Below are 206,585 nucleotides of genomic sequence, written 5' to 3'. Positions count from 1 at the left end.
CAAGCAAAAAATGCTGCTTTTATTTTCCATGCATGCCCCACTCAGATCTACAGCGACTGCACTTCATGTGCACTTGTAGTAAATAAACCCCTAAGTGACACTGATATTACTAGTGACACTAATACAGTGAGCAGTGATAAAACAGTACAGGGCTGCTGTTAGAAATCACAGGGCCTCATACAGGTCTACCTGACAGGGTCCCCCCCCCCCCCCGCAAGTATTAACTTTTCACTATGCTTCAGCGATGAACTGACACAGGAGCAATTGGTACCAATCACTTACTGTGTTCATTCAGCAAAGGAAAAGGCCGGTCAATCTGATACATTTACTGGTCCCCTGAAACATTGCCCTGTTTGCCCACAGCAGCTGCTGGTGGGAAAGGAGGGAAGCCGGTAGAGCTGCGGGGAAGGGGACACACAGATGCTAGGACTGATCCTCCTGCAGCACAGTCAGAGGGATCAAGAGGAGGAGAAGCCAGCAGTGCTGCAGGAGTAACAAGTGGATTTGTGTCTGCAATAGGGCAATACAGCCAGCCCTTCTGCTCAGTAGGCGCCGGGCCCACCCTTTTGAACTGATTGGGCCTGGTACAGGAGGGCTAGCTGTATTGCCTTATCGGTGGCCCTAAAACTGTACACCGACACTGTACTAATGACACTGTCTAGGAAGGGCTTAGCTGTGTGCCTAACACGTGTAGTGTGTGCTGCTTTTTCTCCCTGCAAAGCAGGGAACAAAAACAGCCAGATCACTTTTCCTATGCACACAACAATCTGTGTTTCTCTTACGTCCTCCGACAGTCGCCGCCCCTCATAAGTCATCACTATTGGGTATTGACTTCCGCTCCGCAGGAGTAGCTAGGCATAAGACTTTGTTAAGAAACAAAAGCATTTAGCATAGACACACCCATGGGGCCTGTCCCACTGGTCAATACCCCCCTGCAGTAATACATCCCAACTCAGTTTGTCTCTGCCTAGCGTCAGGAGTAGTCAGGCTTCCCTGTGCTGGGGCTTCAGTCTCCGCTTTTCTAATCTTTTCTTTGATTTTTATTTGCAAAATGTCAGTTTTTTTCTTTGCTTTACTAGCTGTTTATTTTGTCAGCTTTAGTTTAGTCGGATCTTCAGGATGAAGATGGATCTCCAGGGCAGAGGGTCAGATGGATACCCTGCCCGCCATCGAGCGTTCTGCTATGGTTCGCCCTGGCGCTATGAACGACCCATCCCTGCTCGCAGCAGGGATGCAGCCTGTGAGAAGGCTACCTCACTGGACACATCTGCGGTGCTGCAGTGTCCTGTGTTTGGCTAATGGCATTCCCTGTCATCTGAGGACAGCAGCTTTCCGTTCATAGAGGCACCCCACGCCATCCGGTACAGGTAAGTTATTTCTGTGTGGGGCCTCTGTCTGGGGTGGCAGTCCTGTGTTGCTGTGTGTTCCCCCATGTCTGTGACTTTGTGGGGCTCCCTGATGCGATCCCTGTGGGGGTCTCCTTTAATAAACTGCGGACGCTGTGTGGGTTTGGGGGCCCCTTTCCCTGTGTCACTTTGTCATCAGGACAGGTTTCGGGGGTTTTACTCGAATCTGTTCACTGTGCCCAGAAAGGAGGGCAAGGTGCGTCCTATCCTGGACTTGAAAGCTCTGAACCGCTTTGTGCGTGTTCGAAAGTTCCGTATGGAATCTCTCCGCTCGGCGGTGGCCTCCCTGAGTCCAGGGGAATTCCTGGCCTCTATCGACCTAAAGGATGCGTACCTGCACATCCCCATTTTCGCTTCGGCTCCAAGGGTCTTTACCAAAATGCTGGCGCCTGTTCTGGGCCTGCTGAGAGCACAGGGCATTACGGTCTTGGGATATCTGGACGACCTCCTGTTAAGATTGAGTGCCAGTCAGAGCATGCTGTGCGATCTGTCCACTACGGCGCAGACGCTCCAGGAGTTCGGATGGACAATCAACGTACAGAAGTCGACCTTGTCTCCTTGGGTTCGTCTTTCCTATCTGGGAATGGTTCTGGACTCTGCTCAAGCGAAAGTGTTTCTGCCGGAGGACAAGCTCTGGACCCTTCAGGACGAGATCAGGTCCCTCGGGACAATCAGTCCTCGTCTCTCAGGACCTGCATGCGGTCCCTGGGGTTGATGGTATCTGCCTTCGAGGCGATACCCTTCGCTCAGTTTCACACACGGTCTCTTCAAGCGGAGATCCTGGCCAGGTGGGACAGACTACCTCAGTCCTTGGATCTGAGTGTCTCGTTGAGTCGCCGGACCAGAATGGATCTTCTGTGGTGGCTTCAGTCCCCGGCGGTGTCGGAAGGAAAATCCTTCCGTCCGTTACTGTGGACAGTAATTACCACGGATGCCAGCCTGTCAGGCTGGGGTGGAGTACTGGGCAACCTGTCTGCCCAGGGCACTTGGTCGGAGGAGGAATCCTCCCTTCCGATCAACATCTTGGAATTGAGAGCGATCAAACTGTCTCTTCCAATGGTCGGATCGACTTTGGGGCCGTCCTGTACGGGTACAGACGAACAATGCTACCGCAGTGGCTTACATCAACCACCAAGGGGGCACCGGGAGGTGACCGACATTCTGTCTTGGGCCGAGACTCATGTCCCGGCGATTTCGACAGTTCACATTCCGGGTGTGGAGAATTGGCAGGCAGATTATCTGAGCCGCCAGACCCTGGATCAGGGGAATGGTCCCTACACCCGGAGGTCTTCCAAATGCTGTGTGCGAGGTGGGGATCCTCAGACATGGATCTGTTCGCGTCTCGGCTAAACCACAAGGTGGAAAGGTTTGTGGCAAGAACACGCGATCCTCTGGCGGACGCCTCGGATGCGCTGGTGGCCCCTTGGCATCAGTATCGTCTGATGTATGCCTTTCCTCCCGCCGCCCACTTGCAGTATACTTACTGTGAGAGGTCAGCAGGCAGTTAAAAAAAATGAAACGTTCCACTGTAACCACTTGCTAACCGCCAGCAGTACATATACTGCGGCAGGTCGGCTCTGTCCCGTGAAACGACATAATTGTACATCGCTTCACGGGACCGCGAATGGGGGTGCGTTCGCGCTCATTGGCCACAGGGGGAGCCAATCAGTGGCTCTGGTGGCCGCGATTGCCGCCGGGCACTCGTGATCGCTCCCCGTGGAGACAGAATGGCAGTCTTCCATTGTAAACACGGCAGACCGCTGTTCTCAGTGATGAATACAGGGATCCTGTGTTCCTCCTATTTAGGAACACAAGTCTCTGTCTTCATGCAGTAAATACAACCCCCCCCCCCCCTCCCACACACACATAGTTAGAAAGCACCCCCTAGGGAGACATTTAACCCTTTGATTGCCCCCTGGTGTTAACACCTTCCCTACCAGTGTCATTTACAGTAATAGTGCATATTTTTAGCACTGATTACTGTAGAAATGTCACTAGTCCCCCCAAAAGTGTCAGTTCAGTGTCCGATCTGTCTGCCGCAATGTCGCAGTCCTGCTAAGAATCGCTGCGATTACTAGTAAAAAAAGAAACAATGACATAAATCTTCCCCCTAGTTTGTAGATGCAACCAATCAATATACACTTATTGGGATTTTTTTTTACCAAAAATATGTAATAGAATACAAACTGGCCTAAAATGATGAAAACTTTTTTTTTTTTTTTTTATTGGGAAAGTTATATAGCACAAGGTAAAATATACTGTTTTTTTTTTTTTTCCAGAATTGTTGCGCATTTTGTGTTTATAGCGCAAAAAATAAAAATTGCAGAGGTGATCAAATACCACCAAAAGAAAGCTCTATTTGTGGGAAAAAAGCACATCAATTGTTTTAGGGTACAGTGTCGCACGACTGCGCAATTGTCGGTTATGTTAACGCAGTGCCGAATTGCAAAAAAATGGTCTGGTCATTAAGGAGGTAAAACCTTCCAGTCCAGAAGTGGTTAAGGGGGTAAAATCTTCCGGTCCAGAACAGAAGTGGTTAAAACCTTCCGGTCCAGAAGTGGTAAGGGGGAGTAAAACCTTCCGGTCCAGAAGTGGTAAGGGGGGTAAAACCTTCTGGTCCAGAAGTGGTAAGGGGGGTAAAACCTTCCAGGCCAGAAGTGGTTAGAGGCTAAAACCTTCCAGTCCAGAAGTGGTAAGGGGGGTAAAACCTTCCAGGCCAGAATTGGTTAGGGGGGTAAAATCTTTCTAGTCCAGAAGTGGTTAGGGGGGGGTAAAACCTTTCCGGTCCAGAAGTGGTTAGGGGGGTAAAATCTTTCCGGTCCAGAAGTGGTAGGGGGGTAAAACCTTCCAGTTCAGAAGTGGTAAGGGGGGTAAAACCTTCCGGTCCAGAAGTGGTAAGGAGGGTAAAACCTTCCGGTCCAGAAGTGGTAAGGGGGGTAAAACCTTCCAGGCCAGAAGTGGTAGGGGGGTAAAACTTTCCAGACCAGAAGTGGTAAGGGGGGTAAAACCTTCCGGTCCAGAAGTGGTAAGGAGGGTAAAACCTTCCGGTTCAGAAGTGGTAAGGGGGGTAAAACCTTCCGGTCCAGAAGTGGTTAGGAAAACTATTGCCATGACAATAAGATAGTAAAGCTTGTAGGAGATTCTGGTGCTTGGGTTTACATGAAGAATTTCAGGGTCCTTGCCATAGGAAGGGAAGGGGTACTGGAGATCCCCTCACCCCCGGTCCAATACACCGCACCTCACATCTATCACAGAAGCATAAGGAGCGGACGTGTGCGGGGGGCCTACACAGGGAGCGCGCACCGGCGACTACACGGGATCGCGCAGAAGCTGTCACACGGAGACGCGCACCGGGACAGCAGCCGCAGCCTCTCTCGTTCTCGGCAGGTGATGGGGCTTTCGCTGGCGTAGACGGTGGCCTCCTTCGCATGTGTGTGGACAGCAGATACCACAACGGGCAGCCGGTCACAAAGTAGGGGGGGTCGCATCCCGAACATGAGGAGCGAGCGGGAAGCGCCGCCGTCCGTACTAAGGGGCAACCGGGAGAACCGGAGCAGTGACCGGAAGAGCAGGGAGGTGGAAGTAGGCGGGACGGCGGGCACCATGAAACAAAGGGAGGAGAGGAAGGCGGCCCTCAGCAAGGTGAGGTGACGGGGGGGAGGGCGCCGTGTTCATGTGGCCATCATCGCTTTCATTGTGTACTATACCGTGCGTGTACACTGAGCCTCACTGGGTACCAGGCTGTGATTGGACGGGGCGGTCACATGACTTGTCCCCATCTTCCCTGTCCTGCTGTTGTAGGTGATACATAGAAGTGCTCTGGGCGCAGCTAAGGATGCGGGGGCATTCCCATTGTAGTGATATGATATAAACATATTACAGTATTGATGTACAGGCAGGTTGGTGATAAGGAGGAGTAAGTGTCCATTTGCTCCTATGTTTTCCTGAAGTCCTCAGATAGACATGAGGCAGCACCATGGACAGCAGCAGCTCATTTAGTAAGGGAGATAAAATGCTGCTATTAGGGCCCATTCACATGTGAGCATTCTAGAATCGCGAGGTTCTGCCAGCGATGCCGGAACTTTCCAAAGTCACGGCAAAAGGCGCATTTGAGTGCCATTTATTGTTAATGATAGTGATCGGCCGATATCTGCCGATATTTTCGGACATTAATATATATATATTTTTTTAATGTCTACAGGTACTGTGGTGGAGGGATCTGGGGGTGTAAAAGACCCCAAACCCATCCTCTGCACTTAAAAGCATTCAAAACGCCAAGTTTGGCTGTTTTGAATGCTGTAAGTTTTTGAATTCGGCTCCGCCAGTACCCGGAAGTGATGTCATGCCATGATATCACTTCCGGGTACTCGGCGGCGGCAAATTCAAAGAAATGGAGACCCGGTCAGACTGCGGCAGTGAAGGTAGGATTCCCCGGTCTCCCTGGTGGGACAGGAGACCCGGGCAAGCCGCGGAAGGCAGCGGGAGGGGGGTGGCCCCTCCCGCTCCTTGGAATGACAGCCAAGCGGCTTCTCAGCCGCATCGGTTGTCATTACAAGACAGCCAACCGTCGGCTATGGACACCGGTACCGGGGTGATGCCTCTAGCTGCAGGCATCACTCCGGTATATGAACTTTCCCGAAATTATCAGCAATATCGGTAAATCAAAAGGCCGATTCCGATATATCGGCAAAGTACATATCGGCCCTTGATATATCGGCTTTGCCGATAATCGGTCGATCCCTAGTTAATGATACCCAAAATGCGCAAATAAATAAGCATTTTTTTTTTCACTACAAAGCACTTAAACTGCACTTTCCAAAAGGGCACCAAAAAAATACAGGAGCTCAGGGATATGGATTTTTTTTAAGCGGAGTTCCACCCACACTTTTGCACCATTTTTATTCAAGCTTGATTTACCTTCTTTCCTTGGGGTAATGCTTTTTCTTCCTGTTTAATCTGGGGCGGTAAGGTAAGTAATTTCCGAGATCGGATTGTGCCCCCCCCCCCCCCCCCCCCGCTGCCTTCTGGGACCTGTGTGTGTCCCAGAAGAAGACAGGACCATTCAAAAAGCGTTGCACGACTCCCACATGCACAGTAAAAAAACGTCTGTGAAGCCTAAAGGCTTCATTGCCAGGTTCCCTTACTAAGCAATGCCAGGTGCCTGTACCAGAAGCCGATGGATGGATCTGCTTGGGGTGCCGACATCGCTGGATCCCTGGACAGGTAAGTGTCCTTATATTAAAAGTCAGCAGCTAGAGTATTTGGAGCTGCAGACTTTTATTTTTTTCCCCCAGGCAGGAACTCCGCTTTAAAAACGACTTGTCCAAGGGACTAAATCGGGGTTCTAATCTACTTGTCCCTCATGACAATCTACTTGTTTTGATTAAAGACATTTTTTTTAACCAAAACTTTATTTAGATCTGAGGTGAAGGGTTAAAGTGTTACTAAACCCACAACAGTAAAATTAGTATGCATATGCAGTAAAGCATGCTTGTTATACTCACTGAAACCTTAGGGGTTAATTCTCTGCATTTTGTAAAAAGGCTGTTTGATCCTGTCTTCCTTGATCCTCCCCTTCTTCCATTGTCCCCAATCCATCTCTTGATAGAACAGAGCCTTGGGGACAAGCTGCACATGGTCAGCGTGGTATGTATAGCTAGAGAGTTGTTTTTTTTTTTTTTTCTTGGGAGTGTGCATGTGATCAGCACAGGGCCAATTAGCAGAGGGTCAGGGGTCCTGCAGCTTCTTAGGACAGATAGAGTAGAATGAAAACTCCTCCTACAAGCTTTAACCAGACACTGATAGAAGTCACAAGACTGCTATATACTGCTGATGAGAAAAGGTATTTAGCAGTTTATATTTACTAATATAATTGCATTTCCATGTTCTATGTACTGTGGGAGACCAGATATAGTGAATGCAGGGTCCTGGGTTTAAGTAACACTTTAATGTTTTTGAATAGGCAGAGGTGCTTTTAGGAATGTCTGCGGCTTTTAAAAATGAAAGGGGCTTTAGGGCGACTTAACTCCTTGCCACCTAATCATGTACCTGGTACGTCATTTGAATTCAAGTGGTTGTACCGGGGTGATGCCTGCAGCTGTACTGTTTTTTTTTAGAGCTTATGGTCAGCTCTCCTGTAATAGCAACCGGAGCAGCTAACTAACCACTCTGTTGTATTACAAGCAGCAGAAGGGGACATGCCTCCCACTTCCTTCCACCGCTCTCTAGGGCTCTCCCATCCCACTGGGAGACCCAAGCGACCGGCTGGCCGGAACATCTGCTGGCTAGTTGGAGACCCAGAGAAAGCCGTAATCGGCTTTGATCAGGTCTCTGCTATGGTAACCTGGAAGAGATGACAGGATATCACTTCCGGTTTACCGGCATGTTAACGGCGCAATTTCATGAAAATTGAAAGTATTCAAAAGCGCCGATCTTGGCATTTTGAATGCTTTCAAGTGCAAAGAAGGGATTTGGGGTCTTATTGACTCCAGATCCCCCCCATAAAGAGTACCTGTCATGTGCCTATTGCTGTCACACGAATGTTTACATTCCTTGTGACAGCAATAGAAGTGACAAAAAAATAAAAAAGTAAAGCAACAATTTAAAAAAATAAATAAAATAATTACAAAAATTAAGTTAAAGTGCCCATATCCCCCCTGTGCTAGCACGCAAAGGTGAATGCGTGCGTTGGTCCTGCACACACGGAAACAGCAATTGTTCCACACATGTAAGGTTCGTCATGAACGTCAGATCATGGGCAGTAATTCTAACACTAGATTTCCTCTGTACATCTAAAGTGGTAACCTGTAAAGGCTTTTAAAGCATCCCCTATGGATAGTAAAATGTACGTCAGTTGTTGCTATTGTGTGGGTGTGCATAATTTTAAAGCGTTACATGTTTGGTATTTATTTATTCGGCGTGACATCATCTTTTATATCTTACAAAAAAATTGTGTTTTTTTGCATAAAATTTAAAAAATTGTGTTTGAAAAACCGCTGCGCAAATACCTTGTGACATAAAATATTCCAAAACCCACCAATTTATTCTCTAGGGCCTCTGCTAAAAATATATAATGTTTGGGGTTTCGAAGTAGTTTTCTAGCAAAAAAAAAAAAGATTTTCACATCTAGTCAAAAAGTGCCAGAAAATGGCTGGTCTTCAATGTTTTTAACATTGCGCTGTTTATCTCCTACTCACCTCTCTGTCTGTCTCCAGCACCAAAGGACCAGAGACCTTGCAGTGTGACGAGCACCGATTGGATGATTGTCAGGAAAGGGGAGTGTCCGGCTTTCTTAGCAGAAACGCATCTGCTGAGCGAGTGAATAAAGTGCAAGCCCCAATGAGAAAAAAAAAACAACTTTATTCCTTCAGGTTTCCCTCACACACGGAAGCACTTGGGTGCTCAGTACAAGCGCATGCTGAGCAGCCAAATCAAGCTCCAGTGTGTGCAACATTAAGGGGCAAAAAAAAAATAAACCCTGCTGCTTGCCCACAGCAGGGCTAAATGTAAAAAAAAAAATAAACACATGTCCGACGCCTGGAACTGCAAGTCCCAGGGGTCGGGCGTTATGATTTGCGCATTCCTGGAACTACTTTGGCGCACTTTTGGAGCAGAAAGAAGCCCAATTAAATGAATAGTGAAGTATGAGATTAATATAATTTTGCAGGCTTACCTATGAACGATTTACATTTACTCCTTTTTTTAGTTTTACATAAAGTGTATGTCCAACTGAAACTTTATTTATTCGTTTTGGATAGAGTGGGAAAGGATTAGAATCCCTGTATGTTTTTTTTTCTTTGAGTTGGGGCTCTGTTCAAAAGATTTCCTCTCATATACTGTCCCAGTTTGTCAGAGGGGAAGTCTCCAACAAGCACACACAGAAGCTTGGCTAGCTAGCCCCTCGTATTACACAGGTTTTGTAAACCTAAAGGAGATTGTGCAAGAATTGCAGACGTCTTACCTCTAAACTTCCTGGCGTAGAATCATTCTCAGACAGAGTAAGTTAAACTTAACATTTACTAAAATTTGGAACTGAATATTCTTACATAAAAAATGCGGCTGATTATTTTTAAATAAAAAATAAATTTCTTATTCTTTCAGTATCTTTTGTTGAACTTAACATCTCTTTAAGTTATTGTCAACCCTGTATTTTATGGTATTTTGTTATTTCATGTAGGTGGTAATTCGTCGCCTTCCTCCCAGCATCAGTAAAGAACAGCTAGAAGAGCAACTGCATCCTTTGCCTGCACATGATTACTTTGAATTTTGTACTGCTGATCCAAGGTATACAATATATCAGTAAGAGTACATTTAGGGGTCAATTTATAAAACATTTAAAACTGTCACGGTATGTATTCTAATCAATTATTTCCTCATCATCAGCTTCATCTAATGGCCAAATGCAGTATAATTCTTTGAAATACCTCAGCGAGAAATTATACCGCATTTTGACCACTAAATGTAGATAATGATTCAGGAATAAATTCTATTTGAAAAAAAATGTAATTTATCTTGCACGACTGACATTCGATCAATAAATGTTTTTTTTTTTAAATAGACCCCTTAAACTTTATTTTAATTATTTAATTTTAATAATATATTCATGTATGGTAGAGCTGCACGATTCTGGATAAAATGAGAATCACAATTTTTTTTGCTTAGAATAAAGTTCAAGATTTTCTCACGATTCTTGGCGTAACATCCTCTTTTACATTATACAAAAAAATTGGGCTAACTTTTTATTTTAAATTCAATAAAGTGTATTTTTTGCCAAAAAACTGCGTTTGAAAGACTTCTGTGCAAATACAGTGTGAAGTAAAAGATTGCAACGATCACCATTTTATTCTCTAGGGTCTCTGCTAAAATAATATATATATACAGGCAGTCCCCGGGTTACAAACATCTGACTTACAAACGACTCCTACTTACAAACAGAGGTAGACAACAGGAAGTGACGAGAAATCTAGCTCTAGGAAGGGAAATTCACTCCTGTAAGGGGTTTTTCACACGTCCGCTCCGTGTGAAAGCTCCGCTGCGGGACATTTGTGTCATCCGCTCCGTATGTCCGCATATCATCCCATCCGTTTGCGGATGATATGCGGACATAATGTAAGTCTATGGGGATTGCGGATGTCAGCGGATGACACCGCTGACATCCGATTTTCCTTCCTTTCCGTTTTTTGAACGGAGGAAAAATAGGGTTCTGTTCCGTTCCAAAAAACGGAACAGAACTGAAAAGAGGAAAATCGGATGTCAGCGGATGGTATTCCGCTGACATCCGCAATGCCATAGACTTACATTATGTCCGCAAATCATCCGCAAAAAAATAGGATGATTTGCGGACACGCGGAGCGGCCGTGTGAAAGAGCCCTAAGAGTTTTCATGGGAAAAAGGTGTCTCCACTGAAGCTTTACCACTAATCCTTGTTTCCACAACAACCCAAAACTTTCAAAATTCCAGTTGTCATAGATAGGGACAGAAAGTGAGGTGAAAACTTCTGAACAGGGGCACAGACAGCAAAACAAATCATACAGGGGTCGTAACCCTTCCCTATGCTATCCAAAAAACGTAAAAATTATTCTTTTGGCTGGGGCTACACCTAAAAATTGTACCTGTTCTGACTTACAAACAAATTCGACTTAAGAACAAAACTATAATCCCTAACTTGTTCGTAACTCGGGGACCGCCTCTCTATATATATATATATATATATATATATATAAAACACAAAAATAACCCGGAAAAAGCCTGGCTGCCCTATCTGATATATAGCTACGCAACCAGGAAGCTTTTCCAGAATCGTAGGAAAAAAATCATATGCTAAGTACGCATTGTTGAATTCGATATTAGTATCAGGCAACAAAATGCGAACGATAAGTCGTACGATTATCTGAACGCGCGTACGAGGCATTAGTCTTTAAGAAGTTAAACTGCCCTCACTTACAGACAAAGTTCATTCGTTTGATCTGTGTTGATAAACATTGGAGGCTCTTTTTTTTTTTTGACAGCTGTGAGTGAGCAGAGAACAGCTCTGTAAGATTCGAGGACATGCCATTTTAAGATCGTGGGGGAAGGGGGGGGGTGAATCGAGATTGCGATTTTTTAACAATTGTGCAGCTCTAATGTATGCTGTACGTTTAATAAAAGGTGTTATTTCTTGCATTATCACCGTTCTCTTAACAATATCTAACACCGCCGATTTTTACTCCTGCTTTGAGGCTGTTTAAAAAACGGTGTAGTGTTAACTCAAGGTCTGTGATAAGCAGTGTTAGCTAGTAGCGTGTTAGCACTGTGTTAGAGAGTGAAAGGAATGTTGGGAAGGTTTAACTAGTTGCACAACAGCCATCCTTTGGGGGAAAACCTATGATCCGCAGTAAAAGGATCGTGATTATTTCTCAGAAATGTTTAAGAATAAAAAATAAACACATGCAAAAGTACATACACACCCTGACTAATCCATCAGAGTACCCGAGTACCCATCTGCAACCCAGAGTACCCGAGTACCTATCTGCAGACCATCAGAGTACCCGAGTACCTGTCTCCAGCTCAGAGTGCCCGAGTACCTATCTGCAGCCCAACAGAGTACCCGAGTACCTATATGCAGACCATAAGATTACCCGAGTACCTGTCTCCAGCCAATCAGAGTACCCAAGTACCTCTCTGCAGCCCATCAGAGTACCCGAGTACCTTTCTTAAGCCGATCAGTGTACCTGAGTGCCTGTCTGCAGCCCATCAGAGTATCCGAGTAACTATCTGCAGCCTATGTCTCATAGATTATGTATTGGGGTATTTGCTTTCCAAAATGGTGTCATTTTGTTGGCGTTTCCATTGTCCTGGTGCTCCAGGGCCTTCAGAAGTGTGATAGGTCATTAGGAAATTAGATATGTAATTTATGCTCCTAGAACACCTGAAGGTGCTACTTGGATGTTGGGCCTCTGTGTGTGGCCAGGCTGTGTAAAAGTCTCACACATGTGGTATTGCCATACTCAGGAGGAGTAGCAGAATGTATTATGGGGTGTCATCTTTGCTATGTACATGCTATGTGTTGGAAATATCATTATAAATTGACAACTTTGTGTAAACAAAAATATGTTTTCATTTTCTTTACACATTTTCCAAAAACTTGTGGAAAAAATGACATGTTCAAAAGACTCATTATGCCTCATAGAATATATGTTGGGGTGTTTGCTTTCCAAAATAGGGTAATTTTTTAGGTAATTCCATTATCCTGGTGCTCCAGGGCCTTCAAAAGTGTGATAGGTGGTTAGGAAATTATATGTGTAATTTTGCTCCTAGAACACCTGACAGTGCTCCTTACATGTTGGGCCTCTGTATGTGACCAGGCTGTGTAAAAGTCTCACACATGTGGTATTGCCATACTCAGGAGGAGTAGCAGAATGTATTTTGGGGTGTAATTGCAAGTATGCATATACTGTGTTTAAGAAATAACTTGTTATTATAGCAATATTGTGTAAAAAAAATCTCTTCATTTTCCTAAGAATTGTGGGAACAAATTACAACTTCAAAAAACTCACAATGCCTCTTACTAAATACCCTGGAATGTCTACTTTCCAAAAAGGGGTCATTTGGGGAGTATTTGTACTGTCCTGACATTTCAGGGCCTCAGGAAATGAGATAGGCCACCAGGACATCAGGTGTGATCAATTTTCAATGATTGCCACCATAGCTTGTAGACTCTATAACTTTCACACAGACTAAATAATATCCACTAATTTGGGTTATTTTTACTAAAGATATGTAGTAGCATAAATTTTGGCCCAAATTTATGTAAGAAAAAATTTTATAATAGAAACTAAAACAAAATGTTTTTTTTTTTTCAAAAGTTTCACTCTTTTTTCACTTATATCCCAAAAAAATTAAAAACCCAGTACTGGGGTGATTAAATACCACCAAAAGAAAGCCCTATTTGTGTGAAAAAAAATGATAAAAAATCTGATTGGGTACAGCGTTGCATGACTGAGTAATTATCATTCAAAGTGTGACAGCTCTAACAGCTGAAAATTGGTCTGGGCAGGAAGGGGGTAAAAGTGCCCTGTATTGAAGTGGTTAAATTACCCTGCCATCCTACCCACCTTAGCTAACTGCATTCATTTCCAGAAACATTTCTTTTTCTCTTTTAGGGCCAGTTCACACCATATCCACACAAGAATCGCACAGAAATGTGTGGCAAAACGCACTCCATTTGCAAACTGCAGCTGGTGTCAATAGAAAGGTAATGACAACCCGAATGCAGGTTGCAAACGCATTGCGCTTTCCCACACCTGCCCGCACCAGATTGCATGGTACAAAAGATCTAGTTACAGTGCAGTTTAAAATGTAGTGCATGCATTATTTTTGGTGCAGTGTGGTATGATTTTAGCCCATTCAAAATGAATGGGCGGAATCACATAACACAGAACCAATATGAATAGCACAGGAATTTACAGCTCATTCCTGTGCGATTCATGTGAAAGCATAATATGAACCTGCCCTGAATGGGCTAAAATTGCACTATGCTGCACCAAAAGTAGTGCATGTACTACTTTTTAAATGGCACTGTAACCAAATGGCATGGTACACAAGTACCATGCGATCCGGTATGGGCAAACGCACTGCATTTGTAACCTGCATTTGGGGCATCGTTACCTTTTTATTGACGTCCACTGCAGATCGCAAATGGAGTGCGTTTTGCATGTGTTCTGAATTGCACAGGAACTCAAAGTGCATTTCTGTGTGATTCATGTGCTGGCATGGTATGAACCAGCCTTTAGAAAGAGTACATATCAATCCTACGTGTCAGCTACCAAGCCATACAGCTAGTTGAATGAAATAAATGACTTGATTCACCCATTCACACACTCAATATATGTGGAATCATTTCTAACAAGCTATTTTGTTCTGATGGCAGGGTACTTCCCTTTGTCAGAATACTTATCAGTACTGAAGTCTATAGCTGGCAGCACTAATTGATCGGGTAAAACCTGACAGGCTGCTTGTACAGAACTCCATTTACCACTACTGTACAACCAGCCTGTCCATACATTGGTCGAATTTCAGTCGTTCCCTGCTTAACCAGCCAAATTTTGATCCATGTAAGACTGGCTTAAGATAGCAGTCTCATGCAGTAGGAAATATGCACCGAGGAAATATGCGTCATCGAGGTCTACTACTCTCTGTTTCTCAGCATAGATGTTAACTCTGCTCTGCCATATATGCATACAGTATGTGAGTGTTTCGGTCATCGGGTTCCAGATGAACACATACCCTGCAGTCTCTAATAGTGTTGTCCTGAAGCACTTATTGACCACAATTAGCAGTAGAATTCCTTTTCTATGCTGAAAAAAGGCTTTAACACCTGGTCTGACTTAAGCCTCGTACACACGCACCGATTGTTGGCCGTGAATTTCTGGCCAACGTCCGATCGGCCGATTATCGGCTTGTTAGTATGATGCTTCTGACAACCAACTTCGACTTTTCGGCCGAACAAAATCTGGTGTGCATGCTATAAAATTTTTGTTGGCCGTCAACAGAACGGCCGATTGTTCCTCAGTCAGTACAGATTTCGGCAGACAAAAATCAGATGAGCAAGACTGGGCATGCTCAGAGAAGAAAAAACACACGGAAAGTAAACCAGAACATGACATCACTTCTGCAGTTGGTTGTTGTTGGCCGACAAAATTTGTGTGCAGTCTAGAGCACATTTCAACCAACACAACAACACTGGACAAAAGACGGCCGATCGGTCGGCCAACAATCGGTGCGTGTGTACGAGGCTTTAGTGTTAAATCCAGGGGAATTAACACCAAGTTTACATCAGTGTTAAGACTTTTCTGAGCTTACGCAGGTTATTAAACAGGTACATTGCTATATTAACACTCTAGTTAACACAGAGACAACACAGTAAAGTGAAGAGAGGAGATATTTGGTTCCTATCTTAGTTAACACAATTTATTAAACACCTCTTAGGAAATTACCACCCTGATTCTCTGCGATAAGGCTTAACACCACTTAACACCTGCATAACACCATTTAATAAACGTACACCTTAAAGTCTTGCTCAGTTGTCTAAAACATGTGTAGTCTCATAAGAGACAAAATCATTCATTTTAAACTCACTGGTAAAAACAAAACCCTTCCAGACAAGAGTTGATGGACTCACGAATGGTTACATTTTATTGTGATTTCATGGACATGGTTTGCTTGTTGTATATACACAAGTAATATTTGGAAACATTTATTTTGGTTACTATAGTGACCCAGAACAAGTATCCAGATTAGCACTTTGAATCAAAGTAATTGTAAAGTCTCCTTTTTTTTAAGAATAACAAACATGTTACACTTACCTCCTCTGTGCAGTGGTTGTGCACAGAGTAGCACAGATCCTCCTATGCTCGGGTCCCTCTTTAGTGCTCCTGGCCCCTCCCTCCTGTTGAGTGCCCTCACAGCAAGCAGCTGAGCCGAGTTGCAGCTCCCTGTGTCCATTCAGTCACAGAACCACGACCCGGCCCCGCCCCTCTCTCCTGATTGGCTGACTGACTTTGACAGCAGTGGGGGCCAATCATGCCACGCTGCTGTCTCAGCCAATGAGGAGAGGAGTCCTCGGCAGCTGAGAAACTCCTAACACAGCGCTGGATAAAGATGGGCTCAGGTAAGTATTAGGGGGGCTGAGGAGGGTTGCTGCACACAGAAGGTTGTTTTATCTTAATGCATTAAATGCATTAAGATAAAACAAAAAAAACGTCTGCCTTTACAATCCCTTCAATGAAGTGGGTTCTAATGATTTGAGTTTATTGTATGCTCACTTGCAAATATTAAGCGCTGTATTATCATCAGTATGCTTCACTGTTTTCTTCTATTGTTAAAGCGTCAATAAACCTCAGCTGGAATATGCTGTTCAATTTTTGGCACAACTTCACAAAAAGGATATCGGGGAACTGGAGAAAGTGCAGAGAAGGGCAACCAAACTGATAAGAGGCATGGAGGAGTTTAGCTATGAGGAAAGATTAGCTGAACTGAATATATTATCTCTTGAGATGAGGAGATTAGGGGAAATATGATCACCATGTATAAATACATAAGGGGTCCATATAGTGAACATGTTGTAGAATTCTTCACTTTCAGGTCATTACAATGGACAAGGGGACACTCTGGAGGAAAAGAGATTTAATGTCTACATAAGAAAAGGCTTCCTCACAGTAAGAGCCGTGAAAATGTGGAATAGGCCCCTTCAAGTTCTATCTAGCTCAGTCGATTATTTTAAAAATGGACTTGATGCATTCCAAAATAGACAAAATATAACTGAATATTAAAGTGGTTGTAATGGAAGAAGATTTCTATGCACTAAGATATAAAAAAATCCTTCTGTATGCAGCAGCCCCCCTCAGCAAGAGAGACTTGGCTGCCCGGGACTCTCCTCCTCATTGGCTGAGACAGCAGTGAGCCAATGAGGAGACAGGGGGTGGGCCCTAGTCGTGGCTCAGTGTCTGAATGTGGCTCAGCTTGGTTGGTCCCATAGCAAGCTGCTTGCTGTGGGGGCAATCATTAGGGGGGAGGGACCAGGAGAGCCAATGAGGGACCTGAGAAGAGGAGTATCTGGACTGCTCTGTGCAAAACCACTGCACAGAGCAGGTAAGTACAACATGTTTGTTATTTTTAGGGGAAAAAAAAACAAGACTTTAGTGTCACATTAACATGTATAGGTAATAAAACCAGAGATTGTTGATCCTTAGAATATCTGAATGGCTTCTGGGGGATCAGGAAGGAATATACTTTTCCTCCACTAGAACTAAGCATTTTCTGATTGGATAAAGTGGAGTGTGCGATGTCACTGCAATCATAAATATACTAAATACAACTAGATATTAACATTTATGGGTAATAACACCAGGGACTGTTGATCCTGGGGATATCTGATTGCCTTTTGAGGGATCAGGGAGGAATGTTTTTTCCCTCGCTCCAGCTAAACATGCTCTAATTGGATGAAGTGAAGAGTGTGATGTCACTGCTCTGCCTCTCCACCTCCTTCCAATCAGAGAAAGTTTTGCATTCATTGAAAAGATGGAAAGCAATCACTTGGCAGGGTGGTTGACCTACTGATTTCAAAAAGAGCAGGAGCCAGAGGCACAAAGTTCACATGACATTGATAGTAAGTAATGCCCCTTGTGCTGATTTTGTTTTTTTTTTTATACTAAAGTTATACTTTAAGTAGCAAAACAATCAACGTCACATACTAACAAAAAACATGCACATTTTATTTGACAGTTAAAAATAGAACAATTGATATAAAAATCAGTATGTATAAGAAAGGCCATACATATGTCAATTGATCTAATTTTTTAAGATCAATTGATTTATTTTTAACTATCACATAACATTTATATGTTTTTTTACTAATATATGAGATTGATTGTTTGGCACCTTAAAAGTACCCTGGGTGTAGACCAAACAAATAAAGTACTTTTCCTAGGTAGGTCTGGGATGTGGAGTCACAGCCCATCTGTCAGTCCCATATATCAATATTCATACATTTGAGATAAATATTGCATCAAGTTATTCGCATGAGTTTATCTCTTAGAGCCGGTTCACATTAGCGCGACTTGTCAGCCTGAAAAGTCGCGCTCCTTCGCGGTCCATTGACCGCTACAGGACCCGTTCTAATAGGAGCGACACAAGTCGCTCCGACTTAGAAAAAGGGTCCTGTACTATTTCGGGGCAACCTCGGAGCGACTTGCATAGACTTCCATAATGTGAAGTCCCTGCAAGTCGCTCCGAAGTCGTGGTGCAATGTAATGCACAAGTCGCCCCCGAAGTAGTAAGGAGTCGTGTCGCCTCGGTGTGAACCGGCTCTAGTGAATTGACTCCTATTGGCACTTTTCCACTGCAAGTACCGGCTCGGCTCTAATCGGCCCTGCTTGGCCCGGTTTGCTTTTCCACTGCTGGTACCGCATGGTACGGTGTTGGAACGGTTCGGTACGGTATGGTTTGCTTTTCCACTAAAGTAGTACTAAAGTTAAGTGGGTGGGATAACAACGGGGTGGGTGGGATTCTCTGACCAATCAGTGGCTAGTAGTGACTGCATGCAAAGGATTGTGTGATATGGTACCGGGTATGGTACCTGTTGGAACCAAAATCAAGTAGGTACTGTTTTTGAGAGCCGTACCATTCGGTTCCATGCAGTGGAAAAGCGCCACCGTACCGTACCGAACCGTTCCTACACTATACCATGCGGTACCAGCAGTGGAAAAGCACAAAAGCGAGCCAAACCGTTCGGTTCCATGCAGTGGAAAAGCGCCATTTGTTTCCTACTTTCTGACTTTTTTGTCTAATGTTTATGTTTTTCTTTTCCAGTTTATACCCGCATCTCTTTTCTAGAGCCTATATTAATTTTAGAAATCCAGATGACATCTTCCTGTTTAGAGACAGGTTTGATGGATTTATCTTTATTGACAACAAAGGTGAGAATATTTTTTTACATTCTTGCTTAGCTTTTAATTACTTTCCTTTTAGTTCTAATTATAACATGATTATTATGTCATATTTATGCTGAAATGCTTGTCACTTTTTTTGTTTAAATGGGTTGGTAATTATATTTAAATGTGTATATGGAAGTTTAAAAACAACATTGCATTTTGAAGGGGTTGTCCTTTATTCCATCTTTCCAGAAGTTCCCTAGCAAATGAAGGTAATAGAAACAGGGAATTTCTACTACATTTACAGGTATTCAGGCCACGTGTGTTTATAAAATCAGCGAAAACGTTTTACCTTCCTTTGTACTCAGGTTCAGAGTATGCTTTCAGAATGTACTTTGAGTTATCCACAATCAAGTCTGCCACAATGTAAAACTATCTAAAGTGAAGGAAATAGTTTTCTGACTCTCAGGCTCCTTGCTAGTTCTGCTGCAGTGTAGGTGAAACTATTGAAAGACACTAATTTAAAATTCAACTCCAGCAAAAAAAAAAATGTTTTATGTATTGGATAGGATGGGGAAGGGCCAGAGCCATTCTTTTTTTGCTGTCTGCATCCCTACTCAGGAGATTTACCAACATTTTAAGAGTGACATTCATAGGAAATCTCTTCTATAAACAAAAGTGCATTTGCATTCAAGCATTGCAGGGTTGGAACTTCTGACAATGTTTTTTCTTGCTATTTGTGCCTTCCTGTCTAGATGACAGCTACCCCTTTTTTTCTTGTCCTGGTGGCAAAGGGGAAGGATTATATACCCTATCAGGTCACAGGCAGCAACCTAACAGAAATTTCCACTCTTTACAAAAACTGGTACAGCTTGTGGGAAATAGGATTATTAGGGCTTTAGCATGGTCAGTATAATAAATATCTCTCAGCATCTGGGCTTCAACCACAATGCTGGTACAGCCAGTGACCAAGAAGTAAGGTGCAGGATCAGACCTTGAGACAACAGATCTGTATGGTTTGAAAGCTGTTATCTGCAAGACAAGAAGATCAGCAAGAGGAGAGAAAGAGCCAGCCAGTCACGTGATTGCCGGGAGCCGCTCTGAAATACAGTAAAGGCGGCATTTTTTTTTTTAAAAACACAGAGTCAGGAGCACTTATCACCAGGGTACACAGATGTTTATATAGGACAATAAAAGTTTTAAAAGCAGCAGGAGGGAAGGGGGCGGGCTCGGACATAGGAGCAGACAGGCAGAGAGGGAGGGGGGAGAGGTGCAGAGAGGAGGACAGAAAGCTGCAGATGACCGAGGCACGTAAACTGACCACAGTGTCAGGGCTCGGCAGCAAGGATAAACTGTGGTCAGTTCACAGGGGGGAGGGTAGGAACTGGTAGCATTGGCCAGGTTTTTTAGGTGATACAGTGGGCCAAATTATACAGCACAAGCACTGTGCAGTATAACATGCTTTAAGGATACAGGATCTTTTTTTTTTTTTTTGGGGGGAATAACAAACGCTTTAACCTCAGAGCTTCTGGGAAGACCCCTATTCACAGGTTTGAACTATGACATACTCCCCCCTCCCCCATAACCAAGGCAAAACCTCCACTGTGAGGCTATTGAGGGCAGATATGCCAGAATGGGGCAAGCAAGGTTTAGTTGCTGAAGTTGAACTCTCAGAAAAAAATTTTAAGTGTCACAAAGGCAACATTCCCCATGGAAGTAAAATTTGCACTTCAAAGAGAGTAACCCAAAAATTAGGCAGAGACACCCTTAAACTTGGAGCTAGGCATGCTGGCAACTGACAAAGAACTGGTGAGAACAGAACAAGAACAGGGGCTGCGGGCATTGTACAGGAGATGCAGGGGCCGCGGGCATGGTGCAGGAAATGCAGGGGCTGCAGGCATGGTGTAGGAGATGCAAGGCTGTGGGCATGATGCAGGGCTGTGGGCATGATGCAGGGCTGTGGGCATTGTACATGCAGGGCTGTGGGCATGGTACAGGAGAGGCAGTGCTGCGGGCATACTACAGAAGATGCAGTGCTGCGGGCATGATACAGGAGATTCTCCTGAGGAGATGCAGGGGCTGCGGAAGGGTCTCGCTTACCGTTTGGTGAGACGCCTTGCATTTTGCATTTAAAAATGGTGCCGCCCGGTGCCAACACGTCACTGCGCATGTGCCGTCTGCCCGAGAATAGATGAGCGTGTACGGGCTTTCCCAAGCGGAGGCGGCACATGCGCAGTGTACCTGTCAGGCTGGCCACGGCCGTTTTTTTTTTTTTCAGGCGTTGATCTTCAGCCAGCCCCATCTTCAGACAGTCCTGCTGTGACCCGTCCTGGCTGTGAGTAACTGACTGCTGCGAGCTGTGATGGCTGCGGCGCCCCTGTTGCCCATGGCGCCCTGTGCGGCCGCACAACTCGCACAACCCAAAGGCCGGCCCTGGTCTCATTAAAGAGAGCCGACCCTCTAACTTTACAAAGAGACTCTTGTTAAAGAAGGACTCCAGTGATCATATGGTTTTGCTAAAATGGAGATCCTTTGGGCCATCAGGCCAGGATCATTCACTACCTTAGAGTTAAAGGAACACTCTGCAAAGAAATGTGGGCCATAGAGGAGGATCTTTTTACAGAGATACTTTTTCTATAAAGACACTTTGTGAAGATTCTGTGAGGCCAGTGGGCCAGTCAAAGGAACTTTGTGCAAGTTGCTACCTCGGGAGAGTAGGTAGTTGCTTGAAGTCTCTTTGGAGAAGGGGGTGCCAGAATATGAGGGGCCTCCTAAAGAGACTGATAACCCTCACAAGCCCAACAAGTTAGCTTAGGCTCCAGCAAACAACTTGTTCCAAAGAAGACATGTTGCCTCTGTGCTACAGGTAGGAAGGTCACTATGAGCATCAGTCAGATGGACTCCACATGTCTTCATGAACTTGTGGGCTTGACTGAAATAGGAGGAGAGTCAGTGCCCGGGTGCTAAAAAGGGACTGTGCCTATTTCAGTCACAAAATGTGACACATAAAGTTAGGTAGATAGTTAGCTTGATAGGGTTTGGTTGTCACCTGTCCCAGGAGTAACAGCCGAACGCCGAGTCAAGTGTGCCGGAAGTGACATCTTCCAGAATGTGTAGCTGGGGACTTTGCAGTGAGAAGGTCGCCTCTGAGGAGAGGGCAGTCTCACCGGTTTAAGTAGATATGTTTTGTAATGTGTTTAACTACAGTTTCTTTCCTTTGCAGGCTTGCACTGGATATCTGGGTCTGGTTAGGCCCTCCATCGTTTGCAATGTAAATATTGTGTTCAGCTAGTCAGTCAGGGTGACATGTTTCACCTGCTCAAACAAATTTTTGTTTGGCGGGGGGTGCATTAAGTTTAATGCGCCTATTGTGTATAAATGCCCTTTGTGAATACTTGTACGGTAGATACATATATATTTTTCTACGTAATATATTATGACTATTGACTGTGTATATTTGTTATTTCCCTTTTCCCCTTTTCCAGTTTTTTTGGGTTACTCCTTTAGAAATTTTCAAGGAAGAATTTTTGTAGGGGTTGACTGCCTCAGAGCCAGTGAGGACATGGCTGGTTTGGCGGGGGGTGAGTGTAGCACCCTCCTAGGTAGGTGCTAGAGAGTAAGTGTAGTTTTTGGCTCTGTCTGCCTATCAGAGGAGCAGCGGGTAAATTCTATATTGCTCTCTGCTTAACAGGGAGCAGGATCTGTGAGTTAGATCTGCTCAGTGTTCTGAGTGTGTGATTCATGTGTTCTGGGGGAGTGTCCCCACTGGTCCAATGGGGAAGCACATTGGACAGTGGAGGAAACCTGACCAATGGGTACACAGGCTTTGATACAGCCCCAGTGATTGGCACAGACTGGTTGTCTCGGTGCATTGTGGAGTGTAGTATAAAAGCCAAGAGCACATGTGCTCAGGGTCTTTGGCTGGTGAGCAGAGTCCCGGAAGGAGGGTGGCGGCTGCCTTCTCTTCTGCAGCGGTTGGTGTATGGTCACAGGCAGTCGGCCTGGTGAGCCAGGAGGGAGGAGCTGAACCCAGAGGTCCAGAAGAGCTGACTAGGAGGAGTTGAGACACTGGAGAACCTGAAAAGCAGTATTTTAAGTACAGGGGATCGTGTCTAAGGACCTGACCAGGAAGGGGGCCACTCCGTAGTAGAGTAGTCAGAGGACGGGTGTCAGCTGGTGGATATAAAGGGGGTGCTATGCGAGTACCCTAAAGATAAGTGCTCAGGAACGTTACCTCAGATTCATCTAGTGGCAAAAAGAAGGTGTGGCCTGGCCGCATTCTCAGACAGAATTCCTTTGGATTGAAGATAATACGGTATAGACTTGTTGTTAGTGTTGACGTTGAAGTTGGAACAGATGTTTGAATATTTTAATGGTAATGACCTAAATCTGTTTTTTTACTACAAAAATGAAGACACTCAAATAGATTTTCTGGATGTACCTTTAGTAAGAGATAATTCTACAACCATAGTTTGAAGAAAAAATATGCAGGCAATACCTTACTGGGAACTTTTTCATTGGAGAGGGCAGGATAAATTTGAGCAACTTTGGATTGTTCAAGTCAGCTATGATTGAGGCTATATGTGGCCGAAAAGCAGTAGGAAAATTATCTTCTATTTGTGTTTTTACTGTTAGCCTAGCGAAGAGTAAACTTGAAAATTTGGAATTTAGGACTGTGTACAGGATTATTCATCTGAAACTATGATACAAGGCTCACAGGGCCTCTCTGGGCACTGCTGTTTCCCTAGTCAGGAGGATATAAGAGGTTAAGTAGGTTAAAATGTATATTAATTTACCAATAAAGTAGTCTGGAAAAGTAGTCTGGAAAAAAAAAAACAAATACCGAAAAAAGATTGGAAACAATACCAAAAAAAGGCAAGCATAATTTGAAGGGTTAGTTCCCAGTATTGTCTATAGGCTCCCTGCAACTATTAATTTCCCCATCGACTTACAATGCCTAATTTTGCACTGTGTCTCTGTGTAGAGGAAGCCAACTTGGTAGAGGCAGGGCTTTACTTTCTCATATCAGAACTGGTGGGGTAATATTAAAAAAACAGCAGAGATGAGGGAAACACTGAGCCGCAAAATGGAGGAAGTACATGCAGGGAGATCTATAAAGTGCAGGTCCTCGGATACAACTTCACCTCCAGCAAGGAGACAGTAAGCAGCACAGTAGTTGCATCATGCTATATGTTTTGCAGGAGTGTCTAGCGAAATCTAAAAACAAGGCCGTACTACACAAAAGTCCTACTGGTAAGTTTATTGTGTATAGCTGGCTGTTGACACAATCCCCTCCCTTAGGCCACTCCCCTGTAGAGGTAGAGACCCAGTAGACTATGACTATACACAATAAATTTATCAGTAGGATATCCATGGAGCGCTGCTTTGTTTTTTGATTTTGTTATTTGTATTGAGCTGGACGAGCTCTTGTGACCTGCACCTGGAGCGGTGGACTTTGTGAGAGGCTGTTCTAGGAGCTTGGAGTGGTGCATTTTTTTGGCATTTTGCAGGAGTGTCTAGGCACAGTCATTTACCAGGAAGTGACCTCCTACTCCTACACAGCAAGGCTGCTGTGAGAGCAAACTGTTTGGGCTGAATGGGTTTTATCAGCACACTTCAAAAGGGTCGCTAGTATGGCTTGCCCATGAGTTTAACCTAATTTACAGCAGCCTTCTCAGACTTCTTAAGACTCCCTGCAGAGGGACGTCGTCTGAGGGCTGTGTATGGGCCAGTGAGTAAGGGCTCTGATTTTCGGTGTGGTGTGGTTAAATGCCCTAGCCTCCCTACATGCCTCTGTTCCGACTACGGTGGAATAAACAATATTCTTTCCCAATGCCCTGGTGTTTCTTGAAATCCATTCCTTGTTGGAGACAAACAGTACCACTGATTTTTTACAAAAGGCTTTGAAACAAGTGCGATTTGATCTCATGTATTGGCGATTCAGCGTCTGAAATATTTATAGGCGGCTTCCATTCTTCTATATATGGGACCATCTCTGATTTTATAACAATATTGTGAATCCTCTACACCTACCCTTCCCTGAAGAAGCCGAGTAGGCGAAATGCATTGGACACCCTTACCTTGCGCCACTATAGGGCATTTTTTTATGTACCTGTGTGGGTAGGATATATTGTGAGGTCCACATATGTCTTTTGTCTTTATTTGTATGTTGATGTTTGTTTACTGTACTTGCTGTATAGTATTTTACTAGGTGTATGCTAAATAAAATATTTTTTTATATACCTTTTTTGTTTGATTTCTGTCTCTCATAGCGGTTGATCCAGCACCGATATAGCCCTCTGTTCTTTAAAAAAAAAAAAAATTATTTGTAAAACAATTATCAATATGTATTTTATCATTTGGGTCTTGCATGAATCGAGGATGCATTGCTCTCATAGCTAATCTATACTGTGCACATGAAGTACAAATTCATATGTGTCTTATATAACTGTAGTTATGACAGTAAACTAGCACAATATAAACAACTGCCTTTACAAGGCTGCAATTTGTTCCCTCAGGTCAGGAGTATCCTGCTGTTGTTGAATATGCACCTTTTCAGAAAATTTCCAAAAGGAAACTGAAGAAAAAAGACACAAAGGCTGGAAGTATTTTTGAAGGCAAGTACTATTTTAAAAGTGGTTCAGATTTTTTTTTACATTTTAACAGCTACTTTTTTTTTTAGATTTCCAATAGAAAGCACCATACTTTTTTAATGCTTTGCAAACTGGCTCTTCTGCTTGTTTTGTTTTATTGTGTGTTTTGTAAGTATGCTTTACATTTTTGCTGAAAAATGAATTCAGAGCTAACATAGATATGTAGATCATAAAACCGACCGAGACTTTAATAGTCAAAATTGACCACTTCTGGACCGGAAGGATTTGCCCTCTTAATAACCAGGCCATTTTTTTACAATATGCCACTGTGAATTTAACTGACATCTGTGCCGTCATGCAATGCTGTACCCAAACAAAAGTTATGTCCTTTTTTTCCCACAAATAGAGCATTCTTTTGGTGGTATTTGATCACCTCTGTGGTTTTTATTTTTTGCAATATAAATGAAAAAATATAAAAATTCAAATTTTCTACTTTTTCTTATTAAAAAAAACTCCAATAAAATTAATTTTTGTCATACATTTAGGCCAAAATGTATTTGGCTACATGTTTTTGATTTAAAAAAATCTTAAAAAGCATATTTTTATTGGTTAGCACAAAAGTTATAGCGTCTACAAACTATGGTGTATATACTGTAATTTACGCAGCTTTTATTTTCTGACTGCCTATCTAATTTCTTGAAGTGCTAAAATGGCAAGGCAGTACAAACCATCCCCCCCCCAAAAAAATGACCCCTTTTTGGAAAGTAGACACCCCAAGTTATTTCCTGAGAGGCCTGTTGAGCCCATTTAATATTTCATTTTTTTTGTCACAGGTGTTTGAAAAATGACAAAAAAATAACATTTTTTTTTTTTTACACAAAGTTGTCATTGAAATGATATATTGCTCACGCTGCTTCTCCTGAGTATGAAGATACCCTATGTGTGAGACTTTTTGGCAGTCTAGCCATGTACTGGACCCCGAAAACCAATCACTGCCTTCAGGCTTTCAAAGGGCGTAAATTGTTGATTTCACTCCTCACTACCTATCACAATTTTAGAGGCCATGAAATGCCAAGACAGCACAAAATCCCCCCAAATGACCCCTTTTCGGAAAGTAGACACCCTAAGCTATTTGCTGAGTGGCATGTTGAGTGTTTTGCAGATCTCACTTTTTGTCACAAAGTTTTAAAAATTTAAAAAAAAAAAAATGCATTTTCCTTCTTTTTCTTCATTTTTCAAAATAAATGAGAGCTGCAAAATACTCACCATGCATCTTAGAAAATACCTTGGGGTGTCTACTTTCCGAAAAGTCCCAAACAACCTTGTCGCTGCTCCCTTTGTAGCCTGGGCAGTTGGGGGCTCCACATTGCTATCTTTGCCCTCGTAAATCCGGCTTGGACCTGATGACTGATCCGTTCTGAACTGAATCAGACCACTGCGGAGACGGAGGGCTCGCTCTTGCGCGCCCCGAGCCCTGCTGGCGACTGACGTAGGTTCGTGCAGCTGAGCCAGCCTGCCGCAGTAAATCTGCTGCACGCAGTCGGAAAAAGGTTAAACACTTTTATTAAGGTATTACAAAATCCTAAAAGGGTTTGTTTAAAAGCAGATGCACAAATCAGTCATCCAGGATGATGTTTGTCCTGGCCTTGGGATCCGATTTACTGGGCCAATGGGTTTCGTGGGCCTCAGATCCTGTTACATATTACTGCAACAATATACAAAAGACATATATGAAACACATATATGAAACAACAATCACTGAATAACACATTGTATTACATAGTATGTAGCATATTGTCTCGAAACTTTTTGACAGGTAATGTCATGAAAAATCATATCCATTGTGAACACTCACAGGAGGGATGAAATTAAGTCTTTATCATGTAATATAATTAAAAATGAAAAGGTTTAGAAGGTAGTAATCTTTAAGATATAGAATAATTATACAGTAAGTTGTAGTATTGAAAAAATAATAGTCACCTGTGGAATAGTACATAATGTATAGGTGATGCATCGCCTGACCGGCCCGTGAGAAATCCTTTCAAACCCTCAAAAAATTGCCCACATCGAAAAGTAGCCACTGGCATAAACATCAAAAAGTAGCCACTGGCATAAATCTAGGCATTGAAAAAAGCAAAATGTGGCTATGTGTTAAGAGGTGGCTGGGGAGGGAAAGGGGGGGGGGGTGGGGGAAGGGAAGAGGGGAACGGAAAAAAGGGGAGGAAGGGGGAAAGAAAGGGAAATAGGGGAGGGTGGAACAAAGGAGGGGGAGGAAAAACACGGAGGAAGGGTGAGGGGAGGTGGAAACTAGAGGCGGAAGGGGGAAACAATGGGCGGAGAGGGGGGGGGAGAAGATGGAGAGAAAGGGAGGGGAAAGGGAATTGAGTGCAAGGGAAAAGAGTGGGAGGGAAAACAAAAACATTCCCCCCTCCCCTATTTCCCTTTCTTTACTTTTCATTTCCCCCTTCCTCCCCCTTTTTCCTTCCCCCCTACCTATCTCCCCACCCCCACAGTCCTTTCCCTCCCCAGCCACTTTATAACACGTAGAGACATTTTGCTTTTTTAATTCCCAGATTTATGCCAGTGGCCACATTTCGATGTGGGCAATTCATTTATTATTTTTTCAATACTACAACTTCTTATCATACTATATTTTAAAGATTACTACCTTCTAAAAGTTATCATTTTTAATTATATTACATTTTAAAGATTTAATTTCACCCCTCCTGTGCGTGTTCACAATGGATATGATTTTTCATGACATTATCGGTCAAATGGTTTCAAGACAGAATGCTACATAATATGTAATATAATGTGTTATTCAGTGATTGTTGTTTCATGTGTGTTTCATATATGTTTTTTTGCAGGGCCCTCTTTATTATTGATTGGAACCTGGGCAAACATTTTCTTGGACCCCTCCCCCCTGCAATTTCATTCTCCACCTGCTCTGAGACATGCAATCATTTTCAACTAGACTCAAAATCTATGTAGCAGATGAGGCAGCGATTGCAATTAGTTGCCAAAGATTACAGCATATAATTTCCACTCGCTGGTTGCTAGAGCTTATAGCACATCATTACCGCTCATTGATTGGTTGATAGAGGTTACTGCACATCATTACTACTAACTTATTTATTGCTAGAGGTTACTGCACATTATTATTGCACACTGATTGGTTGTTAATGGTTACTGGGCATTATTACCACTTATTGGTTGTACTACACCATGTACCTCAGAACTGCACCCACCTCCTTCATCCTGCACCTCCCGCCCTTTATACTGCACCAACCTCCTCCACACTGCACCCACCTCCTTTGTAGAGCACCCACCTTCTCCGTACTGCATACACCTCCATACTGCTCCTACCTCCATATTACAACTACCTACTCTATACTGCATTTACAACCTCTATACTGCACCCGCATCCTTCATACTGCACCCAAATCCTCCATACTGCACCTAGTACCTCTATATTGCATCCATCTCCATACTGCACCTAGTACCTCCATACTGCACCCACCTCCTCCATACTGCACCTAGTACCTCTATACTTCACCCACCTCCATACTATATCTAGTACTTCCATACTTCACCCACCTCTTCCATACTGCATCTAGTACCTCTATACTTCACCCACCTCTTCCATACTGCACCTAGTACCTCTATACTTCCCCCACCTCCATACTGCATCTAGTACTTCAATATTTCACCCACCTCCTCCATACTGAACCTAGTACCTCTATACTGCACCTAATAATTCAGCACTCAGCTGCCATGGAAGTAACTTACCTCCCAACTTCTCAGAGTCTGCAGCCTCACATGTACACCAATAGCACCAAGGCCGGTCACATCTCCTCCTCAAATCTGGCCAGTGAGAGTGCCTGAACAGCAAGCTGCTGGGGGAATGGTAGGGATCTGTCCCTGGCAATCAATTTTTCTTTTTCTTGTAGGGAGCTCCTGTCATGCCTACCCCGATGTAACATAGCCAGATCTGTGTACAAGCATCCATGATACTGTCCGTGATCGGATGAAAACTTACCTTTATTCAGACTGTACAGAATTATAAGCGCTAAACATCCGGTGATGAAACCTAAAGTTACGGCTGTAGTATGATTTCAGTAGCTGGTCAGTGAGGATTTAGGATAAGTATTCATGTAGAACAGAAGTTTGGAAGTAGGCTGTAAATTCGGACCAGTTGGTTCTATAGACAGACGGAGCTCTGAGCATATCTCGTTTTGATAAGTAATTTAGAAGATATTCAGACTTTCAACAAACTGAATAAAGGTTGCCTTAATTCCGTACAAACAGGTCCTTTTTACACATACAGTACATGGGGGCACCCTGGCCTGGACTGGGACAAAAATTAGGCCTGGGCATGTAAGACTGAGCAGTCGACACCAGAAGCGGACTGACAACTCATAGGGCCCCCTGCATCCCTTCCACACTCAAGACACACCCACACAAAGCCCCACCTACATATTGCAGCTAAGCTGGCATAAAGGAAGCATTTAAATATCACCTGCAGCATAGACTGATGGAAGTTCCCGACTGCTTTCCATAAAAGCTGTTGGGCACTTCCAGGTTTAAAGATCGCCACTGCACGGCAGTCATCTTTATGATGCAACCAGGGGAGTTTTACCAAAGCAGTGGGCCTGTGTGCAAGATTATAAGTTAGGCCCTAAAGTTCGGCGCACGCAGCACACTGCGGCAAACATTGGGTGTCGATTTGTTTGTGAGCACATGTTAGTTGAACAGTGACTGTCCCAGCCCACATGTATGTAAACAACGAGCACATGTTTGTAAACAGTTACTGGCCCCACCCACATATTTGTAAACAATGAGCACATGTTGGTAAACAGTGAGCACGTTTGTAAACAGTGACCGGCCCCGCCCACATATTTGCAAACAGTGAGCACATAGTTGTAAACAGTGGGCAGCAACACCCACATGTTTATAAGCAGTGAGCACGTTTGTGAACAGTGATTTGCCCCTCCCAGATGTTTGTAAACAGTGAGCACATAGTTGTAAACAGTATGCGGGGCACATCAGCTGTATGGGGGTGCTCTGGTGGGCACACCTGATGTAAGAGGGAGCTCTGGTGGGCACACCTAATGTGAGGGGGAGCTCTGCTGGGCACATTTATTGTAAGGACGAGCTCTGGTGGGCACATATGATGTAAGAGAGAGCTTTGATACGCACATCTGATGTAAGAGGGAGCTCTGATGGGCATAACAGATGTAAGAGGGAGCTCTGGTGGGCACATCTGATTTAAGAGGGAGCTCTGCTGGACACACCTGATGTAAGGGGAAGCTCTGGTGGGCACACCTGATATAACGGGAAGCTCTGGTGGGAACAGTTGATGTAAGAGGGGGCTCTGATGGGCACACCTGATGTAAGAGGGGGGCTATGGTGGGCACATATGATGTAAGAGGGAGCTCTGTACAAAACCAAAAGGAGTTCCCCTTGGGTGGGACTTTATAGGCACCAAGTTAACACACAGAAAAAAGATATGTAAAAAATAGAATCTTTATTAAGTTATACAAATGAGTAAAAACAATTTAGGCAAGCTGTAGAATACTTCACATATAGCAGTGGAACTTAGACAACACGGCCCCTGGGTTAAAACCCGACGCGTTTCGGAGTGTAAAACTGAACTCCTTCCTCAGGGGTGCCCTTGGAGGGTGGTATAGTTCACTGTAGTGATAGGTATGGATAGCCTGCCTGGGAGTTAAAAACAAATGGTCAGCATACCAATGTTGTCCACCGGGGGTGCCGTCTGGTTGTCCTAGAGAATGTTGGGATCTAAGACAGAATCCTGGATGCAAGGTGTCAGAGATTGCATGCTAACTAGTCTCAATTGGAGGCTAGGTGGGAGCAGCGGAAACCTCAAGTCACAGCAAATCTGCTACAACCTCGGCAGTCTGTATTTCCCCAGGGAGCATTGGAGCCTGGAAGGTCCTGTGTGTCGGGCAAGAGAGCTGCTTATATGTGAAGTATTCTACAGCTTGCCTAAATTATTTTTACTCATTTGTATAACTTAATAAATATTCTATTTTTTACATATTTTATTTCTGTGTGTTAACTTGGTGCCTATAAAATCCCACCCAAGGGGAACTCCTTTGGTTTTGTATTGACTTTCTGGGATGTGGCACCTAGGGGATTATGCAACATGAGCAACCTTTTTTGAATTAAGAGGGAGCTCTGGTTGGCACATCTGATGAAAGAGGGAGTTCTGATGGGCAAAACAGATGTAAGAGGGAGCTCTAGTGTGCACACCTGATGTAAATGGGAGCTCCGGTGGGTACAACTGATGTAAGGAGGAGCACTAGTGGGCAGTCCTGATGTAAGAGGAAACTCTGCTGGGCACATCTGATGTAAGGGGGTGTTCTGGTGGGCACATCTGATGTACGAGGGTGCTCTGGTGGGCACACCTGATGTAAGAGGGAGCTCTGGATGGCACATCTGATGTAAGGGGGGCTCTAGTAGGCACAGCTCATGTAAGAGGGAGGTCTGGCAAGCACACCTGATGTAAGGGGGAGCTCTGGTGGGCACACCTGATGTAAGAGGGAACTCGGGTGGGCACAGCTGATGTAGGGGGAGCTCTGCTGGGCACATCTGATGTAAGAGGGAACTCTGGTGGGCACACCTGATGTAAGGGGTAGATCTGCTGGGCACATCTGATGTAAGGGGTTCTCTGGTGGGCACATCTGATGTAAGGGAGAGCTCTGCTGATCACATCTGTTGTAAGGGGTGCTCTAGCAGACACAGTTGATGTAAGAGGAAGCTCTGGCGGACACTCCGGATGTAAGAGGGAGCTCTGGTGGGCACACCTGATGTAAAAGGAAGCTCTGGTGGGCACATCTAATGTAAGAAGGAGCTCTGGTGGGCACACCTGATATGAATGGGAGCTCTGGTTTGTAAAACTGATGGAAGGAGGAGCTCTGGTGGGCACATCTGATGTAAGGGGGAACTCTGCTGGGCACATCTGATGTAAGGATGTGATCTGGTGGGCACACCTGATGTAAGGGGGAGCTCTGGTGGGCACATCTAATGTAAGTATGAGTTCTGGTGGGCACATCTGATGTATGAGGGTGCTCTGGTGGGCACATCTGATGTAAAATGAAGTTCTGCTGGGCACACCTGATGTAAGGGGAGCTCTGATGGGCACACCTGATGTAAGCGGGATCTCTGGTGGGCACATCTGATGTAAAAGAGAGCTCTGGTGGGCACACCTGATGTAAGAGGGAGCCCTGGTGGGCACATCTAAAGTAAGGAGAAGCTTTGGTGGGCACACCTGATGTAAGATGGAGCTCTTGTGGGCACATCTGATGTAAGAAGGAGCTTTGCTGGGCACACCTTATGTAAGGGGAAGCCCTGGTGAGCACACCTGATGTAAGCGGGAGATCTGGTGGGCACAGCTGATGTAAGAGGGAACTCTGGTGGCCACACCTGATGTAAGGGGTAGATCTGCTGGGCACATCTAATGTAAGGGGGTTCTCTGGTGTGCACACCTGATGTAAGGGGGAGCTCTGGTGAGCACATCTGTTGTAAGGGGTACTCTGGTGGACACAGCTGATGTAAGAAGAAGCTCTGGTGGACACACCTGATGTAAGAGGCAGCTCTGGTAGACGCACCTGATGTAAGAGGCAGCTCTGGTGGACAAACCTGATGTAAGAGGCAGCTCTGGTGGACAAACCTGATGTAAGAGGCAGCTCTGGTGGGCACACCTGATGTAAATGGGAGCTCTGGTTTGTACAACTGATTGAAGCAAGAGCTCTGGTAGGCACACCTGATGTTAGAGCGAACTCTGCTGGGCACATCTGATGTAAGGGGGTGTTCTGGTGGGCACATCTGATGTATGAGGGCGCTCTGGTGGGCACATCTGATGTATGAGGGCGCTCTGGTGGGCACACCTGATGTAAGGGGGAGCTCTGGTGGGCACATCTAATGTAAGTGGGAGCTCTGGTGGGCACATCTAATGTAAGAAGGAGCGCTGTTGGGCACATCTAATGTAAGAAGGAGCTCTGGTGGGCACACCTGATGTAAATGGGAGCTCTGGTTTGTACAACTGATGGAAGCAGGAGCTCTGGTGGGCACACCTGATGTAAGAGGGAACTCTGCTGGGCACACCTGATGTAAGGGGGTGTTCTGGTGGGCACATCTGATGTACGAGGGTGCTCTGGTGGGCACACCTTATGTAAGGGGGAGCTCTGGTGGGCACATCTAATGTAAGTGGGAGCTCTAGTGGGCACATCTGATGTAAGGGGAGCACTGGTGGGCACATCTGATGTAAAATGGAGTTCTGCTGGGCACACCTGATATAAGAGGGATCTCTTGTGGGCACATCTGATTAAAAGAGAGCTCTAATGGGCACACCTGATGAAAGAGGGAGCCATGGTGGGCACATCTAAAGTAAGGGGAAGCTCTGGTGGGCACACCTGATGTAAGATGGAGCTCTTGTTGCACACCTAATGTAAGAGGGAACTCGAGTGGGTACAGCCGATGTAGGGGGAGCTCTGCTGGGCACACCCGATGTAAGGGGGAGCTCTGCTGGGCACACCCGATGTAAGGGGGAGCTCTGCTGGGCACACCCGATGTAAGGGGGAGCTCTGGTTAGCACACCTGATGTAAGGGGGAGATCTGGTGGGCACAGCTGATGTAAGAGGGAACTCTGGTGGCCACACCTGATGTAAGGGGTAGATCTGCTGGGCAAATCTAATGTAAGGGGGTTCTCTGGTGGGCACACCTGATGTAAGGTGGAGCTCTGGTGAGCACATCTGTTGTAAGGGGTGCTCTGGTGGACACAGCTGATGTAAGAGGAAGCTCTGGTGGACACACCTGATGTAGAAGGCAGCTCTGGTGGGCACACCTGATGTAAAAGGGAGCTCTGGTGGGCACATCTAATGTAAGAAGGAGCTCTGTTGGGCACACCTGATGTAAATGGGAGCTCTGGTTTGTACAACTAATGGAAGGAGGAGCTCTGGTGGGCACACCTGATGTTAGAGGGAACTCTGCTGGGCACATCTGATGTAAGGGGTGTTCTGGTGGGCACATCTAATGCAAGAATGAGCTCTGGTGGGCACATCTAATGTAAGAAGGAGCTCTGGTGGGCACACCTGATGTAAATGGGAGCTCTGGTTTGTACAACTGATCGAAGGAGGAGCTCTGGTGGGCACACCTGATGTAAGAGGGAACTCTGCTGGGCACATCTGATGTAAGGGGGTGTTCTGGTAAGCACATCTGATGTACAAGGGTGCTCTGGTGGGCACACCTGATGTACGGGGAGCTCTGGTGGGCACATCTAATGTAGGTGGGAGCTCTAGTGGGCACATCTGATGTAAAAGGTGCTCTGGTGGGCACATCTGATGTAAAATGGAGTTCTGCTGGGCACACCTGGTTTAAGGGGGAGCTCTGATGGGCACACCTGATGTAAGAGGGATCTCTGGTGGGCACATCTGATGTAAGGGGAGCTCTGCTGGGCACATCTGATGTAAGGGGGAGCTCTTTTGGGCACATCTGATGTAAAAGAGAGCTCTGGTGGGCACACCTGATGTAAGAGGAACCCCTCTTGGGCACATCTTAAGTAAGGGGAAGCTCTGGTGGGCACATCTGATGTAAGAAGGAGCTCTGCTGGGCACACCTTATGTAAGGGGGAGCTCTGGTGAGCACACCTGATGTAAGCGGAAGAGCTGGTGGGCACATCTAATGTAGGTGGGAGCTCTAGTGGGCACATCTGATGTAAGGGGTGCTCTGGTGGGCACATCTGATGTAAAATGGAGTTCTGCTGGGCACACCTGGTGTAAGGGGGAGCTTTGGTGGGCACACCTGATGTAAGAGGGATCTCTGGTGGGCACATCTGATGTAAAAGAGAGCTCTAGTGGGCACACCTGATGTAAGAAGGAGCCCTGTTGGGCACATCTAAAGTAAGGGGAAGCTCTGGTGGGCACACCTGATGTAAGATGGAGCTCTTGTTGGCACACCTGATGTAAGAGGGAACTCGAGTTGGTACAGCTGATGTAGGGGGAGCTCTGCTGGGCACACCTGATGTAAGGGGGAGCTCTGATGGGCACTCCCGAGGTAAGAAGGTTCTCTGGTGGGCACATCTGATGTAAAAGAGAGCTCTGGTGGGCACACCTGATGTAAGAGGGAGCCCTGGTGAGCACATCTAAAGTAAGGGGAAGCTCTGGTGGGTACACCTGATGTAAGATGGAGCTCTTGTGGGCACATCTGATGTAAGAAGGAGCTCTGCTGGGCACACCTTATGTAAGGGGGAGCTCTGGTGAGCACACCTGATGTAAGCGGGAGATCTGGTGGGCACAGCTGATGTAAGAGGCACTCTGGTGGGCACATCTGATGTAAAATGTAGTTCTGATGGGCACACCTGATGTAAGAGGGAGCCCTGGTGGGCATATCTAAAGTAAAGGGGAGCTCTGGTAGGCACACCTGATGTAAGATGGAGCTCTTGTGGGCACATCTGATTTAAAAGTGAGCTCTAAAGGGCACACCAGATATAAGAGGGAGCTCTTATGGGGACATCTGATGTAAGAGGAAGCTCTGGTGGGCACACTTGATGTAAGGGGGAGCTCTGGTGGTTACATCTGATGTAAAGGGGAGCTCTGGTGGGCAAATCTGATGTAAGGGGGGCTCTGGTGGGTACATCTGATTTAAGAGGGAGTTCTGCTGGGCACATCTAATGTAAGGGGGAGCTCTGGTGGGCACATGTGATGTAAGGGGGAGCTCTGGTGGGCACATCTGATTTAAGGGGGGGCTATGATGGGCACATCTAATGTAGGGGGGAGCTCTGGTGGGAACACCTGATTTAAGGGGGAACTCTGGTGGGCACACCTGATGTAAGGGGGCGCTCTGGTGGTTACACCAGATGTAAGGGGGAGCTCTGGTGGGCACAAGTGTTGTATGAGGAAGCTCTGGTGGACACACTTAACCTAAGAGGAAGCTCTGGTGGGCACATGTGATGTAAGAGGGCGCTCTGGTGGGCACATCTTATGTAAGGAAGAGCTCTGGTGGGCACATCTGATGTAAGGGGAAGCTCTGGTGGGCACATCTGATGTAAGGGGGAGCTCTGATGGGCACATCTTATGTAAGGGGGAGCTCTGGTGGGCACATCTGAAGAAAGGAGGAGCTCTGGTGGGCACATCTGATGTAATAGGGAGCTCTGTTGGGAACACCTGATGTAAGAGGAAGCTCTGATGGGCACACCTGGTGTAATGGGAAAGTCTGGTGGGAACACTTGTGAAAAATAATTGCGCTAAACTTAATAAAATGATACTATTTACAATAGTGCAAATATAATTAAAACATATGTGAAGAAAAAGTCCAAAATTAAGAGTCCATCCATGTGTAATAACGTGCAAAAATGAACTGATAAACTTTTGTGACTTGAATGATGATGTGAATGTTGTTAACTCAATTCAATAATAATGAGTTATAAACATATAAAAATGTCAACTCAATTCCCATGCACCTTCACCCGGGGTGTATGCACACTGCAAGCCGCTTACCAGATGTCAGATGAACATATCATAGGGAATAAAGTTCTCCTCACTCCAGAATATAGCTGTCAGCTGATACAACGATCCCAAGATTGATGGTATCCTGTCTCCTTGTGGCTCCGCAATTAGCACATGTAGAAAGATTCAAATGGACCAACAATAGTGCATTACCCCCAGTTTTTTGTGTATAATCCAAGTTAAAAAGATGCAACAAGCTGAAGAACGTCACGGCCGTCTGCAGAACGGTATCGTGACAAAATGACAGCGCGACCATCTCCGTCTGACGCGTTTCCACACAAGGGGTCGTCTACTGGGACTGGAGCAGGGGACTCTGGTGGGCATGCCTGATCTAAGAGGGGGGCTCTGGTGGGAACATATTATGTTAGACGGAGCTCTGATAGTCACATCTGATGTAAGTGGGAGCTCTAATGGGCACAACAGATATAAGAGGGAGCTCTGGTGGGCACATCTGATGTAAGGGGGAGCTCTGGTGGGCACACCTGATGTAAGAGGGAGCTCTGGTGGGCACACCTGAGATAAATTGGAGCTCTGGTGGGTACAACTAATGCAAGGAGGAGCTCTGGTGGGCACACCTGATGTAAGAGGGAACTCTGCTGGGCACATCAGATGTAAGAGGGAGCTGTGATTGGCACATCTGATGTAAGGGGGGCTCTAGTGATCATATCATATATAAGGGGGAGCTCTGGTGGACACAACTGAAACAAGGGGTAGGTCAGGTGGGCACAACTGTTGTAAGGGGGAGCTCTGGTGGGCACAACTGATGTAAGGGGGAGCTCCGTTGGGGGCACAACTGTTGTAGGGGGAGCTCTGGTGGGCACACATGATGTAAGGGGGAGCTCTGGTGCGTACATCTGATGTAAGAGGGAGCTCTGGTGGGCACGCCAGATGTAAGGGAGAGCTCTGGTGGGAACATCTGATATAAGAGGGAGCTCTGGTGGGCACACCTGATGTAACAGGGATCTCTGGTGGGCACATCTGATGTAAAAGAGAGCTCTAGTGGGCACACCTGATGTAAGATGGAGCTCTGGTTGGCACAACTGATGTAAGAGGGAACTCGAGTGGGTACAGCTGATGTAGGGGGAACTCTGCTGGGCACATCGGATTTAAGGGGAGCTCTGCTGGGCACACCTGATGTAAGGGGGAGCTCTGGTGGGCACACCTGATGTAAGAAGGATCTCTGGTGGGCACATCTGATGTAAAAGAGAGCTCTGCTGGGCACACCTTATGTAAGGGGGAGCTCTGGTGAGCACACCTGATGTAAGCGGGAGATCTGGTGGGCACAGCTGATGTAAGAGGGAACTCTGGTGGCCACACCTGATGTAAATGGGAGCTCTGGTTTGTACAACTGATGGAAGGAGGAGCTCTGGTGGGCACACATGATGTAAGAGGGAATTCTGCTGGGCACATCTGATGTAAGGGGGTGTTCTGGTGGGCACATCTGATGTACGAGGGTACTCTGGTGGGCACACCTGATGTAAGGGGGAGCTTCGGTGGGCACATCTAAAGTAAGTGGGAGCTCTAGTGGGCACATCTGATGTAAGGGGTGCGCTGGTGGGCACATCTGATGTAAGGGGGGCTCTGGTGGGTACATCTGATTTAAGAGGGAGTTCTGCTGGGCACATATAATGTAAGGGGGAGCTCTGGTCGGCATACCTGATGTAAGAGGGAGGTCTGGTGGGCATACCTAATGTTAGACAGACCTCTGGTGGGCATACCTAATGTAAGACAGACCTCTGCTGAGCACATCTAATGTAAGGGGGGCCTCTGGTGAGTACACCTGATGTAACAGGGAGCTCTGGTGGGTGTATCTGATGTAAGGAGGATCTCTGGTGGGCACATTTGATGTAACGGGGAGCTCTGGTGGGCACATGTAATGTAGGGGGGAGCTCTGGTGGGCACATCTGATTTAAGGGGGAGCTCTGGTGGGCAGACCTGATGTAAGAGGGAGCTCTGCTGGGCACACCTGATGTAAGAGGGAGCTCTGGTGGGCACACCTGGTGTAAGGGGGAGCTCTGGTGGGCACATCTGATGTAAGTAGGAGCTCTGGTGGGCACATCTGATGTAGGGGGGGCTATAGTGGGCACATCTGATGTAAGAGGGAGTTCTGCTGGGCACATCTAATGTAGGGGGGAGCTCTGGTGGGAACACCTGATATAAGATGGAGGTCTGGAGAGAACACCTGATGTAAGGGGGAACTCTGGTGGGCACACCTGATGTAAGGGGGAGCTCTGCTGAGCACATGTAATGTAAGGGGGCGCTCTGGTGGTTACACCATATGTAAGGGGGAGCTCTGGTGGGCACATCTGTTGTAAGGGGGAGCTCTGGTGGGCACAGGTGGTGTATGAGGACGCTCTGGTGGGCACACCTAACCTAAGAGGAAGCTCTGGTGGGCACATCTGATGTAAGAGGGAGCTCTGGTGGGCAGATCTGATGTAAGGGGGAGCTCTGGTGGGCACATCTGATGTAAGGGGGAGCTCTAATGGGCACATCTTATGTAAGGTGGGCACATCTGAAGTAAGGGGGAGCTCTGGTGAGCACATCTGATGTAATAGGGAGCTCTGTTGGGCACACCTGATGTAAGAGGAAGATCTGATGGGCACACATGGTGTAACGGGAAAGTCTGGTGGGAACACTTGATGTAAGAGGGAGCTCTTGTGGGCACATCTGATGTAAGAGTGAGCTCTAGTGGGCACACCAGATGTAAGAGGGAGCTCTTACGGGGACAGCTGATGTAAGAGGAAGCTCTAGTGGGCACGCCTGATGTAAGGGGGAGCTCTGGTGGGTACATCTGATGTAAGGGGGGCTCTGGTGGGTACATCTGATTTAAAAGGGAGTTCTGCTGGGCACATCTAATGTAAGGGGGAGCTCTGGTCAGCATACCTGATGTAAGAGGGAGGTCTGGTGGGCATACCTAATGTAAGACAGACCTCTGGTGGGCATACGTAATGTAAGGGGGGCCTCTGGTGAGTACACCTGATGTAACAGGGAGCTCTGGTGGGCGTATCTGATGTAAGGAGGAGCTCTGGTGGGCACATCTGATGTAAGGGGGAGCTCTGGTGGGCACATGTAATGTAAGGGGGAGCTCTGGTGGGCACATCTGATTTAAAGGGGGAGCTCTGGTGGGCACACCTGATGTAAGAAGGAGCTTTGCTGGGCACACCTGATGTAAGAGGGAGCTCTGGTGGGCACACCTGGTGTAAGGGGAAGCTCTGGTGGGCACATCTGATGTAAATAGGAGCTCTGGTGGGCACATCTGATGTAAGGGTGGCTATGGTGGGCACATCTGATGTAAGAGGGAGTTCTGCTGGGTACATCTAATGTAGGGGGGAGCTCTGGTGGGAACACCTGATGTAAGATGGAGGTCTGGAGAGAACACCTGATGTAAGGGAGAACTCTGGTAGGCACACCTCATGTAAGGGGGAGCTCTGCTGAGCACATGTAATGTAAGGGGGCGCTCTGGTGGATACACCAGATGTAAGGGGGAGCTCTGGTGGGCACATCTGTTGTAAGGGGGAGCTCTGGTGGGCACAGGTGGTGTATAAGGAAGCTCTGGTGGACACACCTTACCTAAGAGGAAGCTCTGGTGGGCACATCTGATGTAAGAGGGAGCTCTGGTGGGCACATCTGATGTAAGGGGGAGCTCTGGTGGGCACATCTGATGTAAGGGGGAGCTCTAATGGGCACATCTTATGTAAGGGGGAGCTCTGGTGGGCACATCTGATGTAAGAGGGAGCTCTGGTGGGCACATCTGATGTAAGAGGGAGCTCTGTTGGGCACACCTGATGTAAGAGGAAGCTCTGATGGGCACACCTGGTGTAATGGGAAAGTCTGGTGGGCACACCTGATTTAAGAGGGGGGCTCTGGTGGGAACATGTTATGTAAGACGGAGCTCTGATAGGCACATCTGATGTAAGAGGGAGCTCTAATGGGCACAACAGATATAAGAGGGAGCTCTGGTGGGCACATTGATGTAAGGGGGAGCTCTGGTGGGCACACCTGATATAAGAGGGAGCTCTGGTGGGCACACCTGAGATAAATTGGAGCTCTGGTGGGTACAACTAATGCAAGGAGGAGCTTTGGTGGGCACACCTGATGTATGGGGGAGCTCTGCTGGGCACATCTGATGTAAGAAGCAGCTCTGTTGAGCACAGCTGATGTAAGGGGAGCTCTGGTTGGCACATCTGATGTAAGAGGGAGCTCTGCCGGGTACACCTGATGTAAAAGGGATCTCTGGTGGACACACCTGATGTAAAAGGGAGCTCTGGTGGGCACACCTGATGTAAGAGGGAGCTCTGGTGGGCACATCTCATGTAAGAGGGAGGTCTGGTGCGCACATCTGATGTAAGAGGGAGCTCTGCTGGGCCCACCTAATGTAAGAGGGAGCTCTGGTAGGCAGATCTGATATAAGAGGGAGCTCTGGTGCGCACATCTGATTTAAGAGGGAGCTCTTATGGGCACGCCTGATGTAAGGGGGAGCTCTGGTGGGCACATCTGATGTAAGATAAGCTCTGGCGGGAACGCCTGATGTAAGGTTGTGCTCTGGTGGGCACGCCTGATGTAAGTGGAAACTCAGATGGGCAAACCTGATATAAAAGGGAGCTCTGGTGAGCACAACTGATGTAAGGGGAACTTTGGTGGGCACACCTGATGTATGGGGGAGCTCTGCTGGGCACACCTGATGTAAGTGGGAGCTCTGCTGGGCACAGCTGATGTATGGGGGATCTCTGTTGGGCACATCTGATGTAAGAGGAGCTCTGGTGGACACACCTGATATAAGAGGGAGCTCTGGTGGGCACACCTGATATAAGTAGGAGCTCTGCTGGGTACACTTGATGTAAAAGGTATCTCTGGTGGACACAGCTGATGTGAAAGGGAGCTCTGGTGGGCACACCTGGTGTAAAAAAGGAGGTCTGGCGTGAACATCTGATGTAAGAGGGAGCTTTGGTGGGCACACCTGAAGTAAGAGGGAGCTCTGCTGGACACACCTGATGTAAGACGGATCTCTGGTTGGCACACCTGATGCAATATTGAGCTCTGGTGGGTACATCTGATGTATGAGGGAGCTCTGGTGGGCACATCTGATGTAAGGGTGAGCTCTGCTTTGCCCTGATGTAAAGGAGAGCTCTGGTGGGCACATCTGATGTAAAAGGGATCTCCATACTGCACCTAGTATCTATACTGAACCCACCTCCTCTACACTGCACCCACATCCTCCATACTGCACCCACATCCTCCATACTGCACCCACATTCTCTATACATCACCCACATCCTCCATACTGCACCTAGTACCTCTATACTGCACCAACCTCCTCCATACTGCATCTAGTACCTACATCTCCATACTACACCTAGTACCTCTATACTGCAGCTAATAATTCAGCACTCAACTGCCACAGAAGTAACTTACCTCCCGCACCCAAGCCGGCCACATTTCCTCCCCAAACCTCGTCAATGAGAGTGCCTGAATAGCAACTGCTGGGGGAAGAGGTAGGGGGAGGGATCTGTCTCAGGCAATCAATCTTTCTTCTTCTTATAGGAAGCTCCTGTCATGCCTGCCCCAAAGTGACATAGCCAAATCTGTGTACAGGTGCCCGCAGCACTGTCCGGGATCGGGCTGGAGAAGTTTGTATGGGGACAACATTTTTAAAATCTGTGACAACTGCCCCACAACAATCACTCGGCCCTTGGCAGCTGCACCGTTTGCCCCACGTTAAAGACGGCTATGGTTTTTTGTATATTATTGCAGTAATATATTATAGGATCTGGGGCCCTGATAAAGCGAGTTTTCCTGCGAAACACATTGGCCCAGTAAATCGGATCCCAAGGCTAGGACAACTATCATCCTGGACGACTGATTTGTGGATATGCTTTTAAATAAACCCTTTTAAGATTTTGTGATACCTTAATAAAAGTGTTTCATTTTTATAATTCATTGGTCAGTGTTTATTATACCCTAGGAGGTACATTTAAAGTCCCAGACATTTCTGTACTTTTCTATTGTCTATTAAGGGACACAGGAATTCGTAGACTGTTGGATTATACTGCCACCTATAGGAAAAATGGACACTAGCAACAAAAAATGCTGTTCAAAGGAAGAGGGTGTTGGGCGCTTCCGACCAAGCCAAGGGAGAAACAGGGGAAGTTCACCGCTGTAAGAGGGATGCAGGGGATGTCTCCAAAGTCTTGTGAGGAACCGTCACAAAAGGCTGAATACTAGGCTGCACTGACGGGAGAAACTCCGAGGAATCCGTTGGTAAACATGAAAAAGAAAAACAGGCGCCATGTAGTAAGCCATAAGATTTATTGCACAAAAAATGACATAGTATCTTACACTATGGTAAGCTTCAATCCGTATCTCAGCGGGTCCAGCCGCACGATCCGGCCGTCCACCAGCCCGGAGGTGACGTCACAGGAAGCTGGTCCGGAGGGTTGGTTACATCGGAAGCCACGGTGAAACGCAAGCTCCCGGAAATGACGCAACGCGTTTCGGAGCATGCGCACTCGGCTCCTTTCTCAAGCGTCTCACAGCCAACCTCTGGGAGGAGCTACCTGGTTTTAAACAGTAATGCAACATAGCCCTGTTGCTCCTAATTTAGTGGTTTAGTATGTATATTACAGACAGTTCTTTTTCTATTTGTCCTTATAGAGACCCCTACTTGTGCCCTGCTGAAAACTGCTGCACATTTCTATCTGTTACCTCCTACAGTAATACATTTAGGGAGTTTAGATTTAAAGTCTGTCCTGGTTAGTATACAAATGCTGTCATTGATCCTTGTTTGCAGTTCTTCCCTGCAGCTCCTCCTTCCCCAACTCAGATTTCACAGTACTTACCCCATTGCTCTCAGTGTCCAGTGGCAACTCTCCCAGCTTTCTTTATAGTCACTGTGTATTCCTAGTGGGTACGGTATTAGCCAGAGCCTTGTTACAGACCTTCCCTTTCCCTCTAGTATTATAGTACATCTTCATGCTACCAGTGCTAATTTGCTACGAAACTGAGGCATGATGGTTAAGGGTGGTGTTATCCTTTGCTAGCCAATTACTTTTTTATTTCTAGTGCCCATTTCTCCTTTAAACAGGGCAGTATAAACCAACAGTCTAAGAATTCCTCAATGGACTCCTAGAAGAGGATTTTATGGTAAGTACTAATAATTCTTTTGATATATGGTTTGCATTTCTGTAAGTGCTCGGAAAAGCTATTACCTATGGCTTCCCATAGGTTTCAGAAGGTTGTCAGATGTGCATGCACCATTTACCTATCTTAGGGCATTCCCATCCTGCAAAGCACTCTTAAACCTTCATGTTTGGTAATGGGTTAAGGAGAAAACTGTGCTGGCAGATGCTGCTGGCTGAAATCAGTGATTATCTCTTGACAATGGATAGCTTTAACATGAGCCTTTACTTTGCCCATGGAAGGCAAAGAAGCATACTTACTTCAATGCCAACTCCTTTCACCATATAATCATCTTCCCTTCATTACCCTGTCACTCTGTTTGGCCACCTGAAACAAAGAGAAATACCTTGTACTTCCAGGTATAGGGACCTTTTTTGTCCCTTTTCCCACAATGCAGCTCTGTATATATCTGTGGCCAAATGCCAGACCTATGCTGTCATATGGAGATGAGGAGAGAATTCCTAACCCCACATAAGTCTGGACCATTGTGCTTAAAGCTAAAACAGGGCTTTTTCTCTATACTACACTACAAGGGCAAACAGAGAAGCGGGGAAGTGAGGGTAAGGTGAGTAAAAGCAACTGGGGGTGGCCAGAATTAAGGTGAGCATAAGCAGCTGGATGGGCATAGCACAGGTTCACTTGAATCTTCATTTTTGAAAGACCCACAGTTTACCTATTGTAGCCTTGTATCATTAGGATCACCACTCACTTCACCTTCAAAAATGTAGATTGGCACCTTATTTTTACTATTTTTTCCCAGATATACACTTGCCAATATTGCAAATAGTTTTGAACTTCATAGAAATATGAATTAAAAAATAAGTATAGCAACAATGTATATTTAAGAATAATATTAATATAATGAAATCAATGGTCACAAATGGTGAGATAACATGAGGGACAGGGGACCATCTGGGAATCCCCCTTATTATAAAGGGGCCTTTAGTTTTCCAAAAGTCCTCCCTTTCCCAGCAAACCACCACATACAAAGAGCCCCCTGGAAAGACACCTTCTCAATGTTGAGGGCATGTGGCCTGGTATAGTTCAACAGGGGGAGGGGTCCTATTAATATAAGGGTCTGCTATATATTTGGGGGGGGGGACCCCATGCCAAATCCATACCAGACCCTTATTCTAAATGAAAAGATTCAGTTCCTATTAATTTTAATAGGGTTCAGGCGCCATGTTCAGAGTTTCCAAATATTTTCAAGTGCTCATTAAACATCTGGCAAACTAAACTTTGTTTCACTCATCACTGTTGGTGAGATTTCTGTCCTTCATTTGTTTAGTCTGCACACCTGTTAGATATTTTATTTATTTTATACTATAGAGAATGCAATAAACAATACACAGGTAGGTGGAAGTAGATATCAATGGAAGTGGATTAAAGATATATAAGATCCCAGGACCCCACCTGGCTACATCTATAACTGAAATATTACTTTGAGTGAACTGATAATTTATGTACTGAGTTTATAACAAAAGCATTATTGTCAGTGTTTTTTTTTTTTGGGCTTAATATTTTATATCATTAATATAATTATTTTGGTATTTATATGTTTTACTGCTTTCTGTCTTTTGTAGATCTGGAATACAAGAAGTTTTTGGAAAACTATTGTGCAGATGAGGAAAAAATCTGTGCAAACCCAGAGACCCTTCTGGGAGAAATTGAAGCAAAGACAAAGGAACTCATTGGTCTGTTCTTCATGTGTGCACTATGTTCTAGCATCATAGTTAGCTGTGTTGTGTTTGTTAAAAAGGATTATGAGCAGCTATTTAAAGCTTAAGTGTAGCTAAAATTAAAAACAGAAAAATCAGCACAAGGGGCATAACTTGCAGTCAGTAGGATTCCTCTTCTTTCAGTCCAAATCTTCCCCTGTCCCCGCTGTGCACTATGTTCTAGCATCATAGTTAGCTGTGTTGTGTTTGGTAAAAAGGATTATGAGCAGCTATTTAAAGCTTAAGTGTAGCTAAAATTAAAAATAGAAAAATCAGCACAAGGGGCATAACTTGCAGTCAGTGGGATCCCTTTTCTTTCAGTCCAAATCTTCCCCTGTCCCCGCTTTTAAACCTCCACCCCTGCCACTATAATCTTCTAGTATGACAGAGGAAATACAACTAAGGGGCTGTAACAGGCTCTAATCAAGAGAGCCCAACTCTGCCTGCCCTTTCCATCCACCTGCTCCATTCATTGAAGCGGTATTACAGATTTTATAAATGAAACAGGATCTCTGAATGGAGGATGGTGGATGATTGACAGCTCCATCCCCCCATTCAGTGATCCTGTTTGAGAAGCTGTAAAATGAAAAAAAATCTAAAAGAAAATTGTCAGCTCTAGCTAACTGCAGCAACACACTCTGACAGTATAGTTTCCTGGAGCTCACCTTTTATATAGAGGGGGCTAGGTTGTCCTTTCCTTTAAATTATTGTTTGTTATTTCTGTCAGTGACCTGCAAAGGTTTGTGATTCACACCTACCTGTAACTGGTGACTGACACTAGAATGAGCACATACTTGTCACATAAATTCTGAGCTCTATTGTGATTACCTAATTGTAAAATGTGGTACACCTTGCACACCTTGAAAAGCACTGTCATGACTCAGTAAAAAATAGATATATGCGAATTTAGAATTCTATATATTGTCATAGGTTTTTACCAACACCATTCTGATTTACAGCAAGAAGAACAACTCCACTTCTTGAGTATATTAAAAACCGAAAGTTGGAAAAACAGGTGAGCCAGACCTTAAGCATGTCTGCCAAATCAAGGATTTTTTTTTAAGACTTAACAGTAATTAGTTGATTTAAATTTTGTTTTAGAGGATGAGAGAAGAAAAAAGGGAAGAAAGGAGGAGACGTGAGTTGGAAAAAAAGCGCTTAAGAGAAGAAGAAAAGAGAAAAAGGAGAGAAGAAGAAAGGCGTAAAAGAAAGGAGGCAGACAAGCAGAAGAAGCTGTGTGAAAAAGAAATTAGGATCAAGGTGAACATAACAATACAATTATTATTAGGCCTCATGCTCACTGCAGCTTAAAAACATCTGTTTTACAGGCATTTGACTTTTTTTCTCTGCCTCTAAACGCCCCACCATACTCACATAGACATTTACAGGCAGCAGGTTTTAGAGGCAGAAAAAAACCCATTACTTGAATGTTCAGAAAGGAGCATTTGGGCAGCAAAAAACAGATAAACATCCTTAAACGTACATAAACGTGGTGGTGTGTGCATTATTGCATTCTAATGGCCAGAAAAGATTAATTTTCTGGCCAATAGAATGCATTGACGCCAAACGTGTCCAAACACACAAACACTTGTAAAAATAACGCTGCTTATGCCAAATTGTTTAGGTTGAAAGACGTCCAAAGGAGCACATTGTGCATGAAGACTTAAACTACTATAGTGCCAATCAGTGGCGGCCTGTGCATAGGGGGCGCCAGGGCGCCGCCCCCCCCTAAAAAAAGAAAAAAAAAATTATGACAAAATGAGCAATAAAGTTTTCCAAAAAAAAAAAATTGCGTTCGCCAACTTCGCCGCCGCCGGCCTATGTGGAGGCTGGGGGGGGGGTTACGACCCAGAAGAGGCGCCGATTGGCTGCCTTCTGGGGGCGTAACCTGGGCGCAGGGCACAGCGCTTGGACACCCCCACTTAGTGGATTCCTGGCTGTGATTGGTCCAGTCTCCAGCCTGGACCAATCATCATCCAGAACATCCGACACTGACGTTGCGTGCGTCATTCTCACTGGAGTGGACGGACGATGGAGTTGGGTGGACGGACGGGAGTGACGGCGGCACCGGAGAGGAGATCATCGGATATCCCAGACAACCGGACCAGTCACCTCCCCAGGCCGCAGCGGCAGTGTCTCGAGGAGCGGAGGTCATCTGGAAGAGAAGAACCAGTCAGTCGGGACTCGGTCACCACCGGTAAGTGAGTCCTCCCTGTCCTGTCACTCTCTGCAATCATTGGGGTACAATGCTGTGGCACTCTGCAATCATTGGGGTACAATTCTGTGGCACTCTGCAATCATTGGGGTACAATGCTGTGGGCACTATGCAATCATTGGGGTACAATGCTGTGGGCACTCTGCAATCATTGGGGTACAATTCTGTGGCACTCTGCAATCATTGGGGTACAATGCTGTGGGCACTCTGCAATCATTGGGGTACAATGCTGTGGGCACTCTGCAATCATTGGGGTACAATTCTGTGGCACTCTGCAATCATTGGGGTACAATGCTGTGGCACTCTGCAATCATTGGGGTACAATGCTGTGGGCACTCTGCAATCATTGGGGTACAATGCTGTGGGCACTCTGCAATCATTGGGGTACAATGCTGTGGCACTCTGCAATCATTGGGGTACAATTCTGTGGCACTCTGCAATCATTGGGGTACAATGCTGTGGGCACTTTGCAATCATTGGGGTACAATGCTGTGGCACTCTGCAATCATTGGGGACAATGCTGTGGCGCTCTGAAGTGATTGGGGACAATGCTGTGGCGCTCTGCAGTGATTGGGGACAATGCTGTGGCGCTCTGCATTAAAAGGGGCTCGCATACGCTGAACTCTGCATTGATGGGGGCACGGAACAGTGTTCATTGCATTGAAGGGGGCACAGCACAGTTGCATTGAAGGGGGCACGCACGCTGAACTCTGCATTGTGGGGGCACAGCACAGTGTTCATTGCATTGAAGGGGGCACAGCACAGTGTTTATTGCATTGAAGGGGGCACAGCACAGTGTTTATTGCATTGAAGGGGTCACACCACAGTGTTTATTGCATTGAAGGGGTCACAGCACATTGTTCATTGCATTGAAGGGGTCACAGCACATTGTTCATTGCATTGAAGGGGGCACAGCACAGTGTTTATTGCATTGAAGGGGGCACAGCACAGTGTTTATTGCATTGAAGGGGTCACAGCACAGTGTTCATTGCATTGAAGGGGGCACAGCACAGTGTTCACTGCATTGAAGGGGGCACAGCACAGTGTTCATTGCATTGAAGGGGGCACAGCACAGTGTTCATTGCATTGAAGGGGGCACGCACGCTGATCTCTGCATTTAAGGGGGCATGCACGCTGATCTCTGGATTAAAGGGGGCACGCACGCTGGTCTCTGCATTGAAAGGGGGCATGTACGCTGGTCTCTGCATTGAAAGGGGGCATGTACGCTGGTCTCTGCATTGAAAGGGGGCATATACCATCTCCTGTACCATGACCTGTGACATGCCTATACCATATCTGTGCCATGCCTATACCATATCTGTGCCATGCCTATACCATATCTGTGCCATGCCTATACCATCTCCTGTACCATCACCTATGCCATGCCTATACCATCACCTTTGCCATGCCTGTACCATGACTTCAAAGTCACGCAATTTTTTACTGCGTTTTTTGGCGCGAAGCAATACCTATTACATTTTTCTTTTTGCGCCCCCCCAAAAATTTTGAGCACCAGCCGCCACTGGTGCCAATTCTAAAACTTAGTTAAAGGATTTAAATATAGAAAACCAAGAATTGTGTTCTAGGAATGCCTGCTGATGAAGAAAATAAAATATTCCTACACCCTAACCCAAAAAATATGAATAAACATTCTATATGGTTTCTAGCACAATGGTTCCTTTAACAGATCATTTATGAACTCACCTAAATGATCCCTGTTGATGCTGATTTTTTTTTTTACAATAATATATTTCTGATTATAGCTTCTAAAGAAACCTGAGAAGGGCGATGATGTCATAAGTGACAAACAAAAAGAGAAAATAGAAGGAATTGAGGTGGAAGAAACGAAATGGGAAAAGTCTACTTCTGGGTCCACTAAGAGTCGAGCCTTTGAAAGCTTTGCCAAGGACTTTAAAGAAAAGTAAGGACTGGTTATTTCACCATTTAAATGTTTTACAACAGTTTGTTGCAGAAAAATGTATTCTAATTACAGTACTTGGTTTTGGTTTCTTAGAACTGGTCTTTTTGTTTTGGTCATAGAAGTAATGGCACACAGGATAATGTACATAAGTTTGACACTAAAACTTATACCTAACATAGTCCTTTCTTGTGATATAAATCAGGGGCATTGCTAGGCCTTATGCTGGCCATACAGTGGCGTATCATCCATTGTGCAAGTGTGTGTGGGGCACACAGGCCTCAAGGGAAGTGGGGCCTTCTGTGCCACGTCACACACTGCACACTATGAGTAATCAACCGATCTCCTGCATCATTGCCACCGATTACCCGCCACCCCACCCCTGCAGCATGGATTTCTTGTGGCTCACTTGCAGTTGCCGGCATCTCCTGCTCTCTTCTTCTGACGGCTTTAGGTGCTCCGGGAAGGTTACAGGTGAAATTAGCTCTGAAAATAGACACCCCCACTGACGTCCCCTGTACTGTACTGCTTCTCAGGACGCCCCCTCCCTTCAGCACTGCTTTCCTGTCCTTCCCTATCCCCCACTGACTGCAGCTGCTACTAGGGCGAGAGATCAGTGCCATGTTCAGGTTGGGGGGGGGGTTAAACATGTTTACCAGCCCCTTCCTGAATGATCAAAGTGAGCCATTGCTGCCAATCATTCCTGAGTTTATTCATTACTGAAGCTTACTATGCTCCAGTTTTTAAAGGAAAAGAATCCTTCTGTTCCTTCATCTGCAGTTCAGCCAAGGTTGCACAGAAAGAGAAAAGAGACTCTGTTTCCTGAGTCCCTTTCCCTGTCTCAAAAAAAAACAAAAAAAAAAAATATATATATATATATATATATATATATATATATATATATATATATATATATATATATATATATATATATAAAATTAACCACTTCCATACAGAGCAGTTAGACACCCTTCCTGCCCAGACCAATTTTCAGCTTTCAGCACTCTCACACTTTGAATGACAATTGCTCAGTCATGCTACACTGTAACCAAACAAAATTTTTATCATTTTTTTTCACACAAATAGAGCTTTCTTTTGGTGGTATTTGATCACAACGGGGGTTTTTTTTTTTTGTGATATATGCAAAAAAATAGCAAAAATTTTGAAAAAAAAACACTTTTTTTTAGTTTCAATTATAAAATTTTGCAAAAAATTAATTTTTCTTCATACATTTGGGCCAAAATGTATACTGCTACATGTCTCTGGTAAAATTAACCCAAATTAGTGTATATTATTTAGTCTGTGTGAAAGTTATTGAGTCTAGAAGCTATGGTACCAATTACTGAAAATTGATCACACCAGATGTACTGACTGCCTATCTCCTTTCTTGAGGCCCTGAAATGTCAGGACAGTACAAATACCGCCCAAATGACCCCTTTTTGTAAAGTAGACAGTCCAAGGTATTTAGTAAGAGACATGGTGGGTTTTTTGAAGTTGTAATTTTTTCCCACAATTCTTGGGAATATGAAGAAAAAAAATTTTTTCTCTTTTTTTTCCCACAAAGTTGTCAATTTATAAGCTATTTCTAACACATAGCATGTACACAGCAAAAATTACACCCAAAAATACATTCTGCTACTCCTTCCGAGTATGGTGATACCACATGTGTGAGACTTTTACACAGCCTGGCCACAAAAAGAGACTCCACGTCCAAGAAGCACCTTCAGGCGTTCTAGGAGCATAAATACACATAAAACTTTCTTACTACCTATCACACTTTTCAAGGCTCTAGAGCACCAATACAAGGGAAAAGTCCACAAAATGACCCCATTTTGGAAAGCAAACACTCCAACGTATATTCTATGAGGCATTATGGGTCGTTTGAACGTGTCATTTTTTTCCACAAGTTTTTGGAAAATGTGGGAAACAAATGAAAACCTTTTTTTTTTTTTACACAAAGTTGTCAATTTATAGGATATTTCTAACACATAGCATGTAAATAGCAAAAATTACACCCCAAAATACATTCTGCCTCTCCTCCTGAGTATGGCAATACCACATGTGTGAGACTTTTTCACAGCCTAGCCATATAGAGGGGCCTAACATCCAAGGAGCATCATCATGCATCCTAGCCACTTGCCTAGTTTTTTTGACATTTGGTGTTTACAAGCTAAAATCAGTTTTTTTGCTAGAAAACTGCTTAGAACCCCCAAACATTATATATTTTTTTTTAGCAGAGACCCTAGAGAATAAAATGGAGATTATTTCAATATTTTTTATCACACCGTATTTGCGCAGCGGTCTTCCAAACGCAATTTTTTTGGAAAAAATTCACTTTTTTTAATTAAAAAATAAGAAACCAGTAAAGTTTGCCCAATTTTTTTCCATAATGTGAAAGATAATGTTACGCTGAGTAAATAGATACCCAACATGTCATGTTTCAAAATTGCGCACGCTCACGGAATGGCGACAAACTTTGGTACTTAAAAATCCCCATAGGCGACAATTTAAAAATTTCTACAGGTTGCCATCTTTGAGTTACAGAGGAGGTCTAGGGCTCAAATTATTCCCCTTGCTCTAACGATCGCGGCGATACCTCACATGTGTGGTTTGAACACCGTTTACATATGTGGGCGGGGTTTCTGTATGCGTTCGCTTCTGCGCGCGAGCTCACGGGGACAGGGCGCTTTAATTTTTTTTTTTTTACTATTTATTTTATTTATTATTTTTTATTTTTACACCGTTTAAAAAAAAAAAAATTGATCATTTTTATTTCTATTAAAAGGAATGTAAAAATTCCTCGTAATAGAAATAGGCACGACAGGACCTCTTTTTTGTGAGATCTGGTCATCTGTCATCAGAGTACCCGAGTACCCGTCATCAGAGTACCCGAGTACCTGTCATCAGAGTACCCGAGTACTGTCATCAGAGTACCCGAGTACCCGTCATCAGAGTACCCGAGTACCTGTCATCAGAGTACCCGAGTACCCGTCATCAGAGTACCCGTCATCAGAGTACCCGAGTACCTGTCATCAGAGTACCCGAGTACCCGTCATCAGAGTACCCGAGTACCCGTCATCAGAGTACCTGAGTACCCGTCATCAGAGTACCCGAGTACCTGTCATCAGAGTACCCGAGTACCTGTCATCAGAGTACCCGAGTACCTGTCACCAGCCCATCAGAGTACCCGAGTACCTGTCATCTGAGTACCTGATGGGCTGGTGACAGGTACTCGGGTACTTTGATGGGCTAGTGACAGGTGCTCTTTATTGGGGGGGGGGGCAATCAGTGTGTTTGGGGTGCTCTGTAATTGGTAACTAGCTGTTACCACACTCTCTTCCTCACACAGGATCAGTGTGTGAGGAGGAGAACACGGTGACAGCTAGTTACCGTGTTCTCTGTTGACATTTGTGACCGGCTGTGATTGGACACAGCCGGTCACGTGGTAAAGAGCCAATTTCATTGGCTCTTTACCTAGATCGGGGATCGACTCTGTCCGAGGGACGAGCCTCGTCCCCGATCGCTGCTCTGCGCGCCCCCGGGGGCGCGCATTGCAGAGAGAACGAGCGGCTCGTGCTGGAGCCGCTCATGTGATCGGCTGTGATTGACACAGCCGATCACATGGTAAACAGCCAATTTCTATTGGCTGTTTACCTTGATCAGGGATGGGCTATGTCTGAGGGACGAGCCTCACCCCCGATCGCCGCGCTGCGCGCCCCCGGGGGCGCGCAGTAGAGGGGAGATCCGGGCGACGTCATATGACGGCGGCCCGGATCCTTACAACCACTTTGCCAACGTCATTTTCATGACTCGGTATGGAAGTGGTTAAATAAAATAAAAATATGATGTAAAAATCAAATATAAACATCAAAAATTGTGTGCTGTGTGCCCCACTCTTCTACTTGGTGTGCCTAAAGGTGCATATTTTACCATCTTAGCAACACCCCTGGTGCAATAAAAACCACACCCACTCTTCACTGTGGTACACTTCATTTTTATTTAATCAAACAGGGGCCAGACTTACAATATTGCAAGCAGACCCAGTTATTTCATAAATTGCCTCTGCAGCCATACACTAGTAGATTTAAAATTTTCCACGAACGTTTAGACAAAAGTTCTCAATACTCCATTCGCTGACTTCTATGACTGAAACAGCATCTCTGAATAGAACATAAGGGGTGGGGCAAATAATTATCCACCCATCCTCCATTCAACAATCCTTCTTCATTAATAGAAGCTGTAGTACATTTTCTCTGAATGGAGCAGCTGAGTGGAAAAGGCAGGTATTAAAAAATAGAAATGTATTTCTATTTATTTTATTTTACTCTGTTCCTTTACCTTTTTTTATCAACTGTATTGCTATCACAAGAGATAAAGAGGATCACTTGTGATAGCCAGGGCTGTGACAGGTCCGCTTTTTGGAGAGATCTGGGGTCTAGTAAAACCTATATCTCTCCTCTGGCCCCCAAACCAGCTGTTTAAGCAGAGATCAGTTTAATCGACTGCTTTACAAGCCGGTAACGGCTTGTAAACAAACAAACCAAGACCGGAAGTGACAAAATCCTTGCTACCGCCACTTTCTGACATAACAGAAAGGGGAAGGAACTTCTGTTCCTTCCAGTGTTCACAGTGCATACAATGCCACAGAATGCATCAATCCCCGGCTGAACGTTGGGAAAGGAGATCCCCCTTCCACCACCTTTAAAAGTGCTTGAGTGGCTGTATAGCCGTTTGAATCACTTTTACAAGAAAGAGAATCGCTGGCTCTAAATAATAGTAACGGGTCATGGTTGTCGCTGTAAATATGATCCTGCTATAACCCCAACAATACAAGACCATATTTATGTACCTTGTTATTGAGGTAGTTAACCCCCACCACACTGGAAGATTACAGGGCGGAGGTGAGGATGAAAAAAAATTTCAACTAAAAGAAGAGGAATCAGCAAAGGGGACACATTCTACTGACTGTAAGTTACGTCTCTTGTGCTGATTTTTCTGGTTTTCATTTTAGTTACACTTAGGCTTTAAATGGTGGTGACCAGTGTCCCCCTAGAATATTTGTGCTCAGTGGTCATTGTCTTCTGCAGCATTAGTGGTCATTGCCCACTGTGGCATTGATAATCAGTGCCCTCAGCAGTATTGGTGGTCATTGTCTTCTGCAGCATCAGTGATCAGTGGCCCCTACAGCATTGGTTGTCAGTTTTCCCTTCAGTATTAATGGTCAGCGTCCTCTGAAGCATTGGTGGTTTGTGTCCTCTGCAGCACTCGTGGTCAATTTCCTATGTAGCTTTGGTGGTCAGTGCTCACTGCCCTCCTCTAGCAGAGCCCCTTTGGTGATCAGTGGGAGCTTAGAAATGATGCTCAGTGTTTACTTACCTGAGAGAAGCTGCACCCTGCGTTGCCACTGGCTCCCTGCTCATGTGGCTTTTCTGAGTGCTAAAATTATGCAAGCAGTGTTGGGAGGAACATAACTCCTCCTGGCATGCCTGCACTTATTTTCCTGACTACCTTGTATACATTGGACTAACTTTGCTCCTCAACTCTATTCCACAATCAGTTTTACAGACTGTTAACCACCTCCTTCCCAAGCTTATTCTGACACTTCTCTCCAAATGTTAAAATCCACTTTCTCTTTCGTTCATTGACAGACACAGCTCCTCTAATATACTTAACCATTGGGTTATACAGTACTGCCCCCTAGTAGGACACTAGGCAGAAAAAAAGTCTGGCTATGGGCTGGATAATCTAGATCCCCAGTCTAGCCAGCAAGAGCACCAGTCGGGGACTCGGCCCGAGTCGCAACGTTCCTCCTGGCCGATAGCCCCCATTTAGATGGCGAGGGGTTCTGTCTTGAGCGGTGCCCGCCTGGTTCCTGGTATGGTGAGTAGCTGCCCCCCCCCCTCTCCCCCTGGAGGGTTTTGGGGTGGACCTGGGCCCCTCCTTGGGATGTTTTTTGCAGTGGGAGCCCCTCCTCATCACCTGGTGCTGGCTCCTGTATCGTTTTACTTCCTGATCGCCGCCTGTGGAGTGCAGATTATACTGGTAGCAGCGGGTGCCTGTTTCTGCTGGATGGTGAGTCTGGTGGGGTCTTCTCCCTCTCTGCTGAGGATCGCTTGGTGCTTTGTGCCTGGCAACAGGGTTGTGCTGCCAGCGCACTGGGGGTTGTCCCTTTGCAGATTTTTACACTTTTTGTGGGGTCCCCCTGGTGACTTATGGAGTCTTGGAGCACATCTTCTCAACTGATTCCCTTTCTGAGGCTGCAGGGCCCTCCGGGTCCCAACCATCCATCGATGCACTGACGGCAGTCCTGGAGTCCTTTGTGTCCCGGGTGGAGGTGGTTTTCGGGCGACGGGCTAGCAAAAAGCACCCCCAGCTTTCCCCTGCCTCATCTGTCTCATCAGATCCTGAATCTAAATCGGCCGCCGCGGAAGTGGGTCTCCCTGCTGGGTCTGCAACCACGCACCCGGAATCCTCAGATTGTGAGGATGATTTCTCTACATCTGCAACTGCGCACGAAAAGGTGCTGGCGAAAGCACTGATTGTATCTGTGCTGGAGACCTTGAAAATGGAGGACGCAGCTGCAGCTGTGACGGAGGCGCAGGTTCCCTTTGGCACTCACAAGCCATCCAGAGCGTGATATAGAAAAGTAACAAAAGACCAGGCAAACATGTTTCCTTTTTCCCCGCCTATTTTGACAGAATTGTCGCTAAAGAGTGGGGACGACCAAAGTATCCATTTAGGGTCCCTAAGTGATTTGCTAAGGGATACCCCTATGAGGGGTCCCTTCTTAAGAAGTGGACTGTTCCATTGGTGGTGGTAGACTTTTCAAGATTGAACAAGGCAATCATGATTCTGTTTGAAGAGTCCCCGGCCTTTAAGTTAAGTATCTGGCTGATAGAAAGGCAGGGGCTGTGGCCCACAATATGTACACTCTGGCTGGTTTGGCACTAAAGCCGGTATTCATCATTGCCCTGCTGTTGCAAATTCTGACTGAGTGGGCTAAGCTTTTACCCTATGACCTGGAGGGAAGAACAGCTTCCTCCTGCCTTTGCTGAGTTGGCGGACCAGCTGATCCAGGGGCTGAAGTTTATTTGTGCTGCCTCTTTGGATGCGTCTCCCCTAGTGGCTCGGCTCTCTGTTTCGGCAGTGGTCCTTCGGCGTGTTTTATGGCTCAAATGCTGGTCTGCGGACTAGACTTCAAAAAAAGCCTTGACTGATTTTCCCTTTCAAGGAGATCGCCTGTATGGAGCTACCCTGGATGACATCATTAAAGGTCTTACAGGGGGAAAAGACTACCTTTCTTCCGCAGGCTTCTAAGGGCAACGACCCTCGTCGTAGATGAGGGCTCTCCTTCTCGACTCATAAGAAGTTTTTTTCGTACCTCAGGGTCGACTAACAAGGGCTCAAAGTCCTTCAGGGCCTCCTCTGGAAGATTCAAACGAACCTGTTCTGGCAAGCTGAGAGCGGGCTTCTCCAGACCCGCGGACAAGGCTACTTCAGCATGAAGGTGCGCCGTCAACCGTATCGGAGGTAGGGGGGCGTCTTCACTGGTTTCCAGACCCGTGGACTTCCCTGGTACAAGACAAAAGTGGGTCCACAAAGTCATACGATCCGGCTACAAGATTGAGTTTTGCTCTTGTCCCCCGGCAAGGTTCTTTCCTTCCAACTTGCGCCTGTCCCCAGCTTAAAGGGTCTGTTTGGGGCAGTACAAGATCTGTTATTTCAAGGGGTGATTGTCCCGGTTCCGACTTTGGAAAGTTTGCCGAAACCGAAAATGCAGGATGCCCTTGGCCGAAAACCGAAACCGAAAATTACTTTTTCCCCCCAAATAATTTTAAAATAGATAGAACAGGGGCATACACCAAAAACAGGCAGGCGTACACTTTTAGCTGCCACCCTGTCGCAGTATATGTACTGTGACGGGTTGGCAAGAGGTTAATTTAATTACCAATGGTATTTGTATTATGCAGCATGAGGGGGTTAATGTATTGCCACTGCTGGTCACTGATGAATTAGTGACCGACCAGTGGCAGTTAATTAACCCCTTTGTGCTGCATTAGTGCAACAAGTATCAGTGTTAATTAACACTGGTTGCACTGCTACTGGTTGCACTAATGCAGCACAAAGGGGTTAATTAACTGCCACTGGTTGGTCACTAATTCATCAGTGACCAGCAGTGGCAATACATTAACCCCCTCATGCTGCATAATACTAATGCCATTGGTAACCTCGTCTCAGCGTCCCCCCCCCCCCGCCTCAGCATCCCTCACAATCCCAATGCAATCTCCTTACTCTCAGCTCCAGTCCTCCTGTGTCCTTCCTTTCAAAAGACCCGCCTCTGGCCGGCGGCCCGCCTCCCGGTGATGTCACTACTACTTCGATCTGTGCATGAATGAACTAACACACCGGGCGGGTGGGCGAGCGGCCGCTAATAGCTATAACTATGTGAGCGCTTCACTTCCCTGTCAGCGGAGATACATGCCTGACAGGGAAGTGAAGCGCTCACATAGTTACAGCTATTAGCGGCCGCTCGCCCGCCCGCCCGGTGTGTTAATTCATTCATGCACAGATCGTAGTAGTAGTGACATCACTGGGAGGCGGGCCGCCGGCCAGAGGCGGGTTTTTTGAAACCTGCGCCCGCGGCGGCCATCTTTAGTATCGGCATATTTAAACCATTTTCAGCCGAAATGGAATAAGCCCATTTTCGGCTGAAAATTTTCGGTGGCCGAAATTTCGGTGCATCACTAGTTTTTATCCAAACCTGTTTATAGTTTCCAGGAAGGAAGGCAAGGTGCGTCCATTCTTGGATCTCAAGGCGCTGAACTGCTTTGTGTGGGTGCAAAAGTTCAGAAAGTTTTCTTGCCTCTATCGACATCAAGGATGCTTACCTTCACATTCCAATATGTGCAGGTCACTAGTGCTTCCTCCTCGGGTCGTCACAAAAGTGTTAGCCCCGGTGCTAGTGTTGTTATGCCAAAGGGGATCACGGTACTGGGCTACTCGGACAAACTCCTTCTGCGAGTGGAGTTTCCTACTGCTCTGGTGGAAAACCTGGAAATCACCATACAAACTCTGAGGGAACTTGGCTGGATTCTGAATTTCCAGAAGTCTGCTCTGGATCCGTCCACAAAGCTGGACTATCTGGGTCTGACTCTGGACTCGGCCTTAGCCAGAGTGCTCCTTCCTCTGGACAAGGTACAGAAATTGCAGGCTGCAACTAATCTCCTGCTGTCCAGCAGATAGTCATCCCTCCGGACTTGCATGCGGGTGCTGGGCCTGATGGTGTCTACCTATAAGGGGGTTCCGTTTGCACAGTTCCATATGAGGTCCCTGCAAAGGGAGCTTCTGGCCAAATGGGACAAGACTCTGCAGTCTCTGGACAATCAGATCCGGCTACGCCAGGGACCAAAGGAGTCCCTGATATGGTGGCTTCGTTCTCCGGTGATTCGGCTGGGCAAATTCTTCCTCCCCTTGTAATGGACAGTGGTCACCACGGATGCCAGCCTGTCCAGCTAGGGAAGCGTCCTCTGCAAAAATTCTGCTCAGGGGCTCTGGAAACTGAAGAGTCCAGAGTACCGATCAATGTCTTGGAACTCCAAGCAATTAGACTGTGCCTGGACCATTGGACGGAATGGTTTGTTCCAGCCCTCTCCACCGTACACATTCCCAGGGTGGAAAATTGGCAGGCAGATTATCCTAGTTGGCAGGTGTTGGAGCAAGGGGAGTGGTCCCTTCATCTGGAGGTGTTTCCCCAGTTGTGTCTCCCGTGAGGCACCCCCGAGGTGGATCTGTTGGTGTCTCGGCTCAATAGAAAGGTGCAGAGGTTTGTGGCTCAGTCACGAGATCCTCTGGCAGACGCCATAGACGGGCTGGTGGCCCAGTGGGGTCAGTATCGTCTTATTTACGCCTTCCTTCCTCTCAAGATTCTGCCAAGACTTTTACGCAGGATCGAGGCAGAAGGGATTCTGGTCATCTTAGTGGCTCTGGACTGGCCTCGCCAGGCTTGGTATGCCGATCTGGTGCGGCTGGTCGCGGACGTTCCTTAGAAGCTTCCTCTCAGGGAGGATCTGCTGTCCCAAGGACCAATCTTCCATCCTGCTTTACAGTCGCTGGCTTTGATGGCTTGGCTATTGAATGCCAGGTTCTGATGGATAGAGGTTTGTCTGCGTTGTGATTCCAGCACTGTTAAAAGCTAGGAAATCTACTTCTAAGAAGATCTACCATCGTACGTGGAAGTCGTACATTGCGTGGTGTGAATCGCTTGGGGTTCATCCTTGCTCTTTCTCGGTGGCTCGGATCTTGACCTTCCTTCAATGGGGGGTTGAGCAGAAACTGGCCTTGAGTACTATCAAGGGTCACGTGTCGCCCGTAGCGGCCTTTCAACAGCCCTTGGCCACACACTCCCTGGTCCATACTTTTCTTCAGGGAGTTAGGCACTTGGCCCCTCCAGGGCGGTCTCCGTTGCAACTTTGGGGCCTCAATTTGGTGCTCTTAGTCCTTCAGTCCTCCTTTTGAGAATTTTTGGGAAATTCCCCTGCTTATGCTGTCCCAGAAGGTGGCCTTCTTGGTGGCTATCACTTCTGTGCACAGGGTGTCAGAATTGGTGGTGTTATCCTGTTGTTCACCTTACATGGTGGTTCACAGAGAGGTGGTTCTTCGTCCCTGTCCGTAGTTCCTTCCAAAGGTTGTTTCTGATTTTCATTTAAATGAAGACACTGTGTTGCCTTCCCTGTGCCCCTGGCCAAAACATCCGAAGGAAATTGCTTTGCGTGCCTTTGATGTGGTCCGGGCAATTAGGTTGTACCTGGCAGCTACAAAGTTTTTTAGGAAGTCAGACTCACTATTTGCGCTTACGGATGGGCCCCGGAAAGGGTTGTCAGCTTCCTCTGCGACCATTTCCAGATGGATCAGACAGACGGTGTTTAGGCCTATTCCATCAAGGTTCAGATTCCTCCTTTCCCTGTCACAGCACACTATACTCAGTGCCTCCTGGGCCTTTCGTCATCAGACATCGGTGATGCAGGTTTGCAGGGCGGCCACATGGTCGCCGTGCTTACTTTCACAAAGTTCTATAAAGTGGATGTGTTGGCATCTGCGGATGCTTCCTTTGGCCACAAGGTTTTGCAGGCCGCTGTTTAGAGGACCTGGTCTTGTTTGAGGGTGTATTGTTTTTTCCAGGTGAGCTCCAGTTGTTTTGGTTGAGCTCCTGTTTACCTGGTTGGCTATAGTTAGCCTTGGGAATTTCTTTTTCGCTGTTCCCACGCCTAATGTTTAACACTGCTTTTGGACGTCCCAATGGTTAAGAATATCAGGAGCTGTGTTCGTCAATGAACGAAAGAGAAAATTGGATTTCTCTTTCGTTCATTGACGGACACAGCTCCAAAATCTTCTTGACCATTGGGTTGTGCTGCCCCCTACAGGAGTAGGACACTAGGCAGCAAAAAGCTTTACCATGCCTAGGGGGCAGTCGCAGAGGGTATACTCCCACCTCCTGCTATAGGCATTCAGTTTCCAGAAACTGGGCTGGGAACCCATAAAACATTCTTTAACAAAGGAGGGTAAAAAAGGGCGCAAAAGAAAAAAAGCTACATGGTGCAGTCAGGGCCGGCATTACCACTAGGCAAACTAGGCTGCTGCCTAGGGCGCAGCCATGGCATGTCCTAACAAGACAGCGGCATGTACAGAAACCGATCCCCTGCAGCTGCTGAATGCTGGACTTTCCTCCTCTCTCACCCACAGCCATTCAGCGGCTGCAGGTGAGAAATGGAGGGAATCCTGGCCCCACTTTCCTCTCTCCCAGTCCCGATGTCCTCTCTTCCGGCCCCACTTTGATCTCTCCAGTCCCGCTATTTCCTCTCTCTTTCCCCGCTGTTTCCTCTCTTCCTGCCCCACTTTGATCTCTCCCGGCCCCGCTGTTTCCTCTTTCCAGGCCCGCTTGGCTGCTGCGGGGGATCTGTCAAAATGGAGAGTGGGGAAGGGGCACGTAAATGTGTCCTTTACCAGCCCCTTCCTTGTCTGAAATGCCTTTTTTTTTCATAACTGAGTTATAGTAAACTGTGTTTACAATGCCTCCGTTTATGAATAAATGGGAAGCCTCTGTACAGAGTTATTCCTGTTCATTCATTCTGTGCTGCTTAGGTTCGGGAGATGGAGATTGAGGGCTGTGTCCTCGAGAAACCAGGTCGCTGTCATTATTTGTAATTTTGTTTATTAAAAAAAAAAACTGGGCTGCTCATTCTAAAATGCCCAGGCCTATTTTTTGTCCCAGTCCAGGGCTGCTTCCCACTGCCGCTGATGTTCCCTACACACCACCGATGTTCCCCACACACTGCACCAACGTTCCACATACCTTTTCCGCTTCAGGATTGGACGATGTTAGTTGGAGAAATGAAGTCTCCTGTTTTGCTGCTTTAATATTTTCTACTGTTTTTAAAATTTTGCAGTTTTATTATTTATTTATTTATTTTTTGGGTGAGGTGTGCAAGTAGCTGGCCTTGCCTAGGGTGCAAAGTAGTCTGGCATCGGCCTTGTGTGCAGTGATACCTTTATTAAAATAGTACACATAAAACCAGACAATAAATATTGCACTCACAAGTGTGGATACAGAGGGAACACATACAGTGCCTTGAAAAAGTATTCATACCCCTTGAAAATTTCCACATTTTGTTATTTTACAGCCAAAAACATAAATGTATTTTATTGGGATTTTATGTGATAGATCAACACAAAGTGACACATAATTGTGAATTGGAATGAAAGTGATAAATGGTTTTCAGGTTTTCTTCTAAGTTTGTCCTGTATTTGGCTCCATCCATCTTCCTGTCAACTCTGACCAGCTTCCCTGTCCCTGCTGAAGAAAAGCATCCCCTCAACATGATGCTGCCGCCACCATGTTTCACGGTTGGGATGGTATGTTCAGGGCTATGTGCAGTGCAAGTTTTCCGCCACACATAGTGTTTTGCCTTTAGGCCAAAAAGTTAAATTTTGGTCTCATCTGACCAGAGCATCTTCTTCCACATATTTGCTGTGTCACCAAAATAGCTTGTCACCAAAAGGGACTTCTTACGGCATTCTTTCAACAATAACTTTCTTCTTGCCACTCTTCCATAAAGGCGAGATTGCACGACTAATAGTTGTCCTGTGGACAGATTTTCCCACCTGAGCTGTGGATCTCTGCAGCTCCTCTAGAATTACTTTGGGCCTCTTGGCTGCTTCTCTGATTAATGTTCCCCTTGCCCAGCCTGTCAGTTTACGTGGACGGCCAGGTCTTGGTAGGTTTGCAGTTGTGCCATACTCTTTCCATTTTCGGATGATGGATTGAAAAGTGCTCAGTGAGATGTTCAAAGCTTTTTTAATAGCCTAACCCTGCTTTAAACTTCTCTAAAACGTTTTCCTGACCTGTCTGATGTGTTCCTTGGCCTTCATGATGCTGTTTGTTCACTAAGGTTCTCTAAAAAAACCTCTGAGGGCTTCACAGAACAGCTGTATTTATACTGAGATTAAATTAAACACAGGTGGACTCTATTTACTAATTAGGTGACTTGGCCTGGTCTGGGCAGGACAAGGGTGTGATTTTGTCATAAAGAATGTCAGTAGCAGAATGAAGAACTGAAGGGTTGAGGCGGGGAAGGTTTCTATGGGTGGCTGTGTGCAGGTTGGAAGCATGGGAGGTAGGAGACAAGGAGAGTGTGAAACTGATAACGTGATCGAAGAGAGGAAAAGGGGTGTTGGACAGGTTGCAGGAGTGCTGAGGTGGGAGAATGCAAGTTTAGGGGCGTTGCCAATCAGAGTGAGTGGTGGTTTGTGTCCATTGTGTTAGGTTAAAAGAGGAGATTAGGTTGAACCTAATATGCTATTAAATCTTATATGAAAACGGCTGTTCCACATGGGTAGGGCAGAAATTCAAATCTTATCTGAATAGGGAAATATTATGTTATGATAGTTCCTTATCTGTCAGATTATTTACATCAAAAACTTGACTTCTGCTATTACCTACTTCTTGTGCTTCTCCTGTGTTCTTTTTCTTTCTTCCTTGCTTTCCTTTTCTTTTTCTTTTTTTTCCTTTTTTTTCCATCTCGTCTATTTCGCTTCCTTAGTCTAAAAAAAAATTACTGAGTTGCTACTTAAAGATCCTTTTAATAGATATACATTTTTCTGTTCCATTATTAATGGCATTATTTTTTTACCATGATCAATTTCCTCTTCTTTCCATTTTTGCACAAACTGTTCACATCTTAAATGCTCAGCTGGAATTACTTTTCCACATAAACTATGCTGTATTTAACCTGCATCTCCATCTTAGTTGTTTTATCAGTAAATTCTTACTGTATGTTTCTTAAACATTCCTCCACAGTTGTCCACAAACTTGTGGACAATATAATTTCGTAAAATGTACATATGTTTCTAGAGTGTATCACTAAAAGGATTAACAGCAAGAGGAAGAAGGTCCTGATTTCCCTATATAGATCTTTAGTTAGATCTCAGTTAGAATAGTGTGTCCAGTTCTGGAGATCTCACTTCCAAAAAGGAGACATGATTAAAACCTTTATTTACATGGGTGTGAATAAGGTTCAGGAGGTCAACATTTTCATGAGGAAGCTGAGACCATAAACACGAGGACGTGACCTTAAATTAGCTGGAAGTAAATTCAAAACTAACCTTAGAAACTATTATTCTACCAAAAGAGAAAAATCTTGGAATATACTTCTGGCAGAAGTAGTGTGTCAGTCAACAGTATATGGATTTAAACATGCTTTGGACAAGCATTGATCTATACTGCCCAACCTCTTGCATGTCACTATTGCCCAATCTTGATGAAAAAAAGTAGCAGAAGGTGAGTCAGAGCTTGTGATCACAGCAGATGATTGGTAATTCCATATTAGAGCTCCCTTAGTTTCCATGTCCCAGGATGCTTTGAAGGAATCTGAAATTGATGCACACGCACTTCTAGGTGACTATTTTTTTGGCCCAAATTTGCCATTGGTTTACTTTGAGACAATGAAGCTGTCAGTGGCCCAATGCATAGGTTACGGGTTGCATAATGAGACTTTAACATTTTATAACTTTTTTTTTTTCTGTTTGCTTTTTCGATTTGCAAACAAATTATATGTACATGGCATTTGTTTTGAGAAAGCAATTCTTCGCTGTTCTGAGACAACATTTGAATGTGTAATGTTGTTTGTCTCTACTAGGACGCAGAATGACAGTGACAAAGAACAAAGGGATATTGAACGAAGATACCGGGATAAAGATCAAGAACGGCAAAGGTATCATCGCATGGATGATAGCAGAAAGCCAAGGAGCCATTATGAGTTTGAGAAGTATCTGAGGAGGAATGAAGAAGACCAGAAATGGGGAAAAGGATACAACCAAGATCGTGCCAAGAAAGGAGGCCACAACAACAGTTATACAGCGGAGGCAGTAGACAAACTGGGTAAAGAGGACAAGTGTGATGACATGGCATCCAAAAAGGAGCGCATAAGAAATAAGGTTCTTTTATTCTTTTAGGATCATTTCTCATTTGCCAAAATGCCCCGGTAAAAATTACTGTTCTTTATGCATTCACAAATAAAAAGGCATAAAGAAGCTCATTAGATATACTGTATATAAAACACTATGCATTTACTCAGTATATTTTTTTTCCGAGTAGCATCTTTTCTGGATGTTGGTACTGTTATTGTGTTTGATATTGCTAAACACAATCAGCATAGTAATACTTATGCATCAAAGCTATATCCTGCCATTGGAAGCAAATGATCCTAACCTGTACATTCTATGTAAGGGATCAAAACTTCCACTCAAGAGCATACAAGCAGAATAATGAACTATAGCACTTTTTAATTTAATATAATACGTGCCCACAGTTTACAACTGCATGCTACCAGTATGTCCCATGATACAGTAGGAAGTAATAATTCTGCACTGTGACATGGCCAGAAATTCTTGCAGGGAAATATTCAGCACAGTCTCTAAGATACACTATATTACCAAAAGTATTGGGACGCCTGCCTTTACACGCACATGAATTTTAGTAGCATCCCAGTCTTAGTCCGTAGGGTTCAATATTAATTTGGCCCACCCTTTGCAGCTATAACAGCTTCAACTTTTCTGAGAAGGATGTCCACAAGGTTTAGGAGTGTGTCTATGGGAATGTTTGACCATTCTTCCAGAAGTGCATTTGTGAGATCAGGCACTGATATGGACGAGAAGGCCTGGCTCACAGTCTCCGCTCTTATTCATCCCAAAGGGGTTCTATCGGGTTGAGGTCAGGACTCTGTGCAGGCCATTCAAGTTCCTCCACCCCAAACTTGCTCATCCATATCTTTATTAAACTTGATTTGTGAACTGGTATAAATAATTTGGTAGAGGGGGGATTATGGTGTGGGGTTGTTTTTCAGGGGTTTGGCTTTGCCCCTTAGTGTCAGTGAAAGGAACTCTTAAGGCGTCAGCATACCAAGACATTTTGGACAATTTCATGCCACCAACTTTGTGGGAACAGTTTGGGGATGGCCCCTTCCAGTTCCAACATGACTGCGCACCAGTGCACAAAGCAAGGTCCATAAAGACATGAATGAGCGAGTTTGGGGTGGAGTAACTTGACTGGCCTGCACAGAGTCCTGACCTCAACCTGATAGAACACCTTTGGGATGAATTAGAGTGGATACTGCAAGCCAGGCCTTCTCAACCACATCAGTGCCTGACCTCATAAATGGGCTTCTGGAAGAATGTCCAAACATTCCCAAAGACACACTCCTAAACCTTGTGGACAGCTTTCCCAGAAGGGTTGAAGCTGTTATAGCAGCAAAGCTGCAATTCAGTATTGAACCCTACTGACTAAGACTGGGATGCCATTAAAGTTCATGTGCCAGTAAAGGCAGGCTTTCAAATACTTTTGGTAATATAGTGTATATATGGATAACAGCCAGTATATGTATCACCATAGTGACAGAGAAAGCACATCTAGCAGTCATTATACTAGTATCAATTAAACTAACTTCCACTTCCTCAATCCTTGCCTAGGCAAAGATTGCTTCCCCCCCTCCTCACCCCTGTCACATGTTCCAGGAGACTGCAGTACTAGTCTCACTACACCGTACCATCTTCTATCACATGCACAGTGGGGAACCGGCCGACTGTGATCCATCAAGAAGTCACAGCTGGCTGCCAAATTCACGATAGCAATGCTGGGAACACGCAGTAATGAAAGAAATGGATGCGGAAAGACAGCGCTGGAATCCATAGACTGGTAAGTAACTGCTGACTTTTAATTAAAAAAAGAAAAAAATGGGTTAAGGTCCTCTTTAAAACTGTCTCTTCATTTTGATGTGAACAGTTTTAAACAGAGCCCTGTGGTTATTTTCATTCATCTTAACTCAATCCTTCCAGCCCTTTAAGAACTTCTAAATGCCAGGAGGCAGGCATTGGGTCATGTGACTGCTGTGGTTGGCTGTCACAGCGGTAACATGATCGGAAAGCTCCCAATCGCATGTATGTGTTGGTAGCTTCCTCATCCTCACCGGCAACTGTCCAGGAAGCGCGCATGCTCTCAGCACAGAAAAGTGTATACATACGGTCTTCTGCTGTTAAAGCCCACCTGTCGAGAGACCACATATATGCCTATCATCGGCAGGAAGAGGTAAACCATAAATCTTTGTTATATGGCACTTACTGTATAGTATACTATATATGCAATATAGTATACACTGTTTTGTGTAGGGAGACTTTTATGCTGGTTTACTAAAAAAGCTGAAAATGTTCACTCAAAAAAAAAAAAAATGAAGATTCTCTTCAACTTATCCAGTAATGTGTAATGCAGATAATTGACTTTTCTTTTTATCTGCACATAATTGGATAATTAAATTAAATATTCACTTTTTTGAATGAACGTTTTCAACTCCTTTAGTAAACTAGCCTCGGTGTATGAGCTTGGATCATTGATAGGGCAGCTAATTTCAAGCCTCTGATTCCCAACTACCCTCAAGCTAAAGTTTTCAGACACAAAATATATCAAGCTAAATAGGGGATACAAATAAATTTAAATTTAAAGTAAAGTAATCCCTAACAAGTAACTTCACTCATTTGCTTCCTTTTGGTCTGTTAAAAAAAAAACATTATATATGTTCTGTACGATAAGTGCGGAAAAAAAAGAAAACTGTTAATCCTGCCAGAAATCTTGTGAGCTGATAACTATCTGTGCTATATGTGCTACAATCTTATCAGATAGTATTGTTCCCAACTATCTCTGTGGACTCCAAAACACCCCCCTACTCTTTTATGGAGATAGGGAGATGGGAAGGTGTTCTGTAGTCCTAACACATTACTGCAGGTTAAGAAGAAGGAGTAAAAATAAAAGTCTGAAAAAAGGTTTAGATACACTTTATTATTAAATATTGAGATTCTTGTACACATTTGGTCAATACTGGTTCTATTAAAAGCATAAGCAATATGTATACTCATCATTGTGTACCAGATTTATAGCAGCAAGAGGATAAAACATTAATGGTTATGTCCTGCTGTTAATGTAAATACCCAGGTATTTATAAGTAAAGTAAGTTTCTGTTGCTGATTAGTAATAGTTGGCTGATAGTAGTACTGGTTGTGGAACCTAATTTAATATTTCTGGCATACTAATGTTATGGTTACACAGACAATTTATAATATACAGCTAGCAGAGTTTGATTCTATTTCCTGATACTAAGACTAAAGAGTTAGTGTTAAATGTACGTGTATACACTGTATAGGAAACAGTAGGCCATCCATCTAGTATATAGTTATATAAATCTATATACACAATACACTTTCCTGTGTAATTAGTATGCAGTTTGCTGCATGACACTGACTCAGTGACTTCACCTGGCTAATTTGTGAAATATTATTACATTTAGTAGATATTTATTTGGTCCTGTATGCCAAATGTACAAAAATCGGCCTTGATAATGCCATGGTGTACTTATGCTCAGGTGCACTTGAAAGCATACAAATCATCTAGTGACCTTTGAAATTGCTTAGAAAATGCAGACCAAAATAAATGCACAAGACAATTTAGTGTGAGCATACCTCCACACATTGTATCCAGATTCAGGTCCTAATAGAATATACAAAATAAGGCTTGGGTGGTTTTTGAAAGCAATGGGCTTGTGTGCAAGATCATAAGTTGGGTATTTCTGCCTGAGAAAAAGAGTGTGGCATGTGCAGCATGCCGCAGCAATAACTGGTTGTGGTTGTCATTACAGTGAATATTGGGAGTGTTTTAAAAGAAGTGCAGGGGCCAGTAGTAAGTGATGCAAAGGTTTGGTAGTAAGTGACACAGAGATCAGGGGTCAGTAGTAAGTGATGCATAGTTCTTGGCTCAGGTGTATAGGACGCAGAGTTCAGGGTTGTGATAAAGTAATACAGGGTTCAGGGGTCAGTAGTAAGTGACTCAGAGTAAGTGACTTTGAATTCAAGGGGTCGGGAATAAGTGATGTAGAGCTCAGGAGTAAGTAACGCAGAGTTCAAGGGTAAGTGATGCAGACTTCAGAGGTCAGGAGTAAGTGATGCAGAGTTCAGGGGTCAGGAGTAAGCTGTGATCAAGGCTTTGTGATGAAATATGTAAACTGTTTTTATCCACCTATATGTAGCAATAAAGATTATTCATTTTACTGGATTCTGGAGCTGCCGGCTACCTTTTCTTCTGAACGTCAGGAATAAGTGACGCAGAGTTCAGGGGTTAGGGGTAAGTGATGCAAACTTCAGAGGTCAGGAGTAAGTGATGCAGAGTTCAGGGGTCAAGAGTAAGTGATGCAGAGTTCAGGGGTCAGGAGTAAGTGACGAAGAGTTCAGACCTCAGAAGTAAGTGACCTTCTACCCCACAATACAGCCAAAGAGACTTCCCCTGCACAGCTTGCAACCATTCTCCATGGACTCATAGTGATTCCTTCTGACCTCTGTGTGGGCTCTTATCCTCCTATGGCCAGGTCCTCAGCAGTGGCCTATCACAGACCTCCCCCCAGAATCACAGACCTCCCCCCAGAAACAGAAATCTCTCCCCCCGGCACACTCCCTGCCCCAGCAGGACCTAATCTCCTACCTATATACAAGCCCGGGATAGATCTTTGCTGCAGATGTGAGTAACAATCACAGCCGCAGCAAAAACACAGAATGGAACAGCATTTCCCCACACTTATTGTTGTGCAAAGTGTGATGACACAGTGGGCTCATTATGCTTTTAGTTTTAATAATTCAGCAACATTCATATAACAAAGCTAAACACTGTAACAGTCTTTAGGAACCTCTTGATCTGTTTGAAAAAAAAGTGACATGACAAATCTGTGACCTTTTTAGAGCAGAAAAGAGTGTCATTGGCCATATGTTGTGATCCTCCAGTGCTCCCATCCTGGCATCTGATAATACAGTCTTGCAATAGTGGTTGTTGAGCTAACTATATTCCTAGTGAACACAACAATCCCCACTTGAACATCAGACTGTTTCCCCATATCAGTACAAACAGTGTTTGAGTAATGTTTTCAAAACCATGTAGCTTAAATGTACAATTTGCCCTTAGTTCTCTGCATTATGGAGCAGTGCCAATATTCTGATGTACATTTTATCTCCGTGGAATTCTCCATTAAACTCTGGCTTTTATCGCCTCTGGGATGTCATCTAACCTGTGACAATTCAGGTTGTCTAGCTGTAGAAGTGCTCTGGTATATTGTATTTCAGAAACTGCCATGTTTTATGTCATCTTCATTCTGTTAACAGCTGGTTGTGGCTTACCTTGCGCAGGATCGCCCGGCCATGCAGCTGTATCAACCAGGAGCTCGCAGTCGCATAACTACAGGATTTACAAGTAAATATGTAGAAGAGGCTTATTGCAGAAAGAATGATGCAGACAATATATCAGGACGAAGCTCAGAGAAGAGTGAAGGTGCTGGGTAAAACATACATGCTAAGAAGAAACTGCTGTGTTCTAGTGCTCTGTCCTATATAAGACAGTGGGGGCCTTAAACATTGGACTATTCAACATTAAGCCAAACCACATCTTGCCTGCCTCATTCTTTCCCTAGAAAGGAAAGTGAAATAATGTTCTTTGCAGAGTTTTGTTCACCCTCTTAGTGCCAAAGAGCTCCTAATAAATTTTACCACATACAATTTGTGATGTCTACGTTCTTTTCAGAGGTTTAAAAGTAACTTGGTTCCATTAAACTATTTAAATCAACATCATTACAAGCTATTTTACCCAATAATCATAAATAGGACAATTCCCCCTCGAGACTTCAGACTGTAAACTCCTTTGAGATCTGGGATTGAAGTGGATGGCGCTATGTTGTCTGTCAAAGTGGTGTGAAATGTGTACAGCATTGGTGTGCGCAGCCTATTGCATTAGGGTGTGCACAGAGCACAAACACACATGCATGTATATCAGCAGAGCAGTGGGCACTGTCAGTAGTTTTTATCTTTTTATTTCTATTATTATTTTCTACAATTTTATTTTTTAAATTATTTTTTACAATATTATTTTATATTACTTTATTTTTTACAATTTTGTAGGAGCCCCATTGAGTGGCTTTGGTGAAATATCAAGGGTCCACACAAACCCCTGATGTCTGACTTTTGAGAAAGGGACTAAGAACAGAGATTTCCCAGTCCTTTTCTCTGCAGTCTCAGCTGCACTGGACAGTGAACGAATGGGAAGTGCTCTTTGCTGAACGGCTTCCTTTTCATTCACAAAATGAAGCATAATAAACATAGTTTACTATGCTTCAGTTAAGACTGAACACAGGAGCGATTGGTACACCCACTGTGTTCATTCAGGTAATGAAATATTTACCGGCCCCTTTTCCCGCTCTCCATCCTAAAACATTCCCTGAAGCAGCCAGCAGGAAAGGAGAGGAGGGAAGCTGGCAGCACTGCAGGGGGGAGACAGGGGGCAGGGGGAATCGGCACTGCATGGGGTAATGTGGGTAGGCTCAGGCACACTCTGTGCGCACGCCTATGGTGTACAGTAAGTGCTATATAAATCAGGAAGATAAACACTGATCTTTGTGCTATTAATTGCTCTACTAATTGCACTTACAGGAAGTGAAGACATCTTTTATATGAACGGACTGATGCGGACATGGGGCCTTACAGTGGACTGTGCCGTCGGTACAAATATTTTTTAATGCAAATGCCATACCTGCTGGTCTTATCTGTCACCCATGAAGCCTGTCCCAAATACTCCCAAGTGTTTAAATCCCTTAGTCCTGGTTTATTTACCATCTTACACCTTTCTCTCACAGTATGTCTGGAATTGTACATAGAGCACAAAGCTTGATGTCTGCTGCATTGGGAGCTGAAGTAACAATGATTATTCATCAACAACCTTTAACCATCTGTTTCTGGCAAGTTGACCGTCATCAGTACAGTTTAAAGAAACCATGGCTCTAAAATCTAGATATGCAATGTCAGTAGACATTGCATATCTAGATTTTAGTAAGGCTTTTGACACTGTCCCACATAGAAGACTTATCAATAAACTGCAGTCATTGAGCATGGACTCCCATATTGTTGAGTGGATTAGGCAGTGGCTGAGTGACAGACAACAGAGGGTTGTAGTCAATGGAGAACATTCAGAACAAGGTCATGTTACCAGTGGGGTACCTCAGGGATCTGTACTGGGACCAATTTTGTTTAATATCTTCATAAGTGATATTGCAAAAGGCCTCGATGGTAAGGTTTGTCTTTTTGCTGATGACACAAAGATATGTAACAGGGTTGATGTTCCTGGAGGGAAACGCCAAATGGAAAAGGATTTAGGAAAACTAGAAGAATGGTCAGAACTCTGGCAACTGAAATTTAATGTGGATAAGTGCAAGATAATGCACCTGGGGCGTAAAAACCCAAGGGCAGAATATAGAATATTTGACACAGTCCTGACCTCAGTATCTGAGGAAAGGGATTTAGGAGTAATTATTTCAGAAGACTTAAAGGTGGGAAGACAATGTAATAGAGCAGCACGAAATGCCAGCAGAATGCTTGGATGTATAGGGAGAGGTATAAGCAGTAGAAAGAGAGAAGTGCTTATGCCGCTGTACAGAACACTGGTGAGACCTCACTTGGAGTATTGTGCGCAGTACTGGAGGCCATATCTCCAGAAGGATATAGATACTCTAGAGAGAGTTCAGAGAAGAGCTACTAAACTAGTACATGGATTGCAGGAAAAAACTTACCAGGAAAGGTTAAAGGACCTTAACATGTATAGCTTGGAAGAAAGAAGAGACAGAGGGGATATGATAGAAACTTTTAAATACATAAAGGGAATCAACTCGGTAAAGGAGGAGAGCATATTTAAAAGAAGAAAAACTACCACAAGAGGACACAGTTTTAAATTAGAGGGGCAAAGGTTTAAAAGTAATATGAGGAAGTATTACTTTACTGAGAGAGTAGTGGATGCATGGAATAACCTTCCTGCAGAAGTGGTAGCTGCAAATACAGTGAAGGAGTTTAAGCATGCATGGGATAGGCATAAGGCTATCCTTCATATAAGATAGGGCCAGGGACTATTCATAGGATTCAGATATATTGGGCAGACTAGATGGGCCAAATGGTTCTTATCTGCCGACACATTCTATGTTTCTATGGCTCCTTTGTATGAGGGCTTGTGGACCACCAGATAGGTTATTAAGGGTTGGACTTGGCATGGAGAAGCCAAAGAGCCCTCCACTGAACCAGGGGGAAGAACAGCCATCATAAAGTGCATATTTGGGGAAAAGAAACATATTTAGTACATCTCTGGAAAAAAAATGCACATTTTTCTACTCCAGCACAAACACTTCACTTCATAGTATCCATGTCAACAGTTAGAAAATAAAGGAATTTTCCCTGAGCTTAGTGAATGTGGTGAAATTTCACTTTGTAAAGAATACTCAATCACATGCAAGCAAATATTTTTTTGTTTTGTTTTTATTTTCCTTGCACATAATTGGGTATTCACGGCATTCACTAAGATCAGGGAAAATTCCTTTTTTTTTCTTATTGTTGACATGGATAGTAGGGAGTGAAGTGTTTGTGCTGAAGTGCTGAACTCACAGGTAGCATGGACACAGGAGAGTGGGATGTGTGTGCTAGTAAACAGATCTCATTGTTGGCAATAGATGTTAGGGTGTAAGCTGTGTGTGTTGGAGTGCAGATATCTTCCTGTGTGTACAGTTCCTCTTTTCTGGCTCTTCATGTCTGGTGTGTGCAGGAATTAGTGACTTTAAGAATTTTTAGGCATTATAGATGTAATTATTAGACAACAAATTGAATGTCATACAGTAATCTATATGTCATTTTTCTTCCACTTCTTTTTCCCTATTACAATAAATTAGTCAGTAATGAGTACTGCAACAGACTTAAGCCCCGTACACACGCAGCAATTGTTGGCCGACCGATCGGCTGTCTTTTGTCCAGTGTTGTTGTGTCAGTTGAAATGTGCTCTAGGCTGCACACAAATTTTGTCGGCCAACAACAACCAACTGCAGAAGTGATGTCATGTTCTGGTCTACTTTTCTTGTGTTTTTTCTTCACTGAGCATGCCCAGTCTTGATCATCTGATTTTTGTCGGCCGAAATCTGTACTGACTGAGAAACAATCGGCCGTTCTGCTGACGGCCAACAAAAATTTTATAGCCTGCACACCAGATTTTGTTCGGCCGAAAAGTCGCAGTCGGTTGTCGGAAGCATCATACTAACAAGCCGATAATCGGCCGATCGGGCGGCGGCCGAAAATTCACGGCCAACAATCGGTCAGTGTGTACGGGCCTTTAGTAATGTAACTGTTGGTATAGAATCAAAGGGTAGTTGGAAGTTCAAAAAGGTCTCCTGCACACAGAAAAGCCAAGACATGTTACCTGCAGAATATCATTACAGAAAGTTAGCATTTCCAATCATTTTTCCAGATAAATATCCCAGATGATAATCCCAGATGAACAATATTTTTAGATTGATCTGAATGGCTGATTTGTATATTCCAGTTGAGCTTTACACACAAATAACAGAAAAAGAAACTGAGCTTTCAGTGTCCACAATATAAATGTCAAACTTTAGTGGGTTGAGGTGACTTCACTACCAGTTCATACAGACTCAAAATGCTATTTGCACTGTAGATAAGCAGTCTTCTAATTTTATGTTTTCATAAGCTACATTTGCATACTAATAGAGTATTTTACAATATAAGTATTATTTTAGCTTCGCTTAGTCTTCTAAAACAAAGTGTTTCTTCTTCTGTGCATCCAGACTGGACGTCCAGTTTTCAAATTCACTTTGCTGGTCTTCACTGAAACTGAACCACCTTTTCTTCTAACAGCATTAATATTTATCTCCGGCCTTGGTTTGATTTTTTCCCAGAATTCCTCGCTGTTGCATAGCTGCATTAGAAATGTTAACACAAAACAATAACCATTGTGCAAGAATGCGTACTGTGTATAAAATATTATAAACATTGCATAAAAAAGCTTTACTGTTATTGCAGGTGTATAATGAACCAAGAAGGGACCATTTAGTAAAGTATGATATTAGGATATGTGGAAATAAATAGCATTAAATTGTATTAATTTGGTCAACACTTAGGGGCCTATGGATAAACAGTTTGCAGAACCAAGGTGACACACATCCACTCAGCTACAACAAAACTTGCCGTATTTTATGTTATATCGTTCGATCGTGTGATCGAAGCGCCATCTAGTTGGCAAAATTCCTTTGTATCCATACAGATTCTTAAAAAAAAGAAAGAAAATCTTCTCCCTGCAAGTTATCGCCATAATGTGCTAGTAGGCATCACATACTAGCACACTATGAAAGACTTACCTGAAAACAAAGCCCTCCAGCAGCGCTGTCCCTGCTGATATGGTTTCCATCTTCACCGGGTCTTCCTTCCGGGTTTGCGAGTTGCGGCCATATGATTGGCCGAGCCACAACGTTGTCACTCCCACGCATGCACGTCGGAGTCAGGGCCACAGGACAGCTCTCTCAATGGACGGCACGCCATTCAGTGAGAGTGCAGTGCACATGTGCCAATGACATCACCACCGTTGTTTAGGTAAATGTCTCCTAAACTCTACATGTTTAGGAGGTATTTACCATACCTACAGGTAAGCCTTATAGGTTTACCTATGGGTATAAATACAAAAAACACCTTTACTACCACTTTAAAAACAAAAAGTGCATTTGGGCCACTAAATGGTGCTTTGATCATCTGAGGCAGTTCTATGACATACAATATAGCAAGCTTTGTTTCAGCTGAGCGGATGTGTGTCACATACGTTTGGTAAACTGTTTATACATAAACCCCCTTTTCTTCGCATACCAATATCCTGAAAAAAAAGAGGTTGTTCAATTTAAACTAGAAAAGAAATTAGGCACAACATTCATGCCATTGCCAATATCAAATAATCAATTTTCACCTTTGAGTTTATGGAAAACGAAACAAGAGTTCTGATTGGCTGACACTGCTAGTCTCTTCAATTTTTATTTTCTTTTTCCAGTTTTATTGCATTAACTCACAGTTCTCTTCCCGAGAAGTAATATATGTAAACATTTTAATCAAACAAGTAAAATCACACATACTGCATGTAAACGTTAGGGGATCCTGCGTGGTGACATTGGTTGGAGGATACTGTGGTAAAGAGAACAGACTCCTTTTGCACCTGCTCTGGGGGAGCATGGTACTGAGATCCCTGAATCACTCCCAAAGGAGATATAGCTAATTTGTTTACCCATCGAGTGCTGACTGGAAATGTTAAGGCTCTAGCACTGAAAGAGTATACACTTTGGGGTTTATTTACTAAAGCTAGAGAGTGCAAAATTAGTCACATTTATGCATAGAGGTCTAGTTTTGGGAGACTCCATATGCTCTCGTCTTGCATGTTTTTCCAGTGATGTATTCTCACCGCATATCATGTTCTATGTTTTTTATTCCTGTATGTTATTTCTAACTTGTATGTCTTCAATAAATTTATATATTTTTACATTTGTGCATATACTTTTACTTTTTTGATGGTCAATTGCCTTTAAAGTCCCGCCCCCAGGGGAACTTTTTCTTTTTCCAAGTTCATATTAGGGATGTCGGCAATTTTCCATCAAGACACCATCGCCCAAGCATAATCTATATTCATTTATGCATAGAAACCAATCAGCTTCTAACCTCAGCTTATTCAATTAGGCTTTGGCAATAAATCCTGAAAGCTGATTGATTTCTTTGCAGAATTCTGACTAATTTTGCACTCTCTAGCTTTAGTAAATAAACCCCTTTGTGTCTGAGAAAAAGGATGAGAAGAAGATGTGAAGATCATGGTATTGAAATTGATGTGTATTTTGCTTGTGAAAGATGAGAAAACAGTTGACTGTTATTTCTGCATCCTCCAATTGTGTGGACACGAGTGTTAATTTTGGCATCAAATTTTCGATTTAGTTTTAGTCATAGTCTTTTGACTAAAATGCTGTTTTAGTCCCATTTTAGTCATCTGCAATTGTTTTAATCATATTTAGTCAACTAAAATATTCAGTACATTTTAGTCAACTAAAATAATTTTAGTCATCTAAAATCTAATGGGTTTAAGCGTTTCTCTAGGATTTCCAAAGTCATTATATACTCCTGGAGAAAAAAAAATCTAATATCATGTTATTATTTATGGTATTAAGGTTTGAAATAACTCACTTACAGAGATACAGATTTAGCCTCTCTGGGCGGTCTGAGGAGGCCTGTAATGCTGCACAGTGCTCTGGACGGTGGTCTGAGGAGGCCTGTAATTCACAGTTCTCTGAACGTAGTCTGAGGAGGCCTGCAATGCTGCACAGTGCTCTGGACAATAGTCTGAAGAGGCCTGTAATTCACAGTGCTCTGGACGGTGGTCTGAGGAGGCTTGTAATGTTGCACAGTGCTCTGGATGATGGTCTAAGGAGGCCTGTAATGCCGCACAGTGCTCTGGACTGTGGTCTGAGGAAGCCTTTAATGCACACAGTGCTCTGGATAGTGGTCTAAGGAGGCCTGTAATGCTGCATATTGCTCTGGACGGTGGTCTGAGGAGGCCTGTAATGCTGCATAGTTATCTGGATGGTGGTCTGAGGCGGCCTATAATGCACACAGTGCTCTGGACATGGAGAGTCTGAGGAGAAGGCCTGTAATGCATTGCACATAGTGCTCTGGATGGCCTGAGGAGGCTTGTAGGGCACACAGTGCTCTGAGGAGGCCTGTAATTCTGCACATTGCTCTGGACTATATTCTGAGGAGGCCTGTAATGCTACACAGTGCTCTGGACGGCGGTCTGAGGAGGCTTGTAATGCACAATGCTCTGGATGGTCTGAGGAGGCCTGTAATTCTGCACAGTGCCCTGGATAGTGGTCTGAGAAAGCTTGTAATACTGCACAGTGCTCTGGACGGTGGTCTGAGGTGGCCTGTAATTCACAGTTCTCTGGACGTAGTCTGAGGAGGCCTGTAATGCTGCACAGTGCTCTGGACAATGCATTGCACACAGTGCTCTGGACGGCCTGAGGAGGCTTGTAGAGCACACAGTGCTCTGGACAGTGGTCTGAGGAGGCCTATAATGCACAGTGCTCTGGACAGATCTGAGAGGCCTGTAAAGCACAGTGCTCTGGGACGGTCGTCTGAGAGGTCTGTAATGCTGCACAGTGTTCTGGATGTTGGGCTAAGAGGAGGTCTGTAATGCACAGTGCTGTGCATGCTGGTGGTCAGAGGAAGCCTGTAATGCATACAGTTCTCTGGGTGGTGGTCTGTGGGGAGGTCTGTAACATAAACATTCACAGTAACAGTGCTCTGCTCTGGACGGTCGTGAGTCGGGACTTTGGTCAGGAGGCCTGTAATGCACAGTGCTGCTCTGGACAGTCATCTGGGGAGGATTGTAATGCTGCAGAGCAGTGGCGGCTAGTGCTTAAAATTTTTGGGGGGGGGCGCAAACAGAAAAATGTAATAGGCATTGCTTTGCGGCATTGCTTTGCGGCAAAAAACGCTGTAAAAAATTGCGTGACTTTGAGGTCAGAAAAGTGTGAAAGGGGCCTTCAGTAATTAAGGTATAGTGTGCCCCCTTTCAATGCAGAGTGACCAGCGTGCCCCCTTTCAATGCAGAGTGACCAGCGTGCCCCCTTTCAATGCAGAGTGACCAGCGTGCCCCCTTTCAATGCATAGGCACCAGCGTGCCCCCGTTCAATGCAGAGAGACCAGCGTGCCCCCTTTCAATGCAGAGAGACCAGCGTGCCCCCTTTCAATGCAGAGAGACCAGCGTGCCCCCTTTTAATGCAGAGAGACCAGTGTGCCCCCTTTCAATGCAGAGAGACCAGCCTGCCCCCTTTCAATGCAGAGAGATGATCATTGAACGCACCCCTGTCAGTGTTAAATAGTTTGTCTCAACCCTCTAACTGCCACCTTTGCTAGACAGCTCAGTTATTGAAAAACAACTTTTATTTTGTGATGTAACAAAAATCTTAACTTCCAGCTGTAATACAGTGGTCAGCCATTTTTCCATGCACCACTGTACTGGTCTATGTGTGACAGATGGCTGTTGGCATATTAGACTGTAAACCTTTGACTGCAATGATGTTTATCCATTCTGGCTGCAAAGGATCCTCTCATTAAACCACTTCTGGACCAGAAGGAGTTACCCCCTTAATGACCAAATCATTTTTTGCGATACGGAACTGTGTTACTTTAACTGACAATTGCCCGGTCTTGCGACACTGTACCCAAATAAAATGTATGTCCTTTTATTCCCACAAATAGAGCTTTCTTTTGGTGGTATTTGATCACCTGTGCGATTTTATTTTTTGCGCTATAGGACAAATTCTAAAAAAAAAAAAACAATATTTCTCTTACGTCCTCCGACAGTCGCAGCCCCTCATATAGCCTTCACGAGTGGGTAATGGCGCCCTCTGCAGGAGCAAGCTAGGCAGTTTTAAATGTTAATAAAAAACTTTCTACACTCAGGCACACCTCTATCATTATCCTCTACTCTATACTATCATCATTATCCTGATCCAGTTACCACTGTCCTTCATTTTTCTGCTGCCTAGCGTCAGGAGCAGGCTAGGTCTTCCCTGCTGGGACCTAGGGTCTCAGTTTCTTTATGTTTTTTTTCTTACAAAGTGTTTTTTTCTTTGAAAATAGCTTTTTATTTCTCTCACTATCGCTAGTTATTCAGGGATTTCCTGGAGGACTACAAGCGACAGCAGAGCTGGGCCTTGCACTGGATAATATAGATCCTTATGGAGTCCCAGCCTGCCACAGAGCATCGCAGGTCATTGGTGCGCCCTGGCCTCGCAATGACAGTGCCCTTTGAGATGGGAACGAGCCTGCGGAGTCTTCTTCGCCGGGAAGTCTTAACTCTGGACCGTCCGTAAGTTGCTAGCATCCTCCCTGGCTGATGGCTTCCCCACTCAGGCTGGGAGGTGTTCGGTATCAGAGCGGTGCCCGCGTGAGCTGGAATGGTGAGTGCTACTACCCCTGGGTCCCCATAACGGGGGCTATTATCTGTGGGGTGTTCTGTGAGCCCACTCTTAGGGGATGGCAGTACATGGTGGCTTATGTGGTATCCCCCTCCTGGCCGTGAGGTACGGTCCCCTTCCTCCCTGCCCCTGCTGGGCACCCTCTGTGGTGCATACTGCCATGACTGGGGGGTGTGGGGGCTTACTACAACCCGGGGGTGCTCTCTGGGGTTCCCTGTGGGGGCCATCGCATGTATTTTTTGCTCTATTTGGGACCGTTCGCTTGACCGCCATTTTGGGTGAGGGCAGGCTGTTTTGGCCTCTTTGTTTGGGCAGCAGCCATTTTAGCTCCTCATTTTGGCACTGGTTGTGGCACCATCTTGGGTGTGGGCGAACACCTAGTAAGGGCGGCGGCCATTTTGCCAGTGCTTCCTCCTATATGTTTTCTATCAGGCACCATTTTTTGTGGCTCCGGGCGGGCATAGGCCTCTAGTGCGTGAGGTCACTTCCTCTTTTCTCTTTACTGCAGCAGCCTGTGGCAAGTACACTGGGACACTGTGGGTGATTTTAACTGTTTCTCAGGCATTTTCCTGCAAAAACTGTTCTTCTTGCGGCTATAGCTGTTTCTAAGGGGTCTCCACGGGTGGTGCAGTTTTGCGGTGGGAGTCCGTGGGAACCGCCGTTTTAAAGGGCCAGTGCTCTGCTCCAAAAACATTTTTATTACAAAAATGGAGTCCCAGGATAGCAAATTCCCTTCAGAACTGGTTGGTGCTTCAGGAAATCCTGAATCCTCCTCCATGGCCTCATTATCTGCTGCTCTTGCGACTTTGGCATCCAAAGTGGATCTGCTGATGTCTGAAACGCCTCTCAGAAATGGCCTATGCCCTCCCAGTCCTCTGAATCAGAGCCTGGTTGGCATGGACAACGTCCCCCCAAGAGGGGTCCCAGTCACATTCTGATGGAGAGGAGGAAGAGTCTTCCTCAGCGGCGGCGCGAGAATGTGCAGCGGTGGATGCACTTATTAGCTCCATTAAGGAAACTTTAAATCTTGATGATGAGCCCTGTCAGTTAAGTAAGCGGGCTGCCTTCGGGTTCTGCAAAGCCCAGAAGTTGGGTCAGGTTTTCCCCTGCCCCGAGGAGTTTCACGAAATAGTGAACGACCAATGGCTTCGCATCAAACATATGCTTGTGGTGCCTAAACGGTTCAACTACTGTTATCCCTTTGCGGATCCTGTAGACAAGTGTTGGACGGTGTCACCTAAGGTGGACACACTGTTTCTAGGTTGAATAAATCCACCTCGATGCCTGTGGTGTTCAAGGATCCGGCAGATAGGCATATGGAGACGCTTTCCCGCCACATGTACTTGGTGGCGGGCTCCCTGCTCAAGCCTGTGTTTGCTTCGAGATGGTTTCTCAGGCTGTCACGGAATGGTCCAGGGTGCTTCGGCGCACCCTAGTGGCGGAATTGGCCTCTCTGACTGCCCTTGACATGGTTGATCAGGTGACCCAGGCCGTGATGTACCTGACGCGGCCATGGACGAGGCTCTCTTGGTCACATGGCTGTCTGCAGTCGGGATTGCGGTCCGCCGCATTATTTGGCTGAAAAGCTGGTCGGCTGACCACGCTTCCAAAAAGACTGTCTGATGTCCCTTATGTGGAAAGTCATCTTTTTGAGGACACTCTGGATGAGTTGATCAAGGGGCTTACGGGGGGTAAGAGTACCCCAAGCCTCTAAGGGAAAATCTCCCCGTGCTAGGTGGGGCCCTTCTTCTAAAGCTCATCGTGGGTCCTTTTGTGCCTTCGGGGCACAGGATAAGGGAAAATCCTTCAAGACCTCAGGTGGTCACAAGAAGCCGTGGTTGGGAAAGCCCAAGGCCGGTAAGAGCCGGTTCGACGGCCCAGTCCACCTCTTCCTGAAGGGACACCCTCATCTGTTTCAAGGGTGGGGGGACGTCTGCATTGTTTTCAGGAACCCTTGTTGCCCAGAATTCAGGACAGGTGGGTTCACAAACTGATTAGTTCAGGGAACAAGATTGAGTTTCGATCTCGCTCCGCAGACAGGTTCTTTCCATCAAATCTCCATCTGACTCCCGATCGTTTCAGAGATCTCATGGGGGCGGTACAAGATCGTCTCGCCCAAGGAGTAATTGTGCCAGTACCTTCATGGGAGGTTTTCATTCCAATCTGTTCACGCTCTGATCTGTTCACGGTGCCCAGAAAAGAGAGCAAAGTGCCTCCGATTCTGGACCTAAAGTCTCTGAACCGCTTTGTGAGGGTACAGAAGTTCCAGATGGAATCCATCCGGTCGGTGGTGGCGTCATTGAGTCCAGGGGACTTCCTGGCCTCCATCGACTTGAAGGATTGCGTATCTGTACATCCCTATCTACGAGAGTCATCAGAGGTATCTCCGCTTCACGGTGGCAGAGGAGCATTATCAGTTTGTGGCGTTGCCCTTCGGTCTCGCTTCGGCTCCCAGGGTATTCACCAAGTTTTTGGCTCCGGTGCTGGCTTTACTGCGTTTACAGGGGATTGAGGTCCTTGGTTATCTGGATGACCTCCTGTTAAGGTCGAGCTTGTATGCTACTTTGGCGAGCGATCTGTCGGTCACGGTTCGGGTCAGGAGTTCGGGTGGACCATCAACTTTGAGAAGTCGGCTGTGACTCCTTCATTTCACGTCCCATACCTGGGGATGGTCCTGGACTCCGCTCAGGCGAAATTCTTTCTCCCGGAGGACAAACTCCGGACCCTGCAGGGCGAGATGAGGTCCCTCAGGGACAACGATCTCTCCTCTTCACGGGCCTGTATGCAGTCCCTGGGTCTGATGGTTTCGGCTTTCAAAGCCATCCCTTTTGCTCAATTTCACACGAGAACACTGCAAGCAGAGATTCTTGCCAGGTGGGACAGAACGCCTCAGTCGTTGGACAGGAGGATTTCTCTGAGCCACCTCGCCAGATCGGATCTTTTGTGGTGGCTCCGGTCGCCAACTCTGACACAAGGCAAGTCCTTCCGGTCTCTTCTGTGGACGGTGCTCTCCACGGATGCCAGCCTGTCGGGCTGGGGTGGAGTTCTGGGCACGTTTTGTGCCCAGGGGACATAGTCGGCGGAGGAAGCCTCCTTACCGATCAACGTCTTGGAGCTCCGAGCAATCAAACTCTGCCTGTTTCGTTGGTCAACTCAGCTTCAGGGTTGCCCAGTTCGGGTACAGATAGACAACGCCACAGTGGTGGCTTACATCAATCACCAAGGGGACACCAAGAGTGCCTGGGCGGCCAAGGAAGTGGCCAAGATCCTATCTTGGGCCGAGACGCACGTTCCGGCAATTTCGGACGTTCACATTCCAGGTGTGGAGGACTATCTGAGTTGCCAGACCCTGAACCAGGGAGAATGGTCCCTGCATCCGGAGGTGTTTTGCCTCCTGTGTTTCTGCTGGGGGTCTCCAGACGTGGACCTGTTCGCGTCCCATCTCAACAAAAAGGTGGGTAAGTTAGTGGCCAGAAGCCGCAATCCTCTGGAGGACGCCACGGACATGTTAGTGGTGCCTTGGCACCGGTATCGGCTGATTTTTTTGCCTTCCCTCTGATTCAACTGTTATCCAGGTTCCTCTGCAGGTTGGCGTCAGAATGGATGCAGGTCATTCTGGTAGCCCCAGACTGGCCGCGTCGGTCTTGGTACGCAGATATCGTGCAGATGGTCGTCGAGCCTCCCTGGCGGCTTCCACTGAGAGATGATCTTCTGTCTCAAGGGCCGATCTTTCATCCTGCTTTACAGTCTCTGGCTTTGACGGCGTGGCTGTTGAAAGCCAAGTCTTGAGAGACAAGGGTCTCCTGAATGCTGTCATTCCTACCTTATTGAAGGCTCGGAAAGCTACCTCTAGAAAAATGTATCATCGCACCTGGAAGGCGTACCGTATTTATCGGCGTATAACACGCACCGGCGTGTAACACGCACCTAAATTTTAGGAGAGAAATTTCAGGAAAAAAGCTGAAACTTAAAGAAAACAGCTTTGAACATTTTTTTTAATCAAATGTAGTCTCACCAGTGCCCACGAATGCAGCCTCCTCATCAGCGCAGTGCCCACGAATGCAGCCTCGCCAGCATAGTATCCATCATTGCAGCCTCGCCAGCGCAGTGTCCATCATTGCAGCCTCGCCAGTGTAGTGTCCATCATTGTATCCTCGCCAGCACAGTGTCCATCATTGCAGCCTCGCCAGCGCAGTGCCCATAGTTGCAGCCTCGCCAGCGCAATGCCAGTAATTGCAGCCTCGCCAGCGCAATGCCAGTAATTGCAGCCTCGCCAGTGCAGTGCCAGTAATTGCAGCCTCGCCAGCGCAGTGCCAGTAATTGCAGCCTCGCCAGCGCCATTGATTCTATCTGGATCACTTTTTAAAAAGTCCAGGAAGCAGCGCCGAGAGGTAGAAGGGGGCGGGGCTGAGGAGAAGGAAGGACACATGCGCTGTCATCGGAAGTCCCGGTACCTATGATAGACGTTGGCATAGGAGGCGGGACTTCCGATGACAGCGGTCCTTCCTTCTCCTCGGCCCCGCCCACCCCCTTCTACCTCTCGGCGCTGCTTCCTGGACTTTTTTTTTTTCATATTGGCGTATAACATGCACTGCTGCTTTTTCCTCCATTTTTAGGAGGAAAAAGTGCGTGTTATATGCCGATAAATACGGTATATTGCCTGTTGCGAGTCGCAAGGGTTTCATCCCCATTCCTTTTCGGTGGCGAGGATTTTGGTCTTCCTGCAGGAAGGTGTGGATCAGCGTTTGACGCTGACCACGATCAAAGGTCAGTTGTCGGCCTTAGCCATTCTTTTGCAGCGTCCCTTGGTGACTAATTCCTTAATTTGCACCTTTATTCAGGGGGTGCGGCATTTGGCTCCCCCGGGGAAGGCTCCTTTGCCTCCCTGGGACCTTAATTTGGTGTTATCCGTTTTTCAACAACCTCCCTTTGAGAACATCAGAGACATACCTCTGACTGTGTTGTCCCAGAAAGTTGCCTTTCTGGTAGCTATCACATCTGCGCGCAGGGTGTCTGAGTTGGCGGTTCTGTCCTGCCGTTCACCTTATGTGGTTGTTCATAGGGATAAGGTGGTCCTGCGACCCAATCAGTCTTTTCTCCCAAAGGTGGTGTTGAATTTCCACCTCAATAAAGATTTTTTGTTGCCCAAGCATCCCAAGGAATTTGCCTTGCATTCCTTGGATGTGGTCCGGGCGGTCAGGGTTTACCTGTCTGCCACTGAGTCTTTTAGGAAGTCTGATTCCCTGTTTGTCCTTCCTGAGGGACCTCGGAAGGGTTTGGCTGTGTCCACGGCAACCATTTCTAGATGGATCAGACAGACGATTGTTCAAGCCTATTCAATCAAGGGTCAGGTTCCTCCTTTCCCTGTAAAGGCACATTCTACTAGAGCCGTCTGTAACAATCCTACAGGCTCACCTGAGTCAGAGGACTGCTGGCCGGAGTTAGGAGTGGAGCCCAGTGGCAAAGACCGCAGGCAGGTAGTAGGTGCTGGATACCGGATGGACACCACGTAGTACTCTGATGAGGACACGGGTTCACCTGAGGTGCGGAAACTAAGTGCTAGCTGGTTTTCACTAGAGCCCCTAATGGTGGGGATAGACTGCGCTGCAAGCTAACACCAGGACGCGGTCCTCAGGATCACCCAGCCAGGCAGAGTGCAGGTTCGGTCCAAAGGCAGAGGAGCAGACAAGGGAATACCCAGAGAGAAGTCAGACGAGCCAAAGGTCGGGGCGGGCAGCAGTAAGCGTAGTCAGACAATCCGGATCGGCAACAGAGGTAGCAGTTCAGTAGATGGGGACAAAGCAGAAGAGTAGTCGGTAGTCAATTCCTGGTCAGCGTTGGATTTGTGGTAGTAGATAAGAGCAGCAGGTGAGGAGTAGCTTGATCAAGGCTCAGGAGCTCAATAATCAGCAAACTTGAGTGCACGGGGCTGGACTTATATAGGGAAGTACCAGGTGTCAGGAATCAAGGGTGATGAGCAAGGCTTGGCAAGACTAAGGTTGAAATAATAGGCTCCAGGGAGGAATGTTCAGGGAGGAAAGTCCAGAGAGGACGGTAGCCTAGTAAGCAGGGCTACCGCCTGGGATGTGGCTGGTCACGGGTTTGAATCCGGACAGTACTCCCCCCCTTCCAAGGTGACCTCCGGGCACCGCAGGGGCAGGCTTACCGGGGTGCCATTGGTGGAACTCTCTTACCAGTCTGGGGGCGTGGACGTTTTCTTCTGGTTCCCAGGAGTTATCCTCGGGAGGGTAGCCCTCCCAACCAATTAGATATTGTAGTCTTCTCTGGTGGATCCTGGAGTCAAGGATGTTTGCTACAGTGTATTCTTCTTCACCCTGTACCCTCACGGGTGGTGGAGGGGGCGAGTTGCGGCCTGTGAAGGTGTTCTCCACGTATGGCTTGAGGAGGGAGCAATGGAAGACAGGGTGCACCCTAATGGAGTCTGGAAGATCGAGCCGGAACGTGACCTCATTAATTAGAGCGGAGATCCGGAACGGACCCATGTATTTTTGGGCCAACTTTTTGGAGGGGACCTTCAATCTGAGGTTCCTGGTGGACAGCCACACCTTGTCTCCCACATGGAAACCCGGGGTGGGTTTGCGGCGTCTGTCTGCTCCCTGTTTAAAGCGCCTCTGGGCGAGCTGGAGGTTGTTTATAATGTTCTTTTGTGCCTCCTGTAGGGTTGTTAAGCGTTCTGCCACTGCTGGGAGGGTGGAGGCGACAGGTAGGTGCGGAATGAACACCGGGTGCGAGCCTGTGTTAGCAAAGAAGGGGCTTTGCTTGGTTGAGCTGTGCTCAGCATTGTTGTAGGCAAACTCGGCCGTGGAGAGATGGTCAAGCCAGTCATCCTGCAGGTGGGAGCTGAAACAGCGTAGGTACTGCTCTAGGGTCTGATTAGTTCTCTCCGTCTGCCCGTTTGACTGGGGGTGGAAAGCGGAGGACAGGTTCACCTTAACCCCCGAGCGCCAAGCAGAAGTTCTTCCAGAACTTAGAGGCAAATTGTACGCCTCGGTCGGAGACCACATCGTCCGGGATCCCATGCAGCCTGAAGACCTCTCTGAGAATAAGATCGGCCGTCTGTTTGGCGGTGGGTAGGCCTTTGTAGGGGATGAAATGGGCCATCTTGGTGAGGCGGTCGACTACGACCAGGATGGTGTTCATCCCTTTTGAAGGAGGAAGGTCTACCACAAAGTCCATGGAGATCGAGCCCCAGGGGCGGGAGGGAATGGGGAGAGGTTGTAATAGACCCACGGGAGAGGAACGAGGAGTCTTATTGCGGGCACAGACCGTGCACGAGGAAATGTACCTCTTGATGTCCTCCTTGTATGTTGGCCACCAGAAGGAGCGGGAGAGAAGCTCCTGGGTCTTTCTTGTGCCTAGATGGCCGGCCAGCTTGGAGTCATGGTTGAGTCTGACTACTTCGAGCCGTGCGATTTCTGGTACATATAACTGTACGTCCTGATGAAACCAATGACCGTTCTTAAACGTAAGGCTGACATTCCTTGTGGGATGGGCAAGGAAGGGGTCATTTTCATATCCTTCTTTGATTGTGCCCAGGAGTTCTTTAGAGTAGGTGACCCCTACGACCCTTCTCTCGGGTAGGATGTTGTTTTGGCCCTTGTTACTCTGTGAGGGCTTGGAAAACATTCTGGAGAGGGCGTCAGCCTTACCATTCTTTGATCCGGGGCGATAGGTGATGAGAAAGTTAAAGCAGGAAAAGAATAGGCTCCATCTGGCCTGTCTGGCTGAGAGTCTCTTAGCGCTGCGGATGAACTCGAGGTTCTTGTGGTCAGTTAGTACGATTATGGGGTTGGTGGCTCCCTCCAGCAGGTGTCTCCACTCAGAGAAGGCATCCTTGATCGCCAGTAGTTCCTTGTTCCTGATGTCATAATTCTTCTCGGAGGGGGACATCTGGCGGGAGAAATATGCGCACGGGTGTAGTAGCATCTTCTCCCCTGTCCGTTGTGACAGAATAGCCCCCACCGCGGAGTCAGATGCATCCACTTCGACTGTAAATGGCAGCTCGGGGTTTGGGTGGATTAGGATTGGAGCGGAAGTGAAGAGGAGTTTCAACTTGGTGAAGGCCTCCTGTGCCTCTGGTGTCCAGGAGAAGGGGACTGATTTCTTGGTGAGTTGGGTAATTGGTGCTATGATCTTGGAGAAGTTCCGGATAAACTTCCGATAGAAGTTAGCGAAGCCAATGAATCTTTGTATCTCCTTCTCGTTTCTCGGAATTGGCCAGTTCATCACGGCTTGGACCTTCCCCGGGTCCATACTTAGGCCCTCTGGGGAGATGATGTATCCGAGGAACTGAGTGGTGGTTCGCGCAAACTCACATTTCTCTAGCTTGATATAGAGAGAGTTCTGTCGGAGTCTCTGCAGTACCCTGCGGACGTGTTCGTGGTGCTGCTCGAGGTCTTCGGAGAAGATCAAGATGTCGTCCAGGTAAACGACTACAAACAGATCGAGCATGTCCCTGAGGACATCGTTAATGAAGTGCTGGAAGGTGGCGGGAGCATTGCAGAGTCCGAAAGGCATGACTAGGTACTCGAAGTGACCATAACGTGTCCGAAAGGCGGTCTTCCATTCATCCCCAGGGCGGATTCGGACGAGGTTGTAGGCCCCTCGAAGGTCAAGTTTGGTGAAAATCTTCGCCGCCCGGAGTCTCTCGAGGAGTTCTGAAATCAGTGGGAGTGGGTACCGGTTCTTTACGGTTATGTCGTTAAGCTTCCTGTAGTCAATGCAGGGACGCAGGGAGGAGTCTTTTTTCTCTACGAAGAAAAAGGGGGCTCCCGCAGGGGAGGTAGAGGGCCGGATAAACCCCTTCCTTAGGTCCTCGTCCAGGTACTCTTTCAAGGCCCTGAGTTCAGGCTCCGAGAGGGGGTAGATACTGCCAAAGGGTATTTCGGCCCCGGGCAACAGTTCTATAGGGCAGTCATAGGGTCGGTGTGGTGGCAGCTTGTCTGCGTTTTTCTTGTCGCAGACATCCTGGAACTCGCGGTATTGAGGGGGTAGCAGATCCTTGACGGATAGTTCAGATATGGTGGTGTCTTCGGGTGGAAGCACGGGTTTGTGGGAGCAATTTAGCGAGCAGAACTCGGATGGGAACTGTATGCAGCGGGTTTCCCAGTCCACCGAGGGGTTGTGGGTGGCCAACCATGGGATGCCCAAGATCACCGGAAACTTTGGGGAGGCGATCAGCGAGAAGTGGATCTTCTCGTGGTGATCAGGTTCTATAAGGAGTTGTAGTTCGATGGTCTCATGAGTCGCCGGCCCCGAGGAGAGTGGGGATCCGTCGACGGTTTCCAGGTCAACAGGGGCTGCCTTCATTGTCAGTGGAATGTTCTTTTCACGGGCGAAGGTTAGGTCCATGAAGTTGCCTCCCGCCCCGGAGTCTAACATCGCAGAACAGGGGAGTTGTCGCCCCTCGATGTCGATGAGGATGGGGATGATGAAGTGGAATCCATGAGCCGCCGTATTGTTATCTTCAGGGGCTGCTGGCGGGGTTGGAGTCTGTGATTGCTCCTTTAGCTCCGTGACGGCAATAGTTCTTCGAATCTTATTGGGACATTTGATGGCAAAATGACCTGGCTCTCCACAGTAGAGGCAGAGGTTTTCCGCCAGCCGTCTCTCCTTCTCAGCTGTGGATAGAGACCTCCGTAGTGCGTCGACCTGCATAGGTTCAGGTGCTGACTGGGGGTCGCGCTGGGCGGTAGAGGAGAAGGAGTAAGTGGGTCTGTGGTCCGAGGACCAGAATCTTTCCCTCTTCCTCTCGGAGAGTCTTTGATCTATCCGGATGCATACTTGAATAAAGTCATCCAGATCGTCCGGGGCTTCAACTCTGGCGAGTTCGTCTTTTATTGCTTCAGACAGGCCTCGCCGGAATTGGCTCCTCTGTGCTGCTGGGTTCCAGGTGGTGTCCGTGACCCAACGGCGAAATTCGGCGGTATATTCGGCGACGGAGCGTCTCCCTTGTCGCAGACTATGTAGTCGCCCCTCGGCCGTCGCACAGCGGTTGGGGTCATCGAAGACTAGGCTCATGGCGGTGATGAAGTTGTTTAGGTTGTTCAGGAGCTGATTGTTAGACTCCACGTATGGCGATGCCCATGCTAATGCTTCATCCGTCAAGAGATTGATCATGAATAGCACCTTCTTTTTATCGGTGGTGAAGGGGGCCGGGTTCATCTGAAAATAGATGCGGCATTGGTTCAGAAATCCCAGATACTGGCGTCTGTCACCACCGAATTTTGATGGGAGTGGCATGCGGGTGTCTGCGGCAGCGCCGCGGACGTCTAGGAGTTGCCTCTGTAGTTCAATAATCTCCTTCTGTTGGCTTTTGACTACTTCTTGGAGCTGGGCAAATTTCTCCTGATACCTAGTACCAAATTCTTGAAGTTCAGTGACCTGTCTACACAGAGTGGTCATTGCGGACTCCATAGTTGTTATTCTGTAACAATCCTACAGGCTCACCTGAGTCAGAGGACTGCTGACCGGAGTTAGGAGTGGAGCCCAGTGGCAAAGACCGCAGGCAGGTAGTAGGTGCTGGATACCGGATGGACACCACGTAGTACTCTGATGAGGACACGGGTTCACCTGAGGTGCGGAAACTAAGTGCTAGCTGGTTTTCACTAGAGCCCCTAATGGTGGGGATAGACTGCGCTGCAAGCTAACACCAGGACGCGGTCCTCAGGATCACCCAGCCAGGCAGAGTGCAGGTTCGGTCCAAAGGCAGAGGAGCAGACAAGGAAATACCCAGAGAGAAGTCAGACGAGCCAAAGGTCGGGGCGGGCAGCAGTAAGCGTAGTCAGACAATCCGGATCGGCAACAGAGGTAGCAGTTCAGTAGATGGGGACAAAGCAGAAGAGTAGTCGGTAGTCAATTCCTGGTCAGCGTTGGATTTGTGGTAGTAGATAAGAGCAGCAGGTGAGGAGTAGCTTGATCAAGGCTCAGGAGCTCAATAATCAGCAAACTTGAGTGCACGGGGCTGGACTTATATAGGGAAGTACCAGGTGTCAGGAATCAAGGGTGATGAGCAAGGCTTGGCAAGACTAAGGTTGAAATAATAGGCTTCAGGGAGGAATGTTCAGGGAGGAAAGTCCAGAGAGGACGGTAGCCTAGTAAGCAGGGCTACCGCCTGGGATGTGGCTGGTCACGGGTTTGAATCCCGACACCGTCAGTGCCTCTTGGGCGTTTCGCCATCAGGCTTCTGTGGCTCAGGTGTGCAAAGCGGCGACTTGGTCGTCTGTGCACACTTTCACAAAGTTTTACAAGCTTGATGTGATGGCATCCTCGGATGCTTCCTTTGGCCGCAAGGTTTTGAGTGCGACGGTTGTTTGAAGAGACGTGTTTTTTTCGGTCTCTTCCTGGTGGGGTCTTTTCCTATTCTGGGTTAGCTCCTGTTTGAGCTTTTGTTGCCCTGTTGGCTCAGTTGTTTTTTATGGCCTGGTTGATACGTTGCCTTTTCGGTAGGTTGCGTCTTCCAACCCCTCACACCTGCACTGCTTTGGGACCTCCCACTCGTGAAGGCTATATGAGGGGCTGTGACTGTCGGAGGATGCAAGAGAAAATAGAGTTTTTGTAAGAACTTACCGTAAAACTCTTTTCTCTGAGTCATCCGACAGTGGCAGCCCCCGCCCCTCTGGTTTTTGGATCTTAGGGTTGTTGTCTTCCGGTACTGCTTGCTACTAAACTGAAGGAGAGTGGTAACTGGATCAGGATAATGGCTGAGGGACGGCCCCCTGGAGGTGTGCCTAAGTGTAGAAAGTTTTTTATTAACATTTAAAACTGCCTAGCTTGCTCCTGCAGAGGGCGCCATTACCCACTCGTGAAGGCTATATGAGGGTCTGCGACTGTCGGAGGACTCAGAGAAAAGAGTTTTACGGTAAGTTCTTACAAAAACTCTATTTTCTCTTTCATTAATTGCCGGGCACAGTTTCATATCTTTTTGCACCTTGGGTATATGCTTCCCCCTACAGGAATAGGACACTAGGCGGAAAAAAGTTTGACTATGCCTATAGGGCAGTCCCTGGAAGTATACTCCCACTTCCTGCTATAGTTTTTTCTGCCTAGTCAGGAGTAAGGACCTAGTTTCTTGCTGGTATCTCTGGTCCTAGCATTTTTTTCCTTTTTAAACTGAATTTTTTCTTCTTTTATTATTTTTTGTTCCTGTTAGAACTACAATCAACTGCCAGACTGGGGGACAGACTGGATGTCCTGGATCCTTACGGTCTTCCCAGTCTGGCCAGCGAGTACGACCCGACCTTAGCTCTATGTAGGTTGGCCACGACAGAGCCCCACTGGTGGGGTAGTCTGCCTGGAGTGGTGCCCACCCGGTTCCATGGTGTGGTAAGTAGTGTTCCCCCCTCTCCCTTGGTGGCCCCTCTAAACAGTCACTGTGGGTCTTTTGCGACCTGCTTGGCCATATGGTCAGCCTGGAGCCTCCCTTGAACCAGGTAGCGCCGTGGGGATGCTTAATTTTTAGTGATAATGTAGCAGCCATTATTGTGGGGGCGAGGATACTTTGCCTGCGTGTCCGCGTCATGGCGACAGGCCCCCCTCCCTCAAGGGGGCTATTTCCTTTTATGTTCTCTATGGAGGATGACCCTCTTGCTTTTGTGCAATGGGTCTAATAGGTGGTCCTTTTGTGGACCTTTGGCCGGCGCCTTCTTGCGGGACTGAGGTCGGCAGTCTCCCCTGCTTGTTATGTTTTCAGGATGAGCTTAGTATATAGCGACCCTACTGAGTCTGCGTCCACGCACTTCGAGTGCTCTGATAGTGAGGATGATTCCTCTTTCACTGCATATGCGCATGAGAATGGTGGATGCACTGATTGCATCAGTGCGGAAAATTTTACACATAGGGGAGGTAGCTGCTGCTACGTCTGAGGCGCTGGTCCCCTTGGTGCCCGCAGATCCTCTACAGCGGCAAAGATTTTCCCACCTACTGTGACAAAATTGTCGCGAGTCAGTGGAGTTGTCCTAAATGCTACATAAGTGTTTTCGATAGACGATATCCCTTTAGAGGTCTCTGTTGAATAATTGGGCAGTTCCACGTGTGGTGGACTCCGGGCTGAATAAATCCACCCTAATTCTGGTGGGGGAGTCTCCTGTTTTTTTAACAGATCCTTTTTACAGGAGAGCCAAGACTTTAGTCTGCCACATGTTTTTCAGTCCTTAGGGCAATGTTCACTATAGCTTGGTGTCCCAGACTTTATCGGACTGGGCAAAGCGTTTGCACCAGGATCTAGAGGGGGAACAGCTTCTCCCTGACTTTGCAGAGCGGGTGGACCAGTAGGTCTGTGAGGTCTCTCTGGATGCGGCTTCCTTAGTCTCTAGGCTGTTTGTGACAGCAGTGGTCCTTCGGCGCAGGATATGGCTGAAATGCTGGCCTGACAGGTACATCATTTCGCGGGACAGAGCTGACCTGCCACAGTAAAACTGCGGCAGGTGGTTTTTAAGTGGTTAAAGTAGAAATATAGGCAATTTTTCCCCCATTTTGGATAAAGCAAGGGAGGGTTAAAACCCTTGTCAGATTTTTTTTCCCCATCTGTGTCACATTGTGGAGATTTTCCTTCACTTCCTGGCCCATAGCCAAACAGGAAGTGAGAGTAAATCCCTGCAAATTAAAAGAATTCCCTGGGGACCCCCAGGTCACCAGAACTACTGTCCCCATTGGAAGATTTCCCCTGTATTACTTTTCTAGGGACAACCCAAAATTTGTGATTTTCTTTCACTTTCAATGATAATTGTAAACAGGACAAATAGAGGGCACAGACAGCAATAAAAACTGACAGATTCTTATCCCTCTGCATTCTATCCAAACCTTAAAAAAAAGTGTTTTACATTTGTACTTTGAATAAAACACAATTTAGATAAGCTGCATAGTAATTCCGTCTTCAACACATTTGCAGCTTTCACTGGAGAGTATTAGTAGTTAATTGAGTAACTGCTGGGTTCACACTTGTGCGATGAGCAGACATCGCATGTGATTCGCACCGCATTGCTGTGCATATCACATGTGATGTCTGTGTGATGTGGTTTCAGCCATACAAACTGTATGGCTGAAATCGCATCGTATTCGCACCAAAATGGTGCAGGGCCCCTTTTCTGGTCTGCACTAGAATAGGATCGCATGGGTGTTAACACCTATGCGATCCAATTCTTACACCATTTGACAGTTCGCACTGCGATCTGCGAACCGATCTGGGGGTGTCATTAACTTTACATTGACACCCCCAGCGGTTCGCAGATCTCAGTGTGAACCATTGTATGATTCAGATGCGATACGGGAACCAGCTCTGAATTGCAGGGTTTCCTGCGTCGCACCAGTGTGAACCGGGACTCGCACCAGAGGGAGCTATTTAAAATATTGCAAATATTGTTGATTTTGGGGGAATAAAGGCAAACACAATATAATTCCAATTGATTTACTGTAGCCGTGCACATCATGATTGCATATGAGAAATAGAATGTTTGCAAGTAACTAGAGTTTTACATGACATAATTGATTTTTACCAGAAAGACAGTAGAAAACAAGGTTAAGTAAATCTTACATATGCAGTGGGGGCTGACAAATTGCCCTAAATAAGCCTGGAAACTGCATGTAATTTTCAAAATGCATTTGTATAGCATGCCTAGATTCACAATACAGATTTATAATCCATAAACTTACTCATGGGGAACAAACAGCAAGCACAGCACTATGCTAGTGCAACAAGGGCACATATACATATTAGTGCATTCAGTGTACATGTACTCAGTTTTAAATGATGCTGTGTTTTTGGGTACCTTTCAGAAAGACTTTCGAGTTTTAAACAAAATATGTGGCTGATTACTAGAACATAATCTCTAAAAAAGACTATACCTAATACACAACAGTTGGGTATTGCTTACCTTCTGGTACGTCTTGCATGTCTCTGACAGCTGCTTAATGTCTTGTATATCAAGAAAGGATAAGATACGAATCTTAAGGCTATCAGGTATCCGAACAATGAAATCAAATTGCCCTCTGCACAAATTCAATACATATTCCATTGTGGCTTTGCCAAAGATCTTTTCTAATTGCTCTAGAATGATTGAGAAAGCAAAGTGGTTAATAATTTATTGTGAAACTGAGCAATGTTTTATAGTCTGAGACATAGGAAAATGAATTCCACAAGATTCTGGAGGAAAGTTTCAAGAGATTGAAAATGCATTCAGTAAACTATACCTAGATAATGTACTGTAATTAGGTGAAAAATATGCTAACTTCTGTTTATATCTAAAATGGCCATATGATATTGTACTTTTAGTAAGCTGACAACCCTTCTTGTAAATAGCTTACCTTTAATGCTGCCCCTTGGTTATGCCAAAAGATGTGGAAGTTCATTGCTTCTTCTCCAGATTTCATAGTTAAATGAATATGTGCCCTTTCAAACAAGCTCAATTCCACATTGCAGTAAAAGGTTTCAATGCGTTTACTGTTATTTAAATTGTATTTTTAATCTGTATGTATGTTCATGCTGAAAGAAGTAGTCAGAGGTACTCATCAATGTGTGAACTGTATATTGGCCTAGTATCTTCAACACATGTATTACTTTTAAAGAATTCTACAAAAATCAACTTCATTGAATGTAGACTACATTATTTGCTAGATATTGTATCAAACTAGATAGATTTTTATAAAGGCAGATGGTGGTATTTAGAAAACAGAACTAGTCAACGGCTGAGCCTATACAAGAATGAGAATATTCAGACTAAAATTTGTATAATTGTGCAAGCTTCTCTAATAAAGATTTTAAAGTGGAGTTCCACCCATTTTAGTCACTTTAGATGTATGTAATCCCCTTTAAAACGAATTTTGTTGTTGCTAGTAAATACCTTATTTTCTGCTTTATTTATCCTCTTCTCACTTCCGGGTCCGGTCGGCGATTACGTCATTCGGCGATTCGCAGTGTGTGCTGGGATGTATCTCAGGGCATGACATCTCGCATTATTACACAGGAGATGAGCTGTACTGCGTGTTCTGCCCCGCCTCCGCCCCGCCTCCTCTAAGTGAGCTGTATGTATGTAGTGTATTGAGGCCGTGCTCCGCCCCGCCGCCGCCCGCCTCCTCTCAGTGAGCGAGGACTGAAAGCATTATATCCTCACTGAGCTCACTGAGAGGATGCGGGGAGGACGCGGGGAGGAGGCGGGGCGGAGCACGGCCTCAATACACTACATACATACAGCTCACTGAGAGGAGGCGGGGCAGAGCACGCAGTGCAGCTCACCTCTTGTGTAATAATGCGAGATTTCATGCCCTGATATACATCCCAGCACACACTGCGAATCGCCGAATGACGTAATAGTCGACCGGACCCGGAAGTGAGAAGAGGATAAATAAAGCAGAAAATAAGGTATTTACTAGCAACAACAACAAAAAAACTTTCCATTGGTAAAAGTCGTTTTAAAGGGGATTACATACATCTATGTAATCCAATTTATTAAAAATGGGTGGAACTCCACTTTAAGTACTCCATTATTTAGCTTTACCTTTTCTGCCTGAGCCTGAAGGTTATTGGTAATCGGCTGATGGAACATGATCTGTGTTCTATCAGCTGCAGTAGGGTACAGTGGAGACATCTGGGGTCTAATAGAAAAAGCAAGTAAGTAAAAGTGGAGGAGAGTAGGGGAACGGTAGCGAGAGGAGCTGGGTGGGGACAAGACTGTTGTCATCTTCTGCCACCAAATGCTCCACACAAATGATGTAATGTAATTCCAGTACCCCCATCAGCTGTGAGTGGGGGAATTTGCTTGTGCCAATGATGAGGAATGACAGTTCTGACAACAATAATGAAATGATGCAAGGCATCTTTTTAGGCCAAGCTATTAGAGCTGGGTACCATTGAATGTAAGGTGACAGAAAAAATATGGGGCATTATCTTAAATACCAATCAATATAAAAATATACATAAATACAAATTTTTTTACGTGAAATAAATAAATGTGAATAAAAATCCTTCAATTAACAACGTGCTGAAATAGTGACAGTCTTTGTGCAAAGTATAAGTCCAAAGTGCTGCGTGCTCATAAAACAAGTGCCGGTGCTCTCTCTACATGGGTAGGTGCTCCCCTCCTGGACCCCTACTCACCAGAAGCCAAATAATACACCGCCTTCAAAAAATATCCTTAGGTGGGACGAGCCTTATTGGACCATCAACTCAATGGCTTTACTGTAGATCACATCATCCAGGTATTTGCTCAAAAAAAGGAAAGAGATGCTGGCATCGTGAAGTATGTAACTACTTTATTCGATGCACACAATACAAGATACACTTACAATATGGCAAAGGTTCAAACGCCTAAAAGTCATCCCACGGGTTGCCAATCCAAACGACTGTACTTACTCCCCGTGTCCCCGTAACTCGGAAGGTGGATGTATTCCGGCGTAGTGCGTACTCGGACGGACAGCTTGACGCGTTTCGCTCCTCACACAGAGCGTTTTTTGATAACGCTCTGTGTGAGGAGCGAAACGCGTCAAGCTGTCCGTCCGAGTACGCACTACGCCGGAATACATCCACCTTCCGAGTTACGGGGACACGGGGAGTAAGTACAGTCGTTTGGATTGGCAACCCGTGGGATGACTTTTAGGCGTTTGAACCTTTGCCATATTGTAAGTGTATCTTGTATTGTGTGCATCGAATAAAGTAGTTACATACTTCACGATGCCAGCATCTCTTTCCTTTTTTTGAGCAAATACCTGGATGATGTGATCTACAGTAAAGCCATTGAGTTGATGGTCCAATAAGGCTCGTCCCACCTAAGGATATTTTTTGAAGGCGGTGTATTATTTGGCTTCTGGTGAGTAGGGGTCCAGGAGGGGAGCACCTACCCATGTAGAGAGAGCACCGGCACTTGTTTTATGAGCACGCAGCACTTTGGACTTATACTTTGCACAAAGACTGTCACTATTTCAGCACGTCGTTAATTGAAGGATTTTTATTCACATTTATTTATTTCACGTAAAAAAATTTGTATTTATGTATATTTTTATATTGATTGGTATTTAAGATATAGGATTGTGTATTTCAAGTTGAGCACTAGCACTTTACACAGATTATTTATACACAATAATTATTGAGATTTATTTATTAGTTTGTTTTGTTAGCAGCGCAGGTATACTTTTGCACTATACACTTTATGAAGGTACATCACCTTTTATACCAGCAGCAGCCCACTATACAGTGGTATCAGTATAATTATAAGTATAATTATAATCCTCAGCGCTAGCCTTTAATCCTTATGGGGCATTATCACTCAGTTCACTTTAAGATATGGATAGGATAGAGCTTGGAGATGTGTGTATTGTAGGGAATTCCCACCATATGTTAGAATTGGTGCCTCAATGAGTGAAGCACCTCCAACACTTTTCTGTAGGGTAGGAGGTGAAATGAGTGATCAATGCAGGACAGTGATATCATCAGGTAAGGATTTTAAAAATTTTCTCCTGTGCTTTGTGGGTAAGAGATTACTGCAAGAATAATTTTTTTTTTTTTTTTAAATCTTCCAGGGAGATGATTATGTTGAGCTCCCTTTACCAGTGTTTTTTTTACTTTGGTATTTGTGGATGCTTATTAAGCAGGATCAAATTATACAGATATGAGATAACATGAGGTGGGTGGTCACCTTGGAGAAGGAGTTATTCTAATGGAGTTCAATTTTTTTGGAGGGTCTAGGTGGAGATAAAAGAAGAAATAAATGTGTTGATCTTACAGTATTCAAACTGTGAATGAAAGTCAGTTGGGCGTGCCTTGGACATGTAGGGAAGGCAGGTGGCTGTTTTTCAAAATTGTGGTGAGTCTTGGGTGGTCCATGTTGTTCCATGATAAGAATTGGGGTCTATCTAGGGTTGGAAAATAAATCAGGGTTTTCAAATAGTGGGGTCATATGACTGGGCCGAGAGGAGATGTTACAGTGTGATAGGAGATTGTCCCATGTTAGCACAAGATGTTAGGTAAGGAGAGGGTAAGTGGTAAGAGCGTTTCCCTAGTTTGAATTCACTCACGGGAGTGATTTTAGATCAAAGCAAATCAGGGCTTTCTCAATGGTTACCCAATGCTTCACTTTTTCATTACAGAACCAGTCTACCAATCAGAAGATTATAGAGGTTCTATGGTTTAGGGTGATATCCACACCCCCTTTTTGGTTTTGGTAGCAGGGCCGGACTGACCATAGGGCACAGCGGGCATATGCCCGGTGGGCCGACCTCCGGGCACATGTTATTTTATGTGTCCCAGCCAGGACCCAGCCCCAGACAGTGTCCCTCCCTCCGAGTCCGTCCCGAGCTGGCCGGCCTGCCGGCCGGCCGCATATTCTTCTGGCCGGCCGCCGGCTGCGTATTTCACTGCACTGTCCCCACTCCTAGTCCTAGGCACTAGTGGCACTGGCAGGCTGCGCTCACTGCGGCCGGCTCCGCAGGCGCACCCATCAAGCGTAGCTCAGCTCAGGACTGGAGGGGGAGGACTGGCTGTGAAGGGGTGGAGCTAGAGGCGACCCCTTCTGCTTGATTCAGGAAGCGGGAGCCGCACCGAAGACACCGGCACCCAAGGCCTGCAACTGCAAGGTAGGGAAGAAATGGTACAACTTCACAAGACACTCTGCTCCATCCCACCACCATCCCTCTGCTCTGCTCCATCCCACCGCCATCCCTCTGCTCTGTTCCATCCCACCGCCATCCCTCTGCTCCATCCCACCGCCATCCCTCTGCTCTGCTCCATCCCACCGCCATCCCTCTGCTCCATCCCACCGCCATCCCTCTGCTCTGCTCCATCCCACCGCCATCCCTCTGCTCTGCTCCATCCCACCGCCATCCCTCTGCTCCATCCCACCGCCATCCCTCTGCTCCATCCCACCGCCATCTCTCTGCTCTGCTCCATCCCACCGCCATCCCTCTGCTCCATCCCACCGCCATCCCTCTGCTCTGCTCCATCCCACCGCCATCCCTCTACTCTGCTCCATCCCACCGCCATCCCTCTGCTCCATCCCACCGCCATCCCATCTCTCCCACCGCCATCCTTCTGCCTGATCCCTCTGCTCCATCCCACCGCCATCCCTCTGCTCTGCTCCATCCCACCGCCATCCCTCTGCTCTGCTCCATCCCACCGCCATCCCTCTGCTCCATCCCACTGCCATCCCTCTGCTCCATTCCTCTGCTCTGCTCTTCTCCATCCCACCGCCATCCCTCTGCTCTGCTCCATCCCACCGCCATCCCTCTGCTCCATCCCACCGCCATCCCTCTGCTCTGCTCCATCCCACCGCCATCCCTCTGCTCTGCTCTGCTCCATCCCACCGCCATCCCTCTGCTCTGCTCTGCTCCATCCCACCGCCATCCCTCTGCTCTGCTCTGCTCCATCCCACCACCATCCCTCTGCTCTGCTCCATCCCACCGCCATCCCTCTGCTCCATCCCACCACGATCCCTCTGCTCTGCTCCATCCCACCGCCATCCCTCTGCTCTGCTCCATCCCTCCCACCGCCATCCCTCTGCTCTGCTCCATCCCTCCCACCGCCATCCCTCTGCTCTGCTCCATCCCACCACCATCCCTCTGCTCTGCTCCATCCCTCCCACCACCATCCCTCTGCTCTGCTAAATCCCTCCCACCGCCATCCCTCTGCTCCATCCCATCCCTCCCACCGCCATCCCTCTGCTCTGCTCCATCCCATCCCTCCCACCGCCATCCCTCTGCTCTGCCCCATCCCATCCCTCCCACCGCCATCCCTCTGCTCTGCTCCATCCCTCCCACCGCCATCCCTCTGCTCTGCTCCATCCCTCCCACTGCCATCCCTCTGCTCTGCTCCATCCCATCCCACCGCCATCCCTCTGCTCTGCTCCATCCCTCCCACCGCCATCCCTCTGCCTGATCCCATCTCTCCCACCGCCATCCCTCTGCCTGATCCCATCTCTCCCACCGCCATCCTTCTGCCTGATCCCATCCCTCCCACTGCCATCCTTCTGCCTGATCCCATCCCTCCCACTGCCATCCTTCTGCCTGATCCCATCCCTCCCAAGGCCATTCCTCTGTCTGATCTCTACCCCTCCCATGAGGCAGTGGTGATGGGGTTGATAGGGATAACATCAGTAGCGATGGTGGTGGGGATAGGGATGACATCAGTGGCAATTGTGGTGAGGATAAGGATGACATCAGTGGCAGTGGACATTGTCATTCTTATCCCCACCACCACTGCCACTGTCATCCTTATCCCCACTGCCACTCATGTTATCCCTATCCTTACCACTACTCCCACTGATGTCAACCCTATCCTCATTCCCACTGATGTCATCCCTATCCTCAACACTGCCACTGATGTTATCTCTATCCCAACCACCACTGATGTCAACGCTATCCCCACCACCACTGCCACTGATGTCATCCCTATCCCCACCACTGCCACTGATGTCATTCCAATCCCCACTGCCACTGATGTCATTCCTATTCCCACTGCCACTGATGTCATCCCTATCCCCACCACCACAGCCACTGATGTCATCCCTATCCCCACCACTGCCACTGATGTCACCCCTATTCCCACTGCCACTGATATCACCCCTATTCCCACTGCCACTGATGTCACCCCTATTCTCACTGCCACTGATGTCATCCCAATCCCCACTGCCACTGATGTCATCCCAATCCCCACTGCCACTGATGTCATCCCAATCCCCACTGCCACTGATGTCACCCCAATCCCCACTGCCACTGATGTCATCCCAATCCCCACTGCCACTGATGTCATTCCTATTCCCACTGCCACTGATGTCACCCCTATCCCCACCACCACTGCCACTGATGTCACCCCTATCCCACCACCACTACTACTGATGTCACCCCTATCCCACCACCACTACTACTGATGTCATCCCTATCCCACCACCACCATACGAAACTACATACAAATTTTGGGGGCGCCTGTGAACAAAAACCTTGATTTTACTACACATGTAATATATCACCCTGCACACTGGAATGAGAGCAATAATTATAGAATCATTATTCATGGTTAACTCTGAACTGATGACCTGTATGATCTTTAATAGCTTTGCCTATAGAAAATATAGGGTACTGAAATGTGTTGCTATTTTCGGGCATGCATAGTCTTAAGGTTTGACATGTTGGGTATTTTATTTACTTGACACAAACTCATCTTTTATATTTTACCCAAAAATTGGGTAATATATTTTTAATGTACCCTAAAATTACCTGTTATCTCTTAGCCTGGGTTCACACTAAATGCGGACTGCATCTAAATAGCAACCCATCCATGCAAACAGATTGCGGAGTGTATGTTAGGTTAACGACACCCCGCAATCAGTTTTCAAAACGCAGCGCGATTTGCAGAATTGGATTGCATGGGTGTGCAGGCTAAATATAACTAAAAAACATAGAGAAACCGGTAGTTGTTCATCATTGGTCATTTTGTTTAAAAAAAAAATGGGCTGCTCAGCCTAAAATGCCCGGGCCTATTTTTTGTCCCAGTCCGGGCCTGTTTGGTAGGGTAAGAGTACAGTGGGATAGTTTCCAGAGTTTACTGTATACTAAACCTCCAATTCCAGTATTGGTGGAATTAAGAACCAGGGGCATATTGATGATCGCAAACCATGTCAATCTGATTATCAAAGCCTCATCAACTCAGTGCCTACAACACAGCTTGCAGACTGCACTGCATTTCCAGTGATTGCTAATAAAATACCAGAAATTCTCCCTGGTTTGCATACAATGTCTAAAGTAAATGCTGAAATCATAGCTACTAATCTCTTATTCCACACTATGGCATCTCTGCTGCTGTGTCTTTGGTCATCCACAGTGCTGTTACATTGATGCATCTTTTTGCCTCGTCTTCATTGAAGGATCCTCACCACAAATGCAAATCTCTTTAGTTGGTATGGAATTCTTGGTTCTCTGTCAGTACTGGGGCAGTGAACACAGGGGTGGGCTATCAATTAACATCTTGGAAATTTGCATTATGCAACTGTCACTCTTCCACTGGACCTTGTAACTGAAAGTCTACCCGGTGAGGATAAATTATGTCAATGCCACAGTAGTTATGTACATAAACCATCAAGGATGTACAAGGAGTTATGCTGCAGCATAAGTGATTGAACACATCTTCAATAGGCTGAATGTCAAGTTCCAGCACTCTAAGTGATTCACATGCTGTACAAGGAGTAAAAAACTCACAAGCAGATGATTTTTGAGTCAGTCTGATATCAACCAGGGTGAATGATCTCTTCATCAGGACGTGTTTATTTAGATCTGTCAATGATGGGGCACACTTGAAGTAAATCTCATTTTGTCACATCACAGTGAAAGTTTTCCAGCTTCATAGTCAGAATAAGTGATATTTAACAGATGCAGCCAATGCTCTGGTAACCCCATGGACATAGTACGCTATGATCTAAAGTACCTCACAAAAGTGAGTACACCCCTCACATTTTTATAAATATTTTATTATATTTTTTTATGTGACAACACTGAAGAAATTACAATTTGCTACAATGTAAAGTAGTTAGTGTACAGCTTGTATAACAGTGTAAATTTGCTGTCCCCTCGAAATAACTCCACACACAGCCATTAATGTGTAAACTGCTGGCAACAAAAGTGAGTACACTCCTAAGTGAAGATGTCCAAATTGGGCCTAAAGTGTCAATATTTTGTGTGGCCACTAATATTTTCCAGCACTGCCTTAACGCTCTTGGGCATGGAGTAAACCAGAGCTTCACAGGTTGCCACTGGAGTCCTCTTCCACTCCTCCATGACGACATCACGGAGCTGGTGGATGTTAGAGATCTTGCGCTCCTCCACCTTCTGTTTGAGGATGCCCAACAGATGCTCAATAGGGTTTAGGTCTGGAGACATGCTTGGTCAGTCCATCACCTTTACCCTCAGCTTCTTTAGCAAGGCAGTGGTCGTCCTGGAGGTGTGTTTGGGGTCGTTATCATGTTGGAATACTGCCCTGTGGACCAGTATCCGAAGGGTGGGGATCATGCTCTGCTTCAGTATGTCACAGTTACAAACAAAAACAAAGAGAGGGTGCACTGGCCTAGCGCATTATCTTCAATGGGGCTTTATTGATATCAAGTAAAAATATAAATACTCACAAACATGGGTTGTAAGCCAACATATCAGATACATATGACACAATCCATCAAATGACAGTCCACGGTCAAGATAATTGACGGCTAATGCATTTCGAGGCTTTCCCTCTTCATCAGAGCCAAAAGACCCTACCTGGACCACCGGTTTATGAACCGGTGGTCCAGGTAGGGTCTTTTGGCTCAGATGAAGAGGCGCAGCCTCGAAACGCGGTAGCCGTCAATTATCTTGACTGTGGACTGTCATTTGATGGATTGTGTCATATGTATCTGATATGCTGGCTTACAACCCATGTTTGTGAGTATTTATATTTTTACTTGATATCAATAAAACCCTATTGAGGATAATGCGCTAGGCCAGTGCGCCCTCTCTTTGTTTTTGTTTGTAGCTTGTGGTCGACCACCCAGGCCGTAGTGGGCAGCAAGGCCTTACCATTGAGGATGCCAAGTAGGAGTCCTGTGATAGGAGTGAAGTGGGAGCCTTGTATCTGAGCGCAGGAGGTACATGCTTTGCATCACAATTTTCTTTTGGATCAGTATGTCACAGTAGATGTTGGCATTCATGGTTCCCTCAATGAACTGTAGCTTACCTGTGCCGGAAGCACTCATGCAGCCCCAGACCATAACACTCCCACCACCATGCTTGACTGTAGGCAAGACACACTTGTCTTTGTACTCCACACCTGGTTGCCGCCACACACGCTTGACTCCATCTGAACCAAATAAGTTTACCTTGGTCTCATCAGATCACAGGACATGATTCCAGTAACCCATGTCCCTAGTCTGCTTGTCCTCAGCAAACTGTTTGCAAGCTCTCTTGTGCATCATCTTTAGAAGAGTCTTTCTTCTGGGACGACAGCCATGCAGACCAATTTGATGCAGCGTACGGCCTAAACACTGATGCTGGCAGCACTCATACGTCTAATTCCCAAAGACAACCTCTGGATATGACGCTGAGCACATGCACTCAACTTCTTTAGTCGACCATGGCGAGGCCTGTTCTGAGTGGAACCTGTCCTGGTAAACCGCTGTATGGTCTTGACCACCATGCTGCAGCTCAGTTTTAATCTTCTTATAGCTTAGGCCAACTTTATGTAGAGCAACAATTCTTTTTTCAGATCCTCAGAGAGTGTTTTGCCATGAGGTACCATGTTGAACTTCCAGTGACCAGTATGAGAGAGTGAGAGCCATAACACCAGATTTAACACACCTGTTTCCCGTTTACACCTGAGACCTTGTAACACTAATGAGTCACATGACACCGGGGAGGGAAAATGGCTAATTGGGCCCAATTTGGACATTTTCCCTTAGGAGTGTACTCACTTTTGTTGCCAGCGGTTTAGACATTAATGGCTGTGTGTTGAATTATTTTGAGGGGACAGCAAATTTACACTGTTATACAAGCTGTACACTCACTACTTTACATTGTAGCAAAGTGTCATTTCTTCAGTGTTGTCACATGAAAAGGTATAATAAAATATTTTAAAAAATGTGAGGGGTGTACTCACTTTTATGAGATACTGTAGCTGTCGGATCATGAACATCCATGTAGACCTATCAGTACATACATTACACATTGGCATCTTTAACATTGACTGTCCCCCATATTTACACAAATATTTTTCCAGAATGTGCGATCAAGCTTGAAACTCTTTGTAAGGCAAAAGTTCAAACTTCTTCTCAATACTTCAGCTGGCACTAATTATTACTGTAAAATAAAGTGTTACTTGAGAAATAAGTGCCCAGGCATGCCTTGGCATTGTGAATCGTGCAAGGTGCTAGACCATTTGGATACAATAGACAGTAAACAAGAAGACTCTCATATTTGTATAAACAATATATGTCTGCACTTGTAAGTTATGAGCATATTCATTACAGTGCAGGGGGTTGAAATTCTTTGGAAGTAGCCTGAATCATTGATGTTGTAATGTCCTGCTTTCATCACTGCACTATGGCAACTGATACATTACAGTTCTGTGGCTAATGTAAGATACCAGGCTACATCATTTACCTGTTAAAGAGAGCCTGAGATGTTTGGCAATTAAATCATTATTATATCAAATCAAACTTTGACAGTGTGGTTTGAAAGTAATATGTGTCAACATTTTCCAAATAACAGAATGACGTTTTAAATTCTGGCATAAAGAGCCAGTTCTAAGGACATTTCTAAAAGTGAAGCAATGATGTTTTTTTTTGGTTTGTATATCACTAATGCATTCTAATGTCTTATATAGCTAAACGTTAAATTGAATCCATACTCCATTATAAACTATTAGCTTTTAACTTTGTTAGTCAGAAAAGCTGGCTGGTAGACTTACCGGTAACGGTGTTTCTACGAACCTTCCAGGAAGGCAAACATATGCGAGATGAAAGGCTCCTCCCTACAGGAAACACATTCAGTTCACAGCTTGTTAAAAGGCCCCACCCTTCCCCTTGTCCCTCAGTTGTGAAAAAGTAGTTTCTCCAACCGATTCACAAGGGATGTACAATCACTTAGGTACTTACCAACTACTGTATACATTCTTCCATACCCTTTAGACAGGGCGGGAAGTAGGCCTGCCATCCTGGAAGGTTTGTAGAAACACAGTTACCGGTAAGTCTAGCGGCCAGTTTTCTCCTCTCACCTTCCAGGATGGCAAACATATGAGAAGATAATAAAGTAACCATAGGCCTACCTTAGGGTCCACTGCCTGTAGTACCTTTCGGCCGAAGGCCAGGTCTTGCTGAGACAGCACCTCCACTCGGTAGTACTTCAAAAACGTGTCATGGCTGGACCAGGTGGCTGCATTAAGGAACTGTTCCCAGGAAGCTCCAGCTTTTTCGGCCCAGGATGTTGCCAGGGCTCTTGTTGCGTGTGCTTTCAGCTTTGCTGGCGCAGGAACACCTGAAACCTCATAAGACATGGTAATGGCTTCCCTAATCCACCTAGAGACTGAAGGTTTTGAAGCCTGCAGTCCTTTTCTTGGTCCAGAGTAGAGGATCAAAAGATGATTAGATCTCCTAAACTCCCTGGTCCTCTAAATAAGTGAGGAGGCACCTCCTCACATCTAAACAATGAAATTCCATTTCTTTTTCATTCCTAGGATTATCACAAAAAGGTGGTAAAATTATTTCCTGCTTCCTGTGAAAGGAAGATGCTACCTTGGGCAGATATAAGGGATCTGGCATGAGAATAATCCTATCTGGGAACATTAACATAAATGGTTCTTTAATTAAAAGACCTTGTAAATCCCCTACCCTTCTGGCTGTCGTGACAGCTAATAGGAAGGCTAGTTTTAGGGACAAAAACTTAAAGGGAACCTCTTCTACAGGTTCAAAGGGGCTTCTAGATAACACCTCTAGAACCCTAGTCAGGTCCCAAGGAGGGAACCTGTTTCTGGTGACAGGGGTAGCTCTATCCCTGGCTAACAAAAATCTTTTAACTAAAGGTTCCTTTGCAAGTCTCGCATCTAGAAAAACGGAGAGAGCTGCTATTTGTACCCGAAGGGAGTTAACCGCCACGCCTTTCTCTACCCCATCTTGTAGGAAATCCAAGATTATGGGGACAGAGGTGGAAGAAATTTGCTTCTGCCTACGCCAAGTACAAAAAGTTTTCCAAACTTTAAAGTATATTTTCTTCCTTACTGGTTTCCTGCTCAGTAGGAGTGTGCCTATCACTCTGTCTGAGCAGCTCTTTAATCTAAGGATCTGGCGCTCACTAACCAGGCCGTCAGTTGGAAGAACTCCGGTTTGGGGTGCCAAACTGGTCCCTGTGACAGCAGGTTCGGGAGGTTCCGAAGCTTCCACGGAGGTGCTACCGATCAGGCCCGGACTGGGACAAAAAATAGGCCCAGGTATTTTAGGCTGAGCAGCCCATTTTTTTTGTTTTTAAACAAAATGACCAATGATAAACAACTACCCGTTTCTCTATGTTTTTTAGTTATATTTAGCCTGCACATCCATGCAATCCGATTCTGAAAACCGCACTGTGTTTTAAAAACCGATTGCGGGGTGTCGTTAACCTAACATACACTCCGCAATCTGTTTGCATGGACGGGTTGCTATTTAGATGCAGTCCGCATTTGGTGTGAACCCAGGCTAAGAGATAATAGGTAATTTTAGGATACATTAAAAATATATTACCCAATTTTTGATGAGTTTGTGTCAAGTAAATAAATACCCAACATGTCAAACCTTAAGACTATGCATGCCCGAAAATAGCAACACATTTCAGTACCCTATATTTTCCATAGACAAAGCTATTAAAGATCATAGAGGTCATCAGTTCAGAGTTAACCATGAATAATGATCCTATAATTATTGCTCTCATTCCAGTGTGCAGGGTGATATATTACACGTGTAGTAAAATCAAGGTTTTTGTTCACAGGCGCCCCCAAAATGTGTATGTAGTTTCTTATGGTATTGGTGGGATAGGGGTGACATCAGTAGCCGTGGTGGTAGTGGGGATAGGGATGACATCAGTAGTGGTGGTAGGATAGGGATGACATCAGTAGCAGTGGGAATAGGAATGACAGCATCAGTGGCAGTGGTAGTGTGAATTAAGATGACATCAGTGGCAGTGGTAGTGGGGATTGGGGTGACATCAGTGGTGGTGGGGATTGGGATGACATCAGTGGCAGTGGTGGTGAGGATAGGGGTGACATCAGTGGCAGTGGTGGTGGGGATAGGGGTGACATCAGTGGCAGTGGTGGTGGGGATAGGGGTGACATCAGTGGTGGTGGGGATAGGAGTGACAGCAGTGGCAGTGGAGGTGGGGATAGGGGTTACATCAGTGGCAGTGGGAATAGGAATGACATCAGTGGTTGTGGGAATAGGAAAGACATCAATGGTAGTGGGAATAGGAATGACATCAGTGGTAGTGGGGATTGGGATGACATCAGTGGCAGTGGTGGGGATAGGGATTACATCAGTGGCAGTGGTGGTGGGGATAGAGATTACATCAGTGGCAGTGGTGGTGGGGATAGCGATAACATAGGGATAACATCAGTGGCGGTGTTGAGGATAGGGATGACATCAGTGGGAGTGGTGGTGGGGATAATGATGACATCAGTGGCAGTGGTGGTGGGGATAGGAATGACAATGTCCACTGCCACTGATGTCATCCCTTCCTCATCACCACTGCCACTAATGTCATCCCTATCCCCACCACCACCGCTACTGATGTCATCCCTATCCCCCCCATCACCCCTGCCTCATGGGAGGGGGGAGAGATCAGACAGAGGGATGGCGGTGGGAGGGATGGGATCAGGCAGAAGGATGGCAGTGGGAGGGATGGGATCCGGCAGAGGTATGGCAGTGGGAGAGATGGGATCAGGCAGAGGAATGGAGGTGAGAGAGATGGGATCAGGCAGAGGGATGGCGGTGGGAGAGATGGGATCAGGCAGAGGGATGGAGGTGGGAGAGATGGGATCAGGCAGAGGGATGGAGGTGAGAGAGATGGGATCAGGCAGAGGGATGTTGGTGAAGAGATGGGATCAGGCAGAGGGATGGAGGTGAGAGAGATGGGATCAGGCAGAGGGATGGCGGTGGGGGAGATGGGAATCAGGCAGAGGGATGGCGGTGGGAGAGATGGGAATCAGGGAGAGGGATTGCGGTGGGGAAATGGGAATCAGGCAGAGGGATGGCGGTGGGAGAGATGAGATCAGGCAGAGGGATGGAGGTGAGAGAGATGGGATCAGGCAGAGGGATGGAGGTGAGAGAGATGGGATCAGGCAGAGGGATGGAGGTGGGAGAGATGGGATCAGGCAGAGGGATGGCGGCGGGAGGGATGGGATCAGGCAGAGGGATGGAGGTGGGAGAGATGGGATGAGGCAGAGGGATGGAGGCGGGAGAGATGGGATGAGGCAGAGGGATGGCGGAGGGAGGGATGGGATCAGGCAGAGGAATGGAGGCGGGAGAGATAGGATGAGGCAGAGGGATGGCGGTGGGAGGGATGGGATCAGGCAGAGGAATGGAGGTGGGAGAGATGGGATGAGACAGAGGGATGGCGGTGGGAGGGATGGGATGAGGCAGAGAAGAGGGATGGCGGTGGGAGGGATGGGATGAGGCAGAGCAGAGGGATGGCGCTGGGAGGGATGGGATGAGGCAGAGCAGAGGGATGGGATGAGGCAGAGCAGAGGGATGGCGGTGGGAGGAATGGGATGAGGCAGAGCAGAGGGATGGAGGTGGGATGGATGGGATGAGGCAGAGCAGAGGGATGGAGGTGGGATGGATGGGATGAGGCAGAGCAGAGGGATGGAGGTGGGATGGATGGGATGAGGCAGAGCAGAGGGATGGAGGTGGGATGGATGGGATGAGGCAGAGCAGAGGGATGGAGGTGGGATGGATGGGATGAGGCAGAGCAGAGGGATGGAGGTGGGAGAGATGGGACTCAGAATGATGGCTTGGTTTGGTTGTTGACCACTACTTGTGGCAGGAAAGATGACAAATACCTTGGCGGGTCACCTCTGTGGTTTCTCCAGCTTGCCCGAACAGCAGTGGCCTGGGTCACCAGCTGCCGATTCTGCAGCAAAGCTTGTCTCAGTCCATCTGAGGCAGAGCAGAGGGGATGGCGGTGACACGGTGCTGCACAAGACAGTGCACAGCACTGCAGGCACTTACCTTCTCCTCCCCGCCGCCGCCCTCCACGAGCATCCCGGACTGAAGGAGCTGCCGCAGCTGCTTCACACAGCGATGCGGGCTGGGCTGGCCGCGCCGGGCAGGACACCGGCCTGACACCACGTGAAGAAGAAGCGGGCTGCGGGAACATTTGACTTGTCCGGCTCCGCGGCCAATCAGCCTTCTGCTAAGTGAGTCACACCACCCCTGAGCAGAAGGCTGATTGGCCGCGGAGCCGGCCGCAGTGAGGGAACTTCAGAGCCACGGCCCACCAGGACAATGCCCGGACTGCACTATGGCCAGTCCGGGCCTGCTACCGATAATGCTTTCAGGGTTGCAAACCATGCCCTCCTTGGCCACCAAGGGGCAATCAGGAGGAGTCGAAGGCCCGGGGAACGACTGAGCTTCTGTAAAACCAGAGGAATCAGAGTTAAAGGGGGAAAGGCATAAGCTAACTCAAACTGCCATGCAGTGTTAATTTTGGCAGCAAATTTCAATTTAGTTTTAGTCTTAGTCTTAGGACTAAAATGGCATTTTAGTTTTAGTCCCATTTTAGTCTTCTGCAAGTGTTTTAGTTTTAGTCGTATTTAGTCGACTAAAACTCCAGTATATTTTAGTCGACTAAAACGCCCTACATTTTAGTCGACTAAAACTCATTTTAGTCATCTATAATCAAATGTGTGTAGTTCAATTGTAATTTGTAATGCATTATTTAAGCATTTCTCTACAATTTCCAAACTCATTATATACTACTGCTGGTCCTGGAGTGAAAAATCTAATGTTATTATTTATGCTTTGAGCATGCACCAGTGTTAATTTTTGGCAGCAAATTTCGATTTAGTTTTAGTTATAGTCTTTTGACTAAAATGCCATTTTAGTTTTAGTCGTATTTTAGTCTTAAGACTAAAATGCCATTTTAGTTTTAGTCGTATTTTAGTCATCTGAATTGTGTTAGTCGACGAAAACGTTTTAGTCGGTTTTAGTCGACGAAATTAACACTGCTGCCATGTTTGGGCCAGAGCATCCAGGCCCAACATCCCTTTTTCCTGTGAGAGGGAAAATAATCTCTTTACCTTTCTGTTTTGTAGGCTGGGAGATAGGTCTACTTCTGGGCAGCCGAATTTTAGGACTAGTGTCTGAATACTTTGGGATTTAGTTCCCATTCTCCTTGTCTTATAGGATGACGACTGAGGAAAACTGCTTCCCAGTTGCTTTCCCCTTTTATATGGATGTCCGACAGGGAGATCACTCTCTCTTCAGCCCAGGCTAGGATTTCCTGGGCTAGTATCAACAGGGCTCTTGACCTGGTACCCCCTTGGTGGTTCAGGTAAGAAACTGTTGTAGCATTGTCGGAGCAGACTTAAATCTCCATGCCTGAGATGGAACTCTCAAAGGCTTTCAGGGCTTCGCCCACTGCTCTGAGTTTTCTGAATTTGGAGGAGGCCTGGGCTACTTCCCTGTCCCAGATGCCCTGATCTTGGACTCCTTCTAGATGAGCTCCCCATCCCCATGTGCTTGCATCTGTGGTGACCTTCAGAGGGCTCCACTGACCCCAAGGTCTGCCTTTTTCCAGATTGCTTGGAATTAACCACCACTCCAGGGAGGTTTTTACCTGAGGGGTGAGGATTACCTTTTTGTACAGGGACTCAACCTTTTTGTCCCTGGAGGAAAGATGGAAGAATTGAAGGTCTCTTGAGTGTAACTGCGCCCAAGCTACAGCTGGGATGCTGGCTGACATGAGCCCCAAAACTCTCAGGATCTCTCTCCTGGAGCACAAAGGGGCGTCCATTAACGCTCCTACTGAAGAGACTACCTTCTCCACCTTTTCCCTTGGAAGGAAAAGACTCTGTACCTGTGACTCTATCCGGTACCCTAAGTAGGTCTGAACCTGGGCAGACTCCAGGAAAGACTTTTACATGCTGATCAACCAGCCTAGTTTTTACAAGACTGTCAACACTTTCTGGGTGTCGCATCTCACTTGGTCCACTGATGGACCAAAAATCAATAAATCGTCCAGATGAGGAATCAAGGCTATTCCCTGGAGATGAAGATATGCCACCGCCTCTGCCAGGATTTTGGTAAAAATCCTTGGACTAGCTGCTAGACCAAAGGGGAGTGCCCTGAACTGCCAATGTGCAGTCCCCTCCTCGGTGATCACCGCAAATCTCAGAAAGGCCTGGTATTCCAGATGAATTGGAACATGCAGGTAGGCATCCCTGAGATCCAGAGTAGTCATAAACACATTTTTCAACATGTTTTTGCGGACAAAAAGATATACCGTGATATGTTTGCCATCGCCCCCAAATCGCATACAAATCAAAAAAAAGAGGAAAGAAAAAGCGGGACTATATCGGCATCAAAATGAAGGGATGCATACAAGTATTCACACTTTCATTAAAAGGTACAACTTTATTGATAAATAAAAAGGACAAAAAACATGACACCACATATTACATTGACATATAAATAAAAAGTAGATCTATAACTTCCACATAAGGTAGCTAATACAAGATACCAAATTGTTGCAGGATCTAAATGTAAGTTCCGTCTGACGGTCCCCGGTAAGCTAACGCATTTCGCAATTTGTAGCTTCCTCAGGGCACCAAAAGACCAGAAAGACAATGCACTAAAGAAGTATGAAAAGACAATCATGTATTGTAGTTAAATCATATCAAATGCTTCATATTAACAATACTATATGGCTTCACATAATGCTAACCTGATAAACGCCCTACAGAGGGCTTGGGGCAAGCTGGAGAACTGTACTTCTGGGCAGGCATCGGATCCCTTATGTGTGGATGGATAAAAGGATGGCTCAAAGTATTGTACAACTGCACTGACCATAAGGGCTTGGAAAGCTAGCTTCACTATTTTTGCTGTAGATGGTAATGTCTCCCAGTCACTGTCTCCCAATCACCTGACTCAGGTTGAGGGGTTCTGGAATCTCCTCTGTAGCATAGACAGCCTGAAGGAGTCCCTGCAGGTCTTCCAGACCAAATAGATTTCTGTTCAGTATGGTCTCTTCTACCTCACCATCTGGGTCGACATTGTCCTCATCCCCAGAGCTAAGCTGAGACTTGGCCTGACATTCTGCGTTCTCTAGGCCTTCCTCTTCACTTGCTTGAGCAGGGGAAAGACCCTGTGAAATAGGCAGAAAAGCAGATGGGCCTGCCTTGGAAAGTGAACTCTCCTGAGAAGACAGGCCCTCTTTAGCAGCTAGCTTACCTGGTTCTGATACCTGGGGGGAAGCTACAGAGGTGCAGAAGGACTGGATAGTGGCTAGCATTTCCTCTTCCATAGACTTAAGGAAATCTTTCATTAACCCTGAGGCCTCTTTACCAGCCAGTTTGTTAATACACCTGTAACAAAAGGGCTTGGTGTGAGAACTGGGCAGTCTCTCACCGCAATTACCACATATTCTAGAGGAGCTAGTGCCAGCGGGTACAGGGGGTGCTTTATCAGAGGCCTCCTGGGTTCCACCTGGGGATTCTGCAAAAAGAAGAGGAGATAACAAACAGATCACTCTTCTTGCCCCAAAGTAAATTGGCTACAGGCTCAGTTGAAGGAGAGCATGGGAACTAGCAAGGATTAAGCTAATACTGGTACCAGTCCCAAACAGCAAAGAAAAACCACACTTACCCGGTTCCGATCTGGGTTTGCCTGTAGAAACCTGAACTGACCTTCCCTCCTCCTTTTCCACATGGTGGGTTGCGGGAGGCTTCATTTCTTTGGCAGCTTTCCGACTAATCATGGCCTGAGAGACTGCTTTCCCACCACCATGCGGGTCTGGCGTCTCTTTGCTACCCTCTTCCGGGTAGCGCTGCGCATGCTCCGACTTCCAACACAAACCGGAAGTTCCGGTTTCCAAAACGAGGCTTGGAGCGCGCTTTCCGGCATTTTATTTAAATTTCCGATGCCAAAAAACCAGTGCAATGGCCGGGAGGACCGGAGGAGACCCCTGCTGAACAGCAGGTTACAGGCCTGGAGGGACCACCATAGTGACTGACGGCCTGTACTTTGGGGTGACCTGTGAGAAGCCTAGGAGGCGACAGGTAGAGTGCGGCCTTCACCGGCGTTCCTGTACCTGGCTCACAGGGGGACCATCCAACTCCAAGTCTTCAGGTCAGAGATAAAAAAATAAATGTTTCGCTGTGGGAGTAACACAACCAAAAACTGAGGGACAAGGGGAAGGGTGGGGCCTTTTAACAAGCTTTGAACTGATTGTGTTTCCTGTAGGGAGGAGCCTCTCATCTCTCATATGTTTGCCGTCCTGGCAGGTGAGAGGAGAAAACATCTTCTTTTAAACTTTTTGATGTAGTGTCATTTTGGTATAGAGTTCTGAGTAGAATTTAGCTGGGGTTAAGCAAATTTTGCTATGAGTTCTATGGGGAAAGGGGGAGGCAAATCTTTTCTTATACAATTCTGGTCATTTTTAGGGTTTATAGGCAAGCTATTATCAAGAGGCATAGGTAGCAGAGCACTGCCGTGGAAGATATAACAATGCCAACATTAAATATAAAAAAAAAACTGTATCTCTCCCTACACACAATTCTCCCTACCAGTCTAAACACACACTGCCAATATGGCTGCTGTGAACAGTATCTCACAAAAGTGTCAAGTGTGTGTGTGGCGGCAACCAGGTGAGGAGTATAAAGACAAATGTGTATTGCCTAGAGTCAAGAATGGTGGTGGGAGTGTCATGGTCTGGGGCTGCATGAGTGCTGTCAGCACTGGGGAGCTACAGTTTATTGTCTGAACCATGAATACCAACCATGTACTGTGACATACTGAAGCAGAGCATGATTCCCCCCCCCCCCCTTCGGAAAAAATGGGCCACAGGGCAATATTTCAACATGATAACGACCCCAAACACACCTCCAAGACGACCACTGCCTTGCTAAAGAAGTTGAGGGTAAAGGTGATGGACTGGCCAAGCATGTCTACAGACCTAAACCCTATTGAGCATCTGTGGGGCATCCTCAAACAGAAGGTGGAGGAGCGCAAGGTCTCTAACATCCACCAGCTCTGTGATGTTGTCATGAAGGAGTGGAAGAGGACTCCAGTGGCAACCTGTGAAGTTCTGGTGAACTCCATGCCCAAGAGAGTTACTGGCTATGTGTTGAGTTATCTTGAGGGGACAGCAAATTTACACTGTTATACAAGCTGTACACTCACTCCTTTACATTGTAGCAAAGTGTCATTTCTTCAGTGTTGTCACATGAAAAGATATAATAAAATATTTACAAAAATGTGAGGGGTGTACTCACTTTTGTGAGATACTGTTTATCTTTCACTTGGATGTTATAATTTGCACTAATAAATACAGATGGATAAAACAAAAATGATGTCTGTCTTCATTTCAGCCTGCAAAGCAACAAAATGTGATTGTTTTAAGGAGGGGGGGGGGGTCTATACCCACTGCATAAAGACATGCTGCCAACAGATAATTTTTAATAATAGAAAAGTAACTATAAGATTATATAGGAGACTGTACACTTTGTATTAGAGCACTCGTCTCCCTTCCAGCTAATGATATATTCAGTATTGTAGCCATAGATAGATTCTACATGTTAGCCTGTGATTTTTTTTTTTTTTAAACAGTGAGTTTTATTAAAGTTTTGGTACAATACAAAAATACAGCAAATTCTTCAAGAATGCAAAAAAAAATAAAGAGAAGTCATTCAGGAACTGTACAAGTATATAAAGCTGTGATTTTTTTTAAAAAAGATGTTTATTTTGCTAATTTAAATATAGACTTGATTTCTCTTATTTTCTCACCATGCAAGGACCCATGGCTCCATTATTATTTTGATTGATAACACCCCAACCAAGTATGATTTTTAAGTCTATATGCAGTGAACTAAGCTAGCACCTTAACAGGAGGATGTTTATTGTCTAGTTCTATTAAAATCTCAGATATTGGACCATTGAAAACAGTCTCAATAGATACCATTAATCACAGAACAAATTAAGATCACTTGGCACTTCTGGCCATTGTAAAATTGCTACATTCACTTAGCCCTGTTATTCTATGGCTTACTGTGCATTGTGGTCATTTGCAAGAATTCACTGTGTGTTTTCTTTATTTCCCATGGCAGCATTTTTCTGTGCTCAGTCCGCACTGAAATCTTCCAGGATCTTAGGATAATCTAGGAAAAATCAGAACAGTTGAATAACAATTAAAGGCTAACTCCACTTTCGTGGGAAAAAAAAAACGCAAATAAAGAAAAAACAATATAGCATATACAATTGCGACACAAATCATATTGTAATTGAATGTTATTAAAAATTACCTTTCCTTTTCAATCTGCAGCTGCTGAAACTTTCTGAAAATGCAATGCAATATGGCTACCTGGAGCTGTTCTGTACACAGAATGTATACTGACCACACCCCAGAAACACAGAAACATAATTTCCTGCTTGTGTGATTGGCTCACCAATTTTCTCAAAAGTCTGCCTAAGATACAAGTCAGATTTCTGGCATCCCCTGCAACAAAAATCACATTTTTGGTAAGATACTCCCAATAGGGACACGCCTAAAGGGATGCAGGCCCAGCATCTTTCCTCATTAGTGCCCTGCAGCTGCCACAGCTGATAGATAATTATGAAACCACTCCCATTAGATCCACTCAGCACAAAGGCACAGAGGAACAAACAATGATTTCTTCAGAATACCAAAAAGTAGGAATCTGCGACAAAGTTTGTTAAAATCCTTGCAATGTACAGAGATCACCCAGAGAGGAATGTTTTTTTCTCAACAAAAGTTACGCTTTAAGGACTTACCTTTGTAGAAGTGAGAAGAGGGTACCCAAACACAGTACAATGCGCCTTCTTTCAGAATGTCCAATTACATTTCTTGGCATCAATGGCTAGTATGTTACCGTGAATGCAATTGGTATACTGCAGTGTTAGTTATCATTTCAAATTGGCATGGGATTAAATAGTATGGTTGTGTGGGAAGCTGTAATCAGGCTTGCAATGGAAGTTCAAAAAAACGAAGAGATTTCCAGTCACAACTTACCAACCAGCCAGCGACCAACCAAATTGACCTATCTAACAGTATGCGTTAAAAACAGGGGTTTGGTTGCACACATTTGCAAATACATGCGTAAGCTTCAGGCCCCGACAAGGCACCCTGTGATCTGCAATCTCTAACTCTACAATTTAAACAGTCTCTACAATGAGAGCACATGCATTTAATGGGATAGATGGAGGACAGGTGACTAGAGGGAGACCACCCCTCCTTAAAGGCACAGGGTCACACTGAACACCCAGCACATCGCACAATGGCGGCAAAGGTGTCAGTGAGTTGCCTGGCTCAATATAGATATCAATAATGCACAAAGTGGTCACTGCCTCCACCTATAACTGGTCTTAGTGGTAAGGAACACTGGAAGGGCGGACGCAGATCAAAAAAACGAAGAGATTTCCTTTAACAACTTACCAACCAGCCAGCGACCAACCGAACGCATACTGTTAGACAGGTCAATTCGGGTGGTCGCTGGCTGGTTGGTAAGTTGTGACTGGAAATCTCTTTGTTTTTTTTGATCTGCGTCCGCCCTTCCAGTGCTCCTTACCACTAAGACCAGTTATAGGTGGAGGCGGTGACCACTTTGTGCCGCATTGCAATGGAAGTTGTTGTTCTTCTGTAAGCTGTTTAAGGGGAAATCCTTTGGTGGATTTAAAGTAGAGAGTTTAGGGTGGGTATTACTAGAACAGTGATATTCACTAACCAATCTAAAGAGAAGGTAGGAGGCAGAGCATTACAGAAAGTTGTATCACTCACTATACACAGCCACACAATCATAAGTAAAGAGTTTTGGTAGGTAAAATAGTCGTGTTTCAACTACATATTTATACGTTCACTTTGCCCTTTGAAGGTTGATGTCAGAAAGCTGCAATAATATTCGTAATTACAAAAGGCAAGTTTGTGTTATTTACAAAAGGACATCGTTTAAACAAATATCTAGTCCTGTCTTAATAAGAACTAGTTATGACTGTGCTGTGCAAGAATTTTAATATTCTGTCTGAAATGATCATCATTATTGTGCAGGTTCACATATACAAGAATAACATGTGCCCCCTTTTTGATCTTTATTTACTTTGAAAGTAACTGACTCTTCAGCTGACCTCACAAACTGTCTTCCACTTCCCAAGTGTACCTTAAGGTCAGCTATCAACCTTCTACCTAAATAAAGAGAGAGGGCTAAATAAGAGAAGATAAAATACCAGTTAAATGTTTTACTAATAGATTTAATAATTTAATAATAATGCTTCATTGGTATTGCTGCTACAAAATATCTAACTGTTTGTGTTTGCCAATATAAGCAGCACTTTGCACCATTTTATTGCTCATTGCAGGTTTAAATTATTTTTATTCATTTTAAGGAAAAAGTAACAAAGACAATACATCACAATGGAAAACCAAAACAACATTCATGAAATAAAAAAAAAAAAAAAAAACAAACATATAGATCTCATAAACACCCCAACTAAAATATTAACACAAACATACAAAAAATGTGTATCTCCTAGGACCTTATCATAACAACCATATATAATATTTTTCCCCAAAAAAGAAAAAGGCAAGAGACATTGTGAGAGGTGGAGGCAACCCTCATCTAAGTGCAGATACTCGTTCCGGTCTTTCTCCCATAAAGGTCTAGGGGTTACCAGGCTTCCCTGCCTAATCCCTACTCCTCGCGTCGCCCCCTCTCCCCATCTTTAGGGGGGGGGAAACTAGGGAGAGTTTCTCTCAACTACCTCCCCGATTCTACCCTGCAGGTCTTAATTCAATACTGAAGTTTGCTAATACATACTATAAAATTAAGTAAAGCCCTTACCTCTTTTTTCGTTATGACAAAATGATGGAAATCTTTGCTTGGAGCAGGAGCCTGGCACTGAATTTCGTACAACGTTTCTTGTAGAAGAGATGCCATAAGAATATATGTGTTATCTGCTGCAAATCTTTGTGGTTTATATAGGCTTGTGCTCAATGTGTACTGAGATCTAGTACTTCAGACTGTACTCTTCACGTGGTCTGGCAAATTGAAGTTGACTTGGGAGCGTTGTCTTCTTTGGTTCCGCCTGCTGAATACAAGTGCTAATCTTTTATTCACTAAGCAAAGCTTACTTTGTTTACAGAGAAACCTGCTCAGTTCCTGGCAAGGGGACAATAAATGGATATCCAGACCTTTATGAAAACCTAAAGACATATTAAATTTTACAATGTAACAGCTATTAACCTTATTGTGAATGGAGCATAATCCTTGGTCAGAAAGAATATGAATTTGCATAATGACTTACTAGCACATACTATCAGTCTTGTTTCTTGACAGGTGTATTTGTACATGCTTTTACATGATCTCTATACACAAATTAAATAAGAATTATTCTTTATTTAACACATTTATATAGTGCAAATATGTTTTTTCCCTAGCACTTTACAAAGAACATGCAACCATTTACTTTCGTCTCTGACCACAAAGGAGTTCACAGTTCAGGGTCAATACCAAAGGTATATAAAGGTAGGATTTTGCTAAAGGCAATGTATAATTAAAGATTCCAGACTGCTGCCCAGCCTACCACAGCCATCCTGCCAGGTATCTATTGTAGTTGTTCCTGCACAGTTCCTTTGGTGGAACTTTGCTTTGTACCAACACATACCAACATCTGAGCCACAGGCTGAGTAGGGTGACAATTTGTCCTGCTAATTAGGGAGTTAGGTGTACTGAGTGTGAGAACTTTTTTCTTAGCCTCTCTACTTCCAGCTGTGATGTGTAATTTTGGCAGCTGTTCTTGTTATAGGTATCATACTAAAGCTGGCCAGCTAAATTCAGCCAGTTCAGTAGCTGTTCCCACTAGAAAGAATGTTTGACCATGTTTCGCTCAGCACTGCAGCCAATCAGCTGTAGGACTGATCAGTGTAATCTGACAGCGGAAGGGTCCCAACTGTCAGAATACAATAGCACAACGGGCAGGATTCCTTTATTTACCTCAAATGTGTAGAATTTTTCTATCAGTTGGCTGGCTGAGCAAAAAAATAATAATAATGATTTTCCCTTAAAGCATGAATAACAGCACGGTGCTATGAAAAAAACCTGGCTCATCCTGCCTGGTTCTGCCCTCTCCCTTTAACTGTTTAACCGACCACATTTTATCATGGCTGCTAAATCCTGACACCGTGGTCAACTTATGTGCCTCCATCATCCACAGCTCTCCTGTGTACTCCTACCCAACCCCCCCCCCCCCCACCACTGCCTGTCAGCTGTACCAGGGTTAAAAAAAACTGACTTCTACCTTATTTCAGAGCGTCTGCCGCCCAAAATATCGGTATCTGCAACGAAAAACCGATATTGGTCAATCACTACTTTAAACCACACTCAGACGATCACGTCCACTTTCCAGGAGCCACACCCACGTTTCGCTGCGTCATACTAGGAGCGTTACGTATCTCGCCTTTGCACATTTTCCCATATTGTTAAGTTCAAAAGTTGTGAGGTGTGTAATTGTCATGCCAGCATCTCGGCTGCTGCTCTGAAGCTGCAGCTGACAACCTCAAATCATTTGTAGGATCAGCAAGCGGGAGAAACCAGGAGGCTGGTGCACACTGAAATCTGCTTATATATTTTTTTACCACTTAATCACAACACAAAAACAACAGCAATGCTGGCTGAGTGATAGAAAAATAGCCTAGGCTATATACAGCGCTTGCCGCAAAAAAACAATTATCTTAATGTATGTGAACAATGTTGAAAACTTATCTTTACAGTATAAGTGAAAATACAAATCAATTGACCATATGAAAATGAATAAAAAGTTCCAAGAAATTGATAAATAGATAAATAAGTATTTTCCGGTGGTGATCAATATATGTGAATAAAATAAATGTAAAATTCAATAAATAAAGTCTTATCAAGTGGTGATAAGTTGCAAAGTGCTTCGTGCTCAATAAATAAAAGTTTGTGACTTTCGTGACGTGGATTCCTCTTTTCCTGTGGCTTGTGGTAAAAATAAATGACTTACCAGAATTATTGGGTCCTATATGCTGAATAGCACTAGGACCTACAGCGCTCGGAGGCCGTTCAGGCCAGATTGGGGATCCCCTTTGTGGATGATCCTGGTGGGATACAGGTTAGGTTCCTCCTTACCCGATCTCGATCCTCAGGATATGGGGGTTAAAAGAAAGGCTCCAGATAGTGTATTATCGTTTTAAAAGTTTATTCATCAAATATTCATAAAAATCGGAGCGAAGAAAGACTCAAACTCCAAGTTTGTAGGCAAAGAAACCGCTTACAAACACCTCCTAGCAGAGTGGCGAGCGGAGTGTTTCGGCTTGCGTTCCACGTGGTGCATAGCGTGCTGACGTGCGTTCCACAACCTTGACGCGTTTCGTCACTTCCTGTGACGTTTTCAAAAGGGGTCCTTTTGAAAACGTCACAGGAAGTGATGAAACGCGCCTGACAGGCCTATAATTTCCCGGGACATGCCTCTGCCCTTTTTTGAATATCAGTATCACGTTAGCTTCCCTAGCAAATCACCTGGTACATTTCCTGTCATAATACTGTCAGAAAAGATCAGGAACAGTGGTCTAGATATAGTTTTACTAAGTTCTTTGAGTACTTTCGGATGTACGCCATCCGAGCCTAGTGATTTATTTGTGTTAATTTTATCCAGCCTTTCCCTGATTTCACCCTCTGACAGCCATAGCGGCAAGTCCTGTGAAGTACTGCTAACCAAACCGTCATGGTCAGTGTACCCCCTCCATTTCCTGTGTAAAGAATGAGGAGAAAAAAGCATTAAGCACGGTTGCCTTTTCAGTGTCCTCTGTAACCATCCTCCCATCATCGTTAATTATGTGTGCAACATGCTCAATCCTAGTTTTTTTGCTGTCGATATAAAGAATTTCTTAGGGTTCTTTTTACTATCCTCCGCTATTTGTCTCTCAAAGTTGATTTTAGCTATTTTGATTTCATATTTACATTTCTTTTTTGATTACTTGTATTGCTGGAAAGTCGATAATGTGCCCTGTGATTTAAATTTCTCGAATGCCATTTTTTCCCCCTAATAAGTTTTTTAACGCTATGGTTTAGCCAGCCAGGTTTGGCTTTGTCTCCTCTAAATTTATTTCCCATAGGAATGCACTGCGAGTTGCATTTGTTTAATATGTTCCTAAAGCATTCCCATTTTCCCTCTGTGGTCAGTGATCCCAGGGTTTGGTCCTAGTTTACCTTCTCCATCATTGAGAACACTTTGGGAAAGTTTGCCCTTCTGAAGTTTAGGGTTCTTATGTTCCCCTCTTGCCTTGTTATATTGTTATTTACGCTAAATGGGATCATCCTGTGATCGCTAGAGCCCAGGTTGTCCTGGACTCCTACCTCCGAGATTAGGTCTGGGTACTTAGTGATTAATAGATCCAGCACTGCATTTTCTTTAGTAGGGGAATCCACCAACTGAGACATGTAGTTGTCCTGTAAGGTTTCCATGAAGAGACGGAACTTCTGTGAGTGAGTACTCCCCTCTTCCCAGCCAATGTCGGGATAATTGAAGTCCCCTAATATGATGACTGATCCCAGCTTTGCCACTTTTTCTAACAGTGATATAAATTCCAGCTCTACCCTTTGGCTTGGTGGTCTATAACAAACCCCCACAGTTACTTTCCCCTTTACATCTTCCCTATGGAGTTCTACCCACACGGATTCTAACTCCGCACTCATCCCTTCCATAATATTACTCCTATCTATCACCCTTACATTATTCTTGACATAGAGACATACCCCTCCCCCTCTTTTTCCTACTCTGTCCTTCCGATACACAGAATACCCTTGGATGTTGGCCAGCCAGTCATGTGAGGGGTCGAACCAAGTTTCTGTTGTTCCCACAAGGTCTATGTCCTCCTCATGTACTAACATTTCCAACTCATCCATTTTATTAGCTAGGCTCCTGGCATTTGCATATACCCCTCTTAGTTTTGTGGAAGTTGATAGTAAATGGTGCTTATTTTTATTCCTGTTTGGTCTGAGGTTTGCCCACACAGACCCCCAAATTGACGTTACGGATATACTGTCGCTGCTTACCCCAATAATACCTTCTGTCCTTTGCTCCCTCCCTCCTGACTCTACTTCTGAGCCCCCCCCCCATTCTCCTAGTTTAAAAGCCCCTCCAATTTTGTAGCCATATTTCTCCCAAAAGAGCTGTACCGTCCCCATTAAGATGCAGCCCGTTCTTACTAAAGAGCCGGTAGCCGACTGAGAAGTCAGCCCAGTTCTCCCGGAACCAAAACCCCTCCTTCCTACACCAGTTCCTCAGCCACTTGTTAAGTTCCCTAATCTCTTTCTGCCTCTCTTGTGTGGCTCGAGGTACTGGCAGTATTTCAGAGAAAACCACCTTGGAGGTCTTATTCCTTCCCTGAAATAGTTCTTTAGGATCCTCCACCTTCCTCTTACTTGGTCGTTGGTGCCCACATGCACCATGACCGCCAGGACCTCCCCAGCCCCACCAAATAATCTGTCTACCCGATCCGCGATGTGCCGAACTCAAGCGCTCGGTAAAAAACATACTGTTCGGCTACCACAATCGTTTTGACAGATTGCCCTCTCTGTCCTCTTGATAATCGAGTCCCCCACTACCACAACCTGTCTAACCTTTCCTGAGTCACTGCCCCCTCCTTCCTGGAGCCGCCGCTCCCCTGGCAGCTGGGGGAGGGCGCCTGCTCCAGCTCCAGCTTCTGTAGCTCTGATGAAGGGGGAACACCCCGAAACGCGTAAGCGTTTTTTGGAGGTCTACATCCTTCCACGGCCTGCGGCAGCTGAGGATGCCCAGTGGAGACCCCTGGCGGTCCCTCATTGCTTATTGCCCGTGTTTCATAATCGTTTTGTGAGTATAATGTGTATACATGTCTATTACAATAAATTGTTTTAAAGATAATGCGCTAGGCTGGTGCGCCCTCTGTCCATTTCACAGATCATAGTCAGTCACAGTTCACAGTCAGTCACAGTTCTCAGTCAGTCACAGATCACAGTCAGTCACAGATCACAGATCACAGTCTGTCACAGATCATAGTCAGTCACAGTTCACAGTCAGTCACAGTTCACAGCCCACAGTTCACAGTCAGTCACAGATCATAGTCAGTCACAGTTCACACTCAGTCACAGATCACAGTCAGTCACAGATCATAGTCAGTCACAGATCATAGTCAGTCACAGATCACAGTCAGTCACAGATCACAGTCAGTCACAGATCATAGCCAGTTACAGTTCACAGTCAGTCACAGTTCACAGTCAGTCACAGATCACAGTCAGTTACAGATCACAGTCAGTCACAGATCATAGTCAGTCACAGTTCACAGCCCAATGTTCACAGTCAGCCACAGATCACAGTCAGTCACAGATCACAATCAGTCACAGATCATAGTCAGTCACAGATCATAGTCAGTCACAGTTCACAATCAGTCACAGATCATAGTCAGTCACAGTTCACAGTCAGTCACAGATCACAGTCAGTCACAGATCACAGCTCACAGTTCACAGTCAGCCACAGATCACAGTCATTCACAGATCACAGTGAGTCACAGATCATAGTCAGTCACAGATCACAGTCAGTCACAGTTCACAGTCAGTCACAGATCACAGCCTACAGTTCACAGTCACAGATCCCAGTCAGTCACAGATCACAGTTCACAGATCACAGTCAGTCACAGTTCACAGTCACTTAGTTACCCCCCCTCCCCAATCAGCCGATCAGCTGATCAGCCCCCTACTCACGTCCATCCTCCGCAGCCTCCACTACCGCCGCTCTGTCAGCGGTCCCTGAGTTCCCCTGCACCCGCACCCAGCTTCCTTGTGCGGCTTCCCCGCACGTGTCACCTGCCATTCCTCCTCCTCTTTCTCCACACACACAGCTCCCTCGCTGCTCCGCTCTGCCCACACACACACACACTGCTTCCAGGTACGCTCTCTCCTCTTCCTCCTTCTGGGTATTTGATCTCAATATGAATCCAGGTCTCAATGCGTGAGCTATTTTGGCATCTGTGGTCATGGGATGTGAAACTTCTGTTCTCCCGTCTCTCTTTATCACCTTAAATAAAAATAGTGTAACACAATCAGCACAATCAATAACTCAAATATAAATCAATTATGTGAATACAACTTCTCCAAAATTATTTTATGCCTAATCAACAAGGCAACAAACTGCCGCTTCCACTATTCCACCCCAAGTGATATATATTAATACAGTGCAGTGCAATTCTTTGCAAACATACTCCTTATCATCAATACACAAGTAAAAATGTAGAAAACAATCAAAACTAAAATAAATGAATGTGTCTCTAATAGTCTCTCAAATTCATAAATATATATAAAATTTCTTCAAAGATCACATCGCTGCGTCCAGAACGGGTGACAAAGCAAATTCTTCACAAGTGAGTCCTGTAAACCACCACCTCCATGTGAAATGCCTGCTCACCTCCAGAATCAGACCCCACTACAGAGTCTCATTTGTCTCTACTACACTCCTCTTGTGGGCGTCTCAATACCACTCTTCCTCCTCCTGGTTCCAATTCAGAGTGTGTCCTTAAACTCGCTTCTCATCAATTAGTACATTGCATAAGATAAAGACTTAAAAAATAGGCATTTTAAGATACTCAGCTCACCAATGATAATCAGATTTCTACTGTGTATCTGGGGCTGGGCTCCACCCATACGTGTTACGCCCTCCTATTGGGCTTCTTCAGTAGACGGGGAGCCGACCTCTCTCTTGCCCTTTTATTACTGTTTGTTTCCATGGTAACATATGCTTATTTGAGTGATAGGACTACTGATGAAGCTCTGACTGGAAGCGTAATGCATATAGGAACCGGAGCAGAGCTGGTGAGATTACCCATTCAGGAGCTTTTTAATCAAATAGTACTACACAGAGAGCATATTTATGGTCTCATTTTATTTTACATGCATGCCTACCTGAGGTGGTATAAAGCTGGTGAAGAGACAGAGGAGAACAGGAGTTCAATTTCCCACGACCACAGATGCCTAAATAACCCGTGGTAGGGCAATAAGTGCATTGAGACCTTGATTCATTTTGAAATCAAATAAGGAAGGCGATCGTATTGGATGCACATGGGGTGGATGCATGTATCACCTAAAGTTTGGAGGAACTGAAGAGATTACCATTACAGCACATTTGTGGTGGATTTTTTTCCCTATGTCTTTATAATATTATTCAGATAGCACTTAGAGTGCTTGTTTGATGTGAGTTTATTCATCAAGGAGTTTTTTATATAAAAGTTTGATATAGAGAGCACAATTTTTGTTTTTATTTTATTTTACATGCATACCAACCTGATTTGGAGTAAAGCTGGTGGAGAGTCAGAGGAAAACAGGAGTTTCATCCCCTATGGCTACAGATAACTAAGAGCCCATGGTGGGGCAATAGGTGGATTGAGACCTTGATTCATATTGAGGACACATAAAGAAAATGAGCATATTGGATGCATATGGGGGTGGATGCATGTATCACCTAGGTTTTGGAGGAACTGAAGACATTACTATTAGAGCACATTGGTGGTGGATTTTTATGGATGCTTAAGAGGAGATTGTAGATGGGACTTTATGGTTTTTTTTATTATAATTATTCTATGTTAATTTATGTGATTGTGCTGCATTTAATGTATCACATGAATGTTGGGAGATGTAGTGAAAAGCACTAGGTCTTTTCATTCATTATCCCATAAAAATCCTAAATTCCCTGACTGAGTCAAATCCTTCGTCATCTGTGTCCCACAGGTTCACCCTCTTAGACACTGCAGCCTAGGGTGGGAAGATTTAAGTAACAGGGGTAGTGTTGTCAATCTAAGAATCAGTGGGCAGGAGTAGGTATGGCCAGGGGGTGAGTGACCAGCTACAGGCATCAGTGACAATTCTGATAGCATAACCCCCAACCCCCCCCCCCCCCTGCAATATTTTTTCATTCCACTGTAGCTGACACAGCCTACATGAGAGTGGCAACTTTCTCTCCAACTCTGAATGGTGGGCTTCACTGGCTAGCTCAACGTGCATTTTGGGGACTTTGCAGGGGAAGAAAACTTCAAGTGCAGATTTTTATTTTAATGGGATACCAAAGTTTTACTTATTTTGATGTAAAACCTTCTAACTGAATGACATTTAGGCTCCTTGCACAAGGGCATAATAATTTACTAATATTTACGATTCACAGAAGTAAAAAAAATGCCAGCTGCGTAAAGATCAGTAATACAGCAAGTATAGAGCCATAAAACAAAAACAGAAAATTTTACATTTGAGTGCAATAATTTTTGTGCATATGCATGTCTACATGTCTATTGCAACACTGGCAACGAAGAAGAATTTTCACGCATATGCGTGATGTCACGCATTTACGCATGGTCTTAATAAATAAATTGTTACATCAGTGTGCAACTGCCCTTAAATCGGGGTTCCCAAAGCCCCCGCTTTAGAGTCCACAGAGCACCCCTTACATCTGAGTCCCCCTCACCTAAGTGTATTCACTTGCTTAGAGGCCGGAGAGAGAAGGGAGAGACGGGGGAGATTTCAGTCACAGACAGTGGATGGTGAGCTCACTCATCCAAGGATGGAGGCTCAGGCATCCACACCTGTCATCCGTGATGTATTTTCTGGCTGCTGGACCTCCCTTGCGGTCCTCAGAAAAGGGATGTGTTCGCAGACACAGAGGGGTTTCTTTCCACGGGCGTATGCAGTTTTAAATTGTAACATGCCGAAAAAAAGGGGGGGAAGGTATCTGTAAATGTGGTGAAAACAGGGTGCTTCAGGAACCACTTCACAGACCCAAAAAGATGATCAGATATAGACTCCAAAAATTGCACTATGATAGCTGAGTTGCAGTGAAAAAAATATCTGAATTTTATTAAAGCACTTATGCCTGGTGAGTAGACAATGAACATTCATGGACACAATACATATTAAAATAATAAAAACATGTACATACAGTGGATGGTATCACAAACAGACCATAATGATGAAATAAATGGTTGGTAGTAAAGGTTCTGATGGTGAACTGCAGGGTATTAGGCCACATCCAATTAACTAATTATACAATGCCTGCCGTGTTCCTGAATAGGAACTCCATGAAGTTCAAAATAGCAGGATGATTGTGTAGCACAATGGGTGTGTAATCACCTATAGAGAGTGGATCGAGCAAGTAGAACCAAAGGAAAACCCCCTTCAATGAATATTAATCCAAACGGTGGAAATTTGCGTAATATGCCAGTAACTGCTGGATGGGGGGTTGGAGCTGACTGAACGATGTAGACTCTGTCATGGTCTTACCTTCTTGCTGTTCTCCTTGGTTTGACATGTGCTGGCGGCCATCTTGGTTTCTGGGTTTCTTGTAGCCTCCCACCCTGCGGCTCCTCCTTCCCACTGGGAGGAGCTGGATGCCTAGCTCATATATATAGGAGGTCTGTGGCTTCAGTTCCTTGCTTGGTCCTCCTGTGTTCACATGCTTCTAAGACTGCTGCTGCTTCTGGTTCCTGATCCTGGCTTCGTCTGACTACCCTGCTGCTTCCTGATCCTGGCTTCGTCTGACTACCCTGCTGGTTCCTGATCCTGGCTTCGTCTGACTACCCTGCTGGTTCCTGATCCTGGCTTCGTCTGACTACCCTGCTGGTTCCTGATCCCGGCTTCGTCTGACTACCCTCCTGGTTCCTGTCCTCTGGCTTCGCAAGGACTCTGCCTCGGTTTCGCCATCCGTTTGGACTTTTGCTTTACAGCTTGATTTTCAATAAAGCCTTCTTTTTCACTTATCTGTTGTTGTACGTCTGGTTCATGGTTCCGTGACATTAGGACCAAGCCATGAATTCTGACGGTACAGGGCCATCCTCGCTACCCACGCTGGTTGCCAGACTTGATCAGCAGGATCACCTGTTGGGTCGGTTCACCGTGGCGTTGCAAACCCTGCTTGAACGCACGGCTCATTTCGCTCCCGTTGCCGATGGGTCGGTTGTCGCTCCTGGGCCCGCTCCTACTGCCGCTCCGGTTGTTGTGCCAGAGTCTACCCCGACACCTGTTGTTGCGCCTGCGGTGTTTCGGGGTATGACCGGTTCTGCCCCCCTTCCACAGCGCTTTGGGGGAGAGCCAACTCAGTGCCGAGGTTTCCTTAACCAGGTGGGCATTTATTTCGAGTTGCTGCCACATGCCTTTCCTACTGAGAGATCAAAGGTGGGCTTCTTAATTTCGCTGCTCTCGGACAAGGCCTTGGCCTGGGCCAGCCCTTTATGGGAGAACAACAATCCGGTGGTTGCCGAGTTTTCCGGTTTTGTTGCTTCTCTTCGGAGGGTATTCGATGTGCCGGCTCGTGCTGCCTCTGCTGCGAAGCTCCTTATGTCCATCAGACAGGGTTCACGATCCGTAGCTGAATACGCCATTGAGTTTCGTACCCTGGCAGCAGAGGTGGGCTGGAATAATGAGGCTCTGGTCGCTGCTTTCTCTCATGGTCTCTCGGATGCCTTGAAGGATGAGGTTGCAGCTAAGGACCTACCAGTGGAGCTCGAGTCTCTTATTTCTTTCTTGATTTTGATTGACACCAGACTCAGGGAGAGACCTTCCTTTAAGGAGAGTCTGCGGAGGCCTCCTAACAGATTGGCGCCTACCTTTGCTGTCCCACCCGTGCCTCCCTCTCCTCCCACGCCTCCTGGGGATGACTTGGCTGGGGGTGAACCCATGCAGCTGGGCTTTGCTCGCCTGTCCGAGGGGGAGAGGGTACTCCGAAGACGCGAGGGTCGATGCATGTACTGTGGTCTCGGTGGGCATTTTCGGTTGGCATGTCCGAACCGTCCGGGAAACGCTCGCACCTGAGATCCTGTCGGGGGCAGATCTTGGGTGGAGTCTCCTCGTCCCCGGTTTCCCGTGTTGACAAACCACTGATCACTGTTGTCCTCTCCTGGGTCGGGGGCTCAGTGACGACCCAGGCGTTGGTGGACTCTGGTGCTGGTGGTTTGTTCATTGATAGTGTGTTCGCTGCCGCCAATTCCATTCCTCTGCAGGTCCGAGGTTCTCCACTGGCTCTTGAGGCGATAGACGGCAGACCCCTTCTGCCGCCACACGTGACTCATGAGACCCTTCCAGTGGGGATAGCCATTGGTGCCGTTCACAGAGAGTCGGTCTGCTTCCAGGTTATTTCGTCTCCACACTACTCGGTGGTCTTGGGGTACCCCTGGCTCCAGAAGCATAATCCGACTTTCGATTGGAGATCGGCCGAGATCCTCTTGTGGTCACCGCAGTGTGGGGCTAGTTGCATCCATGGGCCTGTCAAGTTGCTGTGTACTTCCTCGGACTCTCTGTTGCCTCCTGAATACGTGGAGTACCGGGATGTATTCGATAAGGTGCGCGCGGTTGCCCTACCTCCGCACCGTCCATACGATTGTGCTATCGAGTTACAACCTGGTGCCGTTCCTCCTCGTGGCAAGGTCTATCCACTGTCGGTAGCGGAGAATGAGGCCATGGAGGAGTACGTGAAGGAGGCGCTTTCACGCGGACACATTCGCAAATCCTCGTCCCCGGCAGGGGCTGGATTTTTCTTTGTGAAAAAGAGGGGCGGTGAGTTGAGGCCTTGCATCGATTACAGGGGTCTCAATCGCATCACGATCAAGAACGCTTACCTGATACCCTTGATTTCCGAGCTGTTCGATCGCCTTAAAGGGGCCACGGTCTTTACCAAACTCGACCTGAGGGCGGCATATAACCTCGTAAGGATCAAGGCGGGCGATGAGTGGAAGACCGCGTTTAACACCAGGACCGGTCATTATGAATCCTTGGTTATGCCCTTTGGGTTGTGCAATGCGCCCGCAGTCTTTCAGGAATTCATTAACGATGTTTTCCGTGACCTGTTGCAGCAGTGTGTGGTGGTCTATTTGGATGACATCTTGGTATATTCTGAATCCATGGAGACCCACATTCTGGATGTCAGACGAGTGTTGCAACGGTTACGAGAGAACAAGCTGTTCGGTAAGCTTGAGAAATGCGAATTTCACCGATCCCAGGTAACCTTCTTAGGTTACATAATTTCCGCTGAGGGGATCTCCATGGATCCTGAGAAGGTTTCGGCTGTCTTACAGTGGCCCCAGCCCAGTGGTCTTCGCTCCCTGCAGCGCTTTTTGGGCTTCGCCAATTATTATCGGAAGTTCATCAGGGACTTTTCCATGCTAGCCAAGCCTCTCACGGATCTGACCAGGAAGGGCAGTAATTCCCAGGTCTGGCCGCTCGAGGCCATCCGAGCTTTTGAGGCTCTAAAGTCCGCCTTTGTGTCGGCTCCGATTCTGTCGCATCCCAACCCTGGGTTGCCCTTTGTCCTCGAGGTGAACGCGTCTGAGACGGGAGTAGGCGCCCTTCTGTCTCAGCGTAGAACACCAGAGGGTCCTCTGCTTCCTTGTGGGTTTTACTCCCGGAAACTGTCTTCCGCGGAGTGCAACTATCAGATTGGTGACAGGGAGTTATTGGCCATCGTGCAGGCCCTTAAAGAATGGAGGCACTTGCTCGAGGGTTCGGTGGTTCCGGTCCTCATCCTGACGGACCACATGAATCTGACCAACCTTTCTGAGGCCAAGAGATTGACACCACGTCAGGCCAGATGGGCTCTGTTCTTGTCACGTTTTAATTACGTGGTCTCCTACCTACCCGGTTCCAAGAACATCAGGGCGGATGCCTTATCACGGCAGTACTCCGACCTGTCCAGGGAGGAGTCGATTCCGACTTCGGTCATACCTCCGAATCAGATCCTGGCCGCCATTCGCACCAGCCTGACCTCTCCCCTGGGTGAGCAGATTTTGGCGGCTCAATCTGGTGCTCCCTCTGGGAGACCCAACGGCAGATGTTTTGTGCCTGAGGAGTTGCGCACTCGGTTGTTGCGAACCTACCATAACTCCAAGACCGCGGGGCATCCTGGAAAGAATCAGCTGTCCTGGGCTGTTTCACGTCTGTTCTGGTGGCCTTCCCTACGTTCCGACATCGCCGCATATGTAGCGGCATGCTCCGTTTGTGCCCAGAGTAAGTCCCCTCGGCACCTTCCGTTGGGCCTTCTGCAACCCATAGCCACCGGGGAGCGCCCATGGTCACACCTGGGGATGGATTTCATTGTGGACCTCCCTGCATCCCAAGGCCATACGGTCATTCTCATGATTGTGGATCGATTTTCCAAAATGTGCCACTGTGTTCCTCTCAAGAAGTTACCCTCTGCACAGGAGTTGGCCACGATTTTTGCCAGGGAGGTCTTCTGGTTGCACGGTTTGCCCAAGGAGATTGTGTCGGATCGGGGGAGTCAGTTTGTGTCCAGGTTCTGGCGCGCCTTTTGCTCCCAGTTGGGGATTCATCTCTCCTTCTCCTCGGCCTACCACCCTCAGTCCAATGGGGCCGCAGAACGATCCAATCAGGCCTTGGAGCAATTCCTTCGTTGCTATGTCTCCGATCACCAAGACAATTGGGTTGACCTCCTGCCTTGGGCTGAGTTTGCCAGGAACACGGCGGTGAACTCTTCCTCTGGGACGTCTCCCTTCATGGCCAATTATGGGTTCCAACCTGCCGTGTTACCGGAGGTATTCTCTCCCCAGGATATTCCGGCTGTGGAGGATCACCTTTCCGTCCTACGTGCTTCTTGAGTACAGATCCAGAAGTCCCTTGAGGTCTCTGCGCAGCGCCAGAGACTCCAGGCTGATCGCAGACGAGCGCCTGCTCCTTCCTACCAGGCCGGAGACCGTGTATGGTTGTCCACCCGCAACCTCAACCTTCGAGTGCCCACTCCCAAGCTGGCGCCTCGCTTTGTTGGTCCCTTCCGAGTGCTTCGCAGGGTAAACCCGGTAGCCTATGCCCTTGCGCTTCCTCCTGGCATGCGGATCTCCAACGTGTTTCATGTCTCCCTGTTGAAGCCACTGGTGTGTAATCGTTTCACTTCCTCGGTTCCTCGGCCTCGTCCGGTCCAAGTGGGCAATCGTGAGGAGTATGAGGTGAGCAATATCCTGGACTCACGCCTGGTCCGCGGTCGGGTGCAGTTTTTGGTTCATTGGCGTGGTTATGGTCCAGAGGAGCGTTCCTGGGTTCCCTCCGCAGATGTCCATGCTCCTGCCTTGCTCCGAGCCTTCCACGCACGCTTCCCTCAGAAACCATTCTTTACTCCGCGGAGGAGGGGCCCTTGAGGGGGAGGTACTGTCATGGTCTTACCTTCTTACTGTTCTCCTTCGTTTGACATGTGCTGGCGGCCATCTTGGTTTCTGGGTTTCTTGTAGCCTCCCACCCTGCGGCTCCTCCTTCCCACTGGGAGGAGCTGGATGCCTAGCTCATATATATAGGAGGTCTGTGGCTTCAGTTCCTTGCTTGGTCCTCCTGTGTTCACATGCTTCTAAGACTGCTGCTTCTGGTTCCTGATCCTGGCTTCGTCTGACTACCCTGCTGGTTCCTGATCCTGGCTTCGTCTGACTACCCTGCTGGTTCCTGATCCTGGCTTCGTCTGACTACCCTGCTGGTTCCTGATCCCGGCTTCGTCTGACTACCCTCCTGGTTCCTGTCCTCTGGCTTCGCAAGGACTCTGCCTCGGTTTCGCCATCCGTTTGGACTTTTGCTTTACAGCTTGATTTTCAATAAAGCCTTCTTTTTCACTTATCTGTTGTTGTACGTCTGGTTCATGGTTCCGTGACAGACTCCTACTTGATGATATTGTCCATCAATATCTGAACCAATACAGGAACAACGGGTGAAAGATTCCTCTGTGTATGGACACGGGCACCTGTAGGACGATTACCAGTCGGCCATGCAATTGTGGTATTGCATACCCCAAAGGTGATGGGGAAGTAGGCAGGAGAGTACTTCGTGCTGCCAAACAGAGGAATATGAACACCTTAGATCAGTGAAATAAAAAAGTCCATACCTCCGTGTGTAGAATAGCGGTGACCCTGCAGCTTGTAGAGGCTTCCAGCGGCGTAGTCCCATTCAGCGCTTGCTCAAGCCGAGACTGCAGGTAGTGACGGACAGGTCCGTGGCGGACGGTCTTACGTCACATCCGATGACGGCGAGCAGCGTAACCAGGGGAGCCGTAGCCAAGCAGGAGCAATGGGGGTCACCTACACACGTCTTGGAGGTTGGTCGTAGTGATAGGATCCAACTGAAGAAGCTGACGCGTTTCACCGACTCATGTCGGTTTCATCGGAGCTAATTAGAGAGGAGTAATGGATTCCCTTTTATAGTAATTAGTAATTGATTGATCTAATTCAGGTGAATAAAATCAACCGGTGACCAGCAGGATGTATTGACATCTCCTGACCACCAGATGTCAGTGTATAGTTTATATATTAAAAGGGAAGCCAAAATAACTCCATACAACATTCCTTGTACAATATACATCTCAATGGCAACTGCCTCTGGGTTATGCTGAGTAAATACACTGCTCTTTAGAAATACATTATTGTGGATAAGAGCTACTCAACACAGACCAGTGCAGCCGCAACATGTTGATGTAAAATTATAAAAAATTAAAAAGATAGAGGCCCAATCTGGTCATTAGGTGCAGCGACAAGGGCGGCAATGTCGTCCTACTTGACGAAGAATTCTATGAAAGGGAAGTGTTGCGTCAATTAAATGACGTGAATACTTATACCAAACTTAAAAATAACCCTTTCCCCTCCCTTGTCGCTGCACTTAATGATAAAATTGCTCTGGCGAAGGAAGTCAACTTGATATCCAAAAAAGAGGCCGACCATCTCCTTGTCAAGTGCTATAACGTGCCAACCTTCTATACTATCCCAAAATTGCACAAATCGGTGACCCACCCACCAGGGCGGCCGATTGTTTCGGCCGTCGGTGGTCCCTTAGAGAAGGTTGGCAAGTTTGTGGATGCCTTGATTAAGGAGATGGTACTTGAACTCCCCTCTTACGTGCAGGATACAAGGGATGTACTTGGTAAAATAGCGGACATCATTGTTCCCCCGAGGCCATTGTAATGGTGCTGGTGGCTGAGCCTGACGTGCAGAGGTAGCCTCGTGGGATCTGGTACAACAGGAACACGGACGGGTCACACTAGTGGTAGACACGGGCTAGTCTGAGGTGCGGAGTCTAAGTGCTAGCTGGTTTTCACTAGAGCCCCTGGTGGTGGGGATAGACTGCGCTGCAAGCTAACACCAGGTCGCGGTCCCCAGGGTTGCCCCACCAGGAGGTGAACACATCCAGAATCAGAAGCAGATAAGCCGACAAGGATAAGGCAGGAGAGTGGTCACAGGAACGAGCCAAGGTCAGGGCGGGCAGCAAGCAGACGAAGTAGTGGACAAGCCGGGAGGTCGATCAGGAAGTCAACAGGAAACAGCAGGTTCAGGATCAGGAAGTACAGGTAAAGCTGCAGACAAGACAGCAATGGCTCAGTGCTGCTGTGGTGTTTAAATAGGCCAGCCTTTTGCCAATTAGTGCAATTAGTCTGCACTAAGTTAACTCTTAACTGGCAGATTCATGACAGCACTTCAGTGTACACAGGGAGTGTTCCTAACATTGCCCCCCCCTTAAGGGCAACCTCCGGGTGCCCAATAGGTTTTTCTTTTGTGGGTGACTGCGAAAGAAAGCATAGATCAGTTCTTTAGCATGGATATTCCGTTCCGGTTCCCAGGAATTTTCTTCCAGGCCGTAACCTTTCCACTTTATGAGAAACTGTAATTGACCTCTCCTCCTCCTGCAATCCAAAATAGCTTCCACCTCATATTCTTCCTCCCCATCGACAATCACAGGTTCGGGTGGTTCCGAGCTTCTGCCTGGGAAGGAGTTAGGGACTGTAGGTTTTAACAAGGAGACATGAAACACCGGATGAATTCTAAGAGAATCAGGTAAGTGTAATTCATATGAGACCTCGTTGAGTTTCCTCTTGACCGGGAAGGGTCCAATAAACTTGGGTGCCAATTTCTTTGAGGGACAGGCTAGGCGGAGGTTGCATGTAGATAGCCATACCTGGTCACCTGGTTGAAGGATTAGTTCCCCTCTCCTCTTCCTGTCAAAAATCTTTTTAGAGGCTGCTTGTGCCCTTATTATAGCATCCTGCAGCAGTTTACAATTGCGGTTGAGGAAGCTAATGATATCCTGTACTGCTGGAACTGTGGGTTCAGCGGGAACGTCCGGTAAGAAGGACGGATGGAAACCGTAGTTTGCGAAGAATGGAGCTTGCCCTGTAGCAGAATGTTTAGCATTGTTGTATGCAAACTCTGCCAATGGTAGTAGGGCCACCCAGTCATCCTGGACAAATATGGTGAAACAACGGATATACTGTTCCAACGTCTGGTTTGTCCTTTCGGTTTGTCCATTAGTCTGAGGATGGTAGGCGGAAGACAAGGACAGCTCAATCTTCAACGCGTCGCACAAGGCTTTCCAGAAGCGGGAGGTAAACTGGACCCCTCTATCTGAAACAATATTTGCAGGAACCCCATGAAGCCTAACGATCTCTTTAATAAAAACTTCTGCAGTCTCCTTGGCCGTGGGCGTATTCCTGAGTGGCAAGAAATGGGCCATCTTAGATAGACGATCAACGACCACAAAAATGGCGGAACAGCCCTCTGAGGGGGGAAGCTCCACTATGAAGTCCATGGCGACCATCTTCCAAGGCCTGTCAGGGACTGCTAGTGGCCTGAGCAGGCCCCACGCCTTGTTTCTTACAGACTTGCTCCGGGTACAGACGGTACAAGACTTCACGTACTCCCTGCAACTCTGTTCCAGATCTGGCCACCAAAATGTTCGTTGTAATAGATCCAGGGTCTTATGAGTACCAAAATGGCCCGCCAGAGGGTGGTCATGGCATAACCCTAAAACCGTCACTCGGACCTCTTCAGGGACAAAGATCTTGTCTTTAAGCCATAATAACCCATCTCTGGGTACCAGGGACACCTCAGGGAGACAGAGATTCTTTGCAGAAGCTTGCTTTATTTGGGCCATCAGGTTGGTCTGTAATAACAAAAAATTACCTGCGGACAGGATGGTGTCGGGTACTGGCACTTCCTTTGGATCATCAAACATGCGGGAGAGCGCATCTGGCTTGACATTTTTAGATCCCGGCCGGTAGGAAATATGGAAGGAAAATCTTGAGAAAAACAATGCCCAACGTGCCTGACGTGGCCTCAGCCGTTTAGCAGCTCTTAAATACTCAAGATTCTTGTGATCTGTGAAGATGAGGATAGGATGCGTTGCCCCTTCCAACAAGTACCTCCACTCCTCAAGGGCAGCCTTAATGGCCAGAAGTTCTCGATCGCCAACGTCATAGTTCCTTTCTGCTGGGGAAAGTTTACGAGAGAAGAAGGCTATAGGATGTATGAGATCTTTAGTACCCTGCCTTTGCGAAATAACTGCCCCCACGGCCACTTCTGATGCATCTACTTCAAGAAGGTAAGGAAGGGCAGGATTCGGGTGACTCAGGATGGGAGCAGTTGTAAAGAGCCTTTTCAAGGTTAGAAAGGCAGTCTGGGCTTCAGGAGGCCAATTGAACCGGGTATTCTGCTTCGTGAGCTGTGTAATGGGGGAAATGATGTCAGAGAATCCCTTAATAAATCTCCTGTAAAAGTTGGCAAAACCTACGAAGCGCTGGACCCCCTTCTTGTCTGACGGGGGTGGCCAGTCCAAGATGGCTGAGACCTTTTGGGGATCCATCTTAATTCCTTCAGTGGAAATTATGAGACCTAGGAACTGAATACTCTGGCGTTCAAAGTCGCACTTCTCCGGCTTGGCATATAATCCGTGTTGGCGGAGTCTGCCGAGGACATTTTTGACATGTCCCCGATGTTGATCCAGGGATGCAGAGAAAATCAAGATATCGTCCAGGTAGACAATAACAAAGATATCTAACCAGTCTCTGAAAATATCATTTACAAAATGTTGAAAGGTTGCTGGGGCGTTGCACAGGCCGAAGGGCATCACCAGATATTCAAAATGCCCAAACCTGGTGCGAAACGCTGTTTTCCACTCATCCCCCTCACGAATACGGACCAAATTATAGGCCCCACGTAAGTCTAACTTAGTGAAAATGGAGGCTGACCTCAGTCTTTGGAAAAGTTCTGGTACCAGGGGAAGAGGGTAACGGTTCTTGACCGTGATCTTATTTAGTTCCCGATAGTCCACACAGGGGCGGAGAGAGTGGTCCTTTTTTTCCACGAAGAAGATTCCTGCCCCTGCTGGGGATGTCGATGGACGAATGAACCCCTTCTTTAGATTTTCATCCACATATTCTTTCAGAGCCTCCAATTCCCGTTCTGACAAAGGGAAGATACGACCGAATGGAATCCCGGCCCCAGGAAGTAACTCGATCGGGCAGTCGTATGTGCGATGAGGAGGAAGGGTCTCGGCCCCCCGTTTACTAAAAACGTCCAGGTAGCCATGATAAGGCTTAGGCACAGCAGAAAGCAGATCTGTGTCAGAGTCCAAACAGAGCAGGGTACTGGCAGGGCTGAGAGAGACCGGTAAACAGGAGTTTATGCAGTAACTGAAATTTGATCGTTCTTGTCATCCAATCGATTTGCGGGTTGTGGGCCTGCAGCCACGGCAATCCCAGGATAACCGGAAATAAAGGGGAAGCAATAGCATCCAGGCTGAGTAGCTCTTTGTGACCTGAAGAAGTGACCATAGGAAGTGGAGGGGTCTCCTGAGTCACAGGTCCAGACTTAATATGAGACCCATCTGCAAGAAAAATGGAAAGTCCTTGAGTCTTGGTTTGAAGAGGGATGTGTTGTTGGATGGCGAACGTGAGATCAATGAAACAGCTGCACGCTCCAGAATCAATAATTGCGGTGACTGGTATTGTACCTCCCGGGAGTTGAAACGAAACAGGGAGCGCTAAGTGAGTAGCACTGGCAGCGGATGCTGGATAACTTGAAGGAGAGATGGAGAGAAACTTACGTAACTTTGCTGGGCAAGAACGTACGTAATGGCCGGCTTCACCACAGTATAGGCAGAGGTTATTCTTTTGCCGGCGGTGTCGTTCTTCAGCGGTTAGGGTAGACCGCATAACGCCAACATGCATGGGTTCTGGGGCATCTGGTGTGAAGTTAGCAGGAGCCAGGTTGGCCGGAATGGGCCTGGTGGAGGTGACATGAGCCGGAGTTGCGAACCGCGGCATCATCCAGAACGGGCGTGGGTGCTGGGCAGACCTTTCCGCACGGCGCTCACGAAGCCGGCGATCTATCTGGATAGCCAATGAAATCAATGCCTCTAGGGAGTCTGGAATGCCAACTCGGGCTAGCTCGTCCTTCAGACCCTCAGATAGGCCTGAGCGGAACTGGTGACGTAGCGCTGCGTCGTTCCACTCGGTATCAGTACTCCACCGTCTAAAATCCGAGACATACTCCTCTACTGCTCTGCGGCCTTGCTGGAGTGCATGAAGAGCAGCTTCCGCTGTGGAAGTGCGCTGTGGATCATCGTATAATTGAGCCATGGCACCAAAAAAGGAGTCTAGGTGTGGGCTGCACTCTTCAAGAAGTCGGTGTGCCCAGGACTGGGGTTCATCCAAGAGTAGGGAGATGACAAATCCAACCTTGGTGGCTTCCAAGGAGAAAGTCCGGGGCTGCAGTGAGAAATAAAGTTTGCATGCGTTACGGAACGCCCTAAATTTGTCCCGATCTCCTGAAAATCGCTCTGGTGTAGGAACCCTGGGTTCAGGTGGTAGCATCACCACTGTGGGTCCTGAGACCGAACCTGTTGGTGTCGTGGAAGTTGGGGGTACCAAAGAAACAGGAGGGATCCCCGGGTTAGTCACAGAGTGCATGCGTTCCTCCAAGTGCACACAGCTGTCCTGGAGCGACTTGACTGTTTGCGACAATGCTGCCAAGTGTTGGCAGATCTCGTCCAGAGGAGAGGCCCCTCTTGCAGGCTCCAACATGGCTGTCTTGTACTGTAATGGTGCTGGTGGCTGAGCCTGACGTGCAGAGGTAGCCTCGTGGGATCTGGTACAACAGGAACACGGACGGGTCACACTGGTGGTAGACACGGGCTAGTCTGAGGTGCGGAGTCTAAGTGCTAGCTGGTTTTCACTAGAGCCCCTGGTGGTGGGGATAGACTGCGCTGCAAGCTAACACCAGGTCGCGGTCCCCAGGGTTGCCCCACCAGGAGGTGAACACGTCCAGAATCAGAAGCAGATAAGCCGACAAGGATAAGGCAGGAGAGTGGTCACAGGAACGAGCCAAGGTCAGGGCGGGCAGCAAGCAGACGAAGTAGTGGACAAGCCGGCAGGTCGATCAGGAAGTCAACAGGAAACAGCAGGTTCAGGATCAGGAAGTACAGGTAAAGCTGCAGACAAGACAGCAATGGCTCAGTGCTGCTGTGGTGTTTAAATAGGCCAGCCTTTTGCCAATTAGTGCAATTAGTCTGCACTAAGTTAACTCTTAACTGGCAGATTCATGACAGCACTTCAGTGTACACAGGGAGTGTTCCTAACAGCCATACTGGTAGGCATTGATGTCGAAGGTCTGTACACCTCAATACCCCATCAATGGGGTCTACAGGCAGTACACCATTTCCTGCAGCGTAAATTCCCTAATTTGGGAGCTCATAATGAGTTTGTCATCGAATTGTTGCAGTTCATGCTTGAAAACAACTGCTTTCAGTTCCTTTCCTCTTTCTTCCAACAGACCAGGGGCACATCTATGGGAGCACCGTGGGCTCCGGCTTACGCCTGCCTCCATTTGGGCCTCTGGGAGGAGCAGGAAGTATATCCATCCCTGATGTACCTCGGCCATTCCCTCTTATGGCTGAGGTACATCGACGATGTACTGCTCCTCTGGGGAGGGACTTTGACGGAACTGGAGGCATTTGTCGAGGCTTTGAACTGCAACAATAGAAATATCAAATTGACCTATACAGCGACGGCCAACCACTTACCCTTTTTGGACCTCTTGATTTCCCGTATGGGCTCTACCCTAAAAACGACCACGTTTCGCAAGGCAACGTCGGCCAACACGCTACTTCTTGCGCAAAGTCACCATCCACGCTCCCTAATTAATGGTATTCCCGTGGGCCAGTTCCTCCGCCTCAAGCGGAATTGCACGGAGGAGGCCGACTACCAAATCGAAGCTAGGGACCTCCATAGACGGTTCAATGAACGGGGCTATTCCCACAATACCCTCAAACGGGCCCGTAAAAAAGTGGGACCAAGGCAGAGGTCAGAGCTACTCCTCAAGAAGGATGACTCTTTATCTCTGCCAGGGTCAGTTAAACAAACCCACCCCAGGATCATCACGCGATATGGTTCGCAATGGAACCAGGTTCGTGAGGTGATCACCAAACATTGGCAGGTTTTAACTGTATCACCCCTCATTGAAAAAGTAGTGGGCCCTCGTCCCCTGATTACTGCCAAACGTGCTAAAAATCTCAAAGATGCCTTAGTTCATTCAGAGTTCGTACGTACTAAAACTCCGCGAACCTGGTTGACTTCTTTGCCCCCAGTCAAGGGGATGTTCGCATGTGGAAAATGCTCTATTTGCAAACAAGCAATAAACTCCAAAACATTTTTTAGCTGCGATATGAGTCAGGAGTTCACCATTAACAGTTTTATTAACTGTCAAACTGAAAGGGTGATCTACCAAATCATATGTCCCTGCAATAAATCCTACATTGGGAAGACGAAACGACAGCTTAGGATTAGGATTCTGGAGCACTTGGCAGACATCAGGAATAAGATTGATAACAAAACGATACCCCTGCACTTCCTGGAGTACCACAGTGCGAACCCGGATGGATTACTATTCCGGGGGATCTATGCGTTAAAACTCCCCGCTAGACGTGGAGACTTCGACACTGTGCTACTCCAGAAAGAAAAACTTTGGATATTTAAAATGGGGTCTCTGGCCCCTGTAGGGCTGAATGTTGAGTTTAGCCTGAGGCCATTTCTGACCTCTTAGATGATACTTCCGCCATCCCCATCTCCTTTGTCTTCTCACACTTTTTTTTATTTATTTATTTTTTTTTGCTAGTCTATCAATCACTTTTACTTTCTGCCCCTCCTCTTGAACTCTTGGTTAGTACTACATATATACTCCTCTAAGTCCTCTATCTAACTCGACCATCACTAAGGGTACGAACAAGTGGTCGGGTACTACTGTACCTTGATCTATAATACACCTAGCCCTCCCTACAACATGGGGAGCCAGTGACATATAGAACAACACTATATCTCTTATTAATCGCTCATGCATTACTGTATAATATTGACTATGCTATTGCTTGTAGCACTTGGTACCCTGTGGCCCTTCAATCTCTTAGTTTGATCTGCAATGCACATTTTTATATTTTTTCTTATTCTTGTTTTCCCAAGCATTTCCTTACTACTATGGGTATATGCGGCTTTAAGAGACCTCTATCTTTTTAATTTTTTATAATTTTACATCAACATGTTGCGGCTGCACTGGTCTGTGTTGAGTAGCTCTTATCCACAATAATGTATTTCTAAAGAGCAGTGTATTTACTCAGCATAACCCAGAGGCAGTTGCCATTGAGATGTATATTGTACAAGGAATGTTGTATGGAGTTATTTTGGCTTCCCTTTTAATATATAAACTATACACTGACATCTGGTGGCCAGGAGATGTCAATACATCCTGCTGGTCACCGGTTGATTTTATTCACCTGAATTAGATCAATCAATTACTAATTACTATAAAAGGGAATCCATTACTCCTCTCTAATTAGCTCCGATGAAACCGACATGAGTCGGTGAAACGCGTCAGCTTCTTCAGTTGGATCCTATCACTACGACCAACCTCCAAGACGTGTGTAGGTGACCCCCATTGCTCCTGCTTGGCTACGGCTCCCCTGGTTACACTGCTCGCCGTCATCGGATGTGACGTAAGACCGTCCGCCACGGACCTGTCCGTCACTACCTGCAGTCTCGGCTTGAGCAAGCGCTGAATGGGACTACGCCGCTGGAAGCCTCTACAAGCTGCAGGGTCACCGCTATTCTACACACGGAGGTATGGACTTTTTTATTTCACTGATCTAAGGTGTTCATATTCCTCTGTTTGGCAGCACGAAGGACTCTCCTGCCTACTTCCCCATCACCTTTGGGGTATGCAATACCACAACTGCATGGCCGACTGGTAATCGTCCTACAGGTGCCCGTGTCCATACACAGAGGAATCTTTCACCCGTTGTTCCTGTATTGGTTCAGATATTGATGGACAATATCATCAAGTAGGAGTCTACATCGTTCAGTCAGCTCCAACCCCCCATCCAGCAGTTACTGGCATATTACGCAAATTTCCACCGTTTGGATTAATATTCATTGAAGGGGGTATTCCTTTGGTTCTACTTGCTCGATCCACTCTCTATAGGTGATTACACACCCATTGTGCTACACAATCATCCTGCTATTTTGAACTTCATGGAGTTCCTATTCAGGAACACGGCAGGCAATGTATAATTAGTTAATTGGATGTGGCCTAATACCCTGCAGTTCACCATCAGAACCTTTACTACCAACCATTTATTTCATCATTATGGTCTGTTTGTGATACCATCCACTGTATGTACATGTTTTTATTATTTTAATATGTATTGTGTCCATGAATGTTCATTGTCTACTCACCAGGCATAAGTGCTTTAATAAAATTCAGATATTTTTTTCACTGCAACTCAGCTATCATAGTGCAATTTTTGGAGTCTATATCTGATCATCTTTTTGGGTCTGTGAAGTGGTTCCTGAAGCACCCTGTTTTCACCACATTTACAGATACCTTCCCCCCCTTTTTTTCGGCATGTTCACTTTTGATCAATAGGCACCTTATCAGTCACGTTTCAGCTGAGCGGCCATTTCCCTTCTACTTTTATTGATATTCATCAAGAGGCCTTTACAGGAACCAACCCACCCTCGCATTTTTATATTTAAATTGTAACATGTTTGGCATCTTTTACCATAGCGTAATGTCATCTTTTATGTTTTACCAAAAAAACTGGATTTTATATTGGGTTTGTGTACAGCCGTGACCAAAAGTTTTGAGAATGACACAAATATTAATTTTCACAAAGTCTACTGCCTCAGTTTTTATGATGGCAATTGGCATATATTCCAGAATGTTATGAAGACTGATCACATGAGTTGCAATTAATTGCAAAGTCCCTCTTTGCCATGAACATGACTTTAAGCCCATAAAAAACATGTTCACATCATTTGTGAAGAAGGCTTCAGGGTGTCCAAGAAAAGTCCAGGAAGTGGCAGGACCGTCTCCTACAGTTACTTCAGCTGTGGGATCAGGGCGACACCAGTGCAGAGCTTTCTCAGGAATGGCAGCAGGCAGGTGTGAGGGCATCTGCATGCCCAGTGAGGCGAAGGCTTTTGGAGGATAGCCTGGTGTCAAGAAGGTCAGCAAAGAAGCCACTTCTCTCCAGGAAAAACATCAGGGACAGACTGATATTCTGCAAAAGGTACTGGGACTGGACTGCTGAGGACTGGGGTAAAGTCATTTTCTCTGCTGAATCCACTTTCCGATTGATTGGGGCATCCGGATAAAACCTTGTCCGGAGAAGAAAAGTTGAGCCCTACCATCAGTCTTGTATCATGCCAACAGTATAGCATCCTGAGACCATTCATGTGTGGGGTTGCTTCTTAGCCAAGGGAGTGTGCTCACATTTTTGCCCAAGAACACAGCTATGAATAAAGAATGGTACAAAAACTTCCTCCGAGAGCAACTTCTCCCAACCATCCAAGAACAGTTTACAAGAAGAACAGAAAAGCGCCTCTGAGTGTAGACTTTTTAATGTAGCACATGATAAAAAGACAAATGGCAACTTACAGAAGCCAGAAACCATCAGGCTATTAAGGATAGTGCAGTAATACGGCTTCTCCTGGTGAGTTGTCAGTCTGTTCTACCCGATCCAACACCTGGGGGCACTGTGGTCTGTAGGAGAAGATGATGCCAGCAGTCTCCTGTTTGCTTCCAGGTCCCAGTGTGTGACGTCACTGGGGAACTGAGCAACACGACGCGTTTCTGAGCGTGCGTGAAGCTCTAACTGAGAATGAGCGCTCTTTCTTCAGGTGTAAGAACAGTTTGGTGACCAACAATGCCTTTTCCAGGATGATGGAGCACCTTGCCATAAGGCAAAAGTGATGACTAAGTGGCTTACGGAACATAACATTGAAATTGTGGGTCCATGGCCAGGAAACTCCCCAGATCTTAATCCCATTGAGAATTTGTGGTTAATCCTCAAAAGGCAGGTGAACAAAAAAAAAAAAAAAAAACACAAATTCTGACAACCTTCAAGCATTGATTAAGGAAGAATTGGCTGCCATCAGTCAGGATGTGGCCCAGAAGTTGATTGACAGCATGCCAGGACGAATTGCAGCAGTCTTGAAATAAAGGGTCAACACTGCAAATATTGACTCTTAAAGTATAACTACAGGCAAAACATTTTTTTTTAGTTTTGGATAGAGAGGAGAGGGATTATAACCTGTCAATTTTTATTGCTGTCTGTGCCCCCATTAGAGAGAGAGCCCCCCTCTTTATTTGTCCTGTTTACCATTATCATTGAAAGTGAAAGTAAAAGAAAATTACAAACATTGGGTTGTCCCCAGAAAAGTAATAGAGGGGAAATCTTCCAATGGGGACACTAATTCTGGTGACCTGGGGGTCTCCAAGGAATTCCCTTAATTTGCAGAGATTTCCTCTCACTTCCTGTTTTGGCTATGGGACAGGAAGTGAAGAAAAATCTCTGAAATGGAACACAGAGGGCGAAAAAAAATTGACAGGAGTTATAACCCTCCCTTACTCTATCCAAAATGAAAAAAAAAAAGTTTTTGCCTATAGTTCTACCTTAACATAAAGTGTAAAATAATGTGTTGAAAAACTACTGCACATAGGTGACAATAAATTCCAACATTCACTTTGTTATGATTTGTTAGTGACAGCTCCTTACTCAGTTTCCTATTTTGCCCTGCGGGTAATCTGCTATGAGCTTTAATGAGAAACACGTTGGGGTGGAGCCAAGGCAGTGACGTCATCGTGCATGGCTGTTGTCTTGAGCGACATGTGCTTTTGAATGCTTTGTATACTCACTTGTGTGGATCCTGAGATGTAAGTGTGCATTCTGTGTAAAAATGCACTTTTTAAAGATCTATGCACTATGGGAGCTTTTTCTTTCATATGGTATGTGTGATTGAGGCTATTGTATAGATACCTCAGGTGATGAGTGACAACTTGGAGGTCTGAGATTCTGTGGCCCAATCTGCTTCCACCTGAATCCAGTCTGAGTGAAGTGGCACTGCCAGAAGGATAGAAACAAGCGTGTTTAGGCCAAACCTTTTGGTAAGCAACCTGTTTTCTCACTGGTGCAGTCCAGTTATATCAAAGTTGCTGCAAAGAGGCAGTGGGTGATTAGCATTGGTGCAAAACATCTGGATGAACTTTTGGATCTAGACATCTCTTTTTAACGCACAAGTCACTTTGTGGTGATTGGAGAGTTAATTAGCAGTAAATGGGTTGCAGGAGACTAGCTATTTCACATTTATGATTGACATTTGTTATGTTTATTTATTTGCACGTTGAATTTATTTGTTTGCATTTTTTGTGGATGTACTTTTAGCACATTATGTGTGGAGTTGTCGGGGTTGAAGTAGCTGTGAATGGGTTGCAGGTGATCTGCCCTTATTCACATATGTGATTTTTATGTACACTTATTGCAATTTTGCATATGATCTTGTAAATGTAATTTAATTATTGCACCTGTCATCACTATTGGTAAAGGTAACGCATCTACACTAACCGCTTCAGGTCTGGAATATTTTACCCCCTTTTTTATCAGACTGTTTTTTTGCTTTTCAGCACTGCACTACTTTAACTGGTAATTCTAACATATCAGTGTCCATAAATGCAGCATATCCGTGTAAATAAGTGCAACACATCAGTGCAACATATCAGTGTCCATCAGTGCAGCATTTCAGTGTCCATCAGTGCAGCATATCAGTGTCCATCAGTGCAGCATATCAGTGTCCATCAGTGCAACATATCAGTGCCCATCAGTGCAACATATCAGTGCCCATCAGTGCAGCATATCTGTGCACATAAGTACAATGTATCAGTGCCCATCAGTGCAACATATCAGTGTCCATCAGTGCAACATATCAGTGTCCATCAGTGCCGCATATATCAGTGCCCATCGGTGCAACATATCAGTGTACATCAGTGCAGTATATCAATATCCAAAAGTGAGGCATATCAGTAAACATAAGTACAACACATGTCAGTGTCCACCAGTGCAGCATATCAGTGTCCATCAGTGCAGTATATTAGTGTCCTTCAGTTCAGTATATCAGCGTCACTCTGTGCAACATATCAGTGTCCATCAGTGCAACATATCAGTGTCCATCAGTGCCGCATATATCAGTGCCCATCGGTGCAACATATCAGTGTACATCAGTGCAGTATATCAATATCCAAAAGTGAGGCATATCAGTAAACATAAGTACAACACATGTCAGTGTCCACCAGTGCAGCATATCAGTGTCCATCAGTGCAGTATATTAGTGTCCTTCAGTTCAGTATATCAGCGTCACTCTGTGCAACATATCAGTGTCCATCAGTGCAACACATCTGTGGCCATCAGTGCAAAACATCAGTGTCCATCAGTGCAACACATCAGTGTCCATTAGTGCAGCATATCAGTGTAGATAAGTGCAACATATCAGTGCCCATTAGTGCAACACATCAGTCTCCTCCAGTGCAGCATATCAGTGTCCATCAGTGCAACATATCAGTATTCATCAGTGCAGTAACTGTATATCAGTGTCCATCAGTGCAAAATATCAGTATTCATCAGTGCAGTAACTGTATATCAGTGTCCATCAGTGCAACATATCAGTGTTCATCAGTGAAGTAACTGTATATCAGTGTCCATCAGTGCAGCATATAACTGTCCATCAGTGCAGCATATCAGTGTCTATAAGTGCAGTATATCAGTGTCCATCAGTGCAGTATATCAGTCTCCATCAGTGCAGTGTATCAGTGTCTATCAGTGCAACATATCAGTGTCCATCAGTGCAGTATATCAGTGTCAATCAGTGCAACATATCAGTGCCCATCAGTGCAGCATATCAGTGCCCATCAGTGAAACACATCAGTGTCCACCAGTGCAGCATATCAGTGTCCATTAGTGCAGTATATGAGTGTCCATCAGTGCAGCATATTATTGTCCATCAGTGCAACACATCAGTGTCTATAAGTGCAGTAAATCAGTGTCTATCAGTGCAACATATCAGTGTCCATCAGTGCAGCATATCAGTCTCCATCAGTGCAGTATATCAGTGCCCATCAGTGCAACATATCAGTTCCCATCAGTGCAACATATCAGTGACCATCAGTGCAACATATCAGTACCCATCAGTGCAACACATCAGTACCCATCAGTGCAACATATTAGTGTCCATCTGTGCAACAAATCAGTGTCCATTAGTGCAGCATATCTGTGTCCATCAGTGCAGTATATCAGTGCTCATTAGTGCAGCATATCAGTGTCCATCAGTGTAGCATATCAGTGCAACATCATCATTGCCCATCATATCAGTGCAGCTTATCAGTGCCCATCAGTGCTGTTTATCAGTGCAGCCTATCAGTATCTATCAGTGCAACATATCAGTGTCATCAGTGCAGCCTATCAGTGCAACATATCAGTGCCCATCAGTGCAGCCTATCAGTATCTATCAGTGCAACATATCAGTGCCCATCAGTGCAGCCTATCGGTATCTATCAGTGCAACATATCAGTGCCCATAAGTGCAACATATCAGTGCCCATCAGTGTAACATATCAGTGGCCATCAGTGTAGCATATCAGTGTCTATCAGTGCAGCATATAAGTGTCCATCAGTGCAACACATCAGTGTCCATCCGTGGAGAAAATCAGTGATTATCAGTGCAGCATATCAGTACCCATCAGTGCAACACATCAGTTACATCAGTGCAGCATATTAGTGTCCATCAGTGCAGCATATTAGTGTCCATCGGTGCAACAAATCAGTGTCCATTAGTGCAGCATATCCGTGTCCATCAGTGCAGCATATCAGTGCAACATCATCATTGCCCATCATATCAGTGCAGCTTATCAGTGCCCATCAGTGCTGTTTATCAGTGCAGCCTATAAGTGCAACATATCAGTGTCCATCAGTGCTGTTTATCAGTGCAGCCTATCAGTGTCCATCAGTGCAGCCTATCAGTATATATCAGTGCAACCTATCAGTGCAGCCTATCAGTATATATCAGTGCAACCTATCAGTGTCCATCAGTGCAGCATATCACTGTTAATCAGTGCAACACATCAGTGTCCATCAGTGCAACATATCAGTGATAAAAAAAAATGATAAAAAATGTCATTTGGGTACAGCGTTGCATTACTGCGCAATTGTCATTCAAAGTGGGACAGTGCTGAAAATTTACCTGACCAGTAAGAGGTGAGCGTGCCTGGTATTGAAGTGGTTAAATAATTCCTCTAAATGAACACTCGTTGGCCATGTGGATGAAACCATTACTACAGATACAAAATGTTAGTATAATGCACAAAAAAAAACATTGTTTTTATTTAAATGTTTAAAGAAAACGTGAATGAACTCTCCTACCACTGTAGCAAACATACCAACTCTCCTACCACAGCAAGCACACAAACCATACACAACTCAGTCACATGACGAATGCTTGGGCCAGTGTGATGACGTAGCATAGCTGCTTTTGATTTGTCCCGCGTCTCGTCGCCTGCGAAGTGACGTAAGGCTGGGGCGGCGCTTGGCGAATCGTGCAGGTGAGCGCGGTAAGATGTCTCGCAGGGCAGTGTTGGGGGTGCTGCCTGTAGGGAACGTACTGGGAGTTGTGTGTGTATAGGATTTCGGGGTGTACAGTGAGTGTGCGCAGTGTCTGGGTCACATGGCTGCAGTGTAGCGGGATGGTCATTTGTATTGCACGGTCGGGAGCAGTACTGACTGCCAGTGTGCGATATGTGGTGTTCCTGAGCGGCCAGTGGCTATGTGAATAATGCGCTGGGGCTTGCAGCAAGGTCACAGGGTAGGTTGAGGAGTCGGTTCCTCTGGTCAGTGTGGAGGGGATAGGTGTATAGTAGAAAACGAAACAAAAGTACACAGCGCCGCGGGTTTGGGTGGGCGCTGTGCACGTGATAAGTGTGAGGGGTAGAGACACGGCCGCCTCCAGGCTCCCTCTGTAGTCCGAGGTATTCCACACTGCTCCTATACTGCTTATTATTGGGGTATAGTCCGAGGTATTTCACACTACTACTATACTGCTTATTATTGGGGTATAGTCCGAGGTATTCCACACTACTACTATACTGCTTATTATTGGGGTATAGTCCAAAGTATTTCACACTACTACTATACTGCTTATTATTGGGGTATAGTTCGAGGTATTTCACACTACTACTATACTGCTTATTATTGGGGTATAGTCCGAGGTATTTCACACTACTACTATACTGCTTATTATTGGGGTATAGTCCGAGGTATTTCACACTACTACTATACTGCTTATTATTGGGGTATAGTCCGAGGTATTCTACACTGCTACTATACTGCTTATTATTGGGGTATAGTCCGAGGTATTTCACACTACTACTATACTGCTTATTATTGGGGTATAGTCCGAGGTATTTCACACTACTACTACTATACTGCTTATTATTGGGGTATAGTCCGAGGTATTTCACACTACTACTATACTGCTTATTATTGGGGTATAGTCCGAGGTATTTCACACTACTACTATACTGCTTATTATTGGGGTATAGTCCGAGGTATTTCACACTACTACTATACTGCTTATTATTGGGGTATAGTCCGAGGTATTCTACACTGCTACTATACTGCTTATTATTGGGGTATAGTCCGAGGTATTTCACACTACTACTATACTGCTTATTATTGGGGTATAGTCCGAGGTATTCCACACTACTACTATACTGCTTATTATTGGGGTATAGTCCAAAGTATTTCACACTACTACTATACTGCTTATTATTGGGGTATAGTTCGAGGTATTTCACACTACTACTATACTGCTTATTATTGGGGTATAGTCCGAGGTATTTCACACTACTACTATACTGCTTATTATTGGGGTATAGTCCGAGGTATTTCACACTACTACTATACTGCTTATTATTGGGGTATAGTCCGAGGTATTTCACACTACTACTATACTGCTTATTATTGGGGTATAGTCCGAGGTATTTCACACTACTACTATACTGCTTATTATTGGGGTATAGTCCGAGGTATTCTACACTGCTACTATACTGCTTATTATTGGGGTATAGTCCGAGGTATTTCACACTACTACTATACTGCTTATTATTGGGGTATAGTCCGAGGTATTCCACACTACTACTATACTGCTTATTATTGGGGTATAGTCCAAAGTATTTCACACTACTACTATACTGCTTATTATTGGGGTATGGTTCGAGGTATTTCACACTACTACTATACTGCTTATTATTGGGGTATAGTCCGAGGTATTTCACACTACTACTATACTGCTTATTATTGGGGTATAGTCCGAGGTATTTCACACTACTACTATACTGCTTATTATTGGGGTATAGTCCGAGGTATTCTACACTGCTACTATACTGCTTATTATTGGGGTATAGTCCGAGGTATTTCACACTACTACTATACTGCTTATTATTGGGGTATAGTCCGAGGTATTTCACACTACTACTACTATACTGCTTATTATTGGGGTATAGTCCGAGGTATTTCACACTACTACTACTATACTGCTTATTATTGGGGTATAGTCCGAGGTATTTCACACTACTACTATACTGCTTATTATTGGGGTATAGTCCGAGGTATTTCACACTACTACTATACTGCTTATTATTGGGGTATAGTCCGAGGTATTCTACACTGCTACTATACTGCTTATTATTGGGGTATAGTCCGAGGTATTTCACACTACTACTATACTGCTTATTATTGGGGTATAGTCCGAGGTATTCCACACTACTACTATACTGCTTATTATTGGGGTATAGTCCGAGGTATTTCACACTACTACTACTATACTGCTTATTATTGGGGTATAGTTCGAGGTATTTCACACTACTACTATACTGCTTATTATTGGGGTATAGTCCGAGGTATTTCACACTACTACTATACTGCTTATTATTGGGGTATAGTCCGAGGTATTTCACACTACTACTATACTGCTTATTATTGGGGTATAGTCCGAGGTATTCTACACTGCTACTATACTGCTTATTATTGGGGTATAGTCCGAGGTATTTCACACTACTACTATACTGCTTATTATTGGGGTATAGTCCGAGGTATTTCACACTACTACTACTATACTGCTTATTATTGGGGTATAGTCCGAGGTATTTCACACTACTACTACTATACTGCTTATTATTGGGGTATAGTCCGAGGTATTTCACACTACTACTATACTGCTTATTATTGGGGTATAGTCCGAGGTATTTCACACTACTACTATACTGCTTATTATTGGGGTATAGTCCGAGGTATTCTACACTGCTACTATACTGCTTATTATTGGGGTATAGTCCGAGGTATTTCACACTACTACTATACTGCTTATTATTGGGGTATAGTCCGAGGTATTTCACACTACTACTACTATACTGCTTATTATTGGGGTATAGTCCGAGGTATTTCACACTACTACTATACTGCTTATTATTGGGGTATAGTCCGAGGTATTTCACACTACTACTATACTGCTTATTATTGGGGTATAGTCCGAGGTATTCTACACTACTACTATACTGCTTATTATTGGGGTATAGTCCGAGGTATTTCACACTACTACTACTATACTGCTTATTATTGGGGTATAGTCCGAGGTATTTCACACTACTACTATACTGCTTATTATTGGGGTATAGTCCGAGGTATTTCACACTACTACTATACTGCTTATTATTGGGGTATAGTCCGAGGTATTCTACACTACTACTATACTGCTTATTATTGGGGTATAGTCCAAGGTATTCCACACTACTACTATACTGCTTATTATTAGTACAGGGGGTATAGTCTGAGGTTATTCACACTGCTACTATACTGCTTATTAGTACAGGGGGTATAGTCCCGAGGTATTCCACATAAATCCAGATCATGAAAGAAAAGTAAGGACCATAAACGGAAAATAGACTAGTAACAATAACGATAATATGGATGCCAATTCTTTTCATATTTCTTAGGACAGTTTCTGCTGATAAGTCAGCTTTTACATAGGTAACACTGTGTCAATTGCAGACACCCATGAGGCTAAGGGGGGGGGGGGGGGGGGAATGGGAGCGAGAGGCCCACTTATTAAAAAAAAAAAAAAAAATCTTAGCATAATATAATAGATAAGACATTAATAGTTTGATGTACCTAGGTCTCTGTTCTTCATCCTGAATTCCCTAATAAGGTGAGCAAAGGTATTGATAGGGTCAAATACCTCCATCCAGAACTGGGCCGCCCTGGGACAGGTCCAGAACATTTAAAAAAAGTACCAATGGTGGAATGACAACTGGCACAGTCTGGAGACCTGTGTGGATACATTTGATGCAGGCTTTGAAGTGTGTAATACCCCCTGGCATAATATCTCATAGTGTCTTAATTCCATATCGTGCCCAAACCAGAGGATCAGGTATTTATCTAACATGGGACAGAAGGGAAGTTCCCCATAAAGGATTATAAGAGGACCATTGGTTGGGCCACAGAAAGCACTGCCTAGCTGCAACCCAAACTTTTAAGTGTGGTTCTAGTAGGATGAGAGAGAAAAGCATAAGCTCTAGGACCCTGGTAGACCAGATTACTAAGCTCGGTGAGGGATCCCAAGCTTGTAGCTTCCAACCAGACTGCTGCATTTGCCCTAGATCTTGTAAACCTCCACCTAACTGCGGCCCAGTAGTGTACCTGAAGGTTGGGTAAGGCTAAGCTACCACATTTAATCGGTAATTGGAAGGTAGATTTAGCTAAACGGGGCAGCGCCACACCAAAGAAAATTGCCCACATACAGTGCCTTGCAAAAGTATTCGGCCCCCTTGAACTTTGCGACCTTTTGCCACATTTCAGGCTTCAAACATAAAGATATAAAACTGTAATTTTTTGTGAAGAATCAATCAACAAGTGGGACACAATCATGAAGTGGAACGAAATTTATTGGATATTTCAAACTTTTTTAACAAATAAACTGAAAAATTGGGCAAAATTATTCAGCCCCCTTAAGTTAATACTTTGTAGCACCACCTTTTGCTGCGATTACAGCTGTAAGTCGCTTGGGGTATGTCTCTCTCAGTTTTGCACATCGAGAGACTGAAATTTTTGCCCATTCCTTCTTGCAAAACAGCTCGAGCTCAGTGAGGTTGGATGGAGAGCGTTTGTGAACATCAGTTTTCAGTTCTTTCCACAGATTCTCGATTGGATTCAGGTCTAGACTTTGACTTGGACATTCTAACACCTGGATATGTTTATTTGTGAACCATTCCATTGTAGATTTTGCTTTATGTTTTGGATCATTGTCTTGTTGGAGGACAAATCTCGTCCCAGTCTCAGGTCTTTTGCAGACTCCATCAGGTTTTCTTCCAGAGTGGTCCTGTATTTGGCTCCATCCATCTTTCCATCAATTTTAACCATCTTCCCTGTCCCTGCTGAAGAAAAGCAGGCCCAAACCATGATGCTGCCACCACCATGTTTGACAGTGGGGATGGTGTGTTCAGGGTGATGAGCTGTGTTGCTTTTACGCCAAACATAACGTTTTGCATTGTTGCCAGAAAGTTCAATTTTGGTTTCATCTGACCAGAGCACCTTCTTCCACATGTTTGGTGTCTCCCAGGTGGCTTGTGGCAAACTTTAAACGACACTTTTTATGGATATCTTTAAAAAATGGCTTTCTTCTTGCCACTCTTCCATAAAGGCCAGATTTGTGCAGTATACGACTGATTGTTGTCCTATGGACAGAGTCTCCCACCTCAGCTGTAGATCTCTGCAGTTCATCTAGATTGATCATAGGCCTCTTGGCTGCATCTCTGATCAGTCTTTGCCTTGTATGAGCTGAAAGTTTAGAGGGACGGCCAGGTCTTCGTAGATTTGCAGTGGTCTGATACTCCTACCATTTCAATATTATCGCTTGCACAGTGCTCCTTGGGATGTTTAAAGCTTGGGAAATCTTTTTGTATCCAAATCCGGCTTTAAACTTCTCCACAACAGTATCTCGGACCTGCCTGGTGTGTTCCTTGTTCTTCATGATGCTCTCTGCGCTTTAAGAGTTGGTTCGCGCTAGTGTGACTTGTCAGCCGGACAAGTTGCGCTCCCTCGCGCTCCATTGACCGCTACAGGACCCGTTCTAATAGGAACGACACAAGTGGCTCCGACTTAGAAAAAGGGTCCTGTATTACTACGGGGTGACTTCGGAGCGACTTGCATAGACTTCCATTATGTGAAGTCCCTGCAAGTCGCTCCTAAGTCGTGGTGCATGGTAATGCACAAGTTGCCCCCGTAGTAGTAAGGAGTGGTGTCGCCTCAGTGTAAACCGGCTCTAAACGGACCTCTGAGACTATCACAGTGCAGGTGCATTTTATACGGAGACTTGATCACACACAGGTGGATTCTATTTATCATCATTAGTCATTTAGGTCAACATTGGATCATTCAGCGATCCTCACTGAACTTCTGGAGAGAGTTTGCTGCACTGAAAGTAAAGGGGCTGAATAATTTTGCACGCCCAATTTTTCAGTTTTTTATTTGTTAACAAAGTTTGAAATATCCAATAAATTTCGTTCCACTTCATGATTGTGTCCCACTTGTTGTTTCTTCACAAAAAAATAGTTTTATATCTTTGTTTGAAGCCTGAAATGTGGCAAAAGGTCGCAAAGTTCAAGGGGGCCGAATACTTTCGCAAGGCACTGTAACTATCAACATTTTAAAAAACCTTTCTGGCCTATACAGATTGGACAATTTAAAAAAAAAAAAAAAAAAAAATTACATAGAGGGAGAAAAATAATTTTAAGAATATGCGGCCCATAAGATTTAGGGGTAGGGAAGACCATGGGTACTTCTCCTTCAACTGCTGAGGAATTGGGGAGAGGTTAAGATTAAAGAAACTACCTAGGTCACTTCTAATTTTGATTCCTAGGTATATGAATTATTTAATCCATTACATGGATAATTGAACCACTGTCAGACTGCATGGCCTCCAACTTCATCAGCACTCGGATCATGCCCCTCCGCCTCTGCGGATGAACCTGGACCTCGTGCCTGTCACCTCCCGAGTGAGCCCCGACTCCCAAGCCTCACACATCTGCCTGGGCCGGCCTTCACTCTTCTCCGCCTGCAGCAGCAGGTAGCTGCAATGCCCACACTGACTCAATGCTTGCATCTTCATGGTGACTCTCGCGCACTGAGGACATATCGTGCCAAGGTACTCCCGACCTTCTCCTGTGCACAGTGCCAGTCTTCCTTCAGACACCATCTGTATGCCTGTGTCCCATACGAAAGTGGGGCTCTGCTTCCCGGTCTGCTCCTGGATCTGCCCAGCAGGTTCTCCGCCAGTGGGTGAAGCGATCATGGCTGCGCACTTCTATTCTCCAAACAACTCCATGGTGCTTCTTGCACGTGTCTCCCTCTCAGCCACACCCGAAGGGGGGAGTATTATATGGGCTCCCCTAGTCACTCCTGATTGGCTGGGCGCAACCAACGTCTCCAACCATACTCCTTGTTAGGCAGTGGCTCCTCCTGCTGGGCAGTGCTTTCTGGATCACGCTTTCCCGCACGGTGCAGCAACTCCTCCCATGCCATGCTCTCTAGCCTGCAGGGAAGTTGCTGCAAAGCGGACCATGTCCCTCACCAGACACGCATCTACTCTTCTTACTTGCAACAGGGCCCCAGCTGCACTTCCCTCTCCCGGAGCCAGCTGTCCCTCTTTGCCAGGCAAGAGAATTGTCCGGCTGTCACATGCACGGTCAACAGTCCTCTCCCCGACACATGTGCAAGTAAGGCCCAGCATACTGTCTCCGAAGATAGTTCCACTGCCCCTCCTGGCATTGCCGACTGCAATCTTCACAGTATCACTGCAATTGCTGTATAGAACAAATGTCCTGCTGTCGTAAGCACGGTCAACATCAGTCCATATAGCCTGTACACACACTTGGCCCATGGCACTCTTCTCCATGTGCCCCTGGCAACCATTTTTTTTCGTCCCCACCTGGACCTTTCTCTGTTAAACAGCTGCAGCTTTTATTCACTGACATAGATCTCTTCTCTGCTCTCCAATTCTTGATAGCAGAGTACATCTCATAACTGAAGTGGAAGGTTCCTGCCATTTTGCAGTATTGACTGGAACATTTCAGTTGCCACAGGCAACCTTCCATGTGCACATCAATCTTCATCCCACTCTCCCTACCTCCTGTAGAGCTGACCTCACACTTGGCTTGAGTTTTGGAATAATGTTCCGGACATAAAAACTGAGATTTTGAACTTTTCCCTTGGTCATTGCCAGGGGCAACTGACCCAGTAACCCAGGGCTAAATCCCAGACGAGCCCCCAAATGTAGCACAATTCCCAACCGTTTTGCTGGATATGGGTCTGCCTGGGTTACCGCTAGCAACAGCACATTTAACAGGGTTTGCACGGTCATGAAAAACCTGGAAAAGTCATGGAAATTTATAATGGCAATTTCCATACCTGGAAAAGTTTTGGAAAATTTAACCCACAAAGTTTTGGAAAAGTCATGGAAATTTGTTTCACAATCACTGTATATTCGAATATGCAGAAAAGAGAGAAAGGCGCCACTCATTGTAGCAGATGTAAATAACTTTATTGACACATATTAAAAACTTACATGGAGGTAAGCATCTATCTTCATAGCTCGGCGTCCTTCCGGGTCCCCAGTGTTCCGTCCCTGAGGCTGGCCGGGAGATGACACTAGGGGAGAACCAATCGGGGGACTCGGTCAGATCAAGGCAGCGGTGAAGCGCATACATCACTGGAGGGCTGCACAAATGCGTTTAACGTAGGGGGGCGCTTCACCGCTGCCTCGATCTGACTGAGTCTCCTTAGGAGCGGTTCACGTATGCTCCGAAACCGGTTAATGAGCCCCCCTGCCTTGATCTGACTGAGTCCCCTGATTGGTTCTCCCCTAGTGTCATCTCCCGGCTGCTGGCCAGCCTCAGGGATGGAAACACTGCGGACCGGGAAGGATGCCGAGCTATGAAGATAGTATAACTGTAAACAAAAAAGACTCTTGTGCTATAATGGAAAGGAATGTCTGGGATGGAGGAATAACAAGAGGGAGGTTGCAGCTAGCACTGAAGTTTTATCCTTTAAACTACAAGCAGATGGAGGTGTAGGGTAGTGCTGCGCTATATAGATAAAACTTTTTGGCCAATCAGATTTTGCACTACCTTCAAGCACTTTACTATTGCACTGACAGATTTATTATTTACTAACATCATATTCTTATACCTTGTCTATCTATTTATAAGATGGTTTATATTTGATTTGTCTATATATTGCCTATCTGACCTATAGAGATATATATTGTTTGAGGTCGCTTCTGATTCGCTACACCATTTATCACGCAAGAGGTAGCACAGCACTACGCCACACCGCCAATGAGCTATGAGGATAGACGCTTACCTCCGTGTAAGTTTTTAATATGTGTCAATAAAATTATTTACATCTGCTACACTGAGTGGCGCCTTTCTGTCTTTTCTGCCTGTTCGTGGGACTGTTGCTTCGGCCTAACAAAGATCTGCCCTTGATGTTAGCGCCGCATTTGTGCATCTGTGCCATCCATACCAGTCCGGCTTTACCTTATCCATCATGACTACATTACAAAGCTTGTAATTTTATTTTAGTAAAAATATGCTGGGTGTAACATGGATTTTCTTCTTATTTAATATGTATACATAGACACTTCATGAAACATTAGGTCGTGAATTTTATTGGTAAAAATGTGTACGAACCCTGATTTAGGCATGTTATCCAAGTGTGAGCACTGAGACAATGACCAGTCCAGTATCTTTGGGTTTTTGTATTTATTTTGTAACTTGGATGGGAGAAGGGATGAGTGGGATACTCCTTTGGCTCAACTATGCACAAATTGCTAGGGACAATTGAAAAATGCTGATTGGTGCTGGCTGGATGCCTGTTAACGCTGAACTGACTTCTGACTGCTTTCCTGAAAAAAGAAGTCCTCTTTAAGCTCCCTTAAGCACTCCTTGCTGAGGTAGCTACTTGTATACACTGCTGAACACTTCAGGACCCGCACCGGCGCCCCTTTTCTCTCTCATCTTCAGGGCTTAGACACTGGCACCCCCTTTTTTAAGCCTTCTCTACTGGTTAGCTGGCTCCCGGATCCCTTTGACCTTCTGGAGTGGTCCCCTCTCCTAGGCAAACCCCTGGGCAGTTTCAAGTACTCGCAACACTGTGTTTCCTGGAAACTTCAGCCCAGCAGTTCCACTCGGTCCACGGCACTTTAAATCCCTCTCTGCAGCCCAGCTCAACCTTCGTCCTCTAGGCCAACTGCCCAGGACACCTTCTCTAGCTCTTACTGGAGGAGAGACAGCCTCAGCCTCCTACTGGGACTCTGCTTCCCGCCAAAGACCCTCTGTCATGTGCTCCCCTCAGACTTATTCCCCCTCTGCCCACTGAGATGGATATAAGCCCCAGGGCACTATTGGCCAGGTTTCCTCCACTGCCCAATAAGAGCCCTCATTGGACACAGTGGGGAGACTCATCAGCGTAGAGATGATATTGAAAGCCATGGGAGACAATCAGCTGACCCATGGAGGAGGTGTAGATTGAGAAAAGGAGTGGTCCAAGGACAGATCCTTGGGGGACCCCGACAGAGAAAGGAAGAGGAGAGGAGGTAGTAGAGTTGTGGGTGGCACTTAAGGTGCGTTGGGATAGGTAGGATGAGAACCAGTGAAGAGGTACGGTCACGGAGGCCAAAGGAGTGGAGTTTTTTGAGGAGGAGGGGGTGGTCTATTGTGTCAAGAGCAGCGGAGAGGTCCAGGAGGAGTAGTACAGAATAGTGTCCATTAGGGATGCACCGAAATGAAAATTCTGGGCCGAAACCGAAAATGCAGGATGCCCTTGGCCGAAAATGACTTTTTTCCCCCAAATGATTTTAAAATAGATAGAACAGGGGCATATGACAGAAACAGGCAGCGATGTACACCTGTAGCTAGTATGTAGGATATGTACTGTGATGGGTTGGCAAGTGGTTAATTTAATTACCAATGATATTTGTATTATGCAGCACTGCTGGTCACTGATGCATTAGTGACCGACCAGTGGTACCTAATTAACCCCTTTGTGCTGCATTAGTGCAACCAGTATCAGTGTTAATTAACACTGGTTGCACTAATGCAGCACAAAGGGGTTAATTAACTGCCACTGGTCAGTCACTAATGCATCAGTGACCAGCAGTGGCAATACATTAACCCCCTCATGCTGCATAATACTAATATCATTGGTAGTAGGGCTGAACGATAGTCGATATGATATCGACTATCGTTCTGTGAGCGTAGGCGATATTCATATCGCCGAGGTCACGATATTTGCATAGGCAGGGGGAGGGACTCGGAGGAGGACTCGCAGACTTCCATGTTAGGCAGGGACTCGGAGGAGAACTCACACATCCAATCCACTGCAGGCTGCAGCCCGCCCCACACGTTCAGTGAGTCTCACTCTCCGCCCTAGTTTTTTCAATGGCACATTCAGGCAACCAATCACGCCATGAGCAGCTGCACAGCTAACCAATCACGCGTGCCTGCACACCTGATTGGTTCGCTGTGCCGCTACTCACGGCGTGATTGGCTCCCTGAATGTGCCATTGAGAAAACTAGGGCGGAGAGTGAGACTCACTGAACATGTGGGGCGGGCTGCAGCCTGCACGAGTGAGTAATGTATGCGCTGTGCTCCTTTCTAATCCACCGCTCCAGCCTCCTATCACCACTGCCAGTAGCAGTATATATGTGAAATACAATAAATAATCTATATTGACATGGTGTGTATACAAAAAGGGAAAAGTAGATGTATGTATATGTAGAGGAAAATAGATTATTAATAATTCAGAGGTTATTTATATATTAATTTATTTTCCTCTACATATACATACATACATACATCTACTTTTCCCTTTTTGTATACACACCATGTCAATATAGATTATTTATTGTATTTCACATATATACTGGCAGCACCAATCACTTCCTCTTCCTTTTTATAATCTATTATATAACCCTTCCAGGGTTATATTCTGAAGTGGGCTGCAGCCAACCTCCTTTATATTTCTCCATATAAACGACGGGTCCCACAATGTCGCAATATATATCGTTGGAAAAAAAATATTGCAATATATTTTTTTTCCAATATCGTGCAGGCCTAATTGGTAGAGTATCATCAGTATAGTATCGCAGGGCTGCGCCACTCTATTTAAACCAGCTGTGCAAGATCAAGTCAGTAAAAGTGACAGAAGACAGCAGCACATCCAATTTCCAAAATAAAAATTGTCTTACAAACAGTTAACTGCTCAAGATTAGTGGAGTTCAGTAAACGGGTAATGGGTTTGTGAAACTTCTAACCTGAACCAACAGTAAATCCTCTAAAAATAAAATAAAAAACCAATGCAGCACACACCGAGCTCAAACTAGCTGAATGGAAGCTGAAATGGTTAACAGCCATGTGTTCCTGCAGCATCTTCATCTTATCCGTGTATCAGGCAATGTACAGCTCAGGGAGATAAAACATAAGTAGCGAGGGGAGAGGAGGCTGATCAGTAACCTGCACAATGCCTGAATACACAGCTATCTGGAACACACTGCAGTCCACCAGCATTCCAATGTGACATTGCTCTAATTCTAGTCATACCTTCTTCTTGCCGTGCAGCTATCTGCTGGTGCTCTCAGTCAAATGCGGTGGGCTGGAGAGGGGCGGGGGAGGAGTGTTTTACTGCATGCTGACTGGCTGTGGATAGAAGGGAGGAGCTGCACATTTCAGCCTGCCCATCCCCGACATCAGAGCTCTGATCTGACAACTCTGCTCTCTCACTGACTCACTCACTCTCACTGTGCTGGAATGAGTCACACTGCAGAATGTAGTGCTACACTGTCAGCACACCGCCCCTGAATCCGGGGATAGCAGTGATAGTGGACCTGGCCGGCCAATATCAGCGGCCATACATTTTCGGCATCCTTAACCCCTTATCGGCCGAAATTGGATACTCACATTTTCGGCCGAAATTATCGGTGGCCGAAATTTCGGTGCACATCTAATGTCCATTGGTGTTTGCTGTTAGTAGGTCGTTTGTGAATTTAAGAGAGCAGTTTCAGTGGAATGTTGAGGGCGAAAACCGGACTGAAGGGGATTAAGAAGATTGTTCTTAGTCAGATGGTCACTCAGTTGGTTGTAGACCAATCGTTCAAGGAGTTTGGAAGAGAAGGGAAGTAAGGAGATGGGGCGTAGATTGTGAAGGTTGGTGGGGTCCAGTGAGGGCTTTTTGAGGATGGGAGTGACTAGCGCGTGTTTTAGAGAATTAGGGAAGATACCAGAAGAGAGGGAGAGGTTGAAGATGTGAGTTAGAGAGTGTAGAATAGAGTCAGAGGGTGAGCGTAGCATGTGCGAGGGAGCAGGATCCAGGGGGCAGGTGGTTAGATGGGTGTTAGATAAAAGTACAGCAACCTCGTTAATGCTAGTAGGGTGGAACGAGGGAAGAAATTATTGTACTTGTGGATTTGGGTTAAGTGTGGGAGGTTTTTGCACGTTGGAGACCTCCTCGCGAATTGTATCGATTTTTATTTTTGAAGTGATTGGCGATCTCCTGGGCAGTGAGCAAGTTAGAGGGCGGAGTTGGTGTAGGACAGAGTAGAGAGTTAAAGGTAGAGAAGAGATGATGGGGACTAGAAGAGAATGTTTGGATGAGCGTGATAAAATAGGTTTGTTTGGCAGTGAGAGGCAGGAATAGCATTTTAGAAGGGAAGATTTATATTGGTTGAAGTCTTCTAGAGACTTAGTCTTGCGCCACAGGCGCTCAAGAGCGTGACCACGTTTTCTGAGACTTCTGGTGTCGTCTGTTTGCCAGGTTTGTAGGGGTCCGGGCTGAATTCTGCGTGTAGTGAGGGGAGCGAGCTTGTCTAGGGAGGATGACAGTGAGCTGTTATAGATGAAAGTGGCTAGGTTGGGGCATGACAGGGGTGATATTTTGTCATATAGATGGTCAGTGGCAGAGTAGAGCATAGATGGTCAGTGGCAGAGTAGAGCATAGAAGGGTTGAGGTGGCGACAGTTTCTACGGGTAACTGTTAGGCGTTTGGAGGAAGAGGAGGTGGAAGACGGGAGAGTGCGAAACTAATAAGGTGGTGATCAGAGAGTGGGAGAGGTTTGTTGGAGAGGTTACATGGAGTGCATAGATAGAAGACAAGGTCAAGGGTGTTGCCAGTGGAGTGTGTAGGAGCCTGTATCCATTGCTTCAGGTCAAGAGATGAGGATAGGCTGAGAAGTTTAGAAGCAGTAGTAGTATAGGTGCTGTATGGGGCTAGAAGGATTCCCACTCCACCTCCCTTCCGTCCACCTGGTCTAGGGGAGTGAGTCCAGAGGAGGCCGCCATGGGAGAGGGAAGCAGGAGAAGTAGTATCGGAATTATGAAGCCAGGTTTCGGTGATGGCGAGTAGGTTAAAGGAATTTGTGATGAAGAGGTCATGGAGGGAGGTGAGTTTGTTACGGACGGAGCGGGCGTTCCAGAGGGCGCAGGAGAAGAGTAATGGAGACTAAATTTTCCCTTAGCCTTTCACTATAATAAGAATAATATATTCAGTCAGCTCCATAAATATTGGGACATCGACACAATGCTAATCTTTTTGGCTCTATACACCACCACAATGGATTTGAAATGAAAACAACAAGAAGTGCTTTAACTGTAGACTTTCAGCTTTAATTTGAGGGTATTTACATCCAAATCAGGTGAAAGGCGTAGGAATTACAACAGTTTGTATATGTGCCTCCCACTTTTTAAAGGGACCAAAAGTAATGAGACAATTTGCGGTTCAGCTGTTCCATGGCCAGGTGTGTGTTATTCCCTCATTATCCCATTTACAAGGACCAGATAAAAGATCCAGAGTTCATTTCAAGTGTGCTATTTGCATTTGGAATCTGTTGCTGTCAACTCTCAATATGAGATCCAAAGAGCTGTCACTATCAGTGAAGCAAGCCATCATTAGGCTGAAAAAACAAAAACCCATTGGAGAGCACATCTTGTTTGTCTCATTTCAAATCCATTATGTTGGTGTATAGAGCCAAAAAGATTAGAATTGTGTCGATGTCCCAATATTTATGGACCTGACTGTATGTGAAAGAATACTAAATGTATTTACCATAGACAAGAACACCTAATAAGGGCTTCTTGGCATGAAACGCTGTACAGATCTCCGCTGGATTCTGGTGCTGTAAGGGTATTACTCTGATTTTTGCTATAATAAACATTTTTGGAGTGTCCGGACATCCACTTGTCCTAATAAACCAGTGGCTGGCAGCCTTGGAGGTGGCGTCTCAACAATTGCCTGGAATGGAGCCATTTATCAATGATCTGCACATGTGCCATCTGATTTCAAAGCAAACTAGTGCAGTGAGAAGTAGGCAGACTGTAATAATGGTTGTTTTGAGCAAGTTTACCGATCTAGATGCAGAAATAGGTTTTCAGGATGCTACACATCAGGCAGGACATACGCTGTCAAAGCAACAGCAAATACAGATCTGTGGTATGTATTTTCTTTGGAAAATGTAATGAGAATGACAGGAAAGGGGGGGAATACAGAGTGCCATAAAAATAATCTTGGTCTTTCGGTGATACTATAAATGCATGCATGCAACTTTAATTTAAATTTAAGTTTGCACCATGTTTTACTTTTCTTTTTTTCTATTTTATTTAGATGCTGGCAGATTTTTACAAGGCTTGATATTGCTGGTGACAGAAATAATGGAGGTCCTAGAAAATCAGCTAGACTGTACCCGCTGCAGTTTTCATGGAAGTGACTATAAGAGTACACAAATTCACATGGGAACCATTCACCCAGAATTCTGTGAGGAAATTGATACTGGTGGCTTAGGAAAATTAGTGTTTTACCAGAAAAGTGCACGATTGTTCCATTGCCATCGATGCTTTTTCACGAGCAAGATGTTTTCCAATGTGTATTATCATATATTAACTCAGCATGCAGTGCCAGAAAAATGGCGCAATGAAACCAAGCCTATTGTTGAGCCTAAGTCAGAACCAGCTTCAGAAGTAGACTCTGAAAAGAATGATTCAGAAAGTTTGGAAAGTGAAGACGATAAGTATGTGGATGAGCAAGATCAAAGCAAGACAAATGAGGCTGTAAAGAGTGAAGAGAATGATACACTCACCTCTTGGCCAGAGAAAGCACCAAGTCGGGATTACCCAGATAACTCTGACAGTGATTTTAAAAGCAGCAGCATAGAGAAGGTTAGTGAGATGTCTGCAGAGACTAAAGATAAGGAGTCATGTAGTGAGCTTGATTTACCAGAGTCTGAATCTAGTAATACTAGTAGTAGTCTAAGAAAACCAAGCTCTGTGAGGGCTAAAGTTGGTACTGACATTTCAGATAATGATGCAGCATCTTCTCCATCAAAGGACATACCAGAATTTTCAGATGATGATGATGATGGACCTGCTTTACCAGGTGGCATACCACATTTTTCAGATGATGAGGAAACTGTACCTCAGGCAAAGGAGGCAGTGTCCTCTTCAGAAGATGATCCTGTACCTGACCAGTCAAGAGGGATTGAGGACATTTCTGAGGATGAGATGCCACCTGAAGAAAAGCCTACAGATAACATGTCTGAAGATGAAGCTGCTCCGGCTAAGGATCCCCAAAATTCTTCTTCTGAGGAGGAAAATTTGTCTGCCACAGGAAAAGAAATGGACTTTTCTGAGGATGAGGAGGAAGATGCTCCAGCTCCTTTAAAAGAAATAATGGATTTTTCAGAAGAGGAGGAGGAAGAGTCCACTACTATACCGAAGAATGCCATGGACTTCTCAGATGAAGAAGAAACTGCAAATGCAGCAAAAAATATCATGGAGTTTTCAGAAGGAGAGGAAACCACAAATGTATCAAAACATGTAATGGAATTTTCTGAAGAAGGAACATCAGGTTTGTCAAAGGACATTATGGAGTTTTCCGAAGAAGATGATGACCTCCCAGCAATATCAAAGGGTATTATGGAATTTTCTGATGAGGAGGAAGCTTTTTCTCCTACTAAAGATATGCCTAAATACTTGGAGGGCAATACAACCCCCACTCAGTTAAAAGGCTCTGAGTACACAGATGATGCTAATACTTCAGTATTAAAAGGTTCATCCCCATTTTCAGAAAATGAGCTTCCTGATGAGGGCACACCTGGTGAGGGCACCCCTGGTGAGCAGAAGGACTTTGCAAGTACTTCTACAAATAATAATCCCACACGCTTGCCCGGAGTTCTGCATTTTTCAGAGTACAAAGCCACACCGTGGTCTAAGGATAGACTTGAAACTATAAACACCACAGACATTTCTCTAACTGTTCATGAAACGATTGATGCATCAGATGATAAAGATGGCTTTGGTAAAGATGAAGAAATATTGAAACATGTTAAACGTGTAAAGGGCAGATTTCATTGCTTGCTATGTGATTGCCGGCCTTTGAAAAGGGGGCCCATTCTACACCATCTGATCACCAGACATAATATGCCAAGTCCATTTATATGCAAAACCTGTGGGAAAACATTTGTAATGGAGACACACTTGAAGAACCATCTTACATCTCACACCAAAGGCCTGTATAAATGTCACAGATGTAATTTTCAGACTGACCATCCAAGGGGTTTCAAAAAACATCAAACGCACTGTGACAATCGCCACAAAGAAGAGGCCAGTAAAGCGGTTGATAACCCCACATCGGTTGATGACGCCACACCGGTTGATGACCCCACACCGGTTGATGACCCCACACCGGTTGATGACCCCACACCGGTTGATGATCCCACACCGGTTGATGACCCCACACCAGTTGATGACCCCACACCGGTTGATGCCATGAAACCACTAGACTTCAGTGATATTCACGAGGATGAAAGTGAGGAAGATTGACTGTAACCTATAACTATCAGGACTCTTATGAAGTAACAAAATGTCATAGTTCAAATGGAAGCTGCCATTTTATGACTCCTAGGCAACATACTAATTTTGAGGTCCAAAATCGAACCTAAATAGTCTTACCCCTAATGAAAATACTGATAAGGAGCAGCACAGACTGAGTATGGAAGCTTCACATAGATATTTTGCTTTTTTTTTTTTTTTTTTTTTTTTTTACCACAACTCATCTATTCTATACTAGTAACTATAGATCCCTAAAGAGCTATATATAGTGAATTGTAGGTTACTTTTAGTTTTGAATTTCTGAGGCATTTTTTATTTTGTAATTTTTTCAGTGCTGTTGACCCAGCTTGTTAAAGTGCCACTGAAATGAACACGGCTGCTATCTTTGTGTTGGTGACAATTTAAGCATTGTGTGAACATCAACTCAAAGGAGTTGTCAATAGTGCTGCAGCTCTTGGCTGTAGTCTTTACAATGTATTCTGCTTTTTCTAGTGCATTGTTAGCTTTCTGCTACTGTTGCATTTTTTTTTTTTCACAGTACTAATGTGTTTTTAGAAAATAAGTAACTTAAGTACTGCTGTTTGTCTGAAAGAACTGTTGTGATAATATCTTAAAGTTGCGTTATTTAATGTAGTCATTTGTGTTGGGCTTTACTTCTTAAATCCTACATTTAAACTGACCCGGAGCAAGTATGCAAATAAAGGGTTCTGACGCTACTTGCTAGATTCTTGTTCCAGGCAAGTGACTCTAAATGTTAAGCTTTATTTTAGGTCCCTGATCATCAGTTTCCATATATCTCACAGTAGAGGTTTCCTTAACTGCTTGCCGCCCGCCCAGTGTCAAATGACGGTGGAGAGCGGTGCGGCTCTCATTCTGGGAGGGCATGATATGATGGCGCCCCTGAACCAGCCGATCTCGCACGCCCGCAGGGGCCCACAGTGATCGTAGTGGCGATGTGGTCCTATGACACGACGCGACTCTGATCTTAGTAATCACCAATGACGTGTCTATTTACCCATGTGATCGGTGTGTCCAATCACAGCCGGTCACATGTAAATGAGAAAGTGCCGTTAATCGGCGCTCCTCACCTCACACTGTCGGAGTGTGTGGCGAGGAGAGCTGATCAGCAGCGGCTCCTCAAAGGGGAGTCCAGGACAGGTAATCAGGGCACTGATCATCAGTGTCCTGATTACAGTAAAGAAAATACAGTGCACATCAGTGACACCCACCAGTGACCTCAATCAGTGCCATTAGCGATACCAGTTAGTGCCTGCTTATCTGTGCCTCCTATCAGTGCAGCATATAAGTGCCGCCTCATCAGCGCACATCAGTGAAGGAGAAAAATTACTTATTTACAAAATTTACTGACAGAAATTAAGAAAATTATTTTTATAAAAAACCCAGCGGTGATTATATACCACCAAAAGAAAGTTCTATTGTGTGGGAAAAAAAAGTGATACAATTTTATTTTGGTACAGCATTGCATGACCACGCAATTGTCATTTAAAGTGTGACAGTGCTGAAAGCTGAAAATTGGCCTGGGCAGGAATGGGGTGAAAGTGTCCTGTATTGAAGTGGTTAAAATACAGTATTTGCTTTATTCTACAGGACCTTGTGGTTTTTGTCCGTTTATTATACTGTAGATGCTCTTTTATGGCATTTTAAAAGAGGATCATGTAGTGTGAGTGTGATAGCACTGCGCCAGCACTGTGCCAGTTTCTTTGTTTGACTTACATGGTATATATTCCTGTATTATATCAACCTTTTTGTACTGCCATCGTTTGGTTTATATTTGGGGTACAAGAAGTTGAAACCATGTCAGGATCCATTTCCCTCACTTCCAGAGTCAAGACTTTGAGCATACAGAGATTTGGGCAACCTCTGACTAGGGGGTGATATTATGGGCATCACATAGACCAGGACTCGCGTGCTGTCAAACCTCTGTTAGTAACATGCAGTGGGTGGGATTTTCTGCGCATAATGTGTTTAAGTATGTGCAAATGTTTTTTGCTTTAAAATTGTGGACTACCCAGTGACTGCAGGCAATCTGATGCAGTCACTGCTCTGGTATTCTGAGAACTGCAGGTGCCATCTGTCAGAATACTGTAGTCAGCAAGGGAGATGCCCTTATCCATCACTTGGTGGCTTATATTGCTAGTGTGATAGCCTGTGCCAGGCATCCTGGAGTGCTTGCCATAGTTCAACTGCAGCCTTTGGCTGCCCTGCTTCTCTGTGTTTCTGCATGTAATCTTTATGATGGTAAGATCAGGACTGTGCTCACACAGTCCCTTAGTTTTTGCTGCAGTTCGTTCAGCTTAGTATACTTGGGAGAATATAATCTCTGGTCAAGATTCTTCTATCAACAGCTGCTGCTAACCCTAGCGGCTATTTGCTCCTCTTTTATACTAGGTCCCCAGATCTGGGTAATTACTGCAGAACCCATAACTTGGCTCAGTGTCTTTCTTGACAACCAGATTTGAATATTCACTGCAGGGCCACCCTCCTCATGAGCCTTTGGATCCCAATTTTTGCTGCAGTGGCTTTGTTCACCAAGGAATCCACCTCATGGTTTGTAGGCTGTATACAGAGGCGAGGTCGCTTATTGGGGGTAACGCCTGCCCTCTTGTAATGGGCCCCATCAGCTCAGCAGGTAGCAGAGAGGAGAATCTTTACCTCAGGGTGCAGAGTAATCTTGTGAACCCCAGAAGTTAAAGCTTGAGGCAGAGAGGGGACTATTTAATGATTTTTGGGTGCACATGGAGTAATCCTCTCTTCTGCAGTTTCCAACAAATTAAAGTTCTTCTAATAAATCAATCCTCTGGAGCAGGCCAGAACTTTGTCAGGAGCTGCTGCAGGGAGAATTACTCCCCCTGGTGCCCAAAAATCATTAAATGAGAAGTAGTGTCAAAGCTCTTGGCATTTTACTTGTGGGTCACAGGAGTGAACTTTGCTACCCATAATGTATACATTTAAATTCTTTTAAATGTGAATGACTATTGGAGGCATAGGGGAGAGCATAAAAAGTAGGACCCATTTACTTTAGTTTATTTACTTAACTTTAGTATAGTGTGTCATGTGATAATGAGCGTTGGCATTAACCACTTCAAGACCACAATTTGTGTATGTGTATATAATATACGTTGCTGATTTGAAGTGTTTTACTGTGATTATGGCTGAAGATATCAGCCATAACCCATATATTGTTTTTTGCAGCCGGCGGCTGGCTTTTTCATGAAAGCGTTCTGAGTGGCTCATGAGCTCACCGGTTTTTCATGCGCTTACAGTTTCTACCGGTTCGCCGGATAAACGATCCCATGGTGCGGCCGGCAAGTCCCAGAGGCAATCAAAGTAGATCTTTAAACACCTATGTCCTTGGAGGACCAGAACCCATATATTTATATACAGTATCTCACAAAAGTGAGTACATCCCTAACATTTTTCTAAATAATTTGTCTAAACCGCTGGCAACAAAAGTGAGTACACCCCTAAGTCCCCTTTCACACGGGCTTTCCAATCAGGTCCGCCTGTCAGTTTTTCAGGCGGACCTGATTGGATGCTCCATGTAACTCTGTGGAGCAGCGGATGTCAGCAATGACCTCTCCGCTGACACCCTCTGCTATCTGATCTGATCCTGTCTGTGAAACCCTATTGTCTGGAGTATTGGATGAAAACGGACAGGCTGTCTGTTTTCATCCGATCTCCCATAGAGGAGAGCAGGGATCAGTCTCTGCAGAGTAAGTGGACACAGAGCCGTCATCCGCCTGATCAGCGGGGATCGGCGGATTGATTCCCGCTGAGCAAAACTGTGTCCGCCGGGCGCACTGCTCGTGTGAAAGAACCCTAAGTGAAAATGTCTAAATTGGGCCCAATTAGACATTTTCCCTCCCTGTTGTCGTGACTCGTTAGTGTTACAAGGTCTCAGGTGTGAATGGGGGGAGCAGGTGCATTAAATTTGGTGTTATCGCTCTCACTCTCTCATACTAGTCACTGGAAGTTCAACATGGCACCTCATGGCAAAGAACTCTCTAAAGATCTGAAAAAAAGAATTGTTGCTCTACAGAGAGATGGCCAAGGCTATAAAAAGTTTTCCAAGATCCTGAAACTGAGCTGCAGCACAGTGGCCAAACCATACAGCGGTTTAACAGGACAGGTTTCACTCGGAACAGGCCTCGCCATGGTTGACCAAAGAACTTGAGTGCATGTGCTCAGCGTCATATACAGAGGTTGTCATTGGGAATTAGACGTATGAGTGCTGCCAGCATCAGTGTTTAGACAGTTTGCTGCATAAAATTGGTCTGGATGGCTGTAGTCCCACAAGGAAGCCTCTTCTAAAGATGATGCACAAGAAAGCCTGCAAACAGTTTGAAGCGAAGCGGACTAAGGACATGGATTACTGGAACCATATCCCGTGGTCTGATGAAACCAAGATAAACATATTTTGGTTCAGATGGTGTCAAAGCGTGTGTGGCGGCAACCAGGTGAGGAGTACAAAAACAAGTGTGTCTTGCCCACAGTCAAGCATGGTGGTGGGAGTGTCATGGTCTGCGGCTGCATTAATGCTGCTGGCACTGGGGAGCTACAGTTTGAGGGAACCATGAATGCCAACATGTACTTTGACAAACTGAAGCAGAGCATGAGCCCCTCCCTTCGAAGACTGGGCCACAGGGCGGTATTCCAACGTAATGACGCCAAACACACCTCCAAGATGACCACTGCCATACTAAAGAAGCTGAGGGTAAAGTTGATGGAATGGCCAAGCATGTCTCCAGACCTAAACCCTATTTAGCATCTGTGGGGCATCCTCAAATGGAAGCTGGAGGAGCTCGAGGTCTCTAACATCCATCATCTCCATGATTTCATTATGGAGGAGTGGAAGAGGACTCCAGTGGCAACCTGTGAAGCTCTGGTGAACTCAATGCTCAAGAGGGTTAAGGCAGTTGTCAGATCACTTCTTGGTAGAGGCCGAAATGCTGAGAGGGCTTCCCTTGCAGCTCGGTGCGAATCACCCCTGGAAGTGGGACAGGAGGTGACGCGTCCCAAGGAGCACTGGATGCTTGTGGAGTGCAGGTAAAGGTTCACAAGGATATCCTGGAACAACTTGCAGGGCCTCCAGGGAATCAAGCAATGTGCAGGTAAAAGCCAGGCCGAGGGTCATACACAGGTATCAGTCCAAACAGGTCGCCAAGACAAGGGGATTGAGCAGAAGCAAGTCCGTTGAGCAAGCCGGGATCGGTACACTGGAAGTCAGGCAGAGGACAAGAGAGCAAGGATGGTCACACAAGCCGAGGGTCAAACACTGGAGCAGGATCGAAGGGTCAGACGAAGCCGTGGGTCGAAGCCAGGAGAGAGAGCAGACAGGTCAGAAACAAGCCGGGTCAAACTGGAATCCAGGAAGTAGCAATACACAGGAAACAGGAAGAGCTGAAGACAATCCAGCAATCAGATGGGCTGAGCAGAGTCCTTTTATAGGCCAGTGAATTAGTCTATGGCCTGAGTCCATTGCAGCCATGGGAAGTACTGGCAAATTTGCCAGTTGCAGCACAGCCATTTCACTGACAATGAGTCTATGGCCTGAGTCCATTGCGGCCATTGGAAGTACTGGCGGAGTTGCCAGTTGCAGCATGGCCATTTCTCTGACAGTGCCCCCCCCCAAGGGGCAGCCTCCGGATGCCCAACCGGGCCAATCTTTCCGGGAATCTCCTGTGGAATTCCTGTACCAGCCTGGGGGCATGCAGGTTACTAGCGGGTTCCCAGGAATTGTCTTCAGTGGGGTAACCTTTCCATTTAATAAGATACTGTATGACCTCACCCCTTCTTCGACAATCCAGAATGGTTTCCACTTCATATTCAGGTTCACCCTCCACTGAAACTGGAGGTGGAGGCAATTCTTCCCTCCCTGGGAAAGGGCTAGAAATTGTAGGCTTTAGCAGGGAAACATGGAATACAGGATGGATCTTGTATGAATTAGGTAAAGCCAGTTCAAAAGCCACAGGGTTTTTATCATCCTTTTGATTCTAAAAGGCCCAATAAACCTTGGTCCCAACTTTTTAGAAGGGCAAGATAGTCGTAGGTTGTTTGAGGAGAGCCACACCTTATCCCCGACCTTATACATAGGATTTTCCTTTTTCTTGCGGTCATAAAATTTCTTGTACTCCTGTTGGGCTTTGGATATGGAGTCCTGTAGCACCCGGTAGTTATCCCTGATAGCCATTATCCGGTCTTGCACTGCAGGAACTGATGTTTCTGAGAAAGCACTGGGCAAAAAAGAAGGATGGAACCCGTAATTCACCCAGAACGGGGTCTGGTTGGTTGCAGAATGCAGGGCGTTATTATACGCGAATTCCGCGCACGGAAGTAAAGAGACCCAGTTATCTTGGGAGCAAGTGCAAAAGCAACGTAAGTATTGTTCAAGGGTCTGGTTGGTCCTTTCCGTTTGACCATTACTCTGCGGGTGGTAGGCTGATGATAGGCATATCTTAATGGACAAGGATTTGCAAAGCTCTTTCCAGAATTTGGAAGTGAATTGGACGCCTCTGTCCGATACTATACTGTCCGGGAGACCGTGTAGCCTGACCACTTCTTTAATAAACATGTTAGCTGTTTCCACGGCAGAAGGTGTGCCAATCATAGGCAAAAAGTGCGCCATCTTCGAGAGACGGTCCACCACCACCAGGACAGTAGTGAAACCTTCTGAAGGTGGTAATTCCACTATAAAATCCATGGAAAGTTGCTTCCAGGGCTGTTCCGGGATGGGCAATGGCCTTAACAGGCCCCAGGACTTGGTCTTAGCCCCCTTGTTACGCTGACACGTAATACAAGAACCCACATAGGATTTACAGTCCCGAACTAAATTGGGCCACCAAAAGTGGCGCTGAATGAGTTCACATGTCTTCCTGACCCCGAAGTGCCCGGCAAGCTTGTGATCATGCAAAGTCTTTAGGACCTGTAGTCTGATCTGTGAAGGAACAAAAATCCTTTCTTGGAACCACAAGAATCCCCCGCGTTTTTCCAAGGAAGAGGTCCCAGGCTCGAGACATTGAACTGAGGCTTGCTTAATTGCTGATTGCAGATCCGTTTGAATAAGCAAAAAATTTTGAGCCGAGAGGATGGTGTTAGGTTCGGCTGTGTTTGGGGTATCTGGAAACATTCTGGACAAGGCGTCTGCTTTTCCGTTCTTGGACCCTGGCCTGTAAGTAAGATGAAAATTAAACCGGGAAAAGAACAAGGCCCATCGAGCTTGACGGGGTCTCAGGCGTCTTGCTGTCCTGAGGTATTCCAGGTTTTTGTGGTCTGTGAATATTAAAATGGGATGAGTAGCCCCTTCAAGCAAGTATCTCCACTCTTCCAAGGCACATTTGATGGCCAAGAGTTCCCGATCCCCTACGTCATAGTTTCTCTCCGGAGGTGTCATCTTCCGGGAAAAGAAAGCCACAGGGTGCAGAAGAGTCTTCGGGCCTTGTCTTTGAGATAAGATTGCTCCAGTGGCTATTTCTGAAGCATCCACTTCAAGCACATAAGGTAGGGTTGGATCAGGATGCTGGAGAATAGGTGCTGAGGTGAACAACGTCTTCAGTTTGTCAAAGGCCGTTTGAGCTTCCTGTGACCAATGGAAACGGACCTGTTGGCGGGTCAATTGGGTAATGGGGGAGATAATCATAGAGAACCCCTTCACGAACCTCCGATAGAAGTTAGCAAACCCCACAAAGCGTTGAACTCCTTTCTTATCACAGGGGGCTGGCCAATCGAGAATTGACTGCACTTTCTGTGGATCCATGGAAATGCCATTTGTTGAGATAATGAGACCCAGGAATTGAATGGAGTCTTTCTCGAATTCGCATTTCTCTGGTTTCACATAAAGTCCGTGTTTCCTTAAAGTAAATAGTACTTTTTTAACATGGGTCCGGTGGAGTTCCAGAGTGGAGGAAAAAATGAGTATGTCATCTAGGTAGACAATCAGAAAGAGATCCAGGAATTCCCTAAAAATGTCATTAACTAGATGTTGGAAGGTAGCAGGGGCGTTACACAGCCCGAAAGGCATGACCAGGTATTCAAAATGGCCAAACCGCGTTCTGAACGCCGTCTTCCACTCATCTCCTTTCCTAATGCGAACAAGGTTGTAAGCTCCACGGAGATCCAATTTGGTAAAGATCCGAGCTGCCCGGAAACGTTGAAACAGTTCTGGGATAAGAGGTAGAGGATACCGGTTTTTAATAGTAATTTTATTAAGCTCCCGGTAATCTACACAAGGTCTTAGTGTGCCATCCTTTTTTTCGACAAAGAATATCCCGGCCCCTGCTGGTGAGGAGGAGGGGCGGATAAAACCCTTTTCCAAATTTTCGTTAATATAAATCCGGAGGGTTTCCAGCTCCTTCTCAGATAACGGGAATATCCTTCCGAAAGGAATCTCGGCTCCAGGCAGAAGTTCTACAGGGCAATCATAAGGCCTGTGAGGAGGCAGAGCTTCAGCCTTTTTCTTATCAAATACGTCCATGAATTCCTCATAAACTGCTGGGACATTTTCCGGGAGATCATGTACTGGTTGGACGGCCAGGCAAGCAGCAGAAGTATCAGATCCAGGTAGGAAACAATGGTTCAGGCAGTAATTAGACGTGAAGGAGATCCTTCTCTTAACCCAATCAATCTGTGGGTTGTGGGCCTGTAGCCAGGGAAGTCCTAAAATAATGGGAAACATTGGTGAGGAAAGGACGTCAAATCGGAGGAATTCCTGGTGAAGAGAATCTGTCGTGGTGAAGATGGGGCACGTCTCTTCAGTAACAGGCCCGGAACTGGGCAAAGAACCATCAGCCAGAAGAATATGGAGTCGCTGTTCCTTAGCTTGCATGGGGACACACAGTCTTTGAGCTAAAGAACGGTCCAGAAAGCAACTACATGCCCCAGAATCAACTATCGCCAGAAGCCGAATCTTCTTTTCTGCTACCTGTAGCGAGACAGGGAGAATAAGATGAGTAGGGGATGACCCAGCGACTTGACAGTTCAGCAGAGGCCGTGAATAGGACTTACTGGGTCTCACAGGACAATTGCGTAGGAAGTTCCCCACAATAAAGGCAGAGGTTAGCTTGACGGCGACGTTGTCTTTCCTCGGGGGTCAAGGCAGAACGGATTAGACCAGTCTGCATGGGTTCTCCTTCTGATCCCCCGGAGACAGAAGGCCCAGGATGGGGTGAAGCAGCAAGTGGGACTTTCGGGAGAACCCAGGTAGGTCGGGCCCCTTGAAGGCGCTCTGAGCGTCTCTCCCGCAGGCGCCTGTCCAGTTGGATTGCCAGTGAGATTAGACCTTCCAAAGACGTAGGGGTTTCTACCCGAGCTAACTCGTCCTTAAGGGCTTCAGACAATCCGTGACGGTACTGGTACTTGAGTGCTGGCTCATTCCAGTCTGTATCCGCAGCCCATCTGCGGAAGTCAATGGTATAGTCCTCTACAGGACGTTTATTTTGTTGTAAGGCATGTAGGACTGATTAAGCCGTAACAGTCCGTTGGGGGTCCTCATATAACTGGGCCATGGCCTGGAAGAAGGAGTCTACAGAGTTCAATGAGGGGCTCTTTTGCTCAAGGAGGTTATGGGCCCAGGTCTGGGGTTCTTCTGACAACAGAGAAATTATGAATCCTACTTTGACAGTCTCTGAAGAGAAGGTTCTGGGCTGAAGGGCTAAATACAAGAGACATGCATTCTTAAAGGATCTGAACCTTCTCCGTTCCCCACGGAAGCGTTCGGGTGTAGGTACCCTGGGTTCAGGTGGGAAAACCATGGCTGCCTGCGCAGGGCCGGCTGGTCCTTGCTGAGTGGAGGTGCCCCCGGAGCTAGCGGGCGTTTGATTGGGGTCGGAAGGAGAGGGTGCGCCAGCTAGGTTCAACACTCGACCCTCTAGTTGAAAATAACCGTCCTGCAGTCTCTGGACCGCCTGTGTTAGAGAGGAGACTTGCTGACAAAGAGCCTCGAGCTGGGAAGCACCTCTGTCGGCCTCTGACATGGCTGGATTGTACTGTCAGATCACTTCTTGGTAGAGGCCGAAATGCTGAGAGGGCTTCCCTTGCAGCTCGGTGCGAATCACCCCTGGAAGTGGGACAGGAGGTGACGCGTCCCAAGGAGCACTGGATGCTTGTGGAGTGCAGGTAAAGGTTCACAAGGATATCCTGGAACAACTTGCAGGGCCTCCAGGGAATCAAGCAATGTGCAGGTAAAAGCCAGGCCGAGGGTCATACACAGGTATCATTCCAAACAGGTCGCCAAGACAAGGGGATTGAGCAGAAGCAAGTCCGTTGAGCAAGCCGGGATCGGTACACTGGAAGTCAGGCAGAGGACAAGAGAGCAAGGATGGTCACACAAGCCGAGGGTCAAACACTGGAGCAGGATCGAAGGGTCAGACGAAGCCGTGGGTCGAAGCCAGGAGAGAGAGCAGACAGGTCAGAAACAAGCCGGGTCAAACTGGAATCCAGGAAGTAGCAATACACAGGAAACAGGAAGAGCTGAAGACAATCCAGCAATCAGATGGGCTGAGCAGAGTCCTTTTATAGGCCAGTGAATTAGTCTATGGCCTGAGTCCATTGCAGCCATGGGAAGTACTGGCAAATTTGCCAGTTGCAGCACAGCCATTTCACTGACAATGAGTCTATGGCCTGAGTCCATTGCGGCCATTGGAAGTACTGGCGGAGTTGCCAGTTGCAGCATGGCCATTTCTCTGACAGCAGTGCTGGAAACAATTGGTGGCCACACAAAATGATTGAAACTTTTGGGCCCAATTTGGACATGTTCTCTTAGGAGGTGTACTCACTTTTGTTGCCAGCAGTTTAGACATTAATGGCTGTGTGTTGAGTTATTTTGAGGGGACACCAAATTTACACTGTTATACAACCTGTACACTCACTACTTTACATTGTAGCAAAGTGTCATTTCTTCAGTGTTGTCACATGAAAAGATATAATAAAATATTTACAAAAATGTGAGGGGTGTACTCACTTTTGTGAGATACTGTTTTTTTCTTTTTTTTTTACAGCAAAAGATCAAAAAACTTTTTTTTAACTTTTGCTTATAATGCTAAAAGAGATTTGAGGTCTTTTTGACCTCAGATCTCTCCATAAAGGGGGACCTGTCATCCTTCTTTCCATTACAAGGAATGTTTACCTTCCTTGTAATTTGGTATGAAAGTGGTAAAAGAAAAAATTAAAGGGACAGTGTAAAAAATAAATAGCAAAAAAATGTAAGGCGCCCCATCCCTCCCTCCCTGCTTGCATGCAGAAGCGAACGCATATGTAAACGGTATTTACACCACACATGGGTATCACCATGAACGTTACAGCAAGAGCAATAATTCTAGCGCTAGACCTTCTCTGTAACTCTAAACACAACCTGTAAAGGAGTTTCAAGCGCTATTTATGAAGAATCTTCAGTAGCGTAGTTTGTCACCATTCTATAAGCATGCACAGTTTTAAGGTGGTTTTAAGGGTCATGTTTTGTATTTATTTACTCAACATAACATCATCTTTCACATATAACAAAATAATTGGGATATAAATATAGATTTATTTTTTATTCATTAAAGTGTATTTTTTTCCAAAACAATTTGCAAAACCGATGCACATATGCCGTGTGACATAAAAAAAATTGCAACAAATTGCCATTTTATTCCCGTCAATATGGGAATAAAGTGCTTTGGGGAAGGTGGGGTGTTTTTTAGTTTTTAATTTGTTTTCATTGATGGCATTCAGATCACACCAAATCGCATCTATGTTCCAGGTGGGATTTTTGTGCGACTTTTGAGGGTTTACATTGAGGTCTATGGACCTGAAAGCGGAACTACACTGTAACTGGGCACCAGAAAGTATAAGTGCTTTTTATTTCATTTTTAACATTTAAAGCAAACTCTTATATCCATCCACGTCTCCATGCTTTTATTTGTTGGCAAAAGTTATTTTGGTCCTACTTCTCCTGTGGGTGCAGTTAGTTCTGCCCTTCTCTGACCCAGATTCAGCTGACAGTGGGCTGAAGTCACTCAGCTGGTCCTGTTTTTGGAGGGATCCCAACTTTAATGTTGGGATCCTCCCATATGCCTGAGCTGGCTCAGCCTCTCAGTGCACCGCTGGGAGCCTGAGTCAGCCACTCCCCTCCCCCTCCACAGTCTAGTGCTGCATGATCGCTGGAAGGGCATAGCAGAATGCTGGTGACTGACAGTCACCTGATCTCTGCTCACTAAAGATCAAGAACTGGGCGATCAGTGGTCTTTGATCGTTCAGTTCTTGGTGTTAGGGGTGTCAGGGGATTAATGTTGCATCCACCTAGGTGAGTGTGATTGATTTTTTTTTAATCCTGCACTTCTTTTAAAGAGCTTGCTCTACTTGCTGTGCAGTGGGACTGGCCTCTGTGAAGTCAGCTGGGGAGCTTAGAGCCGATCATTGATAAAGATCATTCTTCTCATATTTGGGAAATTGGAGCCGAGAATTGAACTCAGTGTAGCTGGAGCATGGAGGTAAGTGTGAGGATAAGTATGCTGCTCTTTCAGCCAGGGTTGTTGATGCTTTCTTGGAGATAGACTTGGGGACACCATTGCTACAGATTACTGGTAGAAACCTTTTATAGCCTTATGGTCAGTGACAGATTAATTCTGTTTTGCTGAACTGCCTTATTTAGTGTGGCAATACAAATGATAATGTGCATAATGCTGTAACCCATAGCAGCCACTTCACAGGCTGAATTATGTAAATTGCATAATTCTGGACCCTGTGTGTTACCCACTTCTTATCCCTGTACTCTGTACATAACCTATACCTTTTTAAATTTTTGGCCCTGATCCAGGAGTGATTTTTACATGTTTCTCACATGACAATCGTGGCACAAGTGCAAAATGTTTTGTAGCGCCATTCAGGATGGATCCCCATGATTCAAAATTGCCCATATGTGAACAAAGCCTTATGCCTCGTACACACGCATCGATAGTTGGCCATGAATTTTCGGCCAATGTCCGATCGGCCGTTTTTCGTCTTGTTAGTATGATGCTTTCGACAACCGACTCTGACTTTTTGGCCAAATAAAATCTGGTGTGCAGGCTATAAAATTTTTGTTGGCCGTCACCACAACGGCCGATTTTTCGTCAGTCAGTACAGATTTCGGCAGACAAAAATCTGATGAGCAAGACTGGGCATGCTCAGAGATGAAAAAAACACACGGAAAGTAAACCATCACATGACATCACTTCTGAAATAGATTTTTGTTGGCCGAGAAAATTTGTGTGCAGTCTAGAGCACATTTCAACCAACACAACAACACTGGACAAAAGTCGGCCGATCGGTCAGCCGATAATCGTTGCGTGTGTACGAGGCATTAGACTCCCCAAGGTAGAAAAGGTAACTGCTGCAGAGCAGCTGGCTTTTAACACAAGCATACTACAAACGTTTTCCTGAATTAATTTATTTAAATCTGTGTTTGTTTTTTATGTAGCACTGCCCCGGTAGGGACTGCTTGATATTTACTCTGTAGGTTTCCCCTGGTTACCAGCACCCTGCCATAATGTAAGGACAAGTCCTTGATTCTCCTTGGCTCACACTCCAATAATAAATCCAGGGGTTTTTGGTTGTTTTGTGGTTTATTGTAAATTGGGGATAGGAGAAGGAAATAGTGGGATACTCCCAACTTTAACTATTCACAGTGATTGAGAACACCTATCTTCTCTGCTTTTCTATAGATTGGAACAGCCAGGCTGTTGATTCATCCTGCCACTTCAGATGAATGTTGATTAAGCCTCTTATCCTTAAGACGACTTGGTGAATTACTAGTTATTTTCAGGACTCTCCCTAGTATCCTCTTGCACTTCGGCTGACACCCGTCCACTGACTGTCCTACTAGCAGGAGTGGCCCCCCTCAGGTCAGGCCACTTGACAATATTCCCTGTACTCACGATACTGTGGTGTCAGGGTCTCCAGTGTCTCCCCTCTGTCAGCTCTCTGGGTCCAGCTCCTCTCAAGCCACTCCTCTGACCCTCAGGACGACCTCCTGCGACCGCATGGCACCTCTACAGAGAAGGAGACAACCAAAGTCAAGTCAAATCTACTTTATTGTCAATTCTTCCACATGTACAATACATACATACAGAGAATCGAAATTATGTTACACTTAGACCCCTGGTGCATACAGACAACACTAACAATATAGCCTAAAAATCTAAAAACACAAAAAATAAAGTTAAATAAAAACAGCCCAAGGCACATGACAGATAAAGTGCGGACCAATGACTTCAGTTCCATGGTGAATGAGGTAGTGAGCAGACCAATGCTGCCAAAGTGACTGATGCAATCATGGACTGCTAGTGGGAGGAGGGGGTGGAAGGACCTAGGGATATGGGATCAAGGGAAGGGGAGGTGCATAGTTCAGTGGTGCCAATGGCAGAAAATGGCCAAGTTCAGCTTCCTGACAGCCTGATGGATAAAGCTGTCCTTCAGTCTGCTGGTCCTGGCCTTGAGACTCCGCAGTCTCCTCCCTGATGGCAGCAGACTGAAGAAGCTGTGTAATGGGTGGGTAGTATCACCTGCAATGCATAGAGCTTTGCGAGTGAGACGGGTTCCATAAATATCCTGAAGGGAGGGGAGAGAGACACCAATGATCTTCTCAGCTTCTCTCACTATGCGTTGCAGAGTCTTCCGGCAAGACGCGTTGCAGGTGCCATACCACGCAGTGATGCAGCTGGTCAGAATGCTCTCGATGGTGCCTCTGTAGAAGGTATACATGATGGGGGATGGGGCTCTGGCTCTCCTCAGTTTGCGGAGAAAGTAGAGACGCTGCTGTGATTTCTTGGCCAGTGCTGCAGTGTTATCAGTCCAGGAGAGGTCCTCTGTGATGTGCACACCCAGAAACTTGGTGCTACTCATTCTCTCCACAGTCGCACCGTTGATGGTCAGAGAAACATGCTGAGTGTGCGCTCTCCCGAAATCAACAACAATCTCCTTCGTCTTCTCCACGTTCAGAGAGAGATTGTTGTCACTGCACCACCTGGCCAAGCGGCTCACCTCACTACTGTAGTTTGTCTCATCTCTGTTACTAATGAGACCCACCACAGTCGTGTCATCCGCAAACTTAATGAAGAGGTTGGAGTTGTGTAACGGTGTGCAATCGTGGGTCAGCAGAGTGAAAAGGAGGGGGCTTAACACACATCCTTGAGGGGCCCCAGTATTCAGTATGATGGTGCTGGATGTGTTGCTGCCAACCCGTACTGCCTGAGGTCTTCCAATCAGAAAGTCCAACAGCCAGTTGCACAGCGAAGTGTTGAGCCCCAACTCGATCAATTTATGAATGAGCTGTTGAGGGATGATTGTGTTGAATGCTGAACTAAAGTCTATAAACAGCATTCGAACGTATGAGTTTTTTATTCTCTAAATGTGTAAGTGCTGAATGAAGGGTAGTTGAAATAGCATCATCGGTCAACCGGTTGGACCGATATGCAAACTGGAATGGGTCCAGGGAGGAGGGGAGGGCAGACTTGATGTGATGCATGACTAACCGATCAAAGCACTTCATGATGATGGAAGTAAGTGCAACAGGACGGTAGTCATTGAAACAGGATGGAGATGGCTTCTTCGGGACTGGAATGATGTTGGTAGCTTTGAAGCATGTGAGAACAACAGCCTGACTAAGTGACATGTTAAAAATATCTGTGAAAACATCAGTGAGTTCTGCTGCACAGTCCCTCAGTACACGCTCCAACTGCCCCCCTCCCACTGGAACTCTGCTCTCCAGCCAAAGACCCCGCAGCACATGTGCTCATGGCTTTTATACAGTATCCCAGAATGCACAGAGGCGACTTGCCCTGTATCAAAAGTCTATGCACCCATTGGTCAGGTTTCCTCCCACTGTCCAACATGCCTCCCTATTGGACCAGCGTGAAACACTCATCAGACAGAATCAATCACATACTGAGCACCATGAGCAGACCTCACTAAGATCCTGCTCCCTGTTAGGCATAGAGCAATATAGATTTACCTGCAGCTCCTCTGGTAAGCAGACAGAGCTCAAAACTATACTCTCTCACAAGCACCTAAATAGGAGAGTGCTACATTTAGTAGAAAAGTGTTTTTTACGAATAAAAGTTGTACCCACAGCAAACCCTCATCCTTTCTCCTTTTTCAGTAGTGTCACGCAGTAGTCACTAAAATGACCAGGGTTGACAAAATATAATTACAGTGGTTTAACATCCCTAATTGTATGCATAACGTTGCTAATATAAGAATAACGACAGCCAAACAGATAATGTAATGGGATCATTGATTCCGAACAGTTATTTATCTTTAAGGTAGGCAATGTCATTGCATTATATGGAAGCATGGGCCAAGATATTACCCTGTTATTGCTATGCGCTTTCTATTAGGAGTATTGAGTAAAGTGCAACTTAACAAGGGTTTGCTGCTACAGTACCACTGCTCGTTTTTATCTATACTTGCCTGTCAACAGGGCTTATTTAACCACTTGGTGCCTGCGCTATAGCAGAAAGACTGCTACAGTGTGGGCTTAAAATGCCATAATGGCATACATAGGGCGGCGTGCTCTGTGATCGCTGAGTCCTTGGAATTCGGCTGATCACAGATCGGGTAAATGGCCAATCACAGTGGGCCCTTATACCACGTGATCAGCTGTCAGCCACTGACAACTGATTACAGAAATAAACAGAAGGCGGTTATCTCCCCCCCCATCCCCCCTTCATGCTTTTATTAGAGGGACATTGGTCCCACACAGTGTACATCAGTGCCCTGCAGTGCTGCTAATTAGTGCCCATCAGTGTCTCCTCATCAGTGAAGGGGGAAAATACCTGTTTGCAAAACTTTATAACAAAATGTGAATTATTTTTTATTTATTATTTCTCAAAAATGTTAGTCTGTTATTTAGCAAAAAATATAAAACCCAGTGATTACCACCAAAAGAAAGCTCTATTTGTGTAAAAAGAAAAGATAAAAATTTCATATGGGTACAGTGTTGCAGGATTGTGCAATTGTCATTCAAAGTGTGAGAGCGCTAAAAATTGGCCTGGACAGGGAGAGGGTATACGTGCCCTGTAAGCAAGTGGATAAATGAGGAGGAATACAGTAAAAATTAGTTGAGGGGTGCTAGAATCACTAATTGGTAAACTGATGACCTGCTTGTTAGTGAGCGAAGATAGCCTGACAGAGCCTTCTCCACTTTAAAGCACTTCTCTATCTATCAAGTCCCTGAGGATCTAGTAAAGATGACTCTGCCACCATCAGTGGACTTGCCTGTCTTTCACTTCAACAAGGTGCTTGGGAAAGTGGATTGATGGTGCTGGATCCCTGATGGGTTTTCCCTTTTAAATTACTTTTATCTTCTAATAGTATGGAGGCTTTGCAAGTATAGAGTGTCTAGCTATTGAGCTGGGAGCTTGTAAACTCCAAAGGATTTCTATGATCACATGGGATTGTGATAGAGCTGAGCAAATCACGAAATCTAGGTCAGTGTCACTACTGGTAGCATGAGGCAATATCTGGACCCTCTAGAGGCTGCACAGGCAGTCCAACTCTTCCAGGATGGCACATCAATACCTGCCATTGCCAGAAGAGAGTATGGAGGAGATTCCAGGAGACAGGCAGTTACTCTAGGAGAGCTAGACAGGGCTGTAGAAGGTCCTTAACCCATCAGCAGGACCGGTATCTGCTCCTTTTGTGCAAGGAGCGACAGGATGAGAACTAACAGAGCCCTACAAAATGACCTCCAGCAGCCACTGGTGTGAATGTCTCTGACCAAACAATCGGAAGCATACTTCATGAGGGTGGCCTGAGGACCTGACATCCTCTGGTGGGCCCTGTGCTCACTGCCCGGCACTATGGCACTCTATTGGCATTTGCCATTGAACACCAGATTTGGCAGGTCTGCCACTGGCGCTCTGTACTTTTCACAGATGAGAGTAGGTTCACGCTGAGCACATGACAGACGTGAAAGGGTCTGGAGAAGCCGTGGAGAATGTTATGCTGCCTGTAACATCATTCAGCATGACCAGCTTGGTGGTGGGTCAGTGATGGTCTGGGGAGCCATATTCATGGAGGGATGCACATACCTCTACAGGCTAGACAATGGCACCCTGACTGTCATTAGGTATTGGGATAAAATCCTTGGATCCATTGTCAGACCCTACGCTGGTGCAGTGGGTCCTGAGTTCCTCCTGGTGTGTGACAATGCCTGGCCTCATGTGGCGAGACTGTGCAACCCTGGAGGTTGAAGGAATTGATTTTATTGAATGACCCCCCCCCCCACGCTCGCCTGACCTAAATCCAACGGAACACTTCTGGGACATTATGTTTTGGTCCATCTGACACCGCCAGGTTGCACTTCAGTCTGTTCAGGAGCTCTGATGCCCTGGTCTAGACCGGGGAGGAAATACCCCAGTACACCATCCGTCATCTCATTAGGAGCATGCCCTGATGTCAGACATGCATACAAGCACTTGGGGGGCCATGCAAACTACTGAGTACAATTTTGAGTTGCTGCAATGAAATTTCAGCAAAATGGACTAGCCTGCTGCATCATTTTTTCACTTAGATTTTTGGGGTGTCTTTGAATTCAGCCCCTGTAGGTTGATAATTTAGATATATAGCAATGTTATTTCCCTGAAGCAACTCCTCCCCTCCTCTTTATTGTTAACTAGTTCCCCTCCAGGCCATTTCTGACACTTCTCTCTACATAAAAAGCAGTATTTTTTTTAAAAGATGGAGCGCTGGGTAAATAGACACATATTAAATTTGCGTACGCCTGTGGAATGGCGCCCAACTACACTACCTAAAAAACTCTTTAAAAGCCTTTACAGGTTACCAGTTTAAAGTTGGACTGGAGATCTGGTGCTAGAATTATTGCTTTTGTTCTAATGCTCCTGCTGTCGATACCTCACGTGTGGTGCGATCACGGTTTTACACATTTGCATCAGGGGAGGGGGCGCTTTAAGGTTTTTTTTAAAATTTCTATTTAAAAATGTCTTTAAACTGTTGTTTTTTATTTATATATTTATTTATTTATTTTTATTTATACATTTTTTAGTAAATTTTATTGCTTTTACAAGGGATGAATAACTGACCAATCCTTCCACTGACCAACCGATCCTTCCTGTGATTGACCGGTACTTCCTTTCTTTGTTATTTTTGTGCTAGTAATTTTTTGCAATGTTATTTATCCTTTCCCATATAATATAATATCTGGTTAATCCTGCCTGTTCCTGTCAGTACGCTGACTTCTATCAACCTGCTCTCTACAGTGTCTGTATCTTCCTCTCTCCCCCTCCCTTCCTGTCATTTCCATGGTCTGTGTGAAGCTGATCCTCTCCCCGCCCCTCCCCTCCAGAAACTAACAGCAGAGGAATGTGAGCCCCTTCCACCTGAGTCTCTCTGCTTGGGAGAAAGACCTGAAAAAAACCATGTGACTGCACAGAAGCATTGCTGGGAAAATGACTATTTCCTCATAAGAGAACCTGTTATGGGAGTTTATTGTGGAGACTTTACAACTACTTTAAATCAAGATTTCATCTGCACTTGGCCTGAGCTTGTCTCCTATGCAGCAATACAGTTTGGCGTAACTTTGGAGGCTGAGCCTAGGTTCCACTGGACTGGACGATTGCAAGGCCTACTTTTTTGCTTGTTCTGCTCTTCGTGCTTTTCAGATCTATGTGCACTGTTACAGTCATTAGCTGAAGAGGGCTTTCTTAGTCCAGAGCCATGACAACACAGCCACTGTTCTGAAGATTTTTTTTAATGTGTGGGTCAAGTATCAGGAATTACTTAATTTTACTGGAATGGTTCACTTTCTTTATTACACCTTGTTTTCCTATTTGTCTCCACGGAAATGCTGAGACAACTAGTGTTGCTTCACTAGCTGTTTCGTGCATGTACACTCCATTCTCTTTTTGCAAACTTTGGTTAGTCCTTGCTACCACCTACAATTGGTCACTGTAGGTAATTTTAACCTCTCCTCCTGCTTTTAGTAGTTGATTTGTAAATGCTCAGAGTTTCTACCTTTTTTTATTAGAACTATGTTGGTCCTATTTAAGGTGCTATTCATTAGAGTCGTCCTGGTTTCATCACGTGGCCTGCTTCCTTTTTGTTTTGTTATCACTCAGGATTTATCCACAGTTATGCAGGATTATATGGACCACATTACAATTTCAATTGCTGAATGACTTCAGAGGACATGCACAGACATGCATATCAACAGCTTACCCTTCAGAATCATCTGATCTGCTTGCTGTCCCTTAGCCTTTGCTTGTGGCGGCACTATATGGTAATGAGTCACAAGTCCTGGATGAGGCTGTCCCTGAAGAGGTGCAGACAGCTGCCATCAGTACCTGGCTTAGACTGTTTCAGCACTTATCAAATGGTGCCTACCAATGTAAAGTGGTTTGCGGTCAGATACCCATATGAAGAGGCCTTTTATTAGAAAGTGGACTGTTTCACAGGTTATCCGGCAGTGTATTGTCTTTAAAGCTGTGAGGATTCCTGTAGGGGATGTACCAGTCTTTAAGAATCATATGGTTAAACAACTGGAGACATTCTCTAAAACCTTGTTTTCCCTGGCAGGCCCTGTATTGTATACAGCCATAACCGTGATATTTGTTTTTAGGTGAAAAGACTAAACTCATGGCAAGGAGTTTACACCACACTAATCCTTCATTTGTAGAACTCTTAGACTTCATACTGACAGCCCTGCAGTGTTGTGTAGATTAGGTAGTGGATGTTGGGCTGCGAAATGGGCATGGAAAAAGCTTTTACTGCATTTGCGCTTTAAAGGATGAATGTCTCTTTTGAAGCTGCCTTAAACACATTCATTAAGGATCTTATTAGGGGTTACTAATTGTATACCACAACAAAAAAAGCCTAAACCTCAAGCTGCCAAGAATCGCTTCTTCTCTTAGGCCCCATTCACACCTGTGCGATTTTTCAGCTTGTAAAAAGCTCATTTCTGAAGCTCAAATGCCCAACAAGCAAAACTCCATTTCAATGGCCCCTGTTCACATATGAGCTTTCTGTCACCTGAAGCAAAGTGTCTGAAGCTCACAAGTTTCTTTTTAAGCGGATTACAAGCGTTTTTGGCATCATCGAGTTCAATAGAAACGACTGACTTTTTTGGCAGTAAAACGCTCAAACAGCAGCTCTCCACCCCTAATTCCTCCCCCTCCCTCTAGTGCTTTCTATTGCCTAAACAAAAATACCTGAAGCTGTAAAACGCTTGTAATACACTTCAAAAATGCTCTAAAAAAGCTTAAATAGCCCGAAAAGCCAGTATATCGATACACTCAGATTTAAAAGGAGCATTAGGCAAAGTAAACTTTCTTTTGTTACTCTCGGGCTGCTGCCTCTAAAGCCAGTCCAGTACAGGTTTGTCTCTAAGTGCAGAGATTCTCTGGAAGTAGTGGATGTTCTGGTTTCTCCGTGGGATCAGTACATCCTGATGCACATATTTTCTCCACCTGAAACTCTATTCTTGCTTGCCTACTTGAGATTGAGTGCATGCTCTATTCCAGTGGTTCTCAATTCCGGTCCTCGGGACCCACTAACAGGCCAGATTTTAAGTATTACCTTGGGGGATGCAGACTAGAATACCACAATCACTGAGCAGCAAATGAGATCACCTGTGATGTAATTTAGTTATCTTGCAAACCTGGCCTGTTGGTGGGTCCCGAGGACCGGAGTTGAGAACCACTGCTCTATTCAATGTCACTTTGGCAGTGCTGCTTTAGTAGAATCTACTCCACCTCCTGATGCACTGTCTCAGGATCTGAATCTCAGTAAAAATCAGAGCAAGAAGCACAATGTAAAATCATTTTTGATAAGATCATGCAAAAAAAAGTAAACTGTTCAACTAAGCTCCTTGTATAGAGTATGGACTGCAGAAAACCATATAGCGTTCTCTACCAGTGTTTATCTCTGATAAACTCCTGGTTACTTTTTCCTAAAACACAGCATACTGCAGCTTTGTGTGAGAACTCCTCCTCTGTGATATAAACATCCTTCACCCTAATGTGTTTCGTCTATCTATACTATTTTATCATTGCAATCATTCACAAAACTTCTATTTTCACAATCTTTGTGCTAAAAAAAACAAAGAATAGGCGTGTTTGAAAAACCAGCGTGAGTTCAAGAAAATCCCTATCATCCACCTGTTACAAAACACTTCAAGATTGTGTTCGGTGTATCTTCTATCCCTATGGAGCCACATTTAGGTGAAAACAGATGGAAATGGAATGTGCCTTGTATCGCGGAAGGAACCTGCATGGCGAGAGCTCGCTGGAGACTGGCTGAACCATCTGGCAATGAGACAGTGGATCTCTGCTCTATAGCAGCCCCGACATCCCCTTTTCCCACCTAGGGCGGTGTAGTCCCCAGCCACGATCCCCCGAGATGGAGCCTGGCAAACTGCCAAGACAACACGGAATTGGAGGAACAGGAACAGTCGGAATAAACGGTGCCAGGGGCAGTGAAGGGGACTCGAGGAGACGGTGAGACTGATCTAGGCGCCGCTTGTGGGCAACTGGCCACACGCCCTCGGTCTACCCCAGAAGGAGGGAGGAATGGGTAACATTTGTGTCCGGAACTGGAGGAAATGGGAAGAGTCTCTGGGTCAGAGCAAAGAAGAGGGCTGGAGTAACGGCTAAAGAGTATCGGAGAACGATCAGGAAAAAAGAACCCGACCCCCAAGCTGACCAAGTTTAACAACTCAACAGCCCATACAATCAAAGTGGTGAGAACAATCCAATCCTCTCTTATTCTCATCTTTTGCTGTTTATTATAAATCAAGGCTGCTGATCTTGTCTCAGAGTTAAAAGACTGCCTGTTGGTCCAGATCCTGATTGACTGTATAATTTATCCAAGGCCTGTGAGTTGTTCAGGAGTGGAAAGATATAAAAACCTAACAACATGAGAGGTAAATCAGTAAGAGGCGGTGCGACCGCAGTGTCTCCTAAAGTGAGTTCCAGCCCCAGTACGAATAAAAAATGGAAAATTGTATCATACATACCGTAATTTTCCTTTCCTGGTGCCTATCCATGGCAGCATACCAGTGATAGAGCTCCACCTCTACTCCTCCTTCAGGACCAGTGAATAGCATAAATTAAAGCCTGACCACCCTGTCCCAGCATTCTCTGTCATACAAAATACCTCGGGTGGGAGCGTATGCTGCCATGGTAGGCACCAGGAAAGGAAAATTACAGAAAGTATGATACAATTTTCTGTTTTCCTGGTGCCTCTATGGCAGCATACCAGTGATAAATAACTAGCTTAACAAGGGTGGGTAATGGCAACTAAATAAATCTTTAATTGGAAAAGGACATTGCCGATTTGAATAGCTCTTCTTCCAAATTCAATGGTTTTGAGAGACCCAGGGTTGTTACGGTAGTGTCTGAAGAACGTGTGTCGTGACAACCACGAGGCGGCCCTGCAAACCAAAGACACATTAGCCCTCGCCGCCTAAGAAGCTGAAACCGCCCTGGTTGAATGAGCCCTCACTTGGGAAGGAGGAACCAAGCCCTTGATCTTGTAGGCTTTTTGGATTAATTTGATGATCCAAGAGGATACGGTCCTGCTGGTAGCTTCCTTGCCTTTGTTCCTTCCGAAAGTGACGATGAACAACCTCTCCGAGGTCCTAAAAGATTTTGTTGCCTCCAAATAAGCCTGAAGAACTCTAGAGATGTCTAGATTGTGATGGGTTTTTGATTCTGGGTCCAGAAAAACCGGTAGCGCCCAAGGTTCAAGAAGATGGCTGGAATGAAACCTCGCAAAGGACGAAGCTCAACCCTGTCTGGGGAAAAAAGGCGATATGCTCCTCACCTATTCCTAGGGCATGAAGCTCGGAGATTCGTTTGCCAGAGGTGATGGCTACAAGGAAGACTGCAGTGTCAGATTCCATAGAGATGCCTGCTCCACAGGGGAAAAGGGATAACTGGACAGGAACTAGAGATGGATCCCACTGAGGAAAAGGATGCCCAGAGGATGGAGGGATCTTTAGTTCTTCTCTAAGGAAAATGACTACCAAAGGATCTTCTGCCCATCTTTTACTGGTTGCTGCAGAGATTGTTGCGACTTGTACCATGAGGGAGCTAGGGCTACCACGACGCGTCGACTACAAAAAATCGGCGACGTGCGAAAAAAGCGTTGACGCGTCGTGACGTCACACGCATCTCGCGCGAGTTGCATTAAAATAGCGGAACAGCAGCGGTAATGGCGACATCTGATCCTGGGGGAGAAAAAGCCAGCAGTAGCAGCGGTTCCACGTCCAGCAGCAGAGTACAAAAGGCTTCCAGCAGCAGTTCCAGCAGCACACCACCAGTACAAAAGACAGCAAGAGCCCGATCACGGTCATCAAGGGTATGGGAATACTTTCAGCAGAGGCCAAATAAAATGGTCCTCTGTTCCCTTTGCAAAAGTGAAATGGCATACCACGGCAGCACAACTGCTATGCATGAGCACCTCAGAAGAAAGCATCCTGGCGCACTGACCACAAAGGACGAGCCATCTTTGTAAGTACTAGTACTACTAATTTCAACAATATAATTAATGCATTGCTAGCTGATGATTGCTTAGGCCGGGCCAGCTCACTTTTCTTAAATGGACTACAAGGCATTTTGCATTTGCAGCCCTCAGTGTCTGTCTTGTGGATCCCTCAGGTCATGATTGACAACAAGTGCAATGATCTGACCATGACCACCAGCACACCTGAGAGCTATTTTGACTGTGACTGCACTCTGCAGCATTATTAATTACAACATTGGCCATGGATATCTCAAAATTCTACTAGAAAAAATACAATTAATATTGTTAGCGTTGAGGCTGAGCATTCATAGATGTGTAAATTAGTAATGTTATTAATTATTATTATTATTAATTATTATTATTGTTGTTTTTCCTCAGGAAGAGGCAAAGCTGTGTACAAGATTTCTACTTTCATAAAAAGGATGTCACTGCTTGCACACCCCAAGTGGCCATTACACTTACCAATAGCATACTCAACATGATTGTAAAAGATATGAGACCTCTTTCTATTGTAGACGGTCAAGGATTTCGTGAGATGATCAGCACATTTTACCCAGGATACATACTTCCCTCCAGGTCCCATTTCACGAAGCTGATGGAGAGGAAATATGAGGAGAATTTTGAAAGATTGAAAGCGTCAATCAAAGATGTCAAATCCAAAATAGCTCTCACCACAGACGCATGGACCAGTATTGCCACAGAGGCATACTTGGGTGTCACATGCCACTTCATTAATGAAGACTGGAAGCTTACATCCTACAATCTGACCACTATGCCACTTGAAGATCGCCACACAGCTGAAAACATTGCTAACTGGGTGGAAAAAGCAGCTGAGAAGTTTGAGATATCCATGGCCAATGTAATTGCAGTTGTTCATGATAATGCTTCAAATGTTGTCGCTGCTTTGCGTATTTTGGAAGAAAAGCATCCTGGCATCTCTTCTCTCAGGTGTGCTGGTCATACATTGCAGCTAGTTGTCAACCATGCCCTGAGGGATCCCCAGATCAGCTAGACACTGAGGGCTGCGAAGTGCCTTGTGGAACATTTTAAAAAAAGTGAGCTGGCCACTACAAAGCTTAAAGCAAAGCAACAAAAAATGGGTACCCCTGATCATGCACTGATAAATGATGTATCTGTAAGATGGAACAGTACTTACACATGATCAGTCGCCTGCTTGAACAGAGGTGGCCTGTGACTGCCACACTTTCCGATCCTGATGTCCCACCACGAGGGAAGCGCTTCCTGGATTTAAAACATGATCAGTGGAGCTTACTTGAGGAAGTGGAACAAGTCTTGAAGCCTTTTGAGTGTGCTACTATTTTCTTGAGTGGAGAGTCCTATGTGACTGGTTCCGCTCTACCTCCTTTGGTAAAAGGCCTCCAGAAATCCATACAGAGCACAATTTGCGAGATAGCGGCAGTCAAGGCTTTCCAAAATGTTGCTGCACAGGAGATGACCACAAGATGGGAGAGGGAAACTAAATTCAGAGATGACGGAGGAGAAAATATATGTCTTATTGCAGCAGCCCTGGACCCCAGATTCCGCAAGCTAAAATTCCTGGCAGCAGAGGATAGTTTAAAAGTTCACCTCAAGGTCCAAGCTCTTGCTCTTGAAGAGAAAAGAAGATATGAGGAAGAGCAAACACATCAACGTCAATGTGAGGAACAGGTTCAGTCAGCCAGTGCAATGAGTCCAGACATGAAACTTTCAGAAAAGAGGCAAGTGTCTATGTTGGACTCTTTGCTCGGTTCAGATTCAGATGAACACCACAGTAATGGTGAGGATGACACTGGTCACATCCAAGATCCAGAAATTCACAGTGAAGTTGTGAGGAATGAGATACACATGTACTTTAGTGAGCAGGCCATTCCAAAGGAAGACAATCCACTGAAATGGTGGAAGGAAAATGAAGGGAGGTTTCCCATCTTGGCCATGCTGGCAAAGAGTTACTTGTGTGTGTCTGCAACATCAACCCCATCTGAAAGGCTTTTCTTAGTTGCTGGCAACATTGTGACTAAAAAAAGAGCAAGCCTAACTGCAGAGCATGTCGATATGCTAACCTTCCTCCATTGCAATGCTATATTATAGGTACAGGCCCCCAACCTGTACCTATTGCACTCTCTTGGGTTGTATTGTTGGACTTCTTTAAACTACAAGATGGCTGTTGGCTGCCTTCAGGTAATCTTTCCTCAGTATTGGCCATTATAATTTGCACAGTGTTGAGCTTGCTTTTTGTTGGACTTGGCTCCTTTAAAACTATGTTAGTTTTTAGGTATGTTTTACATTTACAAGTAACACACACACCAAAAAAATACTGGTCAACAATAACACTGTATATGGAAAACATACCTAAAAAGTAACCAAGTTTTAAAGGAGCCAACTAGTCCAACAAAAGCACTGCTCAACACTGTGTGCAAAAATAATGGCTAATACAGCAAAAGATTACCTGAAGGCAGAGAGCTGACTTGTAGTTTAAAGAAGTTAAAGTGTTAGGCAGATATGGCATTTTTCATGCCTGATGCCCTAATGTGTTTGGCACTTTATGTGTCTCACTCTCTTGTATTTTTGCACAAGTGTTGGATGCTAACCTTCCTCCATTGCAAATGCTAGTATATTATAGGTAGGTACAGGCCCCCAACCTGTACCTGTTGCACTCTCTTGGGTTGTATTGTTGGACTTCTTTAAACTACAAGATGGCTGTTGGCTGCCTTCAGGTAATCTTTCCTCAGTATTGGCCATTATAATTTGCACAGTGTTGAGCGGTGCTTGCTTTTTGTTGGACTTGGCTCCTTTAAAACTATGTTAGTTTTTAGGTATGTTTTACATTTACAAGTAACACACACACCAAAAAAATACTGGTCAAACCCTGTATATGGAAAACATACCTAAAAAGTAACCAAGTTTTAAAGGAGCCAACTAGTCCAACAAAAGCACTGCTCAACACTGTGCAAAAGTAATGGCCAAAAATAATGGCCAAAAATAATGGCCAATACAGCAAAAGATTACCTGAAGGCAGAGAGCTGACTTGTAGTTTAAAGAAGTTAAAGTGTTAGGCAGATATGGCATTTTTCATGCCTGATGCCCTAAAGTGTTTGGCACTTTATGTGTCTCTTGTATTTTTGCACAGTTGCACAAGTTAGTGTTGTTGAGCACTGCAGTGCTTTATAATTTATATGGCATTTTGAATGCTTTTGGTTTTGAATTAATGGCATTATTCCTGCCTGATGTTAAAGTGTTGTTTACATTTTATTTTTGCCACTGAAACATCAACCACATTGAAGTATTTTTTGGAAAAACTTTAATAAAAGTTGAAATATTATATTAGAAGTTGTACGTATCATTTTTTGTAAAGTTATTCAAAGGATTATTTAACTAATCAAAGAAAGAACACTAGATTAAGCAAAAAAACAAAAAATTTAAATAATCGTTAGATTAGTCGACTAATCGTAAAAATAATCGATAGATTAGTCCACAGACAAATTAATCGTTAGTTGCAGCCCTAGAGGGAGCTTTAGCCTAAACCCAAGTCCAATCCTGTTTGGAGATCACGCTGTACCTCAACCCCCAAGTATCGAAACTGGTCCACCCATCGCAGCAGGGTCGAGGCCGCACCCACCCTAGCTCATGGATCCAGAGAGAACAAAATAGACTTGAATCAATTTATTCTGATACCACAGAATCCACCAAATTCATCAAAGATCTGAAGGGCAGCACCCAAGGAGGTGTTGGCATCCTGTAAATGCAGTAGGGCATCATCCGCATACAGCTAAATTTTTTCTCCAAGGGGCCTACACTCAGACCCCCCACGGCCAGGGAGCTCCGGATCAGAATAGCCAGGGGCTCCAGAGCCAACGCAAAAAGTGATGGCGACAGAGGTCAGCCCTGACATGTACCTCTCTGCAGTGGGAAGGGGCCGGACACCGCTCCATTCGTTTTAATACGGGGGGTAGGCGAGTGATAGAGCATAGCTATCCAAGCCAGGAAATTGGGACCAAAGCCAAACCTACGCATCACCTCCCAAAGGAACCAGCATTTTATTTTTTGTGATGTAAATGAAAAAAAACCAAAATTTGGAGAATAAATTACATTTTGTACTTTCTTTTAAAAAAATATCCAATAAATTCATTTTTTTGTCATACATTTAGGCCAAAATGTATTTAGCTACATGTCTTTAATAAAAAAAAACTTGATAAGCGTATATGTATTGATTTGCGCAAAAGTTGAAAAGCTAAAATGACAGGGCAGTATGACCCCCCCAATTACTCCTTTTTGGAAAGGAGACACCCAAAGGAATTTCCCGAGAGGCATGTTGAGCCCATTGAACATTTCATTTTATTTGTCACAGGTGTTTGAAAAAATGATAAAAAATGTTTTTGTTTTTTTTTTACACAAAATTGTCATTGAAATTCTATATTGCTCATGCATTCCATGGGTATATGGGGAGTATGGGGATACCCCATGTGTGAGACTTTATGGCAGTCTAGCCACGTACAGGACCCCGAAAACCAATCGCTGCCTTCAGGCTTTTTAAGGGCGTAAATTGTTGATTTCACTCCTCACTACCAAATCAGTTTCGGAGGCCATGAAATGCCAAGATAGCACAACCCCCCCCAAATGGCCCATTTTCAGAAAGTAGACACCCTAAACTGTTTGCTGAGAGGCATGTTGAGCCCATGGAATATTTTATATTTTGCCACCACAAGTGTCGGAAAAATTTGTTGTTTTTTTTTGTTTGTTTTTTTAACACAAAGTTGTCACTTAAATGATTTATTGCTCACACATGTCATGGGTATATGGGGAATGACACCCCAAAATAGGCTTTCCAAGGGCGTAAATTGTTGATTTCACTCCTCAATACCTATCATAGTGTTGGAGGCCATTAAATGCCAAGATAGCACAAAATCCCCCCCCCCCCCCCCAAAATTACCCCTTATCGGAAAGTAGACATCCTAAACTATTTGCTGAGAGGCATGTTGAGTGTTTTTCAGATCTCACTTTTTGTCACAAAGTTTTAAAAAAAGAAAAAAAATGTTTTCCTTTTCTTTCTTTCTTCATTTTCCAAAACAAATGAGAGCTGCAAAATTCTCACCATGCCTCTTAGCAAATAACTTGGGGTGTCTACTTTCTAAAAGGGGTAATTTGGGGGATTTTGTGCTATCTTGGCATTTCATGGCCTTCGAAACTGTGATAGGTAGTGAAGAGTGAAATCTCTGTACTCAGGAAAAGCAACAGAATGTATTTTGGGGTGTCATTTCACATGTATTGCTAAAGCATGCCATGGGTATTTGTGGAATTACACCCCAAAATACATTCTGCTGCTTCTCCTGATTACAGGGTGTAACGCTCTGGGGTTTGATTTTGTGAACTGGATTTGCAGCTGCAGAATTTCCACTCAGTAGTCGTGTAGAGATGTGTTGAATCACCTTATCCAACTCTCTTGACTCATCATGGTGGTTCAGCCTGCTTCAGTATGCACACACTCAAACACTCAGAGATGATGTTGTTGGAGTGATAGGGGTCTATGCAATAGTAGTGAGGTGATATACTGAAGGGATAGGCTTGAGTAGTGATAGCAAATAATAAAAAGCACTCAGGTAGTAATGTTGCAGGAGTGATAGCAGATGGTGATAGATAGTATGCAGGAGAGATAGCAATCATGTACAGGTAATAGGTGATAGGTGATAACAGATGAAGTGTACAGGATATGCTAAGCAAACACAAGGATATAGGTTACAGGTGGTAGTAGGTTCAAGAGCTAACACAATAGGTAGCGATGCAGGTGATAGATGGTGAGAGCATGTATCTTAGATAGGATCCCCTGCGGGGTACTTATCACAGGCTGGTGAGCGAGGGTAAGGATCAGGTAGCGAGGTAAAGGATCAGGTAGCAAGGTAAAGGATCAAGTAGCGAGGCTCCGGTCAGTCCAGGTATAGGGAAGATAGCTGGAGGATACGACAGCGTCAGTCAGGCTTGTATTATGAGCGGTTGCACGAACACCTTGTGAGTGCAGACCGTCGGTTGAAATAGCCGCTCAGAGCGGCGCCTAGTGATGACGTCATCAGTTGTTAAAGAGACATGCAGCTATATGCGTTCCATCTACCTGAATGGTGGAACGCAACCCGGAAGTTAGAGGCTAGAAGGTACTGAAAGTACCAGGATCTTACAGTACCCCCCCCCCCCCTAAGGCCGGCTCCAGAAGGCCTATAGCACTGGTCTCTCAGGGTATTTGGAGTGAAATCTTCATATAAGCCTGGATGCGTGAACGTCAGAAGCATCCAACCAGGTGTCGTCTTGGGGTCCATAGTTTTTCCATCTGATGAGATATTGGAGTTTTCCTCTGTGGATACGAGAATCCAAAATCTCCCTAATCTCAAATTCTTCTCCACCTTCAACTTGTACTGGAGGTGGAGGTAAGATGGTAGGTCTAATCCCTTGGTTGGGTATATGTGGCTTTAATAGCGATACGTGAAAAATGGGGTGTATTTTAAGATCCGCCGGTAATGTGAGTCGAACCGCAGACGTTCCTATGAGTTTCTCGATTGGGAAAGGTCCCAAAAACAGAGGTCCAAGCTTTTTACTGGGGATTTTCAACCTCAAGTTTTTTGTAGATAGCCAGACAAGATCCCCAATAGTGTATTGAGGGGAAGGTCTTCTACGAAGGTCGTAGTACCTTTTTTGTTGGCTATGAGCATGTGATATGGTGGTGTTAAGTAAATCCAGAGAGTCTTTTATTTGGGTGAGATAGTCAGAGGCTACTGGATTACTTGATGGTAGGATGCGTGGTGGAAGAAGTGTGGGATGAAACCCATAGTTTAGGTAGAACGGACTTTGCTTAGTAGTACTGTGGGTTGCATTATTATAAGCAAATTCTGACAAAGGGAGGAGGTCCACCCAATCATCCTGTAGGTATGAGGTGTAGCAACGTAAATATTGTTCAATACACTGGTTGACTCTTTCAGTTTGCCCATTAGTCTGTGGGTGATAAGGGGAAGTAAGCTTCCGCTCAATACGCAATATGCGACATAGAGCTTGCCAAAACTTAGAGATGAACTGTGATCCCCGGTCAGATAGGAGAGTCTTTGGAATTCCATGTAGCTTGAACACATGTTTCACTAATAATTCCGCTGTTTCCTTAGATGAAGGTAGTCTGCTAATAGGAATGAAATGTGCCATCTTTGTCAGATGGTCCACTGACACTAAGATGGTAGTAAATCCTTTGGAAGGTGGTAACTCTACTATGAAGTCTAGAGACACAACTTCCCATGGAACTTTGGGTATTGGTAGACTGCAAAGTAGACCAAATGGTTTTGTAGTGTCAATTTTGGACCTTGCACAGATGTCACATGAGGAAACAAATTTCTGTACAGATGTCTTCATTCCAGGCCACCAAAATTGCCTGGTGAGTAAATTAAATGTCTTAGTCATACCCATATGTCCTGCCATAGGTACGTCATGTGATAGCTCTAAAATTTTAGTACGCATACCAGGAGGTATGTAGAGTTTGTTGTCAAAATAGAGGAAGCCTTCTGCATCAGCACTTAGTTGTGGTGGTGGTGAATCCAGTCCTAGGCTGTGCAGAATCTCTTCCTTTAAGGAACGAGCAACACCAATAATACAATCATGGGGTATTATAGGAAGTGAAGGGATTTCAGCACAGTTATCTTCGGTTAACCGTGATAACTCATCCGCCTTCTTGTTTTTATCTGCAGGAGTGTGCAGTCACTAAGAAATTGAATCTTAGGAAGAATAATGACCACCGTACCTGCCGATGGGAAAGGGTCTTGTTGATCTGAAGGTATTGGAGATTCTTATGATCTGTATATATGAGTATTGGCAACCGGGTACCTTCGAGTAAATGTCGCCAATTTTCAAGTGCCAGTTTCATAGCAAGCAACTCCTTTTCACCCACTGGGTAGTTCACCTCTGGGCTACTGATTTAGAGAAAAAAGCAACTGGGTGAAGTGGAGAAGCGTTTGTTGGTCGTTGGGAAAGAACTGCTCCTACAGCCATATTTGACGCATCCACCTCTAGGATGTATTGGAGGGATGGGTCTGGATGGCGTAGTATGGGAGCAGAAGTGAAGCTTGATTTTAACAAGCGGAAAGCTTTATTTGCTTCTTCAGACCATTTGTATGTTTTTTTCACACTTGTGAGTTGTGTGAGCGGTCTTACGATAGAAGAGAAGTTCTTGATGAACTTCCTATAGAAGTTTGAGAATCCGAGGAATCGTTGTAATGCCTTACGAGTTGTTGGTACAGGCCAATCCAGAATACACGATATCTTGCTCATATCCATCTTAATGCCATTCTTTGATATGATGTATCCTAGGAATAATACTTCTTCCTTATGGAATAGGCATTTCTTCAGCTTTACATATAAATTGTGTGCGAGTAATCTGGACAACACAAGTCGTACATGTCTTACATGTTCAGACAAGGATTGAGAGTAAATGAGTATATCATCCAGATATACCACAACACAAACATCGAGTAGGTCTCTGAAGATGTCATTTATGAAGCGTTGGAATGCTGCGGGAGCATTACACAATCCAAAGGGCATCACTAGATATTCAAATAGTCCGTATCTAGTTCTGAATGCCGTCTTCCACTCATCCCCATCACGGATGCGGATGAGATTGTAAGCCCCTTTTAGGTCCAACTTTGAAAAGTAAGTGGCTCCACGCACTTGTTCAATGAGTTCCGGAATGAGAGGTAGAGGATAGCGATCCTTTATAGTAATAGTATTTAACTGCCTATAGTCAATGATAGGCCTAAGACTTAGATCCTTATTGCGGACAAAGAAAAGTCCTGCAGCTGTGGAAGAAGTAGAGGGTCTAATAAACCCTTTCGCTAAATTCTCATCGAAGTATTCCTTAAGATGAGTAGTAAAATGGGGAATTAACCACGCTAAAGGAATAAAACAAACAAGCAGCAACTTCAAGTGTGACCACACCCTAAAGAATATATGTAAATCAAGTTGCGCTAATGTGATCTATGGAGGTATAAAGTCCACAAAGTCCCAATATTGATGACAGATGGAAAATATCTTGGGTAAGATCCTGAACCCGACTCCCTTAAGAGTGTACGCTTACCAGATTGAGGTAAGAATGAAGCGGATATGCTTAATCTTGTCACTTTGATAGATGATCCAGGCCCGTGTGAGCAGTGAACTCGGAGGTCATTGGATCCAGACAAAATTAACCTATATGCCCAAGTGAAAGATAAAGTGTTGAAGATATGTGTTTGGACCATCACCAGCTAGATCAGCCTCTTACCAAAAACAAGTTAAAGCAAGTGTGTAGAAATCAATCCAAGTGACACAGGATGCAATACCAGATAAGCACCAGTAGGGGTCGCCTCTTACCAGATGTTAAACTCAGTCAAGCTTGTATGGAAATCAATAGTCAGGGTCCAAACATGAATTCTGGGATAAATCCTCGCTTTCAACCATAGATTTGCCCAATCAAAAGAAAAAAAGAGGCTCCCATAGTGTCAGGGCACTACCAACGTCATTGCTAATCAGCGAATTCGCACATTGGCGCGAACGCGCATGCGCGCCCAATCACGGGCGAACGCAGTCCGAAATGTGCGTGCGCCAATGCGCACGCGCATACGCAAGAAGTGCGTAATGGCGCTTGGCGCTAAACAGCCTATTTAAAGCCAGCAATCTCAACAACAAGTTGCTGGATGATCAACAGCCTCCCGTGTTCCCTGTGCCTTGTAACCTGCTGATCGTGATTCCCTGTTGCCGACCCGGACTGTCTGACGTTGTTTCTCCTGGCTCCTGACCCCTTGGCTTACTCCTGGTTTCCTGCTGTCTGCTCCTATACTTGACCTCGGCTTGGCTCTTGACTTCTCTACAGCATACTCCCAGTCTGTTCCTGTTTGCATCCTGCTACTGCCTGGCTTGCCAAAGTGTTCCGGACCTGCTTGGAACTTCACAACAAGCTTTGTTCCTGCTTCCATCTGGTCATCCCAACCGGCAACCCGTGCAACTTCGGGCACAGCACTCCCTGTCCCACTTCCAGGGGTGCTCTGCACCTAGCCGCAAGGGGGAGCCCTCTCTACACTCCGGCTTCGGATCAGGTACGTGACAGTATCATCCAGCCATGACAGAAGCCGAGAGAGGAGTCTCCCCGTTGGAAGCTTTATGTCAACAAGTAACAGCATTGACCCAAGCGGTTAAGAACCTCCAAGATGGCTACTTCCAGATAGAAGGTCGCCTCCAGAACCTGTCAGCACCATCTTTGCCGGCAACCCCTGGTCCATCCGCTGCAGTCTCCGCCGCCGCTCCTTCAGCTTCAGGACCCTCAGCACCTGCTGTGATGGCTCCTCCCCCTGAGCCGAGGGTACCCACTCCGGAACGTTTCTCTGGTGACCGCAAGAAATTCAAGTCATTTAAAAACGCTTGCCTGCTATATCTGGCTCTACAGCCTAGAACTTTTGCCTCAGAGACAGTTAAAGTGGGGTTTGTTATTTCCTTATTATCCGATGAACCCCAATCATGGGCCCACCATCTGTTGGAACAGAAAGACCCTGTATTGAACTCTTTAGACGTTTTCTTTGCTTCTATGGGTCAATTGTATGATGACCCGCAACGCACGGCCACTGCCGAAGCTACCCTCCACAAGTTACAGCAAGGCCGACGCCCTGTGGAGGACTATACCGTGGACTTTCGTAGGTGGGCTGCAGACACGGGTTGGAATGAGGCCGCCCTCAAATATCAGTATCGGCTAGGCCTTTCCGAGACCCTTAAGGATGAACTCGCAAGAATAGAGACCCCCACCACATTGGAAGGTCTCATTCAGCTTTCTATTCAACTGGACAGACGTTTACGGGAGCGTCGGTCGGAACGTGCACAATTATTTCAGCCATCTTGGATGCTGCCCAAAGTTCCGCCAACTCCGGCATCGCTGCCCACGGCTGCCAGTCCGATTCCCCCTGACGAACCGATGCAGATTGGGGCGGTCCGCGCAGCTTTAACTCCTGCTGAACGACTTCGTCGCCGGCAAGCAAACCTGTGCCTTTACTGTGGAGGAGATGGACACTTCCTTCGCAACTGCCCGGTGAGACCAAGTAAGGCTCCTTCTCCCAGCTACATGCATCTCCAGATTCCGGGACCTTCCCCAACTCACCTAGTCCTCTCTGTGTCTTTACAGGTTTCGGAAGGGGAAGTCAAGCTGCCCGCCATCATTGACTCCGGAGCTTGCAGTTGCTTCCTGGATATCTCTCTAGCAAAGGCCCTTCATATCCCGCTTCAGACTAAAGGCCATAAACTAGAGATCCACCTTGCAGATGGCACCACGCCCAGATCAGGGCCCATTACTCAGGAAACCCTACCAATCCTTTCCACAACTGGCCCCAACCATCAGGAATTCCTTCACTTTGATGTCCTTCCTTCACCCATGTTTCCCATAATTTTGGGAATTCCTTGGTTAGGGGCACATAACCCACAGATAGACTGGCTCAAAGGGGAGGTTTCCTTCAAATCAATGTACTGCCTCCAACACTGTATGCCACCTGGAATCCCGCAGTCTACAAGCTGTCTCTCCATCCAACCTGTCTCTAATGCCAGCCAAGAGGTCCCTTCAGTTTATCACGACTTTCTGGATGTCTTTGACAAGAAAAAAGCGGACGCACTACCACCTCACCGTCCCTATGATTGCCCAATTGAACTGTTGCCCGGTGCAGAAATTCCCTTTGGGCGTATCTTTCCACTTTCTGAAACAGAGCTTGAAGCCTTACGTCAATATATTGATGAGAACCTCAAGAAGGGATTTATTCGTCCTTCTTCTTCCCCGGCAGGAGCTGGGATCTTCTTCGTGGAGAAGAAGGATCACACTCTCAGGCCATGTGTGGATTACAGGGACCTAAATAAAATTACCATTAAAAATCGGTACCCTCTTCCCCTCGTTCCCGAACTCTTTCAAAGGTTCCGTACCGCCCGAGTTTTCACTAAACTAGACTTGCGAGGGGCCTACAACCTGGTTCCTAAACCGCGAGGGCGACGAGTGGAAAACTGCCTTTCGAACCCGCTTCGGGCACTACGAATACCTTGTCATGCCCTTCGGGCTGTGCAACGCCCCGGCCACTTTTCAACACCTAGTGAATGATATCTTCAGAGAATTTTTGGACAACTTTCTCATTGTTTACTTGGATGATATCCTTATTTTTTCTGCCACCCTGGAACTGCACAGAATGCATGTAAGGAAGGTACTGGCTACTCTAAGGAAACACGGACTTTATGCAAAATCAGAAAAGTGCGAATTCGAAAAATCGTCTATACAATTTCTGGGCTTGATCATCTCAACAGATGGAGTGGCAATGGATCCTCAAAAAGTATCTGCCATCCTGGAGTGGCCTGCTCCCACAGACAAGAAAGGCATCCAAAGGTTTGTGGGTTTTGCAAACTTCTACCGGAGGTTCATCAAAGACTTTTCTCGCATTATTGCTCCTATTACCCAAATGACCCGGCAACACCCGTTTTCAATGGTCCTCAGCAGCTCAGATGGCATTTGACAAGCTCAAAGCCCTGTTTACCTGTGCCCCTGTGTTACAACATCCAGATCCAGCCTTGCCTTACATCCTAGAGGTCGATGCTTCAGAAGTGGCCACAGGAGCAGTTCTCTCCCAACGCCAAGGACCCAAGGCGATGCTTCACCCAGTTGCTTTTTTCTCCTGGAAGCTCAGCCAACCTGAAAGGAATTACGATGTGGGTGATCGGGAACTGTTGGCCATTAAGGCTGCTTTTGAAGAATGGCGGTATCTGTTAGAAGGTGCAGCACATCCGATAATGATATTCACTGACCACAAAAATCTTGAATATCTCAGATCGGCCAAACGTTTGAGACCTCGACAAGCCAGATGGGCATTATTTTTCTCAAGATTCAATTTTCATCTCACGTACCGTCCGGGCTCCAAGAACGGGAAGGCGGACGCTCTCTCACGGATGTTCCCTGAAACCCCTGTGGATACCACCCCCAGCACTATCCTGTCCTCCCAAAATTTTCTCCTAATGCAACCAGACCTTAGGTCTACCCTGGAATCAGCCTCTGCCCAATGTTTTGTTCCTGAGATCCCTTCACTCGAGAAACGAGGAAAACTTTTTTGGCACAAGGACAAGATCTTTGTACCTCAGGAAACCAGACTCGCAGTCTTTAAAGCATGCCACGATCACCAACTAGCTGGCCACTTCGGGGTCCGCAAAACTCTGGAACTAATCCAACGAGCCTATTGGTGGCCAAACTTAAGGCAGGACTGTCAAAATTACGTGAGCTCCTGTACAATCTGCCTTCGTAACAAGGGCAGCCACGTCCAAGCCTGGGGTCTACTAAGACCACTTCCTGTCCCAAGTCGGCCATGGGAAATGTTGTCTATGGACTTCATAGTAGATCTACCCTCTTCAGACGGATTCTTCACAATCATGGTGGTGGTGGATCGCCTATCAAAAATGGCCCACTTCTTGCCCATGATAGGTACTCCTTCGGCCATGGACACGGCACACACTTTTGTGAAAGAGATCCTAAGGCTACATGGTCTACCCGGCAGTATCGTGTCCGATCGTGGGGTACAATTTACCTCCAAATTCTGGAGGGCGCTCTGTAAGGTCTTAAACATCCAGGTCTGCTTGTCTTCAGCTTACCACCCTCAAACTAATGGCCAAACTGAAAGAACTAACCAGACATTGGAGCAATACCTCCGCTGCTTTTCTACCTTTTCCCAGGACAACTGGGCAGTCTTACTGCCATGTGCGGAATTCGCTTATAACAAATCCATCCATGCCTCCACTCGTCAGTCTCCATTCTGGGCGAACTACGGA

General features: G+C 45.6%; 3 protein-coding genes across 4 annotated transcripts; 2 read left to right on the top strand and 1 right to left on the bottom strand.

Annotated features, from left to right (window-relative positions):
• The first annotated feature begins 4,662 nt into the window (after positions 1-4,662).
• On the top strand, positions 4,663-71,091 carry UPF3A (UPF3A regulator of nonsense mediated mRNA decay). The gene is made up of 10 exons (XM_082246009.1): positions 4,663-5,048; positions 9,583-9,689; positions 18,753-18,859; positions 25,333-25,431; positions 45,695-45,805; positions 46,789-46,844; positions 46,931-47,089; positions 49,808-49,965; positions 65,154-65,451; positions 70,726-71,091. Exons 1-10 carry the CDS (start codon positions 4,902-4,904, stop codon positions 70,876-70,878), a joined length of 1,395 nt encoding a protein of 464 aa, XP_082102135.1. The 5' UTR covers positions 4,663-4,901; the 3' UTR covers positions 70,879-71,091.
• A 4,072-nt stretch (positions 71,092-75,163) lies between these two features.
• On the bottom strand, positions 75,164-120,057 carry LOC309547498 (F-box only protein 36-like; the record flags this gene model as incomplete). The annotated part of the gene is made up of 4 exons (XM_082247369.1): positions 75,164-75,328; positions 95,306-95,478; positions 117,159-117,267; positions 119,962-120,057. The coding sequence occupies 4 exons, from the start codon at positions 120,055-120,057 to the stop codon at positions 75,164-75,166; spliced, it is 543 nt and encodes a 180-aa protein (XP_082103495.1).
• Positions 120,058-150,772: 30,715 nt separating this feature from the next.
• On the top strand, positions 150,773-168,331 carry CHAMP1 (chromosome alignment maintaining phosphoprotein 1). Of its 2 annotated transcripts, none has more exons than XM_082247788.1 (2): positions 150,773-150,871; positions 166,033-168,331. In XM_082247788.1, the coding sequence occupies exon 2, from the start codon at positions 166,080-166,082 to the stop codon at positions 168,243-168,245; it is 2,166 nt and encodes a 721-aa protein (XP_082103914.1). In that variant the 5' UTR covers positions 150,773-150,871; positions 166,033-166,079; the 3' UTR covers positions 168,246-168,331. The 2 variants fall into 2 exon arrangements, with proteins under 2 accessions (XP_082103914.1, XP_082103915.1); XM_082247789.1 differs by having other exon boundaries at positions 150,841-150,880.
• Positions 168,332-206,585: the final 38,254 nt, after the last annotated feature.

The sequence above is a fragment of the Pelophylax lessonae genome (genome assembly GCF_965119305.1).
Source record: "Pelophylax lessonae genome assembly, chromosome: 2".
In the NCBI taxonomy this organism is placed as follows: domain Eukaryota; kingdom Metazoa; phylum Chordata; class Amphibia; order Anura; family Ranidae; genus Pelophylax; species Pelophylax lessonae.
The sequence above is the reverse complement of the archived record's forward strand: the minus strand, read 5'-3'. Positions and strand labels throughout refer to the sequence as shown.

Coding starts and splice junctions, on each gene's coding strand:
- UPF3A (XM_082246009.1), top strand. CDS start 4,902: ATGAGGAGCGAGCGGGAAGCGCCGCCGTCCGTACTAAGGGGCAACCGG. Junction 5,049..9,582: donor GGAAGGCGGCCCTCAGCAAG/GTGAGGTGACGG, acceptor TATTTCATGTAG/GTGGTAATTCGTCGCCTTCC. Junction 46,845..46,930: donor ACCGAAAGTTGGAAAAACAG/GTGAGCCAGACC, acceptor ATTTTGTTTTAG/AGGATGAGAGAAGAAAAAAG.
- CHAMP1 (XM_082247788.1), top strand. CDS start 166,080: ATGGAGGTCCTAGAAAATCAGCTAGACTGTACCCGCTGCAGTTTTCAT.